The sequence below is a fragment of the Thamnophis elegans genome, chromosome 6 (assembly GCF_009769535.1).
Source record: "Thamnophis elegans isolate rThaEle1 chromosome 6, rThaEle1.pri, whole genome shotgun sequence".
NCBI classification, from domain to species: domain Eukaryota; kingdom Metazoa; phylum Chordata; class Lepidosauria; order Squamata; family Colubridae; genus Thamnophis; species Thamnophis elegans.
The window spans coordinates 53,374,385-53,662,742 of record NC_045546.1 but is presented as its reverse complement, the minus strand read 5'-3'; the positions used below and the strand labels follow the sequence as shown (position 1 = coordinate 53,662,742).

The 288,358-nt window shown below is 40.9% G+C and overlaps 3 protein-coding genes across 3 annotated transcripts; 1 reads left to right on the top strand and 2 right to left on the bottom strand.

Moving 5' to 3' along the window:
* Positions 1–11,635: 11,635 nt before the first annotated feature.
* Positions 11,636–12,380, bottom strand: LOC116510716 (homeobox protein Hox-B5-like). The gene is given in 3 exon segments (XM_032220367.1): positions 11,636–11,787; positions 11,790–11,854; positions 11,856–12,380. Coding segments are annotated over 3 exon segments (543 nt in total). The 5' UTR covers positions 12,182–12,380.
* A 54,142-nt stretch (positions 12,381–66,522) lies between these two features.
* KCNJ6 (potassium inwardly rectifying channel subfamily J member 6) lies at positions 66,523–102,075 on the top strand. Its single transcript, XM_032220064.1, has 2 exons — positions 66,523–67,435; positions 101,747–102,075. The coding sequence occupies exons 1-2, from the start codon at positions 66,538–66,540 to the stop codon at positions 102,073–102,075; spliced, it is 1,227 nt and encodes a 408-aa protein (XP_032075955.1). The 5' UTR covers positions 66,523–66,537.
* Positions 102,076–135,210: 33,135 nt separating this feature from the next.
* On the bottom strand, positions 135,211–280,685 carry DYRK1A (dual specificity tyrosine phosphorylation regulated kinase 1A). The gene is given in 18 exon segments (XM_032219531.1): positions 135,211–138,644; positions 139,083–139,207; positions 139,434–139,479; positions 139,481–139,587; positions 139,590–139,740; positions 141,202–141,342; positions 141,442–141,545; positions 141,548–141,587; positions 143,033–143,319; positions 144,315–144,462; positions 145,111–145,141; positions 145,143–145,171; positions 145,174–145,213; positions 145,215–145,300; positions 146,958–147,050; positions 168,418–168,614; positions 229,562–229,631; positions 278,312–280,685. Coding segments are annotated over 17 exon segments (2,262 nt in total). The 5' UTR covers positions 229,572–229,631; positions 278,312–280,685; the 3' UTR covers positions 135,211–138,017.
* Positions 280,686–288,358: the final 7,673 nt, after the last annotated feature.

The window sequence follows — 288,358 nt, the reverse complement described above, 5'->3', positions numbered from 1 at the left end:
CACCTGCCTGCTCCACCTTGCTTCCTTTCACCATTATCCAAAGTCCAACCCAATCACATGGTTTTTTTCTGCAGCCATCCTGCACCCATTCAATTTTAATCATCTTTGCCAGTCCTCCTCCCTTCCAATCTCCTCCTTGTCTTCTTCCTATATTTATTCTTGCTCCCTTCTTTTCTTATTTGACCTCTACAATGGTTCAGTTTCCATCTGTAGCCTATATTCCAGTCATCTGTTCCAAGTGTATATACCTCAAGGTCCAACTGTGTAACATCCACAGTTAATCATCATCTTTTAAAAACTTATGCCCTGCAGACTTCTCTCTAAAATGTGGGCATTTCGCATAAAAACTGAATTCCTACTGTTTTTCATCAGGCTGAATTGTGCTATGACAAGCATTAAAATAAAAATGTTTCGATGACACCGAACAGATGTGTCTTTGGTTCCAAACTATTAAACCTGAAAAGAATAAGTTGCTTGCTTAAAATAGTTAAATATCTTTCTAACAATTCCTGCACATACTGTATATACTCGAGTATAAGCCTAGTTTTTCAGCCCACTTTTTGGGCTGAAAAAAGCCGCCTCGGCTTATACTCGAGTCAGTGAAAAATTTGCCCGAAATGGAGGAGAAAAAGGGGCGGGGCCATGCCGCTGGGTGACACTCGTGAATGGCCCAGTGCCCCTGTGAGTTTCCCCTCCCTCTGTGTCAGTTTGCCGCGCAGCGCGCACCGCACCATCCCCCCTCCTCACGTTCTAATGTAATGCAGGGCTGTCTTACGATTCCCCTTCCTCCCCCTCCTGCCGCTCTGCAACGATGTCCCACCTCCTCCTTGTTATGGCAAGCAGCCACATAGCGATGTCCCACCTCTTCTGGTACAGTGATCCAATGATAGGAATCACTGTGCCGTGTGTCATAGGAGGCGGGACATCGCTCCCGCGGCTGCATGGGACATCATCATCACAGCGGGACATCAGCATCATGAGGTGAGTGAAGTATTTCATTGAATACACCGCTAGTTTACTGTTTTTCTTTGAAATAAATATTCAAAAACATTATTGGTATCTATTTTTATTTTTGAAATTTACCGGTAGCTGCTGCATTTCCCACCCTAGGCTTATACTCGAGTCAATAACTTTTCCAGTTTTTTTTGTGGTAAAATTAGGTGCCTCGGCTTATATTCGGGTCGGCCTATACTCGAGTATATACGGTAATAGAGGATATTGATTAGTTAGATGCAGTGCTTTACCATCTGCAATGATCTATCAAAAATACAAGAAAATGTTATACAATGCAAATTATGTGGTTTTAAAGTTTGTGTGTTAGCTTATTTGTTCTTTACTAATTGCCCCACTTTTTAATGTTATTTAGTGTCTCTAAAATAGCACTCACTTCCTTTTAACTTTTCAAATTAGAAGTTGAATTATTCATAAAAGTAGCTGAATTTTGTGAGGATATGAGTGATAAAATACTTAAAGTTCAGATAGTTTGACAGAGATTTTTATTTTATTATTATAAATTTATGGTACTATGTGATTTTGCACTTTAGTATATTTATGCTTTTATATTCATTTTATATTTATTGTGTTTTATACTTCTGTTTTTCTGTGTTATGGTCCAAGACCAAAACAAATAAGAATGTTCATAAAAAGGCCTTGTCTAAGAAGCTGTTTCAAAAGGAAAAAAAGTCCTCATTCTGTAAATGTGATAGAATCATATAATTGTAATACTTAAATTAATATACAAGTCTGCAAGACTTCTGCTTTAAAGATAACCATAAATCAAAGTTAAAGAACAACTTCTCAAATAATGAATTGGTTCAAAGAACACTATAAAAACTCCCAGGATGTTTTCTCTCTTTTAAACATGTCCTTAATACTTCATTTTTCATATGAGCTAGAGCAGGAGTCCCCAACCCTGAGACCATGGCCCACTACTGGGCCACAGCCTGTTCAGAACTGGAATGCAAAAAGCATCAGGTAAGTGCACATGCATGCATAGCTCCCCTCACATGAGGAATGGAGCTGTGTGGGTGCCCAAACCATCCTCTCTTCCCCCCATGCCAAATCCCCCCCCCCAAGATTGGGGACCACTGAGCTACAGCAAGGTTCAGAAATATGAGAATCCCTGCCTCCAATGTTATTTTATAAAACCTTTCATAGTGTTGTAATCCTATGCTAACTTGCCTATGATGCTAGCCCGCAAACTATGATTATCAAACCACGATGGCTGAGTAAACACAACATGCAAAGTTAAAACCCAAAAAACCACATTATAGACTGATGCAACATGCAAATGAAATTACATCAAAAACACCTTAGAGGAAGGACAAAATTTCAAATGCAGAACTTCCTAAGTTTACCATTGGTATCTCCAAGACTTGGGAAGAGTCCTGTCTGAAGCCTTGGAGAATTATGGTGGTGCAGAGATTGTATTGAGCTATATAGACCAGTAGTGTAATTTAGTATATTAAGCTTCCCATAAACATTTATTTGGGGTTGTTTTTATTATTTGCTTTCTTCCTCTAGGAGGATCTCAAACAGAAAGTGAAAAAGATGGCCAAATTGACAGAATCAACGAGTGAGTACATACAGGAAGATCAATTCTTGATTTTGCTACAGTGGTTATATTTGGGGGAGGGTGGAATTACTCTCCTGGAGATAAGTTCACCAAAATAATGCTTTTCTCCCATTGTATGAGATGCCTCTCCTCACAAAAGGTGGCATCTTTTGTTACATGGTTACACAGATGCCATGAATAATTTCAAAACCATAAATAGGGAGTCACATCTCATAACTTAAGATGAATATAAGCCGATCATGGCCAGTCAAGATTCACAGCCTCCTATCACATATTGAGTTGTGAGCTATGAAAGAATTGCCAACTAGCAATTGCTTTTAAAGGTGAATGGTATAATGTTCCTTTTTGATATGACTAAAGAATCCAATAAGAAATTACTATTACAGGATGCAGCTCAATGTAATTAAAAACCAATTAAAAAACAAATTCAATAGTAGAGAATACTTGATAATAGTAGTCACTGGCTAACATCCACATCAGTAAACTCTGTTTTAAAGATAAAGGAAAATAGGGATTTAGAGAAACTGATCCCAAAGGTAAAATTTAACCATATTCCTTTTTGAAAGGCAAGAACAGTTTTAAAATCCTTTAAATCAGTGAAGCTGCACACAGCTTAATACAGTTTCACTCTTGCAGAAATGCTATTTAGATTATGGAATTTGGGACATAATTCAGGTGAAACATTAGCATTTATGTGACTAGAGATATGCTCTTTTTTGGCTTTTAGCATAGTATGGGGCAAGCTACTAACTTCTCAGATCTAGAACAAATGGTATACTTTTAGAAATAATGACATTTCTTACAAAAAAAATCATATACATTCCATTCAAGTTTTTTCACAGAGGCTAAAAAGTGAGGTATAAGTATTCACATCTTAGCAGTTTTTCCCAATACCAGCACAGAAAGTAAACCATTGCTTTTACTCTTAATTGACTTAATTGGTCAGCAAAACACCAAATGTGGTTGATGAAATTCATTCGTAAAGACAGGAAATGTTAACTTCATTCTTCAGTGTTCAGATGTGTATAGTTACATAACTTGACATTATTATGATGACAGCCTTGGCCTTTGGCCCACTGATAACAAGAAGTTAGTGGTTTTGGAGGTGGGGAGGATTCTTTTAAAAAAACCAGAACTGACCAGATATCCAAAGAGTAGGAATTTCATCATTTCATTAGTGTGTTGCTAGCTTTTAAAAATATACCATCTAAGAGCTTTGAGTTTTGCATGATCCAAACATAAAAACTATGAATCCATGTTTGCATTTCACTGGTCAGGCTTTCAGCTTCACCTTTTGTTGTTTCCAGTGTGGGGTTGGTTGATTGGGGGGTCTAAGGCTGTTGCTTCTGCTTTTAACTCATTTTTATTCTGCTTCTGCTTTTAAGTTTTTCATTCTGTTTTAACTGCACTTTTAATTGAATCTATTTTATATGGTTTTATAGCTGTATTTGTAAACTGCCAAGAGTCCCTTGGATAGTGAGATGGACTGTGTCTATATTTATTAAATAATTAAAAAGTTGTGGTGTTAAATTTTAAAGCCCTTCTTGGCATGGGAGCAGGTTGAAGGATCACCTTTCTCCAATTTCCTTTGTCCAGATCCAGCAGGGAAGGCTTGTTACAAGTTCTGTTGCCTAGAGAGCTATATTTGGTGGGCCCTAGGCAGCAGCAGGCCTTTTCTGCTGTGGCGTCCATGCTAATGAATCTTCTCCCTTACGAGTTGGGATTGGTCTTGTCACTGTTAGGCTTCCAGAGGTCAGGAGATCCCCAGCAGGCCTGGGGATTCCAGGGGACAGATGAATTAGCACAGGGATTCCACTACTTTTAACATCCCTTCATCTATTATTCATTGTTTTAGTTTGATTTTTATATTTTAATGTATTTTTAACAGTTTTTAGTTCTGTTTTATACCATTGCTTGTGAGATGGGCAGATGATGATATAGATAGACAAGAGAGAGACAGAGAGACAGAGAGACAGACACACAGAAAAGCCAAAAAGTTAAATGGGTCTGTTCTTATCTACATGATTAGTAGTATTAACTAGGCAATCATAAGCGAAAACAATTGAAAACAGTACTTCAGCCACCAAGAGGAATATAAAGTGCAGGTAATTGATGTTTCCAAATATCTCTCTCAGGATTTAAAATGATGCATCAGACAACATGATGTCATATTATATCTTGGAAATGTCATGAGCATACAACCCCTTGATAATACATTATCTCTCATTTATATGGAATTGAGTGTCACAGCTATTCTGGCTTATGGTCTTCTCCAGAGCCAGGCATTGCATCAAGCTAGTATTTGCTCTTGGAAAGCTCTAGGACAGTGATGGCGAACCTTTTTCTTACGATGTGCCAAAATTGCATGCGTGTGCCCACTCAATCTCCCCACCCACCTGTGCATGCAGCCCCCCATCCCCATCCCCATCCTCTGGAGGCTTTCCTGAACCCTGGGAAGGGCAAAAACGGCCTCCCCTGGCCCTCAAGAAAGGCTAAAATTAGTTGGCTGGTGCGCGCACATGCGCCGGAGCTGGCGGCTGACGTGCTACCAAATGTAGCTCCACTTCCCACTTGTGGCACACATGCCATAGATTCACCATCATGGCTCTAGGTTGTCATCTTGTCAAATGTCACAAAGGACTTACTCATTTTGTAATAGAACACGGATGGGATAATTATCTTCCAATTAATTTTTCTTGAAACAAATAATTTCCTGTTCAGAAAGCTACATTACATTATTTAGAGCAATACTTTAGTTAGATTTTGTTAGTGAACCTACATAACCAAGTGATTATTTAAGCAATTAACTGCAGTATGTGTGTTTTTAATATATTCTGATATTTATGATTTTAGAATAAAATTTAAAAACTGCTATAGCGCTATGAAATTAATTTGCCATCCTTCCAAGTAGTGTTTTGATTCTTTTTTTTCCACTGGTGTCTTTGCTCTAAACTCAGGACAATATTCAGTCATTTATAATAACCAAATTGTTTCATCCACCTTGCAGAGTACCTAAATGTGAAGTAGTTTAATGTCTGCGACAGTACAAAGATATAGTCATCTTTCATTCTCACTTCTCTCCCAAAAATAATCTATGTAAAAATGTAGCAACATTCCCACTGTATCTGTTAGGTTTAAGGAATTTTAGTAAGGTATATTTAATGCAGTACCTTGAAAACTATAATAGGATTCTTCCAGTCTTATTTATAGTGAGTTATTTATGATAAAGTCTCTGAGTGATTTGAAACACTTTTTCTCAGATTTCTCCCCACTTGGACTAAATTGCTATTTGTGGTCAAAGCTATCAAGTGACTAAAACCACTGTTTCTTGATTATTTATGTCTGTGTTGTCTTCCATCCTTTTCCTGGCCTTCCCATGATCTCTTATTGGATCCTTCTGCTGGATGCTTGGAAGACCATAAAAGACAGTGTTTCCAACTCTTAAAATACAGTAAAAAAATGGAGCAGAGAGGCAAAGAAAGCAGACAATTTTTATTGTTTCTTTTAAGAAAAGTTTAGTTTACCTACTACCCCAGATTATTAATTTTTAAAGACTGTCCTTTCTCTTTTTCCAGTAGCTCTTGTCCTTTCCACATAATTATTAGAAAGGTATCTGCTGAATGTTTTCACACAGTTAACGACAATCTTTTTTGTTTCATAGGAATTCAAAAGGAATTCTTCAGTACATGGCATTATTTCTCAACCTGAGCAACTTTAAGACCTGTGTGTTTAAACTCCCAGAATTCCCCAGTCAGCCATGTTGAAGTATACACATCTTAAAGCTGCTGACGTTGAAAACACGGGAGCCTGGTGTGTTCACTGAACTTATTATAGCAGAGTATACTATCTGGCACAATCACATATGAACTATAGAATGACATTTAAAAACAATTCACACATGAGAATTAACGTTCCTCTCTTCTTCTTCTTGGTTTTCGCTTCTCCTCCTGCTGAAACTCATCTCACCTCTCATGGAGCTCTTCTTCTTCTAGACAGGACTATTCCCCATAATAGTGAGCCTGAGGATGAAAACAGTGGGATTTAGTGGAAAGGGAGCAGGAGAATATAGCATCGTTTTCTTGTGAGGGGAGATCATTTAAATCTAGCAGTTATGTGTTTCTTTTTCCTTGTTCAAAAACATGAAAAGAACAGGGGGATGATTTTAGACCAGCTTGTACCAATTCGCATTCCTAAATGAAATATGAACCTCTGAAGGTACAAATGGAAGTACTTCTACAAAGCAATCTCTGAAATATTTCCACAGAATTTTGAAGCCATCTGTCATTCTTGCCATTCTCTTAATGCTGAGAACAGTCAGAGAACATCAAGAGCCAATTAATGGTCCTTTTGGTCAACATAAAAGTGCAAAAAATATCATTCAGTCATTGCCTGATCCTCTGAACTCCGACATCTTTGTAAACCAATGGAAGTCCCTTATTTTTGCTCCACACAGAGAAAGAACAGTGCTAGTCTGCATCCCTTCCCCCACCAACAGAGAGATATGTTCAATATGTTTTGTGTGCATTTATGTTGAAAAAATGCTGGGCTGTTGGGATGAAGGAATTCTGCTTGGCCTTCAAGGCATCATTATTCCTCTATAAAAAATAGTCACTGGAAGTTGTGATGACACCATCATGGCCTCATAGTTTTATGATTAGGCCCTTTACTCAAACTGCAGACAAGAGTCTTTAGAGATGTATGGCAGTAGAAAGTAGAATGGCTCATTTTAGAGTCAGAACTGGGTGATCCAAGAGCTTCACACACACTCTTTATAGGAGCCACAAACACACACATCAAGGCAGACAGCTATTCTAGTGATTCAGTCAATTAGTCAAAATATTTATTAGTCAATTGATTATGCAGAATAAACAAACACAATTACAAATGTTAATTCAAACTACTGATGGTCTGATATCAATACAACATTTAAATCCATCCAGGCAACTAAAAGCTAATAATTAGAAGAACCTATCTGCAATTTTAGCAAATGCTACAACCTTTTCTTAGCTTTTCTGTAGAATGTCCAAGACTATGATTGGACTCTACCAACTTCCACAGGCCTCCCCCTCTTTATTCACATTGTGCCTAATGAAGAGCAAATGTAATATGCATAAATTGATGGACTTTATTTAACTGTTATTGCTGGAAATGACCACATATATACATAATTAATTCTGAAATCCTAAACTGTCCTAGCAATCACTGGAATCCTGAAAGATTGTTTAAATATTATGCCCTAGATTATGAAATGTGTGATGCTTTAAACTATAATGGGAAACCTGTCTTTCCCTACAGTTTTTAGAATATTTTTTTTAAACCCTCTAATATCAAATATATAGAAAATCACTTTTAGAGTAACTGATGCAACATAAACCCAAATAGTAAACTGCTTTCAGAAAATTGAAAATAACTCTTTTTAAATTATTGTATCATTTACCAGAATTTGATGGTTAGCCTGTCACCATAATGGCAAATCAAACTGTCCTTTTTGTAAGTCATATTACACATCTTCATTTGTGTCTAAAGATTACAATTTCAAATTAAGCCAGTAGCCTGTGTTACTATAGAAACCCCCATATCTGACATGTTTGCACGCAAAAAGTCAAATGATCCATTTTAATAGGGTTTGAAAGAATATTGGTTTCTCTAGAGATATTTAAAAATAAATCATGTCATTGAGAGCTGGGGAAGGTAAGCTAACCAGGTATACAAAACGGACATTGTATTAAATGTTGTGTTAATATTGAACAGTAGTCTTCCCTGTACAGGTCATGTTTTAAGTAAAGCAGGAGACTGATAGATTGAAAAACAAGTTTCCATGGAGATATTTGCTGTTTTCCTGGTATTCCCTACAGAAAGTAAAGGGATTTTTTGCCCCCTTCTCAGTTAGACAAATTAGCTATATATAGCCAGCGATGTTAGAAAACTGAAACAGCAGCTTGGTGGGGGTGGGAGGCAACGTGATGAAAGAACTAGCCAGCATTTATTAGTTGAAAGAAGTAGCATATAGCAGAGCTGTTAAGGATGAGCAAAAAAGATGGGTGTATTATTTATAAGCTTTTCTTATTTGAATGAAAGACAGCAATAGAAAAAAATGCAGTATTATCTAAGGATGTTGCAGCTGCTGTTGGTTTCTTCTGCTTGAGCTGGTTTATAGCTGGAGGCAAAGCTAAGAGGGGGAAAAAGCTCTCGTGTGATTAAGAAAACACAGAATGTCTGTGACCAAAATTCTCTATGTAAATCACTATGTCAGTTTCAGCTATAATCTCTTCCCTTTGTTATTATTACTAACTTTTGGAAAATGAGCTAAAGCTACAATGGAATAAACCAGGAAGTAATTCTCAATGAATACATTCTCAGTCTGACCCATTATATATAAAATATTAATCTGAAGCATCTTCTTCCTTAGGCTAACTTGGGGTAACAAAATAATACGTAAAGGCATTGGATCAATTTGAATCTTGTATAGGTTAGTTTCACTGAATGCTCATTAATTCCAGTTAATGAAACCTAAATCATAACAAGTAGTTCCATTAAGCTTAACTAAACATAGTCTGGAAACAATATTTTTCTGTGATATTTCTATTCAGTTTTTTAAAATAGAATATTCTGAATATTCAAGAACACATATAGATTTTAGCCAGGTAATGAAAATACAGTATATAAAATGTGGAAGGTTTTTTATTTGATTCAAATATTTAAGCCAGCTTCCTCAATAGCAACACATTCCAGGCATGTGAATGTCAATATACAAATATCCAAGCTAGAAAACCATTGCTAAGAATTATTGAGTTGAAGACCTTACATCTTAAGAGAAACTCACACTGGGAAATGCTTCAAACAAGCCAATTTATGCCACAATTAAAGTTTTCCAAATTTTGCATAACAGTTATTAACTCAGAAAGTGCATACAAAAATTTATACGTAAGGGAAGGTTGCACCCAAAATGTACACATTTGAGAAAGTTATATAATGAGATCTAAAATATGTATGTTGGTGAAAACTGTATGTACAATAAGTATGACCTTTCTAGGCTTTTCTATTTTAATTGTATACTGCTGCAATAATTACATGCAATTTAGAAATGAATGCATGGAATAGCTATAGTACTGAGTATATGAGAATGAACTTATATTTGAATGGACTGGAGTAAATGTGGTTATCCAATCATACAAAAAAATTCATTGTTTCATCCATTTCTAACATGTATTAAGACATCAGAAAAATACCCCATGGCTGATTTCATTCATCCTTAATGAATTCCTGATAGTCACCATGCACAAAACAATAGAGATCATGTCAAACAAATCTTATTTAATTCTTTGACAAAGTGACTTAATTAGTAGACAAACTATGGATATAGCTAGTTAGATTTCATCAGAACTAGATGGATTTGTAACTGACTGAAACCTGCACTCAATGTGTAGTCCTTATAGATCCACATCTACACAAAAGGAAGTAAGCAATGGGGTACCCCAGGATTCTGTTTTAGGACCAGTATTCTTCAATATCTTCATAAATGATTTAGATGAGGGAATAGAGGAGGAACTCATCAAATTTCCAGTGACACCAAGCTGGCAGGAATAGTCAGCACTCCAGAAGATAGGCTTCAGTTGGATCTTGATAGACTTGAACATTAAACTCTATTTAATAAAATGAAATTCAATGGAGAGAAAAGTAAGGTTTTACACTTAGGCAAGAAAAAACAAATGTACAGGTCCAGATTATGTGAAACCTGATCCAAGAGCAGTAACTGCAAGAAGAATTTGGAGTCCTAGTTAGGGTGACCAGACGTCCCGCATTTGGCGGGACAGGCACGCCTTCTCATAATTTTTCCCGCGTCCCGGGCCATTCTCAAAAGATCCCGCTTAATTTTGGCGCCTTTTTCGACTCGCTCCCCCGCCCATCCATTGCCGCTCGCATGGGCGGGGTAGCATAGTGAGTGAGCAGGCGGATGGGCGGGGGAGCGAGCTCGCCTTTCCAGCTCCACTTCCGGACAAGCCGTGGGAAAGCCTCCGCAAAAAGAGCCACCTGGGCCTGGGGCCGCCTCTTCTTCTCCGAAGTCAGAGTAAGTGACGGGCGGGGCGAGTGAGTGGGCGGATGGTGGTGGGATCACTGCCCGCTGCACTGCAGTTGACTCACCCCGGGCCAGGCGGGCTGGGAGGCTTTGGGTGTCCGGGCGGGAAGAGCACGGAGGAAGGCAGAGCGGCGCTCGATGCGACTCTGCTACTTCTGCTGGAGGAGCCCCTAGATAGGGAAGGCAGGTGGCGGGGTGGAGCAAGGGAGTGCAAGCGGCGGATCCTGGGCTCATATGCAGATGGAGCTCTCCAGGCACAGGAGCACTGGAAAAGTGCTCCGCTCATGCACCCACCGGGACGGAGCACGCTCGCTCGCTCGCTCCAGCCCTGCCTGCCAGCACGCTAAAGTACCAGCATGACTTTGAAGTGCTGGCTTGCCGCTTGCCGCTTGCCTTCCAAGTCGGCCTGCGCGGAAGGCAATCCAGCCCTTCAAAGTCATGCCGGCAGTTTAGAACTCGGCCGCCATTCAGCGAAACATCTTTCGCTGAATAGCGGCCGAGGGGCACACTAAAGTGCCGGCATGACTTTGAGGGGCTGGCTTGCTGCTTGCCTTCCACATCGGCCCGCGCGGAAGGCAATCCAGCCCTTCAAAGTCATGCTGGCAGTTTAGAATTTGGCCGCCGTACAGTGAAACATCTTTCTCTGAATGGCGGCCGAGGGGCACGCTAAAGTGCCGGCATGACTTTGAAGGGCTGGCTTGCTGTTTGCCTTCCACGTCGGTCCACACGGAAGTCAATCCAGCCCTTCAAAGTCATGCCGGCAGTTTAGAACTCGGCCGCCGTTCAGTGAAACATCTTTTGCTGAATGGCGGCGGAGGCGCACGCTAAAGTGCCAGCATGACTTTGAAGGGCTGGTTTGCCTCTTGCCTTCCACGTCGGCCCGCGCGGAAGGCAATCTGGCCCTTCAAAGTCATGCCAGCAGTTTAGAACTTGGCCGCCGTTCAGCGAAACATGTTGGGTGGGAGACAAGAAGGGGGCAGGCTTTATGCGGCCGGCGTGGAGGTGGCGTTCGGCTCCGTCTGAACTCGGGTGCTGTTGTTGGCTTGAGAACCGCTCTCTTCGGTTCGCGAGGACGCGCTGGTTTCGTCTATTTCGGCAAACGCGGTGACGCTAACTGCGCCGACAGAAGCTACTGGTTGGCGTGGGAGGACCCGGATGTCTTGCCTCCACGGCTTTTGTTGACACTGCCACTACTGGTGCTGCGTGCAAGGGAGGGATTCGGGACAGGACAAGGAGCAGCTGAACGCCTCTCTTAACCTGCTTTCGAGCGCTGCCTGGGCAGAAAAGATGCGAGAGCTCTCCCCAATCGCTCCAAATTGGCTGGAGGAGGAGGAGGTGGTGGTGGTGGCTGATCCGCTGATGCTCAGATCCATTCCATTGTATTTGTATCTCCCGTAAGAGCCGGCGTGCATGTTGCCTGGATCTCTATAGGATCCATCCATGGATCTGCCGGTCCCATAATTTAACAGCTGATAGTCTGGGGCATTAGGGTAGCGTCCTGAGAACGAATGTACAAAGTAATAACTCATGTGGGTTTATATCTTGGAGGGCTTGATTTGTGGGGTTTGTGGTGGTTATAGCCCCCGTGCTTGAGAATTTATGATGTATTAATGAGTTATAGCGGCGGTGCCTCCCCCTCCCCCTCCTCCGCTAGGAACACCTCAGCTGGGCAGGCAGGGGTGCTCGGCTTTGCCAGCTTCAGCTCAGCCACAGCGTAGGTCAGCAAATTTTAAGAAGATGCACCGGACAGCCGCTTGTCTAAAATGGATAGGATAGGATCTCATGCTTGAGGGGGGGAAGGACTAGGTCCCCTCCATCTCAATTCTGATTTGACCAGAGCCCTGGTCAACAGTTGCAATGTCCACCGACATTGTGGAATGAAGGTTGCAATGGCCATTGCAAGCCACTAAATGGACTTTCTAGCCCCTGTTGTCTTTCTTAGAGAAGAATGCAGAATACCGGAGCTGGAGGTCATCTAGTCCAACCCCCTGCTCAAGCAGGAGACCTGATACCATTTCAGGCAAACTGTTGTACATTATATTTTTCAAAACCTCCTGTGATGGATCACCCACAACTTCTGGAGGGAAGCCGTTCCACTGGTTAATTGTCCTCACTGTCAGGAAATTTCTCCTTAGTTCTAGGTTGCTTCTCTCCCTGGTTAGTTTCCATCAATTTCAGTAGACTTATATACCGCTTCATAGGCCTTTCAGGCCTCTCTAAGCGGTTTACAGAGAGTCAGCATATTGCCCCCAACAATCTGGGTCCTCATTTTACCCACCTCGGAAGGATGGAAGGCTGAGTCAACCCTGAGCCGGTGAGATTTGAACCGCTGACCTGCTGATCTAGCAGTAGCCTGCAGTGCTGCATTTAACCACTGCGCCACCTTGGCTCTTCTTGTCCTTCAGGGGCTTTGGAGAATAGGTTGACTCCTTCTTCTTTGGGGCAGCCCCTCAAATATTGGAAGACTGCCATCATGTCACTCCTAGATCTTCTTTTCTATAGATGAGAAATCCACAATTCCTGCAACTGTTCTTCATATATTTTATCCTCTGATCCCCTAATCATCTTTCTTGCTTTTCTTTGCACTCTTTTCAGAGTCTCCACATCTTGAGACTGATTGATTGGTCGATCTCAAGTAGCTTCTATCCACCTCAAAGCCACAAAGTGTTTCCTCCAGGATCTTATCACAGATCACTTATGTTACTAACTTATCAGCTGCAGTTATTCACTTAAGAACTGTGGCAAGAAAGGTGGTATAATGGGCTTAGTGACCAAAGTTACAATGGCATTGTAAAAAGTGACTGATGACCATTTTTCACACTTAGCGACCATTTTCACACTTAGCGACTGTTGCAGCATCCTCATGGTCACGTGATCAAAATTTTGATGTTTGGCAACAGTTACAATTTATATTTGTAAATTGTAGTTATGTTGAAATAAAAAAAATTACAATACTATTTTTGCGTTATATGAAAATTTTTGTTGCTCTGTATAAAATTTTTAATCAAGCCCCCACCCCCTCGGGCAAAGGTGTCCCTCTTTACCAATCTGAAAATCTGGTAACCTTAGTCCTAGTGGACAGTTACTTACCATACTTTTCAGAGTATAAGACACACCTTTTTCTCTCAAAAAAGAGGGTGAAAATCTGGGTGCGTCTTACACACTGAATACAGCATTTTCGGCCTACCAAAACCCCGCCACCTTTGCAAAAATGGATGTGCAGAGGGTTTGGGAGGCTTGCAAAGTGCTCCGGGGGGCTAGGGAGGGCAAAATGAACAAAAAACAGGCCATTGAATACTGTTTCCAGTTTTGGTCATCACAATATAAAAAAGATGTTGAGACTCTAGAAAGAGCACAAAGAAGATCAACAAAGGTGATTCAGAGACTAAAACATATGAAGAACAGTTGCTGGAATTGGGTACGTCTAGACTAAAGAAAAGAACAATTACAGGTGGCATGATAGCAGTATTCCAATATTTAAGGCACTACCATAAAGAAGAAGGGGTTAGCATTAGAAGGCAAGACAAGAAGCAATGGATGGAAAATAATCAAGGAAAGAAGCAACCTAGAACTAAGGGGAAAAAATTGACAGTGAGAACAATTAACCAGTGCAATGTCTTGCCTTCAGAAGTTGTGAATGCTCCATCATTGGGAGTTTTTAAGAAGAGACTGGACAATCATTTATCTGAAAAGGTATAGGGTTTCCTGCTTGAGCAGGAGGTTGGACTAGAAGGCCTCCAAGGTCACCTCCAACTCTTGTTATTCTGTTATTCTGAGATGCCTTGATTTATCATAACAATTTGTATTGATGTCTATCTCACAACCATAATCTAGATGGTGAACATATGACTAAAAACCAGCAAGCCCAAAATAATGAACAGTATAAACAATAAGATAATAATAACAATGGCTGAGGCAATCACCTCAACCACATAACCACAGGCATAGCAAAGAAAACCACAAGTAGGGGTTCAGACACCTACAGGCCCTTGAAGATATCAAGGCCTTGAAGGATTCACCAATGCCAGCAGGGTGGAAACTAAAGAGAGATGAAGGGGCTCACCAGAATCATTCTTGCAGAGTTAGAAATGTTTATTGGAGTTTGGAAAGATATTATTAAATAGAAAGAATCATACCCACACCATTAGATCTGATGAGCTAGGCAAGAAGCCCCCAGAGACAGACAGTTTTATCTATTCCTTCTTCTTCTATTGCAAACTATGGGTCAGCTAAAACTTGGAAGAAGTTACTAATACTATCGTGTCAACAGGAGATGCTTCTAATCCTCCAGTTACAAATGCACACTCTTGATAGATAAAAAATCATTACAACCCACTTTTTGACTCAGTCCCAACTTGTTTTGGTCACAGATGTTCCTGCAATGATACTTAGAAAATGAAATAAGAGGATGGGTTGAGAGAGAAATAACAAACTATATATTTAATATCACTACAGTCTTTGTTACCATTATTTTAATAGTATGCCATCCCATAATTGAAAGCTCAAGGTATACAAAATATTTTTTAACTCAGTTGGATCTACAATTATTACCAGTCCAACTCAAATCTTTACCTAATGTCCTAACCAAAAGTCTTGATTACCTTCTTAAAATGGAAGCTAGCTCCTAAATGTATGGTATACATCCCAGTCCCGTTTTCTGTTGGAATATGCAGGACATTTGGGTTCTTGGTATTTTCTGAACTTGGTTGTTTCCCTGCAGATGTTTTGTGATAACATCAACAGTATATGGGAGAGTGGTTCTGGTTGTTGATATACAGAAGCTTACTCTTACAATAGTCTTAGTTGGGGTGTGGTTTCTTCCTTGATGAGGAAATTGTTTATTCACTGATTGTTTATTGAATATTGTTTCCTATTCATCTAAGAGTTTTTTGCTGAGAAGAATGTGCTCTGAATTGTTTGTTTCTCTCCTTAATTGTTGATTATATTTCTAATATGGTAAGTTAGTAGGGTTTATCTCTATGTGTCTGTTGGTGGCTGATTTGTCAAAATGCCAAGCTTCTAGGAATTCCTTTGAATTTTGGGATTTGGCTTGATCTCAATTGTTGACAGTTTCCCAATGGAAAATGTGGTTCTTTTTGTCTATGTGAATGAAGGTTCAAGGAATGTTTAAGTCTTTTGTCTGTCAGTTAATGCTTATGGATGCATTCTTCCAATCTTTTACCTCTTTGTGCTATGTAGTGGCTGTTACAGTTCCTGTATTGTATGTTATCGATGACCCCTGTTCTTGCTTCTTTGATTACAATATATTTTGGTTTGTTTAACAGATTTTAAAGAGATTCTGTTGGCTTGTGTGCTACAGTGATGTCAAGAAGTTGTAGTGGTATATTAGTTGTCTCAGAGATGTTTTGATGAAAAGGAGAGATAACTTTTTCATAAGTTGTGATACAACTTATAAGTTTGAAAATATAAGGCAAACCCATTAAATGCTAATTTTATCATATTTTCAGGTGAACTCAAACATCTTATGGAAGTAGCAACATATGATTCATAATGTAGAAAAGGAATACACCATGCCATCCTGTATTTTTCCCCCCAATACGGAAGCCCAGGGAAAGATAATTGCAATGGTGACCTTTATTGATCTTATAATTTGGAATCAATTTAGAGTTTCTGCTATTTGGGAACATTATAATTTACAATCTGTCATGGAAATTGTAATTTGATTGTGATATATTGACTGGCAAGTTAAACAGAATAGGCAGAAATGTGAATGATTTGAATTGTAAAATCATTGTTCATATGCAATCACAACTTATCCCAGGGTTTTGCGGTTCAATTTGTCATTCTTATTTTATTTGGACAGCTATTATTTTGTAAAGTGGATAGAAATGAGGGAAACATTTTGTTACTATATCAGTGTCTCTGAAAGCAGAGAAAGCTGTCAATATTTCATATATATTTGGCAAATTGCAAAGACCTATAATGACTTATCTGGATCCACATTTAGGTAAAAGCAATGGGGCTGGTGGAAGTGAAATGCGCTGCCTGCCCCTCCCATGTGGAAACCCTGCAGCACTTTAGAAATGCCTCAGACTAGGAGAAGCCGGGATGTAAGCTAAGGGGAAAGAGAAATTGCCAAAATCAGATATGTACTCTTTTATTATTTTAATGAATAGGGTTGTGCGAATAAATGAACCATCTAAATCTGATTTTTAGAGTGCAAATATAAAAAACATCGATGAAGATTCATATTTAAATAATCAATTCCATTTCCAGAAAACTTTGACGGAAAGGAATAGAAAACTGATGGCCCATAAATGAGATTTTTCTGGCTTTACCATGAGTGCTTATGTAACACAAGTCCTGATATTTAAGAAAAAGAAGCATTGCTGCCAAATGTCGCAGAACACCAGTATCACAGCTTGATGAGCACTGGGCTTAGTCTCCTCAGAAACCAACATTCCCAAGCAATATACATCTGTCATAAATATCATTAAAATGTCTTTATTAGAAAGATTGCTTGTTAGTAATCCAGAGCACAGATTGCTTCCTCAGTGCAGATTGATTGTGAGGTAATTCCCATTTGACAAGAAAGTCTCATGAATAGGGTTACCAAGATGATTTTGCAACCCACATATGGTAAATGTACTCATGATTGCCAGCTAGAGGGCTGAATGATAAAAACAAAAAGGTGATGTGCAAAACAAAACAACGAAGTGTTTATTTTAAGAGCATATATATAAAGATAGCTAGGAGTTAACATATTGGCTGAACTTTCTTACAGTCTACAGATATATCTGTAAATAAAATAACATTTACAAGCATTTTCAGTACCCTCTTATTTGGAAGAAAACAAACCTGGCCTGACCCATCCTTCAATTCTCTTACTCAATGTTTCTCAACCTTGGCCACTTGAAGATGTATGGACTTCAACTTCCAGAATTCCCTAGACATAATTCTTGAGTGAGGGATTCTGGGAGTTGAAGTGCACACATATTAAAGTGTCCTGGGTTGAGAAATACTGCTTTACCAACTGGGGGAACCCAAGGCCTGTGCCCACATTCATCCATTACCATGGAATGGGGATCAGCCTAAGGTTTTCTGTGGATACAAGGCAGGAACTGGTATCGTCCAGCCCAGGGCAAGATGTACTGTATTCAAAGCTAGCCAAATTATTTCTACAACTCAAACAGGAAACCTCATAATCTCATTACACGCTAGAAATGTAACAATAACTTTTAAAAATTTGCATCATTCCATATCAGTTGCCTGAGTCAGATACCTTAATATGTGAGGTCAGCTCTGCTTGGAACAAACAGAACTGGTATAAATCAGCAGCAGAAAGAAGCATCTCTATATCCAAACTAATTTAACAACAACAAAAACTAGAATTTTCTTCATCAGAGCCTATACCAAATCCTTTGAGAGATCCAACACCAACACCACCCAAATTATTTTTGCTGGATTCAATGTTTTTTTATTTTATTTTTACAAAATATATATAATATTTCTTAAAACTTGAATCCACTAATTTTGTGATTCACTAGTTAAGATTTCTCATATATTATTCACATGCTGGATAATAAAATTGTTTTAGAATTTCTGAAGCTATGGGACCTCAGGGAAAAATAAGGTTGCCTAACAAGTGTTTTAGCTATATATTGCCATTCATCTGTATTAGGTATTGTAATGCTTAAAGGTCTTAAAAGAACATTCTTTTATCCAATTGATATACTGATCTGAATGTATTAATTGTTAATTGTATATTGCTCATAGTTCTTATTTGTATAGTGCCCAGAGCTGGTTATAATTATTCCAGGTAGTCAATAACTATTCCAGAGATTCAAGCACCAAATTAAACATTAAAGGAGATAAATGCCACCTGGATGTATTCCCTTTGTGGAAATACAAAGGAAGTACCACAAAGGAAGGAGAGGAGAGATCACCTGTTGTCCTACATTCAAACATTTATCTATGCTGCCTTATATATATTAAAAAGATAAGGCTGAAATAAACAAAAGCCATTATCCCAGGCTTGTCTGCAGTATTGTTCCCAGTAGCTCTAGAAAGTTCTATGCCTTTTGATATACAATATTAGTGTAAATGGTTGTCTATTACTCATGTCTCCCTTTCCCGGCTTTTATCCTATTTTTGCCAGATAAGTGTTTTTATATGTATGCTGAATTTTTAATAAATAAACATGAAGTTATATATTTTTCTAGCTGAACTGAGTGACACATGTTCTTGCTTGTATAGGGAGGTAGGGATTGATTGGCAGGATTCTGGGTGAAAACTAAACTAGAAATTACTCATAGTAATTTTTCAAGTGTCACATTTTGATTTGAGTAAAAATATTCCCATTCATCTTTACCCAAGAACTGGAGTTGGAAATTGAACATTATAATCTGATAAATAAATATGACAAGCTATATCCAAACTTCATCACTTGTAGTAGAAAATTTGATTTTTACCATATTGAAGTGTTTTCTGCATCTCATAATACCAAAATAGTTGTAGCATTCACAACTAAACAAAAATCTAGAGTCTAATTTTGTCTACAACTTCACACCCTTTTACAAAACCAAGTTTCAAAAGAGAAATTATTGAAGGTAATAACTTTTGTGTTGTTTTTGGTAGAATGGCTGTTTAAATCTTAGCATCCACATTTAGCAAACATACTGAGAGCTTTATAGGGCTTTTATTAGTTTTCAAAGTAACTGTTACATAAGTTTCATTATATAAGGCTGACTGGACCAGTTTTTTAAAAAAAACTGCTGACAAATGTCCAGCAATGCAGGAACTATGCTTTCCTAAAAACGTATTGTATGTACCAATTATCAATCCAAATACTTAAATAAATATGTATCCTACAGAGAAAATATAAAAGAATACTGTTGCTTATTGGAGTTAAACTGTTGCTATATGTCCATTAAGTTAACTTCAGAGATGTGCATGGAGAATATTCCAAACCCAATCATGTCTTTTTTCCCCTTGAAATCTTATTCCAATCCATAAATGTATCCAAAATTAGACTAAATCCCACAGGAAAAGTTATCTGTCCATCTGTAATTCAAAAAGATTATCAAAACAATGATTAAAATGAAAGGTACCCATTTGGAAGAGGCGTAAATATTTATTCAAGCCATCCAGCTTCCTCAGTTTTTAACTGCTGACATAAAATATCCTTCAAAGTTCAAAACCACCTGTTCAATAATACAATAATAAAATTATTTAATTGTTACTTCTCTGGCAAATTTCAGATTTCCATTTCTTAATATCTGATCAATCCAATTTCAAATTATTTTTTCCCTCAAGGGAAACTCCCTTTAGACTTCATGACTTCAGTTTATGAAAAATCATCTTCATTCAGTTACATCTCTCAGCCATTTACCTTTCCATGCCAGAAATTATATGATTTCCATTTCCATGAGAGACATTTGGTAAAAAAAAGAATCAAAAATATAAAAAATAAATTATTTTGTCAGATTACAATGCAAATTGAAATGCTTAAAAATCAGAATATTAAAACATTGTCTTAAATGTTACAATATTCCATATTAATGACAAAATAAACACATAAAGTCTCCTACATATAAACATCATCTACTCTTACATCTCAAAGGTAGGAAAATATGGCAAATTCTAAATAGTAAACAGTCAGATCTACTATATATGAATGTTTTGAAACACAAATGGGAGGAAAAGGAAAACTGACTAAAGCTGAAATGTTAAAAGATAAAAAACATTATTAGGCACTCTCAGATAGAATGTGGTAAGTACACAGGGACCAAGGGTGGGTTCCTGCCAGTTCTAACCTCTTCTATAGAAGAGGTTCCACAAATCTACCAAGCTGTTTAGAACCGGTTCCAGCTCCCTCCCCCCACTCATCCGCACCAAGCTTGCCCCACCCGCTGCTCACTGATTGGCTGGCTCACCAATCACCCCGCCCGCCTCTAAGAGTTCTATCTAAACCTTAAAGTCTTAAAGCTGTCACGTTTGAACACCCCTGGGGTTTTTTTTCTGAAGGGTTAGGGGTGCAAGGGTCTTGTAACTTGACAGCTTTAAGATTTGCACACTTCAATGCCAGAGTTCCTGAGCCAACATGACTGGAGGAGGAATTCTGGGAGTTGAAGTCAACAAGTCTTAAAGCTATCAAGTTTGAACACCCCTAAGTTTTTTTTTCTAAAGGGTTAGTGGTCTTGTAACTTGACAGCTTTAAGACTTGTGTGCTTCAAATGCTAGAGTTTCTGAGCCAACATTTTGATTGCTAAGCAAGAGAGTTAAGTGAGTTTCACCACATTTTACAAGTTGGCCACGCCCACCCAGTCACATGACTGCCGAGCCATTCCCACTCAGTCACATGGCTGGCAAGCCACTCCCACAAAGCAGGCCACACCTACAGAAGACGTTCTAGAAAATTTTGAAAGCTACCACTGACAGGGATCCTACTTTCTCTTATTTTAATCTGAAAATAAAAGAATTAAAGATGATAATATAAAAGGGGAGGATATATCTCCCTTTGCATTGAGTATTATAGTATGTATAAATACGTATCTGTTTGGGGAGAGGCTCGAGAGAAAGATCTAATATTCTCCATAAATCCTCCAACCAATAAATCTTTTCTGAGTACACTTAGTGGATAAATCTGCAACAATCTGAGTATCCATCTGTTGCTTGAGATAATTAAGAACAGTTTCTGGATTAATTACCTTGCACGAAGTAATCCAAGGATAAACCAAGGATCCAAGGATAAGCCAAAGATTGCAATAGATATATCCTGTCTTTATCTTTTGTTTTGGGGCTATAAGGCTAGTTTTGTGGACTGCTTCATGTTTCTTATGAGCCCTAAGCACAACTCTGGAAATCGCATGCAAGGGTTTTTTCTCCCTTGATATTCCAAAACTGACATTCCTCGCTGCTTGTAATATTTTAGCAAACTCAGATCCGCAAATAAATTTTTTTTTTAAAAAACCAATAAGATGGGGAGATTGTGAAGATCTTGAAGATACCGATTAAACTGTGTTGATTCTATCAGTAATTTTTCCACATAGGGAAAAATCAATAAAGCAACTTTTTTCATGCATGACTTTGAATCTAGTCCAGAGCATCTTGTCATCAGCACTTTATATTTGGTTTTAGCTTGAGAAACAAATTCTGTAGACAATTTTTCATTTCCCTCATTCTTAGCTGTTTTAACTTGTTTACAGTATCATTATATATATAATGGTGGATCAACCACTTGGATTGAAATTTCATTTAGAGTTCTCCAAGGTAACTGGAGAAAGCTATTTTGTTTTACTTGGAGCGTCACTTGTCAGGGGTCAGAACCAAAATGGATGGGAACACCTATTCTTTAGTGACACACCCTTTCCCCCCCCTCTTTCTGACCACCATCCTTTTTTGTTCTCATTCTCTTTCTGATGCATTCTTCTCCCCTTCCCAAATAGCAAAAAAAGCTCACGTGCATGACCTTATTTGATCTTTTTAAAATCAAATACAGTCTCAGAGTTGAAGGATATGCATTCACAAGTTAAAGAATTGAATTGGGATCAGAAAAGATAGAGGATGATTATCATCTGAGAATCAGTTAGAGTTTTCCGGAGTGCTTCCCCTCCAGATGCCCTTATATGCCTCCCTTGTTTTGTGAAACAGGCAGTTGTATAAATTTGAAAAATAAATAAATCAAATTGATGAGGGTGATGGTGGTTAAACAGAGCACTATATGACTCATGTTGTGGCAAATAAATGAATAAAGGCATTACATTTAGAGAGCTTTCTTTATCCAAAATAAACCATGTCTAAATTCAGAGGAGTTTGAAATATTTATTTAAATGTTTTAAATATCTGAGAATGTGATTATTTTAAACTGTAGACTTTATTGATAAAACTGTGATCCTGAAGGTTAGGAACATCAGCAACAATTTTCAGTCACAAACTTAATTTCTTGTTTCCTCCCCCCCGTAAAAACTACAGGGGAAAATGCCAACCACGTGATAGGATTTGTCATTATTAAGCACATCTGTTTTTACAAAAACTATGTTGTTGTTAATTTGGATTATGAATAAGCTGGTGGTCATCTGCTCTCTCCAAGGATGTATGATATTGGGGAGAATAAAATAAAACCAACATTAGTTGGACAACTCAAAAACTGAAATGTGTACCTAATTCAGGTCGCTGAAATGCTGTGCAGTAACTACTGCTGGTTCAGCTAGAAATATAAATGTAAAGCTTTCACACTTTTTTTTTCGTTCATTAAGCTACTTTATTCAGACTTCCTTGGCAAAACTCAGAGGTGGAAGCCTTGCCCTTTTCCTTTCCGTTTTCTTTAACTATTGACTGACCTCCACTGTTAAGTATATATTCTTTATTTTTAATAAATATGACTTGTCATCTTAAAGGCAATGATATTCATGTGGCAAAGAGGAAAGAAGCAGTGTATTAATGCACTTCCCTCTCTTTTACATGTTCCTAAATAAATGCTTTATTTAACTATTTGTGTCAGAAGGAATATTCCAGGTTTCTATTTCTAAATCTAGCCTCTGAACATATTTCCTTGCTCAATAAGAAATGCTAATATTGATTTATGCTGTTTCCTGTCTTGATGTTGAAGAAAGGGCCAGAAATATAAAGAATACAATATAAGAATCTGGGGAAATCAGAGGAATAATAGCACTTAGACTCATATGCCCTTCCATAGTGCATTGCAGCCCTCTCTAAGCAGTTTATAGAGTCAGCATATTGCCCCCAACAATTTTGGTCCTCATTTTACTGACTTTGGAAGGTTGGAAGGCTGAATCAATCTTGAACCATAAGGATCAAACTTCTGGCAGTGGAATACTGCCTGCAATACTGCATTCTAACCACTGCACCACCACAGGAATAAGTTGATCCTCCACACGCATTACCCTATCCATTAGTTCGAGCAGTTATAACTGACCTGTAATTTTTGGTTTCCATCATCATAGAGACTTATGAAAGATAAGAATGTGGTAACATAAATTTTGCCTTTTGCCAGAGATAAAATTAGTAAAAAGTATTCAGAATGATTTTGCCTTTCTCATGACAATTCTTTTTGGATCACTTTAATTTGATTATACTTGTCTGCAAAGATGTTTATTCTGCTACTGTCTCCATTGCTGGCTGACAGGTATCTTATGTTGACAAGTTTCTGTTGCTCATTTGCATGAGCCCAGAAGTCAAAAATTCAAGAATTTGATTAAACAGTGAGTAAGCCACATACAGGTTGCATTAAAAGAACAGGAATCTTGTCATCAGCTCCTTTGACTTCTATGCAAATGGTAGGATTTTTTTTAAATACCTAATGGATCCAGAAGGATGCTACAACTTCTGGAAGGTAATTTGTTTTTTATCTGAAGAATCAAAAGAAAGGCAAACACTGTAATGCTCCCGTGAGGCTTCCTTCCATTTATTGATCCCAACAGGCTCCTCTGTTTACTGAGAAGCTGAAGAAAATGATGGTGAAAAATCAAAAATGGACCTAACCAAGCCCTGGTAGAAGTTTATGCTGTGCCTATACTGTGGTGATAGGCCTCAGGAGAAGAAGGGAAAAAACTACTTTTAACAGCAAAAAGCATATATAATCTACTCTGTGGAAGACTAGATATGAAACAAAGGGGAAGGCCCTGGGGACACATCCTCTAGGGACAATTAGGAAGGTAGTTTTATGCCATAAAAATAACAATGAATCCTAGAGCTACAAAGAGTGACAATCCACCATGTCTAAAAAGATCTATTGGTAGAACCTTGGTTCTAGTTCCTCCAGTTTCTCAACTCCTACACATTTCTCTCCCTGGGTTCTAGATATTTTTCTCCACTTCACTTTGATTGAGGATTCATTGCTTGATATATGAAAATGACTGATTGCAAAACTTCATGACCCACTGTCAGCCTTCATCTTCAAGTTCTTTTCAGCTATGCCTAATAGGAAATTATATAACTAGGCTTCTGGGTGAAATATGGCATCATGTAATCGCGATTCAAGAAAAGTTCAAGGACTCCTTACATGTTTCTTTAAATCTCTGCATTTCTTCTGTGATGTGAGGATTGATGTGCCATTTAAAACGTTAGAAAAATTTATGAAACCACATTCTGCATGTTTTCGCTGTTTGACATAAATGCCTTGCAGAATTGTGAGGTGCAAATCACATTGATTGATTGATTATGTGTCATCAAGTCATTATCTAGTCTTAGCAACCACATAGATTTTTTTTTCCATCATGCAAATCAGACCCCATGTAAATTCTTATATTCTAGAAAGGATATTAGTTCCAGGTCTATAATTTTTTACTATTTTTCTTCCATCTATCTATTTGGATGTATATAGTTATAGAATATTTGTGATTGACAATATAAATGAATTGCAATGATTCTTCATACATTTCTTTTATTTAAGATCCAGTAGGCCCCAAATTACTGTACAGCTTGCTATTTTTGAATTGCCCTCCCCAATTCTCTTAAACTCCAGATGTCATCAGCATAACATAGCAAACCGTACCTAGGTGCATGAGGATGAACAGTGCCTCCAAAATTTCATTTAGGAACCATTCTAATTCAGTGATTTTATACAAGCTTATACAAGACTAAGCAAACTGCAAAAATCAAACAAAACAAATGCTGTTGCTTTCAAGAGTCAATAGCAATAGCACTTAGACTTATATACCACTTCACAGTGCTTTACGGCTCTCTCTAAGCAATTTACAGAGTCAGCCTATTTCCCCCAAGAATCTGGGTTCTCATTTTACTGACCTTGGAAGGATGGAAGTTTGAGTGAACCTTGAGCCAGTGAGATGAACTGCCAAATTGCAGGCAGCTAGCAGGCAGCAGAAGTAGCCTGCAATACTGCATTCTGACCACTGCATCACCACGGCTCTTAAGCAGTTATACCTGTGTTTCTCAACCTTGAAAACTTTAAGAGACGTGGACTTCAACTCCCAGCATAGCTATGCCAGCTGGGGAATTCTGGAAATTGAAGTCCACATATCTTAAAGTTGTCCAGGCTGAGAAACACTGAACTATATAGTTTTCAGGGTCCTGCAAAACCTGGAAAAGAGGGTTGCTTTGATGAACTTCACATCCATAATGTCTGAAGCATCTTTTCTAAATCATTTTTACATTTTTATTTTATTTTATACAGAATGAAAAAGAAAACAAGAATTGCAAACAAGACACAAACAAAGAAAAAAGTCTATAAAACAAATATAAGATTAACAATAAGCATATGACCTCCACCCTATAGCAGAATTGTAGAAGAAAATCCTAATTGGCATTTTGGCACTGCAAAAATATAGAAAACTTTTCTTTGATGCTAAAATATAAAGGTAGGGAAAGCTGTTAGAATTGTTTCCAATCCTTTAATAATAGCAGTTTTTAGCTAGATTTTTGGAAGTGGCTTATCATTGTCTACTTCCTAGGGCTGAGCCTCTCTTTGATGTCTAGTCCAAAGTCACCTGGCTGACTTCATGCCTAAGGTAGGATTAAAAGTTATGACTAGAAGTCATGATCTCTTGTCTTCTAGCCTTCTGCCTTTAATGAAGTATATGATTATACATACACAAAACATATATACATACAAGAAATGTTACCCTGCCTTTCATTTTGTTTTCCTTTCTATTAATGCTGTACTTATAGCTGCCAAGAAAATTACATGGATCTATCTATAAAGTTACCAGAATTAAAGCTTGTCTTGCAGAAAATTTCACCTATAGAGTTATATACATGGGCAAAGTTGCAACTATCTGTTTCTTTCCCACTTATTTTGGATGAGGAGGTTCTGCACTTATAAAGCCCATGCTATGGGGTTTTGTGCACTTTCCACATTAAATGATGGGGAGCCATACTCTCAATTTTCAGCAATTGCATTTGAATTCTGAAGACTTTCAGTACTGCCAAAACAGTAGAACTGGAGCTTTGTAAATTGCTTGGGTGTTCCTCCTACTATTTCATGTTACAAGTTAGTAGGGATGTCATTCCTCACAATCCTTGTTCAACTATTATTGGAAACATTATTCAAATTATTTATTTAGTAAAGAACTGCCTTCTCTACCACAAACAAAAGACCCTCCAACTCTTAAATTAATCAATATCCATCAAGTATTAAACAAAAACTGTGGCAGCATGTCATTGTTAATGTAAGTGTATTTGAAATCCAGTTGAAATCATGTGAACTCTTAGTCAGCTCAGAGTATATCAGACAGAATTAAACCCCAAGAAAGTGTGCATAAGATTTTAGTCTTCATTATGCTTTTTTCTACCTAAATTTGATTCCACCTCTGGTGCTGGTCTCTGGGTTTGTTAATGCAAGCACTGACTCTGCTAACAGGAAACTGTTGTTCTGACTTGAGCAATAGCTGTTATCTGCTCTCTTATGCCACACTCTTTTTAAAGAGCAGCTCATTTACTTCATGCACCTTCTGGTGTGGATTTTTTTTTTGGGGGGGGTCATCTGTCATCAGCTGTCAAGGATAAGTTTGGCTGATTATGTTCAAAGAAATATTTGTTGCAGAGATCAGTGGGGAGGAGAGGGAAAGGAAAAAATCTGAATCAGGTCAAACAGTCCAGAAGACAGGAAATCAATATTTGGGCAGCTTACAAGAGCATGAATTAATCCTGACTTCCTGTGAGCGGTTGTGTGCTTTCTGGCTGTACAAGTGCCTGAGAACATTAAAAGTAATGCGCTATTGCAACCCAAGCCGGTCAGAATGCTTGTTTAATTAGGCAGGAAAATGAGCAGGAGCAAAGAGATTGAAGCTGCTCCCTAAGATAGCTTTCCTGCTGGGTTTTGATATTTAGAATTGATTTTTTTTCCTTTTCAACTAATGCAAAGTTAAGCATTTTCTGTATAGCAAATAGAATGCTTGGTCTGAAATATAGTCAATGATGGATTAAGGCTCACTGGTGCCCTAAGCACTGACAAATCTTGGTGCCCCCCCTCCTTTGTACATATGTACAAATCTTCATTGGGTTTTTTTCTTTCTCGCCTTTTGGTGCTCCCTTGGGCCTGGTGCCCTAAGCATGTGCTTAGTCTGCTTAATGGTTAATGCACCACTGAGTACAGTAGACAGTCAGCAGATAGTCTTATTGCCCGATTGCCATCGGAATGGGCATACTTCTACATGCATCCTTTGTAGAAGCCAAGTATATCAGCATAAGCTCTACTACTTTGGGCATGTATTAGACACTCTAAACAAAATGATTAGATAATATGCTTGTCTGAATCCCTTAGGTTTTACTTTCTTTTCATAATCACAGCTTTTAGTGAACATTAGCAACTGCAGGGCAGTTTTCAAATATATTTATTATTATATTTGGAGACTGCTTGACTCCCCAATGCAGTGGCCTGCAGTCAGGGGAGGCAGGGCCTCACCACTGTCATCATGAAGAGAAAAAAAAATTAAAAGGAAAAAGGCTGAGGTAGTTGTTGCCAGAGTCACAGTGGATGACTCTGCTTAGTGCTTCTGTTTTAAAATGCCTCTAAAAAGTCCCCTCTACAGGAGGAGGCGAGAAAACCACGTGCCTCATTTAGTCTATCTTTATGATCACTCAAACAGAGTTGAGGAAGGATTAAAAGCCGAAAAATTCCTTATGTAGATGAGGTAAGTGATTCTCTCGCCTCCTCCTGTAGAGGGCGTTTTTTTAAGAGGCTTTTTTAAACAGTTAAGCAGAGTCATCCATTGGAGACTCTGGCAGCAGCTAACCCAGCCTGACCTCAGCAGCTCTTGCCTTTTTCCTTTTATATTTTTACATTTTCATCATGGCAGACAAGAGCAGAGTTGAAATCCTCTGTGAAACAGCTGGAAAAGGTATGTGGGTCGGAGGGAGGGGGAGGAATTCAAAATTAATGTAATTTGTAAGTAATTGTATTATTGTAAGTAATTTGTGTGTGTGTGTGTGTGTGTGTGTGTGTGTTTTACCCACCTCTGGTGGCTCGCAGGCAGGCACTTTTTTATGTTGGACATAGCAGCAGGGCTTTTGGACATAGCGGCAAGGCTTTTGGACGCCCCGGTACTGTGTCCAATAGAGAGGCGGGACACCTCTATGTCGGACATAGCAGCAGGGCTTTTGGACGCCCTACCGCTGTGTCTGACATAGAGGCATCCCACCTCTATGGCAGACACAGCGGCAGGGCTTTAGGACGCCCCGGCGCTGTCTCCGCCATAGAGGCGTCCTGTCTCTATGTTGGACACAGCGCCGGAGCATCCAAAAGCCCTGCCACTGTGTCCGCCATAGAGACAGGACGCCTCTATGGCGGAGACAGTGACAAGGCATCCTAAAGCCCTGCCGCTGTGTCTGCCATAGAGGTGGGATGCTTTCTTGAAAGCGGGCAAAAGATGCCCTGCCGCTATAGCCAACATAGAGGCGTCCCGCCTCTATGGCGGACATAGCAAGCTCCCCGGCACTATGTCCGACATAGAGGCGGGACACCTCTATGTCAGACATAGTGGCAGGGCGTCTTTTGCCCGCTTTCAAGCACCGGGGACCGTGCTATGTCTTTCTTTTTGCCTCACCAGCCATTAACCTCACCGCACGTCACTGCCCCAATGACTCTGGGTTCACAATACACTCGGTGAAAAGCTAAACAATAAAAAGACATGAGTCTGGAAAAGTAAAGTAACTGAACATACCCAAGACAATAAAAAGAAAAAAAGACTAATACAGTAAAGACTAATAAATTCAGGGCCTGAGAGCAACTTTTAACAACTTTAGGAAAAAGTACATGACGAGAACTATATGAATAACCGGGGGGGGGGGGCGTGTTCCAGAGATCAGGGGCTGTAACAGAGAAATCTCATTGCCTAGGTCCAATAGATGTGACATGGTTTGATTTATAGTGTTTGAATGTACTATTGTAACACTCCAGTGTAGTATTTCTTAACTTTGGCAACTTGAAGATAAGTGGACTTCAACTCCCAGAATTCCTCAGCCAAAATTCTGGGAATTAAACTCCACTCATCTTAAAGCTGTCAAGGTTTAATGCTCTAATGCTAGAGTGCATCCTCACTGTTTAATCTAATGTTAGAGTGCACCCTCACTTTTCGATCTCATTGGGTGGGCAGAAGCTGTGCAGGGTTATGTCAATAGCCAGGGGGCACTCCTGAAGTAAGGTACATCATCTCTTCTGCTCCTCTATTATAAATATGACAGTCAATAGCCAAAGTTACTCCAATATAGATTGGATGGTATCATATTCCAAAATCTTATCTCTATGTATATTTTATCAATCCAAATCCAGCATCATATTGCTTGATGGAAAATATTTTGGGGTCCAGCAATACAGATAATCTTCAAGTTACAACCACAATTGGAACTGGAAATTTGGTCATAAAATCTTTGCGGTCATATGTTGAGCCACCATGTAACCATTCAATTCTCTTAATCTTCCTTTTGCCTTCAAAATAAAGTTTATAGCCTGATCGTGTAATCTGCTACAAGTTTATCTGAGAGTAACATACAATAGCATATATAAAATGCACAATTGGTAGCAAAATTAAATTCAGTAAAAATTAGATATATTATAAAGCAAACAAATTGATAAAAATTGTTTGAAACTTAAGTATGTGGTGCGTGTATCTGAGTCTTTGACTCAGTCCTGGTTTCTATGATTGCCTGGCTCATCTTTGGAGTTTCCTTGGCATGATTTTCCATAGTGGTTTTCCCATTGCCTCCTTTCTAGGGTTGAGAGAGAATGACTGATCCAAGTTGGCTTTGTTCCCAAGGCAGAACTCAAACTTACAGTCTCCTGATCCCTTAACCACTACATCAACCTGAAAGGGGATGGAGGGATGGATAATAGAAAAAAAAAGTCCCATACCCTTTTATAACTGTTTCTGTTTAATACTGGAGAACAAGAACTATAAAGTTCTCTGAAAACACAATTACTGGACATCAGCACTGTTTGTTAGGACCAGACAAAAAAAATCATGAATTCATGATCAAAAGCAGCAAGATGGGTCTTACTAAGTAAAGAAGCATGTCTTGTTCCAGGACTCTAACATAAATACTTACAACGGGCTGCAAAGAAGTCTCTTTCAGCTACTGTATTGCTTTACTTGTAAGAATAAGGTGGCCATGTTGCTTTGCAAAACAGGTTCAAGACCTCTTTCACAAAACCTTTAGTAAACCCCACTTAAAAGATCCACATAGTCCTGTTGTTTATTATATCCCATCTAAATATGATAATCATCACAATTATCTTATGGAGAGGACATAAAAAGGGCAACAAGAAAAATACTGCAAATTCTGACTTAAAATATATTGCATAGTTTGTTCTTCTTACCATTTAGTATCCCTGTCTATTTCCAGCAAGTGATAAGGCAACATGGAGATAATAATTGTCTTAAGATTGCAATCATAATAAGATATATGTTTTATTTATCAAGTAAAATGAGACGAAAGTTTGGCACATTTACTTCACAACAGTAACACAAGGCAGTTCAATAAAGATAATTAATGAAGATGTACTTTTTTGATTAATCGTATAGAATGCAAACACTGCATTCTGATGTGATAGACATTCTGCCTACACATGCAAAGTTTTCAATTAATAGAAAAATGCTAACAGCAAAGATATGAGACAATATAATATTTAAAAAATAATCACATAATAAAATCATGGAGAATCAAAATACTTCTTCTTAAAGAAATCATGGAAAACATTGGTTGGAAATATGCAGAAGAGGCCGTCATCCTGCAGTGGATAGACAATGGTTAGACAAATGATGAGGAGTCATGGAGAACATCAGTCACTCGCCTGACATAAGCCAAGAGCAGAATGAATAAGTCATGATTAAAAGTTAGCCCCCCTGAGTGATATAGCCCCCAAATAACAATAACAACAACAACAATAATAATAATAAAATAATGCTACCACCCACAGCAAATGTCGCCTCTGTAATGAGAAAGACGAGACAGTCGACCACTTGATCAGTGGGTGCAGCAAAATTTCCCAAATTGACTACCTACAACGCCATGACCTCATTGCTAAGATCATTCACTGGAAATTGTGCCAAAAGTTTGGATTTGAGTACAGCAAAAACCACTGGGAACATCAGGTTCAGAAGGTTTTAGAGAATGAGAAAGTCAAGATCTTGTGGGACTTCAGAATTCAGACTGACAGGCACTTGGCCCACAACACACCTGACATAACAATAGTTGAAAAGAAAAAAGTATGGTTCATTGACATTGCAATACCTGGAGATGCACGAATTGAAGGTAAACAGCAAGAAAAAATCACAAAGTACCAGGACTTGCAAATTGAAATTGAGCGATTGTGGAAAAGGAAATCATGTGTTGTCCCAATTGTAATTGGAGCCCTTGGAGCAATACCTAAAGGGCTACCTCGCTATTTGGAAATTTTAAATTTATCAGACTTGAACATTCTGATTCTACAAAAAACCACCCTACTTGGAATAGCTTATATTCTCCAACGTTACTTTAACCGTTCCTAGGTCCTTGGTTAGGACTCGAGCTGTTGAGCTACCAACCAGCCCCAAAGGCTGTGAATCTCACGAAAGATTAACCATATAATAATAATAACATATTGAGGAAATTACTGTTGAATGCATTTTACAACCGAAAGGAATATTATATGATTGAGATTTGCAGCCAGGATCAATGGCTGCCCCTATATGATCTCAGTTGTTGGTGCCAAAGCTGACATAAATAGGCTGGGTGCAAATGTGGAGCTGATTCTTCACAGAGGTTTGCAGTCCCTGTCATTTACATCTCTCTCCGAGAACTTTCCCAGGTTTAAAAATAGACTTTGAAGTCCATCTGCAACTATGGCACAATCCCTTCCATTTCTGCTTTCAGCCTTGCTTTTCATTTGCTGCTATTCTTCTAAAGAAAGGGCCTGATGCTTGTGTGTAATGTGTAGTTCAGCTGTCATCCTTTGCAAATACAAAGACAAATTACAGTATGGGGAAATACTTTTGTGGAAGAAAATAACTCACTGCCTTTTTGTTGGCAGTGTAGTGCTGTGTAGATTTTTAAATGAAGCCGATATATCATCTATTGTGATTGGTTTCAAGTCACAAGATATAGTAAAATGGATTTATTTAAATAAATATCTACAATATTTATTTTCCTTTTTTATTCCCTTTGTTATATAACATTCTTCTCTGAGATGAATGATGCGCTAATTGCAATGGCCACAAAACATGAAGTAATGCAACAGGCCTGCTTATTTTCAGAGTGTAAGGATAAGGAGATTCATGTTTCTTAAAAGCCAGAACTTCATATTGTGGCTGTTAAAATACAGTTTGAAATATAATGGGTTTGGAAATATAATTTGCAAAAGTTCACATTAAACACAAAAAATGTTTCAAGGCTTAGTGACCACCAAAAGCGGTCTCTTCAGCTCCAGGTTGTCTTGTCACCATATATATAATATGAAAAAACAGCCCTTTATTCAAGCTTTTATTATGCTTTTCTACTTTGCTATGCTCTGAAAAACATGGCTTATATCCTGTACCTATATTGAAGATAAATATATTAATATAAGTTCTATATACTTGGCATATTCATACGTTTCTACATCCAACTAGTTATTTCAAGTTGATCACGAAAATAACATTCAGGGTATTAAAATTAAAGTTCCTTTTCTGAACCCTAATTATAACCTTCTAAAGCAAGGGAAGTAGCCTCCGAATAATGTTCTATTATTAATTTAAAATAGGTATTATCACCCTTCAGAACCTTCTAATATTTTCAAATTTTAATTTTTTAACTCGTGTTATTTAGTACAAACTAATTTCTTATCACAGTCCTGCAGTGACAGTAGCTTTGATATAGATATTAAGGCTGCCTGAAGTTTATGTGAAAGAGATTAAATCAAATTAGTCACCCCTTCAAATGGAATTATTTGCATTGATTTGATGCATTAAATTTGAAATTCCAAAACTGAACTGGTGGTGATTAGTACATACCCAAATTTTCTTGAGCTATCTATTTGATTTTATAATTCATATCAAATTTATCCATCTACCTAAAGATGGACAGTTTGAAATCCATTTAAACCATTTTGTGGCTTCTTAGGAAACTTTAATGTATTTTGCAGTTGTCACTTTTAACATAACATTCTGCATTCTTTTGAATAGGTTGATTAGAACAACTCAATGGTGCATATTGTGCATCGTGGCAAAATGACTTAATGATGCTGGAGATGGTCTCAGCTCCATCGGTTCTAGCCCTAACACTGTGTGACAGTGAGCTCCTGTCATTCACCTCAGCTTCTGTCCACTCAGTTTGAAAGCATGTTTTATGCAAGTAGATAGATAGGTACTTCAATAGTGTGTGCTGTGCAGACAGTCAGATTCCTGATGGCTCTGAACCTTCCCAGTTGCAACACCCATTTGCCAGGCAGCTCCAGGAAGGGAGGAAGCCTTGAGTGATGCTACAGGAAGAGCCAGTTGGTGAAAAGCCAAGTGGGAAACGCACAACCATGTTCTATAACAGGGCCGATACCTTGGCAAGCCAAACCACTACCCTACAATAGCATTGTGATCTCCTGGCTATTGTAACAAAAATGTCTATGATTTATTTTCCTTCCCCCCTTCCTTCTGACTCCATAAAGTTGTGCAGGGTACCTTATAAATCCTGCCATTTATATATTGAATGATTGTATTACAGCTAGCGCCTGGCAGCTGATGATAGAAAATAACTACATGATGGGCAAAAATGACATCGTGATTTCTACTTAACAATAGAACTAGGCAAATTTATCAAATGAATTGTCAAATTCATAAATTACATACAAAAAAACACTACTGGACTATCCTTCTGTCTGCCCAATAAGATGCCTTCAAATACTTTCCTGAAATTCACTTCTCCATGTCTCATCTTGTTTTTAAAGATATCTTTAAATAAAAAGGAAGGAAAAGAATATTTTTGTAAATGAAAATATAATTTTTATTTATTAAGAAAATCTCAAGTTCTCTAAATGTCTTTGGAGATTCTCAGTCATCTCTAGGTTATGTTGTCCTTGTCCTTGTCCAAGAATTCCAGAAATGAATTGGAGGATTTTGTTTTCCCCCAGCAGTCTCAAACAAAATTCATCCTTTTTTAAAATATTTCTTTCAAATCATTCTCTCTCTTTTTTTGTTTGCTTCCTTTGTTTTCCTCCATCATTCTAAATTTGGCCCCACTTTGTTCAGTTTCCTGAAAATTATGCTGCTGTCAAACAGATTCCTGATCCCTTTACATAATATCTTACCAACATTCTGTTAGATTGAAAGAATAAATAGTAAGTTGAGACTGCTGGAGAACATTCGTGGACTAGAAGTGCCAGTAATGTACAACCTTTATAGTTTATTTCTGGTAATTTTGTTTTGTTTTGTGAACAGCCTTGCCAATCAAAGCAACCATTTTAGAAACTGTAAACCTCCCCATGGCAGCAATGTTCTGTAAGTAGCTACAATGCATTCTCAAAATATTACATGTGCCTGCTTGGGGACTCTTGGGATAGCTAATACTTTAAAATGTTAGCTCAAATGTTATGAATTAAATATCCACATTTAATTGCATTGAATTTGGAACAAGAACTTCTTGTATAATTTTGATTCATGGTTCCATGAAACTTTGGATTATTCCACTGGAAAAGTTATTTTAAGGCCACCACCAGTAACTCCAAATTTCCAATTTAGAAAGTGGTCAAATAATTAAAACCATACATTCTCTGAAGTTTCCAACACTTAGCAATTCTGAAGCCACATCCCAGCATATCGGGAAGGAACAAGGTTGGGAAAAATTGCTGGTGTCTGATGGGTATTCAAAAATTAATTTTCAGGAAAATTCAAGAATAATAGCAATAGCAGTAGACTTATATACCGCTTCATAGGGCTTTCAGCCCTCTCTAAGCGGTTTACAGAGAGTCAGCATATTGCCCCCAACAATCTGGGTCCTCATTTTACCCACCTCGGAAGGATGGACGGCTGAGTCAACCCTGAGCCGGTGAGATTTGAACCGCTGAACTGCTGATCTAGCAGTAGCCTGCAGTGCTGCATTTAACCACTGCGCCACCTTGGCTCTAGAAACCATGGAAACTGCAAGAAACAATGCATAATTCTGGCAAGAAAGTAGGCAGACACATATCACTTGTGATGATACTAACCAGTAATGGAGTGGAGTTAAATATATGATCTTCTTTGTATTTTCTCCTTTTGGCATTGACATTTCCGACATTTTATTTTTTCATATACCCATTTAGTAGCATCATAATAGAAATATAATTTAAGTCACTGTTTTCTCAATGTTGTGCAAACTGGTTGTTTATTAGTCTAAGGAGTGCCATTAAAAAACTGCATGACACAGAGTGAAATAATACTGTATGTATGTGCAACCCTGGAGAGTTTTGGACAAATTAGTAACAGGAGCTAGTCTACCTGCTTCAATCAATCAATCATCTGTCCATTTATTTTGTTAAAGAAATTTTGAATTGTTGGCAAAGCCTCCAGTATTATATTTATTAAAATACAGGATATTATTACCCTATAGAATATTGGGAAATTAGTAACCAATTGTTTTCGTATGTAATTTATGAATTTGTGTCCTTCTTTAAACTTAAATTTATTTGGTACCACTGTGAATTTGAATAACTATTCATTCCTGTCTACTGTAGTATTTCCTCTCATTCACGCTATCCTTGTTATATATAAGGCACTTATGTAGAGATCAACCTTACTTGTAGAATTTTAGAAGGGGTACATTAGTTGAACCTTTTGTTTCCTCACTCTGCAATCTGCTTTTTTTTTAACCATAGAAATTCACAGAGGAAGCTCATCTAGAATTGAAAGTTATCTTTTGAATGGCAGCATTAGAAACCTTCTAATTTAAAGTACCCTCAGTCCTATTATTTTATCAGATCAACTCTATGACATGACCTTGTTTTCCTTTATTTTCCTTTACTTTTAGATCCAAGCAAGCAAAAGTAAAGGCTAAATTGCTGTTACATAACTATTTGTCTAGTGCCAGATTTGTTTTCTTTCTGGTACCAGATAAATTTTATTCTCCAAGGCTTGCAAATAAAAATGACAATGAAATTTCTTATTTTTTATTGCTAGTTTCAGTTTTAGATATGTTTTCCTTTGCCTATGTATGCAAATATTAATTCACCAGATTTTTTAATGTAGTGTTTATACTGGGGGGAAAAACCACGTACTGTGTGTACTGTGCATAAAATAATGCAGCATGGAACAGCACAGTTCTTTAAAATCCAGTTTGTTCAAGGAATGAAGACTTGGGATTTTTGCTTACATTTAGTTAAAAACCTAATAGAAATGTATTATCTTCCTTAATCAGAGGATGCAGTTAATATAAAGTTCTTGTTCTACGATTAGAAGCAGCTTGTCTCTTTTAAAATCACTCTTTGATCTAGATTAATCTCCCAATTAATTTGCAGGAAAAAGATTACCCAATGATAATCACTCATGTTTGAATAATGTAGTCTCATGGAAAACGCTAAAACCATGCTGACCAAGACTGCTAGTAGCAATTGAAAATGGCAACCTACTTACTGGGATTGTTGAAAAGGACAAAGTGACACTCTCTGGGTGTAGAGGTGAAGGGTTTCACACAATATGCGTAGTCCAATAGAGAAAGACCTATACATACATACATACACATTTCCACAACATTCTGTGTTTGGCTGATATTAACATTAGCTAGCTATTGAGTGGCTCTTTATGGGTTATATAAACCAAGTCCATTTGGGTAGTTTTGATGTATTATATTCTGTAATTCCAGAAAATTAGATAGATCAGTAAGAAGTTCAAACATAGTATATGACTACAACTATGACAGAAAGAGAAAATATATATGATCTTTCCTCACTAAGACTCTCTAGAATTTTGTACAACCCTTCAGATCAAAAAGCTTGCTGACTTTTGTTCTAAATACTTCCTTGCTTTCAGGTTATTTTTTATAATTGCAATACAAATAAGTAAGTAAATAGGCAGCCAGATAGACAAAATATAAAGCAGTGATGGGAGTTATACACCATTAGCAGAGGATTTTTAATTCTTCATCAATCAATCATTTTTATAATTGAGTGAAGTATATCAAGAACTATCCATTGATTTCTGTTCTCCTCTTCTTATGCTTTAATCACTAACCAGCCCCTACCAAGGCATGTATATTAGCCTGTAACAGAGAATATTTTCAGGAGTTTTTAATTAGGGGTTTTGTCTAAAGTTTTGATCAACACTGAATATTTATGATAGGGTAGGCTATTCAGAACAATACTATCAAAATTTGATCGATCAAGAAATGGCATTATAAAACTTGGGGGCAGTCATCAGAGACCAATTTCAAAGCCTAGTTTCTCCTCCCCTGTCCAAGATTCAATTGTAAGCATTAATTCTGGTCTGAAACAGACATATATTGTCATGGAAGACTTTGGGCTCAAATAGTTCTACTACAGTAAATGTTCAGTTGTGCACTCAAGTGTTAAACAACTGCTTGAGTTAGCTTTCTGCTCTTTGCACTGTTACATTGAAAGAAAATTCAGCAAAGCTTCAATTTTACTCAATCTCAGCTGTGCAGGTTTTCTAAGGCAAGCTGAAAATAAATGCTAAACATTCTCCCAGGGTACTTTATGGAAGTTGGCCATATAAGATGATTCCTAAGCTATTGCCCCCAAAAATATTCTTAGGCCAACACTTGAGACCTTTTTACTCTAGAAAATGTTTGCTTGAGTGGAAAGAACTTTGGTTAGCAAGGTAGTATAGATAGAGGATGGGGATCATCTCACAGAAGATCCAATATATGATACGAATCATTTTTGCCAAGACAGTGAGGTCTCGGTGATGTATTAAACCACAAGTCAGAAAAGAAAACACATTGGTTACATCGTTAAAGCATGTCCCCTTATATTATAGCCTGTAACTCAAGTAAATAATATACAGTTATACACAATACACAAATTATACACACACACACGTATGCGTATGAATGTGTGTCTGTGTGTGATATTTCAGTGTCAAGTATGCCTGCATATATCACTGCAAGTCATCATGCTAAATTGGAATTCATGTTCCTAATGAAGCATGAAAAAAAGCACAAGTCATAACACCATAACAACTGCCTAGCCTATTTTATGACCTTGAAGCCACTTGACGGACCATCTGGTTTGCTTTTATTTTATTGTCCCTGGTCCAGACTTCAGTTCCTATGGATTAGGAATGTGTTTGCTTGAATGTAAAGAAAACAAGAGATCACATCCTTTCTCACTGATTTTAGGCAGCAAAAACCAGAAGTACAGTTACAGTTAACATAGCCCTACCATAAATTACTATTTCTCTAGTTTATATATTTTTTCTCTTCAAATTAAGATCTCATTTGCCTCCACTGCAGTGTGTCAGCACTACATACTAAACAAAGTTTCTTACAGCCTGTCCATTCCACAATGTTCTAAATAACCATTTATTTTAATAATACAATATGCATTGAGTCACAACTAGTCTACGAGCAATTAAATTCTGCCATTTCATTTTGGGAATTAGGCCAGTAGTTTCTCTAGGGAAAAGCCCGCAACTGAACTTATCATATGTGAGAAAGAAAGTCCTATAGATACCAAGCATGCAAAAGCGTGTTGTGTAACAGCTTAGAAAACAGCAGCTTGAATGTTTGCTCTGCAGTGTCTATCTGACACCTTTATACAAGCTATGTACATTGAATTCACAATTCTTTTTTAATGGCATAGTGTCCTATTGGGGCTGCGGGCGGGAGGTCATAGCCATGGTGCTGAGTGATCAAAGCAACTAAATATTAAATATTTTAAGCTTTTACTTTATATTATTACATGCACAACAATGTGAGTTGCCAGTTCTTTAGTTCTTCACATGTGCCGGCATGGTGTTGTACGCATGATGTTGCCTTTTGTAATTGATAGATAGAAATCAGTGAATTGACAAGCATTTCCAAATGTCATCCAAGATTCTTTGGTATGGCATCCAGTGTGCCAATAACCACTAGGACATGTTTGTCAGGAGGCTTTAATCATTAAATTTGATATTGACCTAAGGAATCCAAATCTTTCTGTCCATGTCTAGCAGCTAAGACTTTCATTTTGGCCCTCTGTTTCCAAGTCTATTGAACAAACTCTCATAATTTCTCATCTTAGTTCCTTAGTTGTGTTGGCTACATGTTGGAGAAGCCCATACCCATCGGGAGCACTCCGTGTTGGAAAATACTAGCCTAGCAGAACTGAAGCAACTATTCAAACTTCAGTGCAATTATGAGATTCACACAGGAGCAAGCCAGAGACAGAAGTTATAGCTGATTGATACTAGAGATAAATGTGGGATCTCTCGAGTTGAAACCTGAAAGAATATTATATTAAGATCAATCACAAAGTGGTGAAGTATTTAGTGCATAAATATGACAGTAAATCTATTCCAGGATTAAAATGTTTAGCAAAGGGAAGGTTTGTAGACTAAAAGTGTTGACAAATGCCAATCATTTACTAGTTCCATTACCTAATAGATAGTTACAATAATAATACAATAATAATTCAGTCATGACAGTGAAGTGAAGATTAGTAATTCCAGTGAAAAGCAGAGAAAGCAAGATATTATTGAAGACTTTTCCCCCTTATCATCAACTAAACTTCTCTTGAGTGCAATTATTTTAATAGCATCAACAGTGTGCCATACAAACCTTATAGTTTGAATGAAACTCCTTCAATTTCCCAAACTATTTTTAAGCATATTCAACAGACCAAAAAAAAATAGATGACCCTCAATTCAGATATGTTTACATTCTTCTGCTCTAATTGTTTTTAGGATCTGTTAGTGTTAACATGCTATTGTAAAAGCACTGCTACCCCCATTGTTAGTTCCTCAGCATTATATAACCTCCACACATGGGGAAAATTAGTACTACTTGAGAATTGCTTATGCATAACTAGTTTATAAAATACAGTATATGTGGAAACAAGCATATGGATTCTATCATGCCATTTTGTACACTGGGTCTCTAAAAGGAAACAACATATTTCTGGTCTTTTCTATCTTATAGCCCTTTTTAGTTCAATAGTAATAATGAAGTTTATTTTGAACTTTGTTATTAATATGTGTGTGTGTGTGTGTATCCGTATGCGTGTGTATGTGTATGTATATGTATACACACACACGCACACACGCACACACACATATATATAGTCTCCCTTTATTTATTTATCAGCACAAATAATAAACACACACACACACACACACACACACACACACACACACACACACACACACACACACACACACACACACACACACACATATATATATATATATATATATATATATATATATATATATATATATATATATATATATATTTGGTATAGCATTATGATTGTTAAACAAAATATTGAAAAGAGCTGTTTAATTAAATCCAAATCAAAGCCCAGTTTCTATCTTCTTTTAATATTTTCTTCTGCAAACAGTTTTTCTTAATCTATGATTAAGGATCTATGTAACAGAGATGGAAGAACCCTTCATTTATTCATTAAAATACAAAACTGGTTACCAAGGGTTGCTGGATTAATTTAGCACTGCAGCAAATAAATACGGACCTCTCATCTACTCCAGAACGTGTATCAGAGAACTGGCAGACTGAAAGTAAACTGACTGCAGTTGTCATTTAAAGCAGAAAAAAACCTTCCAAGCCATAAAAGTAAAATTCTGATAGTTTAGGCATATTTCACCTATGAAATATCTAGGAGTGGGCAGATTTTAGTTTGTGCTCATTGACATGTACTCATTTATGAGTTTGTTCTATTTCATTTTCATATTAAAGGGTGAATGAAAGATACATATTTCAATATATATTATGTACAGTAAATAGACAAAAAATGCATACAATATTGAGATAAAACACTTCTGAATATAATTTACCCCCAAATTGCATATTTAAAAAAATAAGCAAATATATTTTTTGCGCAAAATTCCAGGCATTATACTGGAAGCTGTAAATCACCCCCAGTTATATCACATCAGAATGATAATAGACTAATTAATCAAGTATCCCCAGTGAGAGAAAACATATTTAATCCACTCGCTTCCCTCCCTTACAAGCATGCTATAAAGGCCCTAAGAAGTCCATACAATATTTGCAGAATGAGCTGTTGCATTGCTTGTTTTCTGATAGCAGGTGCTATTGTGCATCAAGTCATATAAGAACTATCAGATCACATTATGCAGCTGGTAATAGCATAATCATTTTGCAAGTAAAATCCTCTTTGAATCTATTGTTGAATATGGTTCATAACAGAATTCGCACTAGGGGAGCAACAATGCTGCTGCTTCAGCATTGCAATGCGCAGCCTCAGTCTTGTGATCTTCATTGCCAACATTCTCTGCCAGCTTCCCTCAAGTCAGTGGGGAAACCTGCACTCCGTCATAGAAATAGAATAACAGGATTGGAAGGGACCTTAGAGATCTTCTAGTCCAACCCCTGCTTATGTAGGAAACCCTACACCATCTCAGACAAATGGTTATCCAATCTCTTCTTTAAAACTTCTAGTGTTGAAGCATTTACAACCTCTGGAGGCAAGTGGTTCCACTGATTAATTGTTCTAACTGTCAGGAAATTTCTCCTTAGTTCCAGATTGCTTTTCTCCTTGATTAGTTTCCATCCATTGCTTCTTGTCCTATCCTCAGGTGCTTTGGAGAATAGCTTGACTCTGTCTTCTTTGTGGCAACCTCTGAGATTTTGGAATACTGCTATCATGTCTCCCCGAGTCATTCTTTTCACCAGATTAGACAATTCCAGCATCCATTCTTTATATGTTTTAGCCTCCAGTCCCCTAATCATCTTTGTTGCTTTTCCCTGCACGCTTTCTAGATCTAGAGTCTCCACATCTTTTCAACATTGTGGCGACCAAAACTGAATGCAGTATTCCAAGTGTGGCCTTACCAAGGCATTATAAAGTGGTATTAACACTTCACGGGATCTTGATTCTATCCCTCTGTTTATGCAGCCTAGAACTAAAATATGATTGCTGATGTTCCCTGCCAGCTTCCCACAATCAAAGGCACCCCTGTGATCTTGCCATGCCATATACCTGCATGCTCCCCCTTTGGGGACATGCCAGGATGGTGAGTGGGGATGTAGTTTTCCTAACGGTCTGTAGCTCTTTTTGTTCCCTCTCCCCCAAGCAAAGTGGCAGGTAGTTCCACATTTCAGCCAAGAAAAAGGAGGAGTACCGTATTTATCGGCGTATAACACGCACCGGCGTATAACACGCACCCCCCATTTTAACACAAAAATTTGAGTAAAAATTTTTTTCATTAAAAATAAATGACTTGGAAGCTCGGAACTTAATGTTGGATTAAAATTTATAACATTAGAACATGAATTATAACATTAACTCCTCTTAAAAGGCAAATATGAAATGAAAAAACACCTCTTTGAGCAAAAAAACTTAATCAGAATCACTGCTTTTTGGAAAACCAAAAACCTCTTCCTCATCTTCACTCTCTCCCTCTTTTTTCCCTTCCTTCCCCCTTCCTCTTGCCTATCAACTTCATCCTCTTTGTCTTTCTGCTCTTTCCCTCTCTTCCCCTTTTCTTCCTACCTCCTTCCTTCTCCCTCCCTTCTTCTTTTTCTTCCTTTCTTCTTCCATCTTCCTCCTTCTCCTTCCATTCTTTCTCCTTCCATCCATCTTTTCTCCTTCCATCTTCTCCCCCCCTCCCTTCTTCTTTTCCTCCCCCCTCCCTCCTTCCTTCCTCTCCTTCCCTTTCTCACACACAGGAAGGGGAGGGGGGCTATCTAGTCGCTTTCACAGCATAATTTCTTTATCTAACTTTTAAAAAACAGTGTGCAAATCAAACGAGATTTTCGTAACCTGCGAAGCACCAAGTTATATTATGTTGTTACAAATTCGCAGCTACTCCATTCTTTCTGATAGGGAACTACATTTCCCAAGATGCCTCAGGTCCTCAAAGCGCTGAACGCAGCTTTGCAATTGACTCCAGCGAGGCCTGGCAGCCGCCGGCTGGGGTGGTTGTCAGGGCGATGCGGAGCGGACGCGCCGTTTGTTACTGCTTCCAGCAATCAAGACGGAGAAGGGAAGCGACTGAAACGGACGCTGGCCTCGCTCTCCTGCTGCGGCTTCTGTTTCAGTAGGGAAGAAAACTTCCTTTCGCTTCCCGAATTTGACTGGGTCCCGGGGCTTCTGCCGGGCGGCAGAAGCCCGGGAAGCGAAAGGAAGTTTTCTTCCCTATTGAAACAGAAGCCGCAGCAGGAGAGCAGGGCTGCTGCCGGCCGTTTCACCTTGCGCAGCGAATTTGACTGGGTCCCGGGCTTCTGCCACCCGGAGTATCGGCGTATAACACGCAGGCAGGGTTTAAGCGTGCAATTTTAGTTTTAAAACTGCGTGTTATACGCCGATAAATACGGTAATTTTGATGCACCCTACCAGCTTCCCAAAATGAGGAAGTTGTGAATAATTTTTTTGCCAGCCTAGAGCAGTGGTTCCCAAACTTGGCAACTTTAAGACTTGTGGACTAGAGCTGGCTGTAGAATTCTGGGAGTTGAAGTCCACAAGTCTTAAAGTTGCCAAGTTTGGGAACCACTGGCCTAGAGTCATCCTGCTTTCTATTTAATTAAGGAAATATCTCTCAATGGTCACAGGTTGTTTAGTTTTAACTATATTTCGTCATTTGAGGGAGATAACCAGTCCATTTTCCACTCCTGAAAGAGATGTAATTTGCAGACATTTTGAGAATCAAGTAAGGTTCAAAACAATGACCTGAACATTTCCAGTCCAAAGTCTGAATTATACAGTAAAAGTATAGTAGAAATCCCAAAATAAGAATATGGCTCTTTGTTTTGATAAAAACTGGTTTCTTTTTCCCCTTTACAGTTGAATATAGACCTAAACAATTGATTTATAGTTAGAGGACATTTGTGACCACCAACTGCCAATTGGAAATTCTTTCAAATTAAATATTTAAGGTTCGAATTCTCTGCTTTAATTCAGCCGAAGTTTTATTTAGACTAAAGGGAGAAAGTGGCAAGGAAAGATCACAATTCTCCAAGTCATTGTTATTGTTTTAACCAACATTATATTATATTGTTAAATGTTTACATTAATTAGTCTTATCATCAACTCCCAAAAACAATTATTGGCTCTTCTGCTCTCCATACACCATATTTATACCCTATCCATCACTTTCTTCTCCCTCTCTCCTCTTCCTCCCTACCTCCTTTCTTCCCTATGTCATATTTCTCTTCTCTACTTCCCCTTCTTCTCTCCTTCTCCACTCTCTCCTTTCCACTCCTTCTTTCTCTCCTCCTCTTCCCCCCTGCCCTCTCTCCTATCCCTCTCTTCTTCCCTTACCTCTCTCCTCTATTCCGCATTCTTCATCTCATTTACCTGATGTATTTCAGCCTCTGAGCGAGCTCCATTTTATGTTGATGGTATTTATAATTCCATTTCAATATACAGCTTTAATTTTAACATATAACTTCCTTCTTCTTTTTTTAAAAGAAAAAAAGTATACATATATAGTAATTATATTTTTAACCCCACCATCACCAGCCTATTTTTGGTCGGGATGTAGACCTGGTTACGATTCCCAGCTTTTCTCATCATTATATTTATATAGTTATGCATCCTTACACGCCCCAAATTTGTAGTTCTGTCTTTATAATCTCAATAATTTTCCGTTATAAGTATATTTCATGTTCCCCCTCCATTTTTCTATATCTTGATTTAGCTTACCCTTAATTGACTTTAAATAACAATCCTTACTGTTCAGTGTTCATTATAATTCCATTAATCTATTATGTAGAATAACAAGCAGTATACACCTCACTTTGTTCACCATCTTAAGAGTTCTATATGTGTTGATATTTCATATATTTTAATCTATACTTCATTGTCCTTCCATTGTCGTATTCAATCAATTAGCAACTCAGTTTAATTATCATGTATAAAAGTGAATCACATACCTCTGCTTTACAATCTCCCCATCTCAGTTTCATATTTGTCCATATTCCATATATTTTAACCTTTATTTAATATCTTTCCATTATCATATTCAATCAGTTAGCAACTCAGTTTAATTATCATATATAGGAGTAAACCACATATCTCAACTTTATATTTCCCATATAACAATTTCAAATTGTCTGATTTTTTCCTAGTAAGTATTTTGTTCTACTTCTCTATTCCTGTTTTCTCCCTTTACTTTGTTTTAACATGTCCACCCTCTTCAATTTTCCCCAAATCACTGTCAAGCCCAGTGAAATCTTTTTTATTTTCCTTTGTTGGGGCATAACCCCCCTCTTCAGTTTTCCCTATGCCACTGTCAAACTCAGTGAGATTTTTTTGTCTGCTTTTTATTTCCTTTTGTTGGGACACATCCCCCCTTTTCAATTTTCCCTATACCACTGTCAAATCCATTGAAGTTTTTTTATCTGCTTTTTATATTCTACTGTTTCTACGCTTCATTATCCCCACTCTTCTTCCTTCACTTCCTGCTTCTCCTCAATATCTAACTTCAAAATTCTATTTAGACTTGATTTTAATGATTTATGCATATTTTTTATAATTTCACGTAGTTCTTCAAATTATCACCTTTTCATAATGTCCAGTTCCAAAATTACAGTTAGTTATACAGTTCTTATTTCAGAGTTCTGGTCCATCTTAAATCTAGCTAATTCAGCTAATGTGAAGAGGAAGAGAAACAGGAGCCATCTTGATCCTTTGTTCTCCCTCTGGCAAAAAAAACACTTCTTCATATTTTCCCAGTTCTTGATTTTATTTTCCTGCTCAGAGTTTCACATTCCATTCGTTGCACAGACAAGATTAGATTATAAGTAAGAAAATAGTGCTTTTTTCTTGATTTTCCCCCTTGTTACATTCCACCTCTCATTAATTGGAGTTGCTTAAGATATGTTAGTTAGAAGAAACTCGAATGAAGCAAATCTCCTCGGTATGTTTTTAGTTTCCGTTTCACCCTCCTAATCTCTTTTTAAAACACAGTCTTTTCAAATCCAGATCCAAATTCAAAGTTTGTGTTTGATGGGTTTCTCACTTCTCTGCTTTCTGTCTTTCTGTCTCCAAGTTGTTTAAAGCAAATGGCTCTTTTTGGGCTTGTGATTTAACCCTCCATTTCCTCCTTCTTTCTTTCTTTCTGCCAAAATCCAGATCTGTCCATCAACATTATTTATACTCTCAAGGTTCTTTGCCTTTTACAAATTCTGATTTATGACTGGTGGTTAATTAAATCTTCTTACCAGGCTTTTCATCCCATCTCCTACACGCTCCTGCTCAGTTGCTTTGGCCAGAAGCCAGCTTCTTGTGCACCCCTGTTGCCATGCTGTCTCCCTGATGCCAATTCAGACAGCAAATCTCTGACCTATGAGGGACCTATTGCATTCCCTCTGGGTCTGATGAGACACTGCCCCTTCTTCACACACACACCTCACAGGGAGGTTCTGATCCAAAAGGATCTCGGCATTGGTTTGTCAGACAGAGTGAGGCTCTTCAGAGCTCACACCTCCCTCATTTGTCCAGCTGAAGAACTTCCAGTCGACTCACCAAGTCCTTGTTAATTTATCTCCTTAAAGTAGAGCTGAACCTATGTAGCAAGGTGACATGGATCAGGAAAGTTCCCCAAAAGACTTGTTTCAGCCAGAATTTAAGTTGGCAGACTTTTATTTAAACCCAAAGGAGACTCTAACCCTAATCGTATTAAAGCATTAGAAGTCATATCCAGTATAATTTCTAAGCATGTTTATTGAACAATAATGTTTACCAATGATTTAATTAATTGAATAAATCAATTTGAACCCTTGGTACAAGCAGAGATGGCTCCAGAGACAAGTCAGAAACTGCAAATGGTTGAAATGCTCCATCTTTTCTTCCATTGCAGGAAACCTCTATCATAAACCAGCCAACAAATTTTTGAAATAACTATGTACCCTTCTTCCTGATAGTAGTCTTTTCCCAGCTGACCTCAAGGCAAATCAATGTTTAATTATCCTAGCCACTGTCTCTTTGGTTTATTCAAATTTACATGTCATCAATGAAAAATTGAAGTCCTTTTATGCTTATTGGGCCTGTCCCCAAAAGGATCCTTATTAGACAGAAGAACTTCTTCAAATCCACTCTGAAAACAAACCCAATCACTCCACATACATATACATAGATCCTTTTAGAGGTAAATAAATGTATGCAAAGCATACACTGGATATAGGAAACACTAATCAAAAGAAACTAAAGGCATTAATAAAAATATTTTTTTTGCTATTCTCTTTCCAAGTCCTTAATTCCATAGAAATCCTCCAAGACTAAATTTCTATTTTTCTGTACGGGGGAGAGAAATCTTTCGTTCATAGAGAGAACAGCAACATGCCTACCAAGGAAAGATTCAGGGTGTTCCACATCGCTATTTTGCATCACTTCATGTTTGGCTCAGATGATCAATTTCATGTTACCATCTGTTTTAGAATCTGCATTGATTTATTTCTGACACTTATTCAGCATATTGCAATTTGCAACAAATCTGATATTTAGAAGGGGTATTTCACTGCACTATGGCTTCCAAATGGCAGTTGCCATTTCACCATTAGAGAAGCCATTCTTGTCAAAACAGATTATGCAACTGATGCATATCAGTTAGGTGTTGACTTTTTATTAAAAAAAAATGGGGGAGGAACTTCACTGTAATCAAACAAAGCATCCTTTACTTCCTGAAGAAAACAAGTGATACATAAACCCCTAGTAGGGTCACTGTAGTTTGATAGATTTTGTGTGTAATTCACATTCTTATAAATGGGAACTCTTAATTCGCCTTCTGGTTCTTAGACTCCAGTCAGGTATTAGCCTATTTCCACTCCTATATAATAATAGTTTGGCATCCAATTTCTGGAGTGTTTCTTTCTATTGTTGTTGTTAGTTGCAAAGTCAGGTCTGACCCATTGCAATCCCATGGACAATGTTCCCCCAAGCCTTCCTGTTCTTTACCATCCTCTGGAGTCCATTTAAGCTCACAACTACTGCTCCATCCAGCCACCTCATTCTCTGTCATCCCCTTCGTTTGCCCTCAATTGTTCCCAGCATGAGGCTCTTCTCCAGTGAGTTCTTCCTTCTCATTAGGTGGCCAAAGTATTTGAGTTTCATATTCAGGATCTTGCCTGCTAAAGAATAGACAGTGTTGATCTCCTCTAGGATTGACCAGTTTGATCGCCTTATTCTTTAGAATATATCACCCATCTCAATCCTGAATCTGGCCACTACAGCAGGATGAAGAACTGCAAGTGAGCCTTTAGAGTATTTTAACACTTTCACTGACATTTTTACAACTGGCCTTTCCTCACATACAGTAGCTTCACCACACAGCAACTTCTGTTTGCCATTAATAACATCAAGATTGGTAATTTCTGAAGAAAATTCAAATAAGGATTTTATTATTAAAATTCAAACCAACGCGTTGATGATAGCCTTTAGAGTAATGAGTATAACATAACTAGTGTAACTGTATATCACTACTATTCTGCTACATATGGGATGTATCAGATAACCTAGTGCTATCTCAAGAGGGAAGCAATTGGCTGAAAAAAATTAGGATTACCTTATTCATTTGTTCATTTATTACATCAATTTATATAACCACCCATTTTGCAACTGTGACTCTGTATAGCAAATATAAAACTATGACCACACAAAAACTATAATTAATAATATAGTAGTAGATAGAGAAGAAGATAGAGACATAGACAAAGTCAGCTCAGACCATAAAAGCTGCAAACTCACAGCAATGGGTCATCTAACCTCCCAATATCCTACCCGATGGAATTCCAGGTCTTTGGGGACTTACAAAATGGTAGTAGAGTCCTGAATCTCTTTGATGCTCCAGAGTGAGACATTCGCCATATTTTTGTAATGACTCACCATTTCCCTATCTGCTGCCTCTGCACTGCTACCTTTTGAAGTCTGAGTAAAATGCTTTTTATGAACTGAATTAAGATAACAGTGGAATCCATCAGTTTTTTCTAAAATTCACCTATATGAACCACAAAACTCTCTTCTGGGAAAAAAAGTGATGACAACTTGAAATATATAAATAAATTATGAAGGCCCTGGAATAAAAACATAAAGAATAATAAATGGCAAATAATCAAATGTAACAATATTATGTCAATCACACAGGTTAGAAGCCAAGAGGTGCTCATGTAGCTTACTTCAATGGAACTTGTCTGAAATTTCAATATGAATGAGACAAAGAGTTTGATTGCTCAATACTAGGTCAACCATGTAATGCTAAAATCAGTTTCAGCTAATAGAAATTTAACAGTCAGCTGATAAATTAATGGCTTGCCAGATGTTGCTTGCAGAACTTATACATGGAGCTATATATTTATGAGCAGCGGATAACAACCGTAAATATATAGAAGAAACCAAGATATGCTGAATGTTATTCTGTTGAGAATGCACCATCTGCTCCATTTTCAGAGTCTTGTGTTCTGCCACATATTTTAGCATCAATATTAGCCTCAGAGCTTTTAGCTCCTGCATTATTAAGAGATAAGATTATCAGTCAATGAAAAGTACATTGTACATTCTGTACATTGGTTGTACAGAACTATTTTAACTCTTATTCTTTTAGCATTTTATTTATAAATTTACATCTTATTACAGTTTAAGATACTTATGTGTTCTGACCCCCCCTTGACGGCTCGTTAACAAACTCAGGCAGGCAACTTAAAAGGAAGTCTGTCTTTATCAGTTTTCAGTTCAAACTGGCTTCAAGCCCAGAAAATAACATAAACCCAAATCTCTGATAAGAATTCAAAACAAAAGCTCTTACAAACTCTGCAGTTCTTCCACAGTCTTCACAGATCAAGTTTACATGAAACACCAAAGCACTTGTCCAAGTGTAACAGGCATAAATCACGCTTAGTAATCAAACAATGTTTTACCAAACACGGAACATACGAAGGAACATTGACTCCAGCGACTGGGGCATGGCAGCATCTCTCCTTTTATCTCCAAACCTCCTCCCACAAGCCCCAGCTGCATACTGAATTTTGTATCCCAAAAAAACTCTCAGCAGAATTGCTGAGTCACAACACTGAATTTTGTATCCCGAAAAACCTCTCAGCAGAACTGCTGAGTCACAACACTTATGCATCAAATAATTATTTTAATTCTTATTAGGATATCTGGCAGTAAAAGAAGACTCTTGTTCTTTTAACAGTCATGTAGAAGAACAAATTTCCGCAGATGGTTCTAGCTCAGTGGTGGGTTCCAGATCCCGTTGCAACCGGTATGGTGCAATAGGGCCTGGCATCTCCCACATGCACATGCACAGCACACACACATGCAGTGTGCGCATGTGTCCTTATCTCCGTGATGCCTCCACAATGCTCCAGAGCATTGCGCAGGTACTGTACGCTCCATGAGCATGCGCGGAAGTGTCGAAGAGCTCAAAAACAGTTAAGGAGCTTGGGCGGGCTAGTGGGCCCTCCAGATCACTGTACTGGAATGGTACCTGGTGATCCCAGCAGGCACTGGTACGCCCGTACCGGGGCATACCACCTGCAACCCACCACTGCTCTAGCTACTTCATAATCTTAATCTGTCCATCATTTTATTGGTACTATTGGAGGATTCAATGTCTGAACTATATTTTTTAAAAAGGAAAAAGGAATATTACCTAACACATAGAAAGTACCAAGAGAATATTAGGATAACTTTTACTCCACAGCATACTTTCTTTCAACGAGAAAAAACAACATGTCAGAATTATAAATCAGGATCCTGTAGTCTAATCAAGCTATTCCAGGAAGTCTGCTTTTTCCAGCATATAACGTAGTACAGCTTTTGTCTAAAAAAAAAGAAAGAAAAAATCAAATATTTGATATAGATTTCATTTTTCTTTTGGAGAAATATTTATCTTTGGCTTGGGTAATAGACTTTTTCTTAAAATATAATATTCATTTTTCTGCATGGCACTCTCTGAACAAAGTATATACTTTTTAAAAAAATGCAATTGGTCCTTTCTATATAGAATTTATAAAACTGTGGAATTTTACATTATCTGTAGTCCTGCTGTGAACTGGATGTGTTTTGAAGAGATATACTTTGAAAAGATCATGAATCAGTATAAAATTGGAATGATGCTAAAATATACTGGGTCAGCCAGTTCTCCCATATTGTAAGAACGTATGTGAAAAACATCATCCAATTCAGCAATAGTGAAGTATTTTTAGAAAAGGTAAAGCATGCTGATTTGTGTATATATATATATATAGAGAGAGAGAGAGACAGACAGACAGACAGACAGACAGACAGACAGACAGACAGACACAACCATACCCTTACTGGGATTTGAACTTGGGCTATTTTACATGTTAGGCAGTTATAATAACCTCTAAGCCACAAGCTCTCCTCCCTTATCAGCTGAGCCAGGGGAATGATTAGATGTTTTGTCAAGGTACCTGGTATGCCCCAAATATGGGAGGGAGCATACTGCTTCTCTTTTGCCTTTCAGCTCCACCCTAGGAGCCTTCCAAGCCGTATATACTGGACTCAAGCAGAACTAAAAGCAATGGATAGGAAGTCCAGAAAAATAATGACAATTAACCATGCCCTTCATTCTTCAAAGCAAACAGGTGGGCATGGAATGTTGCAAATACATCAGATGCTTGAAGAAGAAGAAAGGGCTTTGGAAGAATATCTGAAGGACAATGAAGAAGGTGCATTGAAGTTAGTATACCAGACAGGCTTACTGACTACTGAAAAGACCAAACTGGCCTACAAAAAAGACCAAATGAAGAACAGAATGGAGGCATGGGAAGGCAAGGCACTACAAGAGCCAAGGTGGCGCAGTGGTTAAATGCAGCACTGCAGGCTACTGCTAGATCAGCAGGTCAGCGGTTCAAATCTCACCGGCTCAGGGTTGACTCAGCCTTCCATCCTTCCGAGGTGGGTAAAATGAGGACCCAGATTGTTGGGGGCAATATGCTGACTCTCTGTAAACCGCTTAGAGAGGCCTGAAAGGCCTATGAAGCGGTATATAAGTCTACTGCTACATGGCCATTACATTAAAAAAAACCAGGGAGAGCAGATAATAACAAGACCTGGCAATGGCTAAGAGCAGGAAAGTTAAAGAAAGTGATTAAGGGTCTAATTTTGGCTATACAAGATCAAGTCTTAAGAACAAAGGAATACAAATCCAGAATTGAGAAAACAGTAACAGACAATAAGTGCTACCTATACATAGAAGTTGAAAAAACAGTGGACCACCTGATAAGCTGCTGCAAGAAGATCACACAGACTAACTATAAGCAGTGGCATGACAAAGTAGCAATAATAGTGCATTGGAAGATCTGTAAGAAATGTCATTTGCTTGCAAGCCAGAACTGTAGGGCCATAAAATAGAGAAATATAGAAAATATAGAAGTTAAATTGGTCTGGTACTTTAGAATTCAGACAGACAGGCACCTGCCACATAACACCCCAGACTTAACAGTTGTCAGTAAGAAAGACAAAAAAGTCTGGATAGTGGATGTGGCAGTGCCTGGAGACAGCAAAATAGAAAAGAAAGAAATGGAGAAGATAACAAAATACAAAGACATACAAATAGAAATAGAATGACTCTGGCAAAGGCAAGCAAGGATAGTACTAATAGTAACAGGCATCTTGGGTGCAATCCCAAAACAACTGGAGCACCACTTGAACAACATTGGCATTGACAATTTGCCATCAGTCAATTGCAGAAGGCGGCTTTACTTGGAACAACTTCCATCCTGCAACAATATATGTAATACTGTCAAACATCCAGATTTGCCTATCCCAAGTCCTTGGTAAGGATTTGATAGGTAGACAAGGGCTGGCTGACTGCGTAATAATAATAATAATAATAATAATAATAATAATAATAATAATAATAATAATAATAATAAAAAGTTATAAGCTACACAGCTGGTATAGTTAACTGGACGAAAGCTGATTTGGACCTTTTGGACCGAAAAACCAGGAAACTAATGACAATGCACTACAGTTTACATCCACGTGGTGATACTGATAGACTGTACCTGCCCCGAAAATCAGGTGGCAGAGGATTATTACAAGTGAAGCAAACAGTTGAAGAAGAAAAACATGCACTGGCTGATTATTTAAAAGAAAGTCAAGAACATCTATTAATCGAAGTAAAGAACAAAAATCTACTGAAGGCCCAACAGACGAAACAAGAATACAGAAAAGATGTGATAAAATCAAGAATGGAGAGTTGGCAGAACAAAGCACTGCATGGCCAATTTCTGGAAAAAATAAAAGATAAAGTGGACAGTGAACAAACTTGGTTATGGTTAACAACAGGTACATTAAAGAAAGAAACAGAGTCACTAATCCTGGCTGCGCAAGAACAAGCTATCCACACAAATGCCATTAAGGCCAAAATCGAAAAATCCTCTGATGATGCCAAATGCAGACTTTGCAAAGAAGCTGATGAAACTGTTGATCACATACTCAGCTGCTGTAAAAAAATCGCGCAGACTGATTATAAATTGCGGCACAATTCAGTAGCACAAATGATCCATTGGAATTTGTGCAAAAATTATAATATTAAAACAGCAACAAACTGGTGGGAACATCAGCCTGAAAAAGTCACTGAAAATCAGATGGTCAAGATCTTGTGGGATTTCCGTATACAAACTGACAAAATACTGGCGCATAATACACCAGACATCACACTGGTTGAGAAAAATAAGGTCACAATCATAGACATCGCAATACCAGGTGATAGCAGGGTCGCCGAGAAGGAACATGAAAAAATCGCAAGATACCAGGACTTAAAAATCGAAATTCAACGACTATGGCACAAACCAGCAGTGGTAATTCCAGTGGTAATTGGCACACTGGGTGCTATTCCAAAAGCACTGGAATTACATTTAAAACAGTTAAAAATTGACAAAATCACCATCAGTCAAATGCAAAAAGCCGCACTGCGTGGATCTGCACGCATATTACGAAAATACGTTATGACGTCCTAGGCCCCTGGGTGGGGCCTGACTAGTAAGCAATGCCAAATCCGGCGAAACAACTGGCCGCTGTGATACAATTGTATAATAATAATAATCTCAAGCCAACATGGCAAGAGAAACCATCTACTATACATGGATGATTAAAACTGTATGCAAAAAGCCCCACTGAACTTGAATCAATACTCAACACAGTTCAACTTTACAGCAGTGACATCAGAATGAACTTTGGACTTGAAAAATGTGATATATTACCCATGCAGTGAGGAAAAATTGAAGGAGTAGAACTGGGAAATGGAAGCATCATGAAAGCATTAGCAAAGGATGATGGTTACAAATACCTAGGCATATTGGAAGCAAATAACATCTTGAATGGAAAAGTCAAAGAGTCAACACAAAAGGAATACCTCAGGAGGGTCTGTAAAATATTAAAATCAAAACTGAATGCTGGAAATATAATTAAGGTTAATACATGGGCAGTTCCAGTGATACACTACCTAGCTGGAATCATGAACTGGACTTTGGCTGAACTGGAAAATTTGGACCAGAAAATGTGCAAACTTTTGAATATGTACCATGCTTTAAATCCACGAAGTGACATTGACAAGTTGTACCTGCCAAGAAGAATAGGGGGCAGGGGGCTATTGCAAATCCATCAAACCATAGAGTCAGCCTCTGGCAAACCCTTGAATTGGACTATGGAATGTCAGGCTGCGTTCGAGAAATTAAAATGACTTTTTGCAGCTGAACCAGTTTTAAAACACCCAGACATGGATTCGCCATTTGTGGCGGTGTTGCTACAAGCAAATGCTGATGGAAAACTACAACTTTGTGCCTACACTTCTCGAAAGCTAACTGAGACAGAGAGGCGATGGGCTATATGGGAAAAGGAGGCTTTTGCAGTCAGGTGGGCCTTAATGACATGGTGACATTTCTTGGAGGGAGCCAAACACCCATTTGAAGTGTGGACTGATCATAAAAATTTGGAGGCGTTAAAGACTCCCCGGAAATTGTCTCCCAAACAAATGAGATGGGCACAACATTTCAGTAGGTTAAATTTCACTTTGAAGTATATCCCAGGAGGGAAAAACTTTATGGCTGATGCTTTGTCCCAGCTTCCTCAATATAACAGCTCAAAGCTTAGTGTGGTCCACCCAGTCATCCCGGCGAAAAGCCTCACTGCTCCAGTTGTTACCAGAAGCCAGAACAGTTCTGATTTGGAGGTCACAAAGGACCTCGTTTCTAAACTCAAGGAGGGCCTTGAGTCTGATGAATGGTTTAACCAACATTCGGATGAGTGTACCATAAAAGATGGTCTAGCTTGGATTGAGGCTAAATTGTATGTTCCCGCGACCATTAGGAGTCTGATTCTTCAATGTGCCCACGATTCACACATGGCTGGTCACTTTGGTTTTATGAAAACCCTGCATCTCATTAAAATATAGTTTTGGTGGCCCCCTTTAAAGAAGGACATTGAGTCTTGTGTGGCCAGTTGCCCCACGTGCTGCCGCAAAACAACCACTGGGAAAACCCCAGGGTTTGCTCCAAGGAGTGGCCCGTCCTGAGGCACCTTGGAAATAAATATCTATGTACTTCATTGTTGAATTACCGGAGAGTCAAGGAAATACTGTAATTTGGGTCGTTACAGACTTGTTTTCCAAACAAGTTCATTTTATTCCTTGTTCCAAGATCCCATCTGCTAAATCCTTGGCTAAGTTGTTCATTGCACATGTATATCGTCTACATGGTGTGCCGGACCGCATCATCTCTGATAGAGGGGTCCAATTTACCTCCTTATTTTGGAAGGAATTTTTGAAGTTGATAGACTCTGCCCAGGGCCTAAGCTTCGCCCACCATCCTCAAATTAACGGAGCTTGTGAAAGGACTAATTCTGTTTTGGAGCAGTACCTCTGATGTTTCATCAATTACCAGCAAGATAATTGGGTGGAGTTGTTGCCTCATGCTGAGGTAGTCTATAACAACTCAGTGCACAGAAGCATGGGATTTACCCCGTTTAAAATAGTGTTCGGTCATGATTTTGTACCCATCCCTGAGATGCCACGGGAAAAATCACAAGTTCTGTCCCTCTCCGAGTGGAGTGACCAACTCCCAAAAATCTGGCCCTTGGCGTACCGAGTGCTGGATGCGGCTCATCGGGCACATAAGAAACAGGCAGATAAGAAGAGAACGAAGCCAAGGGACTATAAAGTTGGTGATCAAGTGTATTTGTCTACCAAATTTCTCCAAACCTCGCAGAAGTCTAAGAAACTGGGTCCCAAGTATGTCGGCCCGTTCCCGATTGTGAAGGTCATAAACCCTGTGTCGGTACATCTGGAGTTGCCTAAGTATCTAAACCATGTCTACCCAGCGTTTCATGTCAGCCTTCTGAAACTGAAACACACTTCTCCGTTGCGTGTCTCTTTGGCAGCTCCACCTGCCCCTCTTCTGATTGAGGGAGAGCAACATTTTGAGATTAAAGAAATTTTGGACTCTAAGAAACAGAGAAACTGCATTCAGTATCTTCTTTCATGGAAGCATTTTCCTCCCTCCCATGCTGAATGGGTTGATAAGTCCCATGTGTGGGCTCCTCGGCTTCTATATAAATTCTACTCTGCCTACCCCGACAAGCCTTGACCTCGACTGATTTTGTACTTTCTTCCCTTTTCCTCTTTCTCTTGTGTTATGTTGTTTGTCTGTTTGTCTGTTTTCTTTTGTTTCTGCAGGGATGATGTCCTCTTCCTGAAGGAGGGCTGGATGTCAGCCTCTGTTTTGCTGCTTGCTTTTCATCTGCCATTGAAACGGGGAGGGGGGACATGGTATTTAGGTGTGGGAAATATTCTGTACAGAAGAGACTGTAAGAAGGGAGTTGTTCTCACCATCTACTGCGCATGTAGCGGGGAGAGGAGTTTCCCGCCAAGGCCAACTGTCCGGCATACCAACCTGATGATGATTTTTGAAGATATCTCCCACATGACACCTGTGGAGTAATTGGATTGGCTGGGGTTACCAAGGGGAGGGGAATGGGTATGCATTCATATCTATGCTTGCGCACACTTTTATCTCAGATCCAGCTTTGCTTAGCTTCTATTTACCTATAACCAGTAAAAGTACTCTTAATTCTACAAAATGGAGTTGAGTGGTTTCTTTCTTGGTTATTAAGTGGAACAGCCCTGACACGTAGAAGAAGAAAAATGAAGTTTGAATGATTATGTAAACCAAAGTACAGAAAAACTGCTGCAGGCTGTGAAAACAGAGAACATTATAAAAACAACAGAAACAAAGACAGAATAAGGAAAGGGATTAATGAATAGGTAATTTGACTGACTACACATACCTATGTAACAGATATAAATTGTTATTATTGTAAGATCAAAAACACTCTATGAAAATGACTATGCCAGAAATGTCGCACTATGTCCAATGTTTTTAATGTTTATCTAATAAAAACCTTTTTAAAAAAGAAACAAAGAAACAAAGCAGAATACAAAGAAAAACAGTTGGATGACAGATTAAATGGATGGAAAACCAAAGCTCTGCATGGACAACACCTGAAAGACATTGACGCATCAAGGGAAGAAAGATTAAGAAATTAGAAAATAAGTACAAAGCCGCATAAATAGATATAATATAAAATGTAAGATGTATTAAATTAGTACATATAAAGGGGGAAACGGTATAACGGAGATATACTGATGGGAAAATGTTGCAAAGATGACAATGGTGTTATAAAACTGGGGAAAAAAACCTTGTTCAATAAAAATTATTTTTTTAAAAAGACAACTTGGCATGGGCATGGCTTATGAGAGAAACCATCAAGAAAGAAACGGAAGGTTTAATATTGGCTACGCAAGAACAAGCACTCATTGCAATTGCCTCTTTGCCATATATAATTTTAGAAAATTATATATAATGCCATGAAAGCGAAAACACAAAAATCTACAGGCAATCCAAATTGTCAATTTGCAATGACAAAGTTGAAACTGTTTCACATTTAATATGTGAGTGCAGCAAAATTGTGCAAACTGATTACAAAGCTAGACATGACCAAGTTGCTAAATTAATCCACTGGTCATTATGTAAAAATATGATTTACCTGTATCCAGAAAGTCATGGGAACATAAAGTGGAAAAAGTTATCAAAAATGAGAAGGTGAAGATCTTGTGGGACTTTCGAATACAGACAAATCATCATTTGGAACACAACGCAACAGCTACCACAACTGTCAAAAACTGAAGTGTACAATTTATTGATATCGGTGTACCAGGAGATGCCAGAGTCAAAGAAAAAGAACTGGAAAAAATATCATGATCTGGCCATTGAGTATGTGTTTAACAGCATCTCCTTTGGTGTTTGACAGGGCACAATAATGCATATTTCAACAATTATTCAAATCAAATAATGGGTGGCTTGCATTGCTGGGATATTTCAAATGTTATTGGGAATGCAAGTCTTTCACATAAAAAGCACTGCGCTGGATCAGATCAACACTGACAGTTCAGCTGTTTTTCTCTGACCAAGCAGATGCTATGGAAAAACCCAAAAGAGGGTGTGTGCCCAATCACCTAACTAGTAACCAATAATACTATCCTTCAAAGATTGTTTAAATATATTTACATAAATATATGTAAATATATTTATTATATTGTCTTCATTTCATGTGCCAGGCAAACCCCTTTAATTATTCAAAAAATTACATAGTTATCTTTAGGAACTTCCTTTAATATCTCCTGAACTTCCTGGGTTGGGGATAATGGAGGAAGAACAATCTCTCATTACAATTGCCTCTTTACCATATATAATTTTAGAAAAAGTAATGTCTCTCAATTACCTTTTCCCTTAAACTAAAATCTGTCAAACATACTAATTTTTTTAGTTTGGCAAGCTGATGATCATTTGGCAAGACATTTTCCAGCTTTGTGGTTCCCTCTTTGAAATACATTTTTTTTTAAATTAGGGGGGGAGGAAGATATTGGGGGGAAAAATGCTCTCAGGAAAAGCAAGAGATACATGCTATAGTCTTGAATTCCTATGCACAAAAGTTTCCCCTTTAAAAGACCTTTGAGATAGGAGGCACATAAATTCTGTCTTCTGCCTGAATTACTTCCCACCACGAAGGATTTTCCTAGGGAAGCTCTGGAACATGAGTGGCCCACTTGCATTTTTAAAGGATCCTAAGGGAGAGAGCATGATCTAAGTGCATAGCCTGGTTGTTGCACTATGTTATTATGCAACTGGGGGTTCAGTTGAATGACCTCTCTGATTGCTTTCCAAGTCAGTGATTCTTGACTTTGCAATTCCTGTGAATGGCTTTTCTTGGAATTGAAAATATGCTGGCAGCATTCTCAGTAGGGAGATTAGCTGATAGCTTTTTGTAGTTGGCTAAAGAAATAACCAATGACTGCTCAGGATAACAGCATGCCTTCTGTTTCCCTGTCATGGTTAGAGATTCCACAGGTATGAACATGTATGCAAACAGCAGAAAATCTAGAGTTCTAGAGCTGTGAAACTACTAGCTTTTCTCCTGGAAATATGATTTGCAGATGCTGATTTGGATATCTGCTGGGATGTTCAATACTCAGTTTACATTCCTTCCTATAATATAATAAATAATATAATATAATTAATATAATATAATATAATATAATATAATATAATATAATATAATATAATATAATATAATATAATATAATATAATATAATATAATATAATATAATATAATATAATATAATATAATATAATATAATATAATATAATATAATATAATATAATATAATATAATATAATATAATATAATATAATATAATATAATATAAATATTAATGTATAGAAAGTAGGAATTCATGTTCTGTCATACTTTTCAATTTGCAGAAAACATTGCAAAATACATATGCAACACAGTAGCAATACACATCAATAAAAATGATATTTGCAGCTGTACAGCTCATTCTTTTAAAAACAGTAGACAACATTGTCCCTTGCTTGGTAGTTTGCTGAGAACTGATAACTGGCCAATGTGAAGGTAGAAAACTGGAAATCATTACAAGAAATCATTGTTTAAACTGAATGCAATAACACACAATACAAAAAGATCACACCATAAGTCTATTAAATGGGATGCCCATTCCCCACTTTTTTATGTGTACAGCTTTCCTAGATTAGAACACTTATTGATCAAATCTCCCGTTCTGTAAAGGCATATACAGCTGCACACACACAAAATAAAACCGCTCTTCATCACAGAAACAGAGCAGGGAACATGAAACATCCAAGAAAAGGCCTTGTGTTTTATTATTCTATACCCCTTTCTAATCTTGGAAATTTTAAAATGTGGATTTCAATTCCCAGAATTCTCCAGCTTGCCACATTGAGGAATTCAGGGAATTGACGTCTACACTTCTTAAAGTTCCCACAATTGGCAAATTCTGCTATACACAATATTCAATGACTGAAGATGGCTTTGGTTGACTAAAATTAAGCAATGTTTACTCATTCTCCTAAATTAGATTAAATGGGAAATGAGAATCCCATGATTTTCACTATACAGTTAGTTCACTGATAATTTTAGCAAGACAACTCATTGGCAAGTTATACAGCACTCCTGGGTTTGAGTATGCTTTGTTTAGGACAATTATAATATAAAATAATTATTGGTTAAATATTTAAGTTTAGCTGTCATGTAAAAGGGGATTTCACACAAAGTGACAGAAAAACTTCTGTTTTTCTGCCTAAAATTGTGAATCTGTTGTGAAGTATATCCACTATTAGGTAATAAAGCTAGCATAGACCTATAAAACCACTTGTTTCAACTATTAACTGGCTAAACAGCAAGATAATTAATAACACAAACTTCAAATGAGTAAGTAAAATATACAGGGACACTTTCTTCTACAGTAAATATATAAATTACTGAAAGGTAAAGTCATAATAGTTGCCTTGGCAATCAATTGATGTAAATTTTGCAGATCAGTTATGTATGGATTTAACATAATCTTATATTGTTGTGCAAATCTAAAGAAAAATAATATATTGACTAAGTTCAATATTGATTGATTGCTTGAAATGAGAAGCTTAGAAATAGGGCTTTCTGATTGGTTTAATTCAACTGAATAGATTTATAACAGCCTGTAAGAATTACTTTAGAAGGATAGATAAATTAATCTTGAAACATGAATGGCATGACCACCACTTTCAACTATAGAAAAACTGTCTCATAGATGAAGCAAATTTATTTTAATTTTTTTCTAAAGAATCACCCAAATAATGGGTTTAATCCAAAAGAAAGGAGATTTTCACTAAATATTAGGAAACCTTCCCAATGGTATAATCCAGTGATGGTGAACCTTTTTTGGCTCATGTGCCAAAAGCGGAGGGAGCGCAGGGGGGTCGTGCATGGATGTGCTACACCCATAATGCTATGCACATGACCCCAGCATGCATGCGTGCATGACCAGCACTCTCCCCCCCTTTTTGGCATGCTTTTTTCACCTTCCCCAGGCTCCAGAGGCTTTATAGGAGCTTAGGGAGTGAGAAAACAGCCCCCACACACACACACCCCGGAGGCCCTCCAGAGACTCCAGGAGCTTCCCTGAAGCCTCTGGAGCAAGAAAAATTGGCCCTATGGGCAAACCAGAAGTTTGGGAATGTACATCTGGTTTGCTCGTAGGGCCAGTTTTAGCCCTCCGGAGCCTTCAGGGGCCTTCAGGAGGCTTCTCTCATCTGAAAAATGGCCTCAAAAGAAGGGCAAAGTCAGCTGACCAGCATGTGCATGCTCACTGGCCAACTGACAGGGCAACGCCTTGCATGCCCTGACAAATGGCTCCACGTGCCACCTGTAGCACGCATGCCTTAGGTTTGCCATCACGAGTATAATCTGTTCTACAATGAAATGAATGTGGCATTAGGCTGATTTGCAGAAAAAGCAGAACACAAGGAACCACAGAAACACTAGTGTTATTGTTAAAATGCATTAGTGCTAGAAAATATACGTAAGTAGCATGCATAATTTATGTTCTGTATTAAGGATTGCTTAGGTTAATTTTGTTAGTTTAACATGCAATAGAGAGCCATAGTACAGTAGAGTAGTTAAAGGTTCTAGGCTACACTTACCTACAGAGTTTCACTGTATGATTTCAGACTCTCTCTCTTTCCCAGATGACCCTATACTGTATTACTGATTTGGGGGGATAGAATTGGAGGAAGTACTGCAGTGTATACTACCTTGAGATCTCAGTGGAAAGGTGGGCTATAAATTTCACTAAGAATTCTTAAGACTGATTATCTTAATATACATCTGGAGTGATGCTACTTAAACTGAAATGTAGTAAAAGAGTTCTATGATAAAATATTATACAATTATCATTTTAAGATTATAATATTTTATAATCTGGAGATAAGAGGATGCTTCCTTGTTTTCATATTTTATTATGCAATATAGAGTAATCCAAGTTATGTCACCAAATATATTTACAAAGAACTATTTGCTTCATGTAATAGTCTACGAGCAGCTGTCGCAGCTGAATAGAACCTCATGAAATACTCAGGTGTTGATTGATGCTATCCAAATCATTGCATTCTGAAGGTTTACATTCCTACTTGAGTGAAACATCTGTTCCCAAGCAGGTTTATGTATAACAGCTGAAAAAAAATCTGAGAGCAACTGAAAATGTATAGCATATCTTTTTGGAAGAATGAGGAAGTCTGTTTACGCAGAAATTGAAGCTAGATTAACCATAGCATTATAATATACAGTTACAAAAGAATAACAACATTCAGGCACCTGTCAGTTCAGTATCCCACACACAGAAACAAAGCTTTCCAAGGCTACTAAGTTTGCCTGAGGTAACACCGTTCATCTCGGTGAAGTGCTCAGCATCATGTCAGAGATCTCCAGCAACTCCAGTAGCTCATGGAGAAGCTGCAGAAGTAACACAACACAATATAGCAGTTTTATTTCATTCTTTAGAAGGAGAAGGAAGGTCGTGCCTTGAGCAAGACATCTTTGAACTGTGCTTCACTTGAGATATCATTAAAACGTGCCTTCCAAACCTGAATAGTCCTAAGGCAAGGGTGTCAAACTGGTGACCCACGGGCCTGATATGTCACATGTAGGTCACACCCATCCCAGTTCTGTGAAAGGAAAAACGTTGTGATATGTACCGTGACTGCAACGTGACGTAGCAACGTGTCCTAATGGAAACATCAACATTCTGCCTTGACAATAATTTGCTGAAAAATACACATTAGAGTTACTTTGTTCTTCACAAAAATTGCTTATGTGACAAATCATCGTTGTCTCTGCAAAGTCATCAACATTATCATCTCAAAGTCTCAAAAGTTGGTTGAAAATGCTCCTAACTATTCTATGCACTATTGAGTTACCCAGAATTGTTGAACATCAACACGCATGATGATTAGGTTATGGAATTTGTGGAGTGAAGAAAACACAACCAATATGTATATTTTCCCTTCTTCCAGACCTAGAATTTTTGAATAGGCATGACTATGTGAATGCCCATGAGGAAAGTATTTATGAAGAAAGTGGCAATATCCATATGCTGTATATACTCATGAATAACCAAGAATTTTAGGTGCCTATATGCACCCCAAAATTGTGTTTGGCTTATGCAAGGATGGACTTATCTACTGCAGGGACGTGCAGTCACTAGTGGCAGGGGAGGCGAGGCCTCACCAGTCTCCTGAGGGAAAGGAAAGAATTTTAAAGATTTTTTTTAAAATAATTAAAGCCAGGGTAGTTGCTACCAGCGTCACAGTGGCTTGGTGTCTGCTCAGTGTTACCTATAGGAGGAGGCCAGAGAACTCGGGGCCTCCTTTGCATAAGGAATTTTTTGCCTTTTAAAAGTTAAGTAAGGGTTAAAAAGCAAAAAAAAATGTATGCAAAGGAGGCACTGATTCTCCCACCTCCTGATCTGGGAGCAGCGAATCATGCCTGTGCAAGGGCACTTGAGTGACTGCGCAATCTAGCAGTTTCCATCGAGGGTGATTCTGGAGAGGTTGCTCTGGGCTGCCAGCTGCCATTTCTTCAGCAGCAATTTCTTCTCTGCCCGGCATTTTCTACTGGGCGGCTTGGTGCCTTTGCTGCAGACCCGGATCTTGGTGGCTCCTGGTGGGGCACTTTGCATCACGGGAGCTATCAAGCGCCGACATTCCCGCTGCCCCGGCCTGCAACCAGCCCAGCACTGAGCAGGGAGGAGGAGGAGGAGGAGGAGGAGGAGGAGGAGGAGGAGGAGGAGGAGGAGGAGAGCGATGAGTCCTTGTGCCGACCAGCCGGCCAGGCGGGGAGCAGGTTGGGTGGAGGTGGGTGGGCTGGCTGGCTGGCTGGGGAGGGGGGATCATGGCTGCTCAGATGGCCCCCGCCGCTGCCGACAGCAGCTTGGGTGTCCCGGCACCGTCTGAGCTGAAGAAAGCGGAGGATTGTTCGTTGGAGGAGGTGGGGGGGAGCAAGGCGGTGGAGCGTGATGGTGGCGAGAAGCAGCTTGGATGGCTGTTGGCAGCGGCGGGGACCACCTGAGCAGCCATGATCCCCCCTCCCCAGCCAGCCAGCCCACCCACCCCCTGCCCGACCTGCTCCCCGCCTGGCCGGCCAGCCAGCACAAGAACTCACCGCTCTTCTCCTCCTCGTCCTCCTCCTCCTCGGCGTCCTTCCCGCTTGGTGCTGGGCTGGCTGCAGGCCGGGGCAGCAGGATTGTTCATCAGAGGAGGTGGGGGGCGAGGCGGCAGAGCACGGCAGCGGCAAGAAGCAACACCCCCGCCGCTGTATCCGACAGGCATCTCGCGTTTATGTCCGCCATAACGGCCGGGGACGTTGCTTCTCACTGCTGCTGCGCTCTTGCCTCACCAACGATAACCCTCACCACACGTCACTGATCTACTGTATATGGTAGTATCTTTTAAAGCACCTGTACATCACATATATACTTGTGGATAAACCTATTCATGGATAATCTGACCTGAATTATTATCAAAATACTATGAAAAATATGTAATCCATGTTTTATCCACAGATGACCCAACTGGGAATATTAAAATGTGACTTTTTTCTAGAATAGGCTCATTTGTGGATGGCATATTTTCATAGTATTTTGGTTAAAAACTCAAGGCTTGGTTTATCTCTGATAAGTATATTTATTTATTTCATTTATTTATTATTAAGTTTATATTGCCACCTATTCACCCATGGCGACTCAAGGAGGCTTACAGAATATAAAACCCCCATCTAAAAACAGTAAAACTAATTTAAAAATGTAATAAAATCACCCCCCACCTCCAACCCCCACAACAGCCAATCACGTGAGCCATTTAATGGGCTCCATCCCACTCTGGGTTCCCCAGGCCCACTGGCAGAACCAGCATCCTCATGGTTACATGACCAAAATTTGGATGCTTGGCAAGTGTACCTATTTATAATGGTTGCATTGTCCTGAGGTCACATGATCATCTTTTACAACTTTCTGACAAGCAAAGTCAATGGGGAAGCCAGATTCACTTAACAACTGTGGCCAAAAACATCATAAAATGGAGCATTTGATTAATTACCATTTATAAAGCTAATCCGTTCCAAAACTCTGAGCAATTTGGAAAAGACAGTTCTGTATGATACCCAGACTCCTGCTTAAGAACATTTGCATATAAATGCAATTTAAACAGTTTTTATGAATATTAAATTATCCTACTTATACAAAGTAAAAGTAAGAGATTATTTCAAATAATACAGATAACACCTGTTCTTTCTATTAGTAACAAATGGTAAGTTCCAGTAATTTTCTAGTGGTGTTCAAAAATATCTCAGATGCTTCATGTAACTGATATTGCAAATCTTATTTGCATTGTCACTATTCCTATTTATTTTCTCTCTTTCTTTTTTTTAAAATAATAGCTAATGTGCTGGAAGGAGACTTAATGGAGCAGGACGTGGAAAGCCCTGTTACAATTCATCCACCCAAGTTGCCCAAACAGGCCAGAGAAGATCTGCCAAAGCATTTAAGCAAAGAGGATGCCAAAAGAAAAATCCAGAGGTATGTTAGGAAAGACGGAAAATGCAACGTCCACCATGGAAACGTGAGAGAGACTTATCGCTATTTGACCGATATCTTCACTACCTTGGTCGACCTCAAGTGGAGATTCAACCTTTTTATATTTGTCTTGGTTTATACTGTGACTTGGTTGTTCTTTGGATTCATCTGGTGGCTAATTGCTTACATCCGAGGAGATATGGAGCACATAGGAGATAAGAAATGGACACCCTGCGTTAGCAACCTCAATGGATTTGTCTCAGCCTTTTTATTCTCCATAGAGACAGAAACTACAATTGGGTATGGTTATCGGGTTATCACAGACAAATGTCCTGAAGGAATTATCCTGCTTTTAGTTCAGTCTGTTTTAGGGTCTATTGTGAATGCTTTCATGGTTGGCTGCATGTTTGTAAAAATATCACAGCCCAAGAAGAGAGCAGAAACTCTGGTGTTTTCTACCAATGCTGTAATTTCTATGCGGGATGGAAAGCTGTGTTTGATGTTTCGAGTTGGGGATCTTAGAAATTCACACATTGTGGAAGCATCAATACGAGCCAAGCTGATCAAATCGAAACAGACAAAGGAGGGGGAATTTATACCTCTCAATCAAACAGATATCAATGTAGGTTATTATACTGGGGATGATCGACTGTTTTTGGTTTCACCACTGATCATCAGCCATGAAATAAACCAACAGAGTCCTTTCTGGGAGATTTCCAAAACTCAGTTGCCCAAAGAGGAATTAGAAATAGTTGTGATCCTAGAAGGAATGGTGGAAGCGACAGGTAACCATTTTTATTCTCATATTCTACATAAATTAACTTTCTTTTTTAAGAGGCATTGTATTGTAAAAAAAAAGTTTAAATGTAAAACACTCGCCATTTATTTACATTCACCAGACGTTTAAGTATCCAAAATTGTCTAACATATATCCATGCAGTCTGATGGTGCAAAAGATGAATGGAATAAAATGGAGCAAAACAGAGATGTGCTGTGACATTGGGACAAAGGGGGTAATAAGACAGATATTCATTGTGGTTATAGTTTTCCTATCATTGTTTAATATAAGTCTCCTATCACTGTCAAATGGAAATGCTTTACAGAACAAAGTTGGGACAAAAAAATGAGCTTCCCCAGTGTCAGTACATTTTAGAAACCTTGTGTTGTTATGTTTACTGATCCAGGAAAAAGAGATCAGATATATTTACTAGAAGCATAAGGCCCAAGAAAGATTTAATTGCCAACCCAAGACAATTTGACAGAAATTACATCATTGCTTTTAGTTTAATGTCTTCTCAAAGTCGTTTCACATGTTCACAAATTTTCCAGGCTTAACCAGGTGCTAATTTTTCTCTACCATAGTAGAACCCATGTAATCCTGAATTCAGTCCCCATTGTGTGAAAAGTGAAACACTTCAGACAGTTTTACATTGATTCCTTCATGAACCAATTGGATTATACTAATGGATAGCAGCTGCTAATTAGTGTCAGGCTACATAGACCAATGATCTGATTTAATAGAAGACAAATTTTATATACATATTGCTATGTAAGTCATTCTTGCACAGATGTGATCTCTATTTGTGTGATACCATTATCTCATCTGTATGGCTTGACGTTTGGAGACAGAGCCAGAAAACAGATCACCCTATTCTCTCTGTTAGTTTCAGTTTAAGGGAGTCATTTATAAGATGGTCCTGGTGGCCTCTTGCCCTCCTCTGATGCAATAATCACATAAATCAGTGGAATGAAAGGCTATTGACATAACATTACTTTTAAACTACAAAATGCGATGTAACCATAAGCTCACATTGCTACAGCCAGAACATGCCAAGCTTCAAAGCAATGATAGGATTATTTTTTTGAGATTCACATCTGTCTCAGAAGTTCAGGTGATCTGGTAATGGAATCTATGGATTGTGTCAGAGAAATGCCCATATCAGTAAACTAAAAATGAATAAAATGACCCTAATGATTGAGAGCTGTCAGTCTAGACATGCATCTAAAAGACAGAAGGCATGTGTGGAATTACTACAAACTGCCCTTTCCAATAAAAAACATTAATAGCTTTTGGAAATACAGAAGTGTATTTCATCAAAAATTCATAAAAAGGGAGCACAGGGAAATGATGGGAGTAATCTGGTGTATTTATAGTAAAAAGAAAAGCAGCTACAAGCACCATAAATTAAGTTATCAAGAGAAGGCATATATAACCAGAAAATCAGCCTTGTTGAAAAGATGTGTTGTTTTAAAATTGCTGGCAGGAAATAAAAACTATTAAATATAATAAGAGAAATGGTGATGATTATGGTAAATGTGGTTTGAAAAGAATTATTTATTCCCTTAAATCTTACAATATGAATTCCAGAACATTGGTTCACACTCATAGGCAAATATAACAAAATAAATTACAAGATACTCTATATGCCTAGCCATAATTGCATTACTTATATTTAATTCGAATGTGCTATAGACTAGTATTAGTTCCTGAATAAGTATGATTCCAAATAAATTTCTGGCATGATACATCTAGCTGCAAATAAAACATCTCAAAATAGGATAGTAGAGTATAATCCAAATGTTTGATTTTCAGTAGTTTTTTTTTTTTACATGATTGGCATAATTGGCATAATTAAGGAGCTCTTAAGGAGCTCAGGCCCAGCAACAACCCCTGAAGACTCTAAATTCTTTCTCAGCATCAAATATAAGAATCTGGAAGTGTAGAATTTTAAATATCAGTGTTGGAATTTGGAGCTAATCTCTATAATTTCCATCTACCAGCTGACTTCCCAAGCAATAAAGTATGTCATCATTCTATGAATGACAGTTTCAACCATCTAAAATTACAGGAGGTCACAGATTTAGTTCAGAAAATGTCATTACATTTTATTCACTAGCAGAGAATGAGTTTAGTTCTGTTTAAATGGAGCCAGTAGATTGATGTCGCTCTCACTAGAGAAAAACAGTCCCATTCTTGTCAGGCTTCCTGATTATTACATTGTGTAAGCCTTCCACAGTGCTGATTCTTCCCCAAGAGCAAAATAGAAGAAGTATTCTAAACAACCCTTTCTTCCCTACAAAAGAAAGATGTTTACACATTGTAAAAGAACAAAATATCATAAAATCCTTACAAGATAAATTACTACTTTATAGATAATCCGTACAAATCTGTTTGTGATTTCATTTATGCTGCCAACAGATGAACAGTTCAAGTCCAGTGTTTGCAGAACCATTTCTGTTACATTTTTTAAAAATAAAGCACGCTTTAGCAGCTGCAGAGAATGTTCTGAAAAGCAGTAAACTGCATAGAAAATGCTATTTAGATATTTAATGAGGCTATCAAACAGATTACTATTTACAAAGCTTTTTTGACTTCTAGTCTTGTGGATTGATTGTTTAGTCATATGCTGGCTACATTTAATTTTCAGACTCAATGGTATGCTTTAAAAATTCACAACATCTACATTCAAATTCCACCAATTGTACTTTAGGCTCAATTTAAATTCTGATTTATTTTGCTTTCACCATATGAAGGAACAGAAATGTGTGTGTGTGTGTGTGTGTGTGTGTGTGTGTGTGTGTGTATGTGTGTGTGTATGTATGTATGTATGTATGCATATATATATATATTGTATATATGTGTATGTGTGTGTATGTATGTATATGTATATGCATATGCATATGTATATACATATACATAGGTTCACCGACAAAAGGGCGCCCGACAAAACCCCACTGACAAAACCGTGAGTTCTAAACCACGCCGACGAATGAGCGCTGAAACGTGCCGACAACAGCATGCCGACAGAAGCGCGCTCTAACCCTAACCCTAACCCTAAACCTGACCCTGACCCTAACCCTAAACCTGACCCTAACCCTAACCCTAACCCTAACCCTAAACCTGACCCTGACTCTAACCCTTACCTTAACTTAAATCGCGCTTCTGTCGGCACGCTGTTGTCGGCGCGTTAATGACGTCGTGGTTTTCACACCACGGTTTTGTCGGCGCGCTTTTGTCGTGCACGCATTTTTCGGGTCACGATATACATATACATATACATATACATCATATACATATACATCATATTCATATACATCATATACATATACATACACACACACACACACACACATGCTGGTCTTGTTGTATTCAGGTCTTTTCCCATGTAAGATTGAGATTGTCTTGGCAACATTTCGGTGAGGTCTCACTTGTCATCTTCAGGCTGATGTTTTGGCCTTAAAGCATTATTTGGATTGCCGTCCCTCTACAAACCTTGGATTAATTCAATGTGTGGCTGTATCATGATTGGTAGATTGGTGCTGATTGGTGCTGGCGGTGGGTCCGTTGTTGTTTCGTGTTGTAACGGCCTGGGTGGTGGGTGGGGATCATTTGTTGACTAGGGCTAGTTTCCAGATGTCTGGTAGAGGGAAGGTATCATCATGATTATTCATGTTTTGGGGGTGTTTCTCTATTTTGATAGCTTCCATAATTATTCTCTTGTTTTTTTTTTTTTGTTTTTTTTTTAACAGAACTTTTTTATTTTTCTTTAAAAAAAACACAAATATGTCATCATTTGTCAATCATTAAGACATTGAAGTACAATTTTTTTTTGATGTGTGTACCCCTCCCTCCCTCCACCCCCCCACCCCCCCTCCTCCTTCCCCCCCCCGACTTCCCAGAACCCGTACACGGTATGGATTTTTAACTAACACAGTCTAAAATCTATTGAGAAAAAAGAAATAAAGAAATTAATGACATTCTAGATTGACCTTAGCTTCTTCTTACTGAACTGACTTTTAACAGTTTAAATCATTTCTGATCTTAAGCATAGGCTAACTGGAATTTCTTAGTCCCGTATTTATTTTGTATATAGTCAATCCATTTTTTCCAGTCTCGTTTATATCTCTCATTTGAATGATCTTTGAGATATGCCGATATTTTAGCCATTTCAGCTAAGTTTGTTACTTTCAATGTCCATTCTTGAATTGTAGGCAAGTCTTCCTTCTTCCAATATTGCGCCACCAACAGTCTTGCTGCAGTTATCAGGTGCAGAATCAAATTGGTCTCTACCACTGTAAAGTCAGTACATATACCTAGTAAAAATAACTGAGGACTAAACTTTATCCTTCTTTTAAAAACATTTTGCATGACCCACCATATTTTTATCCAAAATGCCTTAACCTTTTGGCAGGTCCACCATATATGATAATATGTAGCATCGAGAGAACCACACCTCCAACATTTAGGCTGTACATTCGGATACATAGAAGCCAACTTTTTAGGATCTAAATGCCATCTATAGAACATCTTGTAAAAATTTTCTCTCAGATTTTGAGCTTGTGTAAATTTCACATTTCTTACCCAGATTCTTTCCCATGTATCCAACATTATTGGTTCCTCAATATTTTGAGCCCATTTTATCATACAATCTTTAACTAATTCTGTTTCCGAATCCATCTGTATTAATACATTATATATCCTCTTTATATGCATTAAGCTTTGATCTCTTATTTGTTTAAGCAGATTATCCTCAACTTGAATAAAACCAATTTTTTGATCTATTTTCCACCTAGCCTGTAATTGCCCATACTGGAACCATGTTTGAACTACCTTCTCCTCTTTTAATACCTCTAAAGATTTTAATTGTAATACCCCCCTTTCCGAGGTAAGAAGCTGTCTGTAGGTAATTCTGTCCTGTTTTTGTGCTGTATTCATATTTTCAATTGCGTGTCTAGGAATTGCCCACATGGGTATCTTGTCATTTAATTTATATTGGTATTTCTTCCAGACCCGCAATAAAGCATTTCTTAAAATATGACTTTTAAAGTTCTTATCCAATTTTTTGTTGAATAACAGGTAAGCATGCCAACCAAATACCAGATCATGTCCCTCAATGTTCAATATTCTATCATTGGTTAAGTGAATCCAATCACTAATTACAGATAATACCACTGCATCATAATATAGTTTTAAATTAGGTAGTTTCAATCCTCCTCTCTCACGTACATCTTGCATTATTTTCATCTTTACCCTCGGCTTCTTTCCTGCCCACACAAATTTGTTGATACCCTTCTGCCATTCTAAAAGGTTCGCATCTTTTTTAAGTATAGGTAACATTTGGAAGAGAAATAAAAATTTTGGTAAAATGTTCATTTTCACTGCCGCTATCCTACCCAGCAAAGATAAGTGCAATTTCTCCCATTTTTTCATCTCTGTCTGTATGCTATGCCAAAGTGGTTCATAATTATGCTTATATAATTTCCCATTTGAAGTTAAAATGTTAACTCCAAGATATTTGACTTTTTTAACTACCTCACATCCTAGCATCACTCCTAATTCTTCCTTTTGTTTAATATTCATATTTATAGCTAATATTTTGGTTTTTCCTAAGTTTATTTTAAAGCCCGACACTTGACCATATTGATTAATCATATTCATTAAAACCATACTAGATTCCTGCGGTTGTTCCAATATTATGACCAAATCATCCGCAAAAGCGCGGACTCTATATTCTTGCTGCCTAATCTTGATCCCTTTTAAACCATCCAAGCCCCGTATTTTATTCAACAATACTTCCAAAGTTATAATAAACAATAATGGGGACAAAGGACAGCCCTGTCTTGTACCTTTTCCAATTTGAAAAGAGTCTGTTAGACTTCCATTGACTATGATTTGTGCTGTTTGCTGTTGGTATATTGCTTTAATTGACTGTAAAAAATTATCTCCTATCTGCATTTTTTGCAGTATCTTCAACAGAAATTGCCAGTTAACTCGATCAAAGGCCTTCTCAGCATCCAAAAATATAAACGCAGCAGGGATTGGGTGTTCTTTCCCAAATATTCTAATGCATTAATAATTAATCTAACATTACTTTTCATCTGCCTCCCTTGTATAAAACCTGTTTGGTCCGTATGTATCAATTGTTGAGTGACCAACATTAACCTATTTGCTAATATTTTAGTAAAAATTTTATAATCTACATTCAGTAATGAAATAGGTCTATAATTTTTGGGTTGAGTAGTATCTTGATCTTCTTTGGGTATCAAAGATATAAACGCTGTCTTCCAAGATGGAGGGACTTTACCTTCCGTTTGAATCATATTAAATAATTCTCTAAGAGGTTCTACCATTTCTAACTGTAAGTTTTTATAGTAAACCGCTGTCAAGCCATCTGTACCTGGTGCTTTCCCTGACTTTAATTGCTTAGTTACCTGCAGGATTTCCTCCGAGGTTATTGGTTGATTCAATTTTTGCCTGTGTTCTTCTCTAACTGAAGGTATTTTCTCTTTGTCTAAATATTTGTCTATGTCTAAACCATTAATTTTATCCCCTTTATACAGTTCTGTAAAAAATTCCCAGAAAACCTTTTGAATCTCTTCCTGTTGAAATACCTCCTTCCCTCTGTAAATCAGTTTAGATATATTTCGAGTTTTCCTTTTTTTCCTAATCTGATAAGCTAACCATCTGCCAGGTTTGTTTGCATTACAAAAAGTATTGTGTTTTGCATATAATAGATTAGTAGCCACCTGGTCAGAGATCAACATGTCAAATTGAGATTTTAATATGTTAATAGCTTCCTTAACCTTTGTATCGTCTGGGTTCATTGTTAACTCCAGCTCTTTTCTCTTAATTTCCTCTTCCAGTTCTGTTCGTTTTAACCCTTGCTTATTTCTATGTGTTTTATTTATATTCATCAAAACTCCTCTCATATACGCTTTGCTTGCGTCCCATACAAATTCCATAGATGTACCCTTATTCATATTCAAAACAAAATATTCAGATAGTAATTTTTTACAATCATTAATATACTTTTCATATCTAAATAAGTTTTCATTCAATCTCCAAGACCTTCTTGCCTGCACTACCCTTCCCAACTCCATCCAAACTGGGTTGTGGTCCGAAAGGACCCTAGCTGCAATCTTTGTTTTCTTGACCCTAGAAAGCAAATCATTAGTGGTTAGAATAAAATCAATCCTTGAGAGGGATTGATGCCTGTCCGAGAAGAAAGTGAAGTCACATTCCTCTGCATTTTTTTCTCGCCAAATATCTCTCAATTCAAAATCATCCATAATGTCAAAGAAAGATTTGGGTAACTTTGCTCGCATCTTGGTATTTAGGCGGGAAATCTTCTTATCTCTCTTAGTGTCTATCACTCCATTCCAGTCACCCAATAGTATACAGGAACTATAGTCCCACTGTACTAATTTAGCATGAAGATTTCTATAGAATCTATCTTGCTGTTGATTGGGAGCATAAATTCCCAAAAGTAATGTCTTTTTCCCTTCTAAGATTAAGTCTAAAGCAATATATCTTCCGAAGGGATCTGCTTCTATTAATTCAGCTTTCATATCTTTTCTTAAGTATACAACTATACCATTCTTCTTTTCCATAGCAGAAGCTGCAAAATGTTGACCAAGTTTTGAGTTGATCAAATATTTTTGATCAGTTGACTTGATATGAGTTTCTTGCAAACAAATTACATCGTTCTTAAACTGTTTGAGATAATGAAATATTTTCTTCCTCTTCTGTGGAGAGTTCAGTCCGTTGACATTCCATGTTAAAATCTTAGTTGTCATCTTTGGTTGGTTGAAGCATTTTTAGAGCTTCCTGCACGGCCTGTTTAACCTTAGGTCTAGCTCCTCCCATTGCTTCCAGATTTGTTGTTGTAGATCCTTGATCGATGGCCGATGATTGTTGATGCTGTTGCTTTTTAGCTTGTTTCTCCATACGTCTAGTAGTCATGCGGCTAAGTCTTGGTTCCATAGCACCTTGCACTTCTAGAGAAGAAAGATGCTCCATCTTGTCTGGTGGTTGTGTAGTTTGCTGTCTATCCTGTCCTTCTTGTGGTCTTTCTCTAGGTCCAGATGGTGCAGGGTGTCCGGCCTTCAATATATTATAATAAAAATCTTGGGCTTTCCATACAGAGTTGAGGCGGTACCTTTGCTTATCAAATGTAAATATGATGCCAAATGGTGCATCCCATCTATACTGTATCTGACGATTTCTGAGTTCTTCAACCAAAAAAGCGTAGTCTCTCCTGGCTCTTAACATTTGAGGTGGTATCTCTTTCAAAACAACCAGGTCTTGACCGCCAATTTGAAGCTTAGTGTTATAAGATGCTTGCAGTACCATATTTCTAAACTCTCTTGTAGTAAAATATATAACGATGTCTCGAGGAAGCTGCTTCTGCTTTGCCAGCCAGGAGTTAACGCGGTAAGCTTTGTCAATTTGCCAGTCTTGATTGGTCCCTGGTCTTCCCATCAGGCGGTCAAAAGCTTCCGATAGGATCTGTTTCAGGTTCTCCTGTTTCTCCTCACGCAGCCCCCTTACTCTTAATGCGAACTCCATTTGTCGGTACTGTATCATAATAATTTCTTTTTCAGCATTTTCCACTTTTTGTTCCACCACCTCTGTTTTCAATGTCAAGTTAGCATTGGCATCATTAAGAACCTCTAGAGTATCTTCCACTCCAGAAATATGTTCTGTTAATACAGTTACAAGACTCAGCATGTCATCTCTAATTTTATCAACCTTAGCATCAAATTTCTCATACAGCTCCTGTTTAAGTCCTTTTATTTCACTTTTAATTTCTTCTTTCATTTCTTTTATTTCCTCTTTTCTCTCCTGCTTTACCACCTCTCTATTATCTCTAAACTTATCTTCCATTTTAATTGTCTGTGCATTAAGAGCCTCGCTTAGATTACTCAGGAAAAATTCTTTCGTTAACACATCCCCAGCAGGGGGTGTAGGAAGCGGAGGCTGCAGCTTTGTGCCAGGCACTGAGGATGTGCCCCTGGAAGTAGAGGGTGACGACTTCAAGTTAATATTTGGTTTTGAGGCCATTTCAAAATTTATCTGCCTGCAGTTAATAAAACTCTTTTGCCTGAATATGCAGCTTTAAGTAAAGAGGCTTTTATTTTGAAGTTTAAGGCTTGGCAAAACTTTCAGTGAGTAAACATTGTAACAAGACCATTCAGCAGATTCATCACCATTTAACTTCCAAATAAGCAAGGTTAATGAAGGAGTAAAATTCTTCTATTGTGAAACCAAAACAAATGATAAGCAATCTCTTTTGTTTTGAATTCTTGTGAGGATTAGCAAAAAGTGTTCGTTATTACCGGAGAAACCAGCCTGCTCGGCGCCATTTTAGAAGCCTCTGAGTAAATAATTTTTCGGAGGAGAAAAAGAAAAGAAGCTAAAATGTTGATAAGCAATTATTGTCCACAGTAAACGGGTCCAGCTCGTGATAAGAATAAATCAAACAAAACTTTGAGCAGAGTGGGAGAGACCTACTTTGTCCTGCACAAGGCAGTTTGAAGTTCCCAGCACGGACAGCCGTTCTGCCTTGGGCTAGCCCCCCTTTCCTTGCAAGCACAAAAGCTGCAAAAATCGAAGAGCATTTGCCAGCAAAACAGTTTCTTCTTTCCTTCTTGCCTGAAGGATAAGAAAACCTGATAAGACGTCAGATGGAAGATCCTCTAAACAGGTACGTAGCCAGGAATTCGGAGGCAGCTGATTTTTTGCTGCCTCCACCAGCAAGCTCCTCCCAGGAAGCCCCCATAATTATTCTCTTGTTGAAGTGTTCAGTTTTGGAGATTAACCTGGTTCCTTAAAAATTAATTTCATGTCCTGTAGCTTTAAAGTGCTGGAAAAGGGAGGAAGTTTTTTTCTTTTTTTCTCTTACTGCGTTCTTATGTTCTGCAATGCGTGCATTTATTCTCCTGTTCGTTTGTCCTATGTATGTTGCCGGGCAGATTTTGCATGGTATTTTGTAGATTCCTTGGTTTTCTAGCTGGATTTTGTCTTTGGGGTTTCTTAAAATGTTGGCTATTTTTTGGTCAGTGTTGAAGGCTGTCTTGATATTTTGTTTGTGGAGAATTTTGCTGATTTTATCTGTGGTGCTTTTGATGTAAAGGATGAGGGCGATGCCGTTGTCCTGTTCTGTGTCTTGATTTTTGGGAGGAGTCTCCCTTTGGATTAGGTTGGTAATTGTTTTTCTTTGGAATCCGTTTGAGATTAATACGTTTGTGAGAGTGTGTAATTCAGTTTTCAGGTGGTCTTTGTCAGCTAGGCATTTGGTTCTGGAGATGAGGGTCTTGGCTACAGAGTTGATCTGTGCAGGGTAGTGATGGGATTGTGTGTTTAAGTAGTGAATTGTATTTTGGGGTATAGGCTGTTGAGATGTGTGAGGAAGTTGTCCAGTTTTTCTTTCCCATGTGGCCAAATCACGAAAGTGTCAGCAATGTATCTAAGCCAGAGTTTGGGTTTGTGTTCAGATTTATCTAAGGCGTTAGTTTCAAAATGTTCCATGTATAGGTTTGTGATGACGGGTGAGAGGGGTGATCCCATGGGTGTTCCTTCTCTCTGTTTGTATCTTTGTCCATTATGGATGAAGTATATGTTGGTTAGGCAGTGGTTGGTCCAGGATCTGTTTAGGGGGGGTTGTGTTTGTTCTGGATAGCTGTCAAGGCTTCTTTAATAGGCCCTTGGTGAAGAGCGATATGATATCGAAGCTCATGAGTAGATCGCTGGATTGTAGGTTTTGTTTCTTTATTGTTTCTATGAAATGGGGTGAGTTTTGTACGTGTGAGGTAATGGATTCTGCATAGGGTTGAAGTTATTTGGCGAGGAATTTGGCAAGATTCTGTAGAGGTGAGCCTATGGAGCTGACTATGGGTCTGAGTGGTGTTCCTTCTTTGTGTATCTTGGGGAGGACATAGAGTTTGGGGCATCTGGAAGATTTCTCTCTGGGGATGATTCTTTGCTGGATCTCTTCACTGATGGGAGAGGCTTTTATTTTGGATTTGGTGGTTTAATTCCAGGTGGGTGGTGGGGTCTGTGTTTAGAGGTTTGTAAGTGGGGGCGTGGAGTAGGTTGGATAGTTTAGCTTGGTAGTTAGACGTGTTCATCACCACTGTGGCGTTACCTTTGTCTGCTGGGAGAATGATTATGTTGTTGTCTTTCCTCAGGTTGGTGAGTGCTTTTTCTTCTTCTTGCTGTAAGTTGCTTCTGGGTGGATTACTGGCGCAAAGGACATTGCTGACTGCAAGTCTGATTTTATTGGTTTCATCTGGGTTGATTTTGGTGAGTGTAGCTTCAATTCCGCATATGATGTCTTCAGTGGGGATGCGTTTAGGGGCGACTGCAAAGTTGAATCCTCTGGAAAGGACATTGGTTTCAGCTGTGGTGAAGGTTCTGTCTGATATGTTGTGTACTGTTTGTTTCATGAGTTGCTGTGGAGGGGGTTGGGCTTCTGTTGTTTTTCTAGTCTGTGGAGTTTGTTGGTGCGTTTGTCTGTCTTGTAGGAGGTTTCTGTTTCGGCTCTCTAGAGGGCTAGTTGTTTGGATTTGTCCCAGAGTGCTGGGTGGATTTTGTTGCTGAGTTTGAGGTGAAGAGTGAGTAGGTCCCAGTTGATTTGGTCTAGTAGGAATCTTTTCCTGAGGAGTTTGTTTCTGATTAGGGCTAATTCAGTTCTTTTCAGGATCCTTTTGGTGGCTGAAGTTTTAGAATGGAATATTAGTTGGAAGCATGTAGGGATCAGGCTTTTGTCTTAGCAGTTGCATAGGAATGTGAGGTCACATAAGATGGTGGCTCTTCGGACTTCAAGTGTCTCATAGGATCTGATGAACTGGTCCACATAGAGGTAAGATATTTGTTTTCGTAGATTTTCACGGGTGTAGGTATGCTAGTCTTGTTGTATTCAGGTCTTTTCCCATGTAAGATTGAGATTGTCTTGGCAACGTTTCGGCAAGGTCTCACTTGGCATCATGATACAGCCACACATCCAATCAATCCACTTGCTGAAATAGGGCCAGCACTCCACACCCACCCACCAAGGTTTGTAGAGGGACGGCAGCTCCGATCATGCTTTAAGGCCAAAACACCAGCCTCAAGATGACGAGTGAGACCTCGGCGAAACGTTGCCAAGAAAATCTCTTTATATATATATTCGTATATATATATAAAGTCACAACCCCTGGTATGCCCCAATTATGGGAGGAAGCTAACTGCTTCCATTCTGTCAATCGGCTCATCACAAGAGTCCATCACGACAGAAACCCAATATTTTTACTGTTGCCTTTGTTATATTTGTGTATATTTATCAGCACAAATAAAACATATATATATATATATATATATATATATATATATATATATATATATATATATATATATATATATATATATATATATATTAGATTTTTACAACCCCTGGTAAGCCCCAATTATGGGAGGAAGCTAACTGCTTCCATCATCTGTCCTTCGGCTCGTCACAAGAGTCCATCACGACAGAAACCCAATATTTTTACTGTTGCCTTTGTTATATTTGTGTTTTTTTTTATTTGTCCTTTATTTATTTATCAGCACAAATAAAAAAACATATATATATATATATATATATATATATATATATATATATATATATATATATATATATATACACACACACACATACATACATACATACATACACACACACATACATACACACATATACATATACACATATACATACACACACACACATACACATATACATACACACACACATAACCGAATACCCCATTATGTAGAGGTATTTAGCTCACACTTCATATAGTTTATCTTTCTAATATTAAGAGTTATAAAGGTGAGTCTATTTCACAGAGAAATTATTCTCAATGTGCAAAACCTGTGCTATTAGAACATAATGTAATTTATTTTCTCTATAAGTGTTATTTAGGTCCAGTCCCAACTAATTTTGAACATTCTGTTGCTTCAATCCATAATTACTGCAAACCTTAGCAGTTGCCTAATTCAATCTCACCATATACATAAGGATATAGTTGTACTGAGATACATTATTTTAAAATAAGATAGTTTAATCTGCTTCCAGAAACAATTGTCATAAGTGTAGTTATTTTAGTGAAAATATTTGACAACTTATCAAGGGGGGAAAGTGTTGTGTAATATATCCACAGCAGTAGATTTTCTCATTGACATAAGTATTACATATTTGAAACCCACTGCAGGAGGTGAATTAATGTTAAAATTTTCAGAGAAAAATAATTACTGTAAAAGGAGCTGACATAACTGTTCTGTGTGTCAAAGATTATTGCTAAGTATAAAAGAATTCTTCAATAGGAAATGTGCTTTGGCTTGCCAATCCAACATTGCCACCTATCTGTTTCAGAACCTAATGTCTGGTTTGGAGGCCTCCTGCTCGGTTCTTCAAAATTACCAGAAGCTAGTGCAACAAGTAATCAAGTTTACAAACTAAGAAGAATTATATGGAGGTTGGAACAGGATAGATACAGAGCAGTGTCAGGCAAAACCTAGAATCAGAAAAAAAAAGTCTGAACTCTCACAGTCTATGGCAGATTGTCTGGTTCTCATACATACCCAATATTTGAGGTGTTCTACTGTTACATCTGGTGACGCAACAACACAGGTTTTTACTGCCTCCTATAATGTTCCTTTGCATCTTACAGTATTTTATATTTCACTCTTGATTTTTTTCACTTACCATGCAGCTTAGACATATATTTCTGCCATTGGTTAAATGATACATTGATTTTCATAATGGCATTGTTTGAAACAAAAACATCATTATTGGCAAAACATCCATTTTTATCACAGAAATGCTGCTCAGCCATGACAACGGTAATTTTCCCCATCTTAACCTGTTCCCAATTTCATTCCATGTTGTAACATAATAATCTGGTATAATATACAATTCATGTTAGACATAGTGATACTCAAGTATTTCCCAAAATTTTCAGAGTAACGGAGTTGGAAAGGACCTTGAAGGTCTTCAACCCCTTGCTCAATCAGGAGACCATTCCACTGACCAATTGTTCTCACTGCCAGAAAGTTTCTCCTTCTAGGTTAAATCTCTCCTTGACTAATTTCCATCCATTGCTTTTTGTTATGTCTTCAGTTGCTTTGGAGAATATATTGATCCCCTCTTCTTTGTGACAGCCCCTTAGATACTGGAATACTTTTATCATGTCACCCCTAGTCCTTTTCATTAGACTAACTCTCCAGTCCCCTAATCATCTTCGTTGCTCTTCTCCATACTCTTTCTAGAATCTAAACATCTTTTTTATATTGTGGCATCCAAAACTGGATACAATATTCCTAGTGTGGTCTTACTAAGGCATTATAATGCAGAAGTAACACTTCACATGATCTTAATTATGTCCTTCTGTTAATGCAGCCTAGGACTGTCTTGGCTGCTTTTGACATCTGCAGCAAACTATTGGCTCATATTTAACAGATTGACCATTAGGACTCCAAGATCCCTCTCACAGTTGCTACTCTTGAGCCAGGTACCACCTATTCTATACCTGTGCATTTGGTTTTTCTTGCCTAAATATAAAATGTTACTTTTCTCTATATTGAATTTCATTTTGTTAGTGTTCAAGTAAAAATCCTTCTGTATCTTGAGCTCATCTTCCAGAGTATTGACTATTCCTGCCAGCATAGTGTCATCTATAAATTTGATGAGTTCTCTTTCAATTCCTTCATCTAAATCATTGATGAAATATTGAAGAATACTGGTACCCCACTGCATATTTCCCTCCATGTAGAGGGAATATAAATAAATATATATTCATTGTTTCACAGAATATTATATTGGATAGGGTGCAGTGTTCAAATTTGTCAAGATCCTTCTGTATCTTAAGCCTATTTTCTGGATTGTTGACTATTCCTGCCACGTTAGTGTCATCTGCAAACTTGATGAGTTTCCCTTCTATCCCCTCATCTATATCATATGTGAGGATATTGCAGAGTACTGGGCCTAAGAAAGAACCCCACAGCATACTTCCCTCCATGTAAATGTAGTCCCATTAATGACCACACATTGAGTGTGACAGTGGTAGGATTCCAAAAAATTTACTACCGGTTTTGTGGGCATGGCTTGGTGGGCATGGCATGGCTTGGTGGGCGTGACAGGGGAAGGATACTGTAAAATCTCCATTCCCTCCCCACTCTAGGGGAAGGTTACTGCAAAATCCCCATTTTCTCCCGATCAACAGGGACTCGGCAGGCAGAGGTGGTATTTACCGATTCTCTGAACTACTCAAAATTTCTGCTACTGGTTCTCCAGAACTGGTCAGAACCTGCTGAATACTCTGGAGTGCAGTTGCTCAGTCAGTTACAAACCCATTTGGTTGTGATACTTCTAACCCACATTTTTCTATTTTATTAAGTAGTAAGTTGTGGTCTATTTTAGCAAATTCATTACTGAAGTATAAGAAAGTTATATCCATAGCATGTCCACTAATTTAGTCACTTTGTCCAAAAAAAAGCAATAAAATTTGTCTACCATAATGTTTTGGACAAACTCATTTTTTTCTCAATCTTATTTTTTTTTTCCCATTGGATTTTTCATTTTCAAATTTATTGTTCACCTCTTTGTATTTGTTTATTAATTTTGAAAACAGCTATCCCCCAACACTGTTTTCCACTAATTCTATTTCCTATTTCTTTTAGGGATTTTCCAAAATTATTACTGGATATACTTGAGAAAGCTAGTATTAAATATCAAGACAATATTTTGTAATTGAAGTGCATTATGGATATTTTTCTCTGCCAGCCAAAACATTGGGATGGAGGATTTTTGTCAACCTAAGGAATAAGGCTGTGACTTGGTTTGAATCCATTTAAATATTTTATGTAATCTTGGTGCACCCTAGCACAGCAGCTCACAGTAATTTGCTATTCACTTCCACCATGTGCTTATTATTACACACACTACCCTCATTCCTCATTTAGTCTCTTGCAGCAAACCTTAATACTTCTACCGCCCCACTCATTTTGCCAGTTGGCTTCCCATTGCTGAGACTTTCCTCCTTCCCCCTGCAAAGCCAAAAGCAATTTCCAGATTATGGTAATGCAGCTCATTTCATTGAATATTGTAAGCAGCCCAGAGGTGGCATTCAGCCAGTTCTCACTGGTGCGCTCAAACCTGTGGCAGAAATTTTTCCAGTTCAGCAAATGGGTAGTGATGGCCAGCTGGTCACACCCCCGAACTGGTTCCCATGTGGCCGGTATTTCACTCCATCCACCCAGTCGCCACTCGCTTGCAAGGCAACGGGATATGCATGCACGAAGAACATGGCAGCAACTACAACAGCTTTGTTGCCGATTAGAAAACTTTTCAGCGGTCTGAAGCCAGCTGTCAGCCACCACCTCTTTGAGAGCTGCTTTGCAAAGTGGCTCTCAAAGAGCTGGTGGCTGGGAGGCTTTTTTCCCAGCCAGCCACTTCCCAGCAGCAGTGGGTGGCTGGGGCTACCAAAAACTCTGGTCAGCTTGCCTTCTGGACTCTAGACCAGCCACCGTGGAAGGTAAGCAACCAAAGAGGCAGTGGCAGGGGAGGAAATGGGATTAGGACCAGTGTTTAGGAAACGGGGGCTACTGGCGAGCAGGGGTAGATAGGGAAAGATCCTAAACATTTTCCTACCTTTTCCTGTAGGCCTGGGTTGGTGGGGTCATGTGACTGAGTGGGTGTGGGCATAAGGGATATCACGTTGGCCATGCCCACTCAGTCACATGACCCCCCACCAAACCGGTAGCTAAAATTTTTGAATCCCACCACTGAAGAGGCCAATCATCTTGATTGTAAAGCCAAAAGCTATGCTGTCTGGGAATTCTGGGAATTGAAATCTCAACATGTCTGGAAGGAAGTTAGAGTAGGGATAGTTGGATAGATTAGACCCAAACTGGAGATATAGATATATTTACCCTTTGGCTCACTGAGTGATCTTGCAGTCCTACAAGCACAGTATCCATGAAATTCATCATCTATATTGGATGAATTGTTATGACCCCACTACCACTGCTTAGCTAGAAACATCAATTTATCATTCTAACTGCTAAAAAATGGGATATGTCAACAATAAATGTTCCTAGAATTTCAAAAAACAAAAAATGTATCTGTTTCCCATCAAAACACAAAACTATTTTTTTGAAAATGACAAAGAGAAACTTTTAATCTAAGAACAATACTTTGATCAAGTTAACCGTAGGAGTCAACAGAAAACATTTTGCATCCCAACTATTTTCATATTGTAGTACTAGGATAATGTTAGGTAATGAAAAATGGAAAGTATAGCCATTGGTTGCCACAGGTTAACATTGATATATGGATTGCATGTGGCAACCCATATATCAATTAACATTATTTTAGCAACTGTAATGAAGTACTAAGACAGAAAGTATATAATTTTTGGCATGTTTTGTCTTTAAAGAACAGTGCTATTTGTTCTGTGAAAAAAAAGAAAAAAAATCAAGGAAAATTGAAGAAAATGAATTAAAACAGTGAAGGCAACATTTTGTCATCTGTCTTCTACTTTAAATTCTATTGATGTATCTCTTTTCAGTGTGGAGTTTTTCAATGCTATCCTGGCTGGGGCATTTGAGGATTTTTACTTGTCCTTTGCCTTTGGCAAGTAGAGAAAGAAAAGTTAGTAATCTTTACTTATTACCCCTTCATAGGTACTCTAGTCCTCACTGAAACCCATGGCCAGAGTATGTCTCACTATTAACTTCTTCCCTACCAAAGAAACTTTGTTTCAATGAGTTTAGAGCAGGGATGCATCACACACTGGCCACGCCCACACCCAGTTTAGCGAACAGGAGGGAAGTCATGGTACGTCTTTGTTTAGAGAGTTATTTCTATTGTACTTTAAAATCCTCCGAATAAGGCTTTTCTAGTTAGAAGTAACATAGTGAGGTCATTTCAACAAACACCTGAACTTCTAAGACTATATTATTTGTGCCAGAAATACCAAGTCACTTAGTGAACAATAATTTTGTGACACTATTTTCAATCTATCATTTGTAGAATGATAACATTCATTTCACTCCTTCCATCTCAGTGATTTGAAATAACTTTTCGAACCCTCTCCTGTGCCTTTTCATTTTTCACAGGGTTGTCTTGCTTCAAGTGATATATATATTTTAAACTGCTGTACTGAAACTTCAGTGGGAGCAAATGGAAAGCTGAGCCAGGAGATTTAAGTCAGCTGTTATTATTACTATGAGAGTCTTATGGCAGCTAAACTATTGCCTGGAGTGATACGGAGGAAAAATCCACAAAGGGAATGATACTCAAGAGATTTTCCAGACTGAAAAATTAATAAAGGAAATGCAGAGTTGCCCAGAAATAGCAAATCCAATCAAAGTTTCATGGGGCCAGAGATAATTTAAACCAGTGGATCTCAACCTTGACAACTTTAGGATGTCTGGATTTCAATCCCCAGAATTCCCTAGCCATCATATTGCCTAAGGAATATTGGGAGTTGGAGCCCTCCCACCTAAAGGTAGCTAAGATTGAGAAACACTGATTTATGCCACTCATCCTATCTTACAATAACCTGTACGCATGCACAGAATCAGGCCCTGAGATACTATACTATGTACTTAACAATAGAAATCACTAGGAAAAAAAATATGGGATGCACAGAAGAAAGCACTATGAAGTAAAATATAAGTCTAAGTTCTATTGCTATTGGGGACTCGTCTTTGTCTCACATTTTAGATTTGTGATATAGAAATATTTCACATGAACACCAATGTTTTACATTTTCTGTTCATTTTGATAAAGTCGCACTTCAAATAAATATGCTAACATTTCAGTATATTGTTACCTCACAGGTTATATCTTTTGTACGTAAGATACCTGCATTTTCTTTTTATTTACCGCATATCCCATCTTTATTATTTTTATAACTAACTCAAGGAAACAAACAAACCTAATACTCCTTCCTCCTCTTATTTTCCCCTACAGTTACAACCCTGTGAGGTGGATTAGGCTGAAAGAGAATGGAGTGGCCTAAAGTCACCCAGCAGGCTTTAATGCCTAAGACAGTACTAGAATTCAGTCTCCCCATCTCTAGCCTGCTGCCTTAATCACTAGACCAAACTAACTCTCCAGTTTATTACAGGCATTCTATATTTAGTGAAAAATAATTATGTTTTGCTTTCTGATTTTTTCCTCTTTTTGGCTTGATGTTTGAAGCCACCTATTAAATCCCATGGAAAGCAAAACGCAACCCATGAGCAAAAAGCAGCTGCTCCACCTGTTGATGAACATGAAATAATATAGTGTAATTAAACAAAGCACAATCACATTGCAACACTATGCCATCAACTCAAATGGAATTTTAATATGGTCCATGTCCCCACCCCCTTTCTCCATTCCTTCACTTTCAATATAAAAGTTAATTCTGATTGTCTCATTACCTGACTCTTGTAAGGCTGGTATTAAAATTAACAGCTACATTAGTATAACTAATAACAATTTCCAAGAAATAAAGAAGGCAGCCAAGTTAGAAATGCTGGCAATAATCAGAAATTTGACTTTAACATACCTTGCTGCATTCACATAGCTGCACTCAGGTAAGGGTCGTTTCATTCTTCTGTATTGCCTTGGCACAGGGCTGTCAAACTCCTGGCCCATGAGCTGGATGTGTCCCACGCTGACCATTCCCATGCCCAGTTTAACACGGGAGGGAAAGTCCCGATATGTCACGTGACGCTGCCATAGTGATATCAGTTTCACACCCCTGCCTTAGCATATTTTATTTTTGGATACACAGTATCATCTAATGAGGATTAGAGAACCATGAAAAAAGATAAAGATTTATCACAGCAAAGAAATTAGCAGGAACCCTAGTTGCGTGAGACATTGCACCATAAATTAACCCACCAACTTTTAGCTAAGCCAGTTTGGGAATCCAAGTGAAGTTAGTTTATGGTTTAGTACAAATCCAGAGAAAGGAACTAATGGAAAGCATCAGAGGTAGTTTTATTAAGATAAACATGTCTTACAAATACTGTGCATCCTGAAGTTTTTGCCTTTCTTTCAAAAGGTTATTATTGTGAAAATGTGAATGTGGCTAGGGATGGAAAGTATCATAAAAGGATGATTATATACAACATGTCTTTTCCCACCATGAGACACGACTCCTAATGAGGGGTGATTTCTAAGTTTCAAACTGAAATGGGAGAAGGTGGTAGCCTCATTTAACTAAACTTCACTTCTTGATATTCATAATCAAATTTACAAGATATCCTTGTAAATTTCTGAGGATTTTTCATAACTCTTTTGAGAACTGAGGAATATGTGCTTCTATATCCATCTTCATTGCCTTTGGGGGTTATATTCTCCTTGCACAGCTTCTTTAATCAAGCCAGCTTCCCATGAGATCTTGGTTATGTTTTGTATTCTCTCCCAGCCCTCCTCATTTTTATTACTCATTGTCCTCCTTGAAAGGCCCTGAACAGCCTAATTTGCCATACTAATAGCAAATATTGTTGTACAGTTCAATTGAACAACAGCTGAAAGCATAAAGCATGATCTTGGTTTCATGCCACCTTTCAAGGCATCATGTTTCATTAATAGTTCTCTACTTGAATGAATCCTTCACTACATAGAATTGATTAAAGCCTGATTGCTATAACAACATACAGAAGGATGAAAACAACTTTAAAAATACAATACAATTTTCTAATATAATAGTTGACTATATAATGTAATCATCCTGAACCACATAACAAGCTCACCTGTTTTTGAACCACTTACTGTATAAAAAATTAAAACAAAAGTTCTGGTTGCATCTGTAATTACTAACCACTTAACTTTGAGAAGCACATCTTCTCATAGTGGCTAATAGCCCTTAACATTTCTAGAAGATAAGAGTTAAGCACATAGTCTTTTCAACTAGTATAACTGCATTTGGATGTTGCTTTTATAGAATTGCATAAGAGGTAACACTTCACTGAAACCTAGCATCTGATGAACACATCTCTATTATTATTTATGTATCTTTTGCTTTCTTCCAATCTGGGAGAAGGGGGTATTTCCTAGTCCAGTGTAAGAGAGAGCGGGAGGGAGGGGGGAGACTGAGAGAGTCAGAGAGAGAGAGACAGAGAGAGAGACAGAGAGAGAGACAGAGAGACAGAGAGAGACTTTTAAAGGTACCACCTATTCTATATCTGTGTGTATTTGTGTATACACACACTCAATAGTAAAAACTGTGAGAAGGATCTTGGAGTCTTAGTGGACAATCAAATATGAGGCAACATTGTACTGACCTGTCAAAAAAACCACACAGTCCTAGGCTCCATTAATTGACAGATAGGCTCACATTACTTTATAATGTCTTGCTATGAGCACACTTTGAAATACTGCATCCAATTTTAGTTGCCACAATATAAAAATGATGTTGAGACTGTATAACAAAGATGATTAGAGTACAGGAGAATAAAACATACAAAGCATGGTTGCAGGAATTGGGTATGTCTAGGGGCAATATGATAGCAATGTTTCAATGTCTACAAGGTTGTCACAAGAAAGAGGGTGTCGACCTATTCTAATCAAAGAGAGAACCAACCTAGAACTAAGGAGGGATTATATGATAGAACAATTCATCAGTGGAACAACTTGTCTCCAGAAGTTGTGGGTGCTTCAACCCCTAAGATTTTAAAGAATTTGGACACCATTTGTTTGAAATGGTATAGAGTTTCCTGCTTGAAGACAAGAAGACTTCCAAGTCCTTTTCAATTATGTTATTCTATTATTCTATATCCTGCCTTTATTATTTTTACTAATAATTTAAGGCAACAAATATATCCAACACAACTTCCTCCCCCTATTTTACCCACAACAACCACCCTGCCAGGTGAGTTGGTCAGAGAGAGAGAGGGAGTGACTGGCTCAAGGTCATCCAGCTGACTTTCAGTGACTAGAATTCACAGTCTCCCACTTTCTAACCTGATGCTTTAACTACTAGAGCAGTGTTTCTTAACCTTGGTGACTTTAAGTCCTGTGGACTTCAACTCCCAGAATCCCCCAGCCACGTAGCTGGCTGGGGGATTCTGGGAGTTGAAGTCCACAGGACTTAAAGTCGCCAAGGTTGAGAAACACTGTACTAGAGCAAACTGGCTCTGGTGTGGTAATATTTCACTGGTTTCTTGTTAGTTTTAGTTTTGAAAGCGGGAATAACTAAAGTGTCTATTTATTTGTGTTGTTTAACCAGTTACCAAATAATGATAAATCTTCCTCTTAACCTACACTTACTAAATGTACTTCAGTATTATTTTGCACAATTGCTAATGTATGAAAATTTGCATCTGCATTCAATTTCTGGGGGAGTAGGGTTGCCTACTATTTGAATTTGCAGGTCTACTGAGTCTCCAATAAAAGAAAGGGGGACTTAAGTAAAATCAACCTATTATTGATTTTTATTAGTAATCCCAAGTATTCCAAAATTAGACAAATTTAAACAGATGGCTGAAAACAGGAAGATTGTCTCTCTTTATTCCAAAGACTAAATGCAGTGAACCATTATCATCCTGGCATTACTATCCTTTCTAATATGTAGACATTTACAAGGAAACGGGATTCTGCAAGAGAAACTATGACAGAAAAAACATTTAGTAGAACATAATTTCTTTTTCTGACCCTTCTTCTAATATAATCATCCTAAATCTCACAGAATAATCTAATGAGTATAAAGCAACATAGAGAAAATATCTTTGTTAAATAATGAGTGCTGGCTCCACTCAAAAACCTCATTCATCTGAGTATGGAACATACCTTGTGAGGAAAAGGAAATGTCAGGGTTCCAAGTAACACCCCAACAGAAGTAAAACTCCAATGCAGGCATTTTTCTCAAAGTTCCATTTTACTAGAGATGTCATATTGGCACATCTGGGAAAAACTGAATCTGAAAGGCCCCGGTTTTCCCCACCCAAAGTGAAGTCAAAGTCCCTTCTCCTGAACCCACATGTCCATCACATGGACCAATCAGGTCACGGTCCCAACTGGAGTTGTTTCCCAGTCATGCCTCTCCAGATGCAGGCTAAACGTCCTTGACTCCCAGGGAAAAGAATGTTGTTATGGCTATACATCTCACCCTGTCTCCATTCAACCCCCCCTCCCGTTTCCCACAGTATACCCATTCACCGAGTGTGGCAGCCCTGAAGATCCAAAGTTAAAGATGGCTTCCAGGGCTGACAGGAAAATGCCAAAATCTGTTTAAAACAAGGAATATTCCTTCCACCTGGCAGTGGTGATTTTGGTTAAATAAGGCTTGGGATGGAACAATAGTGCAGACTAGACCTGAGATCACTGACCATAGCTTGTTTCTGCCTGCTGCCCTTCTAAGGACTCTCCACTTTTCTGATAACCAATACAGCTGTATATACTGGTACCCTCTTCAACTAGAGTCTGGACCACTCCAAACTCTAAGCACCAAATATGCTATTTTATCTTTACTGAAAACATGATAGTCCTACATTATATCTATAACATTCCCACAATCTTTTAAGATAGTCATCCAATTCATATAAGGGAGAGGATTAATTTTGACAAATTCATGCTTATGCTATTTTCAGAGTTCTTTCAGAATAGTTTTTTAATAATTTGTTACAAAATTGTCTTAGATCCAGTTTCAAATTTATTGACAATCAAAAGATAGGGAAATTTGTTCTCCAATAGTCACTTGCCATTTCTTGACCATTTTCAAGAATTACGCAAAAAGTTTTGGCCAAACCATCTGCAAGTTATTTCACCTGACCCTGAAGATTTACACTTCCAGAGAGTGCATACGTATGCACTCCCTGAACAGATTGTTGGAGGCGGGGGGAAAGCTAGGGGAGAAAATATTCTATCTCAGGTTATTGGGGGGGGAGGAAATAAAATAATACATCACTGGACTTTTAAAAAATACATTCATGGGGAAAAGAAGGAAGTTCAATGAAATAAAAAACCTTACTTTAAAAACATTCCAGAAGATTTCAGACCAGCTACTTCTATGTTAAGTATATAATTATTATAGCACTATATGTACTTTTACAGCAGGGTTAAAGTTAGTTCTAAAAGATATTACAGAATGTAGTCAGCATTGGTTTATTTGAAAAGGCATTCTTGCTTCTGTGAAAATTCTGTGAATTTAATTGCTAGCATTCCACAAATATAAGCATGCTACCTGAAATGGATTGAAACCTCAAGGAGAAAACATAGGACAGTAAAGTTGCCCTGAATCTGCTTTGGTGGTCAGTGGGAAATTATTAGAGGGTGGTGTTATATTTTTCTGCCTCCAGAAAGGGCTATTGGACCATTCAAACAATCTGGCAAGCAGCCCTGCCTTATTTATTTGTTAGTATCAACATAAGAATTGAGAGTAGGGGAGAACTCTTCTGCCCAACTCTACGTCCTGAAGCTGAATGGTAGCCAAAATATAACTCCACCATTTGTTTTTAATTGTTAAAAAGGTAATCTGTTTTCACTTGTTCTCAATTTATTTTAATCAGTTTGTTAACCTGGATTTATGTTAATCAACTTAAATCACAACTTTTAATTGTGGCTACTTTTAACATATAGTACCATATTTCCCTGAAAATAAGACAGGGTCTTATTTTCTTTTGACCACTGAAATAAGTGCTTGGCCTTATTTTTGAGAGGTCTTATTATTTTTGAGGCACAGGAGACGGTGAGCATGGTCACCTCATGGCTGCTGCTGTGTTGCAATATTTTCAGAGGGGCTTATTTTGGGGGAGGGCTTATTTAGTGCATGTGTTCAAAAGCCCTTGGGGTTATTATCCAGGGAGGTCTTATTTTGGGGAAAACAGGGTACATTTTATCATTTTCTATTGCTTTTGAACAAATTGTATTCTTAATTGTTGTCTTGTAATCATTGTTATTATTCTAATGGGTAGAGTATGCTAATTAAACCTGTATTAAAATTTCAACTTCTTCTTTTTTCCACAGTACCAGTATGTTCAGTGAAGTTTATAAACTTTATATTCTTTCGCATCTTTTATTGAATAGTTTAGTAGCCATCATTAGAGTAACCATCCTCAGTAGAGAAATCTTAATCTGAGGTCCCTTGTGTAGGTTTTTGATCACCAACCCTTATTTAAATAAATGGAATTTAAGGATCTATATATCAAACTCATCAGCAATTTTGGAGGAAATGAAATAATTAAAATTAAGAGAAATTGTGAGCCAAATATAGAAATCTCACATTTCATATAAGAGGACATAAACATAGATCAGGAAAAGTTAAGCTTCTCCAGTTTATTATTATTTTTAGCCATTCTCAGATTTGGTCAGCTGCATTTCAGCAGTAACAACAGAAACAAGGATTAGTTAGAAAAAAAATAACTGTGCATTCACTGTTTGCTATTGATGTGTCGGTTACTAGAATGAGATGCCAGAGTCCCATCTACCCAGTAGATAATGATGCACTTCGTGCAACAAAATATATGGGTTCTCAAAAAGACCAGGTGGTAATTCACCTGATCTTTAGACTTTATAGAGTTAAGTCCCTGGGCATAATAATAGAGGACAGAAATATTGGAAACAGTGGTTATTACCATATCTACAGCAATCTCCAAAGTACAATTATATGTTTCCAATATAAGAGAATATGTGTAGCTCAGAGTTGAACTGTTGAACTTGCTCTGAGGTTGGTGCTTGTTCACTTGCAGATGTTTCACTCCAGACTAAGGGTCTAGTGCGAGTGAGTGTGGGCTTTGCTCCTTTTTTTTAAAAAAAAATTATTTTTAAACAAACAAACGGACAAAACAAAAAACAAAAAACATAAAAGCATCTTCCATTACAAATTATAGAAAGTGTGTCAGTTGGTTACAAAATTTCTGTCCATACCTTCCATAGTCCTCACTTGTAATTCATATCAAATCACATATTTTTAAATCAAATATATTTTTATATATATTACTATTATTGTACATCAACCTTCATTTGACTATTATTGTTTTTACATCATTTTATATGAAATATTCTAAATCTAAAGTAAAATTATATAATGGCATTCCATTAGATCTTCCTAAATAACAAAGCTTTTAAACTTCCTCTCATAGTATCCATTTGTAGTTTATATAAAATTTCATATTGTCAAACTATTTTTTTGGAATTTGGAATTTAATAAAATTTGTATGCCGCCCACTCCCATTGGGACTCTGGGCGGCTCACAACAAGACAAAAGAAACATTTAAAATTTAAAAATAAAAAATACAATATTAAAATGCCACATCATCCATTCCATCTAAGCGGGGCTGGATCAACAGCCCCAGGCCTGCCGGAACAGCCAGGTCTTGACGGCTTTACGGAAGGCCGGGAGAGTGGTAAGGGTCCGGATCTCTATGGGGAGATTGTTCCACAGGGCCGGCGCAGCAACAGAGAAGGCCCTCCCTCAGGGGGGCCGCCAGTCAGCATTGTCCAGTTGACGGCACCCGGAGGAGGCCCAACCTGTGCAATCTTGTTGGTCATTGGGAGGTAAGTGGCAGGAGGCGGTCTCTCAGGTAGCCAGGTCCTAACCCATGTAGGGCTATAAAAGTAACGACAGCACCTTGAAGCATGTCCAGAGACCAATGGGGAGCCAGTGCAGCTCACGGAGGATAGGTGTAACATGGGTGTATCTAGGTACATTCATTATCGCTCGCACGGCTGCATTCTGAACCAACTGCAGTCTTCGAGCACTCTTCAGGGACAGCCCCATGTAGAGCGCGTTACAGTAATCCAGTCTTGAGGTGACGAGGGCATGAGTGACCATCCGAAGGGCCTCCCGGTCCAGATAGGGTCACAACTGGTGCACCAGGTGAACCTGGGCAAAGGCCCCCTGGTCACAGCTGACAAATGATGTTTTAACGTCAGCTGCAGATCCAGGAGGACTCCCAAATTGCGAACCCTCTCTGAGGGGCATATAATTTCACCCCCCAGGCTAAGAGATGGAATAACTGGACTATCCTTGGGAGGGAGCATCAATAGCCACTCAGTCTTGTCGGGATTGAGTGCAAGCTTGTTCACTCCCATCTAGACCCTGACAGCCTCCAGGCACTGGCACATCACTTCTATTGCTTTGCTGAGTTGGCACGGGGCGGACAGATACAGTTGAGTATTGTCCGCGTATTGGTGGTATTTAATCCCGTGCTGGGGTATGATCTCACCCCGCAGCTTCATGTAGATGTTAAATAGGAGGGGGGACAGGACCGAGCCCTGTGGCACCCCATAATTGAGGGGCCTAGGGGTCGATCTCTGCCCTCCAACCAACACCGACTGCTACCTGTCCGAGAGGTAGGAGGAGAACCACCGTAGGACGGTGCCTCCCACTCCCACCCCTCGCAACCATTGCAGAAAGATACCATGGTCGATGGTATCGAAGGCCACTGAGAGGTCAAGAAGCACTAGGATAGAGGAATGACCCCTATCCCTGGATCGCCAGAGATCATCGATCAGCGCGACCAAAGCAGTTTCCGTGCCGTAACTAGGCCTGAAATCCGACTGAAAGGGATCCAGATAATCAGTTTCATCCAAGGTCCATTGGAGTTGAAAGGCGACCACCTTCTCAACAACCTTCCCTACGAAAGGGAGGTTGGAGACTGGACGATAGTTGTTCAAGATAGCTGGGTCCAGAGACGGTTTCTTCAGGAGGGGTCTCACCAGGACATCCTTTAAGGGGTGCGGGAAGGATCCCTCCTGAAGAGAGGTGTTAACAATCGTCTGGAGCCAGCCACGTGTCACCTCCCTGCTGGTTGAGACCAGCCAGGAGGGGCACAGGTCCAGTATACAGGTGGAGGCACTCACCGCTCCCATGGCCTTGTCCACTTCCTCAGGAGCGACACATTAAAACTTGCTCCATAAAATCCGCTCAAGACTTTCTCCCGGCGCCTCAGCTGGTACTGTCCAATTGGAGTCCAGGTCCTTCCAAATCCGAGCGATTTTATCCGACAGAAACTGGACAAATTCCTCAGCTCTACCCTGAAGGGTCGTCCGCATCCCTCCCTTTCAAGAGGGAGTGGGCTATTCTAAACAGGGCAGCTGGGCGCGATTCTGCAGATGCAATAAGAGTGGAAAAATGCGCACATTTTGCCGCCCGTATCACCACTAGATAAGTCCTAATAAAGGCTCTTAATTGTGTTCGGTCGCATTCAGAGTTACTGGCCCTCCAGCGTCACTCTAGGCGTCTCTTTTGGCGCTTCATCCCCCGGAGTTCCTCGGTGAACCAAGGAGCCCTCCTGGATCCACCACCGCAGAGAGGCCGTAAAGGTGCAATCCGGTTTGGAGCCTCCGCTGTGGCTGTATTCCAAGCAGTGACCAAGGACTCCGCCGGACTGTGGACGAGAGCATCAGGTATTTCACCAAGCGCTGTCTGAAATCCCATAGGGTCCATCAGACACCTGGGGCAGAACCACCTAATCGGTTCCCCCTCCCTACAGTGGGGGATTGGTTTCTGGAAGTCAAGCCTCAGTAGGAAGTGATCAGACCATGACAAGGGCAAGGTCTTAATGCCCTTCAAATCTAGATCACATCTCCACTGCTCCGAGAGAAATACGAGGTCAAGCGTGTGACCCGCTGTATGAATCGGACCCCGAATTACTTGGGTCAAGTCCATGGCTGTCATGGAAGCCATGAACTCCTGCGCCCCATCAGAGCATTCGCCGAACGAAGGCAGGTTGAAATCCCCCAGAACAATAAGCCTAGGGAACTCAACTGCTAGCTTGGCTACTTACTCGAGGAGCACAGGGAGGGCTCTTGTAACGCTGTTGGGAGGCAGGTACGTTAACAACAAGCCCACTTGACCCCCAACATCCAACTTCACCAACAGGGACTCACACCCGACAAGCTCTGGAGCAGGGATCCTACAAGGAACTAATGACCCTCAGATGATGACTGCCACTCCCCCACCCCTGGGGTCACGGCTGATGGAGCACCTGAAATCCTTCTGGGCACATTTCAGTGAGGGGGACTCCTCCCTCCTGCCCCAGCCAGGTTTCAGTAATACATGCCCCCTCGTCTAATATTAGGTCCCGGACGAGGGGAGCTTTGTGAACCACAGAGCTGGCATTTAGCAACAGCAGCCTGAGACCAGGGCCCTGGCAACTCTCGCCATCTGGTCCTGGAGTGGAGCTAACGGGGCCGGAAGGAGGGATCGCTGTGACATAGCGGACCTTCCTTCCCCAGTAATGGCTCGCCCTGAAGCTCCCATCATATCTACCCCTCCCAGTCATAAACGTAATGCTCCAGCCCACTCCCGCACCTGCAGACGCCCCCTATATCTTCCAAGGCCCTCGTTCCTCTCGGCAGGCCATTCAAACCAGACACTTCAGGTTGAGGTCCGTCGGAGCTGAAGCGCCACCACCTTCTCAACAACCTTCCCCAAAAAAAGGAGGTTGGAGACTGGATGGTAGTTCTTCAGGATGGCTGGATCCAGGGAAGGCTTCTTGAGGAGGGGCCTCGCCACCGCTTCCTTTAATGGTTGTGGGAAAGACTCCTCCTGCAAAGAAGCATTGGTGATCGCCTGGAGCCAGCCGGGTGTCACCTCCCTGCTGGTCGAAACCAGCCAGGAGGGGCATGGGTCCAGTAAACAGGTGGAGGTGCTCATTGCTCCCATGGCCTTGTCCACTTCCTCAGGGGTGACAAAATCGAACTCATCCCAGGAAAATCGACTTGGACTTGCCCTCGGCACCTCAGCTGGTATTGTCCAAGTGGAGTCTAGGTCTGTCCAAAACTGAGCAATTTTGTCCGACAGAAACTGAACAAATTCCTCAGCTCATCCCTGCAGGGGTTCCCCCACCCCCTCACCTTTCAGGACGGAGCGGGTCACCCTGAACAGGGTGGCTGGGTGAGATTCCATGGACGCAATAAGAGTGGAAAAATGAGTGCATTTTGCCGCCCATATCGCCACTAAATAAGTCCTAATGAAGGCTCTTAGTAGTGTTCAATCAGATTCAGAGTTACTAGACCTCCAACGTCACTCTAGGCGTCTCTTTTGGCGCTTCATCTCCTGGAATTCCTCGGTAAACCAAGGTGCCCTCCTGGATCCACTGCTGTGGAGAGGCCTCAAAGGCACAATCCGATCTAGTGCCTCAGTCACCGCAGCATTCCAAGCAGCGAATAAGAATTCGGTCGGGTTGCGGGCAAGGGAGTCAGGTATCTCTCCAAGCACCCTCTGAAATCCCATAGGGTCCATCAGGCGCCTGAGGCGGAACCACTTAATCGGCTCCACCTCCCTGCGGTGGGGGAGTAGTGTCCTGAAATCAAGCCTCAGCGAGGAGTGATCTGACCATGACAAGGGTGAGATCTCTATTCCCCTTAATTCCAGATCACGTCTCCACTGCCCCGAGAGAAATACGAGGTCGAGTGTGTGTCCCGCTCTATGAGTTGGGCCCTGAACTATTGGGTCAAGTCCATGGTTGTCATGGAGACCATGAACTCCTGCGCTCCTTTAGAGTGTTTGCCAAGAGATGGTAGATTAAAGTCCCCCAGCACCATTAGTCTGGGGAACTCCACCGCCAACCCGGCTACTGACTCCAGCAGCGCAGGCAGGGCTGTTGTGACGCAGCTGGGAGGTAGGTACATCAAAAACAAGCCCACTTGAACCCCTAGGTCCAGCTTCAAGAGGAGGGACTCACACCTCACAATCTCCGGGGCAGGGATCCTGCGAGGAACTAACAACTCCCAGACAACCATTGCTACTCCCCCACCCCTTCTTTGGTGTCATGGTTGGTGAAGTACCCGAAACCCATTTGGGCACATTTCTGAGAGGGGAACTCATCCCTCTTGGTCCAGCCAGGTTTCAGTTATACATGCCAGGTCTGCCCCCTCGTCTAATATCAAGTCCCGGATGAGGGGAGCCTTATTCACAACAGACCTGGCATTTAGCAACAGCAACATGAGACCAGGGCCCTGTACTCCTCTGCCACCAGGTTTTTGAGGTGAACCTGAAGGGCCGGAACAAGGAATCGCTGTAATGTAGCGAGTCCTTCTTCCCCGGTAATGGCTAGCCCTACGGCTCCCATCATATCTGCCCCTCCCAGTCATGACCGAAATGCTCTGACCCTCTTCCCCACCCGTAGACCCCCCCTCCCCCATGGCCTGCATTCTTCCCGGCAGGCCACACACAGCATTCATTCTAGGGCAAGGGGCGGATCCGGGCCCCCATCCACTTCTGCTTCTGCACTCAGTGGAGGGGGCTCCAGGTCGCACCCCCAGTCCCATTGCTTTCACTCAACAGGCATTTCCACACAAGCACACTCCACAATAATCATTAAAATACAAAACAACAATAAAAATAATTAACTAATTAATTTAAAAGTGGGTGCATTCATTCTCACAATCATAGTATCATACACTCAACACACAAGTTAAAAACGCAAATTCTTAGGTCAGTGTAAATTTGGGGAGGAAGAAAACTCCTCACTCTTCCCCCACGCAGTCTGGGAAAAGGTGGTAAAGTCTGAGGGGACTGAAAAGGCTGGTGCTGATTGAGGGGAGCAAGTTCCCAGTCTCTTCGACCCTGTCCTCCCGGGGCGACAACGAAAGAACGGTGCACGCTGATCGAAACAACCAGTGGCAGTGATGTCCCAAACCAACGCCACAGTGAAGAAGAAGAGGAGGGAGGGAGGGGAAGCTGCATCAAGTTGGAATGGCAGCAGCAGAAAGGCCAGCCGCCCAGCTCCAGGTCACACCAACACAGACTTTTCCAGCTCCAAGGCTTGATGGGCGGCAGGGCAGGCACAGTGGCATGACCCAGCGCCCCCCCCCCGAAGTGGCAGAGCCAGGATGGTGGCGATGGGACGGCAGACGCGGTGGCCAGGTGGGTGAAACAGTGGCAAGTTAGCTGCCCCCTAATACAGCAGGGGCAGGTCGACGGCTGAAGCGAATGAAACCGCGGTCGGCAGTCTCCTCCAAGCAGCTGGCTAAGCCGCGGCAGCTCAAACAAACAGAGCAGCTGCTGTGGCGACTGGAGCAGGCGGGGTGGTGGCAGGTCAGCAGCCGCCCCAATGCAGCAGAGCCAGCTACAATGACCAAAACAGACCAAAGCAGATGGAACGGTGGCTGGAGACAGATGGAACAACAACACATAAGACAGCGATGAACCGGTGGTCCCTCCGACACAACAAAGCCAGATCGGCGCCCCGAACGGCAGTCACAATGATTAGAGCCGGTAAGATGGCAACCAGAGCTGGTGGGATGATTGCAGGATTGGTAGCGTTTTCTGAGAACAGCTCTTCCAGAAGCAATATTATCCTCCATGAGCTGCCTCACCGAATCTCCTCTATTTTGTTATTGCATTCTAACCCTTCTAGTTCAGTCCTCAACCCTGTTCCATACCTTTTTCAGCCTTTTTTCCCCAGAAACCGGAGCGATGAAACTCAGGCAGTCATGTTCTTTGTGCATGGGTTTATGGACCCTCCAATCCAGCTGGTGATAGAACTCCCGAAGAACACCTGTGTAAACAATCTGTGCTCTTCCTACTATCACTCTCAATAAACAAGCTGAGAAGCCTTGAAGTGTCAAATCATCAAAGAGAAAGAAGAACAATGTTTCCAAGCCTCCAGCCTCTAAGTGGCAGTGTTACTTCTTTTCCCTCTGTTGTTACAGCCCTCTTTATATTCCTTTTTATATCTTCTTTATGTTCCAAATTTAAAGAAAAAATTCTTAAATGGAGAAAAAAACCAATCCAATCAAACATTATACAAAAAAAAGAAAATTTTTAATCCATAGGTATAAGAAATAATAAAAAGTAGTAGAAGAAAAACTAATCCATTCAGTTTAAAAAAATAGGGAACATTTGCAAAAATTCCATCCATAAAAAGAAAATTTTTAAAAAGATAACAGACTAAGTTTAATGTCGTTTAATTTCGCCACTTACTCTCTTCTGTCTTCAATTTTAATTTAGCTTTGATTTTTTTTTTGTGTAGTCTCTTTTCTAATAATAAAATTTTCTCACCAATTCGACACACTTTCTCTTTCCGCTTTCTTTCCGTTCTGGAGCTGTCCCAACCTTAGTAGCTTCAATGGCTGCATTTCTGTCATCGGAAATAAAAGCTTCTCCTGGATCAATCAGGGACTTTGCGGTGTCCCTGAGATCAGCAGGACATACTCTTCTCTATCACCATCTCTGCGGGATGGTTTAGGTCCAAAAGGACCGTCCAGCAACAGAAATATCGACTGTGATCTTGCAGCTCCAAGATTGCACGTCGTGTTGTCACAACATCAGCTCCTCCTTTATTCGGCTTTGCTCCTTGTTTATGTACAGTAGCTTGCTCTGCCAGGGTTGGTGGAGGTGATTGTTAGGGTTTTGTTCTCAGCTCGACTATTCGCTAAGTGTTAATCCCTATCTAGGTATAAACTGCTGGAGATGATTTATTCTGATCTTTTTGTTTCCTTCTTAACTTTGTTATTGTCTCTTTTGAATGGTATGTATGGTGTGTGTGTGTGTGATGTGCTATTGGTAGCCACAGAAGATGAAGAGGTGGAGCTAACACCTTATCTCTAATGCAAGGGCCTGCTGGGAAGAAAGAAGAACTGAGCAAAAGATTATTGGCAGAAAGAACCTCACCCACCAAAGGAAGAAGTCCGAATGCCAACCTGGCATTTTCCAATACAGGATAATTTTCTTGTACTGGGTTTACAAAAGAGGCATGTTTTTAAGAATCTCATGAGAAGTGACAAAAACAATGAAAAGAAATTAAGTTCTACAACACAATTTGAATGGGTTAAAGATTCTTTGTTAAAAGTAAAACAATATATAGTTGGCTTATTTGATCAAGATTAAAATAAATATGTTCTTATCTTCAGTAAACCTTTGTGAACTTTTGCTGGCACAAGAACTCAAATGTCTGTGCTTTATGGAATATGGGAAGAAGAAATCATTTGTTGTACTTTAAGAGAAGACGATAAGTTACTAAAATTGTTCATATTTGTGGTCACTTCACATATTTCTTTTATTTTCCTTACTATAATTTTACTTGTTTTGTGTGTGTGTTCCTAAGCCATCATTTTTGCATGCTATTAAATCTTGAATTTTTAAAATCTTCATGCTTTTCCTTGGAGTTTAGACTAAATATAAAACCATACTAAGTGTAATTATTTTACAATGTTTTTATCCCACTTTTCCATGAAAAAGCATTCCAAGTAGCAAACGCAATTAAAATCAATGATAAAAGATGTACACTGCCCAAGCTCATATCGTTTGAGATGGCCAGCTATATAAATGTGATTAATAAATAAGTAAATTTAGTACCACTGAATCTCACTAATCTTTCTAATTTCTGTCTTCTTTCTTTGCAGGGATGACATGCCAAGCCCGAAGTTCTTACATTACCAGTGAAATTCTGTGGGGTTATCGTTTCACACCTGTTCTCACCCTAGAGGATGGATTTTATGAAGTTGATTATAATAATTTCCATGAGACATATGAAACCAACACCCCATCTTATAGCGCCAAAGAATTGGCAGAGATGGCCAATCGAGCAGAGTTACCCCTTACTTGGTCTGTGTCAAGCCAGTTAGATCAGCATGCAGAAATGGAGGCCGGAGAGGAAGCTAAGAGCCATGAAGAACAACAAGCAGAAAGGAATGGTGATGTGGCCAATTTAGAGAACGAATCCAAAGTTTAGAACTGAATGAAGGGACAAAAAATATTAACACTTTCAAAAGAGGGGGGGAGGGAAACAGCAGTCTAAAATGTTTACTGTCTGTCCATCCATCAATAAGATCAGTGAAGATTTGGGTTAAAGCTGCAATATTGTATATTTTCCTATTTTATTTTACCTTTGATTGTTCCACTTTTTAGATGGAGAAATCAATGTTCTCATACATAAGCAAGTGGCTTTTGTTTTGTTTTGTTTTGTTTTTATGACAAAAAGCAAAAATACATAGAGCAGGGCAAATATGAATCCGTAGGTAATAATTATTACTGACCTGAGCTTTAACTCCAGATTTATATATATATATATTTCTCCAAAATAGATTTAAATGATATGCCTTTATTGCAGCTTTAAGACCCAAGATATGCAGAAAGATCTGCAGATCAATATAATATTGTACATATGCCTTCTGTAATTTCTTTCTCTTTAATAATAAATCCAGCATGTACAAAAGTACTGTAGTAAAGAAATCTTTAAATACTGTATATTTGTGTGTAATTAATTTTAAACTTAGATTTAGAATTTAGAAAATAATGAGATGCAAAAAAAATCCTTTAAAAACTCACTACTAAGAAGGCATTTCTGTTTTAAACCAGTTTATTAATAGAATTTGATCGGCACTTTTTAACTGCCCCATTAATGCATGCCATTTTCATCATACCAGACTGGCAGCTATTTAGAGTACCTCACTGTTTTCTTAAGGGACAATTTAGTTAACTCTAAAAAGCCATAGGTCTGAATTGGAGTGGGGGGGTGGGGTGGGGGGGGAGAGATGTTACAACATGATTCCTGATATACTGTGAAACTGTTTACAAAATTATCTTGTTTTTGTTTTTTTATGTTAAACAGTGAAAGCATTTCATGCTTAGTTGGTTCGTGCAGCTAGACTTTAACTGTGTCTGATTCTTGTCAAAAGCAGTTCTTGTATGACATTTGTCATTCAGAAGAGTTTGTCTGCACGCAAGTGTGTATGTTGATCTGTTATTTCCCGCTAAGTGCAATGCTTTTAGGAAGCATTGACTTTAAAACAAACACCTGTGTCATTTGAAATAGGGAAATGGAGCAGTTGTGTAAGCTTTGGAGATTTTTGAACATTATTTGTAGCTCATTGGAAACCTCTTCAGCTGCAGTTCTGTCTGAAAGAAAACTACTGAATGGACTACTGTGTTTCATTATTGTGGTAGAACATTGTACATCTTAAGTATTCTTCTGAATATTTTCATAGCTATACAATCTTTAAAAAGGGTTGTCCCATGAGGTACCTCTCCATCAGCCTTGAACAGATACTGTTTCTGTATGTTAGCAAGCATAGTTTCTAGGCCTCATTCTGTCATCTTTACTTATGAGTAGTGCCTTGCTTGACAGAATCAGATTCTTCCAACTGTTGATTACTGCAACTGAATTGACCCAAAATCTAAATATGTATCATATAGCTATCCAGTCACTAAACCTGCTGAGACATAGTGAGCAACATCAAATGCTATTCAATTCACACTCAGATTGGTCCTATTTTTAGCTCTACAGAGCACAAATTTTTATTAATTTTATCTCACTGCAGCTAGTCCTCAACTTATAACCACAGTTGAGTCCAAATTTTCTGCTGCAAAACGAGTCATTTGTTAAGTGAATTTTACAATCTTTCTTGCCACATTTGTTAAGTGAATCACTGCAGTTGTTAAGTTAATAACTCAGTTGTTAAGTGAATCTGGCTTCCCCATTGACTTTGCTTGTCAGAAGGTCACAAAGGCTGGTCACATTGCCACAGTACGTGGCAGACAGCATAAATATGAGTCAGTTGTCAATCATCTAAATTTTGATCATGTGACCACGGGGGTGCTGCAATGGTCATGTAATAAGTCATAAGTCATTTTTTCTGTGCCGTTGTAACATTGAATGGTCACTAAATTAACTATTGTAAGTCAACGAATTACAACTATATATACTTCTCTTTTTCCACAGGAGCTCCAAGCAGTTTTCAAGAAAACAATAAAATATAATCAACAATCCTATAAATAAATAAATAATTTTTTTAAAGCTAATGATAATACTAAAACACAGCCTGGTCCTGAAACAGAGTGCTGTTTTCTTACAACCACCAAGAATATGTGCTTTTTATTACCATTTCAAAAAATAAAGTATACAACCTGCGGTATGCTTCTTGGAACAATTGAAATTGAGATATCCCCACTGAGAAGAACTTAGTCCCAGGTGCTGCATCATGAATAGAAATAACCTAAGAGACAATGAAATGGTCTTCCCAGGCAATGTTAGAGCACAGTTTGGATAATTTGGGGAAAGTGATATTTTTAACCATTTAGTTGATTTAACTTTGGTATCTTTGGGGGGAAAGTAAGCTTAGATAGCTAACAACTTATTAAGCAACAATAAATTTACTCAATAAATACTTAACCTCTTATTCATTAATGAATAATAAGATTGTGTGGCAAGCCATCAATAAATTACTAGTTTAAAGGAAAACTTACCAAGAAATATATTATTATTCCAGTCTCAAAAAATAATAATTCAGTAGCAATACTACTATTGACTTATCTGATTAACACCCCATTGGCCTTCTTTCAGTATAATATTTGCAGCTATGCTTCCTAAATCTGCCCCATGTCTAAAAATACATGGGAAATCATTTATGCTGAACCAGGGAAATGGTATATTTTTCCTAGGGACAAAACTATGAAGAGCACCATATATAAATCTAAGAATTTCCTTATGGAAGTGCTCTGATCTATGCTCTGTAAAATGACATCTAAATTACTTCAGAAGTAATTCACAAATCAAGGGAGGTTAATCTAATGTTGTACCTTAAAATCATTCCAATTCTAATGACTTACACTTCAACTTTACCATAGGACAGCTTTGAGCCATTTTCCACCATTTATCTGTTGCTGAATATTTTTGCATAATAATATAATGATGCCTTGCTGATGATCATATCTGCTGCTGGCGTATGGTACAGTAATCCAAATTTTTGTGCATTATGGAAAGGAAAGGAAATTGATTCATTAAATACCACATAATGTTGCACTGCTACAAGAACTCAGTATCACAAGTATACAATTTTTTTTGCCATGACTAGCAAGATGTCTGAAGAGTTCTAAAGATAAATTGCAGCCAACAAAATTCTTGTGGATGCTTCTTTCAACAGAACTAAAGCAGTTTGATTTACATTGACACGTTTATCCCAAATAAGCCCCAATAAATTCAGTAGCCATCAGTCTTCAGAGTAAATAACTGCTCATTCAAAAAAAGGTTGGCAGGAAAAAAAGAATTGTGATTATAGAAGGCAATTGTTGGAATTCAATAGCACGAAGTGAGCCAAAATGAGGCATTTCTGTCGAAAAAGAAAACAAATTGCAGCATTAGTTTTTCATTAGTTCCTGCCTGGTCTGTGATTTTTTTTTAAAAAAATGACATTACTTTTTTTGTACAAAAATATAGCACCATTTAACATACATAACTCAGGTGAAATCTAATAGCCAGGCAGGCAGAAATTTCTCACTGTGATAAATACTTCCCATTAATTTCACTTGAATGTGCTGATATTCACTGGATGTAGTTACAGTTGTTTCATGAAGTGATTACTTGCAACTCCTAAAAGCCCAGCTCTCTTCTAGGCTAAGGATGCCCCACTGAATTGGACTGAATACCAGCTACCCCCATTATTTAGTGTATTTCAGAAAATGTTTTATTATAAGGTGACTCTATGTGACTTGCACTACTTTGACAGTTCCCCAAAAGGCATTTATTTTGATGTTCACTTTGCATAAGTAATGTTGAAAAGTTTTAACAGACCACATACACAACTGCTCCTTTCTTTAATTTCATATTTTGAAATAAAAGTTATTTTCATTGTAGATAATGTGAATATGTAGTTGGATACTCTTTGTGTGCATCACTGTGTCAAAATATGCTGATTATTTTTGTATATATAGCTTTACCTGACCCCATAATAACCCTAGAATTGTCTTGAGATGGGCAACAAGGAGGCATACCTTAGATAGGTACCTGTCTCTATCTGATGCATCTATGTTGGATTCAGTAGGAATTTGATAAACACCAAAGTTAATTTACCTTGATTGCATTATGGATTTTCCTTTTTGGATTGGGGGACCTTTCTGTAAGGCTACACATAGGAGCAGAATAGGATTCACATGTCAAAAAAGTGTACAAACAACATGTATATGTAAGAAAGAAACCATTTGGATTAAAAATCATATTCAACTTTAGGTGGAAAGGTATCAGAAGGCAAATGAACATGATGATAACAATCCCCTGCCCCCTAATATTAGCTTTGAGCATAATTCTAATTGCTCACACTTCCAGGCACAATTTTAAGGCCTCAGAATGAAGGGCTTCTCTAAAATGGCATAGTAATGCAATAAGATCATTCATAAATAGCCTTAAAACAAAGAGGCTTAGGGGAACAATAGATTAGAAAGTACAGGAAGTCCTCAACTTATGATCATAATTGAGCCCAAAATGTATGTTGTTAAGTGAGTTTTGTCCCATTTTATGACTTTTTTACCCCATTTGTTAAGTGAATCACCGTTTTTAAATTAGTAGCACAGTTGGTAAGTAAATCTGACTTTCCTTGTCTTTGCTTATCAGAAGATTGCAAAAGGTGATCACAAGACCCCAGAAAACTGCAACCGTCATAAATATGAACCAGCCAGCAAGCATCCAAGTGTAAATCATGTGACTTTTGGGCTGCTGCAATAGTGATATGTGTGAAAATGGTCATAAGTCATTTTTGAACAGTCACTAAACGAACTATTGTAAGTTGAGAACTACCTGTAATTGAGTCGGGGTGGGGGGTGTCCATAGACAGTGAGACATTTCAACACAGAACTTATTGACTTGCTCTGCAAATGAGAATTTCCATGAGGGGGGAAAAAGTAAAAAAGAAATCTTGCTTGGGATGATCAGCTTTTGTATCTATAATTTTTAGTGGGCTTCCAATATTTGATCAATTTGATAGGATATTTATTAAGATTTATAAACAGAAAAAAAGAGTGTTTTTTATTGAAGTTATCTGAAAATCCCATCATTTTCTTTTGGGTTCTTTGGCACAGAAAAATAAACTGCATCATTCTGGCACAAGCACGTGTTAAGCTGTAAAGTTGTAAACAGAACACAAAGGTTCATGTCTCTCTTGCACTGTCTTTGTCTATTAACAATTAAGCATCTGATGTAAAATTTATGGAATCTCATTTTTTTTGTAATATAAGCTGAAAAAGTCAACATTTCCGAAACTTTCAGTGGGGAAGTTTCACCAATATTTTGTACTAAGAATGTCCCACACACTTCTATTTTTTTACAATGGAGTTTAACAATGTATTTTGTGACAGTGATTTCCACTGAAATGTTGAAAACAAGGGAAGAATGGAATGCTATTTATTAACAACTGTTTTCAAAGCTGATGAGCACCGAGTAGTGTTTTTCATTCTTCATAGTGTGTTGTCACTAGTTAAACTGTTGCACATTAGCAATAGCAATAGCAGTTAGACTTATATACCGCTTCATAGGGCTTTCAGCCCTCTCTAAGTGGTTTACAGAGTCAGCATATTGCCCCCAACAACAATCCAGGTCCTCATTTTACCCACCTCGGAAGGATGGAAGGCTGAGTCAACCCTGAGTTGGTGAGATTTGAATAGCCGAACTGCAGAACTGCAGTCAGCTGAAGTAGCCTGCAGTGCTGCATTTAACCACTGCGCCACCTCGGCTCTAAAATATGATTAAAATATGAATTAATTAAAATATCTAATTAAAATATGAATATTATATCTTTTGGATCCTCACACCCTTTCCCAAGTAATTCATGTCTTCAATAAAGATGAGTAAAGATAATCAAATTAAAACTCAAAGCCAGGTATTAAAATGACAGATTCGAGAAAAACAAAATCAATTCCAGGTGTGGGAAAACCAAAAGGAATTGTTAATCTTTCCGTTCTTAAAAAAAATGGGGAAAACATTTTCAGTCTTACTCTCCTGGATATAAAACATCCTCATCAAATAAGTGGCCTATAAATTATTTGTATTTAAATATGAAATATCTAAGGAGATAATCCTCTACACCAACAAAATTTCCACTGGATTGGAAAGAACTGGTTTTGAAGAATCGCACACAAAGTTTAAAAATAAATAAAAAGGACTTAGTGAAACTTAGATCTGAGTAAGACCATGTAATTAATTGCAATTTTAAGAACACTTATCGTGCAGATGCTAACATTCTGGATCAGGATCAGGTTGAAATGCCTACATTTGTATTTCCTGCAGATGTTATTCATTGATATTTTCATTATTATATATCCTGTGCAATTTATAAAATGTAGGTAATTAATATATGCAATACGTCTGAAACTGACTGTTCATCTTTCATATTCATTTTCCAGGTCCCCAAGCCTTGAGGCTTTTAAATAAAATGAAAGTTCCTTTTTTATTGCCTTAGATTCATAAACCAGTTTATAGAACCTTCCCCCTGATTTTAATGGAAGCAGTGTGTTATTTATTAATTGCCAAGGCCATTTGCATCCTGTACAGAACCTTCTAGAATTATTCAAATTAAACTTGGGCAGGGGGATAAGACAAACAAATCTCATTTTAACATTAAATTAAACCCATAAATTATTATCAAATTACCTGATATTATGTTACAGATACTTATTTATGTCTATGAATTGTCTTCTTATATCTTATCATTAGAACAACTAGTTGCATAACTCAGGTTCGGTAGGCTTAACATCTGCAGGTTCAAGACCATGGAAGATCCGGAAGATTTCATGGTGCACACTAGAAACTTTTTTAAATTAAATGAACTGTACATTGTTGATTTTGATGCAGATAATGGTTACTGAAGTGTACTTCCTATTAAAACTATGTGATTAATTTATTGCCATGAAAGCACTGAGAAGACTTTTTAATACCAATGATGATTCTAAGAAAGTCAGATATCTTCACAGGGATTTTTTTAATGTGATTTCCTTTAAAAATAAAAATTAGTTAAGACTCTGGACAAGCTATCGGGTGGTTCTGGAAGAGTTTTCTTCATTTCCCCAGGCACAAGGAAACATCTTTATAGATAGAATTCTTAACTTTTTTTCATTATATGAAAAGCAATACTTTGGCATAGTTACAATTTTTATCAATTAATGTAACTCAAAGTCAAAGCTTGTGAATACTTCATGTTGTCATTACGTATAGTATTCACATTAGGAAACAAATTAGCAAATTGAAGAAAGGTTCCAATAAGGGAGAATATTTGTAGCTCAGGGTTGAAGTGAGGAGTCCTTGGTACTCTCTGAGCTTGCTTGTTATCTTACAGACATTTCATTATCCTAACTAGGTACTATCATCAGAGCTAGTAAGGAATGCTATTTTTCAGTTCAGATCAGCATAGATTAACTTCAGATCAACAATTAAGTAAGCAATACCCCCATCATGAAACTGCCAAAGAGCCATTCATAAACAGCCCAACCAAAGAATCCCTAAGACAGCTCCCACCCACACAGACAGGCAAGATGCCAGACTATAAACTGACAGCAAACAGCACTCCTTACTAGCACTGATAATGTTACCTAGTTAGGGTAATGAAATGTCTGGAAGAAAACAAGCAAGCTCAGAGAGACTCATAGACCCCTGAAGAAAGGTTGTTTGGTTTAAAATATTTTTGATAATGAACCTGTAATACCACTTAAACTCTATACTAAGAAAATATTTTAAACTGCCTTAATTTTGCAAGTTTAGTATCATTCTGTTCCTTGTAGCATATCCAAAATTTAACACTATCCTTCATCCCTTAGGATTTTAATATATGCTGACGTTATACTCAATTCAAAGTAGCAAGCAATAGATCTACATGCTAGTTATTTCTCATTTGTGTGGAGGGGATCCATGTGTGAAATCTTACTGCCATAAAAATATCCCAATAAAAACAAAGGGAAAGCACAAGAAATCACAAGCAATAAATCTTACTTTAAGATCAGAGGTTTATTGTTTCATGAGCAATTTGGAATATGAATAGCCAACATAGCATCACTTACATTAACAACTTATTGCAATAAGGTCCACTGACAAAGCTGAATCCAGCAAGGATTAGCTATGGCCAATGGCCCTGAACTCTTCCCAAGACATTCTTTTTATACTTTTCTGCATGTATTTCACAACTTACTTCCTTGTTCTGTCTTACTGACAGATAGTCTCTACTTACACCAGTGTACCTTTGAAGCTCTGACACTTGTTACTTTTAGGTCCTTATTTCCCATCATCTTTCTTTCTGCTCTAAATATATTCATATAAGTACAAACTTTGCAGAAAAAGCAGCACAAAAGTCAGCACAATTCAGCACATTTGAAATATGTCTGGTACATTTTGCAATTATGTTAGTTTGAAACTTTGGTTCAATGAGGCCTGCCACTCACTCCTAGACCTATTACCTGCAACTTTCCAATGGATATTTTTGTCCCGTCACATTACATAATTCTGTATTGTCTGTAATTTTCCTGAGGATCAGATATGTTGATCTAAGGAACGAAAACAAAGAGTCAATGATCACAAACTCTTCCTTGCATAATGTTTCAGGCACAAAACCTTAAGAAGACAGACATTAGGCTCCTCTACAGCAGGGGTGTCAAACTTGATTTCATTGAGGGCTGATCAGGGTTGTGTTTGACCTCAGGGGGCCAGAGTGGGCGTGGCCAAGGTGAGCATGGCCAGCTCGACATCACTCATGTTGGGGGTCATTTTGGTGGCCTGAGCACTTTGCCAGAGAAAACAGGCTCTCCTCCTGCAACCCTCTGCCAGTGTGAGACCCTCCCAAGCATCATTTTCGCTGGTAGAAGCACTACAGGCCAGTTCTTCACTGTTTCCAGGGTGGGCCTCTGGGCCAGATCTAAGCACCCCGTGGGCTGGATCTGGCCCCCAGGCTGTGAGTTTCATACCCCTGCTCTACAGTATTCCCCTCAGCTTTTCAGAATGCTATTTATCATGCCATCTGGTGTGTCTCCTGTAACACTACCCCATTCTCCAAGCATGTGGGCATACCTCCAAGGAAATTGCGATGCAAGAGCTATCTTTTTTTCTTTTAAAAATCAGCATGTGCTCTTTTAAAAAAGGCAATTCTATAGATAATATCGTGTTTATAATGCCAGAGATGAAAAATATAAAAGAAGGAACTATTTTTCTTGAAGAATATCTTTGCAACTATAGCTTTTTAGTGTCTTCCTGCTTGTTCTCCTTTACTTTTATATGATGAAAATGTAGGACATTTCTATTCAAAAATGTTGACTTGGAGGCAATTTGATCAAATTATCTCTTTGATTGAATCTTCAAGGTGAATTGCTCACATGATGTATCAAATCATACATTTTTAATTAATTTGAACATTTAATGGACATGCAAATGCACACATATTTTTCTGAATCTTTGGATGAACTATTTTTTAACTGCAGATATGAATAAAAATGTCTCCTTAAATTAAATAAAAAATTCTAATTACACTTTGATCCGATTCATTCATCCATAGTATTAGTACTTTTAAAGAGAAGTTTCCCCTACAAGAGATAAAACTTGAGGAAACTTGGTGGTGGAGGGAAAAGTAGTCCCTATCTCCATTAAACTGGTTGAATTTTCTCTTAAATAAAGTTCAAATTAAAGAACTGACCAGTCCAGCCTCACTGCTGGAATTATCTGCACGTACTTCCACATTAGTGCAATGTGGAAAATGATCACATATTGAAGCAATTTATACATGGTGTGACAAGGAGTTGCTTCCACGCCTAAGGGAGGATTAGGTCTGACTTCCCCTATTTCTATTCTAGCACTTTTAACACCACACTAGCTCTCAAATAATTAGAAACCATTGTGCCAGTTTGGTGTAGTGGTTAAGGCATCAAAGTAGAAACTGGGAGACCATGGGTTGCAGCCTTGCCTTAGGCACACAGCCACCTAGCTAAACTTGGACCAGTCACTCTTTCTCAGCATTAAAAAAGGAGGCAATGGAAAAATCAGGACAACAAAACTGCAGGTATTAGTCCAGACTGTTGCCAGGTATCAAAAATTGACCAAAACTACACCCTATTCTCCGAAATGATTTATTTAACCCTTTATAATGACAGATTGAGAAAGTCAATGAAGGAAACAAGAGATTTTGAATGTGTCACAGATTATTATTTGGGTAATGTCAAGAGTGGAACTTGGGGGGCGGGGAACAGCTATGTAAAGAAAAGGAAAACGTGAAACTGGAGTAAAATAGAATGCGCAGAGGTTAAAAATATGGGTCCAGCATAAAAAAATAGAAATAATACATTTATCTCCTCAAAGAATGAATGGATAATGGATCATTTTAAAAAGAAGGAGAAGAGAAAACAATTAGCCTAGAATGGAATGAAAAGAATGTTGTTACAAACTGTCACACAAATATGCAGCCTTAATACTAGTGGGAAGGATAGAAAAGATGGAGGAAGTACTAAAAGAGGCATGACATTAAATACATATAAGAAAATGATTGCTACAAAGAAACTGAGCCTGGGAAAAAGATATATAATGTGCCCAGAGGGGGGGATATGGTTGTGAAATGTAGTCTAAGTGATAGTTTAAAAAGCAGGTGGATGTTATTATTTTTAAAAAATTAAAAGTAGATGAGAAAGGCTAGACCAGGCTGAATGGAACAGTGATAAAATAATTTGGGATGAAACTAAAGTGAGGAATCCTATTAGAAACTTATGAGAGAATTATATATTAAAGAGGAAAACTGATGCAAAAGCTGGTGTCCCAGTTAATTAGTTAGTTCCAAGAAATTAATATAATATTATGCGCCCCCCCCCCCACTGCCTTTGTGGATTTGGAGGGTGCGGAAATAGGGATTTCTTTTTTAAAGAATCTCTAGATAGTGAGCTCTCCAACTTTTGCTGATTCTTAAATTAAATTTGGCATTCTAGGGCTGCAACTAAATTTTGGATTGCTTGTTTTTTTAATGTTGGGGATCTGTTATAAGTTTGTTTAAGGTGACCAGATTTTCAGATTGGTAAAGAGGGACACCTTTGACCCAGGGGGGGGGGGGGGGGCTTGATTAAAAATTTTATACGGAAAAATTATACAGAAAAATTATGGACTGTGCCGAAATGGATAAATTAACAAAAGAAATACAGCTGGGTGAGCTCTCCGGTGCCCCGCGCTTTCCTGCCTCCTTCCATCACGAACCAGATCACAGACAGTGGTCACATTGAGGAAATGGGGATTTTATAGTATCCTTCCCCTGGAGTGGGGAGGGAATGGGGATTTTATAGTATCCTTCCCCTGGAGGGGAGAGGAAAAGGGGATTTTGCATTATCCTACCCCTGGAGGGGGGAGGGAATGGGGATTTTGCAGTATCCTACCCCTGGAGTGGGGAGGGAATGGGGATTTTATAGTATCCTTCCCCTGGAGGGGAGAGGAAATGGGGATTTTGCAGTATCCTACCCCTGGAGGGGGGAGGGAATGGGGATTTTGCAGTATCCTACCCCTGGAGTGGGGAGGAAATGGGGATTTTATAGTATCCTTCCCCTGGAGGGGAGAGGAAATGGGGATTTTGCAGTATCCTACCCCTGGAGTGGGGAGGGAATGGGGATTTTATAGTATCCTTCCCCTGGAGTGGGGAGGGAATGGGGATTTTATAGTATCCTTCCCCTGGAGGGGAGAGGAAAAGGGGATTTTGCATTATCCTACCCCTGGAGTGGGGAGGAAATGGGGATTTTGCAGTATCCTACCCCTGGAGTGGGGAGGGAATGGGGATTTTATAGTATCCTTCCCCTGGAGGGGAGAGGAAATGGGGATTTTGCAGTATCCTACCTCTGGAGGGGGGAGGGAATGGGGATTTTGCAGTATCCTACCCCTGGAGCGGGGAGGAAATGGGGATTTTAAGGGTGCGGAGGACGTGCCTCTTGTCGGTCGAGGCATCGGCTACCCTCCCTTCTTCTGCCTTATCTCTCCATCCGTCTATCTTTGCGTTGGGAAAGAGGAGCAGAGTGGGAAAGCAAGACGGATTGCCATTGTCAGTTTCCAGGCTTCTGCCCAGTAGCAGCAGCAGCAGGGCTGGCACCTGAGCGTATGGCGGAGAAACCCACAGCCTTCTCCGGCTCACTGATTCTCCCCAACCACGTGATTTTCCTCCTTTCCAGCTGGGTGGTGGGAGCGCCTGGGATCTCCCTAGGTCAAAGCCGAGAGGAAGGGGGGAGATTCCATATGAAGGCATCCCGAGGCTCTACTTTAACCCATGCGGGAAGTTTGGGGGGGGTTGCATCTTTTCCCTGGCTTCTCCGAGCTTCGTTACTCCTGCTTCTGCTCCTTCAGCTGGAGACAATTACACACACACACCAAAGAATCCCAGGCACACAAACAAGCAGCTTCCCCACCGTGGGCTTTGTTCTTAACCGACAGCGGGCAAAGGGAATAGAGAGAGGTGGCGGCGAGGCTACCTTTTGTGGGGAGAGCAGGAGCTTGGCCAACCGTGGAAAGGTGCCCCGGGGCTGGGATCCAAGGCGCCGGGGCACCTGAGCCGAGGTGGTGCAGTGGGTAGAGTGCAGTACTGCAGGCCACTTCAGCTGACTGCTAGTTCAGCAGTTCAGCGGTTCAAATCTCACCGGCTCAGGGTTGACTCAGCCTTCCATCCTTCCGAGGTGGGTAAAATGAGGACCCGGATTGTTGTTGGGGGCAATATGCTGACTCTGTAAACCGCTTAGAGCGGGCTGAAAGCCCTATGAAGCGGTATATAAGTCTAACTGCTATTGCTATTGCTATTGCTTAACTAGGCGAGGAACTTGTGTGGACCCGCTGGGGCGTGGGAACTGAGGAAAAGAATAGAGGGGGGCATGTGGCGAAGAAGAAGCGTGCCGAGATGTCATCGGGGCTGCTGAAGCTTGCGAGGGAGATCTAGAAGCAGATGGGATGGGACTTGGAGTCCTACGATCTTGGCGAGTGGGGATTCCTGCGATGGGATTTGAAGTCCTAAGACACTGGCCATTGGGGGCTGCTGCGATGGGATTTGGAGTCCGACGCCCCTGGCGATTGGGGGTTCCTGCAAGGAGATGCGGGAATAGGGGGAAGGGTTCTGCACAAGCCCCCCGACCCCCTTCTTTAGAAGAGCCAGAAGCATTAGAGGAGGGGGCTTTGCACATCCCCCCTCCCCCGAAGCCCAGCGCCTGCTTACAGCAGCCCCAGATCACCAGTGTCTTAGGACTCGGCACGCTTCTGCTTCTCCACACGCCCCCCTGTCTATTCTTTTCCTCAGTTCCCATGCCCCGGCGGGTCCGCACAAGTTCCTCGCCTAGTTAAGCACGCCTTGGATCCCAGCCCCAGGGCACCTTTCCACGGTTGGCCAAGCTCCTGCTCTCCCCACAAAAGGTAGCCTCACTGCTGCCTCTCTCTATTGCCCGCTGTCGGTTAAGAACAAAGCCCATGGTGGGGAAGCTGCTTGTTTGTGTGCCTAGGATTCTTTGGGGGGGGTGTAATTGTCTCCAGCTGAAGGAGCGGAAGCGGGAGTAACGAAGCTCGGAGAAGCCAGGGAAAAGATGCAAACCCCCCCCAAACTTCCCGCATGGGTTGTAGATCCCTTGTAGGGGGAGGGGAGGGAAAGAGGCTCCACGGGTGGGGGAGGGGAGGGGAGGAAAATGGGGGATGCTGTGGAGGTCAAGGAGATGAAGAAGACCTTCATTGTGCCAGCCATCAAACCCTTCGGATCACTATGATTTCGCCACCGCCATTTGCAAGGAGTGGGAAGGAGAGGAAGGAAGGAGAGAGGGGGGAAGGAAAAGAAGAAGGGATCTACATGGCTCTCCGGCCAGAGGGAGCTGTGCAGGGGGGGAAACGGGCATCTGTCAAAACCCCGAATCCCGTCTCAGCCTCGGGTGGCTGCGGCAGAAGCAGTGAGCCCGGGGGCGACGCTTCACCGGGAGCGACCTCTCTTTCCCCGCTGCATAGGGATGTGGGGAAAGGGCTCGGGCGCCAAGTTTTCTCTCCCCCCTTCTTTCCTTCTCTCTCTCTGCTCTGGGAAAGGAGCAGCGCTCTTGAGCCCCGAGAGATTCCCCCGTTCTCTCTCTCGCTCTCCGGCCCTTCCAAGCTGAGGCGGCGGGGGCAGGAAGAGGAGTCCGAGGGGGAGGGAGGGAGGAAGGGGAGGCGGCTGCGGCGGCTGGGCGATGGCCAGCAGTGGCCGAAGCGGGGGGAGGGAGAGCGAGATTTTGGCAAGGTGGCTGCGGGAGGGACCGAGGGAGGAGGAGAGGACGGGGCTGCTTGGGGACTGAGAGGACCAGAGCGCGGAGGGAAAGAGCAGTGCACGCCCAGCCACCACCACCTCCACTTCGGAAGGTTCCTCTGGTGGATTGTCTTCCCCGCGCCGCCCTCGCTCTGGGAAAGGAGCAGCGCTCCGGCGAGCCCTGAGAGATTCCCCCGTTCTCTCTCTTGCTCTCCCGGCCCTTCCAAGCCAAGGCAGCGGGGCGGGAAGAGGAGTCCGAGGGGGAGGGAGGGAGGAAGGGGAGGCAGTGGCTTGGTGATGGCGGGATGGTGGGAAGCGACGCGTCGCCAGCGGTGGGAAGTGACCACGAGTCGAAAGAAGGGAAGCGACCACGAGGGAAAGAAGGTGGTGGGGGGACCCGCAGCTCGGTGGGCGTCTCCTCGCGGGACGGAACCCTCTCTCTCTCTCTCTCGCCGCCGCCCCATCCTATGGCTGCCACCATGGACGGGGAGGAGGAGGTGGAGGAAGAAGAAGAGGAGGAAGCGGGACGAATCCTTTTGAGAGGGGATGGGCACGACCTGGGAGACACAGGGAAACTCCGCAAAGGGGGAGAAGGAGAGGAGGGCTATCTCCTCCCCCCAGCGCCTCCCGATTCCCACCGGTAATGTTACTCACCAGTTAAGCAGCAAGCAAAAGACGAAATGAAATGGAGCGTGCTAAGCTAAGCGGACTCCAGCCAATCAGTGAGCTGGCTGGGATGGAAAATTTTAAGCACGCCGTGTGCTTAAAGTTTTCCATCCCAGCCAGCTCACTGATTGGCTGGAGTCCAGGCCAATCAGTGAGCGGCAGGCTGGGCTGGCTTAGATTTTTAGTGTAGAACGGAACGAGCGAGCTAGCAGCTGAAGGGCGGGGGAGCGAGCAAGCTCCGAGCACCAAAATAAAGCGGGGTTTTTCGAGAACGGCCCGGGACGCAGGAAAAATTATGGGAAGGCGTGCCTGTCCCGCCAGATGTGGGACGTCTGGTCACCCTAAGTTTGTTACATAAATGTAACATAAGCCTGTGCATTCCATCAGAAAATATCTGATTTATACAGATACTGCTGTATCTAGTGTGGACATGTTTATATATTTAATTCTGATTTAATTTTTTATGTCAATTACTAACCAGATTTGCCAGCAATGCTTGCTTTGGGTAACAAAAGAGAGTCTGAGATCCAAGTTGGAAGTTTGCTTGTACATTTTGACTTATGTTGTGGCTTGTTGCTACTATTAATTCCACAAGCTATCGTTTATTGTAGGGATTTGCAATGAAGCATTTGCTATATCTCAAAGATAAAATCCCCCTAATAAAATTAACTATTTTAATCACTAAAATCTTATGTCAGAATGCAAAATCTCATGAAAATTCAATCTCAAACCTTTTGGCAATCTTATGAGAATTCAGTATTTTTTATTTGTAGTTTTAGTTTCTGGGCACTCTATGAGATCTACATACAGAAAGAGGGGTGGGTTCCGGCAGGCACTACTGCAGGTTCACTTGTGTGCATGTGCATGTGCAGTACAATTAAAATTAAAATTGTTCTGCGCATGTGCAGAACTGAAAAACAAGATGGTGGCCCCTACGATGCCACCCAAAGAACCAGTTTGGGGGGGGGGGCATGGCAGGCTTGGGTCACTGCCGTTTCCAGCAACCCAGGCCACCGAACCAGTCCGAACTGGTAGGAACCACCACTGAAGAGAGAGATGTACATTTTGCAATAGTGTCTCCTGAAATGTTTCTAATCCTTCAGAACAGGTTGCAAGGGACAATGGGACAGACCTGGGGGGGGGGGGGGATTTGAACAATCAATATACATCACCTCCTTTTGAGACTTCTTGCTTTATGCAAAGACCTATTTCAAAATTTTGGATGTGCAGCTCAGGATCCCAACTTCCATATCCACTGCTTCCACCAGGTCAGCCTATTGGTGTGAACTGAGAGTAAAAAACTTGGTGGGACTCAAGTGGGACTTTCTTACTTAATTAGCATTTGTCACAGATCAAAGATCACTAAACCCTCCACCATGAAGTTGAACAATTGCTTCTCATCAAAATAAATGTGATTTGCTATTCAGTTCACTAACTCAGGATTGCTTTAATCCATCTCTACATATTGACAGTATCTATTAAATGCAGAAATGGAAAAGTAGTCAACTAATAGAAACATAGAATTGCAAACTTGGAAAAGAACACAAGGATATTCTAGCTCAACTGCAGTATCTGTAATGTGCAGGGGGAAAATAACCATTCTTAAAAATGGTTACTTAGCCTCTTTAAGGATGGAAAACCAAAACCTGCATCAATGGTAAAATATATCAGGAACTTTATTCTTATATTTAAATAAAATTGGAATTATTTCTTGTCCTAGTTTTTCTGACAATGGAAAATATTTCCTGAACATCTTTCCTATAATACTTTTTTATGCACATGAGCACTGATATGTCTTCTCTCAATCTAGTTTTTTTCATGTTTTTTCAGCCTGTAGGGCATGTTTTCAAATTCTTGCATCATCTTTGTAGTCCATCTCTAAACCTCTTCTAACAATTCTTCTGGAAATGCAGTCTTCAGAAATGTACCCTGTAGTCTAGGTGTTGTTCTACCTCACTTGGAAAGGAATAAATACTGTACTTCACATGACTTTAATTAATGTTGGTACTGCTGGAGTTCAAAAGAGTTAGCCTTTCTGAAAGCTGTCCCATATTTTTTGATTCACATCCAACTTGTTAGTAATTCATCTCTAATGTTGTGCTTCCAAGTCAAATTTCCCCATGCTATATGTGTGCTCTATATTTTTCCTCAGCAGATGAAATATTTTAAATTTCTCCCTCTTGAAGGCTATCTTGTTCCTGTCAACAGTTTTCCAACCTCAACAATTTACATTACAATATTATTCTGTCTTCTTTGATGTTGGTTAGATTTCCCAATTTGGTATCAACTGCATATTTTGTAAGCATCCCAATAATCCCATTATTTGGATTACTCATAATAAAATTAAATGATACTTGCACTAATCATCTTTACATGACCCAACTGATTATTGCTTTCCAACTGTATTTAGAGCCATCAATGTTGACTGTCTAAGTGCCATTAATCAGCCATTTGGAGATCCACATTACTATACTACCATCTGAATCAATGAGAATGTCATGTGGAACCTGTAGATTTTATCCACAGCATTCCTGTTGTCCACTAACATAATTATCTTTTGAAAGAAGGAAATATTCCTCACATGATTTACTTTTGACAAAACTGTGCTGAGCCCAAAAATAAACATAAATAAAGTCGCTGACAAGAAGATAACAGAATGCAAAACAAAACTCTTACAAAGCAATTCACTTCTCCAAGTGTCTCCTTGATTCAGGGTTACAGAAAGCAAATCACTTCTCCAAGTGTCTCTCACAAACAAACCACGACCGATGAATGATGAACGTTGACTTCTGCAACCAGGGCGTGGCACCATCCGTTCTTTTATCACCAGAAGACGCCACTAATGAGCCCCAGCTGCATTGTTAATCTTGCATCCCGACTCAACTCACAGCAAACTTCTGCTGAGTCACAACACTATCCCCCACCGCAGGGCCCTTTCCCCGGGTTCCGATGGTCTGAATGCGGTCGGAATGACTTGTCCACAAGATGGCCCATACCCATTTCCTGTGGTGCCTTTTTCATGAGTCCAAAACCTCTGCAGGAATAGCCCACTTGAGCCGGAACTCCCTAGGTATCCGGTGGCCACCATGTTTCCTTCCGCCGTTCATGGCGTTGACACCCCATCCAAGGTCCTTCACCCTTTGCAAGGCCGACCCACCAGCCTCCCTACTGTCGGAGGTTGACGGCAGCTCTACCAGCTTCGGCCGAGCCTTAACACCCTGTCCAGGGTCCTCCACCCTCTGCAAGGCCGACCCACCAGCCCCCGTACTGTTGGAGGTTGACAGCAGCTCTACCAGCTTCGGCCGAGCCTTAACACTTTGTCCAGGGTCCTCCACCCTCTCCATGGCCGACCCACCAGCCCCCGTACTGTCGGCAACTGTCGGCCGCTCCAACAGCTCCGGCTGAGCCCTAACACCCTGTCCAGGGTCCTCCACCTCCTCCAAGGCCAACCCACATGACCCCTCACCATCGGAGTCTGGCGGCAGCTCCACTGACTCCTGCCAAGCCACCACGCAATCCCCTCCCGCAGAGCCCTTCCCCTGGTTTCGACGATCGGGGTGCGGCCCAGAAGGGTTGGTGACGGCCTCCACGAAACACGGTCCAAGACACTGGTACCCCACCGGGAACCTAGAAACAAAGTCCAGTGCTGCGGGGACCGGAGCTGACAAAGGCTGGAATCTTGGCGGAGTTCTCCTTGCAGACCTGGCCCATTGGCACTGGGCACATGACTCCACGCACCTCCGCACATCATTTTTCAGATGGGGCCACCAAAATTGACGGGAGGCCAGGCGCAACGTCCGAAAAAAACCACAATCTCTTGCAGACATGCAATGAACCTGCGAGAGCACCCGTCGACGGGTGTACCCTGCGGGAACATAGAGCCAGTCCCGACACTTCAAAAGATCCCCTTCCAAAGTCCATGGGGATGCCGGCCCCACTTCCGCCTTTCGACGCTCCACCCAGTCGTCACCCCGCTGTGCATCCCACATCAGAGACTGCTTGTTCACGGGATGACAAATGGCAGCGCAAGATGCAACGGGTAGAACAGTCCGAGGTGGAAGCGAGTTCGCAGGGTCAGAGTTCTCTACTTTACTCGGCAGGGCATCTGCCCTGGAACTCCACCCCCCCCCGAATGCACACTACCTTGTGCGAACGGGGTATCACGGCCACACAAACGTGCTGGTTGTCCGACATGATAGTGCGTTGCTGAGGGATGGCTGCAGTCCACGCAACCCTTCTGTTCTTCTTGGGGCAACTCCCTGCCAGGTGTCCAAGATCCCCACAGTAGAAGCACAATCCCTCAGCACGTCGTCTGTCCATCTCTGTCCATGACACTCGAGGTCTGACAGCACCGAACTCCATGGGCTCCTCCCAGTCCACTGCAGTCCCTTGCTGAACCGGCATGCTGATGGTCTCCTGGAATACATGGCAAGGCCTTTGCCTCTGCAGCCGGGCATCTATCCGGAGGCACAGGTGGACCAACGCGTCGAACGTCGGTGGCCTGTGCACCCCAGTTCATCCTGCAAGGCCTCAGACCATCCATCCTGGAACGTGTCCATTAAAGCTGGTTCATTCAATGTGGAATCCTGGCTACACAGCCTGAATTCACTAACATAGTCCTGCAATGAACCACTCCCCTGCTGCAATGACTTCAAACTTCTAGCTGATGTTTCCCCCTTGATAGGATCTTCAAACATCCATTTGAAGTACTGACAAAAGCCCTGGAAGTCATCCAACAAAGGGCTCGGCTGAGTTAACAAGGGGGTAGCCCAACGGGCATCTGTGCCTGAGAGCAAACTGATAATGAATCCCACCTTCGTCCGGTCAGTGGGAAAGTCCTCCGCTCTCAAACTCAGGAACAGCTGGCATTGTCCCAGAAACGCGGCAAACATGGCCAGACTCCCATCATATTTATCTGACATGGCTACTGGGCACTTCCTCCTTGGCTGGAGGGGTTTTGCAGCTCTCTGCAACTGTGTAATTTGGTCCGCCAACACCGCGATTTGTTGGGCCATTTGCCTATTTTCAGCAATTAATTGCTCCATAATTCATCAAATGGAGGCTTGTCTGGCAGGAGTCAATCTGTTCTGTCCCCCCTCCTCTGCTTGTTCAAAGACGACACGCAGACAAAATTAATAGGAAAGAACTTTATCAGTCCTCGGCTCAGACTGGCTGCAAGCCCCAAAATAAACATAAATAAAGTCTCTGACAAGATAACAGAATGCAAAACAAAACTCTTACAAAGCAATTCACTTCTCCAAGTGTCTCCTTGAATTAGGGTTACAGAAAGCAAATCACTTCTCCAAGTGTCTCTCACAAACAAACCACGACCGATGAATGATGAACGTTGACTTCTGCAACCAGGGTGTGGCACCATCCGTTCTTTTATCACCAGAAGACGCCACTAACGAGCCCTAGCTGCATTATTAATCTTGCATCCCGACTCAACTCACAGCAAACTTCTGCTGAGTCACAACAGGTTACCATGCCCTAACTGACCTGTATCCCTCCCCCTTTTGTTCATCCTCCCTTTTTATTCATTCAGGCTGTGCTACTCAAATCACTATTCTGCTTGAATGTACAGAAAGAGGGAAAATTGAAGTTGTGTCTCTTTGCTTTCTCTTGATCATCTATTAAAATTTCTCTATTTGCAATAGATCATGATCCCATTATCTCTTATGTCTTCCTCTATCTGTTGATGTATTTGAAGAAAGCCTTCTTACTGAATTTTGGTTCCCTTGCTAGTGTTAGCTCATTTTCCTCCTTTATCTTCTGGCTTCATTCCTACATTTCTTAGTTGAAGTTTGTAGATTTCCTTGGCCATTAGTTCTTCCTTCAATTTCCAACACAAAGCATCCTTGTCTAGTCTAAGATCTTTTGAAAGATACTTATTCAACCATATTAGCTTCGTAGATGTCCCCCCAGTTTTCTTCCTCAGTAGTATTATACGAGACTGCACTGTTGTTTATTTACTTTTAATGAAATCCCGCCAAGTTATACTTTGCCTTTAAAAATTCTCATGCAATCTTCCTATTCCTTCTATTTTAGAATCTTCCATCAAATCCTCCTTGTTAAAAGGGTCTGGTACCAAGATAGCATATTCCCTTGGTTCTGACTTCAATCTTTCAAAACAGATTATGACATTTCAAATCAGACCACATTACCAATGGTAAATAAGGATGGGAAGATAAGTTATTTAATGTGTGGCAATCAAAACTTTTTGTAGATCATTCAAATAAATACTAATTAAATGTAAATAGCTACGTACAGTAGTAAGCAACAAATTACATAATCCTGTTCATATTGTATATTTCAATGAACCCTTAAGTGAAATAGAAGGTGGCACAATCTGTGTATGATACAAAAGGCATTCCAACTGTTGTCGTTCTTCCCTGTAAGCACCAGAGGTTATTTGAAAGTATGCTTTGGATTGTTATCTTCCTGAAATACTGAACCTCTTTTCAGTTTTAATTTTTTTACCTAATGGTAAAACATTAGTTGTCAGGATATGTTGACATGCCATTAAATCTATTCTTCCTTTTCTACGTTTTCTGCACAACTAGCTGCCATAGAAACCCAAACCATCTCCTCTCTTAATAGAGGTACTTTTTTCTTCAAATGCTTTACCTTTTTTTCTGCATAATCTCAAGGAGAGAACTTCTAGATATCTTTTCCTTAAAAAAAACCCTAACACTTTAGGAGGAAACATAGTGAATGAACCTGCAATTTCTACAATGAAAACACATAAGCAGTTCATTTCAGGAATTATCATATTAACTGTTTAGAAAGGACACGTGGGTTAATTTTATGTTAAATAGCTGGAATGAAAATTCATTGTTCTCCTACTGTTGTTCCTCTGCAACTATTTGACACCATTCAGCCCCCAACTTTCCATAGTAATAGACTTGCCTCTATGAATGTATTCATTTATTTTAAAGCCATGCTACTTAGGAACCCAACTATTTTGTCATAATAAATTTCACCAGCTAATTTTGCATAAGTGGAATGGTTCTAAAATTTCTTCCAATTTCATTGGGTGAGCTTGAAACAAGGATATAAAAAGAAAGAAAAACAATCTCTTTGTGTACTTTCTCCATGTCATGTATAATTTTCTACAAATTGATAATAATATCTTTCAATCACTTTTTATTCAAAGCTGAAGTCTCTCAGCTTTTCTACTAAAACATGGCAATGTTGGCAGCTTTAGTTTCAGTCCTTTTCCTAATGAGTCATATGGCAAGGAATCTGTCTTTTTCACTGTCTATACTAGATTATAGAATATGATTCCAAAACTATTTCTCCTGGTTAGTTGCTGACAACCCACACTCTATCATGTTCAACACAGTATACTCTTTCTGTGAAGTAATACTTTCTAAAGTTAGTTATGAACTTCCTTTCTGTCACTTTGAGGTTATTCTTGATTTTTGCTTAATATTGAAAATACTGCCTTCTAGAACCTTATTCACACCCTTAATGTCAGCACCTCTCCATTTAGATAATTAGGAAAGAAAAACCACGAGACTCCATGCGTGGAAATCAAGTGTACTTTTACTAATTATAAATGATTAAAGGCATAGCGAAGCGAAATCTGAATATTTAGGCACGAAAGCGATTGATATATAGAATAGCCCATTCCCCTCCCCTTGGCATCACAGTTACAGGCCAATCATAATTCTCCCAAGTGTCAGGTGCGAGATAACTTCAAAAGGCATCACGAAGATGGAATGTCGGTGCCGTTAGTCCTGGCGGGAAACTCCCACGCATGCGTAGTCCGATCAGCCGGTGAACTCCAGAACCTTCCTCCAGCACAATGAGTAACCCCTCCCAAATACCATGCCCTCCCTCCCCATTTCATGGCAGCCGAAGCAACAGCAAAGCAGAGGCTGACATTTAATATATTTAACGGTTTCAGTCATGTCCTCACTTTCCCCTCTGACTTCCAGGCTTACGTATTCAGTTCCTCCAATCTCTCCTGATACGTTTTGTCCTTCAGGCCTTCCACCATTTTTGTTGCCTATCTCTGAATTTTCTCAAGCTTATCAATATCTTTTTTAAGTGAGATCTCCAGAAATGGACACAGTATTTCAAATGGGGTCTAACTAAAGCCCTGTACATCAGGATTAAGATGATCTTTTCCCTGCTGAGTGATAGGGTTAACTTTCTCATATTGAATTTACAAGACATTTGTTAAAGTTGTAATAAAAATTTGTGAGATAACCTAAAGAAAAATGAAAAGAAAGTTTTAAGATATTTGTAATTCTTCATATTTGTTATTATGAAGAAGTTAAGTTCTTTATACATTTTTTATTTACTATATTATTTTTCTTTCTTTTCCATTTGTTTCCTTCTACCTTTTTTGCCTATTTTCTTGTAGTTTGGCTTATATTAATTTTTACTATATTCATTAAAAATGTTATTTTCCTTTAAAAACAGAAGTTGCAGTTATTGCTGCCCAAAGGAAGCACCCCAATTACTGAAAACAAAGGGTCACATATTTGATATGTAGCTTTGGATCATTTTCCTCAATGACTAAATGAACAATGATAATATTTTGATTCCTTTATTTCTCATTTAATTCATTTTAGGACTTGTGTGGAAAACAGACAATGTTTTAGGTGATGTTTATACAAAAATGTTGAAAATTAAAAAGGGTTCACAAACTTAATTACCACTCTAATTATCAGTTCAGAGAGATCCACAGGAACACTATTAGTAGATGAATGGAACAGGAAGAGCAGTAGCAATGGGCAATTTCTGACTAGCAGCCTTAGCAGAGGTAGGCCATACTGAGAAATTGGTGATCATTGATCAAGAAAACATGCTGAGATGGATCCCAGGTATGTGACCTGCGTCAAAGACCTTGGAGGAAAATAGTCTGGAAGACCAGATTACATGATTAGACTAAAGCAGGGGTCTCCGAACTATAGCCCATGGGTGACAACTGGCTCTCCAGAAGGTTCTTTCCAGCCTGCCAGTTCTTCCCATGTGCTGTGCTTCAATCTTTTCCCAATAGTACAGGATGAGAAAGCAGGGTTGTATTCATTACTGTTTGGAAGGGAATGTAGGACTTTCTAGATTTTTTCGATGGAGGGGCATTGTAAGCCAGCTGGAGGGTTGCTGGATGAGGAAGGGGAAGCACCTTCTCCTTTAAAATTTGCACTGGCTTTGAGCCAGGTGGAAGGTGACTTCATCTGCTTGCAATGGGGTGGGTGGGATAGGGGGTAGCCTGATCCAGCATAGCTTGTTTTATTGTTTTACACTCCAGATATAAGAATTGATGGTACCGACAGCATTTCACTCATTTTGAAATAAAAAATCAGCTTCATCATTCACATTAATTCTGTATGTCATATGGATTAAACCTGCAATTGCACAGAACAAACGTTGGTACTTACCTGAACATCGATTCTAATGATGGGGACGGGAGATGCTACCATCAAGCTGTTATCAATCCTGATTGGTCCATAGACTAAGAGAAAAATGTTGCAGCCATGCCTCTATTTCTTTGCCCAGTTTCCTCAAGGTCACATGGAGTACGATGATCTGTAATAGAATTCACAATAAGGATACTCCCTCCCTGGACAGGCCGCTACGACTAAGTAGGGTGGGAGGTAGCACCTCCCATCCCCTTCATTAGAATCGACGTTCATGAAAGAACCAACATTTGTTCTCCATGATGGGGAGTGGGAGGTGCTACCATCAGGACATACCCAAGCTACCGTCCATAGGGTGGGGGAGAAGTTATGAATCTGTAGCGGCTGCAGGAGCCACTACTTGCTGCAACACTCTACATCCAAAGGATGTTTCAGCTGACACATAAGCGTCTAATCTGTAGTGTTGAATAAAGGAAGTAGGGGATGCTCAAGATGCTGCCCTACAGATATCTTCAAATGGTGCTTTAGTTGCCCATGCCACCATGGTAGCCACACTTTGGGTAGAGTGCACGGAATACCCTCAGGTGGAACCTTGTCCTTGGCTTTATAGGCCAAGGAAATAGCCTTCCTCAACCATCTACCTATAGTGTTCGGGGTTACTCTAGCTCCTTGTGTGGCAGGTTGGAAGGACATCAGCAATTCCTCTGACTTGCAAAATGAGGCTGTTCATCTGAGATAAATCCTCAATGCCCTATGGATGTCTAGCCTGTGCCAGAGATGCTCCCTTGTGTGGGAAGGAGTCGGACAGAAATTGGATAATACTACCTCCTGCGCCCTATGAAAGGGAGTATTAATTTTGGGGAAGAAGGAAGGATCTAGCCTTAGTGTAACTCTGTCCTGATGGAAAATGCACAAGTCGTCTTGAGATGAAAGAGCTCCGAGCTCTGAAATGCATCTTGCCGATGTAATGGCTATTAAGTTTGCGACTTTCAGATTCAAAAGCTGAAGAGAGACTGTGCGTATTGGGCTCAAATGGTGGTCCTGTCAGAACCTGAAGGACTAGTGGTAGATCCCACATAGGGAATTGGTGAATGACTGGAGGGGGCAGATTTGCTGCACCCTTTAAAAATCGCTTGATAAGAGGTAGGTGTGATAAGGGAACTTGACCCTCCCCAGGCAGGGGTAGAGAACGCTGCTATTTGGCGGTGCAAGGTATTGTGGGCAAGTCCCCTGTGCAGTCCATCTTGCAAAAAGTCTACGACCTGTGGTATCGAGGTACCAGATGGAAAAATGGACACTGATTCGCACCACCTGACGGACGCTAACCACATGGCATTGTATATCCTCATGGTCGATGGTTGCCTGGATGCTTCCAAGGTGGAGATGACCTTGGCAGAAATGTTTGCCTTGCTTAGAAGGCCCCATTCAAGTGCCAGGCGGTCAGTTTGAGCCGCTGGGGCTCCGGGTGTATCAAGACCCCCTGGCACAGACAGATCTCCTCCCTGGGGATTCTCCAAGGTGGGGATGTGGACAGTTGAATCAGGTCCGCATACCACGGTCTCCTGGGCCAGTCTGGTTCTAGTATAATTATCTCCGCCCCCTCTAACACTATCTTCCTGATGATCCCTGGAAAAGGGGGAAAGCGTATAAGAGAGCAAATGACCACCTGCATTGAAGAGCATCTGTGTCCTTGGCCGCTCGGGTCTGGTATCTACTCACAAAGTGTGGGAGTTGTGCATTCGCCAGAGTTGCAAATAGGTCTATCACTGGCATCCTGAATCAGCAGCAGATGCAGTGAAACAGATCTGGATAGAGCTGCCACTCCCCGTGGTCCACTGAGCCAATCTCCCTGGTGATTGGCAGCACTGGAAATATGGTCCGCTATGATCAAGGCCACGTGCGTCTCCACCCACGAGATGAGTCTGTGTGTCTCTGTCCACAGGGCCTTTGAGTGAGTCCCACTTTGCCTGTTCACATGTGTCTTCGTGGCGATGTTGTCAGTGAGAAGTAGCACGTGCTTGTGTTGCAAGTCCGGCTGGAAGTGACATAAGGCTAGACGAGCTGCTTTGAGCTCTAGATAGTTTATATTGTGGCGTAGATCTGTGGCAGTCCAACAGCCCTGTGCCAGCTTCGAGCCCATCAACGTCCCCCAGCTGTAAAGACTTGCATCTGTAGTCACGGTTACTCTTGTTGGTTCTCTAAACTGCGATCCCCGGTTGAGTGCTGCAGAGAGCAACCTCCGGAGCGATGGGCGGACCTGGGGAGACACTGGAATGGCCAAAGGTGAGTTGCTCATCATTAGCCTTTGATATGGGATTAAGGCCCACTGTAATGTCCTGGCGTGAAGACGTGCTCAGGGAACAATCCCTATGCATGACATTATTGTGCCTAAAAGACGTGAAAGGTCTACTATAGGGACCACCCGCTTGGATTGTATTTTACAGACTATTGTTTGCAGATTGGACTGACGGTCTTGTGACAGAAAAACTAACCCTGCCTGAGTCTATTATTGCTCCTAGGTGCAATATCCTCATGGTGGGCGTGAGGTGGCTTTTAGCAAAATTGACAGAGAACCCTACCTGCTGAAGAGTGCTAACGGTGAAGTGAAGATTCTGAGCTGCCTGATCATAAGAACGGGCCTGTACTAAGACATTATCAAGGTAGCATTGGAGTCTTACCAGGATGGATCGCAGGTAAGCCACCAATGCTGCCAGAATTTTGGTGAATGACTTCGGCACTGAGGCCAGCCCGGTATTGATAATGAGACCCTTCCTGAGCAAACCTGAGGTACCTGCGGTGGGAAGGTAATACCGGAATATGCAGATACACTTCAGTGAGGTCTATGGAGGCCATATAGTCTCCTTGTATGATTCCTTGTAATATTGACCTCAATGAGGCCATTTTAAAACGACTGTACACAATATCTGTTCAGATGTTTCAGATCCAGGATCACTCTTTCCCCCCACCCCTGATCCCTTAGGAACTATAAAAAGGTTGGAATAAAATCCCAACTCCCGCTCTTCCAACAGAACCGGCTCTATTGCTCGAATTTCCAGTAAGTGCCAAATTGCTTCACAGGGTTCCAAGAAGGGAAGAACCTAAAGAAGTTCAGAGGGGAGGAGAGAAATTCCAGTCTGAAACCCTGTTGTACTGTTGCAAGGACCCAAGCATCCGTTGTTATGCAATTCTCATTGTGACGCAAAGTGATACAGGTGGCTGCCTATGGGAAATGTGGGATTACTTTCACTTCCCTCTGCAAAAGGGGCAACCGCCTCCCGCACGAAAAGGTTGTTTAGATTGGCCCTGGTTCCTATTTCTGTCAGGGAAATAGTTTCTATTCTGGAATCAATCTGCCCTAGTCATAGTACCTGCTCAGGCTGACTGGGACGGAAGGAGGGTCATCTGCAGTAGGGAGCCAGCTGATTCTCCTGTTGCTTGTTCGGCGTGGGAAGCACTTCCTTTTCTCCTTGTTCTCAACTAATATGAGCACCATGCAATCGCCAAACAGGGACCCTCTCACACAAGGCGCAGACATTAGATGGAACTTTGATTTGTTGTCTGCATGCCAGTTCCTGAGCGAGAGGAGGTGCCTGGACGCCACAGAAGCAGACAATGGCCAAGAGGCGATCTTGACAGTCAAGTGTGGCATCTGCCAAAAATTGCGTTGCAGCAATAATCTTACTAAGATCTTTTAGTGAACGAGCGTCTTCAGGCGATGTGCATTCCTGCAGTAGCTGCAGCCATAAAAGAGTGGTTGTATTAAAAAAAGATGCAGCTACTGCTGATTTTATGGCCCATGCTGAAGCCTGGAATGCCTTCCTTAAGAGAAGTTTTTTTATCCTCAGGCTTCAACTTGTCCGCAACATCTCAAGACTACTGCAGCAGAAGACAGAGCCACGACAGGGGTGTCAACCGAGGGAACCTGGAGCGCCTGGGAAAATTCTTGATCTAGATTGTAAAAGAGCCTGTCATTCCCTCCCAGGTTTGGAAAGTTTCCAGGGCGAACCCACTGGTTCTTTACTACCTCTAGGAATAGAGGAGGAGCAGGAACCTCCTCTTTATTCATGGCTGTTTTAGCAAACATTGTTTGGGATAAGTCCTTGTGTTTATCAATAGAGGAGCGTTTGTGGAGTCTCCACCCAACTTAGTTGTAGCCTTGGCCTTCCCCAAAAGCTGTTTGAACAGAGAAGGTGGGAATAGGCCGAAGGCCAGGGTGTCAGGTTTTGCTGACTCCTCGTCAGACATGACTAACTCAAGCTGAGGTTCCTCCCCCTGTATAGACCTGTCACTGGCCAGTAAAGGAGATCTTGGCCTACACTCCTCAGATGTCTGGCTCACCACGGGAGCCCCCGTGTGAGATAGGTTCTGGGAATCCTTGTGGCCCTGAACCTGAGTGCCCTGTTGCTTCAGGCCTGAAGCGATGCCCCTAAGAATAGCTGAGGATATAATCCTTTGAAGGCTGAGTGGAAGAGGTTCCAAGGATTCAAGATCCTCATAAAGGTCTATATTCTTCAGATCTGGGGCCTGAGGGGCCAGCGGAAGAAAGTCCCTGGATGTCCCTTCAAGGGGGTCTCCTATTACGCCCCTTATGGCCAAAGGAGAGACAGATGGCAGAGAGACATCCATCCTTCTGGCTCTGGCCATAGATAATGCTGGGAAAGAATCTTGACTATAACCCCCAGATGCAGATCTAGATCTGTCATCTCTGAGCCTCCAGCAAGCGCTGTGTGTGCAACCCACTTCTCAAGGGCTTTTTGCCTGCACTGTTTGTCAAGCAGCGCCGCTCTAGATTGGTGCTGCATAGCCAGGGTTTTATTAGCAGTGGCCCTGGTGGAAGACCTAATTGATCCTTTGTCAGGTCCCTGGTTATCAGTCTTATGTGTGGGAACCATCTCCTGTTCCGAGCTAGAAGCCCTGGTAGCCATTTTATTCCTTTCAGTACTCACGGTATCATACGAGATAGTCCAAATGTGTCCGCAGGAATGGCAACAGCGTGGATTAAGATAGATACTCTGCCTGGGGCAGAGAAGTACGTTCACCTCATGTGCTCAAAGAAAATGCAATTGATGTCTCACAAAATGGCCACCCAACACTCTGTTGAAAAAACAGCCTGCCGACTTCTGGTGCCAAAGCCCAACGAGCCCTATACTATAGGATTGGCGCGCCTGCTTGGCAAAATAGCCCCCAAAGCTATTAACGCTGGCACTTATATTTCTAGTTCTCTGGCGATGTCGGCGGTCGTTTGAAGTCCTGGCAGTTCTATTGATGGCCAGGCGATCGGCATGATGGCTGGCTGACTTGCTTCAAGCCTCCTGCTTTCAAACGGCCTTCCCAAGCGCCGGACTGTGGCTGCACGAGCCTCCTCCTCACACTATTCTAGTCAGCCACTTACCTCAATCCAAGTTTCCAAGTTTAATAGAATTTGTATGCTGCCCACTCCCGTAGGGACTCAAATTACCTCTGTCTAGGGTGAACAGATACAAACTTCAAACCGGCGATCTGGCGCCCCTGAGGGGAATGCACTAAACACCCCTCCTTGCTCTAATTTAGGTAGAAATTTAAGTTTTAGATAGCAAGTCAAATTCGGAATTTAGTTTAAAGCCTAATCTGAGTAAAATAGTTCTTTTGAATTTTCACAAGAGAGAAATGAATTATCAGCCTAACCATAGATCTCAAGGAAACTGGGCAAAGAAGTAGAGGCGTGGCTGCAACACTTTTCTCTCAGTCTATGGACCAGTCATGATTGATAACAGCCCAATGATAGCACCCCCTGCTTCCCATCATGGAGAACTTTTTTGCTTTGTTTTACTGAAGTTCTTTTTGTGGTCTATTTATTATTTGTATTCTGTGCCACAAAATTGGGCAGATTCTCATTTAATGTAAATTTGTAAAATTTAAATAAATTTATTTAAAAAAAATAGCCCTTTCTCATCTGAAGTAATCAATTCATTATTTCTTCATATTGCATATGAATTTCAATTCATATTTGCTAATGTTTGACATTTTTAATATCATTTGTCCAATCACAGCATTCTTTGTAATTATCACATTTCTTTTTTGCTGTTGTTGTGAATCATATCACATTGAGCAAAATGAAACATTCAATTAAATTTTATTCTCTCATTTATAAAGCTGATATTTCCCCTATCCCTTGGATGAGCATTTTGAAGGAGAAGCGAAATGTCTTCAAAGAAAAACCAGGGTCCAGTTGCCTCTTGAAAAAGCACCTCTGAGACAACCATGACCTGGATGACTGATAATCTCCATAAACATCTATCCCTTGAATGTCCAACGTGGCCCTCAGATTGAAAAAGCATAATTAGCTAATGGCATTTCAGAATATGGAGTCCACCTATTCATATGATGGTCTGTTTCAGATATTGAGCTACCCAAATTTAGATGCATTGATGAAAAGCTTAATGCTGAAAGGACCAAGCAGAATGGAGGCACCCGACTAACATTGGAGATGACCTGTAGAAACAGAATAAGCATAATGTAGTCAACTATAATGTCAGTGGAATGGGAAGAAATGACTTCTGACAATTCAGATAGGGTGGTCTGGAGCACTCGTGTGTGATTTGGTGAAATCATTCCTTCCAAGATGGATTTACTTGCCTGAAGGTTGGAGAATATGAATCAGGTTAGCACAATACAAATTGAGGAATATTTGTGGAATTGCAGAAGACCACAACTTCTCAAGGCTAGTTGAAATCATACCTTCTGGACTCATGTGGAATTCCAGAAAATCTTTGAATTCTCAGCTTGCGTAGGTAAAAGTAAAAAAAAAAAAAAAAGGCTTCTCTGCAGGCAGGAAAGAATTTTATCAGAGATGCAATAATTGTTGGAATTTACACAACCCCACCCTTTCCTGGAAAGCTTATTGCCAGTGCAGCTTTCAAATGAGATCAATTATTATGTACCTGCTTTGCAGCCTTAAACATAACTGATGACCTTCATCAAGCTAAAAAAACCATTTATGCCCATCAGAAAGGAGTGCTTCATCAGTGCAAACAAGGTGTTCTAACAATTTAAAGCAGTTTCAAAGAATTAGAAGGAATAAAAAATCCAAAGAAAATCAGAGGGACTATTCTAGGTCAAAATGTTAATACTGTGCAGGCTAAAAACAGATTGGAAGCTCAGTAGTAGCAATGCATAGTCAAAAAAATATTATAAAATTTAGCAGATTCAGAACAGGCGTCTATGCAGATGCATAAAGCAAAAGTTCAAATCAGACTTGAATGAAAACAGCAACAACAAATATGTTGCATTTTCAATTATTGTCATATGAACTCAGCCATTCTTAAATTTCAGGATTTAAACCAGTCTTGAAGGAGTCCGATTATGCTGCAAGCACAGCATTTAATTTCATAACCAGTAGTCTTGATTGGGGCAAGAAATAACTAACTCCTCCTTCTTTAAACAATATTAGTAAAAACAGGCTAGATTATAGAATTTGTACTTCTGCAAACGCTTCCAGTTCTTATGGCTTCTTCTTTGTCCTCAACTTACTGAAGGACTTTTACAATGTCCCGTCCCCCGTCCCCCCCCCCCGCCCTCGGCACTGTGTTCAAATAGGTGCAGTTTCAGGTCAAATCCTTTCTGAATGTTATTGGTTATTTACATTTAAAACAATAACGGGAAACTGCTATAGAACAAAATTTAAACTGAATTCCATCAGCTATTTTTTGTGACCACCCCCCATCTGAATGTGACAAAATGTAAACTGCTTGATAACCTTGTAACATTAATACATCAACTGGCTAAGATCGATCTTCATATGGATAGTTTCTTTGTGTGTGCAAATTTGGACATACAACGTAATGTATTGTGCAGCCTTGCATTAAAACCTGTCATAACATATATTACTTTTAAAAGTTATTTGGGCATAGTGAGTGCCCTGAAATAAAAACCATTGGTATAAAGCCTTTTACCCTAAAAATGGATAACCGTCATTTCACATTTTTAACATTTTGGAAGAAATTAGGCTAAAACCCAATTATTCGTGATAAATTTTGCATTATTTATTAGTTTAGACCCTGTTTTGTAAAGATAAGCCCATGCAAGTATATTTGCATGGAAAGCCTACAAACAGCCTCACCATAGTTATGTTCTACCCTTCTCTTCTTGCTACCCACATACTACATAGAGAAGAAGAAGAAGGGTTTCATGAAGAATGTACTTGCTTCTTGCAGCAATATCCATACATACTATAGCAGGCAATTGAGGGAGCTAGAGCTCTATTGATTTTTTTTTTTGCCAAGTGCTCCAGGTAAGAACAGAATTTGGTCCTGCATGGGGCCTAATTTTGTTCTTAATCTTTGTTCCTGATTAAGATATGGAATACTGAAAATGTGCATGGCCCATTTTCTGAACATTGCATACAAGAGACTGAACAAGCATGTTTTGACTTTTGGTTTAACAGCTTCTCACAGCCATAAACAATACAATGATGCAGTACAATACGTCCCTGCACATTACCTCATAATGAGGTATCAAGTGAAAAAGGATCATCAATTTTAAAAACCAAAGAAAATTATGATGAATGGATTAAGAAGTTCTAAATGTATCTTCTTTTTTTTTCCAAAAATGTATTTCTAATTTAATTCTTTAACTTAGTTTGGGGAAGTACATTCCTGTAGTGCTGTGGCTGGTTTGTAAGCTTGTTGGCAGTATCAGAACTGTTTTACAGTTTGTACAGCTGTGAGATCACTCTTGTTTAGGCACTATATAAATAAAAGAAATATATGAAAAGTACTTAATGTAAAAATGTATACAATTAAAAACTAAAAATTATGCTTTACAGTCAGAATAAAACAGAGAAGAGGTGTGGGCATTTCAAAAAATGTCTTGCTATTTGAATTAAAAACTCAAAATAATATATTACACCTCCAAGTTTTACTTCCATATTCTTAAAATCTGTCTCAAATGTTTCTAATATTTACACGTTACTATAATCATACCTAGCAGACCAGGCCTTGAAGTAGGTTAATTGCATAGGAAGATTTTACTATGTTTACATTTTATCTTAAGTTATTTTTTTAAAGCACAGTAAAGAGTCTGAGGACAAATTATTCAACTGTTTATCATACATAAGACTGCATGACTATAATACAAAGGGCTTGTCTTTTCATTTAACGTTACAATATACACAGCAAGTCCGGACTAGATCTTACAATCTGAACACAGGTATTTAACCTTTTCCATGCTGTTTATGTTTACAATGCACAGAAGTCCTGTAACCAAACTGTGTAGTAAAGCACACAAAACTGGACTGTAACATAACACAGTATGCAGAAGCACTAGAGTTTATGATTTTTCTTTATGTAAATTTAAAAACAGTATTTTTGGTGCTTGTTAAGGTATGGCAACCAGCACAAGAAAAATTACCCATATTTGTTACCCTTATATTCCTAGACAGCAGTACATATTGGATTCCATTTTGTATTGCTAAGCTCAATGCTCCATTGTTGTGATGACAGCCTTTTGCCCAGCAAACATTTTGAACCGCAGAAGTTCAAAAACATCAATTCACAGGCTTGAGATCGCAATATAAAATAAATATGGATACCTTGATAAAAAAGTTGCTTTACAAAAACTCCTTATTTCTAAAGCATTCTTTCATACTTCCACTGCATTCAGCCTCTTTGTTGCCAATATAAGGAATGATTATAAAAAGAAAGAAAAAAATTTGTTCAGGAGAACCAACCTAGTTTGCTATAAGGACTAACCAGTCTGAAGTGCACGGTATTTGTTGAATGGCCTTTAACTGGTTACTGGCAGAGGTAGATTACTGCTTCTGTTCGTGTAAAGGGCAAAACAGTGTTAATCTGGAAAGATAACCACTTATTACCCTAATTCCTCTATTTTATTCACAATGTTCATATTCGTAATTTCAAAAATCTTCAAAAGGGTTCTGAAATTTAGCAACTGCCAAACTGATTAAGGCAGCAGACCTCCTGTTAAGTACAGCCTACTCAGCCTCAGATTTCACTTTTTTTTTTACTTCACTCATCTTAGTGTTTTGGATCTGTTCATGCAATCAAGGTCTTGCCTTCAGGTTTACATTTATGCTAATAAGGGATACAACAAATTAACTGCTGGTTTCATAGCTTCTGGCTTTACTGTCCCTTTTACTTTCAGAAGCTTGAACACATTTATAATGCAACAGATGTTACAGTGTTGAATTAGATGTCCTATCTATCATGTTCAATACACAGACTGTTGTAAATGTATTGGCTATGAATAAACAACAGTTCCAGTTTTGTTTAAGCAATAGTACAGCCATAATTTTCAACTGACATTTAAAAATGGTCTAGTTACACCTTGTGTCAAAGTGCAGAACTGCTACATTATTGGTTACAGACATCTATGTGCTATAAAAACAGCTTTGGTACAATAAATTATCAAAAAAGAAAAAAAAATTGTAAAATTCACAGCATAATTGTGAGGCAAAAAAGCAGTCACATAAAATTCTGCATTTTTAAAAATGTTCAGGTCGAACAGAAGACATCTTTGTGCAGAAGTAACAGTGGAGAAACCACGTGCCCAGAAAAAGCAAAAAGAGGAAGAAGACGTAGGATGAAAGAAAAAAAAGAAAGTGAAAAGCAGAGAGGAACACAGTTGTAGCTATTTTCATCAAAAGCAAACCACTACTCCTGTGACCTTCAACCAATAAGGAAGTCAGCTTTATGACACACGCAAAGTGACCTTGCAATACCTTACAATATGTGGGTCACAAAGTCTATTTTAAAAGAAAGGCCTCTTGAATTACCCATTCTCTGTGTTTTCAGCATTAAGGACTGTCTGCAAAAGCATGTCCCAAAGTGATTGCATCTGAAATGGTAGGCTCTTCTAACTTAGAGTCCAAATCCATAAGGCCAAAGGTTATCCCAAAGACCACCACTTAAGACTTCCCTGGACTGGTCAAGACCAACCTGCTGATTGCTTCTCAGTGCACCTTACTTACAGGACCAGTCTTATTTCAATACTAACTGATTGTAGCCTCAAACATGAGACACAGAATCCCAATATAATTGCTGCTTTGATTCTCAGTAGGTTCAGATAAGGAGTCTTAATCACCGCCACTTAGCATGCTTAATGTGTCTCATGGACACCATTACAACCATCCTTTTTACAGCTAAAGATTCTGTTTTGTAATCTTAGGGTCCCTCTTCCTTACAGTACTGCTTTTTGTGTTCATGTATGTTTAGGGAATGGAAATTCATTATTACTCCCCATCCCTCCCCCTTAATATTAAAAAAGAAAGAAACAAAAACTTCAAAATGCCCATTTATATGATCCTGGGCATGCCTTAAAATATGCTTGCAACTAAGATCAACTCTTGAATTTTCATTCTGTTGAACAAGGGGAAAAATATATATGTGACTTGGTTGTAATAATTAAAACGGGCAAAAAGGTGAGAAATCTTCTCAAAGCTATCTAGGATAGGTATGAACATGGCTCTAAAAACTTCACTGCAATCTGTTCAAGTTTAAAAAAATAGTTAGCTTTGCCCTTCTGTAGCGGTTCAATAAGTCTATCTCCTCCTGATTCAAGCAGCTTTGCACTTTTTTTTTTTTTTTGGAAAAACACCACTTCTATAAAAACACACAAGAAACAAATCTGTTTCAGTTTAGTCACGAGCTGGCCACAGGACTTTGCTGAACACAAACTCCTGTCATGGGAGATTCTTCCCTATCAATTCCCTGTCTCATTGTAAGATGTCCTTCAGTCATGTAATGAGCAGGACCTGTGTTAGCAGAAAACTGGTACGTTGGGTGTCCTGCTGTGCCAGTTTCTTGGTGTGGATTAGAATAGACCGTTAAATTGACGTCCATAGCTCCATTTTGTCCAAAGTCTAACGCGTTAGCAGCCACAGGGCGGTTCTGATAGGCCTGATTGCCTTGATTACCAGTTGAGGAGGAAGATGTAGAGGAAGAAGTTGTTGAGGAAGACAGGGATGTCATGGAGTGGTGACCATGGCCCACCTCCATGGAATCTTGGGTGGACGAGCTGTTTGTTGGAGAATTGTAGACCCTTGGCCTGGTCCGACTACCCAAGGCCTGCTGTCCATGATGATGGTGGTGATGATGGTGGTGGTGATGGTGGTGGTGGGAATTATTTCCATGATGATGATGTAATGCATTTTGTTGCTGAGGAGTAACATGGAAAGAGGTTTCTTGAACTGGATGGTTTTCAACAGTAACTTGTGTAGGAGCTTCAGTTCCTGGCCAACCAAGAGGAGGAGGAAACTGCTGTCGAACCTATAACAACAATACACATACAAACACACACATGAGGGGTTAAGTTATTTTATGTCATCAAATCTAAACAAAGCAGAGTTACATTTGTACTACACTGAACTTGATTTATCTGTTGCCAAAAATATAACTTAAAACTTTAAAAGATGAAATATAGTCATTACTTATTAGTATCTATCTCCTGCAGAAAGTTCTTAGACCTGATTATCAAAAATGCATACGTCAACTGTTCAACAATTTTAACAATGTGATTTAGAAAGAACTATTAGCTTTTGGGCAATTATTTCAGTTTTAATCATATTATCAAATATTATCTGAATGATAAAATAATAGTTGCAGAACTGGTAAAAGATTGTTACTGTAGTGTGATCACGGAGCACAACTATTTGGTTATTTAAGCATGTCAACAATTAGTTAACAGAGACTTCCTTTCAAAACTACCTGAGGACTGTGCGCTTCACAATCCATAGCTTGTACAGCAGCAGTGAAGTGTCCACCACTATGTCGATGCTGGTGTGTTGGATCTGACCGTGCTCTTCCACTGTTGCTTGTCCCCGAAGAGCCACCTTTAATCATAAGCAAAACAAATACGTTGAAGATGATATAATCAGAAATGTTGATGTGACAACAGGAAAGCATATAAGTTCATTACAAAGGGAAAAAAGACTAGCTAGAATTTTAAAAAGGAGAAAGAGAGCCAGATCTAAAATAATATAAAATCATTTTTATGTCTATAGTAAATATTATTCCAATGACTTTATTTACAAAATGTTTTAGGAATCACGCGTGTACCTGAGCTTGAAGATGTGCTAGAAGTGGTTCCTGAAGATTGCGACTGTTTCCATAGCAGGACTTGTAGACACACTGTTACTTGTATTTGTACCTTCATCTGCTGTTTTCTTAAAGAAACTATGCTGCAGAGCATAATAAGGTTGAATTCGGGTTTTGGATCATAATCAAGCATCCTTAAGATGAGGTCTTTAAACTTCAAGTAGTCAGCTACAGTATGACCAGACTCCCCAGCACGACGCCCTCCTGGTCCTCCTGTTTCAACTCCAAGTATATTGTGAAGTTTACGGGTTCCAGGTGGTTTGTACTCCTGTTAGAAAATTAGAAATTCTTTACATTTAGAAAATATAGTTGCATTTTTTATTATTTCAGATCAGTTTGCTAACAATATAAATACTTCCAGTTGTTCTTGTTTTTTTTTTAAAAAAAAAAAACCCTACCCTTGATTTAGGGTATTTTGGTTTTCGTTCTGGGTGTTGGTTTTTGTTTTTGACTCCTGGTGACTGCCTAAATGGGTCCCTGAAGTCCTCAGAGCCAGTTTAGTGTACAGATTAAGGCATCAGGGTAGAAACTGAGAGACCTTGAGTTCTAGTCCTGCCTTAAACACAAAGCCAGTTAGGTGATCTTGGGCCAGTCACTCTCAGGTTTAGGAAGATGATAATGGCAAGACACTTCTGAAACTTTACAACTACAACAGCAACAGCATTATTGTCATTGTGCATCATGTATTCAACAAAATTGGTTGGTTATCAAAATATCAACAATATTCATTTACTTTAAAAGAAAACCTGAGAAACCAAAATAACTTAGGAAGGAACCCCACCCCACCCACCCACCCCCAAAAAACCTGGTCAGGCTGTTAAAAGTAATGGTGAGAAATTTACATGGGAGGGTGGACATCAAATTTGCAAAACTGAGAGTATAAATCTCTTGCCACTTTGACCTAACTAGGGCATGTCCTCCTCCTCTTGTCTGATCTTCCTTAGATATCATCTTTCCCCTCATCTCTGAAGGTATTTCCACATGCCATGACAGTAGATTAATATTATATTTATGTATTACAACAGCCACTCAGAGATCAGATGTCAATGCTTATAAACTATTCCCTTATGAATATTTTATTTATTATTAAATTTATATGCCACAGGATTACCCTGTGATAAGATGAGGAAACAATAAATTTAATAATAAATACAAAATAACACAGAAGTGATTCTGGGTGGCATACAACATTTCCCTATGGTTTCCCTAATTTAGAAGTTTATAGCATGTGAGTTAGCATATGCTGCAGAACAAAAATTAAGTGCAACTTCAGTGTGTGTGTGTGTGTGTGTGCGCGCATACATGCCTACATAGTCTAGTGTCTTAAACTAGTCTAAAACAATATCAGTACATTTTTACATATTTTTAACTTTTGCTTTTATTCTTTTTAGTAAAACCTGTAGAGTAATAATTATAATTATTACATAGTTTATTTCTGATATGTAACTAAAGTGAAGTATTTTTTTACTGAAAACCGATGTATGTTTGTCATTTATTTTACTATTATACTTCCTAATAGTAGGAAGTATGAATAATTAATTACAGAAATTAATAATTTCTCTATGTAGGGAAACTGTTCTCATTTAAATCAGGATTAGCTAACAGTATAAAGTATAGGTTTCCCCTTTCCAGTTGATTCTGATTCTAGGGAACAGTGTTCATCTCTGTTTCTTAGCTAGCATAGTTACAAACAGATTAATCTAGATCAAAGATCAAAATATCTATTTACCCTTTTCCCATCTTTGGTCTTTTTTAAGGTCCAAGAGCCATCTGGCAATTTCTCAAAAAACTTTTTTGCTTTTGGTGCTTGGTCAAGAATATAAGCAGGTGGTATACCCAAAGCCTCCACTATTTTATTCATCTGATCAACCTGTTTCAAATGAGGAAAATCAATTAGAAGTGTAACCAAATATTTAAAACTTAAGAAATAGGCAACTCAGCATAATAAAATTCATGAATATCAGCATACCTCATTTGCTCCACTGAAAAGAGGTTCTCCGGTGTGCATTTCCACTAAGATACAACCAAGGGACCACATATCAATTGCAAGATCATAAGGCATTCCCAATAGCACTCAGGTGATCGATAAAAACGACTCTGGATATATTGATATATCTGCATTTCAGAAACAAAGACATTAAGTAATCCCCCAAAAAAATCTAGTTCGAAAGTAATGATTCTATATTGCACATAATTTGTTTGAATACAAAATAAGGAGAAAAAAATGTTAATGCAACAAAACTTGGTAATAAAAAGAAGCTTAAGTTAAATATGCAATTATACAGCAGAAAATGTTAAAAATACTTTGCTTAATAAACTGCAATTCTGTTTCCTTATTTGTGAAAGATTCATATGATGTTGGGAAACTACCAACCAGGCAAGGGTGGGATGAAGCAGAGCTTAGTCTCAAGTCATTGCATAGCTTGGACTGACCACACACCCACACACACACACACACACACACACACACACACACAGGCACACACCTGCTCTCTCTCACATACACAGCTACTTGCTACCAGATTCTAAACAACTTAATAAAATAAGCCTCCTTCAAGCAGAGTTCAACTTCAGGTGATGCAGGGGACATATCTATATATTTTAATAAAGAGAATCTATTTAATTCAAGGTTGAACTATAGAGCTGTTTGCTTCCAGACCTTTTTATACCCAAGTAGATAACATCATCAGTGTTAAATAAGTGTAGAATTTGCTCCCTGTTTATGTACAGTAGGAAACAAAAAGACTAGAACATATCCTCTCCAGCAACCAACACTCAGATAATCAGGGAATATATCAGGCAAACAATCGACTAGAAAACTATACTTGAGGATTTACAAGAAAAAAATCATACCCACATCAATATTGGCAGGGCAAGATACTCTTACACTCACTAGTACTGATGATATTGCTTAATTGGGTAATGAAACTTCTTCAAGCAAACAATCAACCCCAGAGAGCAATAAGGACTCCACATCTATATATTTTCTTAACAATATGAAAGTGGTTTGCTGTGACCTCTTTCGGATGGTTTTTTAAAAAACTAAACAAACTAGTTTACAGACTTAGAATTCCATTCAAGAATCCTTGACTCAAACCTTAAAAGCATAACTTCAAGAAACCTTAAAAACAAAAACAAAACTCTGTCCTTCTGCTTTCTGAAACAGAATTACTCTGCTATTTGAGCCATCAAAACTATGCACTGGCAAATATATGTTTTTATTTTATTTTATTTAAATGCAAAACTAACACTCTGGTTATGATTTAGAAAAGAGTTCAACAGAGCTTAACTGTGCACTACACTGCAAACAGAATTATCATTTACTACTATGGAGATTGCAGCCACATTGGATATACTGTATACTGTACATTCTGAATGCTTAGTTAGGAACATGCAGAAATATGGGTAGTCCCTTTATTGCTAAAAACATTTGGCTTATTTTGTCCTTATGTAGTAATTAGCAGTATATAAAATTATTTTTGGAGTATACTGATTTATTTAAAATATAAACAAACAAAACAACAAGCAATATTGAAATATCTTGATGTGATAATACTTACCCTCTGTCCAAGCTGGCAAGAACTGCCAAAATCAACTATTTTGATCGCGCTTCGTTTGGGGTTACATAGCAAGATGTTCTCAGGTTTTAGATCACAGTGAATGATACTAAGTTCAGGAGTTGCAAGAAAAAGCAGTGCAGTACACATCTGTTGTGCAAACTTTCGGGTCAAGTTCAATGAAACCCCTCTGAAATTTGTATTCCGTAGAAGGTCATAAAGATTATAGGAGAGCATTTCAAAAACTAAACAGAGATGGTTTCGGAACATAAAATGACGCTTCAAATGTACTGAAAGAAAAAAAGAGGTGGAAGATGTTAAGAGCCGAGGTGGTGCAGTGGTTAGAGTGCAATACTACAGGCCACTTCAGCTGACTGCTAACTGCAGTTCGGCGGTTCAAATCTCACCAGCTCAAGGTTGACTCCGCCTTCCATCCTTCCGAGGTGGGTAAATGAGGACCCAGACTGTGGGGGCAATATGCTGACTCTGTTAAACCGCTTAGAGAGGGCTGAAAGCCCTATGAAGCGGTATATAAGTCGAATTGCTATTGCTAAATTACAGGTATAGTGTCAAACTTTTAAGCATCTCCCTAAGGAAGTTATTGCTTCCAAAGGTTGTCCCCCCCAACCCCCCCTTTAAAAAAAGTATAACTGTAAAAGTTCCTTTTGGAAAAAAGTTATAGGTAATTTATTTCTTTGAAAATCACATGATGCTAAAATTAAATGGTGGCACTTATTTTTCTAAAAAGTACAAACTGTACCCTCATTTATAGACTTTCTATGCTTGAGGCTTCAGGTTTCTGATCACTACACAACCTTCTTCTTAAACTATTTGAAATTAGACTAAAATTTAATTGACTAAATGCACAACTAAAGTATATACTGCGCCAGTACAAAGAGAATATGTGCCTTTATTTTTCTTGTCTAGAATTAAGGATGTATGTAAAAACAAATTTCATTACTGCAGCTTTACAATCGCCCTTATACATAATATTTGATTCTGCAACAGAATGCACAGCAGAATAATTAAACCATTCTGAATTACATAAAGTTAACTTTAGTACAGAACTGCCATTAGTTCAGAGAAAGCTACTTTTTAAATTTCATATTTAAAAAGGTTTTAAAAATTGCCTATACTGAGTGTTTCCCTGTCTTAGTGCCTCATGACGTTTTGATAGTTTCATCTACAGGAAATATATTATAACCTCAAAAGACAATGAAAATAGATGGTTGATCATTATAAAAACTAAGACAGTCAAAAGCTATCTCTCGAAAAGATAAATTACCTATGTAATATTTCATTTCTGTGTCATGTTTGTTCATAAGCTCGAGAAGTCGCACTTCAATTTGGGCTTGATTTAGGAAAGCCTTCTTGTTCTTTATAATTTTAATAGCTACCCACTCCTGTTCCACACGGTCATATGCCTTTACAACCTGTAGAAATGTAATGCAGAAATGTAGAAAAGAAAACACAAAATAGATACAACTGCATGTTAAAGCAAAAAGACAAAACAATTATGAAATAAAACACCTTCTATAATCAACAGAACTTCTTTAATACTAATGTATTTGTGTAGAAGATAAAACAGTCCAGATTTTGAAAGGAGGAAAAGAACTTGAACATTTTTGGAATTAATTAGTGATTAAACGTTTTTCTAAAATTCTTTATTTGTCAAACTTACCATGAAAATCTAACACTTAAAACTACTTAACTAATCCGAAAGTAAAAAGAATTGAAATAGGACTTTGGTCAGATCTGCACAGAATTTCTAGTGAATAGTTTCTGTGAGGACATATGCATACTGTATTGTTGCGTTATATATTGGTAGGCTATTAGGAAGTAGAATGTAATATCTGTCCTATCAAATCTATGAAAAATCTATACCTCTATTCAGACCTGTGCACATCAACATATTAAATCAAGGTAGTATAACGGAAAAAAATTGGGTTTTCTTCCCCACCACCATCAGTCTAAAAAAACCCCCCCAAAATGGATTGTGAAGAGGTATATCAAAAACCACCCATATGTGACTTGGATAGGATAATGCTTGAGTTGCTTTTATTCAAATATTCAATCATTACCTGTCCAAATGAACCTTTGCCTATTAAGAATCATTTCATAACGATCCATCCATTTTTCCTCCTCCCATTTTTCACAATGTAGTCATAGTTGTCATCATCATATCACATTATAAACCTTCCGCTCTTTTTTGTGACTAGAATCATCTCCTTGTCCCTGTTGATGTCGTCGCTTCTTTTTTGCATAGTAAACCTGAGGTTAAAATGCAATTATTGCATAACCAGTTTGTATCATACACTATTGCAAAAAAGATTGAAAAAACGGTCTTATTTCTTTTGACCCCAAAATAAGCACTGGCCTTATTTTGGGATGGTCTTAGTATTTTTGAAGTGCGGAGCCGGTGAGCGTGGTCACCTCATGGTTGCTGCTGTGTTGCAATATTTTCAGGGAGGGCTTATTTTCGGGGGAGTACTTATTTAAGGTCATGCGCTCAAAAGCCTGATTGGGCTTATTATCCAGGGAGGTCTTATGTTGGGGGGATAGTGTTAATTTAATTGGTAATAAAATGATAAAATGATGATTAAAAATAAAATGGTGATATTGGTGATATTAATCATTAGATGGTTACATTTTTATTTTATAGCATAATTTATTTAGTTAAAAGGACTTATACAGGAGTATGGATATTGTTTCAGTAACCTTGACCATCTGCTCTGAAAGCAAATCTGGAGCTGCCTGAAACATAACAGCTTCATACAAGTTCAGTAAATCAAAGAAGCTTGAAGCACAAAACTTGCAAAAGCAGACATAATTTTAAAAGGTGCAAAGAAATATATGCTTCATAGTTCAACCTATATGACTTAGTCCTCTATTTTATTACTAGAACATTGCTCTCCTCTGTTCTAAATGTAGTTTGGATAATTTTCCTCAGAAACCAATGGAACAAGTACAATGTTGTTGACTCATCTGTTTAACTGAATTTTCCTTATCTATTTTTAGGGCTTGAGTGAATAAAATATCATTTTTATAGTCTGTTATTTAGGTAGTAATACTGAACTTTTAACCACTTAATAACAAGAGTCCTGATTTTTACATTATCGACCAATTGATGTTTAGACAAGGGACATTCTTTAATGGCAGAGAGAAAGGGAGGACTGTAGAACAGTTTTAGGGAGTAAAGATTTAGTGGCTTTGTGATGGCTGGAATCTGGACACAAGAAAAAAACATTTCTCTAATTTCTACTTGGCTTAGAGAAAAGAAGGGAAATCCAGGGTTGCAAAGCTTTACAAATAAGAATATCGGCTATGTTCTATGAAAGAAAGTTTTTCTATGGTGATGAACATTTTTCTACCCTCTCAGAAATAAGTCTAAACACTATCTGTCATTCAAGTGAAGTGGATAAATCAACCTTATGGTATTTTATTTCATCTCAAACTTTTCATTCATAAAATAAGACAGTAGCTTTTCTTTTTTTTTTAGCAGACAAATATAACATCTTTGCAACAGTATAATTTCAAAACAGAAAAAAAAATTAATACAAAATTAGAAGAAAAAGAGAAAAAAGAGCAGACAGTAGCCATTCATACAATTCATGAAAATAAATATATGCAAATGAGAAAGGAAGGAAGGAAGGAAGGAAGATTTTAAATACCATTCTAAGCAGCTTTTTCCTTTTCTAAAATGCTACTCATGTATTCTTTTGAAGACTATCTCTCCACTCAACAGTTTTATTAATATAAATTTAGAAAACTTTTTTTGTATTAAACATTTAATGTCCAAAGAAATGCATTACAACAGAATAAGACTATATATTTAGCTTGCATTTTAGTATTAGTAAACACATTCTAGTCACAATAAACAAACTTATATCAAAAGAAAAGTTAACTCAATGAATTATGCAGAGTTTACCTCATTAATATGTTTGTATGTTTTGATCAAATCCACAGACAGTTTCCTTAAAGGAGCAGCTGCTGGATCACGGAAAGTTAGTGGCATTCGCCTCTGTAAAATAACAATATCACATATAACCTTAATCAATTAAAATCAGAACGTTATTATTTAAAAATAATGGATTATACATTATGTTTATCAAAAGAACAACCAGAAATATATTTAAAAAGCAAAACATTTAAAAAGACTGGTGCTAAAATTTATCTTACTAATATATATATATAAAAACTCCTCAGCTTTCACTCAAAGTTAATATTATGGTATGATTTTAATAGTTTGATTATACTCAATAAGCAATGTCTATTTTTCATCTATGAATGTATAGTAGATTTTGGTTTTAGTTGCCCTTTTCTGAGATTCTTCTGTTAAAAATAGAATAAGACTAAATTGCTTTTTTTGTTACAAAAAATAGGGCAACTGTTTCTAAAGCATATGGATTTTTTTTGAAGAAATCCTTTCAAATGATAAAGGTATCCCTTTCAAGTCTATCGTAATATTACACCAAGAATTCCAATGAACAGATATGAACTCTGTCCTTATAAATGCAGATTGTCCTTAATCCTTAAATTTTGGAATATGGCCATTATTCAATCAAAATATGCATAGGAGCTGAGACTTGGAGATAGTGACTGAAGTAGCTTTCCCTGGTGGATTTCAACACCAGAATCTTTCACCTAAACAGCTACTATCCAAAGAAAAGCTGTTCTAGTAATTTCTACAGGTTTGCATTACTGTATCTTGAAAATACAACTACAGTTTTACATGTTACTTTTTTTCCAAGCAGATCAAACTCTGCCCAGAGGTGACTTCCTGCCATGCTGAAGTATTTTATAAAACAGGGGCTTCAACTCAGAGGCATACAGAATGGACATTATAAGATGCAATCTCAAATAACTTGAATATAGAAGCAGAGACTTTGAAATTTGATAGACAAAATGAAAGATGCCAATTTTAAGCAGACTACATTGACAGTATTAGCAATGATCTTAAAAGTTCTAATGCAAAGCAGGTAACATACAGACTTAAGAATCCTTAACTGAAACTGCTGAAATCTAATAGCAAAGTACACAGGATCAATTGCCAGTTTAAACATTTAGTTGTTTTAAAATGTAGAATGGGATTGAAGTTTTAAACACAATTTGAACATCTACCTCAAAGAGTTAAGGAGAAAAAAAAATCTGGAAGATCTTTGGCCCTCTCACTTGCACCCTATTGTATAATCCTGTTTAGTATATGTAGGTTTAAGGGCCAAAATAGTGTGCTACCTTCAGTTATGGAACCAAATTAACAGTAATAGCAATAGCACATACACATATATCACTTCACCGTGCTTTACAGACCTCTGTAAGCGGTTTTACCATGTCAGCATATTGTTGCCAACAATCTGGGTCCTCATTTTATTGCCCTCAGAAGGATGGAAGGCTGAGTCAACCCTGAGCCGCTCAGAATCAAACTCCTGGAGTAAACAGTGAGTTAGCCTGCAGTATTGCATTCTAAGCACTGAACCACCATGGCACTTATTAAACACTATTCTAAATCATTTGGGGCATTTGAGAAATGTTACCCCTCATATATGCTTACTTATTAAAATCTACTGAATGGGCTCAACTTTTGTGTCCATTATTCAGAGGACTTTCAAAACCCTGATATATTGATTATTACCTTGTTGGTTCTGATTTATCATACTACCAAACTAACTGTTTCCCTCAAGTTTTATGTGGTATTGAGACATGCAACATTTTAAAAGTTAAGATGAATCCTTTTTATGTAATTCCCTTAGACATTTTATAAGAATAATCAGATTACTCAAGTCCTTTTAAGAATAAGGACACCTCAACATGAGGACTCCATCAGACTGAAAATACAGGTGGACCCTGAATTAATGAAAACTCATCCAGCAATTTCAAAGGTACAATGGCATTGAATGAGAGGTACTTATGACTGGTCCTCAAAGTTCCAGCCATCACAGCACTCCATGGTCACAAGATTGCAATCCAGGTGCTTGGCAAACAGATCACACTTACGATAGTTGCAGTAATCTACGATCACATGATCACTATTCAGGAGTTGCAAATTTCTGTTAGCTTCCCCCAAGTTGTAAGGAAATCTTTGTTTAACAAAGGCAACAGGGACCTGCCAGGATTGCTATGTCATATTTTATGACCGCATATTTAATAACAGAAATTCCAATCGCAATCACTATTGCAGCCCCCCATTTTCTGTTTTTTCATGACAATGGAGACTTGATGGCTGAATAGATTTATTTCTGGTGTGTTTGAAATTCTATATTCTAATCTGCACAGTCACTGGGAATTGGGTGATCTACAAACTGTATTAATAAACAAATAAATAAATTAAAAATAAATAAATTAAAATAAATAAATTTCTAATATAAAGTTTAGAAAAATAAACTGGCCAGAAGTCTCCATAGGGACAGAATTCATGCTAGTTAAAAAATCATTCTGTGCTCTGGATGAGAACACCGAGGAAACACTGTTTCGGGTTGACAGAATTGCTCTGTTAAACAAAGAGCGCAAAAAAAGCAGTTCCAACGCAGCAAAGACCTTATACAATCCAATTTGAAGAGGGAGATAGCCCCAGATGAGAAGGCTGAGTCCGAAGCATCTCGACAGTCATATGTAGCTCCCTCTCATGCTCCCAAGAAAGCGCCCTCATCCAATCCCAAGGACAAGAAGGCTGAGTCGGTAACATCTCGACAGTCACATGTAGCTCCTTCTCATGCTTCCAGGAAAGCGTCCTCATCCAACCCCAAAGACACATCAGAAACAAACGCCAGATCTGAAGTGTCTCATCGTTCGCGAGCACCATCTCAGTGGTCAGATGCAGCCCCCTCTCACGCTTCTAACAGGACATCCTCATCTAGCCCAAAAGTTACACAGGGAGAAAAGACCGCATCAGTGAAGTCTCATCGTCCACACATGACATCTCAACAGTCACATGCAGCTTCCTCCCATGCCTCCAGAAAGGCCTCATCTTTCCGATCAAAGGCAGGTAGCAGCGTCTCACAGCAACCTTCCCGTTACAGCCACAGGTCACGGGTATCTACAGCTGGAAAAGCACTAATAGAAGCTGAGATGGCAGAGATGGATCTAGAGACAGCAAAGGAAGAGCAGCTGCTGAAGGAAAGGTTGGCAACCGTGGAAGCAGGAAGGGCAGCTGCAGAAACCAAACTCAGGCAGAGAAGGCAGCAGCAGAAGCAGAGAGTGCCAAAGTTAAGGCTCAACTGGAATACCTTCAGTGCAAGTGGGAAGCGAAAGAAAGACAAATACGGGCCAAAGTTCTACAGATGAAGGCTAACTGTTCCTCCCTCAACTTCAGTCCTAGGAAGCTGGAAAAAGATAACCAGCACAAGCATGTTAAGGCCTGCATGGATGACCCAAGCCCACCACAACAGGAACAAGGTGGAAAATCTCGATCTGGATCACAAGACACAATACTCGACAGTCTCATCAATGTCCAAAACGAAGAAACGCACGGAAGTGCACAGCTCCCACTGCCACCGTTACTAGAATGGGACAACCCACCAGATGATCGTAATCAGATTGTGACACCAGAGGTAGCAAGCATCCCACCTCACCTGAAGCACATGAGTAAGCAATCTCCTGTTCTAGATCCCAAAGCCGAAATCCTGCTCTTGCCAGGAACAGACTCCTCCAACGCTTTCATCCCTCAACAAGTGGTCAAAGGTCCAAAGGACTCCCCATCTGCCCTCGAGACAGAACTTGGAAGGGGCATCTTTGGGATGGTGTATGTCGATCGACCACAGGTCCCAACCTGGACAAACATCTTCACAACTTCCACTCTCAGTAATGGAAGAACATCCCACTTGAAACCAGGCCAAGAACATTTCACGACCTCATCGATTGAGCCAGTTTTAGGAGCAACAGTGTTCCAGACCAGCAAAGAAGACAATGGCTTGGCCTTGTCAATAGAGAACAAAGAATTTCTGAGGTTCATGGTCAAGGAGTTCCTACAGGGGACCACCAAGATTTGGATGGCTCCAATGCCTCTTTGCATACCAGGGCAACAGTTGCCAAAAAACTGTGAGCAGCCCCTCTCTTGCCTCTTCAATCTGGGACAAATCGTGAACAAGATGGTCCAGAACAGACACGCAGAACTTGCTCCACCTCTAGAAGTTGATGAAGAATACTGGCACTCACCATCCTTTAGAAAGTGCCAGCCACAAGAGCCAGACCAGATTCGAGAACCTTTCGATAACAGCGTGCAATCCCAAGGTCTCTCTCTGAATAAAGCGCTCTTCAAAAGTCCCAACCTCGCCAACAGTCGACTCAGCATGCTCATTCAGCCCAGAAAGGAAGCTGACAACATCCAGCAGATGTTCAACTTATTCTGTGTCAGAGAAAACCATCAAAGTTATCTATGTTTCATGTGGTCCAGCAACGAACAGCACAACCGACAGAAGCAAGAACGGCCAATATGGCGAGAACCCCTGAGTTGTCTCCAAGGCGTTCCTATCCAACTCAAGTACGTTCTCACCTTGCCTATCGCCACAACGAAGGCGGTAACAGCTGTAGGATACATCAAGATCAAAGGTGGGGAGAACAACGTTCACATTGTCTACGGTGGGGAGAACAACATCCACATCAGTCTCATCATGGGAAGGGTGAAACTAGCACCACAACTACCCGTCAACCAGTCCCAAGAATCAACTCGCTTCAAACAACTCCCCAGACGGAAGCCTCTCATGTTGGGCTTAGCAGTAATCATCTTCACCACCCTCGTGGTTGAGGGTGCAGCCATCATCAACTCTCAAGCCTTGGTTCCAGAGTTTTTGGATCCTGAAATACCAACTGCCCTTACCCCAGCCACCTTACTGACCCAGAAGACAGGTGACTGGCCAGAACCATCAGGGAACTTCATTCCCAGATACATGTATTGGAACTTGTGGCCTAAGGGACTTGTGTCCACGGGAACTCATGGCCTATGGGACTTGTGCAACAAGCCCCACCCTGTAATGATGAACTAGTTCATCAGATGGAGGCTCAGGTTGCAAAGCAGATTTCCACCAAAAAACTCTACATCAGACCAATCAGCGACCCAGAACTGTTGCCACAAAAGACTGAACTAGAAGATTGAACCTCAAGCTTTGCATGCTTTGTGTTTTCATGATTGGTTGCACTGTTTGATGCTATGCCTTGTGTATCTCAGTTAGTTAGGCAGTCAGTTTGCATTTTTATGCCATGCCTTTGTTTATCTTTAGTTAAAGGTTAGTTGATAATGGAATTTATAATTCCAGGTGGGGAGTGTGCTGTCCCAACAGTATACAGCTAATTTAAAAATTAGAAGCTGTCTCCTTTAAGCAACTATCTCATGGGAAATGCAACTACCTTGTGGGAAATGTAGTCCCATAACATGTGACCACATCTGTGCTCCCTGATTGGGCAGTGGGGTATTTTGCCCGGGAAATTGTTTTATTATTGCGCACTCACTAAATCGCCATCAGCACTAGCAGAAGCAGCTTTGTACCAGCAGCATGGGTTAGAGGAATTAATGTCTTTTTACACTACGTGAAGGGACAGATCAGGGAAAGTCAGAAGAACCTCATTACTGAACTGTAAGTTTTGTTATTAAGGATTCCTGACAATAAACGTGATCTGAAAGATATTCCCAAGCGTGGAGTTAACTGGCTGCCCAAGCAGAACCCACATTGCCCGGGGCAGAACACATACTTTTTTCCAGCAAAAACAGTGAATGTTGGGTTTCTACGTTCAATAAAGATGCAACACAATAAACTATTTTATGTGTTGTTTAATCACAATCAACACACAGATAACACTGTTTATAGCACTTAGATAAAACTCAAATGACATTTGAGATCACAGTACTGCAGAATTATAATTCTAAGGGGTTCACAATGATTCTTTCATTCTATTGGTGTAGAAAGCAAAGATACACTATGGTCACAATCCATAAAAATCCATATCACTTTCCACAAACTCTGACAGCCTTATAAAACTTGAATGTTGATGTTTAATGTCTGCATGTCCAGAACAGTATGTAATCTACCGGTATGTAATCGTCGCACAGCACTGCAGTTTAACATCTTGATAAATACAAGTAAAGTGAGTTGCCAAATATTTTACTTTGACATTTTGAACATGAAATGTGTGATTCTTCCATTTCAAATGCAAAAACTGCTGTGCTGAATCTATACATATAAAAGCAAAATACCACTCATGCATCATCATGGATATCCAGAACCGTAAAGCCTACAAACGTCAAATTTGCCACGTATGTTCCTCTTAGCTTCTAGGTGCTCACTAAGAAAGGTTTTTTTAAAATGACCACCAGAGCATTAGTATTTCCTATATTATTATTAACACACTCTCATGCTAAGGAGTTCTACTCCCTCTCCCAACCTGAAAAGAAATCTGTTCCAAATGCAAAACATAAGTAGAAGAGAGGAGATTCAGTTTCAGTTTTACTTTCACAGCAGGAAGCAGTTGTACTACAGAACAGTTGAGCTGAGCCACCGCCAGGCTTCTTCCTGCTCACACAGCAAATACTGTTTCACTTTCAAAACAGCCCTCTTATGCTAAGGAGTTCTACTCCCCCTCCCCACCTCAAAAATATGTTCCACGCTCTAATGCTAAGGAGTTCTACTCCCGCCCCCCACCTCAAAAGAAATCTGAGGAGTTTCAGTTTCAATCTAATAATCCCTATGTTAATCAGTCATAAATGAGATCAATGCCTTGGCCTAATAAGTATTTGTCTGGTTTTAAATATGAACCTCAGATTGATTACTCCAGGGATAAGATTGTTGATCTCAGACCCCAGTTACCCTGTGCCTGGTGCTGTGCTCTAACGTGGCAGGACAAGAGTCCCAGGATGTGCTGCAGTGGTGGTAAAATCCACCTCCCTCCCCTTCATGCCCTACCCTGAACCCTTACACAGTCTTCTCACCCATCAGCATCCAATGGCAAAGCACTTTCTTTCAGCTGTCCGGAAGTACAAGGGATGCTTCCAAATGACATCTTTTGGAGCCAGAGAGGTGAAGGAGGGAAATTTTATGCCAACATTCAAAGTGCAGGGGCAGGTCTACCACAGGATAGGGAGTATCATGGCGGGGCCTCAGCAACAGCATTCATTTCTCCATATATACTTTGTTGGTGATGATGACAATAGAAAGACATCCGTTGTGGAATCTACCCAGGCGTTAATCCACAACTGGTTAGCCAACTACTGAAGTTGCTGCGTGAACACAAGTATATTCTGGAACTGCTGTTGATTCTGTTCCTAAGGGCCACAAGGACTTGCAAGTGGTGATTAACAGCAATAGGAAGCCATTTCAATGCCCCCATGACAGAAGTGGCTGTTCTCAGGATTTTGAGAAGAGAGATATGGTTCTCCATAGCAGGGGCAACAGGTTGTTATGAATCAGTGAGATGCACCATGTCTATGACACTCTCCAGTACCCTCTGATGTTCTGCTATGGAGAAGATGGCTATTACATCAATATACCTCAGTCCGACCCCAACAGAGCCCAACACTAAGGTTCCTCTCAAGAAGATCGTGTCTGCTGCTGCATTTTACAGCTACAGGATAATGGAATGTGAAGACGAAGAATGCTACCTACTGCTGCTCCAGTTCAGTAGCGAAGAATGGGTATCCAACAGACTAGTGTGAAATAAGACTGCAACATTTTAAAATGAGTGCTCCAGCCTTAGAACACCTTTTTCAAGTTTAGTTACATCTGTAATCATGTTACATAGTTTTTAAAAATTGAAATGTTTCAAAGTTTAATGTATTATATACTTCTCAAGGTTTACCTCTAAATGCCAGTAGACTAGAAAGACTGACACTTCATGGCACTTAGAAGGATTCTCTCTCTCTCCATTGTATCTACCAAGAATTCACGTATTCTCTTCCTCTTTACTTCCTCTTAGTGCTTCAGGTGTAGAGGGAGATACAAGGTTCTGGTTTTTGCTCTTCTGGCAGCCTCAACCATCGTTAATTGATGTTCTAGTTTGTCGTTGAAGTTGTCACTCCATCTTTTTCTGGGTCTGCCTTGTGTTCTTTGACCTCCTCTTCTTTTTGTATATGCCTTGTAAGCTATGGAATTTCACAACATCCTCTCCAGGTAAGCAAACCACTTTATTTGTTGTATTTGTATGCAGTCTAAGTCTATGTCAATTTCTCTTATGGTTTCATTTCTGATTTTATCTTTCTGGTTACTCCAGCAGCTTTCCTCAAACATCTCATTTCTGTGATGACTAACTTTCATTTACATTTTATTCTAAGTGCCCATGTTTGGTACTGGTAACAATAGGTAGGGATGTACAGTACATGCTGTGTATGAGATGCTTCTTTGTGCTGATAGGTATTGCTTTATGTTGTAGGAGTGGAGCAAGTTGTCCCAATACTTGGTTTGCTTAACTATTGCATTGTGTGTTAAATTTCGTTGTCCATTATTACCATCATACATGAATGTTGTTTCCAGAATTGAACTGTTTGATATTTGTTTTATGCTTGTTTTTCTGTTACTATGTTTAGGGTATACTTTTCTCTTCCAATTATCATTACTATCTATTTTCTCTTTGCTGATTCTCCTATTATTTGTCTTGTGATCTTGACCATAAGAGGTTTGTTGCAACATGCTATCAATGGCCTAAATCATTGCAAAAGTAGTTCATTTATATTTTTTTCATTCCTGAATTTGGTTCTTTGCTTATACTTCAATGTGGGTGATAAGCAATAGTGGTAATAGTATATATCCCTGCTTTACTCTGGATGTTATTGTTAAAAGCAAAGATTGCTAGGAGTAGGCGAAGCTTGGGTGTACCATGCTTGTACCATAGACCATTATGGCAGCCATGAAGGCCATCTTGAAACAGCCTGCCTAAAGGGACTTGGGCGAAGTTACGACAGCCCCAAAAAGCCAGCAATGGATAATATACTGCTACAGAAATTATAATAAGATACAAATGGATCTGAGTAAACAAAAAGCTATCTTTGCCATCCAAGCTGGTTGAATACAATTGTTCTGATGGCTAAGGAAGGAGACTATATTGATTGTTGTTGATTAATTTTATATTTCATCTGTAGAATATGTTAATAGATGGTCCCTTTTTAATTATCCTAACTGGGATTGAAAACATCATTAAGCAAAACAGCATACAACTCTGCTAACAATGGTAGTTTCAGTAATTCTAATTGTGCTCATTAAAGAAGGCATTATATGACCTCTTGCTGGCTTCCGTACTGACTTTGTTAGAAGCCAATTAGGAAGATTGCAAATGGCAATCGTGTGGTTGTGGGACGCTACAACAGTTATAAATGCGAGGGTTAGTCATATGTCACTTTCAGTGCCATCATAATTTTGAACAGTCATTAAATTAATGGTGAAAGCAAACATTATCTATATATGGTTTTTATATTGTACTCTGAGGTTTTTAAATACTTCTTAAATTACTGTAAGCTACCTGAGATATTATTTGAGATTGGCAATCATAAAAATAGAAATAATTCATAAAATAAAATAGTGATTCAAGTAATTTATCTGCTTTATTGATTTGATTTTTTTTTATTTGTTTATTATTTATAGGCCGCCCTTTTCCCTGAGGGGACTCAGGGCGGCTTACAATTTGTGGGGAGGGGAATACAAGACAAGACATGAGACAATACATAAGTAAAAATAGAACACAACATTCATTCATCATTCGGGTGGGGACGGATTAGAATCTTTATCCCCAGGCCTGACGGGATAGCCAGGCCTTGAGGGCTGTGCGGAAGGTCTGGACGGTGGTGAGGGTGCGAATCTCCACGGGGAGATCGTTCCAAAGGGTCGGAGCTACTACTGAAAAGGCTCTCCTCTGCGTAGTTGCCAGTTGACACTGACTGGCGGATGGAACTCGGAGGAGGCCTAATCTGTGTGATCTAATAGGTCGTAGGGAGGTAATTGGCAGGAGGCGGTCTCTCAAGTACTCAGATCCACTACCATGAGGGCTTTATGGGTGATAAGTAGCACCTTGAAGCGCACCCGGAGATCAACAGGTAGCCAGCGCAGCTCGCGAGGATAGGTGTTATCGTGGGCGAACCGCGGTGCGCCCACAATCACTCGCGCGGCTGCATTCTGGACTAGCTGAAGTCGCCGGATGCTCTTCAAGGGCAGCCCCATGTAGAGCACGTTGCAGTATTCCAGCCTAGAGGGTCACAAGGGCCCGAGTGACCGTTGTGAGAGCCTCCCGGTTCAGGTTAGGGTCGCAACTGGCGCACCAGGCGGAACCTGGGCAAATGCCCCCCTGGTCACAGCCGACAGGTGGTGGTCAAAGGTCAGCTGTGGGTCCAGGAGGACTCCCAAGTTGCGAACCCTGTCTGAGGGGTATAAATTTGGCCCCCCAGCCTGAGTGATGGAACACTAGCCAAATTATTGGGAGGGAAACACAACAGCCACTCGGTCTTGTCCGGGTTGAGTACCAGTTTTGTAGCTCTCATCCAGTCCCTAACGGCTTCGAGACCCCGGTTCATCACGTCCACCGCTTCATTGAGTTGGCACGGGTCGGACAGATACAGCTGAGTATCATCCGCGTAGTGGTGGTATCTTATCCCGTGCCTCCGAATGATCTCGCCCAGCGGTTTCATGTAGATGTTGTAAATAGTAGAGGGGGATAAGACCGAACCCTGAGGCACCCCATATGTTAGGGGCCTAGGGTCGATCTCTGCCCCCCAACTAACACTGACTGCGACCTGTCCGAGAGGTAGGAGGAGAACCACTGCAAACAGTGCCTCCCACCCCCCACCTCCCGCAGTCGTCGCAGAAGGATACCATGGTCGATGTATCGAAAGCCGCCGAGAGGTCAAGGAGAAACCAGGATGGATGCATGCCTCCATCCCTGGCTCTCCAGAGATCATCGGTCAATGCGACCAAAGCGGTTTTCTGTGCTGTAACCAGGTCTGAAGCCGGACTGGAAAGGGTCAAGGTAACTAGCTTCCTCCAAGGACCGTTGAAGCTGGAAGGCCACCACCTTCTCAACAACCTTCCCAACAAAGGGGAGGTTGGAGACTGGACGGTATTGTTAAGAACGGCTGGATCCAAAGATGGTTTCTTCAGGAGGGGTCTCACCACCGCCGCTTTAAGTGCGCGGGGAGTGCCCCTCCCGAAGGGAGGCGGTATGACCGCCTGGATCCAGCCTTGTGTCACCTCACTGCTGTTGGCAACCAGCCAGGAGGGACACGGGTCCAGTACACAAGTGGAGGCACTCACAGCTCTTATGGCCTTGTCCACATCCCCAGGGCAACATCCTGAAACTCAACCCAGAGATGGTCTGCCAATTTATCCCCTTGTGCCTCGGCTGGATCTGCAAAGGTGGAGTCCAATCCGACCGAAACCGAGCAACTTTGTCGCTAAGAACTGGACATAATCCTCAGCCCTACCCTGCAAGGGGTCCCCGTATCCCTCCTATTTAGGAGGGAGCGGGTTATCCTAAACAGGGCGGCTGGCGGGACTCAGCGGACGCAACCAAGGTGGCAATATACGTTCTTTTTGCTGTCCTCAAATGCCCTGATGTACTCCTTGGTGCAGGTTGTTAAGAGTGATCGTTTTCGATTCGGATTTATCGGACTCCATAGGTGCTCTAGGCGGCTCCTCTGGCGCTTCCTCTCCCGGAGCTCCTCCGTAAACCAAGGAGCCTCCGGATCCGCTGACCCGTAGGGGCCGTAGTGGCGCAATCCGGTCAAGGGACTCCGATGCTGCCGAGTAGCCAGGCAGCAACCAGAGTCTCCACCGAACTGGTGGCGAGACGTATCAGGAATAACCCCAAGCTCCGTCTGGAACCTCAAAGGGTCCATAAGTCACCTGGGGCGGAACCACCTGGTCGGTTCCTCCTCCCTACAGTGGGGGTTTGGCCTCCGAAAGTCAAGCCTCAGTAGGCAGTGGTCTGACCACAACAGGGGTATGATCTCATTACCCCTCAGACCAAGATCACAAGTCCACTGCTCCGAGAGGAATACGAGGTCGAGCATGTGACCCGCTGAATGGGTTGGGCCCCGAATTACCTGGGTCAAGCCCATGGCCGTCATGGAAGCCATGAACTCCTGCGCCCCATCAGAGTGTTCACCGAGCGAAGGCAGATTGAAGTCCCCCAGGACCATAAGCCTGGGGAACTCAATTGCTAGCTCGGCTACTGACTCAAGGAGCGAGGGGAGGGCTGCTGCAACGCTGTTGGGAGGCAGGTACGTTAGCAGCAGACCCACTTGACCCTTGAGGTCCAACTTCACCAGCAGGGACTCACACCTGACAAGCTCCAGAGCAGGGATCCTACGAGGTACTAAAAGACTCCCGGATAACAATAGCCACACACCACCCCTTCCCTGGGCTCTCGGCTGATGAAGCACCTGAAATCCGTCTGGGCACATCTCTACGAGGGGAACTCCTCCCTCCGGGCCCAGCCAGTTTCAGTAATACATGCCAGATCTGCCTCTCATCTAAAATTAAGTCCCGGACGAGGGGAGCCTTGTGAACAACAGACCTGGCATTTAGTGACAACAGCCTGAGACCAGGGTCCTGAATTACTCGCGCCATCTGGCCTTGGAGTGGGACTCATAGGGCCGAAGGAGGGATCTCTGTGACGTAGCGAGCCCTCCTTCCCCGGTAATGGCCAGCCCTAAAGTCCCCGCCATATCTGCCCCTCCCCGTTACGACCGCAATGCTCCGACCCACTCCCGTGTCCGTGGTTCCCTCAACCACCCCTATAGCTCCCGCGTTCCCCGGCAGGCCTTCCGAATCAGACAGACTCATTTACTCACTCAGACAATCCCCACGTAATAATTAAAACACATAAAAAATACAGTAGCAATAGGGTAATAAAAGTGGGCCATTCATTCAATCACAAACAAAATCCCATGCACTCACCATACCAAGTAAAATTGCGCGGTTAGAGTGTCCTTGGCTGCCAGATCAAAAGGCGGTTAAAGGGCTGCTGAAGGTGTTAAGTCCGGGCTGCCAAAGATGTGGAAAAAGGCAAAGTCCTGAATGCTGAGATGGTTGCAAATGGAGGGGGCAGGGCGTAAAACGCCAGATTTTAACAAGCAATAGCTTCGCAGTCTCACCCCCTCCAGGTCAGGATATAATCCAAACAGAAGCCAACAACGGTCCATAGAAGATATATTGATAGTATGCAGGGGAATGTCTTGTCTTCCCCCTCGCCTATAGGCCTGAAAGGGTCCAAAGTCTGGTGTGGCTGGAACAGGTTGAAAAAGAAAGGGGGTGTGTGTTGGTTGTTAGGACGCCAACTCCCCCTCCATATTTCTGCCATCCTCTATCGCTCCTTTCATAAAACATTGCACCACAAAAGCACAGTCCATGGAGTCCTGAGAGTTGTAATTAGGTGGGCGCTGTCCGAGTTGGTATTCCAGGGGCAGTGACGGGTGGCAATGTGGTCAGAGGAGGGTCGGATGTTGAAAGGGCCAAATCAGATGGTCACAGGCCAGGATAGTGGAGAGCCCATGCTAGGCAGGGGAACAAGTGAAGCACAGGCAAGCAACAGGCAGCAGCAACAGGCGGGGGGGGGGGGGGGGCAGCAGCTCAGATATCAGCTTCAGCGTTTCTTGGTGAGTGAACAGACTGCCCAGCTCTAATCTCTGGCATACACACACACAGCTCCACAGCTCCACGTAGCCTAGCTAACCAGTTTCCAACGTCTGGCTCCAAGCAGCAACGGGAACAGGCTTCTCCGTCAGGAGCTCCAATAATCAAGGCTTCAATAAATCAAGGCTTCCCCGACAGCAGCAGTGTCAGCGTTGGCGTGTTTTTTTTGCCTAACAGCTCCTAGCAGCTCCGAGGAGACGAGTCTCCCCCTACGCTGCTGGCACAGATGTTCTGGGGAGTTTGTTTACCTTCAGCCGAGCTCCTGGGCAGATATATCTTTCATTTAAAGCCATTTTCGGAGGAGTCGAGCTGGAGCGAAAGACTCAGCAGCCATCTTCCAGGGACATGCGCAGTGAGTTATATCTTATATTTTTTTTACAAATTTGGCAACTGAATCTTGTACTATGGATGAATACATATTATAAATTGTACACTGGCATTTTTGTTTTCAATTCATTTCCCAAGGATGTTCGGACATAAACTATGCCTTCTTCACAACTGCTATACACTGAGCATATAAACTAGACAATACTCTGTAATTACAAGAGCTGTGTCCTGATTAGTTATAGATGACTCGGAAACCCATCAGTGTAAACAAGAAATTAGGTTGTTGGTTCCAATATATACTACTAAATTAAACTGAACGTATTTGTGATTAGATTGATGAAAGTTAAAGAGAACATTCTCCCAAGTGCTTCCGGGAGAGTGCAAGAATGGGTTGATTCGTCTGTTCTGCTTAGAGACCGAACTGTCAAACTGTGGCCACACCTCCATCATCACCCTCCTTGGCCCAGTTTTCAGCTCGGTCTACGCAGAGACAGACGTGTCAAACAATTCTTGGACCCTTCAAGCAGGCTTCTTTCGGATGTGGGTTTTTTCCCCCTGTCAACAGAGAACCCACTAGCAGCACCGGCTCCTGCTGTGTGCTATTTGATTGTATCAGAACGCCGGCTTCGTCCGATTGAGCTAGCCACCCTAGTTCGACTGGGAAAGCTCGGATCGGTTCTGTTTCAGGTAGCTGTGGCCAAATTGATAATCATTAAGGCCACCGATCCAGCACTGCCTGAATCCGACGGCGCATGTGCGCTGGCTAGTCTGGTCCACAGGCAAAGCCACTGCCATTAGCCACCAAAACATCTGAAACACTTGAGCGACCGGATGACCCTTGGGAGGAATGGTCATTATCCTCTTGGAGTTGCTGGCTTTGCGTCATTGAGCCGGAAGCAGGTACCACTGAAGCTCCCCTGCATGCAGTCGAGCCAAGAGGACTACAGCAATGTACGAGGTCAGCTTTCCCAGCAGCTGGGATAGAGTCACGATGGAGGCTGACCTGGATGTCCTGATCTGTCGCACAAGTGAGGTTATGCTGTCCCGCGCTGTTGTGTGAGGAAAACCTTGCAAGTGTTGGAGTTGATCACCCAGATGCTGAATTCTGGAGGTTGGAATCAGGTGACTCTTCTCCCCGATTGACAGAAAAGCCATACTGCTCAAGGGTGCAAAATGGTGAGGCTGAGATCCCGATGTGCTTGTGGGGCAATGACGACTGCAGGAGGATGTCGTCCAGATAGCAGATGAGCTGTATAGGACGGGATCGGAGATGTGCTGTGACTGCAGCCAGAAGCTTTGTGAATGTCCTTGGGGCTGATGAGAGACATGAAAGGAAGGGCCTTGTACTGGTATTGGTGGTCTGCAAACTAGAACCTCAAGAACTTGCGATCGGCTGGGTGAATGGTCATCGATGTCATGAATCGTCCTGCCTGATGCAACTCAATATGATCTGGAGCGACTGCATCTTGAAGCGCTTGTACGCTAGGTGGATGTTGAGTTTCTTGAGGTCCAGTATTGCTCTCAACCCCCCCCCCCTGCCTTGGGGACAAGGAAAAGGATCAAATAAAATCCCCTGCCCTCCTGACCTGGGAGTACCTGCTCGATGGCTGCTATGTCCAGTAAATGTCTGATCTCTGCTTGCAACAGTTGGTGCTTAAGGGGCACTTGGGAAGGGGACAGCTGATGAATGTCTGTGGGGGCATCAAGAGAAACTCTAAAGGTCAGGCGTATCAAACTGTGTTCCAAACCCAAGCGTCCGTTGTTGTCTCCTCCCATTGGTCAGCATTCAGCTGCAGTCTGCCCCCAATGGGAGGGAGCTGGTAACAGTCACTTAGTCCTTCGAAAGGAATGGTTGGAAAAACCCCCTCGAAATGTCCTGCAGTTTCCCTGCTGTCTATTCTTATCCCTGAAAGAAGACCTCTCATCGGAGTGGTCCTGCGACTGGGTGTAAGGCCTGGTGTATCCCCCAGAGGTAGAAGGGGCATCTGTATTACAAAAGGGATGTCTGCGAAAAAAGGAATGACCCTTAAGGTCCAGCTTCTTGGTGACAGTCGATAAGACCTTGCGCTTGTCCTTGGACTCAATTAATACTGAGTCCAAGGCCCCCCGAATAGCTTGCTGCCCTTGAAGGGGCAGAAGCTAGTTTCCATTTTGCCTTCATGTCCACTTGCCAGTGACGGAGCCACAGCAGGCGGCGTGAGGTGATATTGGAGGCAAGAGCCATAGATGAGAATTTGGTGGCGTTAAGGAGGCGTCGGCTGAATATTCTACCGCTGTGATTATCTTATTAACATCCTGGCGAGATCTAGTGTCGCCAGCTGAGAGATTTATTTATTTATTATTTGTTAAATTTCTAGGCTGCCCAATCCCGGAGGACTAGATTGGATAGTAACTTACGCAGCCAAAACAAGGTTGCCCTACTGAAATAGGAAGAGGAGGAGGAGGCTTCATGGCCCACACAGTGGCCATGTGAGTCTTATGACAGGCCTTCTCTGCCTTCTTGTCCTCAGCTTTAAGTCCTTCCAGCAGATCACCTGGGAGAACCGAGTTCAAGGTTAGGGCCACTATGGGAACATCTACCTGGGAGGAGTTTTTAGGAGTTTTAGGAGTTTTTTTTATCTATTCCACTGGGATTAGCCACTGAACTTGGCTAAGCCCATTGGCTCTGAACAACATCAGGAAAAGCTGGGTATCTGGAACCAGATCTTGAGGAGGGGTGGTCTCCTTTAAAAGACCTGCCCCTGGATCTTGAGAACCGACAGGCGTCTTATTGCCCTGGTCTGAGGAAGCCTTATCCGATTGTGCGGGAATCCCCGTCTGAATAGATGAGGCCCTGGGCCTTGGTAAGGATGGCCCCGAAACATAGTGGGCTTGAACAAGCCCGAGCAGGCAGGAACATCGAGCGCTGGAGTCTTGTCTTCCGACAAGTCAGGCGCATCCTGAACACCCTCCTCAGTGTCAGATGCTTCGTGATGACTGAGGAGACAGGAGGGGAAACCCTGCCCGATTGTGTCTGAAAGTTAGTGATCCTCACCTTGGCTCTGACACAGCTTGTAAGAGGCAATGTGAGGCCCAGTTGCTGGATACCATCCACGATCCCCTGAGATATAGCCTTTGCAACCACCTCCCTCATTGCTGGTGGCAGGTCAGGAATGGAATCCTGATCCTGGGGCAATGCTCTGGAGCAAGGCCAGAGGGAGGAAGTTCATCCCCCAACAGGAAGGAGTCTCTTCCAGGGATGAGGCTACAGATGTCGGCTGTGACCAGGGGGGGCCTTTGCCCAGGTTCGCCTGGTACACCAATTGCGGTCTACTTGGACAGGGGGCACTTCAGATGGTCACTCAGGCCCTTGTCACTTCAAGTCTCGATTATTGCAATGCGCTCTACATGGGGCTACCCTTGAAAAGCGTTCGGAGACTACAGCTAGTCCAGAATGCAGCCGCGCGAGTGATATTGGGTGTACCGAGATACACCCATATTACACCTGTCCTCCGCGAGCTGCACTGGCTGCCAATTAGTCTCCGGACGCAATTCAAGGTGTTGGTTATTACCTTTAAAGCCCTACATGGCTTAGGACCAGCCTATCTGTGAGACCGCCTACTGCCATACACCTCCCAATGGCCAATAAGATCCCACAGGGTGGGCCTCCTTCAGATACCGTCAGCCGGACAGTGTCGGCTGGCAGGCCCCCGGAGGCCTTCTCTGTGGCTGCTCCGGTCCTGTGGAAATCAGCTACCCCCAGAGGCCGGACCTTACCCACTCTCATGGCCTTCAGGAAAGCCGTTAAAACCTGGCTGTTCTGGCAGGCCTGGGGCTGTTGACCTTAGTGTTAAGGTCCAGCCCCGATTAGAACGTATGTGTGTTGTGAATTTTAAACTATTTTTTTACTTATTTTGCTTTTCTTTTTTTCTTCTTTTGTTGTAAGCCGCCCAGAGTCCTCCGGGATTGGGCGGTCTATAAATTTAATAAATGAATGAATGAAATGATCTGGGAGATGCCCTAGAGGGATTTGGGGAGAAACCAAAGTCCTCCTTCTCCACTACCGATGGAGCTTCCTCTGGAGGAGGATCTGAAATGGCAGGGACAACAGGAATTTTTGCCGCCACCACCAAGCCTGGAATCGCCCAAAAACACAACATGCTGATGGGATGTGCGGAGGCTGAAAATGGGATGCGCAGAAGTGGCGATTGGCAGCGATGTGCTCTGGTGATTCCCGCAACCTTGAACAGGTCTGAAATGGAGTGTTCGGAGGCTGAAAACGCAAGGCACAGTGGCCAAAACCATGAGGCACTGAGGCAGCAATAGCCTATGGCAATCCCTGCCACCTGGAACAGTTGATTGCGGGTATTCCGGGAGGCCGATCCACCTGCCAATCAGCTGCTTGTGCTGAATCCGGCTGCAATAATGTGCTGAAGCTGACTGGCTGTTTGCTATTTGCTGCAAGGACGCTAGCCATATGAATACTGATGGATGCTGATAAGCAGAGGCAGAATGTTTTTTTCCTAGTTTTCCTCTCCAAAAACTAAGGTGCGTCTTATATTCCGGAGTGTCTTATACTCCAAAAATTGAATAAATAAATGAATGAAGATTCTGGTGTTAATTTTAAAATCTTAAACAAACTAGGACTTGATACCTGAAGTACATCTCCTATTATAACCTATCCAGCTACCCAGATCAGAAAAAAAAGTGGATTTAAAATGCTTCTACTGCCAGTACTTTGGTACTTAATAAACAAGAGATGAAGTGATAAGATGGGTGCTCAGGCTATAGAATGGTCTCCCCATTAAAATATGTTTTGGTCTTCATTCTCTAGTATTAAGGGAGTGACAAGAAGAATCTATTTGCTAACCTTTTAATTAATCAATTAAATTGTTAATCAAACTCTTACATTTTATTTATTTATAAGCAATGTGAATTCTTAATAGACCTTATACACTTGTGATAAAAGACCAAATTTCACTTTTTACTTGAATTATGAATCTGATTTCATAATTTAATAAACCTAAACATTGTTCGACTACAACAATTGCAAATACAGTACACTAACATTTCCTTTAAATTTTATATTAAATAATCAGAGCATGAATTGTATCAAATATAGTACTTTTTATTTCCCATAACAGCAAATATGATCTATCAATGGATTTCTGTCTGACCACCAGATGGAGCTGTAGTATTAAAAAACTATTTTAATCATATTCCTTCTGATCAACCCGCTTCTATTGAATTAAAACACATTTATAAATGTTCACAGCTTTGCTCACTCAGCAACTTTAAACTAAAGAATTCAGCAAGAGTCTGCTGTTTTCAATAGTTGTTTTCTTCACAGTAATATTGCAGTAATAAATTTATTTAAAACATAAGACAACATTGCAGGTGGACAGTGCCTGATTGGTTTAATGGATGTCATTTGCTGAATGATAAGCAAGTGATAACAACATCAGACATGAAGATATTAGAGAAGTTGATAATTTGTTTGTACTGCACAGTATAATACAGTGAGCAAATCCATACATGTGAATCAATGATTCTCACTCCACCTGACTTCTGGCTTTCCCATTGACTTTGCTTGTCAGAAGGTTGCAAAAGATGATCACATGGCTCTGAGACCACTAAAACCATCATAAATACATGCCAGTTCTGCAGCATCCAAATTTTAACCACGTGACCCCAGAGACACGGCAATGATCGTGTGAAAACAACTGTAAGTCACCTTTTTCAGTGCTGTTGTAACTTCAAGTGGTCACTAAACAAATGATTGTAAATTGAGGAGTACATGTATTTGATTTAGATTTGCTACTCACAGAAAGGAATTAAGAAGTTCAACGTAGTGTGAGGATAATTAAGAATAAAACTATTCAAACAGAAAATTGGGATGTGATCCTAAGTGTTCCATGGAACTCCAATAGAAATGTTTAAGATAATACCTTGTTCCCCCCCACAGGGTCTTATTTTCTTTTGCCCACAAAATATGGCCTTGGGCTTATTATAGGGGGAGAGCTTATTGTTTTGGGGTTGCCAGGCAGCTGCTCCCTTGCGAGCGGCCTCCCGAAGAGCCGGGCACAGCCTCAGGGGGGAAGCAGCCATGAGGTGACCATGCTCATGAGTAACCACCTGGTTAACCTCCTCTCCAGGCAGGCAGAGTGCCATTCACTGACCTAGGGGGTATCCCTAAGGCGCCACAACGCATGTGGTGCTCTGCCCGCTCCCCAGCACCCACGGCTTGGCACATTAGGGATTAGGGATTAGGGATATTCCCTAGGTCAGTGCATGGAGCTCTAGGAGTGTGCTCTATGGTTGTGGGTTGGCTGCTGGAAGACACTCTGTCCGGCAGCCGGTCCACAACCATAGAGCACACTTCTAGAGCGGCCACTGCTGGAAGACTTGGCAGCTGAGTTTTGGAGTTTGGAAGCCAGAGAAGAAGTTATGCTCAGAGTGTGGCGGTGACGCCTGGCTCTGCAGGGAGACCTGAGGAGCGGGCAGAGCACCACATGGCTTAGGGATACCCCCTGGGTCAGTGAATGGCGCTCTGCCCGGCTGGAGAGGGGGTTTGCCGGGCGGCTGCTCGTGAGTGTGGTCATCTCGTGGCTGCTTCGCCGAAGGCTGTGCCCGGCTCTTCGGGAGTCCGCTCACAAGGGAGCAGCCACCCGGCAACTCCCCCCTCTGACCAGGCAGAATGCCACTCCCCAACCTAGCGGTATCCCAAAGGCGGCAAGCAACATGAGTGCCTCCCCCCTGGCTCCCCGGCTTGGTGCCTTTGGGATACTGCTAGGTTGGTGAGCAGTGCTCTACTTGGCCGGGGGGGGGGGGGGTGTTGTCCAGGGGGCTTATTTTCAGGGGTGGGCTTATATTTTTGCCCACATGAAAAATGTGGCAAGACGGTAGTTTCAGGACAGGTCGTATTTTCGGGGAAACACGGTACCAGTTACCAGTTGATAGACTCTAAGTCTACGTATTTGTTTCTCAAATCTTTGTGTGCTCTTTTAAAACAGAGCTAATATAATGAACATATTGGATAACCATTTGTCTGAAGTGGGTAGGATTTCTGCTTAAGCAAGGTCCCTTCCAGTCTGTTATTTTGTATTTTCCTATAATTTACATTAGTACCATTACAGTTGCGTTTTCAGGTACAAATGAAATAGAAAAATGAATAAAAGTTGAATCTTGACGACAGTACTTTTGCTAAGCAACCTCTTTGGCAAAGTATTACAAGTAACTATGTTGCAAAAAAAATGTGCAGTCTACTGCAATCATAGTGATTCATGGCAATATAAATAAAAACATATTATTTCTTGCAGAAAATGAAATATATTTATAGCAGAACTTGTATTTACTTAAAACCAATATTTCCAAATGCTTAACAGCAAAAATGAGTTGAATTATACAGAAGCTGTTAATAGAAGAATGTGCCCTATTTTAAGTAAAATGCTATCTTAGTACAAGTGTTAGTTAAAGTCAATGTACCTGGTTAGTAGGAGGCTGCTGAATCTGATCAGCAAATGGTACGGAAATTCGTTGTTCGATTATGTTGTGCTGTCGACGATCACTGTATTGCTGATGTGAATGGGACATCTGTCCAGCCATCTGAAGGCCAGCAGCATGGAATGAAAATGATGGTGCAAGCCGAACAGTTGAAGGTTTGCATGCTGAAGTCTCTCCTCCTAGAAATGACAGTACAACAGTTCAGTATAGTTTTCTTATATCGGTTATAATCTATCTTCACATTAATGTACAAACAGACATAAGATATTTATCTAGGTTTTGCTTAAAACAAACAAACAAACGAAGACAAAATGTGTTAAAACTGCATGCCCATAAGTTATGTATGTTTTTTTTTTTTAAAGTGGATGGGATGCAATGAAACATGCACTCAATATAATAATGAATCCTAGTTTGCTATCAATTTTCTTCTCCATAAATTTCCTCTTTCAATCCCATCACAGCAGATAATTCTCATGTGGCTAGAATATGACTGAAATGGCATTTATTCTAAAATACATTCATATTTGAAAGAAAAAAAATGAAGTTTTGTTTTAATGGACTATCTGAAGAAAGTTCAGTTACTTATAGTCCTTGACTTATGACCACTTTTTAAACAATGGTTTAAAGTTATCATGGCCTTGGAAAAAGTAACTTACACCCTATGTTCGCACTTATGACCGTTGCACCATCCCTGTGGTCATATAATTGCAATTTGCACTTGGCAACTGCCTTGCACGTTTTGACCAGTTGCAGCATCCTAAGGTCACATGATGCCTTTTGGGCAAGCTGAATTTGCTTAATAACTGTAGTGTTTCATTTAATGACCACCATAAAAATTGTTCCAAAATCAGTCCACTTGACTTATTACCACAATGACTTATGTTGGAAATTTTGGTCCCAATTGTGACGATAAGTCAAAAACTTGTTTGTATTAACAAATTTCACTGAATTTTGTAATATTAACTATTGATAACTACAGTATCAATAAATTTCAGAACTACTCAGTTGAAGTGATTTGCATTATACAATTACACAAATAATACAAATTATGCTGTTTGTATTGTGACACCACTGCATAAATGAATATAGGTAGTCTTTGTTTAATGATGCTGATTGGGACCAGAAACTCCATTGTTAAGCAAAAAAAAGTCTTGTGACTGTGCTTAGCAACAGCACGTTAAAGGAAGATTGTGCAGGTTGTTAAGCAAGGACCTCATGTGACTTCCAACTTCTTGTTGGCTTCCCCATGACTTTGCTTGGCAGAAACCAGCAGGGAAGATTGCAAATGATGATCATGTGATTGTGGCAATGCTGCAACAGTGTTAAGTACAAGTTCCAGTTATAACTATCACTCATTCAGTGCTGTCATAAGTTCAAATGATCACTGAGTGAGTGACTGTTAAATGAGGACCACCTGTAATCAATCAGAAAATTGATTCATTTGATGCAAAGTCCATTGCAATTGAGGTCTGAAAAAAAAATCAAGATTTTACTGTAATAAGTTGAAAAGAGATAGCAACCAACATATGGGGTCTTCAACTAAATTCTCTCCCAATCCCCACTAGCCCAAAAAGCCACTCCCAAAAGTAGGAGGTTTTGCTGAGCGGCACAGATTGTGGCTAAAAGGCAGGAGAATCTCCAAGATTAGATGGAAGCACTCCCATCTACTTGTCATTTTCAACCAATCTTTCAACCTGTCATCTTCCATATACTTTCATCTGGATCCAGCCATATGTTTTTCATATATGTACTGAGTTCTAGCAAAACTGTATATAGAAAGAAACAAACCTATCCCAACTAACCAAGACACTCTACAGTTGTCAGCCCTACTAAATAGACAACTCCATAGTAAGGCTGAAACTACTTGTATTAAGATTATCTATAATAATACTCTTTCAAGTCTGATTATGCTGTGCCTCCTCCCCTTCTTATAGTTTAGTGAATTAGACAGACATCTACCTGAACCACCTTTGAATGTTATCCTGCTATACTAAGCTTATAAAATGTGTCAGCCCCTTTTGCCTAGGCAATGGCTCTTGCATACCTCCTCCAAGATCATCCTTTCTTACTCTCTACAAGAGTGATGAAGCAGTTACTGCCTTCAATTGGTATTGCTGCCACAATCTTCTTTTCCTCCCCTCAACCAGTGGTATAGCAGCAAAGCTGAACAAAGGGAAATGACTTCCCTGCCAATTAAGAAACACAAGGTCACTTAGCTTAGCATCTGGTGATCAGTTTAGAGAGGTCTAGCTATCCTGAAGCATGTTCCAGACTACACCCCTCTCTAAGATGTAAATATATATCAAAAATATTTATTTAGTATCAAAACTGTATTAATAAACATTACCACCATGTTAAGAGTTACGTTTAAAGAAAGATTGATGCTTTCAAAGAGACGGGAGAATAATTAATGGTGCACGTATGGAGTACATACAAAACAAAATCACCTCCCTAAACTCTCTCTGATTATTCATTACAGCTAGGATTGTGCATGGGATATAGATACATACAATTCTGTACACATCAACTCAGAAGGTACTGAATTTTAATTTAAATATAGATCTGTTTTACTAGGTTGTAAAACAATAGGTGTTATTGGAGAATTTGGTATGTACCTCCGTTAACAACTTTTCTTTTTCACATTTAGGTCAGAAACTTGCTTAAACCCTCTTCATTTTTCTTTATTAATGCTTTCAAACTTAGTAAGTTTTTCAATTTAAATGTTATTTAATGTGTAACAATCTTGTGGCAATCTGGTTCTGCTGTTCCATTCCAGAGTGTATCGACTTTTAGCTCAACCTTTTTGTTTTAGGTTAGTGGTTTAAAATATGGAGACAGTATTCTATTTCTTTAAAATAGAAAATGATATTATTTCAATCTGGTGCTTATTTTGAACCTTGAATATTAAAAACTTCTTAAAATGGAAATTGGGGAGCCAATTATTTACCGAGGTTAGCTTTTAATAACAGGCTTTAATATTTTTTTTACTGTAAATTTTAAGATATATTATTGTTTTATAATTTTGTTGTATGCCACCCAATCACTTTTTTTTTAAGATGGGCAGACCTATAAATTTGATGGATGGGTGGATGGGACTGTTTGACTGACTGACTATAAAAAATATTTTAAGGGATTGCCAATAATGATGTGACAATGATCTGCACTGAAAACAAAAATGTACTATTTTTGTGAATCATTTTAGCCCAAACATCTAAAATAGCATTCAATATCAATCAAGAAAAAGTAGAATATTGTTGCCCAGCTTTTCTCCACACAAAATTAAGCATAACGCAATATCCATGTTACATCTTTTTTACAATTTCCTTTATAGAATGGAGGTTCTCTGGGGATCTTTGAAATGCAGAACAAGATGAAGCTCAACCACAAATAACTAGGATACAGCATCACCAGTTTTTCCACCAGTTAACAGTTGCATAAAGTTTGGACCTGTCGTGCAAAGAAGATCACAAAGAGCAAGGAAATTCAGTCAGTGGTGGCAGGGGTGAAAGTGCTGCTCTCTTTTTAATGGGATGCTTCAGAGTTTAGTTCTTTGTTAAAAAAAAATCTGATTAACATTTATATATTTATCTCCTAATAGATCCTAATGGAAAATGTCAGAATTTGAATGGGAAAGACTAGTCTTAAATACAATCCAAACAGGCAGGAATACTTATTGATTCTAAGATTATACCTACATTATATACTACCCCCAAGAAAATGGGCTAATCATCGGGGAGCGGGCTATTGGGGTCACAGCTCTTGGTAAAAGAACATATGATAGAAGATGGAACAGGTGCCAGCTATGTCTAGGGAGGTTTTTGCTCAGCTTGTCCTGGTTCACCAATTGCGGCTCTCCTTAAAACAGGATGCACTGGAGACTATCACTCATGTTTCTTGTGATATATTTTTTAGTTTGGGTGTTGGCAACCTGTGGCTCTTTGGGCCCTCTGCTGTGGCTCCCTGTTGGGTGATCCCACCACTCGCTGGCGCCACCCCTCACCCTCCTCTCCCAGTCACTCCTCACCTGAGAATGTAAGGGTGACGGCGGTGGATGGATACTCGCTCCTTCTTCCAGAGTGGGAGAGAAGCGCCCCTGTACTTGCCTCTTCTTACAGCCCTTAGGCCGGAAGAAATAACACTTTCTTTCGTCTGAATAAAGAACACTTTATTCAGACAATTATGAATTGATTGGCTGAATTTCTCTTAAATTGTTTTTACTTTTTGTCACAAACTTTGAATTATAATGAATGTAAGCATTTCTTCCATTCTGCAGGCTGAGTACTGTAAAGGTTAACAGTGAAAAAAGAAGACTCAAATGATAAAAAGTTACATACTCCATTTCCTATATATTAAAGGTTTTTTTTTTATTTAAAAAAAACAATCTTGGGGGGGGGTTAAAGGAAGGTTCATAGTACATAATTTGCCACTTATCAGTCTCATTTTCTGAATCTGAAATGTAATCTATCAGTAGCTTTTATATCTTTTTAGCCTTTATTTTTATTGTTGATGGATTGCTGAGAACTGGAAGATTATCTATATATTAAGAAAACTTTATACCCTTTTATATTTTACCATGATTTCTGGTATCTCAAACTTGGAGTTGTTTCTTCTACAATTTATGTACTGTTCAAAAATAAAACATTAGTATTACTTAATAACCCATTTTTATTGTTCAGCAAAATGGGAGAAGGGGAGATGTTGGAACTACAGCATTGTGATAGCTATTACACTACAATTCCCAGCACTCCTCATCAATCAATGGTTATGTCTTCTATGCATGTAGAAGCTGCAATTAACCATAATTTGGAGTGCTATAGTTTAAATTACAACATACAGACTCAAAATTAAATATAATTTGAAAGTATCAGCTAATATATTTCAGAAAGCAACTTACAGGTCAATGAACTGAATGCAGAACATAAATTATTAAATTATTCAATAGTAAGTTTGAAAAATCTTCCCACTTAGCATAATTAATTTGTACTCCAACATTGTAACTTTCAGGTGTAATGCAAACCAGAACAGCACGTAACAATGTACATTTTATTTATGTCTCTTCATAATTTGTAATTTCTGGTGGCTGCATGGACAAGTCACTATAGTTTTCTTGGCAAGGTTTTACAGAAATGGCTTGGCATTGCCTCTTTCCTAGGGATGAAAGAAAGTAACTTGTCATGCAGCAAGCTTCATGCATAAAGTGGGACTAGAATTCAGTGTCCTGGTTTCTATCCTGGTGTCTTAATCACTGTACCAAACCGGATCTCAGTATAACATACAGTAGGTATGGTTAAACTTAACAACTTTACTACAACCATTTTTACATGCATCATCAACCTGTGTGCAAAAGAATTCAACAATGCTATCAGGAAATTATGCAGTGAATTAAGAGTAGAATATATATTTAAGGACGACCAATTTAAATGTTGGAGGGGGTGGGGATGCACCTTGGGATGGAATACTGTATAGTAATAAGAACTGAGAGATCAGCTTTTAAAATATTTACTAAAATCATAATTTCACAATCCAAAGAAATATATTGCTCCAGCCTAGAGAAGATAATGGATTTTCCCCACAATTCATTAATTAGATAAGTGAAATAAAATGCAGAATTATCTAGAAATGGATTAGAAAAACAGAGTTGCTTTATTTAATTCTAGTATATGAAATTATAAAACTACCCCCCAAAAATATGGATACGTATCTGGGAACACCAGATTAATACTTAAGGATAGTTGGGCTCTTCAAAGTACAGGTAATCCTTGACTTATAATAGATCACTTAGCGACAGGTCAAAGTTACTATGGACCCCCTACCTATAACTGAGATCTGACGTTCTGACAGTCTCCCCCACCCATGCTCATCTGACTTCATTTTGGGCACTCAGCAACTGGTTCACATTTACAGACATTTGTGATGTTCTGTGGTCACATGACAGATTTACAATGTTTATGGCACAGTTTACTTTCCATTTTTTGGCCAAAATTCCTCATAGCAATCAATGACACTAAGTATGCTTTTGAAAGGAGAATTTAAAAAAAGTTAAGGCAAAAAGAAAAAATGGCATTGAATAGGGTATTTTCCATTTATTGATCAAGTGAGAATAATTGCTGCCTAGAACAGTGATGGCTAATCATTTTGCCCTCATGTGCCAAAAGTGCATGTGCTCATCCCATAATGCAATACATGCACAAACCACCACCACCTGGTCTCCATTTTGGGCCTAGCAGGCCTCCCTGCAGCCTCCTGGGACCAAAAACGGGCTATGGGAGGGGCCTCCTCCGGGTGCCGTCGACCGGACAATGCCGGCTGGCGGCCCCTGAAGGGAGGACCTTCTCTGTAACTGCGCCGGCCCATGGAACGAGCTACCCGCGGAGATCCGGACCCTTACCACTCTCCCGGCCTTCCGTAAAGCGACTAAGACCTGGCTGTTCCGGCAGGCCTGGGGCTGTTGAGTAATATTCCAGCCCCACGTGACTGAATGGTGATTTTGTTTTAAATAATTGTTTTTTTAATATTTTATGTCTTTGTTTTGTTGTGAACCGCCCAGAGTCCCCTGAGAGTGGGCGGCATACAAATTTTATTAAAGTAACAGTTACAAAGTCACATGTGCCATAGGTTCGCCATCATGGGCCTAGAGCACCGATGGCGAACCTTTTTTGGCTCGTGTGCCATAAGGGGTGAGCGCAGGAGGGTTATGTGCAGGCGTGCCACACCCATAATGCAACGTGTGACACTCCAATGCGCATGCGCACATGGAGTGCTCACCCCCATTTTGCATGCTTTTTTCGCCCTCCCCACACTCCAGAGGCTTTATAGGAGCCTGGGGAGGGTGAAAACAGCCTCCCCCGCCCCCCGGAGGCTTCAGGGACCTTCAAGAGGCTTCCCTAAAGACTCTTGAAGATCCCTGAAGCCTCCGGAGGGCTTAGACTGACCCTTCGAGCAAATCGAAAGTCCGTTCCTGAACTTCCGGTTTGCCCATAGGGCCAGTTTTTTGCACTCCGGAGGCTTCAGGGAAGCTCCTGAAGCCTCCGGAGGGCATCAGGGGGGGCTCTTTTCGCCCTCCCCAGGCTCCTATAAAGCCTCTGTAGCCTGGAGAGGATGAAAAGTGGCTTTAAAAAAAGCTGAAGTCAGCTGTCCAGCGCGCGCATGTGCGCTGGCCAGTTGACAGGGCAACACCTCGCATGCCCTGATAAATGGCTCCGTGTTCCACCTGTGGCACGCGTGCCATAGGTTCACCATCCCGGGCCTAGAGCATTGTTTCCAAACTGAGGCAATTTCTAGGTGTGAACACTTCAACTGCGAAAGTTCTCATCAATGGCCATGCTGGTTGTGAAATTCTGGGGTCTTTGCTAATCTGTAATCTAGGGCCTTCAAAATGCAGTTGTTTATATAATTAATTAGTGCTTTCAAGATTTTCAATTTTAAAAGCACAAAGAATGTGAGACACAAGTAGTATTAAATGATTTTAAATGGAGATACAAGAATTTTAGAAATTCAAATCAGCCTCTGGAAATTTGATAGAAAAAATGTACAGTGGAACATAATTCTTACAAATATGAAAAATAAAACAAATCTATTATAGTATAAATTATGAGCAAATATTCTGTATTATGTAAATTCTAATTTATTAGAAACAAGAGATTTATATCACATCAACTCAAATTAACAAGGTGCATCTGTAATATTTTAAGGAATAAATAGAAATACAATAGTATTTGACAATGCAGATTAATACATTTTGCTTGGATATTTAATTTTCTACTTCTTTTTTTTTATTAGTAACTATTTGACAAACAGATGAAAAGCACCACACAATTCTATGTCACGTTTCTAATTTCAATTGTAATAACTCTCTTTAGAAAGCTATAAAGTACCTTTATTCCATTTTTAAAATCAGATAAAAAATAGATTTTTCTGCAGATAGTCCTCAAATTACAAACATTTGTTCAGTGATAGTTTGACGTTACGATGGTGCTGAAAGAATGGTGGTTATTATCGGTCCGCACAGTACCAAAATTCCCACCAACCATGCAGTCAAATCACCATAATCTGGGCACTTGGCAACTGGTTCACATTTACAATGGTTGGAGCACCCCGCCTTTTGTGACCTGGCCTCCTGGCTTCCTCAGAAAGTCAATAGGGAAGCCAGCAGGGTAGGACGTAAGTCGCAAACCAACTTGCATACCTTCTACCAGCCCCTCTACACTTGCATTGTGATGGCCACTTGTGCACCCCTTGATCCTCACACTTCCCTCAGAACTTTATGCACTCCCATGTGCTTTCCCTAACTCTCCTTATGCTTCACTCTCAACCCACACCCACGCATCTTCCCTCACCCAACAGCAGCCACTGTGGGCCTCCTTACAAACCATCTGGAACTTGAAATTTCTGGCCGACTGACTTAGAAATTGCTCTTGCTTAATGACTGTGAGATTCAATTAAGAATGGTAACCAGGATTGCAGGGATTATCATCACTAATCAAGGCAGTTGTGATTAGGCAGGACTCCCTGGATAACTGAAAAATGCCACCATACAACCTTACTGATTCCCACCCCCCTCGCAAAGAAGCAGTTCCTTGTTGTTACGTTTATTACTTTTCAGCATATTTTAAATATGCTGAACTCAAAAGAATGAGTCAAAGTGTTTTGGGGTTGGAGTTGTAGCATATTCCCTATAGCAGGGAATATGTCATGTACTTCCATTGTCATGTGACGTATTGTGACTTTTTTCCCCTTCGCTAAACCGGGCGTGGCCAATGCATGATGCATCTGGCCCGCAGGCCGCAGATTTGACACCCCTGCCCTATAGTTTCAAGTGTGCTAACATCTTGGGAATTTAGAGGGGGGAAATATTTAGCCATACACATGGGTGCATTAGCCTATATAACAACAGTAATATATTTCTGATGATAGCTCAAAAAAAGTAGAGAATGAGATATCAGTTAAGATCACATCTAGGGATTAAGAATTATTTCAGATTATTGATTTATTGAAAAAGATATCAACTGAAGACAACAGAAAATTGAGTGTTATGGGCAATTCAACTCTTGTCTATCTTCTGTAATAACACTTTTTTTTTTGTAAATATCAATTAGTTGTCTGCATAATTGGTCAGCCAACTAATTGACCAGGAATCTGTAGGCTCATTTGATATTGTGGAATTTAATAACCTCAGCAAATCAGAAAAGGGGAAGCAGAGAGATTGTTCCTGTTTTAGTGGTCAGTGTACATCTGGCCAGAGCTAGGAATGGCTGCCAGTTACTGTTCTCCAAAAATAAGAACTCCCCTGATAATAAGCCCAATCAGGCTTTTGAGCGCATGTGCTAAAATAAGCCCTCCCCTGAAAATATTGCAACACAGCAGCAGCTATGAGGTAACCATGCTCACTGCCTCCTGCACCTCAAAAAAAAGACCTTTCCAAAAATAAGGCCAAGCACTTGTTTCGGGGGTAAAAAGAAAATAAGACCCTGTCTTATTTTCGGGAAAACACAGTATATGTTGCATAATCTTCAACCAGCATTATGAGCAAGTATGTGTTTCCCAGTACTAGTGATGAGTGGCCTCTCATCATTTCAACTTGGCATGCATAATGGTACATAATTGTTTCTCAAGAACAATTATGACTTAGCTAATCTGCAACAGAGGGTGTCTCAGGGCTAACCCTTCATGTCACCAGAAATTCTTAGGTGAGGCTCTTCGTACTCTCTGAGCTTAGTTGTTTTTTCAGAGGTTTCATTACATAACTAGGTAATATAATCAGGAAATCATTCTCTTCTCACTCATTTTATATCATTCTTCCAAATTTACGGAACTTTCCCTATAATTGTTTAGTACTATGAATCTTTTTATTTTCACTAGTCTAAACAATCTAATTATTTTTAGCAAATGTATGTCCTTTTCTGTAACTCAGGGCAATAGCATTCTGAAACTATTGGGAAAACCATATGTTCAAATGTATAAATAAAAAGGGGTAACTAAATCCATTTATATTCACAATATTAGAATTATTAACTCAGGCAAGAATTAAACTTCCTATTTTGTTTTATACACACAACAGGGGAAAGAATCACTCATATCACAGAAGATTGAGGTCTGTTTATCAAGCTTATGCCCTGTTCAAAAAATCAACTTAGATAGAGATAATTAAAAGAATAGGTGAAATAATATTTTGCATATATGAAGGTGAATAATGATTTACATGGAAGGTTTACAACTATGGCACCAGAAACAGGAGAGAAAAGTTAGCCAACAAAATCATGTGGGGATTGTGCTGTGTATGAGTCACAAAAATATATATTGTACAGGTATATTTATTCAGGATACTTTGAGTTAGCTCAGTGCAGAAACAATTTTATGACCAATGCCTACAACTTTAGCATCCCTCAATCATGTGATCGCCATTGTAGTCAATATGTGTTGTATGGCTGACCTTTTGTTTTTCTTCCCTCCCTTACAAAGCAAACTTTTGAAATAAAGGAATTACGTAAGAGTAAGCAGGCACACAATGGGGAATGCAGATTGAAAGGTATGAGGTGGCACTGGGAAGTGCAAACATATACAAACAGCTGATGCATTTCCCATGTGTCTGCTTACTCTTTTGCAATCTCTTCTTCTCCAATCTTTCCACTAGGGGGTGGGGGGAGATCAGGCATAGAAGGTATTTCCCACAGAAATCATGGAGAGATTGCTTAAATAAGCAGAGGGGGAGAAGAAGAGATTGGAGAAAAAGGGACTACAAGAGAGTGAACAGCAACACAAGGAGGAATACACTGGCTGTTTGCATAGCATAGAATAATAGAGCTGGAAGGGACTTTGGAGGTCTTCTAGTCCAACCCCTTGCCCAAGACCAGAGTCCTTATACTATCTTGGACAAATTGTTGTCAAAGTTCTCTTGAAAACCTCCACCAATGAAGTACACACAACTCTAGGAGGCAAGCTGTTCCGTTTATTAATCATTGTCACTTCCAAGAAATCTATCCTTATTTCCAGGTGGGATCTGTCTGACAATCTTTTGGAAAAATTGCTATGATGCTTCCGCCTAAGCTTTCTCTCCATTTGGATAAACATACCCAGTTCCCTTAGTTGCTCATCATACAATTTAGCGTCCAGACCCCTTATCATCTTTGTTGCTATTCTCTGCACTCTTTCTAGTTCCGCAACATCTCTTTTGTATTATTTTTAAAAAACCATGGGGTTATTTTCTCATTATGTGCATGCTTATTCTCCTGTAATCCCTTTCTCTGCAATTAATATAAACATAAATATTAATTCATTTGTTACCCCAGACCTCAGGTAAACATTCCAAAGAGTGGGTGGCTGGTTAAAAGAGAAACAAAAGCTGAAGGTGTGAAACTGATTAGTCTTTTCAATAATATACAGCAGTTGGGAGCCAAATATCGGAGGCAAACATTGCAAAGAGCAGTGGAATTGGAAAAAGACCATTATCTTACCTGAACAGTCGCTCTATGTGCGCTGCAGGAAAGTCCAAGCATGGGTTATCTTGTCTATCTGGTCAAAGATTGAGAAGTTAAAAGCTTTGGCCACGTCTCTTCCTTCTGCTGAATCCTCAGTTTTTCGACGAAGGCATGGATCTAGAAGACGCGTTGTCTCAGATGACAACACACATAGAATGACCGTTCAGGTAAGACAACAGTCTTTCTTTTGTGCGCTGCTTGGAGAGTCCAAGCATGGGACATTCCCAAGCAATGTCTCAAGGGAGGGAAACAGGCTGGTCCAGGGTCCTACGTCTGCGTCAACCCTTTGAAGCACTTGTCTCCTGAATGAAGCCTCAGCCGAAGCAAACATGTCCAGTCTGTAATTTCTGACAAAGGGCGTTGGAGAAGCCCAGGTTGCTGCTCTGCAAATCTCCTTGATCAATGCTTGTGTCGTCCAAGTGGCCTTTGTGGCCGCACTTCTGGTTGAATGAGCCATAATGCGACCTGGCAAGGGCTCGGCCTGATGATCATAGGCCAATGAAATACAGACTCGTATCCAGTGACCAATGGTGGATGGTGCAACCTTCTTCCCAATGGATGTCAGCTGAAAGGAAACAAAAGAGATTCTATTCATCTGAAGGAGGCGGTTCTCCTGATGTATCTATGGAGAGCTCGTCGCACATCCAAGGTATGCCATCGCCATTCCTAAGGGTGTGTAGGTCTCGGGAAAAGGTCAGGTAGGATGACCTGCAGATGGTCATACTTCAAAATTGTGGACAAAGCGGCCACTTGTCTGCGGAGAATGTTGGGGGAAGTCTAAAATTTGCAGGACTGATGCTGAAGATGGAACTATTCTTCCTTTTGCACACCATCAACAGAATGAGGTCCAGGTCGCATTATAGATGGGTTCATAGAAGGCTGTCTGGAGGCTAGTTTAGTTTGGATCACCCTTTTGGAACGGTGATCTGTTCTCAGAATCTCCCTCTTAAGTGGCAGATGGTCAACTGGAGTATGGATGCTCTGGGTGCTCCAGAGCCCCCTGGCTGAGGAAGATCCTGTCCTGGGGTATCCTCCGGGGGGTTGGGGATACAGGCAGTCCTTTCAGATCAGCGAATCATGGTCTCCTGGGCCAGTGAGAATGACCATTGGTTTTACCTGAAGGGTCCTTCTCTGCACACTGCGGGAGAGTCCAAGTATGGGTTATTTCAGTCTGCTTGCCCTGGACTGAGAAAGTCTTTTCCCTGGCCATGCCTCCTTGCGTGGCCACATTCTCCAGAAAAAATGGAATAGTCAAGTCCGTGAGGATGTCATAATAAGATCAACTTCAAGTCCGTGAGGATGTCATGAGGCGATCAAGGTCAAGTCCGTGAGGATGACATAAGAATCTCAAGGTTAAGTCAGTAGATGATACCATCACCATCCCGGGACAACTGGGCGGGTTGGACTCTCCCGCAGTGTGTAGAGAAGGACCCTTCAGGTAAGACCAATGGTCGTTCTCCTGCACACTAATTGGAGAGTCTAAGTATGGGACATACCCAAGTTACTGTCCATCGGGGCGGGCAGAAGAATTGTCCCGGGGCTCATCCGCATGAACAACCGCCTGGAGCACTCTTCTGCCGAAAGCCACCTCAGCAGAGGCAAAGGCATCAAGCTTGTAGTGTCTGACGAAAGGAGAGGAAGAAGACCATGCCACCGCCCGAAAGATCTCCTCAATCGAAGCCTGAGAGGCCCAGGCTGCCGAGGTGGCGGCGCTCCTTGTCGAGTGGGCAGTGATGTTACGAGGTACCGCCCGAGCCTGACTTTCGTAGGCGGAGGCAATGCAAGCCCTCAGCCATCTTCCCACAGTGGCGGAGGAGACCTTCTTGCCCAGGGAACCAGGTTGGAAGGATATGAACAATGCCTCGGACTGTCGAAATTCCGAGGTTCGATGAAGGTAGGCCTTTAGGGGTCACCGAACATCCAGTGAGTGCCACGAGCGCTCACGCGCATGAGAGGAACGCGGACAGAAGCTTGGTAAGATAACTTCCTGCGCTCTATGAAAACGGGTATTAACCTTCGGGATGAAGGACAGATCGAGTCGCAGAACAACCCTGTCGGGATGAACAATGCAAAGGTCCTGACGCACCGACAGGGCCGCCAACTCGGAGATACGGCGAGCGGAGGTGATGGCTATCAGAAAGGCCGTCTTCAGCGTGAGATGGCGAAGGGAAATGGAATGTAGTGGTTCAAATGGTGGAGTGGTGAGTCCCTGGAGCACCACGGACAGCCGCCAGGTGGGATAACGATGGATGGTGGGCGGACGTAGGTTCGAGGCGCCCTTCAGGAACACGCGCACTCCAGGAATTTTGCTGAGAGGAAAGGAAGGGAAGGGTCTCCGGCCCAGACCATATCTAACGCGGCCACCTGGCGACGCAATGTATTGGGAGACAACCCCTTCCCAAGGCCCTCCTGCAAGAAGTCTAAGACGCGGCCCACGGGAGCGGTCACAGGATCCAACAGCCGGTCTTCACACCACCTGGCAAAGGAGGCCCACGTGGCGTCGTAAATTCTCGTCGTGGAAGGTCGACAAGCAGCTTGCATAGTACACACCACTTCCTCCGAGAAACCCTCGCTCCTCAACAGGTCCCCTTCAAGTGCCAGGCGGCCAACTGCAACCACTGGGGGTCCGGATGGACAACTGCCCCCTGGCGAAGAGAGACCTGACTCGGAGGTATCCGCCACAGAGGGGACACCGACAGGCTGACCAGGTCGGCGAACCAGGATCTCTGGGGCCAATGAGGAGCCATGAGGATCACCTCCGCCTCCTCCGCCATGATCTTGGCGATGACTTGCGGAAGAGGAAGCGGAGGAAAGGCATAGAGCAGACGCCGGGGCCAGCGGCACCGCAAAGCGTCCATCCCTTCCACTCCTGGGGTTTGAAATCTGGAGAGGAACCTCTTCAGTTGTGTGTTCTCCCTGGTGGCGAACAGGTCCATCAGAGGTAGGCCGAACTTGACGGTCAGGCGGTGGAATAGGGCCGGGTCGAGTTGCCACTCGGCGGGATCGATGGTAGTCCTGCTGAGCCAGTCCGTGCGGGTGTTGTCTATGCCCGAGATGTGGTCTGAACGGATGGACTCTAGATGGCTCTCCGCCCAACGCCCCAAGGCTTCCGCTTCCGCCATCAGGCGCTTGGATCTGGTGCCACCCTGGCGGTTGATGTGCGCTTTGGTGGCCACGTTGTCCATCATCAGAAGGACGTGCTGTCGACAAACCGTCAGATGGAAGTGATGGAGGGCCAACCTCGCCGCTCTCAGTTCCAGGAGGTTGATACTGCAGCGGGATTCCGACGCGGACCACTTTCCTTGAACCACGAGGTGGCCCAGGTGCGCTCCCCAGCCGGAGAGACGAGCGTCGATGGTGACGATCACCCTGTCGGGCTCTTTGAAGAGGTGGCCCTTGAGTATTGCCGGCGACGTCCACCATCGAAGAGACCTCTTCACAGACGGAGGCACGGTGATCAGCATGCTGGAGTTGTTCCTGTTGGCTCTCTGGTGGGGCAGAAGCAGCCACTGCAGGGCTCTTGAGTGCAGCCTGGCCCAAGGAACGATTGACAGGCATGAGATCATCTTCCCCAGTAACTGTGACAAGAGGATCACCTGAGTCTGCCTTGCACGGATCACCTTATGTGTCAGGGAACGGAGAGCCTCTACCCTGTCTGGGGATAGGAAAACCCTGCAAGAGGAGGAATCTATCACCGTCCCCAGGTGGTTGATTCTGGTGGAAGGGGAAAGGTGGCTCTTCTCTAGGTTTAGAGAGAAGCCGTGGTTCCTGAGGGTCCTCATGGTGATACGCAGATCCCGCACGGCCTGCGGCCTGGACGACGACTGGATGAGGATGTCGTCCAGGTAGCATTGGAGCCGTATGGGTCTGGGCCGGAGGTGTGCAGCCACAACCGCCAGAACCTTCGTGAAGGTTCTGGGAGCAGACGACAGGCCGAATGGGAGAGCCCGGTATTGGAAGTGTCAGCCAGCATAAAAAAAGCGCAGGAACCTCCTGTGCTGCAGGCGGATGGGGATATGGAGATATGCCTCCTTCAGATATATAGATGTCAGGAAGTCCCCCTGGCGGATGCCCACCAAGATGGATTGGAGGGACTGCATCTTGAACCTCTGGCAGGCAAAGAACCGATTGAGGTTCTTGAGGTCCAAGATGGCCCTCCACCCCTCCGAGCTCTTGGGAACCAGGAAGAGGATGGAGTAGTAACCCCTCCCCTCCTGCCCGGGGGGGCACCTGTTCTATGGCGTTTATCTCCAGAAGGTGAAAGACCTCCAGGTCCATTCGCAACTTTTTTACGGGGCAGGAGGGGGTTGGCACCTGATGAAATTCCTGGGGGAGGGGCAAAAAACTCCAGTGAGAGGCCCTCCCTGATGGTCTGAAGCACCCAAGCATCCTCCGCTGTCTGGGCCCAATGGGAGGCAAACAGCTGGAGATGACCCCCTATGGGAGATGACCTCGGGCAGTCACTTGGACTTGCGAAAAGGTCTATTGGAGGCCCCACCGCGGTTGAACTTGCGGAATCCGAATTGCTGCCCCCCCTGTCGCGAAAGGAGGATCTCTCTGGCGCCCTCTCCCCTGATTGGCCCGAGGACCTGTTGGAATGATTGAAGGCGGTGGAAGTGGAAGGCTCTGAGGCACGAAAGGACTGCCTCCTACGATAGCAGAAGGGCTTGCGGTCCTGCTTCTTGGCAGTTGAAGGCAAAACCTTCCTTTTATCCTTAGACTCTATGAGGAACGGGTCTAATACCTCCCCAAATAACTTTGCACCCTTGAAGGGAGCCGCAGTTAACTTCCACTTATGCTTCTGGTCCGCCTGCCAGTGGCGGAGCCAAATAAGGCGACGGGATGTAACGTTCGAAGCTAAGGCCCTGGACGCAAACTTGGTGGCATTAAGTGAGGCGTCCGCGGCATACTGGGCGGCCACAATGGTCTTAGACACGTCCTGGTGAAGACAGTCGTCTTCAACCGGAAGCTTGCGTAGGAGTTCCCTCAGCCAGATCACGACAGCCCTATTAAAGAAGGAGCCGGAGGAGGCCGCTCTAATGGCCCAGGCCGCCGCAAGATGAGTCTTGTGGCAGGCCTTCTCCGCTTTTTTGTCCTCTGCTTTGAGACCCTCTAATAGGTCTGTGAGAAGGGGCGTGTTGGAGGTCAGAGCCGTGATAGGAGGATCCACCTCTGGAAGGACCAGGAGGTTCTCCAGGGCTGGCTCCATTGTATATAATTGCTTATCCACCCCACTGGGGGAGGAAGAGGTGGCTGACTGATCCCATTGACGTTGTATGAGGTCAAGAAAGAGTTCGGGAAGCGGAACCAATTGCTGGTGAGAGGGAGGGAGTTTGAACATGGCTGCATTGGGGTTCACCGGGGCGGCCCCTGCAGCAGTAGGGACTGGAGTGGGTTTAATCCCCTCTCCGGTAGCCACCTTCGCCTTTTGTAGGATCGATTTTAAAAGGGTAGGCTTGAAAAGCCCTGAAAAGGACGGGGCGTCAGAAGTGAGATCCTCATTTCAATTTCAATTTCAAAAGATCCTGGCCAGGGTCTTCAAGGGCCGAGGTCTCGCTGACCACGGAAGATTCAAGTGAAGGGTGGCGCACCCGCTTTGGCGGTGGCGGACCAGCCTGGGTGAGTTGAGGGGGACCTGAAGGCGGACGCTCATGCTTCATCATGGCCGCCTCGACAGCCTTAGCAATGGCCCTATCCATCATCCTTTGCATGCTAGGGGAAAGCTTGGCATCGGAGTCAGAATCCGAATCCATAACCAGATCGGTAGGCTCCCCTTGGAGTGGAAGGGAGCGTGCAGGGGGAATAGATCTGGAAGGTCCTACAGAGTCCTGTCCCTGGTCGTAGGACCAGGAGGGAGCAGGTGAAGATGGAGCTAAAGATCTGCCAGGAGATAGGTCCTGCGATCCAACCTCCTCGGCCAACAAGGCTGCGGGATCATCCCTGGAAGGGGGCGGGGCTGAGGATCCCCCAGGGGTAGAAGAGGGGGGGACATCCCTCTCCACCAGGCGCCTGGCCTTCTCAAACTGCTTGTCAAGGGCCCTCTGGCGCCTTTCAGCGTCCCTAGCCTCGGGCACAGAGGGAGTCTTAGGGTGTTTACCCTGGCTGACCACCCGAACGCTGCCTGAACCCTCCTCCACAGCGGGGGTGTGAGTCTCGCTAGGAAACTGCGGGGTACCCTGTCTACCAGGGAAGGAACCTGAATTAGAGGGGTCCATGGTGAAAGAGGCACACAAGGCAGATCAGGCAATAGGCAGGATCACAGAAAACTCTGACTGGCAACTCAATATATAACAATAAATATGCATTCGTGGAGACAGTGAAAAGGAGTGCCAGAGACAGAGTACGTAGGGAGGAGGCCAAGGACTCTGCTGCAAAAACAGCTAGCCTTATCGGAAAACCCAGAGAAATGCCTCGAGCCTGCGAAAAAACAAAAGGAATTGAGGGGATACCAATCATGCAGGCCCCGGGCCTCTCCGTGCCAGGGCGCAGGTCGCAGGCGGACACTGGCGCTAGCGCCGCTTAACTGTCAAGGAAGGTGGCAGAGAGGCAGTTGAGGGATGGTAGAAGCCCCCGCTGCGCCCCCTGATCACCCAGCGGCTGCCGGATGGGACGGGGCTGAAGCGGTGGGCCTGGGTTTGAAAGGGCGCGAAAAGCCTGTCGCCCAAAATGGCCGCCGCAACAGCGTGGAGGGAAAGGAGAGCGAGCCAAAGCGGCGAAAACATCAGCTTCGCTCGTCTCCGTGGCAGGCAGAACCTCCCCTGGGGCCAGAAAACGAAAAAACTGCATTAAAAACAAGAAAGGATGGCAGGCGCAGCTTTGCTGCGCTCCCTGAGAGCCTTGCCGCTGATCGCTGCGCCTTCAAAAGCAAGCGGCGGGCCTCCGAAGCCGGCTGCAAACACGCGGCCTGGAGAGCCCTCCCTGACTCACCCGTCTGCCTCCCAGCCTCTGAGAGGCTTAAACGCAGCAATTCAGGCTGCTCTGCTACAAGGAAGGAGAAAGTAAGAAAGTCAAAAAAGATTAAAAGGGAAAAGACTAGAATTGGAGAGTCCAAGCCAAGGGAAAAGAGACCAAAAAGCTGGAGCTCACAGAAATCAATCCGATCGGGCTGGACTGAGAATTTTTTCTGGAGAACGTGGCCACGCAAGGAGGCGTGACCAGGGAAAAGACTTTCTCAGTCCAGGGCAAGCAGACTGAAATAACCCATACTTGGACTCTCCAAGCAGCGTGCAGAAGTCACGAGAAAAACCTCTGACAACTCCTTCCTGATGACCCTCGGGATGAGGGGAAAGGAAGGGAAGACGTACAAGGGGCCAGGAGGTTACAGGCAGTGGAGACCGTTGGTTCCTTCGGTGCCTCGGTATGGGAACTTGGAGAAGAATCTTGGCAGGTGGGTGTTCTCTGGGCTGGCAAACAGGTCTAGTGTTGGACAGCAGAACCTCTCGGACAGCTGTTGGAAGAGATTGGGATGCAGATGCCACTTGAACTGGTCGATGGTGGTTCTGCTTAACCAGTCCTCCTGTATGTTGGAGGCTCCCGAGATGTGCTCCACCCGTAGGGAGAGGATGTTTTTCTCCACCCAGATGCTCATCTGCTCCATCTCTCGCATGAGCGATCTGGAATGGGTGTCCCCCTGCCTATTTACATGTGTTTTGGCTGCCACATTATCTATGAGCAAGATAACTTGTTAGCTGGATGCCTGTGGCTGGAAGTGGTGGAGCGCCAGATGCACTGCTCTCAGCTCCAGCAAATTGGTATTATGTTGTAGATCGTCCGGTAGCCAACAACCCTGCGTCACCAAGGACTGGAGATAAGTTCCCCAGTCAAAGAGACTGGCATCAGATGTTATGCTTATGCAACTTGGTTCCTTCAACAGGTTCCTTTTGTCATGGCTGGTGACATCCACCATTCCAGGGAATGACTCACTCTCAGAGGGACCCGGACTGTGATGTGGGAACTGCTGCTCCTGGACCTCTGGTGTGGGAGAAGGAACCATTGAAGAGTCTGTGAGTGTAGTTGAGCCCAGGGAAAGATTGCTATGCAGGAGATCATCTTTCCTAATAGTTGGGAAACAAGAAGCACTTGCACCTTGTGATGTGATCTGACCTGATTCACATCGGATGCTGGCACAATGTTCCTGGGAAAGGTAAATTTTGCAGGTCTCTGTGTTTATCACCACTCCCACATGGAGAAGTCTGGTGGTGGGTATCGTGTGACTCTTTTCTACGTTTATGGAAAATCAATGTCTTGGAGCACCTGGACCATGAGTTGGAGAGCCTCACCTGCCTGACACGGTGACGATGACTGGATGAGGATGCTGTCCAAGTAACATTGTAATCTGACAGGTTGCTCCCGAAGGTGGGCCACCACTACTAACAGTTTGGTGAAGGTTCTGGGGGCCAATGAAAGGCAGAAGGGCATGGCACAGTATTGGAAGTGGAGCCCTGCATAAGAGCACCTGAGGAACTGTCTCTTGAAAGGCCAAATGGGGACATGGAGGTAAGCCTCCTTGAGATCTATGGAGGTTAAGAAATCTCCATGTCTGATGCAATCCAAGATGGATTGGAAGGTTTGCATCTTGAAGCACCTGTATGCTAGATGGAAAATGAGCCATTTAAAATCTAGAATAGCTCTTCATCCCTCCGAGTCCTTCGGCACTAGGAAAAGGATAGAATAAAATCCTAGTTTCTGATGTTCCTGGGGCACCAGCTCTATGGCCTGGATATCCAGCAAATACTGAATCTCTGATTCTAACTACGCCTTTTTGACCTTGTCTCTGGGAATGGGGCACCTAATGAAGCATCTTGGGTGAATAGAACAAAATTCTAGAGTGAGACCAAGCCTCACTGTCTGCAGAGCCCAGACGTCTGTAGTGGTCTCTTGCCATTGGCTGACGAAAAGAGACAATCGAACACCAATGGGGTGACCCGATCGTAAGTGACTTAGACAGGCAAAAGGGTCGGTTGTTAGACCCGCGAAAGAGCCACCTGGTCTGAAGCTGCCTATCTCTAAAGGAAATCCTATTCTGATGTCGGTCAACACTCTGGGGATAAGGTCTTTGATACGACGGGGAGTTAAACCACATCTATGGGGCCTGAAATGACTGCCTGCAATAGTAGAGAGTGGTCCTTCACTCCGCCCTCCTATCATGTACGGAAGAGTCTTCCTCTTATCCGTATCCTCCACTAAAATAGGGTCTAGCGCCTCTCCAAATAGGTTGCCACCCTTAAAGGAGGTTGAAACTAACTTCCACTTAGACTTCATGTCTGCCTGCCAGTGGTATAGCCACAGGAGAAGGTGAGAGGTGACATCGGACGCCATAGCACTGGAAGCGAACATGACCACATTGAGGGTGGTGTATGCTGAATATACAGCATCTGCTATCAGTTTGTTGATGTCTTGTAGCAACCTGGTGTCCTCTGGGGAGGTTCTGGCCTGCATTTGATGGAGCCAGAGTAGGATGCTCTAGCAAAGAAGGAAGCTGACGTAGCTGATCTATTCGCCCAGGTGCGCCTTGCAAGAAGACAACTCCGCCTTCCCCACCTTCAAGCCTTCCGCTGTGTCAGAAGGGAGGATGGACGAGGAGACGAAGGAAGCCATAGGAGCACCCACAGTTGAAACTTCAAGGAGCTCCTCAAGCTCCTAATCTATCCCATACATCTTCCTATCAATCCCACTAGGGGCAGCTATGGCGTCTGGCTGGTGCCACTGTCACTGAATTACATCCATAAACAGTTTAGGGGAAGAAATGACCTGTTGTTCCATCACTGGCTCCATGAACAAAAGGGCATTTAGGATCCTGAGTAACTCAAGCTGAATCTGTCGGCCTATCCACCACCTCCATATTGGTCATTGTTTTGGCCTTAAACAGTAGGGCTTTGAATAGGGTGGGACGAAAGAGCACAGTGAAAGAAAGCTTGCCCAGGATGAGGCCCTCATCCTCCGATAGATCCTGGTTTCCTAGTTCCTCATCCCCCATGATAAAGATCTCATTACAAAGGGAGGGGGAGGGGAATAGGATTCCTGTCTAGGACATAAACCAATTGGGGGCTGTACTTGCAGACCTGATCAACGAGGCAGCCCTGCTGTACGGGAGGCCTCTCTGGAGCAGTGCTGGTTCAATGCCCTCTGTAATGGTCTCAGCAATAATGGCACGCTGAATGGAGGTCCACTGCTGTGGGAGTAAAGGTAGCCGAAGGTACAGAAGTCCTAGTAGTAGCAGCAACAGCAGCAGATCCCAATATAGCAGGTGGTAAGCAAGAGAGAGGAATGAAATCTTCCTCATAAGACACTGCCTGAAAGGCGTGCATCTCACTGGCATTGGGTGACTATTCTAGCTGACTCTCCTCCAGAATCGGCAATAGCAGTTCTATCTCCAAATCTCAGGCCTGTTGAGATTTCCTAGAGGCCCTTTCTGTTTCTGCCCGTTTCTGGGCCTTGGACAATTGTTTTTCCAGCGCCTTTTGCCTCCTTTTTGCCTCCTTTTTAGCAGCAGATGAGGGCTTCCTTGATTCTGGGGCCTGGGATTTATCTGAGGCTCCCTCTGAAGATGATGTCTGCCTGGGGGAAGGTTAGCAGTTATAGCAATAGCAGTTAGACTTTTATACCGCTTCGTAGGGCTTTCAGCCCTCTCTAAGCGGTTTACAGAGTCAGCATATTGCCCCCACAGTCTGGGTCCTCATTTCACCCACCTCGGAAGGATGGAAGGCTGAGTCAACCTTGAGCCGGTGAGATTTGAACCGCTGAACTGCAGATAGCAGTCAGCTGAAGTGGCCTGCAGTACTGCACCCTAACCACTGCGCCACCTCGGCTCTTTAAGGTTCTGCCGGATTGCTGCATGCGAGCAAGAAATGGCCTGCCATTTTAAAAAGACCATTAGAATTTGAATCCTTACTCCCGCACTAAGGGCCACATAAAATTAGGGCAAATCCCAAGCCTGGGAAGGACTCCCCTTAATGCCCAAGCCAAAAATCCCAAATTCACTCTGCCTGCACCTTCACGCCACTAAGGGACTGCAGAGAACATTCACTGTGAAAGTAAGCCTTCGAAGTACCAGAAAATGGTGTGAAACTGGCAACACGGTTTGCAAGCGCTGTAGGGGATCATACTGTGCAGCAGGAACCTTCTGGCCTTGGTGCTGGGCTCTGAAAAGATCATCCAGTCGAAGAAGGAAGCCCTGAAAGTGCAGCAGCAGGCTGCTGACTCTGAATAAGCCGACCATGAGATTGGCTCTAAAAAGGCTGGTGTTCCTTCCTGCAATTAAAATAGTGCAAAAAAAGGCTTTGACTCTCCCTCCAAACCCTTTCGACGCCTTTGGAGCCTGAGAAGCTCAGAACTGTGATTAAACTGAACTGCCCTTCAGACAGTCACTCACACCCTTGTGACCTCAAGACTGGATTATTGTAATGCGCTCTACATGGGGCTGCCCTTGAAGAGTGTTCGAAGACTTCAGTTAGTCCAGAACGCAGCCGCACGAGCGATTGTGGGTGCACCCAGGTACACCCACGTCACACCTATCCTCCGTGAGCTGCACTGGCTACCCATTAGTCTCCGAATCCACTTCATGGATGCTGGTCGCTACCTATGAAGCCCTACATGGCATCGGACCTGGGTACCTGAAAGACCGCCTCCTGCCGATTACCTCCCATAGACCGATCAGATCTCACAGGTTAGGTCTCCTCTGGAGTCCATCCGCCAGCCAATGTCGGCTGGCGACCCCCCCAGGGGAGAGCCTTCTCTGTTGCAGCTCCAGCCCTCTGGAATGATCTCCCTGTCGAGATCCGGACCCTTACGACCCTCCCGGCTTTCCGCAAAGCCACCAAGTCCTGGCTGCTCCAGCAGGCCGGGGGGGGGGGGGCTGTGAAACATCCAGCCCAGCGGAAATTGTGAATGTTGTGGTTTTGTTTTTAAAGTGTTGTCTTTGTCTAGTCCTCCCCCTTCCCTTGTCTATTGTGAGCCGCCCAGAGTCCTTCGGGAGTGGGCGGCATACAAGACAAATAAATACAAATACAAATACAAATAAAGCGCTGCAGCTTGCAGAAGGAAGGAAAGGCCCCCAGCGCCAACAATTCTTTCTGTCTCATTTTCTCTTGAAATCTCAGTCCTAATTTCCCTAATTGAAGAATCCAAGCAAGGATGATTAGAAATCATGTCTCTCTAACCAGACTGAGAAGAAAAACTGAGGACTCAGCCCAAGGAAGAGGAGTGGCCAAAGCTTTTAACTTCTCAGCCTCTGGTCAAATAGACAGAAGATAAACCACGCTTGGACTCTCCAAGCAGCGCATAGGAGAAAGTACAGTACAGTAGGGGTAATGGGTTTTTTTTGTTTGAGAGAGCTTCTAGTTCTGATTATGATCGCTAAATGAGGACTACTTATATCATCCTTTCATTCAAGATAATAATTTCATATACCTAATTAATATACAAAAATTAAATTGCAAGAAAGACGGGGAGGACAGACAAGGAGAGTAAAAGCATATTCTACACCCAGATTAAAACATAGAATAGAAAAAACTACGAAGACCATGAACCTACAGGTGCATTCCTGTATGCATACTGGAGATAAAAAAGGAGAAATATGTGGGAAAAGGCCTGGCAGAGCCAAGGGAAGGAGTTAAAAAAGGGATCAATTTAGAGTCGTTACATAGTCAGAAGCCAACTAAGTCCAACCTCTGTTGAATGCCTTGACTCTAAATATACTGACCTTTAGTTGAGAAGATTCATGTGCATAGGCTTTTAACAATGAATCAATTAATCTGAACCTTCTGTAGCCCTGGTTTTTTGCGCCTGACCTCACATGACAAATTATGCATTACAATGTGAACCAATGATGTTGAGATACATACAAAAGGTTGAGGTTTCTATAAAGACATGACACACGTTTCATTTTTTTTATCACTGTAATTTGTATCAGTTTATACCATGAGATGTGCATATATTGATTAATAAAACTCAAGTCTCAAAGAGGTTCTAGATTGCTTCAAGACAGCACTACACTTCTTGATAGGGCGAAGATTTACAATTGGATAGTGAATTATTTTTTTATCACTATAATTTTTACTAGTCATCTCTGTGTGCATATTAATAATTGAAAACCAAGTCTCAAAATCGTTCTAAATTGTTTTAGAACAATGCTACAATCCTGAATATGGTGAAGAAAGCAAACATATTTTCTTCTTGGAATATAGGAAAAGAATTTACCCTATATAATATTAATTAGCAGTAAAGGCACATGAATAATATCAGTGTCATTCTTTGTTGCACAAGCTCCTTAGTTTAGCTGTCTTTTACCCCAAAAGTGAAATCTTTGAGACAGGTATTTGAACAAAGTCTAAGCCCACAATATTATAAATAAAAAACATAACATTCCTAAGGCACTCTAGAAGTTCCTTACAATTTGAAATAACTTTGGCACTCAAAATAGAGTAAATATAGTTAAATGAAGTGTGTGTGTGTGTTTTATACATTAACAAATTCACAACAGTTTATTGTACATACTGTATATATAAAGCAGAGAAGAACAACTACTTTCCTCCTTCTCAGTAAAAGTTCCTCTGCAGTTATCTTATTACTTTTCAAGGCAATCACCATGCCATTTACAAGCCTCCCAAACATATCCTGGGGTTATATTCCAGGTGCTCCACATACAGTCCTCACCTTACAACCAGTCTCTTAACAACTGTTCAAAATTAGGATAAGCCCAAAATGGGTATTTTATATCCATGAAGCACTTCTTGCCCATCGTATAATGAGCCACCTTCCCTAACCCCACATGGTCATATGAAATTTGTGGAGTTTGGCAACTGGCTTGCCTTTACATCATTTGCAACATCTGGCAGTCACGTAACCAAGATTTGTGATTTTTTTTGCGAGTTTCCAGCAAAAAATGGCCATTCAAAAGAATAGGTTCACACTTACAACCATGGTATTCACTTAATGGCCATCACAAAACATGTCGTAAAATCAGGTCATCACATAGGTGCCGATGATGATAATGATTAATTGTGGTTATTAAGTTGAGGATTATCTGTCTTGAGGTCTAATGAATAGATATTTGGTATAAGAACTTCTCACCGCTAGTATCCCATTATTAGAATGATTTCTTTCTCCAAAAAATATGCCTTCTGTTTAATTCTCTCACATCATTTAACTCCAAACTTTATATTTGTGCATCCCATCTCTTGCAGAATAGTTATCTTTACTAAGTAACACTTAAAACAAGAAAAACCTTTACCTTTTACTTGTTTACTAGGCATTTTAACTGTTTTAATGGATTGTTTGTAGATATTTTTAGTATATTTAACACAACAGTTAAATATAAACAGTTTAACAGTTTATATTTTTATTATTCAAAGAGATTCTACTTATATGCCGTATCTTTTCAAAGAAAATGGATTTTAGGAAGAGCCCTCCTACTCTCCTGCCTCTTACTATATTTGGCAGCACAGTATCAGCAATAGAATCCTTCAAGTTTCTGGGTTCTATAATCTTCCACTATTTGAAATTGACACATAACATTAGAACCATCACTAAAAAAACACAACAGACTATTCTTTCTCTATCAATTTAGGAAGTTTAGACTGTTCCAGGAGCTGCTTTACAGAGGAATTATTGAGTCTGCCATCTATATTTCAATAACATTCTGCTTTGGTACAGCAACTAAACAGGACAGGTGGAGACGCCTGTGGGTAGTTGGAACTGTAGAAAAAAACCATTGCAATCAATGTACCTTCCAATGAAGACCTGTATATTGCGTGGGTCAAAAGGAGAGCTCAGAAAATATCTACAGAGTCCTTACATCCTGAACACAAATTATTTCAACTCTTCATCTCAGGACAGTGCTATAGGGTATTGCATACCAAAACATCTAGACACAGGACAGGTTTTTCCCCTTGGGCCATCACTTTGCTGAACACCTAATCCTCATAGTATTGTTTTATGTCTAAGGATATTTACCCCGTACAGCTTCTCTACTACCTACTGTTATTGGTATTATATTATGATGATTATTCCTCTATTGTTTTGCATGCACACCGAGAACTTCTGCACTGGACACAAATTCCTTATGTGCCTAATCACACTTGGCCAAATAAAGTATTCTATTCTGTACTGTTTCTTTTTATGTCTACCTATTTTTACCACAACAGCAACCCTGTGATGTAGGCTGGGTTGGGAGAGAGTGATTAGCCGAAAGTTGACCCAGTGTGCTTTCCTGCCTAAGACAGACTTAGAACTCAGTCTTCTAGTTTTTCGGCCATTCTAACTAATACACCAAACTGGCTGTCTTATAATAAACTTGTAAAATACGAGTAGTCCTCGACTTAAAACCTTTCATTTAGCAACTGTTTGAAATTATAAAGGCATTGCAAAAAGTGACATGACCGTTTTTCATAATTATAACCATTGCAGCATCCCTATGGTGACATGATCAAAGACACTTTGCAACTGACTCATATTTATGAGTTGCAGTGACTTGGAGCTATGTGATCACCTTTTGTGACCTTCTCACAAGTAAAATCAATGGAGAAGCCAGATTTACTTAACAACTGTGTTACTAACTTAAGAACTGCAGTGATTCACTTAACAAATGTGGCAAGAGAGATTGTAAAATATAGCAATATTCACTTAACTGTCTCACTTAGCAACAAAACTTTGGGGCTCAATTTTGATTGTAAATCGAGAACTATCTATATATGATTAAAAAAACCAGTGAAATCCAGTGAAGTGTTACTCTCAATTATGAAATGTATGTTCTCATCTCTACCCAGTTTTAAGCCTGTTAATCTCCAAATTGTTCCGAAGGAGCTGCTGATTCAGTTCTACAGAAGAACTACTGAGTCTGTCATCTGCACCTCTACAACTGTCTGGTTTGATTCTGCAACCAAACAAGACAAACACAGACTTCAACGGATAATTAGAACTGCAGAAAAAACAATTGCTACCAACCTGCCTTCCATGAGAAAAAGAGGGCTGTGAAAATATCTACAGACCCCTCACATCCTGGACATAAATGGTTTCAACTTTACCCTCAAAACGGCGCTACAGAGCACTGCACATTATAACAACTAGACACAAGGACAGTTTTTTCCCAAATGCCATCACTCTGCAAAACAACTAATACCCACAACACTGTCAAACTGTTTACTAAGGCTGTATTACTCTTCCCATCCTTTCTATTACCTAAATCCTACCACTTATGACTATAACCTTGTTGCTTGTATCTCTATGATTTATATTATTTATTTGTTTCCTAGTATGATTTGATTCCTTATTTAGTAACCTATGACTATCACTAAGTGTTGTATCATATGATTCTTAATGAATGTGGTTTTCTTTTTATATATACTGAGAGCATATGCACCAAAGACAAATTCCATGTGTGTCCAATCATGGCCAATTAAGAATTCTATCTATTCTATTCGTCAACAAGCTAATAATCCACCTACATGTTTGGAAAGGTACAGTTAGCTGAATCAATTTGGAGTGAAGAATTTAGGAATGATGATATTGAATGATGAGCTGAAGTCTACCAAAATTTTAAGAAAATGACCAATGTTAATGAGAAATGCAAAGCAAAATAAGAAAGCCTACTACCTACTAGTGACAGACCGGCCTTCCCCAACCTAAGGAACAACTTATAGAATTCTCAGGCAGTATGATGGGAATTGTCAACTACTAGAGTACAAAGGTATTAGGCTGAGGGAGTCTGGCTCTGAAAGGCTTCTGTATTATAGATTTGGTGTGTTTTACCAAAATTACAAAATATAAGTTGTAAATGGCTCATATTAATTTTTAAAGAATTATTTTTCCAATTGTATTTTTTCAAAATTAAATCAAGACTCACATGCAGTTCTTATGCCCTGAGATAATTTATATTACTGCTGTTTTAATATTGCATTAAGTTTCTCAGATATAAGCAACTTCCTAGTCTTATCTGATATCCATAAATAAAACACCAAACATAAAATCCTGCACTTTTAAAGAATATTTTACCTCCATAAAAATTCTAGCATACAGTCTTAATCTATGTTTTCATTGCAAGCAAGAGAAATTAAATCCTTATTTCTTCTCCTGTTCTAAAATCTGTCTGCCTGCAGTAAGTGGAAACTGCTGCAGATCATTAAATACTCATTTATCAATGTCTCTGGCCAAGCAACACAATGCAGCAGAATAGCACACAGAAAGCACCCTGAACCCCAGCAACAGCAGCTAATTAGCATAGCCTACCACTAAAACAACACTATATGATTGGAAGCATTTGGCAGAGAGCTGGCCAATCAAGGCAGGTTATGCAAATAGCAAGCTCTGGTTGCCAGGCTAGAGCTGCTTCTCTTTGTCCAATAGGAAAACAAGCAATAAACAAGCAAGAAATGAAATTGAGCTTTGTCACATTTTCTAGTTTGTATTAACACTTTCTAGTTTAAAGCAAAATTAGTAGCAACTGCGCTGGATTAGAATAATGTTCAATGTTTCAACACCACAACCCCAAAAATGTAACGCAATGATAAAACTCCATACAGGAACTAGAACTAACTACTGGAGGAGAAAATTTCTCTGTAACTATAGAATTCTAGCAAGTTGCCATAAAAATATAATACATTATAATATAACAAACCTTGCTAGATAGTCAGCATTTAATTTCAAATGATTTAGAATGCTTTTTATAGCAATCAATAATGTACTTAAAGTGGTTTATAGGGGTGGGTTAGAAAATTTCAGTATCAGAAATTTTAGCTGCTTCCTCAACTCTGTATTCCATCCATGTAGGATGTAGGATACCTATATAAATCAATACACACCAAACATTTAAGTTGATTAGGTAAAATTTTCTTCATGTACATTTGAAGGCTACATCTTTGGAAGGATGATGAAACAAGCTAAATTAATGAGTAAAAGCATGCAATGTTCTAGAGCACCAAGTAGAAAAAAAGAGCTAGAAATCATTTCATAATTCAAAAGGCAGCAAAAATGGTTGAGCTTTTATTAAAAAAAAATCTAATAGCTCCACTACTGAATTAAGACATTTCATTTTCCCATGTGCAAACTGGCTTTCATCAGTTATAGAAAACTGTCTGAAAAGAAAAACAGAAGGCATAAGCAATGCTACACTTGCCCATCACTGACCAACAAAAGAAATTGAAGAAGAAAATGTGATACAGCTGGAATTATCTTCAGTCCGCTGGCCTACTATTTCCATCGACATTAAAATTGTTATAATTCCACATGCACAAGCAAAAGACAATTATAGCTAGAGGAAGAAGAGCATGAACAGACAAGACAAAGAATAAATGAAACCCAATACTTGTGAATCAGTAAAACAAACAAATGTTCTTGATGATTAAGAGCACCATCTCAAGAACATGGGATTGATTAAAAACTGATTTAAAAAGGCATAATTCTAATGAATAAAATATTAGAAACCCAAAATAATCTCCTCCCATGCTTTTCCAGCACGAAATGTAAAACAAGAATCCACACATATGTGCATAATGTCCAGCAGGGGATGCTTCGTACTAAGGTCAGGAAAAGCAAAAATCTCTCTGAGCACACAACACTGAGTACAATGTTATTTAGTAGTTACACTTCACTTTATCTTGTTCCTTTGTTCCCTACTCACGTATGTATAACTGTTTCACATTTCCTCAGACCAGTATAAGAAGAGTTGTATATACATTAGGACTATGCAAATCTGATGAAAGAAGTGTTTTGGAATGCATGGGAATACATACAAAGCGTTTGTTTTTTTTCAAAATGTTAATCTTTTTCTAGGCTTTCATAGGTTGCTTCAAATATGTGTGTGTGTGTGTGTGTGTGTGTGTATGTGTGTATACACACACACACACACACACACACACACAGGATCAGTTCCTGAAGCAAGCACTGGCCTGGAAAGATCTAGCTTCCTTAACAATTGAAAGGTGTTGCTTGTGTGCGCCTATAGTTTCAGAAGTATCTCTTTCAAAGTATTTGGACAGGACAAAAAAACTTCCTGAGTAATTCACCTCACAACACTGCATTTCCAACTCAAGAATAGCTGAATAGGCAGTGTCACTGCACTACAATTTTCCTCTTTCATAGATTATGGTTTATTAGCTGAGGAGGGTTTGTATTTACGCTGCATTCCCCCCCCCCTTTTGGATGTGTGCATTTCAGCCTGATCTGTTCTGCGGGTTGCTTGTGGTTGAGTTTCCGCTATACCCTGGAATACCTTTTCATTAAGACTATTATTGCATTGCGATTTATAGTGAAACCCATCTACTTGCTAATATTTGGGGATTATGAAGTCTATATAACCAAGCCCAGTTGGTGTCAGCCAGCATAACTCGTGTGTTATAGATACAGTTCATAATAATAAAAACTGTTTCAGATTCTGAAGAGAATATTAAGTGCATTCCAATTTCCATTTAGGCTCTAAAAATCCAGCAAATTGGAAATTAAATGATTAATACCCACACAACAAAACTCATAAAGATTTTGATGAGCCTCATGTGTTATGGATTTAGAAATAACAGTCCCTGCCAGATCTGTATGACATAACTCTCATTATTTTAAATAGTTCCTGCTTCTATAGTTGATTATGAATCAGTAATGGAACAAATCCATAATTATTTCTTATGCATACTGTATATACTCAAGTATAAGCCTAGTTTTTCAGCCCACTTTTTGGGCTGAAAAAAGCCGCCTCGGCTTATACTCGAGTCAGTGAAAAATTTGCCCGAAATGGAGGAGAAAAAGGGGCGGGGCCATGCCGCTGGGTGACACTCGTGAATGGTCCAGTGCCCCTGTGAGTTTCCCCTCCCTCTGTGTCAGTTTGCCGCGCAGCGCGCACCGCACCATCCCCCCTCCTCACGTTCTAATGTAATGCAGGGCTGTCTTACGATTCCCCTTCCTCCCCCTCCTGCCGCTCTGCAACGATGTCCCACCTCCTCCTTGTTATGGCAAGCAGCCACATAGCGATGTCCCACCTCCTCTGGTACAGTGATCCAATGATAGGAATCACTGTGCCGTGTGTCATAGGAGGCGGGACATCGCTCCCGCGGCTGCACGGGACATCATCATCACAGCGGGACATCAGCATCATGAGGTGAGTGAAGTATTTCATTGAATACACCGCTAGTTTACTGTTTTTCTTTGAAATAAATATTCAAAAACATTATTGGTATCTATTTTTATTTTTGAAATTTACCGGTAGCTGCTGCATTTCCCACCCTAGGCTTATACTCGAGTCAATAACTTTTCCAGTTTTTTGTGGTAAAATTAGGTGCCTCGGCTTATATTCGGGTCGGCCTATACTCGAGTATATACGGTATATACAGTAGATATTTTCCCCCAATGCTTCATGAATTATGAAGTAGTGTGGACCTTTATGCCTAATATGTGGATTTCCTGGAAAACTCTGAATTAATTTGTTTTCCTGTATAAATGAGTATGATTTCAGTTTATTGGAAAGTTAGAAAGTGTATCATGCAATATGCAAATGCAATAAATGTGTAACACACTTTTTGCTTCTCAGTTGTTAGAACAACCACATCCCTCTACCTTACACCTTACACTTTTTTATGCATTGATATTCATGATTCCTTCTCTCATCCAACCCACGCCATTTTATTCTTAAAATATTACATTAGGGCAACAAAACACTCTTCAAGCAGCCTAATCAAAATCCCATGTCACCACATCAAAGCAAGAGAGTACACTCCCCTGCAATATAGAATACCACACCATTACACATACTATCACCCAAAATTCCACAATCCTTTAAGTATTTTGCATTAAAGGAAACAAAGGGTTTCATCAACAACAGTAACATAAACATAACTGTAAGCATGTTTGTGCAAAAAGAAATGGGAAAAACAATATTCAGCGTGGAACACAAGAATTGGAACTTTACAGAACAACAAAGCCACTATTCTCTTCATTTTAAAAAAATATTTTCATTTTTAAAAAATATTTAGCCACGATACACATCTGATATCTGGAATGATATCCTAACCAGAGATATGTATGCATGCAAGCATGTATATTATTTGTTTATTCTCCACACCCTCATCTTGAGTTTCAGGAGACTACTTTGCATAAGTATGGTTAGCTGGATACTACCAATTTGTTGTCTACAGATAGTCCTTTACTTACATACATTCATTTAGCAACAGTTTGAAGTTATAATAGTACTGAAAAGTGACTAACAACCAATCTTCAGGTTTTCAATCTTTGCAACATATCCAGAGTCACATGATCTAAAATTAGAGCATTTGGTAATTGACATGTATTTACACTGGCTACAGTTTCCTGGGAACATAAATGATCAGTATTTGTGATCTTCTCAGCTGGCTCCCAAAACCAAAGTCAATGTGGGAAGGAGGACTCACTTAATGAACAGGTAGTTCATTTAACAACTGCAATGATTCACTTAACAGTCATGGCAAAAGGGTAAAAACAAATCAGGAATAATTCACTTAACAATGATCCTGCTTAGCAAAGAATCTCTGGCCCTATTTGTGGTTGTAAGTCAAAGAATATCTGTATTGTTTTTTTGTTGTAAACTGTAAGCCACCCAAAGCTGTTTTGAAGTCAGGCAGCCTTTGAAATCAAATCAATCAATCAATCAATCTTCATTTCCTTACTCATGCAAGAATATGTTACATCTGCCAACTACCATACTTTCTAAATACCTATTGGTAATGATCTACAAATTGAAATTCAACTAGTAAAGCCATACTTTGAATTATCTTCATTATTTACCAGTGCACTTCCCACACGCTCACAACAAACTAGCTAAAGGAAATATTCATAAAGAAGAGCAAAGAACCAAGGTCCCAGGTGGATCAGGATTTGTTCCACAATTGTTTTACAACTAACTGTATTATTATACTTCAACTTTTCAAAATTCAGGTACTGTGACTTTTAAATCCCTAACAACATAAGAGGAAAATCTATAAATTATTTTGTATAGATGTTAAGTACTCAGTTTCTAATGCACTGGAAACTGAAGAAGAAATGAAAATCGGAATGTGCTTAACAGTCAAACTGTTTATAACAGCATCTGTATCTATCTATAAAGCAGTCTCTATCTGCAATCATGGATGGTGGATATAATCAGATACCCCTTTGTAGAGATGAAGCCCCTATCCCTCTGAAGAAATTGAAACTTTAGAACATGTTTGAGATGCAGACTTTACGAGGAAATTCACTCCTACAACCTTTAATATCAATATAAAAATTATAGCAATATATCAAGCATAAATTGGGGAAGATCTAGTTCTGTTACCAAAACATAGAAATGACATGCAATTTAACTGAAAGTTATATTCATCCTATGCAAATATAATCAATCGCAACTTTTATGAGGCAAAACTGACATTTATGGAGACTAGACTTAGAAACGGGGTTTTTACACCCATTTAATGAAGAGCATTTGATAGAATTTCCTTCTTCAATAAATCCAATAGTAAAAGCAGTTACTTGTTAAATTAAAAAGTAATAAAATTCTGGTCTCCTTTTCATTGTATAATTCTCTCCCCTCTACAGTCCTTAGAAGGTAAGTCTTCAGTCTCATCAGGTTAGAGCTAATAGGCCCTCTGTATAATTTATTGTTTATTATTTGGTCAATGTCAAATAATAACATAGTGTCAAAACAATAATTACAGTAGAGTAAAACTGTTTCAAATATTGAGATTCAGAAAGTGTTCCATAAAATATTCAAAGATTATCATCTGGACATTGACCCCAATATGATCTAGGTAGTGAATTCTCAGCTGAGTGGCTATAACTATAAGTTGAACAGTATTTAAACAGTGCTTAAATACTGTTTAGATGCCCAAGATACGGAAAAAGGCCCACGCAATAGCTATACTTACACCAGGAAAGCCATCAGAAGATTCAAAAAGCTACAGGCCCTTATCTCTTCTCAGTCATTTATACAAGGTATTTGAGCATTTAATAGTGACCTGACTGTCTGTAATAGTAGAACAGCTGCTTGTATCACCCAGCAAAAAATGTGCAGACTAAATTCTCAACCTAAAACAATACATAGAAGACAGCTTTGAACTGAAGGAAATCACATGAATGGGGTTCATGGATCTCATCTCTTACAATATGGATAACCAAGCGGTCCTGTTGAAGAAAGTCTCTCATTTTACAAAGGATTTTAAATACCCCAAAATTATACAATGCCTACTAGAAAATAGATTTTATGCTGTCTTTCGGGAACAATAATCAATGGAGAATCCAAAGAAATAGACTTCCGCAAGGCAGAATGTTAGCTCCTATACTGTTTAACATATACACCAATCACCAGCCACTACGGCAAGCTACTAGCTTTACTTACATCAACAATCTGGAAATAGCATAGCAATACAGGGCATAACTTTCAAGCTTGTGGAGGCAAAATTGATCAAGGTTTTGAATTTAATGACTACACAAATGAAGGCAAACATTTGCATCCCAGGATAATGTTGCAGGTTGGTCACTGGGAACAGAGGTTGAGTCTTCCAAGGTTTCTGACTTATCATAGAGCCCATCCTTAATGACTACATACTATAACAGGGGTGTCAAACTTGATTTCATTTAGGGCTGCATCAGGGTTGTGTTTGACCTCAGGGGGCTGGGTGGGCTTGACCAGCTTGATATCACTTGTGTTGGGGGTGCCTGTGGTGGCCCAAGCACTTTGCCAGAAAAATGGAGTTTGGGAGGACTGTGTGCAGTCCTCCCAAGCTCCATTTTTGCTGGCAGAGGCACTACGGGGCAGTTCTTCACTGTTTCCAGGGCAGCCCCATGGGCCAGATCTAAGCACCCAGTGAGTTGGATCCAGCCCGTGGGCCTTGTTTGATGACCATGTACTATAGGGATAACAAATTGAAGTCAAACTGCCTAAAAGACTGGCGACCGTTCAGCAGCTCCAGAGATAGTATTGGACATCTTTAAAAGGTGTCCAAATTTTTCTTTGCCGGGTTGAAGATTCCAGCAAACAATTGTTCTAACTTATGCCTATAAACCTCAGAGAAGAGTTGAAATACGTCTTGTTGGGCTTAGATGGAGTTAAGGACTGAGAACCAGTCAAGCCAAGGAGGCGTGCCCGAACATTTCAACTCAATCTTGGGGCTAATAGGCAGAAGTAAAAACCCATGCATGGAGTCTCCAAGCAGTGCACAGGAGAACATGACTGAAGTGCTGTGATGATTGAAAAGCCCACAAATATTAAAATGCCCAAATGTTGATCAACTGATTGCAACGATGCGACAATTATTTTTTAATTGGAGGACTCATCATAAAGTTACTTTTTCAGCCTGCCTCAACTTTGAATATTTGCTAAACAGGATAGGCATTAAGCAAGGTGAAATTGTATTTATTCATTTCCTAATTATCCTATTGCAGTATTCTGTTGAAATCTTTCAAATGAAATAATGAAGAATTCTACATAGGGCCTTCCAGAAAATGCCTTGATCGCCATTGGTGCACCACACAACGAACTTCGACAATAAGATATGGAGAAACTAGCATATCATGGTCATCACAAATCATCATCATCAGGTTACAGTAACTCACTTCACAATTCAATGAGAAGTGATGTAATTAGTCACAGCCACATGTTTTGCTTAGTGACATGTGCCGCCCCAACTGTGGTCACTAAGTAAGGACTAGCTATGTCCACACACAAGGAAACCATCATTCTGTTTAGTTCCAAATACTTCTCCATAAAGTATATGAAAACCGAAAAGTCTCCAATATAGAATGAATAGATTTCTTTTGTCAAACATTATTACTGAACTGAAATGATTTAGCTGCTCAAGAGCAAACTAATCAAGGCAAGAACTGACAAATCATCAAATGATTCAAAGTGAAGATTGTGCAAAAAAGCAGAAGCGAGTGAGTGAATGAATATACACAACACACAAACTATCTCAATATATAATGAACAACATAAAGTTTACAAGAAGAGTAGATTATACACCCAGTTGCAAGATCGCATAAAGTGACATCAATATATAAATCTTGGCGCGTAACACACCAAATTTAAAACTGGTTGAGAGAAGAATGTGTGGATAATTGATGTTAGAAAATCTGTGCACTGACAAACATTTCCATTTATCAATTACAAAAGGCCACACTACTTGGATCTAAATACTATGCTGATAGATTATGATATCCTTCTTGGCTCGTGTGCCATAAGCGAGGGGAGCGCAGAGGGGTTGTGCGCGGGCGTGCTGTACTCATAATGCAATGTACGACTCCCAAGTGTGCATGCGCACATGACAGGCGCTCCCCCCATTTTTGCATGCTTTTTTTGCCCTCCCCAGACTCCAGAGGCTTTTCCCTGAAGCCTCAGGAGTGCAAAAAAACGGCCCTACAGGCAAACAGGAAATTCAGGAACAGACTTACGGTTTGCCTGTAGGGTCGGTTTAAGCTCTCCGGAGCTTTCAGGGGCCTTCCGGAGGCTTCTCTGAAGGCTCCAGAGGATGAAAAACGACCCTACAAGCAAACTGTAAGTCACTTTCCTACTACCCTGAAGGCTCCGGAGGACAAAAAATGACCCTACGAGCAAACCAGAAGTCCATTCCCCCAAAACAACCGTACAAGCAAATCGGAAGTCACTTCCCTGAAGGCTCCGGAGGACAAAAAACAACCTTACGAGCAAACCAGAAGTCCATTCCCAAACTTCTGGTTTGCCCATAGGGATGGTTTTGTGTGCTCTGGAGGCTTCAGGAAACCTCCTGAAGGCTCCGGAAGGCCTCGGCGGGGGGGCTGTTTTTCCCTCCCCAGGCTCCTATAAAGCCTTTGGAAAAATGGCTTTAAAAAGGCTGAACTCAGCTGGCCCTATTTAGTGATATTAATATTTGCACTGTTTGTACAAATGTGTCAAACAGAAAGAATAAATAGAATTCTAAAAGGTTTTTCTTCAAAATCACATATATCCAAATTGCTGCCTTTTTGAAGCACAAATGGGTAAGGAGATGGATGAGTTATCAATTGAACTCTAACATCGAACAGGCCATTGCATTTTATAACTTTACTTCTTTCAGCACTGTGACTTTGACTTGGACCACATGGGCCAAAGTGGTAACTGGGAGGTACTTCTGAACTCTGTCTTGTTCTTGTATACGGAATCTCTATCACTTTCAGATTCTGTGAACACACCAGCCAAGGTATCCCACTCAGAATATAAGAAACTTGGCAATGTTATCCTTTGGGAACTTGAAAACTGTAATACAAAGTATGAAGACATTTTGAAAACTTTTAGCTACTGCTAAGCACATTTCTTTCCTGTTGGAAGTATGCTTCAGCCCTAAATAAACAAGGAGTGTTCCTCTCCAATAAGGCATACTTACACTCACCTCTACTTCATTTTCTAATTTCCTGGAAGGAAATGAGATGTGAGGCCTTTTCAGTAGCATCCTGTTGCTCTGGAATTTTACCATGAAAAAAGCATAACTTTACTACCCTCTTTTTTCACATATATTAACTTACTTTAAGCCAGAAAGCATCTCTATGCTTCCCTGCCTGTTTTTTATTATTTTTAACTTGTCCTTGTTTTATTCTATGACATTATAATGGATATAAAAAGTCTACACATCCACATACCATGTTTTTGAAACATTAAAAAAAAATAGACTAAGAAAACTTACCACTTCAGAATTACTTTTTAAAATTCTGACCACTTCAGAATTTTTCCCCAACTTTAATATAACCTATAAATAGTACAGTTCAATTAAAAAATAAACTGAAATCTTTTAGGGGAAAAATAACAATTTAAAAACTAGAAAAATGTAGCAGCAGAAATGTCCACACCCTCTTATAAGTAGGGATGTGACTGTATTTAGAATTAATGAATCACATTCAAACTGATGCTAATAGTAGTCAGCACATACCTGCCATCCATTAAAGTTACTCTGACCAAGTCCATATAAAATTCAGCTGTTCCAGTAGGATTTTTCTGATATTTAGTCAGTTGCCCTCTACAGCCAAAAGCCATAGTCTGCAGAGAGCTTGCAAAGCATCAAAGGGATTTCATTGGAAGATATCAGTTAAGAGATTGGTAGAAAACATTTCCAAGGCATGGAATATATCATGGAACACAGTGAAGACAGTCATCACGAAGTGGAGAAAATATACAGTGACATTATCAAGAAATAGATGTCCCTTCAAAATTAATGAAAGAAGGGGGGAGGGAGGGAGAGAAGCTAATTTGTTGGATGCAAATTCTTAAAATACTGTATTTTAACTGTATCTCCCTATACCTACAGACACATGTAAACCTATATATTTTGTTTTTTTATTCATGTGGCGTCAACTCTTTTAATGCCCCTCTAACTGGGTACTTTAAGAAAATTTCAATGCCATGAATGTTTATATATTTATTTGCCATATATTATTTATACATTTATTAATCTACATGTGGTATTTTTTGTTATCATTGATAAGAGCTGGTTGAAGGAAGAAAGGGGTTGGGATGAGCTTATGTTCATTACCTGCAGATCCTGCAGATAAGGGGTCTTACCTGATACACTCCTTCTCAATGTGCTGAGAGAGAATCTAAGGAATGCTGTTAACTCTGCTTCTCTGATTGGAGACTGAGTCTGTCATTTTTCTGGTCACGCCTCCCTTGACTGGTAGCCTCCCAGTTTAGATGAAGGTGTAGTGATTAACTAGACTTATTATCTGTGACGAGAATAGCCCCTTCTGGACTCTGTAGCAGTCTGGTCCTGTGTCCCCAAGTCTGTAAGTACCTTCTGGAGCACTCTTCTGTCGAAGGCTGCTTCAGCTAACACGAAGGCGTCCAATTTGTAATGTTTTACGAATGGGGATGGAGAGGACCATGTGGATGCTCTTCAGATCTCCTCTATAGAGGCCTGTTTTTCCCATGCTGCTGTCGTGGCTGTGCTTCTGGTGAAATGGGCTGTCACCCGCCTAGGCAATGGAAGAGCCTGGAGTTCTTAGGCCTTGGCAATGCATGCCCGAATCCACTGGCCCACGGTCGAAAGTGTGACCTTGTTGCCCAGTGTAGAGGATGGAAGGACATGAACAAGGATTCTGTCTTCCTGTGAGAAGAAGTCCTCTTAATATAAATGTGGAGGGCCCTCCTGACATCTAAGGTGTGCCATTTCTTCTCCGGGGCATGAGTTGGGGCTGGGCAGAAGTCTGGCAATATTAATTCCTGAGCCCTATGGAACCAGGAATTCACCTTGGGGACAAAAGAGGGGTCCATCCGCAAGACCATGCTGTTGGGGTGGAAAATGCACAGGTCCTTCCTTACAGAGAGGGCTGCCAGTTCAGAAATCCATCCGGCCAACGTGATGGCCAGGAGGAGGGCTACCTTGCAGGTGAGAAAGTGCAGGCTGGTCAACCTTAGTGGCTTGAAGGGGGCCTTGGTGAGCACTTGCAAGACCTTGGGCAGGTCCCAAGTAGGATACCTGTGTACCACCGGAGGCTTCAAGTTTGTTGCACCCCTAATGAACATGTGGACGGTAAGGTGCTGAGCGAAGGACTCTAGATCCCACACAAATGGATAATGCATAAGTCCTCCCTTACCGATAGTGCTGCCAACTCCAAAATTCTCCTGGCCAATGTGAGGGTAATGAAAAAGGAGGTCTTAAAGGTCAGATGCCGGCAGCTAGATGACCTCAACAGCTCAAATAGTGCAGAAGTGAGTTTGTAAAACAATGGAAAGCTTCCAGGTTGGATACCGATGGACTACAGGAGGCCTCAGGTTCTTAGCACCTTTCAGGAAACTACGCACTTTGGGATACTGATTAAGTGAGTGGTGGACATCACCTGCTAATATCATGGACAAAGCTGCTACTTGCCTCTGTCGTAAATCCTAATGGTTGAAGGCAGTCTGGAAGCCTGGATCATTTAGATAACCTTGCCAGGTGCCAGACGGTCAAGTGGACCCACTGAGGCTCTGGATGGAGTAAAATCCCCGGGCTGAGAGAGACTTTGTCCTGGGGTATGTTCCAAGGCCTGGGCCACGGAGAGGCTGACAAGGTCGGCGTACCAGGACCACCTGGGCCAATGGGGAGCAACTAAAAGAACTTCTATCTCCTCTGCCAAGATATTCCTGATCACCCTAGGGAAGAGAGGGAGTGGAGAAAATGCGTATAGGAAACCCCGAGGCCAAGGGTCAACTTGGCCTCTGGGGGTGAACGCCTGTTTGGGCCCATTGCCTCCCTATCTGCTGAAACAGTGCATGCAAAAGGGGCAAAATCCTCCACAAGGGAGGGTGCTGGGGAACATAGGGCCCTTATGGTGCCACCTGGAGACCAATCCTGATGTTCCTCGTCCAAAATGGAAGAATTTCCAGCTGCAAGGGGTCCTCCATATCCACCTCCCTAGGTGGGATATCTCACTGGGCCTCAGCTGAGATTGACCATTGGCTTACTTGAAGGGTCGTTTTCTGGGCTCTGCAAAGGAGAGTCCAAGCGTGGGTTAAATACAGCCAATCTGCCCAGGACTGAATTGAAACTTTTAGCCACGCCTCTGGTGCTGACCAGTCTCCAGTTCTTTTCAATGAAGGCATGGAATTGTTGCATGCTGAGAAGTCAAAGAACGAAGTCCATATGATAAATCAAAAACAAGCCTACAACTATGTCCATATGTCCAGTCTGAAAAGTCTGCAATGAATAACGGAGATAGACCCAAGGGTGGGGTTGAACTCTCCTTCGCAGTTCCCAGATAATGACCTTTCAGGTAAGCCAATGGTCATTTTCCTGGGCGCTGCTTGGAAAATCCAAGTATGGGACATACCCGAGCTACATGTCACTAGGGCGGGAAACTGTCGAGTCTAGGGTCTCTCCGCTGGTATAAATGCCCTGAAGGACTTGTCTCCCAAATGCCCCCTCTGCAGAAGCAAATTTGTCCAATTTGTAGCTCTGAACAAATGGAGACAAAGAAGTCCAAGTTGCCGCCCTGCAAATCTCCTCTATCGGTGCCTGGGTCGCCCAAGCTGCCATGGTGGCGGCGCTTCTTGTAGAATATGCGGTGATATGGCGTGGCACTGGTTTGGACTGGAGAACGTGGGCGAAGGTAATGCATGTCTGCAGCCAATGCCCCGTGGTAGGAGAGAAAACTTTGTGGCCTTGGGATGCTGGTTGAAAAGATACGAAGAGCAATTCGGAATGCTGGAATGCAGCCATACGTTTGATGTACTGCACAAACCACAATGGCTCCACGGTGCCAAAGCTGATCAGAAAGGCTGCGGTGGAAAGGGCATAAACCGCCGACAGCTCTGCTGCACCAAAGCAGATCTAGAATTGCGGAGAATGACCAGCGCTGGCCAACACTCCAGGGCCGCTGCAATGACAAATGGTGGTGCCAATCCTGCCAGCAACCTGAACAGCATCCACCCACACAACAGCAGCGATCTGCGAGGGAGGCAGGTGAGCAGCAATCTGGCAACCGAAAGCGAGTGAAAGAAAAAAATGGAAATTGCTGTTTGGCGCGAGGAAAAAGCCCGCCGTGGCATCTGAAGCGTGATCCGAGATACGGATCCAATGCCAAGACTGCCTGCTCAAATTGGCGGTCGGTGATGACAACCCACTTGCAACCCAGTTGGGCCAGTCACTCACCAGAAACTGAGGTGGGTTCGCCCAAACCACACATGGTGGCAGGAAAAAACCTCCAATGAAGCCTGCTCCCAAACAAAAATAGCTATGAAGGAAAAAAATAAAAATTGAGAGTCCAACTTAATCTGGTCAGACACAGGAAATTCTTTGGATATGTCCTTCCTGGGCTAGACTGAATTGAAAAACTGGACTCAGTAGAGAGCAGAAGGTGTGGCCAAAAAAATTACACCTCAGTCTCTGGGCAGACAGACAAAAGTTAACCCATGCTCGGACTCTCCAAGCAGCGCACAGAAGAAATAATTGATTTTTCTGTCTCACAGTTTGCTGATTGGTAATCCAAGGAATTAAATGGGTTTGCTGTGAAGCTGTTTCTCCTCAAGCATCTATGCTGGGCAAAGACTGAGCTGAAACTAAGAGGCCACCAGGCAAGGGAGGCATGAAAAATGACAGACTCAGTCACTGGGCAGTGAAGCAGAATTAACACCATTCCTTGGATTCCCTACTCAGCACACTGGAGAAAAAGACTATTCTCTGATTATTGAATGTGTGTAACTATGTTTAATATTTTTGCTTCATATTCAGCCCTTGAACGGTAATGTTATATACTATTTGTACTATGCTCTTATTTTTCAGGTATACTATGCAACAAATTATGTTACAAATGTTGCTGCTTGCTCAGTTTTGAAAACAAAAGTATTTTTACTGGTAAGTTTATTACAGACTTAGTAAATTCAGAGCTGTTGCTTGTTTCTCTGCTGACCCTCAGTTTTGGTTGGACTATAAAAGACACATTTTTAATTTTGGGATTTTACAATGAAAGTTTCTTTTGGGGGGTGTATTTTAAATGTATTATAGGTAATAACAGCATGGACTACTATCCCACACGCTTCTGTAGTTGTAGGAGAAAGACCAGAGAACATCAGGCTTGGTTTGAATTCCACTGTTTCTATGGCTAAATATAGTTGTTGCCTGCCTTTTAATTTGAACTTATCCTGACCTTCTAGAAAACTGAATCAGTTACAGATCAAATGGGAAATTTTTCTGAGGCAGAAATCAGCTTTTCATCTAGGAGATCAAGAAGGTGTACATTGGGCAGGTTGGGGTATTGAGATATGGTCTAATCCAAAAAGTAGGAGGAATTTAAAGGCACCTTTTCAAATGAATGTATTTTATTTAAAACCAATATTAGTTCATTTTATCAGATGGATTTTGGCTACTACAGATTATACAGTTCTTCTTCAATAATTAGTCCATTGTTATCTATAAAATCTAATGGTCAGATTGGGAATTAAGTCTGGATTTCCCCACTTGTAATCATGACACCCTGATTCTCATTATATAGATTTATATCTTTAAAATATTCCAGTTTCGAATAAAAATCTAGTACACCTTTAAATCACACATTCCTATTAGTGTCTGATTTTAATTGAAGATGCTAGATATTAATTGAAGGTACTAGATATTCCACAAGCAGGACGCCTTTTATTGAGGGGAAGGAACTATCTATTTCTTACTACAAAGTATATTTCAGCTAATGTAGACACATAAAGAATGGCCTCTGTCCATCTCAATATATGGATAGATAAACATAGATGTAGTCTCCTCATTGGATAGTTAAAATAAGAACTCTAAATTAGGCTTGCAGCTGTGTTATCCATGCCAGAGAAATCACTTGCACCTCCAGTAAGAAAAGCTGATCAAAGACTACCTGCATTCTATATAATCATTTCTTCACAGGGAAATCCTTATCCAAGAGAATAAGCAGTACATTCAATATTTCTTGAAGAAAGCAATTGACACCTTTCAACAGGGTCTGAAAAAAATAAGTGGCTAAACTGATTAATTTATCTACTGGTTTAAAACTCTCAAATGTTTGCTTTTGCTTTGTTTAATGGCTTTAATTAGCTTTCTTAATTTATTTATTAGCATAAGTGGTCTATGTGTGGACTGTTGATCCAGACATCGTAAAACATGACTTATAGAAACTAAAAAGAACTCTTTTCTCATTTTGTATCAGTTCAGCAATATATTTCTGGTTTCCATTAAGTAGAATTTCCATCTTCTAAATTGTTTAGATTGAGACAATCACAGAGAATCATGGCTAATACAGATCTCTAAAAGACAGCATCTGAGTCATAAATATATAGTCCTTGACTTACAGCAGTTCATTTAGTTACAATGGCACTGAAAAAAATGATATGATAATTTTTTACAATTATGACAATTGCAGCACCCCCATTGATCATATGGTCAAAATTTGAATGCATGGCAACTGGTTCATATTTATGACAGTTCATATTTACATATTATATATTATTTATTATAATATTTATATTTGGTTCATATTTATTACAATTGCCCTTTACCATGGTCATGTGATCAGCTTTTGCAACCTTCTGACAAGCAAGGTCAATGGGGAAGCCAGATTCACTCAACAATTGGGTTACTAAGTTAACAACTGCAATGATTCACTTAACAACTTAACAACAGCAAGAAAGGTTGCAAAATGGGGTAAAACTTTTACAAATGTCTCACTTAGCAACATAAATTTTGGGCTCAATTGTGGTTAAGTCAAGGATTACCTGTGATGAATTAATTGATTATGTTCTATTGAGTCAGAGTCGACTCTAAATGACCACTCAGAAAGATAAATAGTCTAAATTTAAAAAAAGCTAAAATTCTTATTAAATGAAATGTTAAATGAAATCAAAATATGGAATGTTTTCTCCTAAGATGTATACATTAGTTTAGAAGTTTAGAAGTAAACTTTAGTTTAGCAATTTTACTCTTATCTTAATTTGCAAATATATTTTACAACTTCAAACTATACTGTATTACATTGCAAGAAAATATTTTTAAAAACTGACAGAATTATATCAATTATTATTATGAATTTTTTTTCATTGATATATTTATGCAAGAAATATTTAAAGAAAAAATAATAGTAAGCTCTCCTATGAATGGGAAGAAAGGAGAACCAATAATTAATAAGCAAAAAATATTCCAAATATGCAGTAGTTCCTAAATTCTATGAACAATTGTATACAGAGTGAGTGAGTGAGTAAGTGTGTGTGTGTGTACACATCAATCTTCTATTACATTTATATAACGATTGGGACAAAGAATGCTGGAGAAACCTAAGTAAAGCCACAGAAAAGGGCATCTCATTAACTCTATTTTACATGTTTGCTATAAAATTTAGTATCTTTTTGTCCTTCTAACAATCTCCCTACACCAAGCTGTATGCTGTATTTTCTTCTTTAAATTTGTATACCTTTTCTTGGGGATCATTCAAGTACTCGTATTTTCAAGTTCCATTTCCTCTCAACCCATACTTGTTTTGAAATTTGTCCATTCACTCTTTTTCATAGACAAACCTTCAATCATTACCTGAAATATCCTACTCCCAATTCCACATAAAGAGCAACACGCAGATTTATGCCCAGCTATTTTTCTTTTCTTGTTCGTTTCTTATATAGGATGAGAGGGTATATTCCTCTCATTTTTTTAATCGGCATTTGTATGTATTAACTTTTTCTATTTTACCAAAATGAACAAAGGAGCACAAATTTATGTATTCATTTTTGTCACTTATACCTAACTTGCAATTAACCAGTCCTTTTTCAGTAGCACTACATAAAATATGTTATTATAATAAGTATCTTATAGCACAAAATTGGGCAACCTGGAAAAATATATTAGGGTCCTGGTCAGATAGAAATTGTGCTTTCTACCAGGACAGTTCTTTAAAATTGGGTAAACACATACATCTTTCTATTCTCAATAATACCAAATAATGTTACAATAAAACCTTGAATAACCAAAGCCATGAGAGATAACAAAGGTCAAGATCTATAAACTTATCATATGATTAACACAGCATATGAATGATTGAAACATCAAACATAAAAGAAGTAAACAGTAACAAACATGTATTGAGAAATGAAAGAAAGAAAAAGTTATTTTGTATGTCTACAGCTAAGAAAATGGGAAATGATACAATATAAACAAGTTGGCACTCAATCCACTAAGATCTGGCTGCTCCGGCAGGCTGTTGGTGGGGCTGTTGAAATAGCCAGCCCCACTGTAACTATGAATGTTGTGTATTTTAAATTGTTGTTTGTCTATTTGTCTATTTATCCCCTTCCTTTGTTTATTGTAAGCCGCACGGAGTCCTTCGGGAGTGGGCGGCATACAAGACCAATAAAATACAAAAAAATACAAATAAATAAAAAAGAAAGAAAATAAAAGAATAACTACTGAATATAGTATAAAGGTATTACGAAAAAAACTTTCGATTAACACATTTTCTCCCTTTCATTTATATTTCTGGCTGCTGACCACAATTTGGACATCTATACTTTACACTAAGTGTTAAGGACTGCTGCTGGTTTGTGTTTTAAATCACAGAAACTATAAAGTTATTCTTTCTTGAATTTGGTTAAATTTCTATGGGTATATACTTGTCAATTTTGCTATTGCAACTAATTATTTTAAATTCCCAATCTATTATCTTTGCATAGGTTTCTCTATTACAGTGTTATGACAAATTTGTTTTTGCATCAACATATACAGGTAGTCCTTGATTTACAACAGTTCATTTAGTGACCATTCAAAGTTACAACAGCAATGAAAAAAGTGACCATTTTTCACACTTGCGACCTTCCTTTTTAGCAAATGATGAAAATTCAGATGCTTGGCAACTGACTAATGTTACGACAGTTGCAGGTTCCACAGACACGTGATCCCCTTTTGCAAACTTCTGACAAGCAAAGTCAAGGGGGGAAGCCAGATTCACTTAACTGTGTTACCAATGTGTTACCAATTTAACAATGCAATGATTCACTTAACAATTGTGGCAAGAAAGGTCGTAAAATGGGGCAAACTTCATTTAACAAATGTTTTGCTTAGCAACAGAAATTTTGGGCTCAATTGTGGTCGTAAGTCAAGGACTATCTGTATCTTAGTAAATGATGAAATCTTCATTTTTCTGGAATTATCCCTATAATAATATGTATTTTCAATTCAAATTGAATTTTTTGGAGGATTTAAAAAAATATTATGATATATTCCCTTCCTATGCCTTTGAGGCATTTTTAACGTAGCAATTATATGCAATACAATATTCCTTCTTTGTTATGGCATTTCCAACATTGTTGATATTATGCTTTGTGGTAATCAGCGGTAGACTCATATACCAATTTTTTCTTAAGTTACAGTTGGAGTGAATTTTACCCTTATTCTTTCATTTCTGTATACTAATTTGTCAACTATGTAGATTTTTATCTGAAATTGAATCAAATCCATGTGTAATAGGAAGTTCATTTTGGGTAAAATATTCATTTTGTTATCGCAGTGAATCTTAGCCAAGAAAGTTTTAAACTTTTTCATCTTTCTAGGAGTTTTAATTCTTTCATAATTTGTTGTAATTATTTTGAAATATGTCTTTGTTACATCCAGTCAAGTGAAGTCCTATATATTTCAGCCTTTTGCTCTCTCACAGCTGGCTTGTCATCTTCTTCAGAGCTTCAGTGCCTTGGTAGTTTTCTTTTCATTAATTTTTATATGCTAAAGTCTTTAATTACTTACATCATCATATATATGGAGCTTTGTTGTTACTACTGCTACTGTATATTGACCGCCTAGCACTTCATCTTGTATTCCTACCCTTAAATTTTGATCCTGAATATTTGCTCACTTTTAAGATGTTTGATAGAACTCTCAAAGTAACAATAAATAGTAAAAGAGAAAGTGAAGACCCTATTCTTGTTCCATTTACTGTAGTTTTGCTGTTTGGTTTTTTTCAATAATTTTGTTGAAAACTATTATTAAAACGAATTCAACTACATAATATATTGAAAGTATTTTTAAGCTGCAGAAAAAAAGATAGAAAAAAGGAACTTCCCGCAAATATAATTAACATTATTAGCAACTTATCACTAGGTTTTAAAATGCAATAAAAACCCCTCTTCATTTCATACCTCAACCAATTCCCTAGAGGCCCATCTCTGTCTCTCCACCTTAATCAGCAAAGATTAATGCAGTAAAGATATCAGAAATAACAACAAAATTATTAAAACTGTACTCTTACACACAATTTGAACTCTTTATTTTATATTTGTATCTCCATTTCTATTTAAATAAATCCCTATTTCTGTTTTTTCAGAGTCAAATTCCAATTCCAGTAATAATTTTTTTAACATTACCAAAAATAATCATTTAGCCCCAATCAAAAAATCCACAAAATATCAGAAGTAGCAATACATTATTATACAAAATAATGCAAGTATTAAAACTATATTTATTACATCTAATTTGTGTCTTTCCTTTTATATACATGAAACACACACTCAGTGAACTGGTTGTTAAATTGGTAGGATCCCACCCCTGAATCTATCACTATCAGTTAATGCTTGTCCCAGCTTTTTCTACCAGTCTGTTTTTTGATTTGTTTTGTTTTGGGGAATTGCATCCCCTTCTCAAGAAATGGCAATCATTACTTTCAATATAATAGGCAAACTATTTCCATTCCAACAGAACCAGAAGAGCATAACAAAGTTACATTTTCTTCTTAAGAAACCCAATTGAAATTGTAAATATAAATTTATGCTAGAAACAACTTCACATGATATGTAGACTGACCATGTTTGTTATATCTTTCTTTTATAACTAATTAAAATTTGCTCTTAACCTCTAAACCTTTAATTTATATTTTATATTTCAACTTTAAAGCACTTCACAATTTTAGAGCTGTTTAACTCTGCTATGCAAGGAAGATCTGCCATGAACACTGTGTTAATTGATTTGGAACAGACTATCAGTATAACATAAATAATACATATTTCATTTCTCCCATGAGCATGAATTAAAAGCTTTTTTTCCTTTCCAAAAAAACCTCCAAGCTTTAAATGATGAGATAGAATGTGCAGCTGGAGAAGAAGGGGGTGGAGGGGTGTCTCGCCAATCACACCACTCCTTCCCAAGGCGGATTCAATACAGTCCAGAGACACACAAAATAAAAGAGTGTGCAGTCCCAAACTGGAGGAAAAGATTCAAGAGTAGCCATATCCTAGAATCTCCCAGTGTATATCTATTAGGTTAGAAGATTATAGCTCTAGCTGACAAGATTCTGTCTATTAGCTGTAAGCAAAGAAAGAATTGAACCTAGCTGGATTTCACTCTTGTCATATTTGCCTGGCAATGATTTAGTTATAATTATGTAAGATTTAAAGACCACCTTCAATAATGTTTAACTAACTGCAACAGTTCTACCCAACTGTCTTATAATTTACATTTTTATTGGCACATCAACATTTTCTCATTCCAAAGGATAATTTATTGCAACAAAGAATGTGACATCAATCAGAAACACAATGTGTGAAATCCAAACTCAAACATAGTTACTGGTATAATTCCCAAACGTAATCTAAATTCCACTAGATATAAAAGCATACAACCACCTAGAATCTTTGAATGGTTGGGCTTTATTAATTTCATGTTGAAGTTTCACAAAGATGTTAATGCTCTAATAAAGGAACAGATGAACTAATTAATTTCACATCTCTGAAAATTACTGTATAAACTTAGAGCCTATTTGTGATTACAGTACTAATACAACCAAGAACCAGTATCTTCCTCCTCTTCCTCTTCAAATTTCTTTGTTTCTCAACAAACAAAAGTGTTATACATGTTGGGATGCAAAAAAATGACTTGCCAAATGTTGCCCTATGAATTCAATAGATGTGTAGGACATGGATTTGAGTCTTCCTATGCCTATATTCTAAGGATTCCTCAATACCAGCTTCTGTCCGCTACCTTGCTTCTAAATCATCCTCTGCATAATTCCCAAATGTGATATAAAGGAAAACCCCTAATATCCTCACTTGTGTAAGAATACTTTTATTGGCTAGAAGTCGAAGAACTGCAGGAAGCAAAGGGGCGACCTCGAAGTGCTGGCCGCTCCTATCTGTCCTGTCGTTGACTCTGGCTGGGGGGGGGGATTGTCTCTGTGGATGGGGGAGGTTGAATCTCTCATCCAACCCTTGAAAGGGTGAGCAACGAAAATAAGGCAGAGGATGGGCCTCGGCATTTCGATAAAGGGACAGCAGAATTTTACGCTTGTCCCAAGACTCAATCAGGAGAGGCTCTAGGGAATCCCCAAACAACCATTCCCTGGTGAAGGGGGCAGATGCAAGTCTCCATTTGCCACTGACAGAGCCAGAGAAGATGTCTGGTCGCTACTAAAGAGGCAATGGATTTGGATGTAAATCTCGTTGCATTCAGGGAGGCATCCGCTGAGAATTCCATTACAGCCTTTAATTTATTGATGTCCTGGTGTGACCTAGTGTCGGGGATCCTTTCCTGTAGCTGCTTTAACCAGGGTAATGAAGCTTGGTTAAAAAAGGAGGCCGCCGTGGAAGCTTTTACCGCCCATGAGACAGCCTGGTGATTCTTTACTAAGATTTGACCTCTTGTCCTCTGGCCGGAGGGCTTCCTCTGGAGACCCATCATGACAGATGATGCTGACAAGGCCGCCACAGGTGAGGGTCAACTATGGGAGCCTGCAGGGCTTTAGATAGGTCAGTGCCTAAGTTATAAAGACATGGGGAAAGGTCCCGACCCCGGGGAGGTCCACTGCATCTAGGAATAACTTGGGAGATGGAACTACCTCCCTCTCAATGGCACGTTCAGAGAAGAGCGGATTTGCCTGGAGCCTGAAGTTCATAAGATTTGGCGAAGCATGCCCATATCCACCAGCCTATTGTTGATGCCGTGACCCTATTACACAACGTAGAGGGTTGAAAAGATACAAATAGGGACTCTGATCTCCAAAAGGAGGCTTTCCGCTTGGCATAGATGCGGAGAGCCCTCCTGACGTCCAAGGTGTGCCACTGCTTCTTTAGAGCATGAGTCAGACTAGGCAGAAATCCAGTAAAATTAGTTCTTGTGCCCTGTGCCTTTTGCCCTGAATCTTTTCCAGCATTAGGCTCTTCTCCAGTGAGTCTATATTCTGTGTATAAAATATACAGAACTTTTAATACACTGCTATATAGTTTCTTCTGAAACTGACAGTATTTTAATAAATATGAAAATAACAAACTATTATTATGCTGAGTTCAAAATAGAAGTATGTTTAAAACCTTACCAGCTGCTCTAAGACTTCTCTCAACATTCCAAGTTCCAATCATTCCATAGTCTGTCATCTCTGACTATAATCAAAATACTGTCATATGACTGAATTAAAATTTACATATAAAATATCCAAATACTTTTAGTTAAGCACGATGGCAAACTTGGAAGCAAGTTAAATTATCTGCCACTTCAGTTCTTCTAATAACTTCCAAATATACTGGCCACAATGTTTTTTACCTTTTTTTCTAACTAAGGATATAAACATGGGCTTAATGTTCAACCAACTATTCATGACAGCTTATAAGGAAATCTGATTTAGTGACAACAAATTCGGAAAAACAAGTTGAATTTAATACAATAAAGTCACTTTTAATCTTGCATGATTTACCAAATTCATTATAAACAAAAAACTTAACCCATAATAAGGATTAAAGACATAATTATCTTTTTCCAGTGCTTTTAATTAAATAAACAGAACAGAAATCATGAAATAGAAAGAACAACACAAAAGTTATACATCTGTAACATTATTTCTGTTTATATACAATCAATTTCCACAAGCCACTATATGACACAAGATACATAAGAACTTCAGTGCACTCAATAATTGGGAGTATAAATTTATCTTTCCAATATTGAATGAGAAGTTTGTTAATAATAATAAGGGCACAATATAATTTTCTATCTTTACAATTATACTATATTTTGTTATACCCTTCACAGGCAACCTAGAACTCACCTAGAATCCTAACCACTTTTCTTCTATCCTTTGGATTATCAGAAACTGTACCAATGATATTTAGTGACAAGTCACCCAAGAATTATTATTATTACTATCTATCAATTTTTATGCCATCCATCTCTCCTACAAATTGAGTCTGTATGGCTTATAAATTATAACACAAGTAAAAAATAATTAAAATATCAAAATATTATAACTACATAGATTAAAATATTATTAAAAACCAAAATGAAGAAAGCTAAGTGATTGATATGGCAAAGATGAGGTCTTCTTGTCCCTTCAGCCACATTCAGCAGTGAGCCAACTGGGAAAGCTTTAATTAAAAAATTAATACCCTTCCAGAAGGTCAAAATGCAGAGAACTGTTCTCACTTCTGATGGTAGTGTATACCACAGGGATGGGTCCACACAAGAAAAAGGCTCTTCTCCTTGATCCTATCTATTTCAATTCTTAGCAGACAAGATCTATATCAGGCCCCTTCCGTTTGTGTGAGTGGAGTGGGTATGTCACATTAGTGAGAGAGGGATGTGGAATTCTCTACTGATTCTGATTCTGCTGAATTCTCAACTGATTTTTTAGAGAAAGAAAAGAAGGAAGGAAGGAAGGAAGGAAGGAAGGAAGGAAGGAAGGAAGGAAGGAAGGAAGGAAGGAAGTGTTTTCAAATTATAGAGTCTAGTATAAGCAAATTCTGGCAGAAGTCATAACAGAAGCAGTTTGAACTACATAGTATGTAAAATATCATGATGCACAAAAGAAAACACAATTGATGATCTGTTTGATAAAGGATGTCAGAGAAAAAAGTGTCTGAAGTTCATCATCAAACCTGTGTAGACCAAGCTTCAGTTCCAAGCTCAGATGGTTCCTGGACCCATGAACCAACCAATCTTTTTCCTTCCCTTTGACACTTTTAATGCTAAATGTTACTCAGCTGAAGAGTTTTTGCTACTCCTCTGAAGTAGTGAAGTTTGGATTTCTTTTGATGATACTCCAGCCCAGGTTCTGTGCCCACTTCTTGTGAAAAAAAGTTCTCATAGTTAAAAAAAATAAAGCTAATCAGCTATAAAAACAAAGCAGAGACAAACCAGACAGTCCCAAAAAGTAGCGGAAAAGACAACAAAATATAATAGGAATTGAGTATTTTGCATAGTTTTGTTCTGAAATCACTGATGTTACTACTTTAATTGTAAGATTTTGCCCCACAGGTAGAAATAAACCATAACTTCAGATAGGTAATATTTATTGGTGAAGGTTAGAAGCCACATTAAAAAAATTAACTAGAGTCCCCATAATCTGTTGCCATGACATTCAAAATGTTGTGACATTTGTTCTAATAGAACATAGAACAGATAGACTGTCTTAATAAAACACAATTTACCTTGAAATGTTCCAAAATATCATTTTGTTTTAAGTCAAAAACAAAGCCCATGAATCCCCAGCAGTGAATACTTTTAAGCAGTGAACACTTAGTTCTAAGTAGTAATTACCACCTGAATTATCTTGTAGTGCACTTGTATATACTACATACTCTTCATTTTTGCTGAAAACACATATGCATACTACTTACTATTTCAAATTCAATAAAGATAAAACTAGCACATTTCTACATAAGGAAAGCAACAGTTACTGGTTTAAAATAAAGATTTATACATCAACACCAATTGAAGATCAAAAAAGATCCAATGCACTTATAATGGCTTATATCTAATAGGACTTCACATATCATCTAAGTAAATTATTCAGTGACCCTTTTGATACATTTTTTTTACATTTTGCCATTAAGAACATAACAAAGATAGAACCCTCAGTTCAGTCTTGCACTGAAAAAGATATGCAGACTTGATGGCTTAAATTGACTCTTTCATCTCTTATGGTATTATGAAATAAAACGTTTGTAGCTGAAACATGTACACATTTTACTTACTAAGGCACTAAAACAATAAAAAATATTAATCAAATAATTTGCATATGTACATGAATACAGTCTATATACATACATACATATGAATGAGAAGGAAGGAAGGAAGGAAGGAAGGAAGGAAGGAAGGAAGGAAGGAAGGAAGGAAGGGTAAACTTTCCAAAGGTATGGTGCTGGTTTCAGATTCATTAAATATTACATTTGTTATAAATTATAATTATAATTTACATATAATAAATGCCAAACACATTATCATCTACAGAATGAACTTATTAATACTAAGAAAGAGGATTTAATTATTAATTAACCAGTATTTGGATTATTTAAACTTGATTTCTTACAGTAACACAATGTTTTTCCAACTTAAATGACAGGCTCACAAATTCTCCAAATATCTGAATTAAACTGAGATGAACAATTCAGTCTAGCACCTTCTATCTCCCAAAGACTAAGAAATGAACAAAAGAACCTCAGTGAACTTCCCAGAATTATGGGAACCATCATTAAAAAATTTCTTGTAGCATATTAGTAAGTTGCAAAAATCAGTAATTTAAACATTACTTTTTCAAAAAACACCTTTTCTAAAGATAAATCAGTTTAAAATATATCAGGTTTAGTAAAATTATTAAAGTCTACATTTACATCTTAAAATTTTGTAAACCTCTGTTGAACAAGTAGAATTAACGTGTTCTCCTATGAAAGAATAGAAAGAATAGACAACAGCATGATAAGTATTACAGGTGATTCTCGACTTAAGATCACAACTGGGACCAGAATTTCCATCACTAAGTGATGTGGTCATAAAGTGAGATATCATGTGACTGCATTACATAGAAACAACTGTGCCAGCAATCCTAATTGTGGTCATAACCCCAAGATACGCAGTTCATTAGGTGGGAAGAAGTGGTAATCCTACGTACAGAGCATGGGAGTGCTGCAGGGGGTGGGAAGGCCTAGTGCAACCTGCATAAGTTGGGGGAGATACCATTGCTGCCCCCTGCTAAGCTTTTAATCTTCTTTTTGTTCCTGACACTTCCCAGTGATTGCATTTCCAGGGGCAAAAATTTGCAGGTGGTGAATCCAAGAGCAAGCATTTCCATTATCATATATTTCACAGCTGCACCTTCACTCAGTGCCTGGACTCTGGGCCAGCAGGAGGAAGACAGCAATGAAGGTTAGCTACAGGCAGCAGGTGGCAGTGGCTACAGGGAGCTGTAGAGGTATGTAGCAAAGTGCAAGGCACTTCAAAAGGCAAAAATAGGGGGAAGATTGGCAAATGGTGTGGGGAGTTAAAGCACCCCTGTAGTTGTAACTGTGTGGGCTGCCAAGTACCCAAATTTTAATCACATGCTCATGGGGCTATCATTTAGGAACTAGTCATACGTTCATTTTTTTGTAGTGCCATTGTAACTTTGAACTGTCGCTGAAAGGTCGTAAGTCAATGGCTACCTGTGCTCACTGTTCACTAAAGAGGCACAAGATTGCAATTCCAAACTTTAAGCAACCTTGCATGTCAAAAATTTAACTATATTCATTGGCACAAGCAATAATTAATATAAACGGATAAGATGTGGATTCTTTTTAAACAAAATAGATCATAAAAAGTGATTCTTATTCTAATATTATTTTTCTTGTTACAAATACTCCTAAATCAATTCCCAACACCTGATTTCCTACATAACATAGAATCCCCAAATGTATGCATTAGTTTAAGAATCTAGTATTAGGCAACTGTGCAATATAACCAAAGCTTGATAGAAGTCTGCTAAACTGAAACATTATTTTCATGCTTTGAAGATTAAGAAAATTATTAGGAAATAAAATAACATTCAAAGGACGTGTACTCCATTAACACTGGACTTCCTATCAGTCAAATTTATGCTGTTCCTCCTGATATTAAGAAATATTTACTGTTACAAATTCATACTTAAAACTTACTTTAGAAGTTTTGAAAAGATGGAAACAATCCTTGGCTCCTGATCTCTTCTCCCATTCCTCGATCATCCTCTTTTAAGCACGAGAATAAGTTTGTTCAATACAAGGAGTGGGAAGATAGAGGATTTTATTCAATTAGATTTCATTATTAATGGAAAACCCATTAATGCTGAATATATTCAGCAAAAGGAACAATCACAAATGCTGTTCCAAATAAGACATATTCAGTCGCTCCTTTGTAAGTACTATTATAACTATTGACAACTTAGAATAACTGTACACACCTGCTTCACTTAAGATCAAGAGAAACTCTTCAATATAATATAAAACTTGTACATTAGTATAGCATTTTCTCTTGAAGTTTGAAAAATGTCTGGAAATTATGGGATATGAATTTGATGAATTCTCACTGAAACACTGTGGCACAGAATGTCATTTAAACCAATCTCAGTAAGTTATCAAAAACCGCCAATGAAGATAATCCACAAGGCCAGTGATGGGTTGCAGGCAGTACACCTTGGTACGGGTGTACCAGTGCCTGCCTGGAGCCCACCCGGCTGCCCTATCTGTATTTCAGCTCTTCCGCACACACGCATGGAGCGCACGGCGCCTGCACAACACTCCACCAAGCAGCTGGAACGTCGCGGAGGCTCACAGAGGCATCACAAGAGGTAAGGACGAATGAGTGTGCTGCACACGTTCATGTGGTGGATAATGGGCCCCTTTGCAACCGTACCAGTTGCAACGGGATCCGGAACCCACCACTGCTCCAGGCACTGGTACCTGGCCTTGCATTCCCACTGGTCTTCCCTCTGCTTGGAAAGTAGTTCCCTCCCCACTTCAGGAGAAGGTTACTGCAAAATCCCCATTCCCTCCCAATCAGCTGGGACTTGGGAGGCAGAGAATAGATGGGGGTGGGGCCAGTCAGAGGTGGTATTTACTGGTTCTCCAAACTACTCAAAATTTCCGCTACCGGTTCTCCAGAATTGTCAGAACCTGCTGAATATCACTTCTGCCAACAAGTTATTTCTTTTATTTTGGCTAAGAATTTTTGAAGTTTCTCTATAAATCACTCAAAACTTTTAGGCACTGTATTGTTTTTTGTGTATCATCCATTTTTCTAAATCATAACACTGATAAAACATAAGCAATTGATTCAATTATTATTATTACTAGATGCTAGGTTTATTTCAAATATTAGAAAACTGAAGACAGGATCAATGGATTTTAAAGCAGAGGAAATAGTTTTGGTCAAAAAATTGACCAAAGAAGAAAGAGTTACGCAACATCATATATACATCTATGCATAATTAGACATACATCTTCCAAATTTCTTTTTGCATTGTTTTAATTCTTCTGTTTTATTTTTTGACACTGATTTAATTTTTAATTTTTTTAAAAAAATAGAAATCCAAAGTAAGTCTACTTTTCTTTTACACATTCAATTATTATATCTAGAACCATATCGACTGCGAGATGAGCGGCAAATAAATTTGATGAATAAATAAATAAAATTTAAACCTTTCTCCAAGGAATTTTATGATAGATTACAGTAATGTTGTTTAAAAGATTTTTTTTATTTATTTATCAGCACAAATAAAAAAACATATATATATATATATATATATATATATATATATATATATATATATATATATTTATTTATTTATTTATTTAAAGTCACAACCCCTGGTATGCCCAAGTATGGGAGGAAGGTCACACCAATAGAGCACAGGTTCGATTCCCAAAAACTTGGGTATGGCTAGCTGATGAGAGCTAAATAGCTTGAAATAGATCTATACTAGTCTCCCTTTATTTATTTATCAGCATAAATATAACAAATGTAACAAAAAAGGCAACAGTAAAAAATATTGGGTTTCTGTCTGGATGGTCTCTTGTGACGAGCCTAATGACAGAGAGTGGAAGTGTGACCTTCCTCCCATACTTGGGCATACCAGGGGTTGTGACTTTAAGTATATACCTCCCACCCTGGCTGGCTGATAAAGGAGTCGTTCTCTGTAGCTCAAATGGTTAACTCCCTGCCTGGGAGGCAATAGAGCACAGGTTCGATTCCCAAAAACTTGGGTATGGCTAGCTGATGAGAGCTAAATAGCTTGAAATAGATCTATACTAGTCTCCCTTTATTTATTTATCAGCATAAATATAACAAATATATATATATGATTGAAAGTCCCACTTCACCCAATGCTACTTTATACTTTCAATTAGCATGTATTTGAAGCCAGAAGTTTAATTTTACAGAATGCATATTGGTACAAAAATTGTGTGAATATTTTTTGTAACACAGAATAATTTAAATAATACAGAAGAAGAATAAAGCAACAATGGAAAACCCCAGTCTATATGGCCAACCCATCCAGTTTACAATTTTCTGAATTATATCCCTCCCGAATACTGCCTACCCATATCCATATTCCTATTTTAGCTTATTTTACCAATCCTTTGCTTATGGGCCATCTTTTCTCTTCAAAGGAAAATAGTGGGACATATCTGTCGTTTTGATCTCACATATGAAGGATGAATCACAGGTGAAACAGGAGTTGTCTGTTACATCCCACAAACAGGAATCATGTTAGGCTGCTCCTGCACACTTTATCCATATTCTATATCTCCTGAAGAGGAAGTAGTGAGGCCCAAATAAAGAACTTTAGCCAGGACCTGCAGCATGGTTCCCAGTCAGGAAATGTAGACAGCACTTCTTGCTTTCCTTAATATATTTCTCCCATGTAAGGGGGAAAGATGAGGCATAATGAAATTATGAAATTGGAAGATGCCACATGTATTATGATCTAATGCTGAGGTTGTATTAGCAACATTAGCATCTCTTGGACTAGAAGACTTCCAAGGTCCCTTCCAACTTTGTTATTCTATTCTATTCTTTCTGTCCTTTATTTTTTCTAGTTATTGGGGGAGGGGGGACAGATGGAATGAAAGTCAAATATACTATAATATAGTGCATTTCATTTTTCTCATTTTCCACTGTTTTACTATAAGGAATTTTGACCATAAAAACATGATACTGTAAAATGTATTTTAAATATTAATGTTACAAAAGTTCATGATAGCAAATAAAAAAATGAAACTGAATTACACCTAACATACATATAATTAACATGTAACTCTTATGATTCCTAGAGTCATGCAATACACTAAGCAATATCTCAAGTTTATCAAAGTCATGATTTTCAATCTTAGCTGGGAAAGTTACAAATTAATTTTAGTAGAAAATATGCCAGACTGCAGGATTGTTACTACTTTGTAACATTTGGTGTGATTTAAATCATTTGGGGGGAGGGGGAGTATTTATTAACACAGAGCAAGAATAAAAGTAAGTACTATTTGTCAGAACTTTTATATAGTGATAGCTAAAAACAGTATATAATCCATAAGCAGATTTATTGCTGAATACTTCCAACATTTTTCTTGTTTTCAAAATGTCAGAGTTGCCATTTTAACATACTTTTATCAATGATGTACCACTTTAGTAATTTTAAATATCTTGAAGATACGTATTTTTAAAAAGCTTTTAGTTAATCTACAAACATATAAAATAGAATATATACTAGCATTATTAAATGAAGAAACAGGGTTAGGCAGCCAGCAGCTAACAAATGGAGTATTACTTATTAAATGCTTCTGTAATCATTAAATTATAATAGACCACAGCCAACAAACTACTTTGTTGAGAGTTGAAGAGCTTTCAGAACTGGTATATTATGCTTCAGAATGGAATAGTTATCTCTATACCTTTGATCTGGTATATGAATAAATTCATAGGCCATTATTTTTTAAATAGCTCATATTTCAAAAAACTTTCATGAAATCTCTTATTGTATGATTTCAACCATTATTTTTAATAATTATGTTATATTTAATTTTGGAGTCTCACAGAACCAGATACCCTTTGAAAGTGTCATGGATGTGACATTGCTATGTTGTTCCATGATAACTAATATGTGGCACATCAACATCATGTTAAAAACAACTGGTTCCACCACATATGCTACATTCTGATCATTATATTTTTAAAAGATTCAAACAAACTAGACAAACTTTGAAGTATGGCAACAACTAAGATCATTCACTGGCATCCTTCAGTCTCAAAAGACTATGGTATTGTGTTCTGGAAAGAGATCCTAACGCAACATCTGGAGCTGTATGGAGAGCTGGAGCGTCCTCTCCAGAACACAAGGCCTGGTTAGATTAACATGGAGATAGACTGTTACCCAAGCAGCAGATCCCCCCACCCTCTCCACATCACTGGAACAGCAAAGCCAATACAATTGGTTCCAGCTGCGTCACAGGAGTTACCAGAACATGATTGCACATAGTCACGAACTGCTTCCAGGACTCTGGCTCTGGATTTTGTCTCGAGGTTGACTCCTAAAGCCTTTTCCAGTAGTGGATGTAGCCACAAGGCAGTGGAGGTTTGAAGTCAGAGTTTCCCTTCTCCTAGAAGATGGTTCTGCCGCTTTATCTGCCATTGCGGCATAGAGCCCTCTTCCACTTTCAAAACTGTTGACCGCCTTCTCCTGTAACCCTGGAAAGGGGCCCTTATAATGTGCTACCAGCCGGACCATGGTTTTTAGAGAGGTATTAATCTTCCAGCACTCCTCCTCACTCCAGAACTCCTGCTCCAGATTTTGCTTCGAGGTTGACTCCTGAAGCCTTTCCCACAGATGGGCATGGCCACAAGGCAGTGGAAGTTTGAGATTGGAGTTTTCCTTCTCCTACATGGGTTGCCTTCCAAGGCTAATGGACACTGTCTAACTGGTTTCTTTTTCCACGCACACGGCTAACACAATTTCCCATTTATACTCAAACAGCCACTCTCCCCTCCCCCTAAAAACAGATTCATCCATGAGGTGAGCGGAAGCACAACTATGATCAAAGAACTGAAATTTAAATCTTACATGGAGAGATTGAAGAAATTAGATATGCATTTGACCTCACATAAGAAAAGATCAAAACTTGTTTTTACCTCCTAGAGGGTATGACACAGAATAATGGTTTTAAATTACAGGTAGCCAGATTGGAGATGAATGGTTTTTTTAAAAAAATAAATGCTCATAGTAATAACAATTTGACAACAGAACTAAATCACCAAGAGAAGTAGTGAATTGTTCTTTCCTGGATATCTGCACAAACTTTGATAAAAATGCTTTAACTTAAATTTCTGTACTGAGCAATATACTGAATTCAATGTCTGTTTCCAATTAAATACATAAGTACATAAAACTATTCAAACAATAAATTAGAAAAATCGCTAATTATGAGCTAAAATTCAATAAAAACCAAGTATAGTATAAATAATCCCAAAACATTTTTACAGATTTTTGAAATTTAAAATTACCTGTATGCATCGTCTTCTTTCAAATCTCATACCATCCTGTAGGGTGGGTGGAAGAGGCCAGCAGCAAATCCTTTAACATAAAGAATAATTAGTTAGATGATATCAGGAGAATTCTTTAACAGGATATGATTCTGCCTTTAACAAGTCATTCCAGTATTAGTTACTATGAATGAAAGCAGCTGTCCAAGGTCTGAGAAAGAAGATTTTCATACATCTGTATATCACACTGAATTATACAAAAGATTTTTCTCCATATTATTAATTTGAAAATTCATGGCCTCTACATGGGAAAACACAAGTTATGCCTCAAGGTTATTAAAACATACTAGATCAGGGAGAGAATGTTTGGCAAAGCATTGCTTAAAGATAAATCCAGAGTCACATTAGGTGACATTCAATAATATTTTAAAAATAAATATTTTAAGGTAAAAATATTTTTAAATGGACCTCACTCTATAAAGTTTCCTTTCCTATTATGCATGTTTTCATACCATAGTCTAACTCTGAAATTACAATTTTTAATGGGAATATATTCTTTTAGACTAAAATCTTGCTTGGATGTTATCTTTCAAACACATTTGATCACACTTTATCTAATAACATAGGTAGTAGACATACTAAAGGGATTGTGAAATGTTTTTGTTCTTTTTTATAAGAACCATCTAACTGCTTTACATTGATAAATTAAACAGAACCTAGTAAAATTAGGTCCCAGTTTTATTTATATTTTGCACTACCATTACAACCTATTAATAATAATAATACTACCATACAACCACAGGATACATTAGTGAACTTGAGTATATAAACAATCAGATCTTTCTATTTTACAGTAGGTTCTTGTTTTCCATATTCAAAGATTTTTCAGATTTAATTTTGAGTCATGTGTACAATACTAAAAAACTAAACTACTTTTTTAGCAGCACAGTAAAACCTCATTCTCTATTGAGCAGATTCTAGATGCAATGGACAAAGTTTGAACTCTCAAATAAAAGTCACTCTATTGTTTAGCAAATAAATCAAGACAATATTCATACATGTTACATAAGCTGCATAAAATTATATAAATTTTATTTGCATCATGCAAAATTTATGTACCCTGCACCATTTTACAAACATTCAGCTTTAATGGACATCTACTCTAATAAAAATGCCATTTAAAAAAAAATATTATCTACTACTTAACATCAATTTTGTTTCTTCATAGTTTAGGGAACTGTCCTTACTTACCAACTATCTGTTCAATGACCAATTGAAATTGAAATTTAGTATTACTAACACTCAGTCCACAAAGTTCTGTCTGTTGCAGCACCACAACTGACAATTTTGCTTCTTGGCAACCAGCTCATATGAAAGTTGCAGCATCCACACAATCACTTGTCATTTGAGATCTCCCTATGACTTCTCATAAGCAAAATCAATGGGGAAATTGGCAGGGAAGATTACAAATCAGGGTCTTATTTTCTTTTGACCACTGAATAAGCACTTGGCCTTATTTTTGGGGAGGGCTTATTTTAGCGCATGCACTCAAAAGCTCGATTGGGCTTATTATCCGGGGAGGTCTTCTTTTCGGGAAACAGGGTAGTGTTGTGCCATCCACATCCTTCCTGTACTCACATATCCCACACCCCAAATTTTCTACATTTACTGTGCTGCAATACTCCACTTCCCATCCCCCACATCTTTGAATATTGGGTTTTCAATGTTAACCAGGATTACTGAGATTATTGTCATCAAGTCGTATGAAGTCATTCTTTATGACTGCTTCACTTAGTGGCATTAAGTCTGGCCCTGATTGTTGTGATAACCCAAGGACTGCATATAAAACATTCAAAGTCAACGTATTGCTAGAATTTTTCTCCATAATTTCACACATATTATAAACAAGGATTTTTATAATAATATACCGTTTCCCTGAAAATAAGACCTCCCCAGATAATAAGCCCAATTGGCCTTTTGCATGCATGCACTAAAATAAGCTCTCCCCTGAAAATAAGCCCTCCCCTAAAATATTTAAATGCATGCACAGCCAGCCCCCCACCATTTCCTGGGGGGAGAAGTGGGGAACATGCTCCATATGCCCCACATGCACCTGCCATCTATGCAGAATGACCTCGCGAAAGCCACTCCCACAAATCCTAGCTACTGTGCTACTTCTCTTAGTGGCACCCGCAAAAAGAGTGGCAGGCCCAGCGATGCTAGGGCTGGCAAGAGTGTGCCAGAAACAGAGACAGAACTTCTGGCCCTCTCTGGATCAGCTGATTTACAGGCTGAGGTTAAGGAGCCACCTGCACCTCAAAAATAAAACCTCCCCGAAAATAAGGCCAAGTGCTTATTTTGGGAGTCAAAAGAAAATAAAAACGTAATCTAAAAGCAATCTGAACATCAGCAATCCATAAAATTTGTTTTATTTTTAACTATTTTAATGAATTAATTATCACAATTCACTTAAAACTTATTTCCCCAATTCCACAAAGATTTTAACAAAAACCAAATGTTATAATTTTTTTATCATTTCAGATGTTACACATTAACTTTCAGTAACTTGGATATATTACAGTGGTTCTCAACCTTCCTAATGCCGCGACCCTTTAATACAGTTCCTCATGTTGTGGTGACCCCCAACCATAAAATTATTTTCATTGCTATGTAACTGTAATTTTGCTACTGTTATGAATCGTAAATATCTGATAAGCGGAATGTATTTTTATTGTTATAAATTGAACATTAATTATTCAAGCACAGTGATTAATCACAAAAACAATATGTAATTATATATTGTGAAATATTTAATTCTAATTACAAATAAATGAAATTTTGTCTTGAAGCATGGTTTGGCACAGGGGTCGGCAATTTTAAACACTCAAAGAGCCATTTGGATCCGTTTCCCACAGAAAACATCAGGAGCTACAAAACCTGGGTGGGTGTGGTCAACTCAGCATCACTCCCACCAGTCACATGACACCCCCCCCCAAGACATGCCTATCCAGGTTTCCTGGCTCAGTGTTTTCTGTGGGAATAGGGCCTCTCTCTCTTATCTCTCCCCCTCCCTCTCATTTCTGTTTTTCTCTATTTTTTCTCTCCCTTTCTTTCTTTCCTTCCCTTTCCCTCTTTCATTTTCTTTGTTTCTCATTGATTACGATAGCAAATCCAAAATAAAGTTATTAATTGTAGGAAATTGCTTCTCTGTAATCTTTTCATAGTGAACTCTAAGTTGATAGAACCTGGCAAGATTGTATTAACAGCAATAGGATATATATTTTGATTTCTTTTGAGTTTGGCAATATAATATCCAAAATTATAAATAATCTTATTTTCAGATGCATTTTTTGCCATCTGTTATTTTCTTTTTAAAAAATCAGACTTGCTTACAATTTGTGCCTTCTGGCAAACTGCAGTTTTCTTGGCAAGAGATCTAGCTTGCCATTGCTTTTATCATAGGTCTGAGAAAGATAGTTTTTTTCTTTCTTTCCTCTTCCTCTTTGTTTCCCTATATTTTCCCTCTCTCCCATTCTCTACTTCCAGCTCTTTCATTTCTCTCTCTTTCTTCCCTTTTCTCCTTCATCTCTTTCTTGCACGTGCAAGCAAACTACCCTCCTGCGCCGGGATCATGGCGGCGGGGACAGCGGCTCCTTCCACTGTCACCACTGAGAAGGGAGTAACTGGCTGTGCAGGAGAGCCATACAGCACAGGAGAGCCATGCTGTGCAGGAGACTCCTCAGCAGCAGACTCAGGTCAGCGCCAACCATGGTCCCCTTTGTGTTGGCTCAGGAAGGAGCCGGAGCAGCCATCTCTGGATGCAGAGAGGGAAGAGTTCCAGAGCCTTGCGCAAGGAGAGCTGTGTAGCGCAGGAGAACTGGAGCTCTTCCCTCCCTGCACCCAACCGGCTGCTGCTGCTGCTCCCCATTCCCCTCCTTCCTGAGCCAACACAAAGGGGACCACGGATCATGCTGACCCGAGTCTGGTGCTGAGGAGTCTCCTGCACAGCGTGGCTCACCTATGCTGCGTACCCAGTTACTCACCTCATTGCACAGTGGTGACAGCGGGAGTAGTTGTTTTCCCCTCCGCCTTGATCCTGGCCCAGGAGGGTATTTTGCTTGCGCGCATGCGCACAAGAGATGAGCACAAGAAAAGGGCTGGAGCTCTTCCTGACACTGAGTTGCCTGCAAAGGACGCAGAGTTGCAAAAGCAGGCGAGAGCTCATGCCTCCTCGGGGCGGAGAGTAGATTGCGCGACTGGGTCAGCAGGGAGCCCCAGGAGAGGGGCCAAAGAGCTGCATGCCTACACTATATCATGCGTAACAGTCTTAATAGGGAATCTCAGCGTACGCGCATCTCATGTTCCTTTATTTTATTTTATTTTCCCTGCCTTGTTTTACGCCTCAAAAATGGTATCTCTTGGCTTCCGAAGCTCTGCCCATCAACCTCCATCACTTGGAGCGAGCTGCTTTCCCAGTGTCCTCTGTGCTGCCCGTGTTTCTCTTTTCCCCCCCCTTTGCCTCCATTCCAGCTTTCACCCTACCCACCACACACACACACACACACACACTGTGAACTTGGGCGCTTGGCCACCTTGGGCGAGAGGAGCAGCAGAACCCCCTCACCTACCGGCGCAAGATTTTGTTCTTTTCTTCTCCAGCCATGTGCACGGTGATCCCACCTCGCAGACTTTCAACCAGTAACCCCCTCCTCCCCCTCCCGTGTCCCCAGTGCGGTCCCTCTTCCCTTCTTCTGTTCGGTTTCCAGCTAACGGTTTCCTCCTCGGAAGAGCCAGTGATGTCAGGTGGAGACTCGGCGGCTGCCACAGCCTCTCCTCATCCACTGCTCTTCTCACTGCCCAAGCCTTCCCCTTTGATGCAGCTCAACCATGGCGAAGGTGTGTGTTCTGTAGGAACTCCCGGGCAGGAACAGTCGCTGAAAAACGTCCGCATGGGAGGCCAGCCAGAGTGGCCTGCTGGGAAGCCCTTCAATCTTCTGGCACATCTCCTTCCGCCGTGCGGGCAACCGAAGCCGCTCCTTCCCTTCGGCCTGGCTTCTCACCAGCTTCTCTGTAGGAGGCTCCTTGGCAACCCCTGTGAAAAGGTCGTTCGACCCCCAAAGGTGTCACGACCCACAGGTTGAGAACCGCTGATATATTAAATATTATAAGCATAAAGCTTCCAAAAAAAGTTTAAAATATTATGGAACATAGAAATGAATTAAAAATGCAATCTAAAGCTTTCCATACATTCAGTGAATAAAACCTATGACAATGAGGCATTAATAACAGATACATAGCATAGCACAGCACTTAAGACCTATAAACCACTCCATAGTGCTTTATGGTTCATTGTAAGTGGCATATTGCCCCCAACAATCTAGGTCCTCATTTTACAACCTTGAAAGGATGGAAGGCTGAGTGAACATTGAGCTGGTGAGGATCAAACCTCTGGCAGTCAGCAGAATTAGCCTGCAATAATGCATTCTGCACCACTATAGCTCTTATATGGCACTTTTACTTATTAAAAGTAGTGGATTGATGTTAGTTCTGACCCACCAAAGACAATTTATCAAAACATTTGCACATAGTTAAAAATAATACATTTACATGTGATACTATAGAAAGAGGATGCTACTAAAGAAAAACGACCATTAATTCAGAACAGATTCAAAGCGACTGGATGGATCTGAGCATTTACAGACTGGATGCCCTTCCTGATGCCTATGTGAAATTTCCAACAAATATTTTTTGTTTGTATTCTAGGAGAAAAACATCTGCTGCTATCTAGGATTGAACTCTAAACCTTTCTAGGCAAACGTCTTTACCCCTAGGCAACACACTACTTGTTTTTAACAATGATGTAGGCTAGAAATGTTATAAATGGATCAAAAAACCCTCAACCATTATTCAAATGACCTTCAATGTAAAGTACCATATTTTTCAGAGTATAATGACCTTCAATGTAAAGTACCATATTTTTCAGAGTATAAGATGCACCTTTTTCCCTCAAAAAAAGAGGCCGAAAATCTGGGTGTGTTTTCCTGCATCAGCAAGCAGCCAGCCTCAAGAGGAAGTGCTCATGTCATTTGCTAAGAATTTAAAATTTCTAACCATGTTATTGTATATTTTGTTTTTTCTCCCCTAAAAGAGTTCAATTGAATGTTTTTCAATTGAATTACACAGCTTACTGTATTTTTCAGCATACAAGACGCACCTTTTTCTCTCAAAAAAGAGGCTAAAAATCTGAGTGCATCTTATACACTGAATACAGCAATTTTTGTCTCCCAAAACCCCATCCCTTCATCAAAATGGCCTTGCAGAGCCTGTAGAAGGCTTTCAGGGAGCTCTTGGGGGCTGGAGAAAGTAGATATGAGTGAAAAACGGGCCATTATTTTGCTTAATTGCCCCCCCAGCCCCCAAGAGTACTGTATAAGCCTCCTAAAGGCTATGCATGCAATTTTTTTGACAAAAAATGGGCCCATTTTTGTGAAAACGACCATTGGTCTTACCTGAAGGGTCCTTTTCTGCACACTGCGAGAGTCTCCAAGCTGTGGGTTATTTCAGTCTGGTTGCCCTGAAACTGAGGAAAGACTTTTCCTTGGCCACGACTCCAGGCGTGCCTAATCACCAGAAATTTGAGACACTTTGGCCGTGGAGATGCAGCTGAAGACGACCGTAGAATGGAACCGTGTTGGCACGACGATCCGTAACCCTGGACAGACCAGGGTGGGTTGGACTCTCTCGCAGTGTGCAGAAAAAGACCAATGGTCGTGTTCCTACACACTGCTTAGAGAGTCCAAGCTGTGGGTCATACCCAAGTTAATGTCCATCTAGGCGGGCAGAATCAGAGTCACGGGTTACGACAGAAGTAGTCACTGCCTGCAGCACCCGCCTGCCAAAGGCCGTCTCAGCTGAAGCAAATGTGTCTAACTTATAGTGTGTGATGAACGGAGACGGTGTAGACCACGCAGCTGCCCTGCAGATCTCCACGATCGGCGCCTGCGTGCCAAGCTGCAGAAGTCGCCGCACTGCGCGTTGAGTGAGCTGTAATTCGGATAGGAACCGCTCTCGACTGTAGTTCGTACGCAGATGCAATACAGGCTCTGAGCCATCTGCCAATCGTGGATGAAGAGACTTTCTTCCCTAGCGATCCGGGCTGGAAAGATATAAAGAGAGCCTCGGACTTCCGGAAATCGGAGGTGCGATGGACGTAGATTTTTAGTGCTTGGCGCACATCAAGCTTGTGCCACTTGCGCTCGCTCGGATGCGTGCAAAAGTTCGGCAACACAACCTCCTGTGCCCTGTGGTACCAGGAGTTGACCTTGGTGAGAAAGGTCGGATCAAGCCGCAAAACGACCCTGTCGGAATGGACGACGCCTAAGTCCTGGCGCATAGACAGAGCCGCCAGCTCCGAGATCCGACGGGCGGAGGTGATGGCGATGAGAAAAGAAGTCTTTAGTGAAAGGTGCTTGAGAGAGGCTGTCTGGAGAGGCTCAAACGGCAGACCCGTGAGAGCCTGTAGCACCACAGAAAGTTGCCATGTCGGATAACGGTGGTCCGTGGGAGGCCGGATATTAGAGGTGCCCTTGAGAAAGCAGCGCACCCTGTTGAGAGGAAGAGAAGGGTCACCGGACCAAACGGTAGACAAGGCCGTCACCTGGCGACAAAGCGTGGCCGGAGCGAGACCCCTCTCAAGGCCCCCCTGCAGAAAGTCCAGCACCCTTGCCATTGGAGCAGTGACGGGGTCAAGTCCTGAGTCCTCACACCAATGGGCGAAGGTAGCCCAAGTGGAGTCGTAAATCCAAGTTGTCGAAGGACGCCGAGCTGCTTGAATGGTGTGGACGACGTCATCTAACAGATCTTCAGCCCTTAGCAGGTCCCCCTCAAGTGCCAAACGGCCAGCTGCAGCCATTGGGGCTCCGGATGGACAATGGCCCCTTGGCTGTGGGAGACCTGATCCGGGGGAATCCGCCATGGCGGGGACAGCGACAGGCTTACCAAGTCGACGAACCACGACCTCCGGGGCCAGTGGGGCGCCACGAGTAGAACTTCTGCCCCCTCTTCTATGATCTTGATTAGAAGACGGGGAAGGAGTGGAAGAGGAGGAAACGCATAGAGGAGGCCGCGAGGCCATCTGCAGCGAAGAGCATCCGTTCCTTCCGCTCCCGGACACTGGCAACGGGAGAAAAAGTGTTGGCTTTTGTCGCAAACAGGTCTATCATCGGTAGGTCGAACCGGCAAGAAAGTTGTTGAAACAGAGCAGGATCCAGCCGCCATTCCGCGGTGTCTATGGTGGTCCTGCTCAGCCAGTCCGCCTGGGTGTTGTCCAAGCTGGAGATGTGGTCGGAGCGGATCGATTCCAGGTGCCGCTCCGCCCATAGTCCCAAGGCCTCCGCCTCTGCCATCAGCCTTTTTGACCTTGTGCCGCCCTGGCGGTTGATGTGCGCCTTCGTGGCGACGTTGTCCGTCATCAATAGGACATGACGGTGGCATATGTGACGGTGGAAATGACGTAGGGCCAACCTCGCAGCTCGCAGCTCCAGAAGGTTGATGCTGCAACGCGATTCTGCCGGGGACCACCTGCCTTGGATCACGAGATGATCCATGTGCGCTTCCCAACCTGCGAGACTGGCGTCAGTGGTGATAACCAGCCGGTCGGGCTCCTTGAACAGGTGTCCCTTGGTCAGAGCTGGAGAAGTCCACCACCGGAGGGACCTCTTGACTGACTGAGGTACTGGAATCAGTCTTGGTGAGTTGCTCCTGTTGGCCCTCTGATGAGGAAGAAGCAGCCACTGCAGGGCTCTGGAGTGGAGACGAGCCTAAGGGACGATCGACAGACAGGAGATCATCTTCCCCAGTAGTTGTGAAAGGAGGACAATTGGAACCTGCCTTGCTTGCCGTACAGAGAGGGTCATGGACCTGAGGGCCTCTAACCTGTCTTGGGAGAGGAACACCCTGCAGGAGATGGTGTCTATCACCGCCCCCAAGTGATTGATCTTGGTGGTTGGGGTAAGGTGACTTTTTTCGAGATTTAGGGAGAACCCGTGATGCCTGAGGGTCCTCATGGTTATCTGGAGATCCCGCAAGGCCTGCCGCCTGGACGACGACTGAATAATGTCGTCTAGGTAGCATTGGAGCCTTATGGGCCTGCGGCGGAGGTGGGCCGCCACTACCGCCAGAACCTTGGTGAAGGTCCTGGGGGCCGAGGACAGGCCGAATGGAAGGGCCCTGTACTGGAAGTGGCGGCCTGCATAAAAGAAGCGGAGGAACTTCCGATGTCGGGGGTGAATTGGGATGTGTAGGTAAGCCTCCCACAGATCTATGGAAATGAGGAGGTCTCCCTGGCGGATCCCTGCCAAAATGGACTGGAGGGACTGCATCTTGAACCTCCGATAGGCAATGTGCCTGTTGAGGTTCTTGAGGTCCAAGATGGCCCTCCACCCTCCCGAGTTCTTGGGGACCAGGAAGAGAATAGAGTAGAACCCTCTCCCCTCCTGGTCCGGGGGCACCTGCTCAATGGCATTGATCTCCAGGAGGTGGAGGACCTCCTGGTTCATCTGCTCCCTCTTGGTGGGACATGAGGGAGTGGGGCACCTGATAAAAGTTTCTGGGAGGAGAGGATAGGAATTCTAGGGATAGACCCTCCCTGACCACCTGTAAGACCCAGGCATCGTGAGCTGTCTGGGCCCAGTGGGAGGCGAACAGCTGCAGTCAACCCCCGATTGGAGATGAGCTCGGGGAGTCACTTGGACTTCCAGAAGGGCCTGTTGGAGGCGCCTCCTCGATTGAACTTACGGAAGCCAAACTGTTGCCTACCGCGGTCTCGAAAGGAAGACCTGTCCTGAGCCCTCTCCCCCTGCTGCCCAGAGTTTCTGTTAGAGGGGTAGAAGGAGGAAGATGTGGAGGGCTCTGAGGGCCGAAAGAACTGCCACCTCGCATAAGGGGTGGACTTGCAGTCCTGTTTCTTGGATGTTGAGGGAAGGATCTTTCTTTTATCCTTTGATTCGATCAGGAAAGAATCCAAGACCTCACCAAATAATTTGGACCACTTGAAGGGGGCAGAAGCCAATTTCCATTTATGCTTCTGGTCCGCCTGCCAATGTTGGAGCCAGAGCAATCTGTGGGAGGTGACATTCGCGGCTAGGGCCCTAGAAGCGAATTTAGTGGCATTAAGGGCCGCATCAGCGGCATACTGGGACGCCGCGATGAGCTTGGTCACGTCCTGATGAAGCCAGGGATTGGGGGAATCTTATTTATGATGTCGCGTGACCAGATTACAGCCGCTCTACTAAAAAAGGAGGCGGAAGAAGATGCCTCCGGCAAATTCGTGCCTAAAATGGCCGCCGCTCCATGAGGGAATAGTAAGGGCCATGAGGGCGATCGCACTCGCGCCTCCGCGGCAGTTCCTATAAGTGAGTGGCTTGAAAAAACAAAGAACTCGCAAGAAAACAATAAAAAGGGAACCCGAGGGGTTAATCAGGCTCCTGGAGCCTTCCTGCCACCGCTCGTGCCATTTTAAAAGGCACAGCAAGCCTCCGAGATCGGCCTGAGGAGATCGACAAAGGAGGCCCTTCCCTCAGCCAAACGTTTACCTCCTGCCTCCTGGAGGCTTGAATACAGCAATTAGTGAAAGAACGACAAAGATAAAGGCAAGAATGCCTAAGGGGAAAAATATACTCAGCAGGAAAAGTCAGAAGAAATAAAGAGAGTCCAAGCAAAGCACTATTTCAGCTGGAGCTCCCAAAACAGCTTCCAAAGGGGCCAAACTGAGGAAAATTTCTGGGGATTAGGCACGCCTGGAGGCGTGGCCAAGGAAAAGTCTTTCCTCAGTTTCAGGGCAACCAGACTGAAATAACCCACAGCTTGGACTCTCTAAGCAGTGTGCAGGAAAAATGGGGCATTTTTTTGCTTGTTTTAGGGGCCTCCAACCCCCAGGAGCACTCTGCAAGTCTCCTAAATGCTATTCATGCCTCTTTTTTTGGAAAAAAAACAGGCCCATTTTCGCAAAAAACAGAGCTTTTTGGGAGGTTTGCAGAGTGCAAATTTTTTTAAAAAATTTTCCTCTTCAAAACCTTGGTGCGTCTTACACTCCGAAAAATACAGTATATTATAGCACAATACAAGACTACAGCATTCTTTGTTACTTAAAAAACAATCTTTCAGAATGAGCTATCTGAAAGTTTTAGGTTAAAATTCCTTTGTCCCTAAACACTACCCATGCATACTAGTTGGAGTTTTAATTCAAAAACTGCAAGGCATAAGATTGGAGACCCTTAAGATAAGACTGTTGACAGGTTTGAACAAAGTATTGACATAAGCAATTCCTGGTTTAAAAATTAATACTTCCCCATTTGTAGCATTTTGTTTATGGATGCTATTTTACAGAGTGGCGAATAAACCTATGGTTTGAAAGTGACTTAATGAAAATTAATCACATTAAGACTGAGAGAGCTACTATGCTATACTATACTATACTTAATTTAATATAAAAATATTCTCCTTGTAGTCACATCAGAGAAAAGAAGATGGAGAACATAAGCCTAAGGCACACCTGCATAATTCTGATCCATAATTTACAGGCCAACAGAATAACAATCACCAATTTTTGTATATAAGAAATCAGTCGTGTTGCCTTAGAATTCTGAAACTTGCAGTTCCAGTACTTCAGGAATATGCCAGGTTCAGGAAGGCTGAAACAAAATCTGAATACACATTTGAAAATATGTACTTGTATGTAGAAAAAAACCTGGGAGATGAAGGAAAGAGTTGCTGCTAAAGGAATGGTCAAGAGACAACATACCCTGTAGCTGCATAGTGGACAGAACAAGATGCTCAGAAGGAAAGTGGCAGTGGAAGAGTTGTACCTTCAGACTTGAAAGATTCTGTTAACACAGCTTACAATAAAGTAGCACAATCTCATCTGGTCATATTCTTTGTCTGGACTATCTGGTAAATCTAACAAAATCCCAGGAACATTCAACAGATGCATCATAAATTATATTGTTGAATGAAGTTTGAAAAAGTAAGCCAAACATAAATAAAACACTAAAAGTGTGTGTGTGTGTGTGTGTGTGTGTGTGTGTGTGTGTGTCTTTAAAATGAATTTTTTTTTCAAATAGATTGCATTATTTTTCTGCAAAGGAGTTAATGGAAAACATTCACCTGACATGTGCAGAAATTAAAAAAAAGCATAGCCGCTATTAGGAAAGTGACCTATTTTAATAGTCAACCTATTCAAATAATTTCATCTGCTGAGGAGTAAGTCAATTCTCATCAACACTTCTGCAGCATGGAGTATATATATATACAGTAGTGCAAAAGCTATCTTTAGTTTCTAAAAGTGAACAAAGAGCCTCCAAATGTTACTATTAAATATTCTTAAATTAGCAAAGAGAGAAGCTATTAAATATATGAGTAATCCAGATATATTTTTAATATTAATCTAACTTGTAAGTTTACGTTATTTTAAATTTAAATTAATTTTCCCCATCCTTCCCTCAAAATTTTGTTCTTTTAGAAGATGGTCCCAGCATGCAAGTCAAAAGACAAATAAAGCTATATTTTTAAAACTTGCAAAATCCTGTTCTTCTGATAGGAACAAACAGAAGAATTAAATTATAAGGCAAGAATGTCAAATTCAAGGCCCGGGGGCCAGATTTGGCCCGCAGAGTGCTTAGATTCAGCCCACTGGGCTGCCCTGGAAACAATAGAGGCCTCCTGAGCTCAGTTTTTGCTGGCAGAGGGTTGCAGGAAGCTGTTGCAGCTGAAAATGGAGCTCAGGAGTCCATTTTCACTGGCAGAGCGCTTTGGCCACAGGCGCCCCCGACACAAATGACATCGAGCTGGCCACGCCCACACTGGGCAAGCCCACCCGGTCAAACACAACCCTAATGCGGCTGTCAATGAAATTGAGTTTGACACCTCTGTTATAAGGTGAAAGATTTCTTGCCAGAAAAGAAAATTTATTATTACTAACTGTAATAATTTATCCTCACTTCAGTGTTCTATAAAACATTACTGAGTTTTATTAATTCAGCAGTATGACAATGACCATGAGTCCTAATAGGGAACAAAAGGCATTTTGATCATCTGACCTCAGCAACAGTACTAGTATTAAAAGAGAAATGGAATTTTCCAAGCAGTGCTCCTCCTAATGCTCTTAAAAATTAGAATTAAAATTGGGCTTTAAAAGTGTACTCAAAATATATATGATGTATACACCCTTATGTTAATGTCAAATTATAAAATGTGTTATGGCTCAAACTTAGAAGCATTGTCTTTAAAATTTATCTTGCCATACAGATATGACAGATATGTATATTTTTAGAGATAAAAAGTCACTAAAAGCATGTTACTAATTATATTTAATAGGAATATATAGTTTGCTACCTAGAATTTGCAGAGCCTTTAAAATTCCTTATTGTCAAGAATGCTTGGAAAACAGTAAATATAAGAACTTCCTACCACTGCCTCTTCAATTTTGTCATGAATCAGCCTCATGCATCAGTAAGATCAACAATCTGCTAATCAAATAACGCATACGCCTATTTCAGACACAACAAGATCCTATTATGATCAAGACCCAAAGGTCAGGTAAGGAAGTAGGACTACAGGTAGCCATAAAAGAAAAAGGGATAAATTTAGACTGAAATCATTTTGTTCCCATTATACAGATAGGACTAGCAAAACAGGCTAAGAGTTATATTTAGAAAACTAGCCGAATACCTGTGCTCCGCTACAAAACTATGTGATCGGGCTTGATAAATCGACACTTACAGCTTGAAAATTAATGAGTAGTTATCATTGACCTCTCCATTCTCCTCTCCCTCAGCCTTGCGGCATATAAACCTCCCCCATCCTATCCCCTTCTCTCCCTCAGTCTGGCCCCACAGAAAGCTCCCCTATCCTATCCCATTCTCCCCTCAGGCTTGCCCCAGAGAAACCTCCCATATCCTTCCCCTTCTCTCCCTCAGGCTTGCCCCACAGAAACCTCACCTATCTTATCACTTTCCCTCAGGTTAGCCCCACAGAAGCCCCATCTATCCTACTACATTGTCTCCCTCAGGTTTGCCCCTCAGAATCCTCCTCTATCCTATCCCTTTCTCTTCCTCAGACTTACCCCACAGAAGACTCTCCTACCTTCTCTCCCTCAACGCTCCTCTCCAAACTCCTAGCCACCAGGTCGGATTAGTCACACGCAGGCCACACCCACATCCAAGTTTTCAGGTTGGGAGGGGGAGTAGAACGTCTAACAGCATCAGAGCATGTTAATAATAATATACAAAGTACTAATGCTCTGATGGTCATTTAGAAACATCCTTTGTTATCGAGCACCTAGAAGCCAAAAGGAACATACGTTCCAAATTTCAAGTTTGTAGGCTTTACAGTCCTGGAGATTTCATGATTCCTGCTTTAGTGTTTTTGTGTTTATATATATAGATAAAACTATAAATCATTTGGGATACATTAGACCAGTGTTGGCGAACCTTTTCAGCAGACTGCCAAAACAGGAATGCACGTGCATGAACCAGAAACCAGTAGAGTAGCTCCCAGCATGCATGTTCCGAGCTGAGCTTCCAGTTTCCAGTATGTGCACGCGTGGCAGTCACCTGGTCTTCCGGTTTCTGGCATGCATGCACGCATGAAGAACAGATAGCTGGCGCACATGTGCACACTGAAACCCGGAAGAGCAATGTGCTGGTGTGCCCGGAGTGATGGCTCTGTGTGTGCCATAAGTTTGCCATCCCGGCATTAGACTTAAGTTCATGTTGCATACGAAAGTACCAACAACCGCATCACATATCAGTATTACTCAAATGAAAGTTTCAGGTCAAATGAGAGTTTAAATCTGTGTTAACATAAATCCCAAGAATATTTCACAATTTTTTCTTTCTTCTTACATTTACTTAACTAGAAAGCTGGAATGCTACAGGATAAAGTGTTGACCTTCAGCACCATCTTGATTTCTATTTACATGCTCAGATGTAATAAATAATAATGGGGTGTATGACTGCAAAGAAGCACTTCTTTGACACGAGGCTACTTCCACAAAATAAAATAAGCTGATTTAAGAGGCAAGACAATGGAGATGTAAACATCTTAGTTTTGATTTTGTTTTATGGAAGAAATACCCAATTTAGCATTGTTTATTCCTAATTTTCCATGAGTCAGTCAGTTGGATAAATTATACACCTCTGATAATTATCAGTTTATCTGTTGTAAAATATTTATTTGGACAAAATACTGTGAGTGCATAATGAAGGTTTTATATTTTGAAGTATTTTCTATTTCTGTCCTTGTGTTCAGTAAATTAATATTTTATGTTTAAACATTTTATTAGATTATAGAATAAAATACAAAAATGTAAAAGCAAATAGGACACAGTGGGGAGAAAAATGGGGAGGGGAGGGAGAAAAGAAAAAAAAGTTGACTTCTGACTGCCTCTGTTACAATAGAATAAAGCATTAACATCAAACCTCAACTGTTTACTTTTCCATAATAATATAAACTAGCCATTTCTATAACAACAAATCAATCTAATCAATAAAACCCAAAATTTCATTTTCCCCCCACCTCAAGCACAAATTCCAGAAGCAGTGTCCATGTAGCAACAAAAGTATTTATGTTCTTTTCTTTGATCAAAATGGTTAATTTAACCATCTCTGAACTCCATCAACTTCTGTTATTCACAGAATTTTATTTTATTTCTTTAAAAAAAAAAACACAAATATGTCATCATTTGTCAATCATTAAGACATTGAAGTACAATTTTTTTTTGTGTGTGCCCCCCCCATTATATATCCTCTTTATATGCATTAAGCTTTGATCTCTTATTTGTTTAAACAGATTATCCTCAACTTGGATAAAACCAATTTTTTGGTCTATTTTCCACCTAGCCTGTAATTGCCCATACTGGAACCATGTTTGAACTACCTTCTCCTCTTTTAATACCTCTAAAGATTTTAATTGTAATACCCCCCTTTCCGAGGTAAGAAGCTGTCTGTAAGTAATTCTGTCCTGTTTTTGTGCTGTATTCATATTTTCAATTGCGTGTCTAGGAATTGCCCACATGGGTATCTTGTCATTTAATTTATATTGGTATTTCTTCCAAACCCGCAATAAAGCATTTCTTAAAATATGACTTTTAAAATTCTTATCCAATTTTTTGTTGAATAACAGGTAAGCATGCCAACCAAATACCAGATCGTGTCCCTCAATATTCAATATTCTATCATTGGTTAAATGAGTCCAATCACTAATTACAGATAATGCCACTGCATCATAATATAGTTTTAAATTAGGTAGTTTCAATCCTCCTCTCTCACGTACATCTTGCATTATTTTCATCTTTACCCTCGGCTTCTTTCCTGCCCACACAAATTTGTTGATACCCTTCTGCCATTCTAAAAGGTTCGCATCTTTTTTAAGTATAGGTAACATTTGGAAAAGAAATAAAAATTTTGGTAAAATGTTCATTTTCACTGCCGCTATCCTACCCAGCAAGATAAGTGCAATTTCTCCCATTTTTTCATCTCTGTCTGTATGCTATGCCAAAGTGGTTCATAATTATGCTTATATAATTTCCCATTTGAAGTTAAAATGTTAACTCCAAGATATTTGACTTTTTTAACTACCTCACATCCTAGCATCACTCCTAATTCTTCCTTTTGTTTAATATTCATATTTATAGCTAATATTTTGGTTTTTCCTAAGTTTATTTTAAAGCCCGACACTTGACCATATTGATTAATCGTGTTCATTAAAACCATACTGGATTCCTGCGGTTGTTCCAATATTATGACCAAATCATCCGCAAAAGCGCGGACTCTATATTCTTGCTGCCTAATCTTGATCCCTTTTAAACCATCCAAGCCCCGTATGTTATTCAACAATACTTCCAAAGTTATAATAAACAATAATGGGGACAAAGGACAGCCCTGTCTTGTACCTTTTCCAATTTGAAAAGAGTCTGTTAAACTTCCATTGACTATGATTTGTGCTGTTTGCTGTTGGTATATTGCTTTAATTGACTGTAAAAAATTATCTCCTATCTGCATTTTTTGCAGTATCTTCAACAGAAATTGCCAGTTAACTCGATCAAAGGCCTTCTCAGCATCCAAAAATATAAACGCAGCAGGGATCTGGTTGTTCTTTCCCAAATATTCTAATGCATTAATAATTAATCTAACATTACTTTTCATCTGTCTCCCTTGTATAAAACCTGTTTGGTCCGTATGTATCAATTGTTGAATGACCAACATTAACCTATTTGCTAATATTTTAGTAAAAATTTTATAATCTACATTCAGTAATGAAATAGGTCTATAATTTTTGGGTTGAGTAGTATCTTGATCTTCTTTGGGTATCAAAGATATAAACGCTGTCTTCCAAGATGGAGGGACTTTACCTTCCGTTTGAATCATATTAAATAATTCTCTAAGAGGTTCTACCATTTCTAACTGTAAGTTTTTATAGTAAACCGCTGTCAAGCCATCTGTACCTGGTGCTTTCCCTGACTTTAATTGCTTAATTACCTGCAGGATTTCCCCCAAGGTTATTGGTTGATTCAATTTTTGCCTGTGTTCTTCTCTAACTGAAGGTATTTTCTCTTTGTCTAAATATTTGTCTATGTCTAAACCATTAATTTTATCCCCTTTATACAGTTCTGTAAAAAATTCCCAGAAAGCCTTTTGAATCTCTTCCTGTTGAAACACCTCCTTCCCTCTGTAAATCAGTTTAGATATATTTCGAGTTTTCCTTTTTTTCCTAATCTGATAAGCTAACCATCTGCCAGGTTTGTTTGCATTACAAAAAGTATTGTGTTTTGCATATAATAAATTAGTAGCTACCTGGTCAGAGATCAACATGTCAAATTGAGATTTTAATATGTTAATAGCTTCCTTAACCTTTGTATCGTCTGGGTTCATTGTTAACTCCAGCTCTTTTCTCTTAATTTCCTCTTCCAGTTCTGTTCGTTTTAACCCTTGCTTATTTCTATGTGTTTTATTTATATTCATCAAAACTCCTCTCATATACGCTTTGCTTGCGTCCCATACAAATTCCATAGATGTACCCTTATTCATATTCAAAACAAAATATTCAGATAGTAATTTTTTACAATCATTAATATACTTTTCATATCTAAATAAGTTTTCATTCAATCTCCAAGACCTTCTTGCCTGCACTACCCTTCCCAACTCCATCCAAACTGGGTTATGGTCCGAAAGGACCCTAGCTGCAATCTTTGTTTTCTTGACCCTAGAAAGCAAATCATTAGTGGTTAGAATAAAATCAATCCTTGAGAGGGATTGATGCCTGTCCGAGAAGAAAGTGAAGTCATATTCCTCTGCATTTCTTTCTCGCCAAATATCTCTCAATTCAAAATCATCCATAATGTCAAAGAAAGATTTGGGTAACTTTGCTCGCATCTTGGTATTTAGGCGGGAAATCTTCTTATCTCTCTTAGTGTCTATCACTCCATTCCAGTCACCCAATAGTATACAGGAACTATAGTCCCACTGTACTAATTTAGCATGAAGATTTCTACAGAATCTATCTTGCTGTTGATTTGGAGCATAAATTCCCAAAAGTAATGTCTTTTTCCCTTCTAAGATTAAGTCTAAAGCAATATATCTTCCGAAGGGATCTGCTTCTATTAATTCAGCTTTCATATCTTTTCTTAAGTATACAACTATACCATTCTTCTTTTCCATAGCAGAAGCTGCAAAATGTTGACCAAGTTTTGAGTTGATCAAATATTTTTGATCAGTTGACTTGATATGAGTTTCTTGCAAACAAATTACATCGTTCTTAAACTGTTTGAGATAATGAAATATTTTCTTCCTCTTCTGTGGAGAGTTCAGTCCGTTGACATTCCATGTTAAAATCTTAGTTGTCATCTTTGGTTGGTTGAAGCATTTTTAGAGCTTCCTGCACGGCCTGTTTAACCTTAGGTCTAGCTCCTCCCACTGCTTCCAGATTTGTTATTGTAGTTCCTTGATCGATGGCCGATGATTGTTGATGCTGTTGCTTTTTAGCTTGTTTCTCCATACGTCTAGTAGTCATGCGGCTAGGTCTTGGTTCCATAGCACCTTGCACTTCTAGAGAAGAGAGATGCTCCATCTTGTCTGGTGGTTGTGTAGTTTGCTGTCTATCCTGTCCTTCTTGTGGTCTTTCTCTAGGTCCAGATGGTGCAGGGTGTCCGGCCTTCAATATATTATAATAAAAATCTCGGGCTTTCCATACAGAGTTGAGGCGGTACCTTTGCTTATCAAATGTAAATATGATGCCAAATGGTGCATCCCATCTATACTGTATCTGACGATTTCTGAGTTCTTCGACCAAAAAAGCGTAGTCTCTCCTGGCTCTTAACATTTGAGGTGGTATCTCTTTCAAAACAGCCAGGTCTTGACCGCCAATTTGAAGCTTAGTGTTATAAGACGCTTGCAGTACCATATTTCTAAGCTCTCTTGTAGTAAAATATATAACGATGTCTCGAGGAAGCTGCTTCTGCTTTGCCAGCCAGGAGTTAACGCGATAAGCTTTGTCAATTTGCCAGTCTTGGTTGGTCCCTGGTCTTCCCATCAGGTGGTCAAAAGCTTCCGATAGGATCTGTTTCAGGTTCTCCTGTTTCTCCTCACGCAGCCCCCTTACTCTTAATGCGAACTCCATTTGTCGGTACTGTATCATAATAATTTCTTTTTCAGCATTTTTCACTTTTTGTTCCACCACCTCTGTTTTCAATGTCAAGTTAGCATTGGCATCATTAAGAACCTCTAGAGTATCTTCCACTCCAGAAATATGTTCTGTTAATACAGTTGCAAGACTCAGCATGTCGTCTCTAATTTTATCAACCTTAGCCTCAAATTTCTCATACAGCTCCTGTTTAAGTCCTTTTATTTCACTTTTAATTTCTTCTTTCATTTCTTTTATTTCCTCTTTTCTCTCCTCTCTATTATCTCTAAATTTATCTTCCATTTTAATTGTCTGTGCATTAAGAGCCTCGCTTAGATTACTCAGGAAAAATTCTTTCGTTAACACATCCCCAGCAGGGGGCGTAGGAAGCGGAGGCTGCAGCTTTGTGCCAGGCACTGAGGATGTGCCCCTGGAAGTAGAGGGTGACGACTTCAAGTTAATATTTGGTTTTGAGGCCATTTCAAAATTTATCTGCCTGCAGTTAATAAAACTCTATTGCCTGAATATGCAGCTTTAAGTAAAGAGGCTTTTATTTTGAAGTTTAAGGCTTAGCAAAACTTTCAGTGAGTAAACATTGTAACAAGACCGTTCAGCAGATTCATCACCATTTAACTTCCAGATAAGCAAGGTTAATGAAGGAGTAAAATTCTTCTATTGTGAAACCAAAACATATGATAAGCAATCTCTTTTGTTTTGAATTCTTGTGAGGATTAGCAAAAAGTGTTCGTTATTACCGGAGAAACCAGCCTGCTCGGCGCCATTTTAAAAGCCTCTAAGTAAATAATTTTTCGGAGGAGAAAAAGAAAAGAAGCTAAAATGTTGATAAACAATTATTGTCCACGCAGTAAACGGATTCAGCTCGTGATAAGGTTAAATCAAACAAAACTTTGAGCAGAGTGGGGGAGACCTACTTTGTCCTGCACAAGGCAGTTTGAAGTTCCCAGCACGGACAGCCGTTCTGCCTTGGGCTAGCCCCCCTTTCCTTGCAAGCACAAAGCTGCAAAAATCGAAGAGCATTTGCCAGCAAAACAGTTTCTTCTTTCCTTCTTGCCTGAAGGATAAGAAAACCTGATAAGACGTCAGATGGAAGATCCTCTAAACAGGTACGTAGCCAGGAATTCGGAGGCAGCTGATTTTTTGCTGCCACCACCAGCAGGCTCCTCCCAGGAAGTCCGAACTCCATCAACTTCTAAAGCCATTCATCAATGGTGGAAATTGAAATGTCCTTCCATTTTGTGCATACAATAGTCTTGTAGCTGTCAACATATATAAAATCAAAGTTCCAAATATTTTTTCAAGTCTTTTTCTATTAACCACAAAAGAAAAGTTTCTGGTTTCATCTTTATATATGAATCTTACTCCAAAATTATTTTGCTTAATCACATCCACGATTAATGATAAAAGTTCCCTTCTTTACTTTTACATTTCCAACATTGGAATACCTTTATACATTCTAGATAACTTATCCGGTATTAAATACCAGCAATACATCATTTATAAAAAAAAGTCTTTTAGATTATAGTTTAATGTATATTTTAAACCTTTCATCCACATATTTTCCCATTGTTCAAGCATCATATTACATCAAAAGTTCTTTGCCCACTATTTTACATGTTCAGTTTCCAAATTGTTTCAGTAACATTTTATAAAACTTAGGTTCATCACTACCATACAGTAAGATTTGGCCGCGGTTCTAGTGGAATGGGCTGTTACTCGCCGAGGCAATGGGAGAGCATAACGGTCGTATTCTTTGGCGATGCATGTCCGTATCCACCGGCCTATGGTCGATGCCATAACCTTGTTACCCAGTATAGAGGGTTGAAAAGATACAAACAGGGACTCTGTCTTCCTAAGAGAGGTAGATGTTAATGTAGATGTGGAGACTTGACTTAAGTCTTTAGCGTCGGTACGGCATCGCCAATCCAACACTTTCTGGCACCTAAGGGACTCCCTGTCCTGCCCTTTCACTTGCCTCTTCCCCCGTGTGCAACATTTGGTCCCTCGTAATGCCCCCCTGGCTGCCCTGTCAGCCCTTCTAGAATAGGCCTTGTGCTGCATGCTGGTAGATGGGCCAGGCTGTGGTGAACTTTTCTCTATAGGGATTTAATCTGCCATGCTGGGAGTTAGTTTCTAAGGCAGTAACAGGGTCAGTTCCACTCACCACCTGGAGGCACCAATTTATGGGGTGATTCATCCCGTTGAGTGACTGAGGCAAAGAGCAATTCAAAATGGTGATCACAGTCATTTGGCATAAACCGGAAATGGCTCCCAGCACCTGCACAGCAGATTACAAGGATCGTGGCCACAAACTCCAAAATTGGCTAAGCTGTAAGTCAAAGGAGAGTCAAACCTGCCAGCAATTCGGACAGGAAAGCTCCTCCAGTGATTTGCACAAATAGCCAGGCAGGTCAAATCGGCAGAAGCTTTTGGCGGGAAAAAAATGTTTGAAACAAAATGGCCACGACTTGAAAATTAGCCTCTGAGTCTTGCTACCTGCTGAACTACTGATTCACCGGTTGCAGCAGCAAGGACTTGTCCTCCGCTATCACCGTCTCCAAAGGGAGAACCTTTGCTCGTAGTGGCTGTGTGGACTTTAGCACTCCAACCCGCACAGGGAAGTGACAAGCCAATCATGACAACCACTAGCGCCCAAGCAGAGCCCAGGACACTGCTGTGAGTAAAACAAGGAGAATAACCGAAAAAAGTCTAAGTCTGCTCTGAAGGTAGAAAAAATTAAAGGGAAAATCAAAAATTCGAAATTAAAAAAATAAAAATAAAAGGTTGGAGGGTCCAAGCTATTTGCTCTAGACTGCAGGAAAAACTTTAGACACGTCCACTGGGCATAGACTGTATTGAAAAACTGGACTAGCACAAAACCAGACACGTAGCTAAAAATTTCCAATTCAGTCCCGGGCAGATAGGCAGAATTTAACCCATGCATGGACTCTCCAAGCAGCGCACAGGAGAATTGAGAATTCTCCAAAGCTGATGAAGAATGTTGAGAAGCTAATTGGTATAGTCAGCCTTTGATTCTTAGTTATATAACCTCATTAAGTCATCTACCTATCAAAACTCTTTAGGGGAGGGAACTCTCAGGGGGGAGCAAACCTATCAGAAACCACAATTCCAAAGCCAAGTACTAAATATCCATAATACTACAACTATGTTCAAAATGGCCAACATTTGTCCCAAAGACAAAGCAGTGAACTTTATTTCAAATTTGAAACAAAACTCTCATAACCTATGGTTTTCTTCTCAGTTTGAAACAATCAGGCTTTTTGGGGGTAAAAACTTTTGGCATACCATTATTCTGTTTTCTAAATACATTTTTAGAAGGGCAATCAATCACAGCCATCACCACGTATAATCAGCACAATGTAACACAAATATATAGGATTACTCTCTCCATGGCAACTAGAACTTATATGCAAGACATTAATTATATACATATTAAATACAGACCTTGCCTATGCTTCAGCAATTTACTTTTTTATATTTCCACAACTGTTTGGATTGCCTTTTAAAAACTTCCTTCAGATTGCTTCTCCAATCAAACAGCAATCTCTTCTGTTTCATTTTTGGCAGCCTCTTTTCACATTTATCTTTAACTGTTTCTTTTTCAATCCATAACTGAGTTTTTCATTTCAGAGAATGAGTTTTATTTAAGGAGCAACTAATGTGAAATCCCTGGTGATTCACAGGTATCCCACCTGGGACCTGCCAAAGATTCTGCAAGCTCTCACATCAGCCCTGTTCAAGCCGTTACACTCAGCCAGCCTGCGCTTCTTTACCCTCAAGATAGACTTCGTCATGGCCATTGGTACAGTGGTTGGACCCATCCTTCACCCCAAAGATGAATTCCCTGTTCCACAAGGCATGGTAAATAATCTTACCAGACTTCTGTCCAGGCGCAACCCACACCCTGGAAAAGAAGTGGCACACCTTGGATGTTAGGAGGGCCCTCCGCACCTACATCAAGAGAACAGCCTCTCGTGTTTTTGTTCAAAAACAAGAACAGGATGTAACCACCTACAGACAGCTTCTTACCATAGAAAGAGGGGTATTACAGCTAAAATCTTTGAATGTACTAAAAGCGGAAAGGGTAATCCAAACCTGCTTTCAGTATGCAGTTACAGGCCAGATGGAAAAAAGACCAGAAAATTGGTATTAGGCAAAATGATCACAATCTAGGAAAACAGATTAGGGATCAAAGTCAAATGCACATAAAAAGGCTATATAATATATTGATAGAAATAGATTCTGAAACAGAACTAGTTAAAGACTGCATGATAAAGTGGGCACAAAATTTTGAAGGACCAATAATGATGGAAACAAGGGAAAAGATATGGGTAAGAAACGTAAAATTTACGCAAGCCCAAAACCTGAGAGAGAATTTTTACAAGATGTTTTATAGATGGCATTTAGATCCCAAAAAATTAGCTTGTATGTACCCGAACTTGCAACCTAAATGCTGGAGATGTGATTGTACTGATGCTTCTTATCATATATGGTGGACTTGTAAAAAGGTCAAAGCATTTTGGATAAAAATATGTTGGATTATGCAAAATATTTTTAAAAAGAGGATAAAGTTTACTCCTGTTATTCTTGTCAGGTATAATTACAGACTGTACAGTTATAGAGACTAATTTAATTCTGAATTTAACAACGGCAGCAAGACTGTTGGTGGCGCAGTACTGGAAGAAGTAAGAATTGCCTACTATTCAAGAATGGACGTTAAAAGTAACAAACTTAGCAGAGATGGCTAAAATATCAGCATATCTTAAGGACCATTCAGATGAGAAATACAAGCTGGAATGGAGAAGATGGATTGATTACATTCAAAACAAATATGGGACTAAGAAATTTCAGTTACCTTATGAATGACTAAACAAGGAATGTTATAACTTATCTAAAGTTAGCTTTACAAAAGGGAAGTTAAAGTACAAGCGAGGGATGATGCTAAAGTTAGTTTATTTTAGTATAGGTTGTTAAATGTTTATACCCTGTATTTGCTCTGGGAGGTTGTGGGGGGGGAGGGGGGTTGCGGGGAGGGAAGGTATATATATGTAAAACTTTTTAAAACTTTCAATTAAAAAAAAGAGAGAGAACAGCCTCTCTTAGAAAGACACAATCCCTGTTTGTATCTTTCCAGCCCTCTTCGCTGGATAACAAGATTACAGCATCAACCATACGTCGATGGATATGGGCATATATCACTAAAGCCTACGAGCTTCAGGCTCTCCCATTGCCTAGACGGGTGACAGCCCACTCCACCAGTAGCGTGGCCACGACAGCTGTGTGGGGAATGCAAGCTTCTATTGAGGAAATCTGTAAAGCAGCAACATGGTCCTCTTCATCCCCATTCATAAGACACTACAAACTGGATACCTTCGCTTCAGCTGAAACGGCCTTTGGCAGATGGGTACTTCAGAAAGTCCTTACAGACTGAGGGACCCAGGACCAGAATGCTACCCAACCTTTGGGCAGCTGGCTCTAGTATGTCCCATTTCTTGGATTCTCTGCTAAGCACACTGGAGAAAGGTAAATTTCTTAAAATATCTCAAACTCAAAAGGTTTCAATCTTGAATTGTTAGGCCAAATGATGCCAAGGCCCAATGATGCCAAGGCCAAATAATAATTGATTCAAAAAAAGATCAAGCAAAGATGAAAGGAATATACTAAAACACCCTACAGCAGAGATATTCAACATTCAAAATAACCTAGAACAGTGTTTCATAAAGTATAGAACATAGAATATCAAAGTTGAAAGGAACCTTGGAAGTCTTCTAGTTCAATCCCCAGCTCAAGCAGGAGACCCTATACTATTTCAGACAAATGGTTGTCCAGCCTCTTTTTGAAAGCCTCCAGAGATGGAGCACCCACAACTGAAGGCAAGCTATTCCATTGGTTGATAGCTTTCACTGTGAGGAACTTTCTCCTTAGTTCCAGATTGATTCTCTCCTTGGTTAGTTTCCATCCATTGTTTCCAGTCTTGCCTTTTGGTGCTTTGAAAAATAGTTTGATCTACTCATCTTTGTAGGAGCCGCTCAAATATTGGAACAGTGCTATTTTTCCTCCTAATCCTTTTTCATTAGACTAGACATACCCAATTCCTGTAACTGTTCTCCATATGTGTTAACCTCCAGCTCCCTAATCGTTCTTGTTGCTCTTTTCAGCACTCTTTCCAGAGTTTCAACATCTTTTTATATTGTGGTGATCAAAATTGGATGCAGTACTCTAAGTATGGCCTTACTAAGGCTTTATAAAGCAGTACTAATACTTCATGTGATCTTGAGTCTATCCCTCTATTAATGCAACCTAGGATTGCATGGCTTTTTTGACTGCTGCTGCACATTGTTGGTTCATATTTAAATGATTGTCCACTAGGACTTCAAAATCCTGCTCAGAGTTACTGGCATTAAGTCAAGTTTCAACTGGTCTGCACCTATGGTTTTTCTTGCCTAAGTGTAAAACCTTATTTTATCTATGTTGAATTTCATTTTGTTAGATAGGGCCCAGTGTTCAAGTCTGTCAAGATCTTTTTGGATCATGAGCTTGTCTTCTGGGATGTTGGCTATTCCCGCCAGCTTAGTGTTATCCATAAATATGATGAGCTTCTCTTCTATTTATAGATCGTTTATGAAGATATTGAAAAGAACTGGGCCTAAAATGGAACATTGGGGAACCCCACTGCTTACCGCTTACTTACCCACTTCTCATGTGGATGTAGTTCTTTGAGGACTACTGTATTTTTCGGCACATAAGACATACTTTTCCGCCCTAAAGAGGGTGAAAATTTGGGTGCGTCTTATACACCAAATGTAGCCCCACCCACCTGCTGGCCCCCACCCGCTGGCCTCTTCCTCCCAGCAATTTGCCCCCTTGCAGCAAATAGCCAGCTTCAGTTTCAGCACAGCGTGATTAGCACAAGCAGCTGAATGTCAGTTGGATCGGCCTCCTGACCATCAGCTGTTTCAGGCTGCAGGAATTGCCATTGCCTATTACCACCTCCGTGCATCCCATTTTCCACCCATTCCGATCCTCGCTGCCAGGAATGGGTGGAAAATGGGCACTGGCTTACCTGAGAGGCCCTTTCTCAAGACAGGTGGAGTCAGCATCCATTCATGGGTAATATCCGTACACTAACCAATATGACTGAGCCTGATATCTTTAAGGCACGCTTTCCCCTGCAGCTATACCCAACTTTTTGACGAAGATGAATACAATACCAGACTGACATGTGAAACTAACCTCTATCCCTGACACCAGACCAGACAAAAAACAAACCTTGGGGCAGGGCTGGGTGCTGTCTCCACCTGTTCTGAGAAAGGGCGTCTCAGGTAAGCCAACGTCCATTCTCCATGGTTGGTGGAGTCAGCATCCATGCATGGGACATACCAAAGCTGTCCCTCAATTACGGTTGGGAAGATGACCGGGCTAGATGAATTTGACTCTCCGCTACCCGTTGTAACACCCGACTTCCAAAAGTCGCCTTGGTCGATGCATACTGGTCAATTTTGTAATGCCAAATGAAGGGTGAAGTCCATGTAGCAGCTCTGCACAACTCCTCCAGGGGAGCCTGGGGAGCCCAGACCACTGAAGTCTCTGCACTTCATGTGGAATGGGCAGTGATCTGAGCTGGCGGAATCTTATCATTTTCAGATCACTGCCCATTCCACATAAGCTTTTGTGATACATGCCTTGATCCAGCACCTCAGCACTGATGATGATGCTTTGTGTCCCAACGACTCTTGATGGAATGTGGTAAACAACGCTTCCTTAGCGTTGCTAAGGAATGTGGTAAACAACGCTTCCTTAGCGTTGCTAAGGAATGTGGTAAACAACGCTTCCTTAGCGTAGCAGGTGTGGTTCTGCAGGTGTAGATGCATAAAGCTCTACACACATCAAGAGTGTGCCACTTATGTTCCCTAGGGTGAGACGGGTCAGGACAGAAATTGGGCAGCATGAGTCCTGAGATCGGAGGAAAATGGAGTTCACTTTAAGTATGAATGACGGGTCAAGCCTCAGGATGACTTGATCTGGGTGAAAAATACGTAAGTCCTGTCTGATGGACAGGGCAGCCACCTCTACCCTCCTGGCCGAAGTGATGGCTATCAGGAAGACCACCTTAAATGACAGGTAACAGAGTGACGTCTGTCTCAGAGGCTTGAAGGGAGGATCAGTGAGCACTTGGAGCACGATGGAGAGATCCCAGGTAGGGGAACGATGCACTACAGGTGGCCTCAGGTTGGTGGCTCCCCTTAGAAACCTCTTAATTGAGGGGGTCCTGGGCCAACGACATAGGGGGCCCACAATGTAAGACTGAGGAGAGGGCCACCATCTGTCTCCTGAGTGCGTTAGGTGCCAACCTGTAGAAAAAGACCATTGGCTTACCTGAAGGGTCCTTCTCTGTGCACCGCAGGAGAGTCCAAGCAATGGGTTAATTCAGTCTGCTTGCCCTGGACTGAAAAGTCTTTTCCCTGGCCATGCCTCCTGGCGTGGCTACATTCTCCAGAAAAAATAGAAAAGTCTGGACCGTGAAGATGGAACAAGATGAGTCCAATATTCAATCCAGTTGACACGGAGATCGCGAATCCCTGGACGGACCTGGGCGGGTTGGACTCTCCCACGGTGCACAGAGAAGGACCCTTCAGGTAAGCCAATGGTCTTTCTCCTGTGCACCGCTTGGAGAGTCCAAGCAATGGGACATACCCAAGTTACTGTCCATCTGGGCGGGAAGAAGTAGAGTCTTGGGATTCGGTTGCAGGAACAACCGCCTGGAGCACCCTCCTGCCAAAAGATGCCTCAGCCGAGGCAAACACGTCCAGTCTATAATTTCTGATGAAAGGCGACGGTGAAGACCACGTTGTCACCCTGCAAATCTCTTCAATTGATGCTTGGGTGGCCCAGGCTGCCGAGGTAGCCGCGCTCCTTGTAGAGTGGGCGGAATGTGATGCGGAACCGCCCTAGACTGACCTTCATAGGCAGAAGCGATGCACGCCCTCAACCATCTGCCAATAGTGGATGAAGTGACCTTCTTGCCTAAGGAGCCGGGCTGGAAGGAAACGAACAAGGCTTCGGACTTACGGAAGTCCGAAGTCCGATGAAGATAGACTTTTAGGGCCCGCCTAACGTCCAATTTATGCCAGGACTGCTCCCATGGGTGAGATGGACGTGGCCCAAAATTCGGCAAAATGATTTCTTGCGCCCTGTGAAACCAGGTGTTGACCTTCGGGATGAAAGAAGGATCAAGCTGCAAAACGACCCTATCGGGATGAATGATACACAGGTCCTGACGGACTGACAGGGCCACCAATTCGGATATACGGCGGGCAGACGTAATGGCAATCAGGAATGCTGTCTTCAATGTAAGATGTCTGAGAGAGGATAAATGCAGCGGCTCGAAGGGTGGAGAGGTGAGCGCTTGCAACACCACGGACAGCTGCCAGGTAGAATACCGGTGCACAGTGGGAGGTCAAAGGTTGGAGGCACCCTTGAGGAAGCAGCGTACCCTGGGGACCTTGCTGAGCAATAAGGAGGGACCAGACAGTGGATAAGGCTGCCACCTGGCGCCACAGCGTTTAGGGACAGGCCTTTTCCAAGGCCTCCTTGCAGGAAGTCCAACACACGGGACACAGGCACAGTGACCGGATCAATGAGAGAGTCCTCACATCACCTGGCAAAGATGGCCCAGGTGGCATTGTAGATTCTTGTCGTAGAGACAACGGGCAGCCTGGATGGTGCACACTACCTCCTCTGACAACCCCTCTTTCCTTAACAGGTCCCCCTCAAGTGCCAGGCGGCCAACTGGAGCTACTGGGGTTCCGGATGGACAATGCCCCCCCCCAGGCTGAGGGAGACCTGATCCGGAGGGATCTGCCACAGAGGGGATACCGACAAGCTGACCAGGTCAGCGAACCATGATCTCCGGGGCCAGTGGGGAGCCACAAAGATCACCCCCGCCGCCTCCACTATGATCTTGGAAAGGACTTGTGGTAAGAGAGGAAGAGAGGGGAAGGGGTATAGGAGGCCCTGGGGCCAGTTGCATTGCAGGGCGTCCATTCCTTCTGCCCCTGGAGACGGGAACCAGGAGAAGAATCTCTTGAGTTGAGCGTTCTCCCTGGTGGCGAAGAGGTCTATCAACGGCGGGCCGAACCTGCAAGACAGGTGGTGGAACAGCACAGGATCAAGTCGCCACTCGGCAGGGTCTATGGTGGTCCTGCTGAACTAGTCCGCTTGGGTGTTGTCCACTCCCGAGATGAGGTCGGAACGGATGGACTCCAGGTGCCGTTCCACCCAACGGCCCAGGATCTCCGCCATCAGTTGCTTGGATCTGGTGCCACCTTGGCAGTTGATGTGCGCCTTAGTGGCCACATTGTCCGTCATCAGGAGGAGGTGACGATTGTGAACTGATAGGTGGAAGTGACAAAGAGCAAATCTCGCTGCCCTCAGCTCCAGAAAATTGATGCTGCAGCGAGACTCTGTTGTGGATCACTTGCCCTGGACCATGAAGTGACCCATATGTGCTCCCCAGGCAGAGAGACTGACATCTCTGGTGACAACTACCCGGTTGGGCTCTTCGAAGAGGTGACCTTTGAGGACTGCTGAAGATGTCCACCATCGGAGGGACTTCTTCACTGCCGGAGGCACGTGAACCAACATGGTCAAGTTGCTTCTGTTGGCTCTCTGATGGGGCAGGAGAAGCCACTGCAGAGCCCTGGAATGGAGTTGGGCCCAGGGAACGATTGACAAGCATGAAATCATTTTCCCCAGCAATTGCGACAGGAGAACCACTGGAACTGCTTTGCACACATCACCTTGTGTGTCATGGACCTTAGAGCCTCTACCCTGTCCTGGGATAGGAACACCCTGCATGACATGGTATCTATCACCACCCCCAGGTGGTTGATTCTGGTGGAAGGGGTAAGGTAACTATTTTCCAAATTGAGGGAAAATCCGTGATTTCTGAGGGGCCTCATGGTGATGTGGAGGTCCTTCCCAGCCTGCTGCCTGGACGATGACTGAATGATGATGTTGACTAGGTAGCATTGCAGCCATATGGGCCTGCGCCTGAGGTGGGCCGCTACCACCGCCAGAACCTTTGTGAAGGTTCTGGGTGGCGACGACAGGCCGAATGGAAGGGCTCGGTATTGGAAGTGTCAGCTGGCATAGAAGAAACGCAGGAATCTCCTGTGCTGAGGAAGGATGGGAATATGTAGGTGTTTCTTTTAAGTTGATAGAAGTCAGGAGGTCTCCCTGGCGGATCCCCGCCAGGATGGATTGAAAGGACTGCATCTTGAACCTCCGGTAGGCTATGTGCCAGTTGAGGTTCTTGAGGTCCAAGATGGCCCTCCACCCCTAGTTCTTGGGCACTAGGAAGAGGATGGAGTAATAGCCCCTCCCCTCCTGACCGGGGGGCACCTGCTCTATCGCGTTTATCTCCAGGTGAAGGACTTCCTGGTTCATCCGCTCCCTCTTTAAAGGGCAGGAGGGGGTGGGGCATCTGATGAAGTTCCTGGGAGGAGGAGACAGGAACTCCAGGGAGTGCCCCTCCGATAGTCTGAAGGACCCAGGCGTTTTCCGCCGCCTGAGCCCAATGGGAGGTGAACAGCTGGAGTCGACTCCCAATGGGAGACGAAATCGGGCAGTCACTTGGACTTGCAGAAAGACCTGCTGGAAGCCCCACCTCGGTTGAACTTACGGAACCCGTATTGCTGCTTCCCCCTGTCCCGAAAGGAGGATCTGTCCTGTGCCCTACCCCCCGACTGGCCTGAGGGTCTGTTGGGAGAATTGAAGGAAGAGGATGTGGAGGGCTCAGAGGGACGAAAAGACTGCCTTCTAGGGTAAGGCGCGGATTTACGGTCTTGCTTCTTGGAAGTCGAAGGTAAGACCTTCCTTTTATCCTTTGACTCTATAAGGAAGGGGTCCAGAACCTCCCCAAATAGCTTGGCTCGCCTGAAGGGGGCCGATGCCAGCTTCCATTTGTGCTTCTGGTCCGCCTGCCAGTGGCGGAGCCAAATAAGGCGGCGGGATGTAACATTTGATGCCAAGGCTCTGGATGCAAATTTGGTGGCGTTTAGGGAGGCGTCCGCAGCATACTGGGCAGCCGCAACCATGTTAGCCACGTCCTGGCGAAGGTGAACGTCTGCTGCTGGGAGTTTGTTCTGGAGCTCTCGCAGCCAAATCACTACAGCCGTATTAAAAAAAGAGGTGGAAGAAGACACCTTAATGGCCCAAGCCGCCGCAAGATGGGTCTTGTGGCAGGCCTTCTCTTGACTCCAGAGGTGCCCTCAAGGGGATCTTCCAGTAGGGGGGAAGACTGTTCCATCCCTGCTTCCATGATCACTGAACCAGCCCGCACCTGGGTTTGAGGCTAGCCAAAGGAGGTGGGGGTAGGCTGTGTTAGACACTCCTGGGTCTGGTGTTGCTGGGGCCTGCTGGGGAAGGTTGGTATTCCCGAACTTCCGGTTGGGGCGTTGGGCTGTTTTTCACCCTCCCCAGACTCCGGAGGTTTTCCTAAAGCCTGGGGAGGGCAAAAAAAATGGCCCAAGGGGCAAACAGGAAGTTTGTTTCCAAACTTCCGGTTGGGCCATTGGGTCATTTTTCGCCCTCCCCAGGCCTCCATAGCCTGGGGAAGGTAAAAAGTAACGTTGGTCCTACCTGACACGGTTTTTCTCGATATATTGCAGGAGGGCCCAGGAATGGGATTATCATGTCCTAATTGGTCCAGAGGCTGCGTCATAATTTTAGCCATGCCTCTGACACCCTCCTTGGCTCCAGTTTCAACGAGGTTGTAGTGTCATAGAGCGATATGTAAATGGAAAAGACAACCAGGCCACCCTCTAAATGAGCTAATTACAGATCAATTGACTAGGGAGGAGCCTGGACCCTCCTGCATTATACCGAGAAACGTGTCAGGTAGGGCCAACACTATTCTCCGGTTTATATTGCAGGAGAGTCCAGGAACGAGACGTACCAAAGCTATCATACTAAGGGAGGGAAACTGATCGGTCCAGAGTTCCCGATGTAATTAGAACTTGTTGAAGCACTCTTCGTCTGAAGGATGCTTCTACAGACGCATCCAACCTGTAATGCTTTATAAAGGACAAGGGCGAAGCCCAAGTGGCCACCCTGCAGATATCCTCAATAGGGGCTTGGGTATCCCACGCTACTGAGGTAGCAGTGCTCCTAGTGGAGTGTGCCATGATGCCACTCGGTATGCTAACCCTCAAGCCTCATAGCCACTAATGAAGCCCGCAGCCAGTGCTCTATGGTGGAAGGGGTAACCCTAGATCCCAAGGTAGCTGCCAGGAAGAAAACAAAAAGAGCCTCCGTTCTGATAGAGGCTGTGCATTTCAGATAGATCCTGAGGGCCCTCCTATGTCCAGCCTATGCCACAGTCGTTCCTTATCATGGAAAAGATCAGGACAGAAATTAGAAAGGATGACCTCTTGAGCCCCGTGGAAGGGAGTGTTGACTTTCGAGATGAAGATAGGGTCAAATTGGAGGATCACCCTATTTTGGTGAAAGACACAAAGGTCTGCCCTGGTAAATAGGACACCTAGTTCAGAAATGTGTCTAGCCAATGTTATGGCTATCAGGAATATAACTTTGGCATTAGGAACTGCAGGCTAACCATCCTTAGGGAGTTCGAAAGGCTCCCTAGTTAGAGCCTGAAGAATCATGGGTAGATCCCTGGTGGGAAACCTATGAATTATAGGCGGCCGGAGACTGGCCGCTCCCTTGATGAATCTTTTGATGACTGGGTGCTGAGCCAGAAACTGGCATCCCTCCCTCGCAAGTATAGTGGACAGAGCCGCCCCCTGCCTGTGGATAGTATTGTGGGAGACACCCCTATCCAAGCCATTTTTTGCCCTCCCTAGGCTTCAGGAAAGCATCCGGAGCCTGGGGAGGGTGAAAACCCCCCCCTGAATTGTGGGGGTCATGCACAAGCACGGGGGGGGTCGTGTGCGCATGCGCAGGTGGATGGACATGTGTGCATGTACACTAGTGCACACGCACACAATTTTTACAAACCTTTAGAAAAAGGTTAGCCATCACTGGCCTAGAAGTATTTCTTTACTTTTAACAATCTTTTAGTACTAGAAAGTGAAATTAAATCAGCACTGTCATTATCAAGTAAGGAAGACTACAGGAATTGATGGAATACCTACTGAAATAGGGCAAGCAACAAAATAAATAAATAAAAGTTTTAACTATGCTATGCCAGCAATCTGGAAAATGATACCATGGTCAGCAGATTGGAAGAGGTCAATCTTCATTCTAACACCAAAAAAATGGAAGACTTAATTGAAGTCTTCAGTTCAAATTACTGTTCAATATTCAAATGTTCAAATTATCAGACAATACTCTTAATTTCACATGCTAACAAAACAATGCTTAGGATCATCAAACCAGATTAGAGCCATACATGGGGGAAAAGATGCCAAATGCTCAAGCCGGCTTTAGAAAATACAAGACATTATTGCTGATGCACACTGGATAATTGAGAAAGGCAAAGAATACCAAAAAGAAATCAGTATGTGCTTCATAGAGTACAGAAATGCCTTCAATTGTGTCAATTACATCAAGCTATAGAATCTGCTCAGAAAGTGGGAATTCCAGAAGTTTTCATTGTCCTCATGAGAAACTTATACCAGTGTCTTTCAACCACTGTGCCGTGGCACACTAGTGTGCCGTGACATAGTGCAAGGTGTGCCGTGGGAAAATTACTTTATATATAGTCAATATAGGCACAGAGTTAAATTTTTTTAACATTTTCTAATGGTGGTGTGCCTCGTGATTTTTTTCAGGAAAAAAGTGTGCCTTTGCACAAAAAGGTTGAAAAACACTGACTTATACACAGGTCAGGAAGGCAAGTACAGAGACAACATGGCGCAGCAGACTGGCTCCAAAGAAATGAGACAAAGCTGCATACTCTCTCCTTATTTATTCATCCTATATGCAGATGAAAGATTGGAAAAAGATGTTTTAAAACTGGAGGAAGAAACATGAATAACCTGTACTATGTTGATGACACTTTCCTGATAGCTGAAAATGCAAAGGATCTACAAGCTCTAGTAATAAAAGGCCAAATTTTAAAAAATAAGACTAAAACAAGACTAAACTGACCACAGGTAGAATGATCAGCCTTATAATTGACAATGAAGATATGTAAAGTGGTGGATATCTTCTGCCTGTTTGGATCAACCCTCAACAATCAAGGAAGAAGTAGTCAAGAAATACATTACAAATTAGAACTTGGTAGACCAGCCACATAAACCCTGGAAAAGATATTCTAACCTATGATTAGATCATATAGATCATGGAATTTCCCGTGAAATCCTATGGAAGTGAAAGTTGAAGGATAGAAAAAATGGCAGTTGGTCTTACCTGAACTGCTATTTTTGGGGCTGGGACAGGAGGCTCCAGTGGATGGTATTGACACGCCCATTTGGCCACAAGATTGGGATGAAGCTGAAGACATGCCTCTGTGCTCCACCCTTTCTTCTCCACTTCATCGAAGTGAGCTCCTGTCAGACCTGAAAACAAGGCACAAAGGAGAACTCCTACAACCCCAGCTATCATACTACCTAGGGCGGGAACTGGAGCCTTCTGTCCCAGCCCTGAAAATAGCAGTTCAGGTAAGACCAACTGCCATTTTCCGGAGCGAGGGACAGGAGGCTCCAGTGGATGGGACCTACCAAAGTTAAGTCCGATGGGCGGGGAACTCATGCTGTGCAATAACCTGCTGTAGCACCCTGCGCCCAAACGCTGCATCAGCTGATGCTATGGCGTCCAACCTGTAATGTTGGATAAACGGCGATGGGGATGCCCATGTAGCCGCTCTGCAAATGTCCTCTATGGGAGCCTGGGAGGCCCAAGCCGCCAAGGTGGCAGTGCTCCTCGTCAAGTGTGCCGTGATGCCGGCCAGCACCGGCAACCTCTGGGATTCGTATGCTAGGGATATGGCTAAGCAGATCCACCAGCTAATGGTGGAAGGCATTACCCTCCTACCCAGAGACGACGGTTGGAAAGATAGGAAGAGTGCCTCTGACCTCCGGAAGGAGGCTGTCCGCTTCAGGTAAAAATGCAGGGCCCGCCTGACATCCAACCAGTGCCACTGCTGTTCCCGTTCCTTAACCAGATTAGGGCAGAAATCGGGGAGAACAAGCTCCTGGGAACGGTGGAATATGTAATTCACCTTAGGAAGGCTGGGTCCAACCTCAACACGACCCTGTTGTTGTGGAACATGCACAAGTCCTCCCTAGAGGAGAGTGCTCCTAGCTCTGACACCCTTCTAGCAGACACCACCTTAAGGGTTAGGTTTCAGGCTAACCGTTCTCAACGGCTCAAAGGGCTCCTCCATGAGAGCCCGTAGCATGGTGGGAAGATTCCACATGGGGAATCTATGCAACACTGGGGGGTGCAGATTCGAGACCCCCCGAAGGAACCTCTTCACAACAGGAAGTTGGGTGAGAGGAACCGGACCCTCGCCCAGGAGGATCATGGCAAGGACGGCTAGTTGCCTGCACACAGTCCTCCGGGCGAGACCCTTGTCTAGGCCATCCTGATGAATTCCAGGACCCACGGTACAGAGGCCCTGGTGAGCCCAATCCGTTTTGCCTGGCACCAGGAAACGAAAGCCACCCATGTAGAGTCATAGATCCTTGAGGTGGCATTTCTGTGAGGCCTCTATGGTTCTAATCACCTGCAGAGAAAATTGAGCACCCTTTAGACGCTCCCGCTATATCTCCACACGGCTAGCTGCAGCCAGTGTGGTTCCGGGTGCATCAGCCTCCCTTGGTGCAGCTCTATTTCCCCCTCCAGTATCCACCATTGAGGCTGGACTGACAGAATCTTGAGGTCTGCGAACCAGGGTCTCCTCGGCCAGTGAGGAGCCACAAGGATCAGCTCTGCCTGCTCCCTAACTAGCTTCTAAACTACCCCGGGAAGGAGAGGGGAGGGGAGAAAAAGCGTACAGAAGTCCCCTTGGCCATCTTGCGCAAAGGGCGTCGACTCCTTCCATTCCCCGAGCTGGGAACCGAGAGAAGAACCGCGGAAGCTGGGTATTGGCCGGAATGGTGAAGAGGTCCACTACTGGCAGTCCGAACTTCTGGCAGATGCTTTGGAACAGCTCCTGGGACAGGGTCCACTCTCTGTTGTTCACCGTCTCTCAACTGAGCCAGTCGGCCTGATGGTTGTCGATCCCCGTGATGTGCTCCGCCCGGATCGACCGCAGATGTCTCTCTGCCCAGCAACATCACTTCGGAGTGCAGTACCCTGGAACGCGTGCCACCCTGCCGATTGATGTGGGCCTTGGCCACCACGTTGTCAGTGAATATCATGATGTGATGACCCTTGACAGTGGTCCAGAAATATCGAAGCGCCAGATGGATCGCCCGGAGCTCCAGCCAATTGATGTTGTGCCGGAGCTCCTGCCAGGACCACCGGCCCTGAACCAACTGGGACCCCAGGGTCGCCCTCGAGCGAACAAACTGGCATCCGTGGTGAGAACCAGGCGCTCCTGGTCCCTGAACTCGCACCCCTTGAGCAAGACTGGGGAATGCCACCACTTGAGAGAAATCCGTACCTGAGAGGTGGCCTCGACCTTGGCCGGTGAGCTGCTGATGTTGGCTCTCTGGAATGGTAGGAGTCGCCACTGCAGAGTCTTGGCGTGCAACCATGTCCACGGTACTACCTCGATGCAAGATATGAGTTTCCCCAACAAGCTGGATAGAAATGCTATGGGAACATAACGGTCCCTATGGACCTGCTTAATCATCTTAACCAAGCTGGCCCTGCGGTCTGGGGAAAGAAAAACCTTTCCTGCACGGGAATCTATGACCGCCCCTAAATGGAGAATTCTAGTTGACGGGCTGAGGGAACTCTTTTTGAAGTTGACGGAGAACCCCAGCCCCTGAAGGGTGTCAATGCCCTGCCAGAGGTCCGCCCTCGTCTGACCCGGGGATGCCCGGACGACGTCATCCAGGTAGCAATGTAGCCTAATGGGAAAGCCCCTTAAGTAGGCTGCCACCACCGCCAGTACCTTGGTTAATGACCTAGGTGCAGAGGATAACCCAAAGGGAAGGGCCCTGCATTGGAAGTGGCGGCCCAGGTAGGAGAACCGCAGGTACTGCCTGTGTCGTGGGAGGATGGGAATATGGAGATAAGCCTTTGTGAGATCTATAGAAGCCATGTAATCCCCCTCCCGTATGCCTGCTAGAATGGATTTAAGCAAGGCCATCTTGAACCTGCGGTACATAAGATGTTGGTTCAAGAGCTTGAAGTTGAGAATAGCTCTCCAACCCTCCCGAAGCTTTCTGCACAAGGAACAGATTTGAGTAGAACCCCTGGCCCACCTGGTCTGAGGGGACCGGTTCTACCACGGCGATGTCAAGCAGATGCTTAATGGCCTGATGCATCCGCCTGCATTTGTCTAGATTTTGCGCCAGGGGAAATGTGCGAAAGTGGTTGGGAGGGATGGAGAGGAACTCTAGCCAAAGCCCGTGTGAGACAGTGATGATTACCCAGGCATCAGACGAAATTTTCACCCAGGCCTCGGAGAAGAGAGCGAGGCGACCGCCAATGGGTGGGGTCAGGTTCGACCTATTTGCTCCGGAGGTAGGGGCGCCCACCTCCCCCTCAAAAGGGCCGCTTACTCCTGAGGCTGGAAGCGGGATCTGTCCCTACTGAAGTTGCGGTCAGATGTCCTCTCTGACCTGGGAAAAGAGTACCTGTTCTACTGAGCCTCCTGTTCCGGGGTCCTGTACGAGGGCTTGCAGTAAAACAGGGTTGACCTTTGTTCCGCCTTCTTCGCCGAGGTGGGTAAGACTTTTTTCTTGTTTGTGTCCTCCACGAGGAACGGTTCCAGGTCTGCCCCGAAGAGGGAGCCCCCTGTGTAGTCAGCCGATGCCAGCTGCCATTTGGACTTGCTGTCCGCCTGCCATCCCGAGCCAGAGGAGGCGACAGGTCACAGATGACATCAAAGCCCTGGAAGCAAACTTCATTGCGTTTAGTGTGGGATCAGTCGAAAACTGCGCCATTGCCACTAACTTGTTCAAATACTGATGCAGTCGCACATCCTCTGGAGGAATGTGTTCCTGGATCTTCTCCATCCACAGGATCGCCGTGCGATTGAAGAATGAAGCCAATGCTGTTGCCTTGATGGCCCATGCCGCTGACTGGAATGTTTTCCTCAGAGTCATCTCCGCCTTCCTGTCATCTGCTTTAAGGTTGTCTGCGACGTCCTTGCCCACCAGGGATGCAGGCAACGCCAGGGCCACCACAAGTGGGTCCACGGCTGGTAACTGTAATGCTTGGGAAAAATCTGGCTCAATGTTATAAAAACGTCTGTCATTACTGCCAGGGTTTGGGAAGGCGGTGGGCTTTTCACATTGCTTCTTGACTACTTCCAGGAAGAGGTGAAGGGCAGGAATCTCTTCCTTCACCACTTTGGGTTCAGAAAAGACAGGACCCCAGGGCTTTTTGCTGCAGGCCCATCCGAGGAGCCTTCCTCGGCCCCCTCTCTAGCTCCATCTAGCCCCCCCCTCCTCTCCTACCTGTGCAGTAGCACGCGCTTTGCGTAGAAGAGACCGGAATAAATTTGGGGGGAATAGTCCAGTAAAGGCCAGAGTTTCCAGCTTGTCATCCTCCTCATCCTCAGACACGTCAGGATCTCTCTGAGGTCTGTCCCGTTACTGAACCTTCACTAATGAGGGAAGGAAAGGTAGGGTGGCTCATGGGATTGGATGGAGGCCGAGCCTGGGATGAGCTGGCCCTAGGATTCCCACCTTGATCTGGTGCTAAGGACTGAGCAGTCTGCTCCTGCAATTCATGTGCAATTCCAGAAGCAATTGCTCTTTCAATGAGATTTTGCCACCCCCTTGGCAGATCATCTACATCTAGAGAATCCCAGCCGGAATTCTCTGGTTCCTGAGCTACCCCAGCTTGGGGAGCTAAACTGGACTTGGGCAGGGCCTGATCCTCTCTAGGATACATTTGGGCACAGGAATCTTCCAAGTCCAAATCCTGGTCCTCCAAGGAAAGGGGAGGGGAAGGAGACCTTTCCCCCAAAAATCTCTGTGGGGAATCCAAAGGGAGACCAGGCTGGAACTCGCCCCTAAATGGGGATCTGGAACGGAGGGGGGACGAGGCGCTAAGCCTACCTTGCAAGGCCCTCAGTTTTTCAGCCATGCAAAAGGTCTTTCAGAGAGCCTTGTGCCTCTTCAGTTCGTCCCTCTGGGTGGCATGAGAGGGGCGGGGGTTTGCAGCCTTAAGGGCCCTAGCAGAAACAGTGGGTCGCTGCCTGGTTTAAGGTCCCTCCCCAGGGGAGCATGGGGGAGAAAGAGACCCCCCTGCCTCCTCTGCCATCTTGGCCATGTGGGGGAATAAGGAAAATAAAGAAAAAAACTACTTACCCTCCTTGCGCAGCCTCCTGGCTCTCCTTCTCTTCCGCTGCAACAGTTAAGGAGAAAACAAACTGGATGAATTCTCTTTTCTCCCCTTCTGGGCATCCCCTGCCTTAGCACCGAAAATGGTGTGTATGGGGGCTGCCGCCTTGGCTTGGGTTGCTTCGCATGCTCTCCTCCGCTCTGCGGCGTGCTCATAGTTCAAAACAAAAAACTTCATGTTCTTCCCAGCGCTCCGTGCTCTCCGCAGCTCGAATCCAGCCACCGAAGCAATTTCTAGTACATTGGTGAGATGGGGGGGCCCCTCTGGGCTGGGAATCGCTAGCCTCTAGCCTCCCAATCACATAAAACCCCCAGGGATCGGCGCCACATGCTTGGCAAAGGCAGAAATGGCTGCTGCAACCTCAGCACTCTCTCCGATCCCAAGGATACAAAGTAACACTGCCTGGTGGCTAGAAAGGAAAACCACCTTACAGGTTAGAGCAGAGAGTTAGCTATGGTGGCTGCAGAGGCAAGGAAGTTCCAGTAGAGATAGAAATCGCAGGAGAAGTTAAAAATATGTTTTGTCTTTTAGCCGGACTGAGATGAAGTGAAGAAAGGATGGAGCACAGAGGCGTGTCTTCAGCTTCATCCCAGTCTCGTGGCCAAATGGGCGTGTCAATACCATCCACTGGAGCCTCCTGTCCCTCGCTCCGGAAAATATTGATGTTTTTGAACTTTGGTGTTAGAAGAGACTCCTGAGAATATTATACCAAAAAAACAAACCAATGGGTCACTGAACAAATCAATCCTTAGTTCCCATTTGAGTCACAAATGAGACATTATGCTATTTTTCATACACATTATGCAAAGCCTAGTTCTGTGGAAAAGGCTCTAATGCTAGGAAAGATAGAAGAAAAAAGACAATTAGTAGCAAGGTGGATGGACTCATTTACAGTGTGATGACTGGCACTTTTGAAAGACCAGATTAGGGACAGACTGTTAGAATACATAGGTGGTCACTAAGAATTAGAAACTTGATGACACATAATCAAATTTTATTTCTTCTTCAGTTAGCATACATTAACACATTAATTTCGTTTCTAAACACATAGAATATTTCAAACTGTAACCCAAATATACCTATTACATAGTATTGTTATCCCAGACCAAATGTTTACTTATTCCAGTGTCTCTTTTCTATAGATGCAATAGCTCTGCTAAAATTGATAATCTGTACTGTTTTTCTTTTGAAAACTAAGATCAGTTAACTGTCTTTAGTAGAACTGCAGATCAATCTATTTTCTATGACTATGTCTAATAGGATGTATGAAACACAAGTATTGGAATCTGAAACACTCTCATCACACTTATTTGGATGAATTATTTTGTATCTCTGAATTTAATCAATTTTAAAAATATCAACTGCTATCATGATCATCACTTTTTCTTGTCATGTAGCCCAAAAATTTTTATGTGCATAACTTCTTCATGTGAGAGAAATTCAATGATACATTACTCAGAATTTAATTAGATTCAGTTTCATAAGGTTTTAAGTAAGCATGTTTGGCTATCAGTTCATGTCAAGTAAACATATTTAGAATTGATAGTTAATATCAATATAATGATTTGATTGCTTATTTAGTGTCCTATGACTATCAGTAAGTGTTGTATCTTATGATTCTTGATGAATGTATTTTTGTGTACACTGAGAGCTTATGCACAAAAACAAATTCCTTGTGTGTCCAATCACACTTGGCCAATAAAGAATTCTATTCTTATTCTATTCTAATATACCAAAATATAGTGGTTCTAAATTTATTTTGCAACAGAGAATTTTGGAGCGTCTAATAAATTACTAAACTCGTACGGGTAAGAGTACTCCATGAATTATAATGAAAACTGGGACTAGAACTACTATCAGTAACTGACACAGTTGTAAAGTGTGATATCACATGACCAGGTTGCTTAGCAATAGCAATCCTCGCAGTCATGGATGCCCATATCTGGATGAGAACCACACAGGTCAATAAATGGGGATCTGACATGACCATGACTACCAACATCCTGGCAGTCTTCCCACTGACTTGCTTCTGGGAATTCAGTAGAGAACATCACAAAACATGATCATGTGATGCATGAACATTGTGACAGTGTGAACTACAAAGACTAGCTTTAAACCATCACTAAACAAATGGTCATAACCCGAGGACTACCTGTACATTTTAATTCAGAAACAGATTTTTGTAATGAAAATTTTGAATAGAATATGTTAAAGAATTATCAAGTTACGAAGAAAAACTTGAATTAGTGATTAACATTATAAACCTTAGTTTTACAAGCACTTTTCCTCGCAACAGATACTTCAAAAAGAATGCAGTGTTGACTCCATATTTTTTGCACAATTCATTTTGAACAGGATGATGATTGTTCTTACTTCAGTTGATCACTAGCCACTTAATGTTACTAGTAACAATGGAAAGTTGAATCCTTTAGTATTAAGTCAATTGAATTCTTTTTTTTTTCCTATCAGAAGAAAATATGAAAATCCTATTTCATGTATTTATATTAAATATAAATGAAAAACATTCAAGCTGCAAATTTTATTATACAGGTAAATCCTCAACTTGACAATTGAGCTCAAAATTTCTGCTGTTAACTGAGACATTTGTTAAGTGAGTTTTGCCCCATTTAACCTTTCTTGCCTCAGTTGTTAAGTGAATAACTGCAGTTGATAAGTTAGTAACACAATTGTTAAGTGAGTCTTGCTTTCCCGTTGACTTTGTCAAAGTTTGCAAAAAAGGAATCACACAACCCTGGGAAACTGCAACCATCATAAATATGAGTCAACTGCCAAGCATCTGAATTTTGATCATGTTACAAAGGCTGTAACTGTGAAAAACGGCCATAAGTTACGTTTTTCAATGCCATTTAACTTTGAATGGTCACTAAACAAACTGTTATTATGTCAAGGACTATCTGTACACTCTTGAATTAGGTTGCTCCAAAATTCATTTAGTGAAAGTTTCTTCAGTTGAGCATTAGAAATTAAGTTTGATTTTCAAATATACAGCTATTAAGCAAGCTGGTCTAACAACAATTACAAATATATTTTTCACTCAAGTACTGTTTGTCATAGGGACGCAGTAGCTCAATGGCTAAGACACTGAGCTTGTTGATCAGAAAGGCCGGCAGTTCAGCGGTTCAAATCCCTAGCGCTGCACAACGGAGTGAGCTCCTGTTACTTCAAGCTTCTGCCAACCTAGCAGTTTGAAAGCATGTAAAAATTCAAATAGAAAAAAATAGGAACCACCTTTGGTGGGAAGGTAACAGCGCTCCGTGCGCCTTCGGCTTTTAGTCATGCCAGCCACATGACCACGGAGACGTCTTTGGACAGCGCTGGCTCTTCAGCTTTGAAATGGAGATGAGCACTGCCCCCTAGAGTCGTGAACAACTAGCACATATGTGCAAGGGGAACCTTTACCTTTATCTTACTCTTTGTCCATGGGAAATATCCTAAACAGAGCAAAGCAGAAATCATGCAGATTCTCTAAAACAGCACTGCTAATACAATCAGTCCTTGTTTAGCAACTTCTTCAGTAGCAATCATTCACAAATAAGACAGTAATAAATGTTTTAAAAAGTCATTTTCAAACCAATGCATGTACTTTTGATCAAATGTATGTACCAGATCCTTATTGCACACTGGAAAGAGAGAGTATTACTGATGCTGCTTCACAAGAGAAGTTTGTAAATGAGATGGCAGCAACCAGTCTTCTTTGCAACATCTCTCTCTCTCTCTGTGTCTCTCTCTCTCTCTCTCTCTCTCTCTCTGTGTGTGTGTGTGTGTGTGTGTGTGTCTGTGTATGTGTGTGTGTCTACTCAGTAACCAAACTGAGCAAACTGTCTTTGCCAAAAGACCATAACCTCAACTTTTAGAACCGTTGGACTGGACCAGATCACACAAAGAACATTAATAATGGGCACCAATAATCACATTGTGTCTCTATGGTGGGACAGGAAATTCTAGAACAGATTCTTGACACAGTTGCCAAGAAGCCACATAACCAATGATTTTTTTTTCATACAATCATTATTCAATTCTTGTGGAACTCTATTCTGAACAAAGTTTGGGAAACACTGTTCAACTGAGTTCTTTATAGAGACTCCAAATAAAATCTCTATGATAAAGCTACAGATTGATTATAAGAAAAAGTATTTAGAGCTGAGGTATTAAATATCTGTCAAAGGAAAACTTACACTTTCTATTTTTTATGATTTATTCAAAATTTAATTGATCAAAATCATATTATAGGTTTAATTTTCTTTTCCAATCTATTCTCTTCTATTTTTAACTATTACTAATAGTATATACTAGTCATAGTAGCAGATACTATTGGAATATACTACACTTTGTTGCACCTGACCCTTGTCAGCAGTATAATGTCCTTTCAAACATAATGGTCCAAATTGCAGCTTTTCAAATGCTCAAAGCAGCTCTGCTCAAGCTCAAAAAATCTCCCCCTCAACTAGCATTATTGTAGTTGAATTTACATGAAATACAATCTTCACGAAGACTTTATTACTACAGGTAGTCTTCAACTTAAAATCACAATGAAGCAAAAACTTTCTGTTGCTAAACAAGAGTTTTACCCTATTTTATACAAACCTTGCCACAGTTGTTAGGTGAATCACTGCAGTTAAGTTAATACACAGTTAAATGAAGCTGACTTCCCTATTGACTTTGATTGTCAGAAGGTTGCAAAAGGTGATCAAGAGGACCCTGGACACTGAAACTGTCATAAATATGAATCACTTGCCAAACATCCGAATTTGATCACATGACCATGGGATGCTACAACAATTGTAAGTATGAAAACCAGTCGCGAGTTACTTTTTCAGTGCCCTTGTAACATTGAACAGTCACTAAATGAATGTTGTACGTTGAGGACCACCTGCAGTTATAAGATAATACAGCACTTCTGAATCAAAGGTTGAAGCTAATTTAAAAGTATAGCAAGGCAGACTGATACAAACCAGGGATATGCCTCTGATGATGAAAGTCATTCCTGAGACCACAGACACAGACACACATCAGCAATAACTTTAAAAGTGAAATTGATTCTGTAGTAAACTTGATTTATTTTACAGAATCCTAACAGTAATTATTATACTCAGTTTTCAAAATTCAGAATTTAAAATATATGACTCTTTCAGACAACAGGAAATATCTTGTTCAACAAACTTATTTATTTTCCAACACTACTTAAAGTATTTGTGAAAATAATTTACCCCTTTCAGAATCAGCTTACAAAACTAAATTTCATATGGTTTATTTACAAACAATTACAGTAAACAACGTATTCCAAATTTTAAATATGGTTGCAACCCTATATCCACTTAATAGGAGGTAAAAAAGGAGTGTTGGATATATTCACTATCTTGAGCTATTTGTAAAAATAATAAACACAAGATATAAACAAATAAGTACATTAAATAAATAACGACAATTCATTCTCCAGAAAAGCAACTAAGTGTATTCAACTTAGTTTACTGTTAACTAGGTTTATACAGAATTTTAAATTGTGATGCATAAATTCTGCAATCTATCCTGTTCGCTAGGTATAGCACACACTTCCACATCAAAGAAAATACTAAAGTATTCTAAATAGAGAAGTATTCATGCAAAAATTAAAATAATAGAAAAATTAACTTATTTCATTGCCTCATATTTTCATATTCAATGTCAAATTAAATAAAAGAAACTTTATTTGACTATATATTTTATAAGAACCAGAAGATAAGTATTATAAATAACCAATATAAAAGCCTCAATCTACATCATGCCTATTAGGCTGTCAAGCTAAGTTTTGAAAGTAATACAAGAGTAAGTAGCCATTTAATTATTATAAGTATTTTTTTTTAAATGTATTTAGATTGCAGTCTTACACTTCCCAGCATTGTCAGATTTCTCCTGTAAATTATTAAACAGGTAAAATCTCAAATAGGAAAATGTAGCTGCAAAAACTCTGCTAGATTCCCCCAATTTGGAACACTCTAACAGAAATTTTAAGATTGCCCTGCTTGGATGCAACATTACACATTTACTAGAAAATAAACATCTCTGATTACAAATAAAATCACTTCTGAAAAGACAAATACAGAATTGTGCAGTTAATATTCAATATAAATCATGCATTTTTACAGGGAGAGGGAAGAGACCAGTGCATTCATCAAGACTTACTTTCAGAATAAAAATATATTAGGCTGGCCTCTGAATAACGTCTGTCACTATTCCATCTTGTATAAATTTGTAATAATTTGAATTCCTGATCTGTATGAACATATACACACATGTAGATATTATAGATACACAAACATTTTCTTTGAACATTTCCCATATAAAAATGATTTCTTATTTCATCACTCACAATTAAGAGCATTTCTAAGCAAGTGCAGGTACTACAATATAGCATCAATATCAATCTATGTTCTGCATTTAATCATATTATTCTGTACTAGGAGGAACTTTTAACTCTGAAGACTTAATTTACTCTTACACATATCTCCATAGTTATGTATCACATATTCCAAACATAAAGAACATTTATTATAATATTTGCATAAAGTGACAGGGCCAAAATTTAATATATCCATTAATCATTGGACTCCCAGATTACACTAATGAAATAATTGAACAATGTAAGATATAGGCAACAAATCTTTTAATATGCAAGTCATTCATTATATATATATAATAAATAACCAATTGGAAAGCAACTTTTGGCAAAGTTAGTTAGGAAGTCTAAAAGGAATTGAGTTATTACTTACATTTCACTGTAACATGCCTTGTTTTACATACTTCAAAACAATATTAAAGCATTTTTGTCTAATAAAATAAAACACTACTTTAAAGGAAGATAGTCTAAGTTTATATTATAAATTCAATCCTATAAATTTCCGATCTGTATGAAGAAAAATGTACTTTTAAAAGTTTGATCTATTGCTAAGTAGGCACACATAAAACTATAATACACTGATTCTACATCCTAGCAGCAAACCCCTTTTCCTTCTTGCATTTCTGTAAAACAAATATGTTAAGAATTTATAATTTATAAACTTAATTCAAAACCAAGTAAGCCTAAATTGAACAAACTCATAATTTTATTAAAAATCTAATAAAGTATACTATTTTTAGAACTGCAAGATGAATCTCTAACTAGTGGGACTGATCTTGAGAATTACAATAGCTGTAATTTTCAATAGTACATGCCATTGACATAGCACTTTTAGAAGTATAATTAAGTCAACTTTAGACTTAAAATATTGAATTGCACAGAATTTTATACAAGATATTTACTGCAATAAAACCTACATTTTCCAACAATACACTTCAGAAGAACACCACTTCCTAGACTTCTTTTTAACCAGAAATACAATGCAATGTACCCATCCTAAAATTTTACTTTCAAGCTACTGTAATATAGGATATCATAAAATGATTATTGTGCTACAGTAACTTCTTTTAGCAAATTATTCAGAATGAAAACAACTACACACATACAACTGTTTGGAATTGAGATTGAATCCTTTTTACATGGCCTAATCAATTATCTACTGCTCTCCCATAGTCCTAATCAGTTATTATGAAGTTACACCAGAAGAGGTTCAATGTTTGTTCTAATCAAAAAACTGATTATTTGGAAATCAAGATACAGGATTACAGGATTCATATTCAGATGTTAATTTCACTTGTTCATTTCAACAAGATTTGCTTCTTGATAAGTGTATCCTTAATGTGTTCAATTTCTGCTTATGTGGAATCCAGGGATAGAATTTATATAAAACAGTATGTGTAGTTAAACAATATATTTAGTATATGTAGTTAGACAAAACCATGGAGTATTGATTTAGAGTTTACAGAAGATAAAAGTATATTTTGTGTTTTGTGGCAAGTTAATGAAAGTATAATAAATAACCTAGTCTCCATGGAGAAATAATCTGATTTGACTGGAATGTCCAGTCTTATTACAGAATTCTGTAGAAATCAATGCTTATCTGAGTAGGTGTAGTTCAAGATAAAATGTACTTTAGAAATCAATTGAATGCATTTATTCCAGTGAAATTCTCTTTTTAGCTGATATTTGATACTAAATCTATTTTATTTTAGTTCTTTTTATATTAAAATTAAGACTCTACAATACGCATATACTGCAATGACCCTAGATGAATAAAAATAAGAAGACTTGCAGTGATTATACCAGTACCTAGGAGGTTAACAGACTAGTCCCTACATTGGTCTCTTCTTATAACAGGTGCTAATTCAAACCTGCCGATTTTTCTGCCTACCTGCCCGAGAGGTTGCGGAAAGCGCAGAACTTCTTCCTCCTCCTCCTCCACCACCTTGGGCCAGGTAAGAGCAACGCCGAGTTACCAGAACCAATCCATTACCCAGGTGGGAAAAGCCTCAGCGTCACCTTCACAACTTAGAACAGAACTTCCTGCAAAGCTAACCGGAATAAAAGGGCAACAAGACACCGGTGTCTGGTTTTCCCTCCGCTAGGTCGCCTCCCTCCTCGTTTGCTTAACCACCGAAGCGGCCCAGGCTCCCTCTTCAAGATGGCAGCGGCCCCTCTCTCCCAATGCCATTGAGCCGGCGGCCCACTGTAGAGGCTCTACCACTTACCGTATATCGGGGCGGTGGCCGCCTCTGGTTACTGTCCGGGCTGCCGCAGTTGTCCTGTGCTGACCAAGGCCTCCCTCCTGTCTCGGGATTTAGGAGGGGAGTGAGTGGCGGCAGCGGCGGGTGGGTTCAGTTCATTACCCTCCTCAGCCAGCGGCCCAACCCAGCAGCCTCTCCGCAGTCTTTCTCACCCGGCGTGGATCACTTCAACCGACACGCTCGGGGCCCGTGCAAAAGAGAGCAGGGCCTTGGCCCCGAAGCGGAGCCAATCGCGCACCTCCCTCTCCTGGAGGAGGGCAGCCCGGCCCGGCGGGCGGATCCGCGGCGTTTCCTGGCCGGGCAGATTTTCTATCGCTCACAAAATGGCGCGCGTTCCAAACCTGCGCAGCGATCGGCAGCGGGGCACGGGCAGAGCTCGGTGGTGTCGGCTTCAGGAGCTGCTGCTTGAGCCCAGGCCAGGGAGAGCGGAGAGAGTCAGAGCGGCACGGGCGAGAGGGGAGCACGGCGCAGCGCCGAACAGAGCCCCCGGGAACTCACTCGCGCCCCCTCCCTGCCTGCTTGCTGCCAGCCAGCCAGCCGCCTGCTCTCCTCCCCCTTCTGAGCGCCGCCGCCGAGCCGGCTTCTCAGGAACTGCGCTTCGGATCACTTCAGACCGCACACGCGCTCATCCGGAGTCCTTCCGCTTCGTCTCGATGCAATTGTCCAAAGGGAAGGTGCCCCTCCGCCACCGAAATCTGAAGAAAAAAATAATCCACGTAAAGTTATAATTCGGGCGGGAAGAAAAATTATTTTTAAAAAAGCCCAACTGACAAAATGGCGACGAGAAGAGCCTGTTACTATAGCAACTGTCAATCACTCCACAAGAGTCCCCGCCCATGCCAGGCGGGAATCGGTGCTGAGAAGAGAGGGGAGAAAGGCATGGCCGAAGGCGGAGCTTGGTCGCCTGGCGACTGCTGCTTCATTCCGTTCCCAATTCTGTGATATAAATTCCGAGACGGATTTCTTTCGTGGTCATTAGCGCTTGATGGAAGAACGGGGTCGCTAGTTTCCGTCATCCAAGTGGATTTCTTTCGGAACGAACTGAATGAGGAGGAGTTAGTCTTTTCAATATTAATCTGGGAAGAATGCTCCAAGGTTAGAACTGAACCTGTTCCACGCAAGCAATACCTGCTACCTTTTTTCGTCTGCTTTTGGATTTGTTATGGATGTATATGGAGGGAACCAGTCAAAACAGCTTCAGGCACAAATATCCGCCGTACGTGTAGATCAAGTCCGGAGCAGGAGATTGCAATCTTTTCTGTCTGTATGATTGCCATCTAAGTAAATCTAACATGCGGGATTGCGTTCCTCCCTCTGCTACCTGTACTCTGTTCGTGACGGCCAATTTCTGTTATATAAGCGCAAACGAATGATCGCCTGGTCCTGGGACTCTAGGTATTCTATATTTTTGCTGGACACCAATATAATTTCTGTTATAAACTTCAGGCTTCTTGCAAGAGATCAACTGATAATGGTACAAAACTTGCAAATTTCTGAAAGATACATCAGTGATTACAACTGGAATTCATTCATCATTGAACTTTTTATTTTTATGTGCAAATAATGCTATAGATATTTCATATCCTTCGGGCACAGAACTTTTGTTAACAAAAGTTATTAACCACAGCCAGTATGGCCAATGTGGTGAAAGGGTTAGAAATCCTGTAGCATCTGGAGGATCACGCTTCTAATTTCTGCTCTAATTGGCTGTCTTAATTTATGGTATTTCTATATTGCTGGCTTAACAAAAAAGTCCTTGCAGGTTACTAATGTAAAACCAAAAAAACATGTCCCCAACAAAGCAACTTTTGACAATTTCCCCAAAAATGTTAGGGGGAGACATCATTTGAATATTCAAGGTAAGTTCTATAATACCGAAGGTGAGCTAGAAAAATGGAACTTCAAACCCCACTCCTTATCTCACCTGTGGTGGTGGAGGGAGACACTCAACATACCCTTTCAGAACAGGTGAATTAGTTCCTTCTGAAATACGCAACCCCATAGAAGGCCAAGCCATAAAGTACTTTATAGATCAAAATCAGCCTTTTATACTTGGAAGCCTTACGGTGTAGTTTTCACAAAACCAGTGATATAGGGCACCCACTAATAGATGGAATATTGCATTTGCACCAGTTGTGGCTTCTTTATAGTTTTAAATTTTAAGCCCAGTCTAAAGAACATTGCAATACTCAGCTTCAGTGGTGATGAAAATATTTATCAGTGATATTTATCAATTATTATACTTCAAGAAGAGCTTCAGCTTATCTGATATATGACAAGAAGGTGGATAAGAATTTTAAAAGTCATATTTTAAGAAATGCTCTATTGCGTGTCTGAAAAAAATATCAACATAAACTAAACGATAAGATACCTATGTGGGCAATAGAGAACATAAGTATAGCACAAAAACAGGATGTAACTACATATAGACCAGGGGTGGGTTTCTCGCCTCGTTCCAACCGATCGGTTGGAACGAGGCCGGCGGCGTCCTCACGCATGCGGCGCACGCGCGTGGCGCGCACATGCATACTAGCATCTGCGCGATGCTCCAGCTGCTGGAGGATCGCGCAGGTGTTCTGCGCATGCGTGGAAAGCGCGAAATTAGAAAAAACCGGGTAAGGAGCGGGCGCGCGCGGGCGCTGGGGGGGGGGCTTCGCCGTTCCCGGAAGTTACTTACTTCTGGGTTCGGCGACCAACCGGATCGCAGGGACCGGTGCGAACCGGTCGAAACCCAGCCCTGATATAGACAGCTTCTTACTATGGAAAGAGGTGTATTACAGCTAAAATCCTTGAATGTACTAAAAGAGGAAAAGGTAATCCAAACATGGTTTCAGTATGGACAGTTACAGGCCAGATGGAAAAAAGATCAGAAAATTGGTATTACGCAAAATGAGGACAATCTACTAAAACAAATTAAGGATCAAAGTCAAATGCATATAAAAAGGTTATATAATGTATTAATAGAAATGGATTCTGAAACAGAATTAGTTAAAGACTATGATAAAGTGGGCACAAAATTTTGAAGACCCAATAATGCTGGATACATGGGAAAAAATATGGGCAAGAAATGTAAAATTCACACAAGCTCAAAACTTGAGAGAGAGCTTCTACAAGATGTTTTATAGATGGCACTTAGATCCTAAAAAATTGGCTTGCATGTATCCAAATTTACAACCCAAATGTTGGGTTGTGATTGTGTTGATGCTACATATTACCATATATGGTGGACTTGTAAAAAGGTTAAAGCATTCTGGATAAAAATATGGTGGATTATGCAAAATATTTTGTAAAAGAGGGTAAAGTTTACCCCTCAGTTATTCCTATTAGGTATAACTACTGATTGTACTGTTATAGAGACTAACTTGATTTTGTACTTAATAACGGCAGCAAGACTGTTGGTGGCGCAATACTGGAAGAAGGAAGATTTGCCTACTATTCAAGAATGGACATTAAAAGTAACAAACTTAACAGAGATGGCTAAAATATCAGCATATATTAAGGATCACTCACATGAGAAATATAAACTGGAATGGAGAAGATGGATTGACTATATTCAAAATAATACGGGACTAAGAAATTCCAGATAGTTTATGACTGAAAAAGTGAGGAATGATATAATCTGTTTAGAGTTAGCCTAACAAAAGAGAGGTTAAAACACAAATGAAAGATGATACTAATTTTCTTTTAGTTTATTCTAGAATATGTTTGTTAAAGATTTATACCCTGTATTTGCTCTGGGAAGTTGGGGAGGGGGCTCGGGGGGGGGGAGGTAATATTTGTAAAAGCTTTTTTAAAATTTTCAATTTAAAAAAAAGAAGAGCTTCAGCTTGTATAGAAGCTGTTAATTTAGGAGGACAGCCCATTTGTGGAGGTTCTTTTTGAGGTGTGTTTCCCATGCTGAATATCATTTTGGCAGGCTACATGCTAGAAGATTCTGAACTAACAACTTCAGTTTGTTTATCTCCACCAAGTTCCTAAAGCTTCTAGACCAGTGATGGCGAACCTTTTTTGGCTCCGTGTCAAAAGCGGGGGGAGTGCAGGAGGGATCGTGCGCAGGCGTGCCATACCCATAATGCTATGTATGCCCCACCCCACTTGCATTCATGTGCGCCTGACCAGCGGCCCCCCTCCGCTTTTGGCATGGTTTTTTTGCCCTCCCCAGGCTCCAGAGGGCAAAAAACGGACCTACGGACAAACAGAAGTTACTTCCGGTTTGCTTGTAGGGGCGATTTTTGCCCTCTGGAATTTTCAGGGAAGCCTCTGAAGGCCTCTGAATGCTCCAGAGGCCGAAAAACAGACCTGCAGACAAACTGGAAGTTCGGGAATTATAACTTCCAGTTGCCAGTACGACTGATTTTTGCCCTCCGAAGCCTTCAGGGGCCTTCAGGAGGCTTCCTTGAAGCCTCCAGAGCGTGAAAAACCAGCCCTACGAGCAAACTGTAGTTTGGGAATAGACTTCCCGGTTTGGCCATAGGGCCGGTTCTCGCCCTCCTGAGCCTTCAGGGGCATTCAAAAGTTTTTTTGTCTTTGTGGAACCAGGATGGGTGTTGCCCGCCCTTTTGACACCCCTGATCTAGACAGTTGATCAGGTGCATTGCAGCCCGAGTGGCAATCTGTAATTGGCTATTGGAATACCAATGATATCACATCCTGAACCACCTCCAGTGGCTGTTATGTAGAAATTACATGTAGACAGAGAAAAAGGTAACACTGCAACATCTACAGATGACCAAACACATGGTCTGACTTCTATATTACTGACTGATTCTGGGACAGGAGCAGTAATAACTGGAAAGCAATGTGCCCCAATTGTAACTCTCATAAATTGTCCAGAAGGATGCGTTGACAAATCTAAAAAGACCGTTGGCTTACCTGATGGTCGTTCTCTAGGCGCTGCGGAGTGTCCAAGCACGGGTTAACTTCAGCTTGCTGCCCAAGTGAGTTTAAAATTGTTGTAGCTCTGCCTCTTGGTTGCCTCAGAGGCTCAGTTTCGAAAAACGAAGATTCAAAAGTCCATAACTCGAACCAGTCCAAGTCCAAGACATAAGTGGCAAACACACCTCGCGGCCCCACACCCAGGGTGGGGTTGGACACTCCACAGCGCCTAGAGAACGACCATTCAAGTAAGCCAATGGTCTTTCTCCTATGCGCTGCTTGGAGTGTCCAGCACAGGACATGCCAAAGCTATGTCGAACTCAGGAGGGAAGAAGAACTGTCCAGGGCTACGGTGCTCGTCACGACTCTCGCCAAACTCTCCTCCCAAATGACGCCTCAGCTGAGGTGAACATGTCAAGTCTGTAGTTCCGTATGAATGGAGATGGACTGGACCACGTAGCGGCATGGCAAATTTCCTCAATTGGAGCTTGATTCTCCTCGTAGAATGAGCAGTGGTAACAATGGTAACTTTAGAAGTTTTCTAACCATATGACAGGCTGGTTACTGGAAGCAAATTATAATAAAAATATTGCTATATAGGAAATTCATGCAACCCAAATAAAAAAATCCTTTTCTCACCCCTTGTGGGTGGTAGGTGTCTTTTCAATCTTGAGTTCTTTACCAGAGGCCTGAGAGTTTGCGGGTTCTGTACAGCATCCAAGCTGTTCCTAGCACTGCACTCTTTTGGGCAAACAGCTTTGATGTTCGTGGGATTTGTTGGAGCCACTCTCCCAGCTTAGGGGTCACAGCCCCGAGTGGTCCTACCACCACTAGAACTACTTTGGCTTTTAGTATCCATGTGTTTAGTTTCTCCTTCAGGCCCCAGTACTTTTCCAGCTTCCCATATTTTTCTTCCTGATGTTGCTATACTTGGCAACCGCTACATCTATCACCACCACTGTTTTTTGCTCCTTGTATACTACCATAATGTCTGATTAATTGGTTATTACCTATCTGTCCATCTAGATATGGAAGTCCCACTGGATCTTAGCTCTGTTATCCATGACATTCTGTGCAGTCTCCCATCTGGGCTTGGGAGGATCTAACCCATACTACAGAAGTACCTGTAAATAATGCCATATATTTGTTTGTACCATTCAGTGTATTCTGTTCCTGTCTGCATGTTACACCCTGCCACTGTGTTGGACTGTCTCTGAATCCTTTCTGCATGGTCTTCACTTCAGGTCCTATCTAATGTGACAGGCAAGAATTCTCTCTGAACCACCAATTCATGATTTCTATCTAATGTGACTTTTGCTGCTATGGATCTGGTTGCTGAGTGCCTAATCCTGTGCTGCTATTAATGCTTCAGTATTGTCTTTTTTGTCTGGCCCTTTCAGCCACTAGTAGGATATCCCAATGTCAACCACCTTAGCTATTTATTGATGGTACATCCCATGCAGGGTCTTGCCATGACACTTCTTCTGCCGGATCCTCCTTCCATGTCTGCTGCTGCCTTAGGCATTCTCTCAGCAACTCATTTTGGGTGTCATCTTACTGATATATGCCTTGTGGAGTGATATATACCATTTGTGCTCGAATCCCAGTAAGGGTATGGCTAGCTGATGAGAGGTAATTAGCTTGAAATAGAGCTATACTAGTCTCACTTTATTTATTTATCAGCACAAATGCAACTCAAAATGGTTTTCTCTGCCTGGAAGGATCCTAGGGTGCATCTGAAAGGCAAAAGGAAAGCAGTATGCTCCCTCATATTTGGGCATACCAGGTGCTTTGACATAACACTTAGTGTGAGTTTGTGTGTGTGTGTAAGAAGAAGTGATATGACTGACAGGTTTATGGTACTTTAAAAGCTGTTATGATACTGTGGTTAGAATACAGTATTCAGGCTACTGGCAGGCTAATTCTGCCAACTGCCAGCAGTTCGATTCTGACTGGCTCACAGTTGACTCAGTCTTCCATCCTTCCGAAGTCAATAAAATTAGGTTCCAGATTGTTTGGGGGAAATATGCTGACATTTGTTAACTGCTTAGATAGGGGTGTAAAGCACTATGAAGCAGTATATAAGTCTAAGTACTGTTGCTATTACCTGGATGACGTCCTGATGTACTCTGAAGACAAATCTCAGCATGACCACCATATACAGGGTGTCTTGAATAGATTGAGGGAAAACCACCTTTTTACTAAATTAGAACAATTGCTTTTGAGTTGAAACAGGTAGATTTCTTGAGTTACTGCATTTCCACATAAGAGTTCAAATGGATAACCAGAAAATACAAGTGGTGCTCCCCGCACAGCAAAAGACATTCAGAATTTATTAGGCTTTGCAAACATGCACAGTTAGTTTATCCCACATCCCACTCTTCGCACATAAGCCCCTAACACAGCTGTTGAAAAAAAGCAATCAGGTTTGTTTCGATAGTATGAGTATGAGTAGTTATTTATATGCCGCCCTTTTCCCTGGGGGGACTCAGGGCGGCTTACAATTCGGAAGGAAGGGGGAAAAAAATTAACAATTAAGACAGTACATCATTAAAGCACAACATTCATTCAATTCGGGTGGGTTACGGTCTTTAAGCCCCAGGCCTGACGGGACAGCCAGGTTTTAAGGGCTGTGCGGAAGGTCTGGAGGGTGGTGAGGGTACGAATCTCCACGGGGAGATTTTTCATAGGGTTTGGAGCTGCCACCGAGAAGGCTCTCCTCCGCGTGGTTGCCAGTCGACATTGACCGGCAGATGGAACTCGGAGGAGGCCTAATATATGGGATCTAATTGGTCGAGTGGAGGTAATTGGCAGTAGGCGGTCTCTCAAGTACCCAGATCCACTACCATGAAGGGCTTTGTAGGTGACAAGTAGCACCTTGAAGTGTACCCGGAGATCGACAGGTAGCCAGTGCAGCTCGCGGAGGATAGGTGTTATGTGGGTGAAACGAGGTGCACCCACGATCGCTTGCGCGGACACATTCTGGACTAGATGACCAGTAAACAGCATTTAAGGAGTTAAAACAAGTTTTTGTGCCTCACCTCACCTTCAATGCCTCAACCCATCCAGATTGATGCCTCCGATTGGTTCTCAGGGCCATTCTCTTACAAGAAGCACTGGGAGGGGGGAACTGCATTTTTCTCAAAGGCTTTGACTGCTCAAAGAAAGAAACAGATTTTTAACGAAGAACTATTAGCAATCAAGTCAGTTTTTAAATAATGGATCTTGTTTTGGGAAGGCAGTATATTGATCCATGTCAATATCGATCATAAAAAACTCTTAAAATGCTGTACCAGATCAAGTCATTTTCACCAGGCAAGTGAGAGCCACTTCTCTCACGTTCTCCTCACTTTGAGTTTGCATCCAGTATGTCCCAGGCTCAAAAAACTGAGCCAGATATACTATCCCATCAGAGGTGGTATTCAGTAGGTTCTGACAGTTCTGGAGAACCAGTAGTGAAATTTTGAGTAGTTCGTAGAACTGGTAATGCCACCTCTGACTGGCCCTGCCCCCATCTATCTCTGTCTCCTAAGTCCCGGCTGATCGGGAGGGAATGGGATTTTCAGTAACCTTCCCCTGGAGTGGGGAGGGAATGAGGATTTTACAGTATTCTTCCCCTGCCACGCCCACCAAGCTACATCCACCAAGCCGTGCCACACCCACCAAGCCATACCCACAGAACTGGTAGTAAAAAAAAATTGAATCCCACTACTGTCCCATAAACTGGAATATTTACTAGTGCACCAAGCTCCCGTAGCTGCAAACAATTTACAGCCTTTAATTTCTGATGCATACTTGTGCAAATGATGACTGAAGTGTTGGGACTACACAACCACATGGAGATTTGCTCACCATGATTAAGGGATAGCAACCATGACCAATTTTTGAGGGCTCGGATGGATGACCTCCAGGGGGATCCACCAGATATTATATTCCTATATTTGGTGGAGAGATAGGCATTGAAGTACAAGGCAAAATAGTGGTACTGCTACATTTTACAGAACTTTTGCAGCATTGCCACAATAACTAGAGAGTAGGGCACGGGAGAGTGTTCGAAACATTGCACAGAATGTTAAAAGATGGCCTAAAATGGGGCCATTGAAGTACAAGGCAAAATAGTGGTACTGCTACATTTTACAGAACTTTTGCAGCATTGCCACAATAACTAGAGAGTAGGGCACGGGAGAGTGTTCGAAACATTGCACAGAATGTTAAAAGATGGCCTAAAATGGGGCCATTGAAGTACAAGGCAAAATAGTGGTACTGCTGACATTTTACAGAACTTTTGCAGCATTGCCACAATAACTAGAGAGTAGGGCACGGGAGAGTGTTCGAAACATTGCACAGAATGGTTAAAAGATGCCTAAAATGGGGCCATTGAAGTACAAGGCAAAATAGTGTACTGCTACATTTTACAGAACTTTTGCAGCATTGCCACAATAACTAGAGAGTAGGGCACGGTAGAGTGTTCGAAGCATTGCACAGAATGTTAAAAGATGGCCTAAAATGGGGCCAGACATCAAGAGCTATGTAGACTTTGCCGTACCTCCAAAGGGGCTAAGTTTCAACATCAGCAGGGCTGTTACACTGTATGCCTCTTCATACTTGCACAAGTCTCTGGATTTTATTACTGATTTATCTGGTCCAGTCCACAACTTCACATCCATACTAATCATAGTGGATTTTTTTCCACAAAAATGGGTCATGGGTCATTACAATCCTTGAACAGGATTTCCCACTGCCAAGGAAATAGTTCAGGTCTTTTTAGATCAAGTGTTTCATCACAGAGTCAGATTTTGGAGGCCACTGTTCCAATATTTGAATGTTCCAACTTGTCTACCACCATGCTATGATGGAAAGGCAGGAAAAATTAAGCAATTCTTGCAGCAATGCTTAGGTGTTACAGTATCTATAGCGATGAACAACTGGCCTTCATTACTGCCCTTGGCAGAATTTTCATATAACTCTCACCACACATCAATTCCTATGACCGTCCCAATGGTGGATTCCTACTGGTTCAGCCCGGTTCGGCTGAACCAGTAGTGGCTTGGCGCCTGGGTCGCTGGAACTGGCAGTGACCCAGGCCTGCCATGCCCCCAAAACCAGTTCTCCGGCGGTGCCATAGCACAGCCATCT

Coding starts and splice junctions, on each gene's coding strand:
- KCNJ6 (XM_032220064.1), top strand. CDS start 66,538: ATGGAGCAGGACGTGGAAAGCCCTGTTACAATTCATCCACCCAAGTTG. Junction 67,436..101,746: donor AGGAATGGTGGAAGCGACAG/GTAACCATTTTT, acceptor CTTTCTTTGCAG/GGATGACATGCCAAGCCCGA.